A 208,239-nucleotide genomic window follows, 5' to 3' on the forward strand; every position below is an offset into this window, starting at 1 on the left:
ATCATTATCAACTTGTGCGACATTTTATTACTTGATCTTACAGGTCAACAGTAACATAGTAGTGAACATGACAGTTCCTGAAATCCTTTTCTTATTAAAGGGGGCTGAACATACTGATTTAGCCTCGGTTTCAATTGTACTCATTAGGAAATGAAACTGAGAATGAGATTTGGGTCTTGAAGGCGTGCTTTGATGTGGGTGTCTCTTAAGTGTTTTTGCAGGTGGGAGGCGTTTGTACATTCACTTTGCCAAAACCCTACACAGTTACAGTCACTCACCCTTCTAGATAATATGAAACAGTCTGACCAGGTCTTGTATCTGGAAGTAGCCTAGCCAACTTCTTTCGCCCATCAGCTTCAGCCAGACAGTGTGTGACTGTTACAAAGTTGTTGTGACTTTAGTCTATCTGTGGGGCTACTTCAGGACCATCAATCTATTACACAATGTAAATGGGAAAATATTTAAACGTTGCACACCTCTTAGTTCTCATTAAATGCTTTCAATATTTGTATATGCATTTCTACAATTTATAGTTGGTTTGAGGTTTTTGTCATTGATATTTGGAGCTATTGACATTTAAAAATAATTGTCCCATGTACATTGTGTAGTTTACTGATGGTCCCTAACTAGCCCATGTGCATTGTGTAGTTTACTGATGGTCCCTAACTAGCCCCATAGGGATATCCAAATTCAAACCAAATGTACAATGGCCAGTGTGCTGGGCACTACTCGTGTGCTGCCAGCTGTGGGCAGGAATGAAATAAACCCAACCGAAGGAAAATTGTAAGGTACCCTTCACTCCTAGTAATCTCGCAAATCTCAGTTTGGGACGAGACTGACTTTATGACCAAAATAATCATATTTACACTTTGTAGTACATTTTGACACTAGAATAAATGTTTCCGACACATATTGATGCCACATAGGCCATTTTCAACCAAATCAAATCAAATCTATTTATATAGCCCTTCGTACATCAGCTGATATCTCAAAGTGCTGTACAGAAACCCAGCCTAAAACCCCAAACAGCAAGCAATGCAGGTGTAGAAGCACCATAGACATAGTTGTTTTGATTCAGTCTCTCTTTAAATGCATAAATGTAGTAAGTTAAATTGCCACAAACATTTATTAAGAAGAAACACGAAACAACCAATAGTCAAAATTCAGAGAGTTTATTTAAAGTGGTTGATTTTTTCTGTTCCAAGGGTTTGTGTAATAATAATGACAGTAATTACAAAAATGAGAGTACAGATGAACTGTGCGAAGGTGTGTGCATGTGTGTTTGCAAAAATATGAACACAGCAGTTCAACTCAAAATCGCCTGACACCTTTTGAAGTATATATATTATAAAACTAATTGTTTTAACAATACCACTATTATCTTCACAAAGACAATGACTGCATTCTCATGAGCATTCAAGCTCAGCTTTGTATTGTACATGAAACACGTTGAGCTGACGGTCCTCAGTTGACTAGAAAAATAGTTGATTTGCATCTCTACTTTTACTAATTGGCACACACACAATTGAAATCCACTCATCAATTCTGTTAGTAATACTAATTGGTAGTCAAGAGAAAACTATAACAATCACAACAATGTAAGATGAACATTTTGAATTGAAAAAAAAAAAATCTCAAGCATATTACTAAATGATCTACTGGTTAAGAAACAATCTCAAACAAGGAGCTTGGTCTTGACTCCAGTTGAACTAATGTAAAAGGTGAAAAAAATACAACAAACTCTGGAAAACATTACACATCACAAGGGTTAGGCAGACCAAGAACACTGGTGAGGTCAAAGTATTTGTTTCTTGCATAATACAGCATGTCCAGAACTGGAATCTTACTAACATTATGGAAATATCAGAACACAAGCGGGCTAAGTTGCCAGGCCACCGACAGCTGGAAATATGTGAAAAGAATTGTGTTTGTCTACATATTTGGTCAATATTCAGAGACATTTAGCGTTTGTTATACTGTATTTGAAGGAAAGGCCCATTTGACATCTCATAATTCACTTGTGCCTATTATGTTTGTTGAAAAAGCAAAGGATATTGCGTAATAAAAATCAAACCAATCACTTGTTCAATGTGGACTCATCCACCTTTTTAGTTCTCCTTCCCTCTTCCCTTCTTTCCTGTGGGAAGACATAGGGTCAATTCATCATAGATTCCTTGCTCAATATGACGTACTCATTTGGGGATAGGAATTTTACTTTTTTTATATGACTTAAATGTCTACTTCTTACCTTTGGCCTTTGTCTTGGTCTTTGCGGGGCATGGCTTAGACACCTTGATGGTGGGTTGGCACTCTGCGTTGTACAGGGCCTTTTTCAGGGTTCCAGACCGGTTCTTGGATCCAGTAGCTGTGTCACACTCACCCCAGCTGCCAAACTTATACTTGCAGTCAGCTGAAATGGCAAAGGTCAAAAGGGAAAACTGCTGAGTATCAGGAACACACCACAATAGAGCTTGACTGGCTACCCAGACTCCTTGCTCTGGCCAAACGCTACGCCACGCCCACATGTTTGTTTCTTCCCCGCAATGAGTCTGGATCTGAGTACCTCCCCGACCCTTCACCGAATGCAAACATATTTGGGCCGTCTGAATGGTCCAGAAACTGATGGGTTGGGCCAGAGCCAGAACACATGTGGGTGAAGCGATGGTTTGAAAATGTGTAATTGTCTTTGATACTCTGATTGGTTAGAGACAATCCAATCGCTGATGACTTTGCTTTGCACAACGCCACCCCCATACAACTTCAATGATGGCAGTCTCAGACTAAAGTATGTCGTGAACGACAGAGCAACGGAAGAAGTCGTCAGGCTATCATAGAACAGTCTGAAGATAATGTAGTTCTATAGTTTTTTTGCGGTTATGTACATTACTAGGTATTTACTAAGAAATGACATGATACAATTCTAATTATGTAGTAATAAGCTATGAATGAAATGTTTGCTATATTTTTGATTGACCGACCACCACTTTACACTTTGAGAATTATATGGCATATCAAGGGAAATGGAATCATCTATCAATGTATAATTTCTACCGCCGAACTCCTTCTTCCAGTTGCAAGGCACTTTGCATTTCAGTTTTCTCATCTGGTCGTTGCAGGTGCCCTCTCTGACACCGACTCCACAGTCTCCGTTGTTAGGCACACAGCTAGCATAGCGCCACTCAGCACAGTCAGAGGCACCACCCTTGGCCCCTTTCCCCTTCTCTGCGAAACAAAAATAACAAGATGACAGAAATAATATCAGCAATATTACAATTAGTCGTTAGTAAGGACAGGTTTCCAACTGAGGCTTTATGAACCTCATGAACGGTGCAACTGTCATGCTAATTCTACAACTGCGCATGGCAAATTAAAGCAATACATAGCAAATCCCTTACCTTTCTTGTTTTTACCTGCTTCAGTGGTGACTATCATCAAGGCCACCATAAGCACCACAGCTGTTGAGAACAAACCCCGCATACTGGAGGGAAAAGAAGAAAAAAAGAGGGGTAAAAAAAAAAAAAACATGCCATTAACAATTGTGGCACAATAAATAAATGTTGCCATTATGTAGGTTATATTGTGTGTCATTTGAGGTGACATCTGCTGTTCCAAAGGTCAAGCTGATGTTCCTCCATTGTGTGTCTATAATTGAGATGAGAGTTGAAAGAACACGATCAAGGTCAACTATTGATCGTTACCAGCTATAATCAAACCAATTCACAATGAGTGGTTCTGTACTTTAGAGGTGAAAGGTGAATAGGGGATTATGGTCAAAGTGTAAAACACATCATGTTATACAAAATTCATTACATTAAACAGTTTTAAAGCTTGACACTCGAGCATGTGAGAGTGAGAACTGGGAAAATACATGTGAGAGGGCTGAAATATTACATAGATTTTTTCCTATGATCTCATGACTCAATTTAGGGTCAATCAAAACAACTGTGAGGAACACAACCAGCAATGAGGATCAATGGGTCATGAGCTACTCACTCCACCCTTTCACTTCCCCTTACACAAAACAACACGTTTTCCAACATGAACACCAAACAAAATACATTTTATTTTGTGACAAGCAGTGCCAGGAATATGTTAGAAAACAAACATCTACAGTTGAAGTTGGAAGTTTACATATACCTTAGCCAAATACATTTAAACTTAGTTTTTCACAATTCCTGACATTTAATCCTAGCAAAAATTCCCTGTTTTAGGTCAGTTAGGATCACCACTTTATTGTAAGAATGTGAAATGTCAGAATAATAGTAGATAATTATTTATTTCAGCTTTTATTTCTTTCATCACATTCCCAGTGGGTCAGAAGTTTACAATTGTTTAACTTGGGTCAAAACGTCTTCCACAAGCTGACTCAACCGAGTCAGGTTTGCAGGCCCCCTTGCTAGCACACGCTTTTTCAGTTCTGCCTGCACATTTTTCTATGGGATGGAGGTAAGGGCTTTGTGATGGCCATTCCAACACCTTGACTTTGTTGTCCTTAAGCCATTTTTCCACAACTTTGGAAGTATGCTTGAGGTCATTGTCCATTTGGAAGACCCATTTGCGACCAAGCTATAACTTCCTGGCTGATGTCTTCAGATGTTGCTTCAATATATTCACATAATTTCCCCTCCTCGTGAAGCCATCTACTTTGTGAAGTGCACCAGTCCCTCCTGCAGCAAAGCACCCCCACAACATGATGCTGCCACCCTCGTGCTTCACGGTTGGGATGGTGTTCTTCGGCTTGCATGCCTCCCCCTTTCTCCTCCAAACATAACAATAGTCATTATGGCCAAACAGTTCTATTTTTGTTTCATCAGACCAGAGGACATTTCTCCAAAAAGGATGATCTTTGTCCCCATGTGCAGTTGCAAACCATAGTCTGGATTTTTCATGGCGGTGTGGATATAGATACTTTTGTACCTGTTTCCTCCAGCATCTTCACAAGGTCCTTTGCTGTTTTTCTGGGAATGATTTGCACTTTTCGCACCAAAGTACATTCATCTCTAGGAGACAGAACACGTTTCCTTCCTGAGCGGTATGACGGCTGAATGGTCCTATGGTGTTTATACTCGCATACTATTGTTTGTACAGATGAACGTGGTACCTTCAGGCATTTGGAAATTGCTCCCAAGGATGAACCAGACCTGTGAAGGTCTACAATTGTTTTTGAGGTCTTGGATGATTTGTTTTGATTTTCCAATGATGTCAAGCAAAGAGGCACTGAATTTGAAGGTAAGCCTTGAAATACATCCACCCGGTACACCTCCAATTGACGGATGTCAATTATCCAATCAGAAGCTTCATGACATAATTTTCCTACATTTTCCAAGCTGTTTAAAGGAACAGTCAACTTAATACATGTGAACTTCTGACCCACTGGAATTGTGATACAGTGAATTATAAGTGAAATAATCTGTCTGTAAACAATTGTTGGAAAAATTACTTGTGTCATGCACAAAGTAGATGTCCTAAACGACTTACCAAAACCATAGTTTGTTAACAAGAAATTTGTGGAGTGGTTAAAAAATGAGTTTTAATGACTCCAACCTAAGTGTATGCAAACTTCCGACTTCAACTGTATCTATGTTGATGACACATTGAACACAATTCAGGTCATCTCATTGTCACAATAGCGCTTCCCATCTTTGTGTATTCTGGTCATTGCATTGTGCAGACCTTTTAAAGCTGAAATCCGTGAAGGGTGAAACTGTCATATCCAATTGGGCTATTACAACAACAAAGTTACTTCATACAAGGAACATTGTTTTTCTTACTAGAACATCGTTGCTCTTGCAATGGAAAACCAGAATATGTACCGAGAATTATTTTTTTTACCACGCTGCCTTACACGCTCCTCTGTTTCATCAACAAAACAATAAAATACATTGCTGCAAGCAGCAATGGCCGGGGTTCAGCTATGGGCCCGCTGGGCCACCATCAGGAAAAATTTGACACGTAGCCCTAAGACCAGTTACTTCGGTACTGTTTACTACACTTGCCAAATATCAGAACTCAAAATCAACTTGATCATGCAATACAATATTCTTTTGATGTATTTTGGACCATTTCTAACATCTTCTTCTCCTGAACCGCTGGACCGATTGGGACCAAATTTGGTATATAGCATTTAAGGATGCAAGACTAGCTGAAACAATATGGCAACTATGAGCCAATGAGCTTGCATGAATGTTTTTTCCTGTCCAACAGCACCACAATGTGTCCAAATTCAACCATACTTTACAGGTTAGCTAGGCTGGTCATGTTGTTTGAGGTATGTTTCTGCTAAACCCTTAAAAACAAAGGCACTGGGGCAAACAGTGGCAATGTTTCCCCCTTTACACATTTCAGCTTTTAATAGTCTAGTTCAAAAGAAGAGGGCAGCAACTCACAGATAAAGAAATAGCCCTATATTTCTGAAATGTATGGATGTCTATAAGGGATCCTCCTATCCTGTCAAGTTCTGAGTTTCTATTTATTCTCTGACTTAATTGAGTTAATGTCTATTCTTTCTGCCAACAGTCCCAGAGCTAGCAGCAGGGGATGGACGGCAGCACCAGATCACCATGGTGAAGGCTAACCCACCTGCTGGGAGGTGATAGGGGTCGCCCTGACAGGGAGAGCTCGATGGAAGGGGCTTGGTTTGAAGCCATTCTTCTGTGGGACACAGGGGAACTGCATGTCTCTGTCTGGGTTAGAAGAGCTCAGAGATGTGCCGGGACAAACAGGTCTTGTATTAGTTTGAAGAACACCCACAAAGAGTAACTCAAGAATCTGATTTCAATAACCCAAAACAAGGTTGCCTATAATACCAAATCCTTGATTTTGTGGTGGGAATCTAAAAGTATTTCACGCTTCCCCATCAAAAGATTAGGGTCCTTGTTCAATCAATCTGCTTCCCAGGGTAATAAAAACCGAAACATTCCTTCCCGTTATGCAAAGAGGTGTTTGGAATATTATGAAGTTCATTTCTGTGACATACAATCAACATTCAAGGCAAAGGATGAGTGTTTTCTGTGCCATAGCCTGTTGGTTATGATTAATTAGGACCCATCATTAACGACTGGCAAAATACACAAATCCTTCTAGTGGAACACAAACAATGAAGACATTGAGAACAGAGAATTGAGATCACACAGCAGCAGGGAACTAAGATGACACATTCTGGGCTGTTCACAATATGTCATGTGGATGTTACAATGCATCTTCCTACAACACCAACTAAGATGCCAAATCGGCCAACCAAAATTGGTCCTGTGAAAGTTCCCAGAACATTTGTGAGGTTGCAGCAAATATTCTCATAATACAACAACTGTCTAGTTGTGCTGATGATTATACAATGTTTGTATGAAACATTTGCATGATGTTGCAAGAACGTTCCCAGAACACATTTCGTCTGTTCTTTAATGGTTCCCAGAATGTTTCATATGTTGTGGGAACATGACAAAATATCTGTTCCCAAAACACAAAAACGGTCAACTTTTGTGGATGATTATGCTATGTTTATTTTAGAATGCAAAAAACATTCACCTGATGTTATACTTAAAAAAAAGTTGTTTAAATGTCCCTAAAACATTTATTTAGGTTGTGGGAATATTGTGGGGATATGACACGATAGGTTCCCAAAACACAAAATCTGTCCAGTTTTGATGACATTCTTACAATGTTTGTATCAGGGTGCACAAAACATACCCTCAATGTTCCCAGAATTATCAAATTAAGTTATGAACAGTAGAGAGGTTTCCATAGAGGTTTCTTTCCTGTGTTAGTGTTATCTTACCGTTGAGGAAGTTAGAAATCCATGTAGAAACACATACAGTGCCTTGCGAAAGTATTCGGCCCCCTTGAACTTTGCGACCTTTTGCCACATTTCAAGCTTCAAACATAAAGATATAAAACTGTATTTTTTTGTGAAGAATCAACAACAAGTGGGACACAATCATGAAGTGGAACAACATTTATTGGATATTTCAAACTTTTTTAACAAATCAAAAACGGAAAAATTGGGCGTGCAAAATTATTCAGCCCCCTTCAGTTAATACTTTGTAGCGCCACCTTTTGCTGCGATTACAGCTGTAAGTCGCTTGGGGTATGTCTCTATCAGTTTTGCACATCGAGAGACTGACATTTTTTCCCATTCCTCCTTGCAAAACAGCTCAAGCTCAGTGAGGTTGGCTGGAGAGCATTTGTGAACAGCAGTTTTCAGTTCTTTCCACAGATTCTCGATTGGATTCAGGTCTGGACTTTGACTTGGCCATTCTAACACCTGGATATGTTTATTTTTGAACCATTCCATTGTAGATTTTGCTTTATGTTTTGGATCATTGTCTTGTTGGAAGACAAATCTCCGTCCCAGTCTCAGGTCTTTTGCAGACTCCATCAGGTTTTCTTCCAGAATGGTCCTGTATTTGGCTCCATCCATCTTCCCATCAATTTGAACCATCTTCCCTGTCCCTGCTGAAGAAAAGCAGACCCAAACCATGATGCTGCCACCACCACCATGTTTGACAGTGGGGATGGTGTGTTCAGCTGTGTTTCTTTTACGCCAAACATAATGTTTTGCATTGTTGCCAAAAAGTTCAATTTTGGTTTCATCTGACCAGAGCACATTCTTCCACATGTTTGGTCTCCCAGGTGGCTTGTGGCAAACTTTAAACAACACTTTTTATGGATATCTTTAAGAAATGGCTTTCTTCTTGCCACTCTTCCATAAAGGCCAGATTTGTGCAATATACGACTGATTGTTGTCCTATGGACAGAGTCTCCCACCTCAGCTGTAGATCTCTGCTGTTCATCCAGAGTGATAATGGGCCTCTTGGCTGCATCTCTGATCAGTCTTCTCCTTGTTTGAGCTCAAAGTTTAGAGGGACGGCCAGGTCTTGGTAGATTTGCAGTGGTCTGATACTCCTTCCATTTCAATATTATCACTTGCACAGTGCTCCTTGGGATGTTTAAAGCTTGGGAAATCTTTTTGTATCCAAATCCGGCTTTAAACTTCTTCACAACTTCACAACTTCCATTATTTTTATTTCTACTTTGCACATTCTTCCATTGCAAAACTACCATTCCAGTGTTTTACTTGCTATATTGTATTTACCTTGCCACCAAGGCCTTTTTTTGCCTTTACCTCCCTTCTCACCTCATTTGCTCACATTGTATATAGACTTGTTTATACTTTATTATTGACTGTATGTTTGTTTTACTCCATGTGTAACTCTGTGTTGTTGTATCTGTCGAACTGCTTTGCTTTATCTTGGCCAGGTCGCAATTGTAAATGAGAACTTGTTCTCAACTTGCCTACCTGGTTAAATAAAGGTAAAATAAATAAAAAAATAAAAAACAACAGTATCTCGGACCTGCCTGGTGTGTTCCTTGTTCTTCATGATGCTCTCTGCGCTTTTAACGGACCTCTGAGACTATCACAGTGCAGGTGCATTTATACGGAGACTTGATTACACACAGGTGGATTGTATTTATCATCATTAGTCATTTAGGTCAACATTGGATCATTCAGAGATCCTCACTGAACTTCTGGAGAGAGTTTGCTGCACTGAAAGTAAAGGGGCTGAATAATTTTGCACGCCCAATTTTTCAGTTTTTGATTTGTTAAAAAGTTTGAAATATCCAATAAATGTCGTTCCACTTCATGATTGTGTCCCACTTGTTGTTGATTCTTCACAAAAAAATACAGTTTTATATCTTTATGTTTGAAGCCTGAAATGTGGCAAAAGGTCGCAAAGTTCAAGGGGGCCGAATACTTTCGCAAGGCACTGTATGTCAATTATTTGGAATCACATTAACGTATTAGACATTTATTGTACAAACATAGTTTTACCGTATTTTTTTGATAGTCACAAGCAGGGATCAAACCTGGCCTTTAGAGTGCTATCCCTGGAATGAATCAACCGCGCGCCACTGCGATGTGACTGACACAAATATAAAGCTGTTAACACCTTTACTCTGATTTCCAGGTTGTGGTCTTTGTCTTTGCAAAAGACAGGATAACAAAATCGGAAAAATAAGTATCCTCTATTATTTCTTTCTCTACCAAACTTCTTCCTATGCTGTAAAGGAGGGATGTTTTGACTTTTATTTTCCTGACAAAACTTGATTTCAGAATTCGTGTTCAATTGTTGCCTGGCCGATTGCGGCGAGGTGCACATAGATGTGCATATGTCCTACGACATATAGCCATAGTTTGGATCATAATTGAATGATCCACGAGAAACATTACGCTGCTGGTGGTGCAGCAAAGTAAGTGGCCTACAGGGCTTGAAGATGGCGGACTGCATGTTCAAATCGACTTCATTACCATTCTTGTAGATTTGTTAGGACAACACCCGTATCAAGATGTGATGAAGATTGGAATGCCATTTGTTTGGAAGTTTGGCACCTTCATACAGTATAATGATGCTACATTACACATCAAAGTTAGCAGAACATTGCAGCAATGTTTTCAGAACTAAGCGCATTATTGCTGAAGTATGTTTTTAGAACTAAGTGCATTATTGCTGAAGTATGTTTTTAGAACTAAGTGCATTATTGCTGAAGTATGTTTTTAGAACTAAGTGCATTATTGCTGAAGTATGTTTTTAGAACTAAGTGCATTATTGCTGAAGTATGTTTTTAGAACTAAGTGCATTATTGCTGAAGTATGTTTTTAGAACTAAGTGCATTATTGCTGAAGTATGTTTTTAGAACTAAGTGCATTATTGCTGAAGTATGTTTTTAGAACTAAGTGCATTATTGCTGAAGTATGTTTTTAGAACTACTTCGATTGCTCCAACATTTACTTGCTGTAGTTATTAGAACCATCATGTCATACTATAACTTTTTTAGACCACTGTAGGAATATTCCCTGCCTGCTGTCATGGGGGTTTTGAATAACATATCCATCAACATGAGCAGAACGTTCCTGTATATCTTTCCTCAGAACCAGTTCTTATTGCTCCCACATTTTGTTTGCGGTAGTATGTTCTAAGAACGTTACCGGAACATTGTGTTATTACAATCTCTGGGAACCTAATGAGAACCTTAGGGGAATGTTTCTGTGGTAGTTTTTTTACCAGATGTTGAGAAAATGTTAGTGAATGTTGGGAGAACATTCCAAGGACATAGCCACAGGAAGCAGGGGTGCTGCAGCACCTCCTTGTGAATTGAAATAAAAATAAATAAATATATGCTGTATATATTTAAAAAAATATATATACACAGTACCAGTCAACAGTTAGTACACATTTATATTGGAATATTAGTGAAGAAATCAAAACTATGAAATAAGACATAGAATCATGTAGTAAACAAAAAAGTGTTAAACAAATATATTGGAGATTTGAGATTCTTCAAAGTAGCCACCCTTTGCCTTGATGACAGCTTTGCACACCCTTGGCATTCTCTCAACCAGCTTCACACGGTAGTCACCTGGAATGCATGTCAATGAACAGGTGTGCCTAGTCAAAAGTTAATTTGTGGAATTTCGTTCCTTCTTAACGTGTTTGAGCCAATCAGTTGTGTTGTGACATGGTAGGGGTGGCATACAGAAGATAGCCCTATTTAGTAAAAGACCAAGTTCAAATTATAGCAAGAACAGCTCAAATAAGCAAAGAGAAAAGACAATCCATCATTACACTAAGACATGAAGGTCAGTCAATCCGGAAAATTTGAAAGTTTCTTCAAGTGCAGTCGCAAAAACCATCAAGCAATATGATGAAACTGGCTTTCAAGAGGACTGCCACAGGAAAGGAAGACCCAGAGTTACCTCTGGCCCAAATAAATACTTCAAAGTTCAAGTAACAGACACATCTCAACATCAACTGTTCAGAGGAGACTGCGTGAATCAGGCCTTCATGGTCGAATTGCTGCAAATAAACCACTACTAAATGACTCCAATAAGAAAAAGAGATTTGCTTGGGCCAAAAAACATGAACAATGGACATTATACTGGTGGAAATCTGTCCTTTGGTCTGATGAGTCCAAATTTGAGATTTTTGGTTCCAACCGACGTGTCTTGGTGAGATGCAGAGTAGGTAAACGGATGATATCCACATGTGTGGTTCCCACCGTGAAGCATGGAGGAGGAGGTGTGATGGTGCTTTGCTGGTGACACTGTCTGTGATTTATTTAGAATTCAGAACACACTCAACCAGCATGGCTACCACAGCATTCTGCAGCTATACGCCATCCCATCTATTTTGCACTTAGTGGGACTATAATTTGTGAGGAGAGTGATGAAGTGCTGCATCATGTCAATCAAATGTTTTTATAAAGCCCTTTTTTACATCAGCCGATGTCACAAAGTACTATACAGAAAGATGACCTGGCCTCCACAATCAACCGACCTCACCCAAATGAGATGGTTTGGGATGACTTGGACCGCAGAATGAAGGAAAAGCAGCCAACAAGTGCTCAGCATATGTGAGAACCCCCCCCCCCCCCCCACGTCGCCATAGCGGTAATCTTAGATAATGTCCTGCGAAGGTTCCCGGTTTGCTGGGAAGTCTCTGATGAAAAGCACCCTTGTGTAATGCCTGTCACCCACGCAACTTAGTAATCTAACGGCAACATTTGTTCCAGTGGTTTGTGCCTGAGCCAATATGTCCAGAAGATGAGCAGGGATCGTAGCCACATCCGCTCACATTGCAGTATGCTCACATTGAACTTTCGCTGCCTGCGGGCAGCCTTGGATAGAAAGGTCAGCCACAGCTGATGAATCAACAACTCACTGGAAAAGTCCGATCCATTAGAGGTTATCACCTCTCTGAACCATCGCCTCGTACTGTGTGAGGCAGAATGCCATAAGTGGCAGCCATCTACTCACTCACCAGCGAGCTGGTCTACTGGAGAATCTACCAAGGCACTATCGTTTTATCAGGCAACTCTACAATTGGCTTCTGAAAGTGTTGTTTCTTTACTTGACTGCTCATCAAAAGGACTGTGAATAAAAGTGATACACAATGGCCAGGACAGCCGGCCCTCTGGCACATACGCTTGCTGCTCCTCTTCAAGCCAATTGATCAAATATTCTGTTGACCCAGTAAATCTGTATTCTGTCCTCAAAAACAGTAATTAAATGTTGATGGCCAGTGAGCATAATTAAACACTCCAAGCAACCACGAATCTCTGGAAACTCCCCATTCTCAACCCCCATCACTCACTGAATCGCAATCTTTTTGTATCACTTTAAAAAAATGATAGAGTTCCATTTTCAAGTAAAAGCTGGCTTGTTTTTTCCGCACCAGCTAGCAGTTCCAATGACATTCTTCCCCTGGCCATAAATGTCGAGGGGCTACTCCAGGCAACCTTTTTGTCTTTGATGAAACAACACCCAGCAGGCCTCGTCTAACCCACTGAGCCTTGCCAAGGGTGAGGCCCGGAGCGCCCTCAAAATCTTTTATCGTTCTTTACGAATGCAGACACCCTGTATCAAAACAGAGCCTTTTCCTGGTCTCCTTTCACTCCATTCTAAAAGGGCCACTAGACAGATATCCCATGCAGGGTCTTTGTTCCACACATCTGAATGTGGACTTAGCATACTGGGAGAAAGGTCATCTTAAAATACCACAGTTTACTAGAGCTAGCATGCCCAATCATTTGCAAAATATGCCTACAAAACATTGCTATTTTTTTTATCCGTGCCAGTCATTTTTACCCATCAGTAATGCAACTGTAACAGGAATGTTAGAACAGGTAAGGTATCTGTGTGTAAGAGATCTTCCTTTCCCAACTATAAACATGTCATTATGAAACATCGCCCACTATTCACCCCCACCACAACTAACTTCCACCAATCTACTCATCACACAATGGGATAAACATAATATGTATTGCCTGGCAGAAAGCAAACCAAATAGTCAAATTGGATCAGATACCGTAAAGATCATATTTCGATTGACTCAAATGGTGCTTCCTCTAATAATGGTCCTAGATCACTGTGGTCAAATAGACAACATTAGATTTGCTAGATCAGTTCTACAACGAAACAACAACAACAACACATGGAAAGCAGGACTACACTGAACCTGAACAGCATAAAGTCACTCTTGTTTTTTACTGCTAAGCAGCATTCCTCGTCTTCTCAGAAAAGTCACTGACCGCAACAACAACAAAAAAAGGATGGAATGTCCACTAAGAGAGAAGCTGCGGGGTAGAGGGTCACTCTAAAGAAAGACAGTTAACAAAGACCCAGAATGTCCTGGCCTACTTCAGGAAGGAACACTGAGTGGCCAACAAATGGCAGAATCACATGCTTTATTTGATCAAATATACAAAATGTAGGTGGATTCTGGCCGTCAAGGACCAACAGCGCAAGGACAGAATGATTCACGTTACTGACTCAAATAGTATCAGTGCACTTTATCTACTATAACGTCATTGTCGACAGCTAAACATCCTCCCTGCCGTCAGTCACGTGAAAATGGGATCCCTTCTAGTTGAGGCATGGCAGTCATGACAAAATGTTTTATTCTCTAAAAGAGACAGTGGCCTACTTACTTCCCATTCCTTCCTATTTCAACATAACCAATGACATACTCCATGAGCAGTGAGAGAATAGCAGAGGGGCCACGCACCCACAAATCTCAGCTGAAATCAGGTTGAATGGTGCATTTGAATAGCCAGGATAGAGTTTTCCCTGTCTTTTCAAAGCTGTTTTCTCTCCCCTGATTATCTGTGCCATTGCCTCAAGGTCCATCTGCCAAGCTCACACAAGCTCTAAAGCCCCATGCTACCCCTCCTCCATTTTTAAATCCTAACCCTAAGGCACTAGCTGCATCTAGTGTGCCCAATAACTTTCTAAAATAAAACTGGGGGAAAAAACAATGATAACAACAGACTGAGGACTATCTTTCCCCCATTTCATCTCTCTAAGGTTGTGTCACTTTGAGCGTTATCTCTGACTGCAAATCATATTTTACAGCCTCTTACACAGCCACTACTTTGGATGGGGGGGGGGGGGGGGGGGGGGGGGAGCAAACATAGGTGGGGCAGCCATAAATTGTGGTCAGGTAAAAAAAAGTTCCTGGGCAAAAAAGGAGAACAACTCTTGAGCGGAGTGGATAGCAGTGAATACAAGTACTTGAGGTTAGAGTCGATTTCAATGCTCATATTGTTGAGGTGGGGGATGTTTACATTGACTTTGCTTTTAGTCATTTAGCGGAAGCTTTTATCCATAGCCACGTACAGTTAGTTACGGCTTAAGTGAAGTGTTCAGGTCATAAAATCCATTCATTGGCCCAAACAGAAAGCAAAAGATTTCTGGAACCTGAACACAATTCAAATTTGTGGAATAAATGCTTATGCTTTACTTTAAGACGAACAAAGACATGTAGAAGTACACTTTCAAACTATGTAGCTTCTGAAATAGTAATTGACTAAACATAATCATTTATATAAAACAATATTATATTTCGCAGGATTTATCTCCTTTCTTCCAAACTCAAGTATCATAGCTCAAAATAGTTACAGTAATGAGACCATACATTTAGAAGTACAGAGCCCCCCCCCCCCCCCCCCCCCCACTACTACTACTTATCATCAACACTAGAATGTGTCACCCCTGAGGACGTTGTCACACAGTGCAAAATATAGCTAACATAGTTATTAAACTCAAAGCAAAGCCGTTATTACAACACGTAATTTGGCCACAACTTCTTCAGATCCCTAAACAGAACCGCTTGCAAAGTTGTAGAATTAAAAAAGTTCGTTCAATCGTTGACTTCATATTTAAGATTCAATTAAACAGTTTGGATTCAACGAAAGTTTATGCCAATACGCAGTGCCACTGCGCTTTTTTGCGCAAATCGCGTGTATGGGACAAAAGTTGGGTGTTCATTACTGGCAAAAGTTATGAATCTATGCAGTAAAGCCAACACATGGTGCATAAATTATTTAAAATACCATAAAACTAAAAAGAACTAAATAAAGAAACATACACACAAATAAATAATCCAAAGAAAAATGACTCCAATTGAGAAATTACACACGACACGTCAGTTATTCCCCAGAGGATTCCGATGATGGAGACTATATATTTTAACTATTAAAAGTGAGTAATGATAATGTTGATTTGGGTGATACAAAGTAACATCATTTTATCACTATACATTTGGACAAATACACATATAACTTACTTGTTTCTTTGATCGTACTTCTTGGCGAGAGTTTATGGTCTTACTTTGAGTCACAATAGATTTTTTACAGTCCTCCAATACCTCTAGCCCGGCCCGCTTGCTCTTATTTGTCGCCCTCCCCTTTGTTTCTCAAAAACTAGTTTGAGCTGGTAACATTAGGGCCACATTAAATTAACCACCTCGTGACATCACCAACCCACGTGATGATTACGGGTCAAGAGACGCATAACCCCAACACCAACCCCAACCCCTGTGCACCACTCGTCTAGGACACTAACTTTTTGAAGTTTTATTCTAGTGAATCCCTAGATGTATTATTTCACAGTCATTATTATAGTGTTCTTGTTGCTACAAATCTTTTTTTATACCTACAAATAAACATTAAAAAAACATTGATTACTAAATTATATACCCATTCCAATTTCACCACCAGACATTATCACAGAGAAAGGAAAGCAGAATGATATGCTCAGACTACCTACTATAGACAGATACTACTATTCTATGGTGCCTACAGAATGCCTAGGGATGTATGCATCATAAATGTTTTAACAGCACCACCACAGTAAATGGTTTACAGGAGGACAGGAGGGATTGAACAATCATTAGACCTAGAATTCTTGGCCACCCTGATTATGTGCCCAGAGAGCTTGTTGTCACACAACAGCTGCCATTAGATAGGGACCCTGGATAAGAGCCATTTATAAACACCACGTGTGAGCCAGGAGGAGGCTGGTGGGAGGAGCTATAGGAGGACAGTTCATTGTAAAGACCGTAATGGAATTAATGGAATGGTGTCAAACATACCAAACATATGGAAACCACATGTTTTGACCATGTATTCAATTTCAGCCATATACAATGAGTCTGTCCTCCTGTAGCTCCTCCCACCAGCCTCCTCTGGTATAAGCATATGCTCGGCCATATGGCAGAGTAACAGTGTGGTGCCTAGAGAGTATGACAGTGTTTTACCGGACATCACCACATTTTCAAGAACCAGATGACTGTACTGATGAAATACATGTCTACATGTTATTTAGTATCGATGTACAGTATATCCAAGATGACTCTGTGACCTCAGGCCATGTGATTGGGTAATCCCATAAGGGCAGGGGAGGTGAGTCGGGGCCACAATAGCGATCCGACCAGAATCTGAACCATAGATAGGGACATTTCCAATTGCCAGTTGGATAGCATGCCAACAATGAGTCAGAGCTAGGAGGAGAAAACAGCTGTTCAGTTTCACAAATGGACTAGACTGATAAACACACATCCAATACAACATCCAGAAGTAACTAGTCAGTATCCAATTACAGTATTTAATCACTCCAGATGATGCACTATGATTCAGTTCTGACTAACATGACTCATCATTTTCAAACACATTGCATGTTGCAACACAGAGGCATTAAATACCATTTTGACTTTCCTCCAGACATTCTACATACACAAAATGACAGTTTGTCTCACTGGGTTGGACCATCAAAGCCTAGGAGGTGGGACTCCATTCTTTTCTGGTTGGTGAAGGACAAGACATTACAGGCAGCAGAACACCTATCAGTCGGTCTACAGTAACAATCCTCCCCTGCAGTCACCTGAGGTAGATGATAAGTGTTAATATGATCTCATACAAATGGCGGGTTATTAAAAACTGCGCTTTTACTGACTGGATGAATAAAATCAACACTCACTAGAAAGTAATTACAATAAATACAGTTGTTTAAGTACCATCCTTTATTTTTTTTTCTCCCAATCAGACAATAACAAAAACATGTGCCAATAGAAACAAACACACAGATTGATATCGTCAACATTGCACACCAGTCTGTCCATCACATTTTGGTCACTATATCAAGTAAAAAATTAAAATAAAATACATTTTTTAATAAAGAAAAATGCATATTGCACAGTTCTCTATTTTTTTTAAAGAATTGCAATAGATACTCTTGCCCTGAATTGCACAGCAACTCAAAATAAAGCACAGATAATATACATAAACTACCATTCATTGGTCTACTGTAGCTCCTTTAAAAATGAAGTTGTCTGACCCCATTCAGCCACTGTAAGCCCCATGCCTGCATTGCACTCATTCAAGTGTTTTTGTAGCTATAAGTCTTGTTTTATGCTTGTAAATTAAAAAAAAAAACATTGTAAAGTTCTCATTCATGCAGATATAGCATTGGTAGTTCCACGCTCCTGCCATTCCAAAGAGCACTTTCCACTTGTATGTAATTCAAAGACTGTGGATATCTACTGAACCTTTAAGAATATAGTACAATTAAAACCAGTGGACCTACGGAAATGATGGGAGAGGATGCTCTTTGCAGTAATCAACAACATGGAAAGTGGGAACGTAGCGCATCTTTAGATTAGCATATAAAATATCATGTTGGGGAATTTGTGTCATTTCAAACAGAACTTCAATTTCTGTTGAAGGCTAAGTCAATTGGAGATAACAGCTCCAGTATGGGAAGTGTATTCTTGCACACACCATAACAGGACAGAGCTCATGGCACATGAAATGGTGTCTGATAATAATAGCCATGTATTTTCTGTTCAAAGTGAACTATGGGTAAAGACAGTACACAAAGCTAAGGTGACAATGTGAGATGTTGAAACGGTTGAGTTAATGTACTGAAAACTACACGACAACAGCAAAACTCATTATGGAGCGATGGATTTCCCAAAAAATAGCTTTGCAAGTGCCAGCATGTCTCTGGGCCAGATTCAAATCTGTATACGCACAAGCACACACAACTTACTACTACTAAGGCTGAGGCTATTCAACTCCATTTCAAGAGGTCACTTTGTACTACATGTACTACACTACATGTGCTGTTTGGCCTTTCCTCCGCTGTTAAACTATTTTCTGATGAAACTGGTACAAGATGGTAGATCATAGACGATAGAAAGGCAACTTTCACTGGGATATCAAAAGAGGCATGATTGTTAATAAATGTGTCACCCCTTTGGTGATGTCAAGATGAATCATGAGCAGTCTTACTTATTCAACAAGTGTCTCTGACTTTCAGAAGGTAAAATGTTTGAGCAATGTTTTCCTCTGTATATTTTGGCTTGTTTAATTCCAGTGGTAGGTTTGGACACAGTGCATTCAGAAAGTACTCAGACCCCTTATTCAGACTTTTCACACATTTTGTTATGTTACAGCCTTATTCTAAAATGTATACTTTTTTTCTCATCAAGCTACATACAATACCCCATAATGATAAAGCAAAAACAGTTTTTTTTTTTTTTTGCAGATGTTTTAAAATTTAAAAACTGAAATACCTTCTTTACTTGAGTGTTCAGACCCTGTGCTGAGACAAGAAAATTGGGCTCAGGTGCATCCTGTTTCCATTGATCATCCTTGAGATGTTTCTACAACGTGATTAGAGTCCACCTGTGGTAAAATAAATTGATTGGACATGATTGGAAAGGCACACACCTGTCAGTAAAAGGCACATGACAGCCCGCTTGGAGTTTGCCAAAAGGCACTTAAGCAGGCCATCAGAAACAAGATTCTCTGGTTTGATGAAACCAAGACTGAACTCTTTGGCCTGAATGCCAAGCGTCACATCTGGAGGAAACCTGGTGCCATCCCTATGGTTAAGCATGGTGGTGGCAGCATCATGCTGTGGGATATTTTTGCAGCGGCAGGGACTGGGAGACTAGTTAGGATTGAGGGAAAGATGAACAGAGCAAAGTACAGAGAGATCCTTGAGGAAAAGCTGCTCCAGAGCTCTCAGGACCTCAGACTGGGGCGAAGGTTCACCTTCCAACAGGACAAATATCCTAAGCACACAGCCAAGACAACGCAGGAATGGCTTCTGGACAAGTCTCTGAATGTCCTTGAGTGGCCCAGCCATAGCCCGGACTTGAACCCTATCGAACATATTTGGAGAGACCTGAAAATAGCTGTGCAGCGACGCTCCCAATCCAACCTGACAGAGGTTGAGAGGATCTGCAGAGAAGAATGGGAGAAACTCCCCAAATACAGGTGTGCCAAGCTTGTAGCGTCATACCCAAGAAGACTCGAGACTGTAACCGTTGCCAAAGGTGCTTCAACAAAGCACTGAGTAAAGGGTCTGAATAGTACTTTTTTATTTTTAATAAATTAGCAAAAATGTCTAAACCCCTGTTTTTTGCTTTGTCATTATGGTGCATTGTGTGTAGATTGATGAGGGAATGTTAATATACATCTAAATTATATAAATGCATTTCCTACATCTCCATGTCAGTCTCTGAACAGGAGGATATATGTTACAATACCTACTCAAATATGCACCTCATTCAGAATGCAGTATAATCATAAACGCCTCAAATGATATCTAATCTTCTCAGCGTCAAGGCTAACATGATATTTCAACTATAGTGAAGTCAACTTAAAGGGGGCCTACGGTCTTCATTATTGAAAATGCTGACAATCAGTGTGACCATGAAACAAAATGGTGCAATTTGAGGCTATGTGGCGCTGGGGGTGGTGAGCAGGTTGGTCTGGACAGGCGTGATGTTTTGGATGTTTGTGTGCGTCTGTATGTCGTCGTTTGTATGTGGAGGTTTCTATTATTAAAAATGTAATAAAATAAAAAAGTGGACCCCCAAAATATTCAGTGAGAACATATGATTATGTACGAGGCGTAATAACTGATGTAGAACTACACAATTAATTTACTTTTCAGAATCAAATCAAAAATACCTTATATTCAGTCTGGCGTTAGAAACACTCGAGGGTTTTCATTGACAACATATTTCCCGTCACAGCAACTGATTCAGTGCTACATTTAATGTATCTGGCCATAATAGAGAACAGCAATTATTTACAATTAAATGCATCTTAGTTGGCATTATGGGTTGTTTGAAGTTCAAAACTATAAACTTCGGACAACAAACACAATCAAGTAAAAAATGTGTATATGAAAGTATACCTTGTTAATGTGTTTACAAGGACGTCTTACAAGGATGTTTAGTGATTAAAGAATGAGAAAAAACAGCCAGAGAAACAACTCATTTCAAAATGCAGTAGATCCACAGTTACTGTGGTGCTACATTAAACTAGTTATAATGTAGGATATCTTTCGGAATGAAACCAATTCCTTCCCACCACTCTCTACACAATATAACACAATTTAAATGAATCACAGGTCTTTATAACTTAAGTTTAATTATATTGCTGGTTTAAATGGCCAGTCAAATTTTAACAGATTATAACTATGGAAAATAAATAGCAACCACAAACGATTGGTTTGTGCGAAGACAACTTATTATTTTTGTATGTAAAAAAACAACATCCACCCTGTAAATTTTACAACTCAAACCGTCGTTTGCTGAACGTAATTTAACCGCTTCATGTGCATGTTAAGGATCTGTAAAAAATGTTGAGGTGAATAAATACGCCTTTGACTTCTGTCACAATATGAGAGAGGAAATGCTTTGTAGTTCTGAAACTAATACATATCAAATGCACATTTTTTATAGTAAATAATGACCAAACACAAAACATTTTAAATTTATAGTATGTACAAATTATATAAACATCAATCTGCTTAAAAATGCAATAAAAATACACCATGACTTAATTAAGTACATTAAATACAAACTAATCAGCCAACAAAATAAGAAAATCAAGGCAATTGGAGCTGCAGTGCATAAACTGCTTTAACACAGAGCTACTACGAGTGTACAGTACCAAATATCCTTATTAAAACTAAGAAATAAAATAAACATTTGCCAAGTGATCATAAAGTAGAACAATATTGATTTATTCAATTCAAAATTGTTTGGTGATGAGAAAAGTATTATGTGTCAAATTCCCCACCTTCGTGGATAGTTTGATACCATCACACTGCACTATGGGTGGACAAATCAGTCAACAAATTATAATAATGTACAACAAACAAATAAAACCGTAATCCAAATAATGTCATTTTTTGGTAGCCTTAAAAGACAGCTGGCCTACAGATCAGAGTGTTCATACCCTTTTGAAATCTACTGAGTCATTGTGATCCGTACAGTTGAAACGCTCATGCTGCTGTTTATAGACACAGAGAGATGCAGCTCCATCGAAGAGTATAATAATACAATGACCTGGACATTCAGTTATCCAAGCTCCTGTCCTAAAACCTTGGAGCAAAATTCAACATTCAGTCTAGGTGGATCGCGAGCGCAACACAACCTGGGGAGAAAAAAAACATGTAACAGAAGAGCCATCTCTTCCAAGCGTTCCGACACAAAACAGCTTTTTTTTTGGCAGTGCAATAATCAAGTCCACTGGTCACAAGCATCTCTCACGTGATGGACCTTTAAGACCTCTCATCTGGTAGGATTCCAACCAACTCCCTAGCAGGAGAATACAACACTGGCTATCTTTTAACCATCTTCTCTGGTGAGTTTCCTCTTTTAGCTAAAGTAGTTTTGGCACAGGGTTATAGGGAAGTGGTGCTGGAGGTCAGGGAGCAGAGGGAGGTCACACAGCTGTCTCTTGGTCCTCTCTCTGGATCATCTGGTAGTGCTGCCGGTTCTCCAGGTAGGCAGCCAGCTCTGCATCCTTGGCCTTCTCTGCACGATGCTTTGGTGTGTCACCCTGCAGCATAAGAGAGGCAATTTGCTCAACATAAAAGACTGCAATGAAGAACCCAACTTTAATTAAGGCAGCATCTATTTCTCCTGAGGTCTGAACATTAAGCCGCAGAGTCAAAGACCAGTCTGCAAAGTACAGTCTGCAAAGTACAGTCTGCAAGTATTTTTGAGACGTACGAATCATTTGCATTCAGATTATCATGATTTAGTAATATTTCCAGTTATCAACAGTGAATATGCACCAAATGTTTGTTTGTCTGTGTGCAAAAGCAAATCTAGAATGTTTTTAGACTGAAAAGTTTTCAGATTCATCCAAGAGCTACTGTACCATTTTCTAATGTTTTATTTTACCTTGATTTAACTAGCCAAGTTAGTTAAGAACAAATTCTTATTTACAATGATGGCCTACCCCAGCCAAACCTGGGCGACGCTGGGCCAATTGTGCACCGCCCTATGGGACTCCCAATCAAGGCCGGATGTGATACAGCCCAGGATCGAACCAGGGTCTATAGTGACGTCTCTAGCACTGAAATGCAGTGCCTTAGACTGCTGTGCCACTCGGGAGCTATTTAAGAAATAGCTTCACAAAACCCAATTATTTCTAATTTCTTGTTTTTTTGAAGAGCTAGAGCCCAAAAAAACTCAAGCGAAAAAGAAAAGAACATGGTGAGATGTTGAGATAAAAAGATAGGAAAAGTCATTGCTAAGATATGCTGATGTCTCAAGGCCAAGAGTGAATGTATTGTGAGTGAGAAAGAGACCGACAGGCAGAAAGGGTGGGAGGATGAAGAGATAGAGGAGAGGAAAGAAAGCCAGGCTGAACTGCACCACAAGGCCGAAGGGTATGTATCAGACGTGCCCCAAATCCTGCAAGATTACATTTTTCATCATTGCTTGGACGGACGGACGGACAGACAGAGACAGACAGAGAGAGACAGAGAGAGAGAGACAGAGAGAGAGAGACAGAGACACAGACAGACAGAGACAGACAGAGACACAGACAGACAGACAGACAGACAGACAGACAGACAGACAGACAGACAGACAGAGACACAGACAGACAGGCAGACAGACAGACAGACAGACAGACAGACAGACAGACAGACAGACAGACAGACAGACAGACAGATACAGACAGACACACACAGACAGACAGACGGACACAGACAGACAGACAGATACAGACAGAGACAGACAGACAGACAGACAGACAGACAGATACGGACAGAGAGACAGAGACAGACACAGAGAGACAGACAGACAGACAGATACAGACAGACAGACAGACATACAGACAGACAGACAGACAGACAGACAGACAGACAGACAGACAGACAGACAGACAGACAGACAGACAGAGAGCTGAGTGTCATGGGCTACAGTAATCTCAAGCATTCTGTCAGTTGCTTATGAGAGAGACTACATTGCAGACACACCATGTGCAGTGAGAGTTTGGATAGGAAAATTCTTCAAGCCTTGACATGAAACTCAAGACATCTTAAATCTGGTAGTCTGAGCCTTCCAGGACAGAAATCTGAGATAAAAACCAGCTGTGAGGTCTTCAGAAGGAGGATCTTGTGAAATACTGTAGTAAAAAATGAAAGCCTTGTGTTCCAACTGCCTTCCACACACTGTCGATGGTATCTTAAACAAATGTATCCATTTGGCAATCTCCAGGAGAGGGTAAACACATAAGATATTTTATGGTGGAGCCACTTGGAGGTAAGTACTTTAATTGACATCTGGCTAGTTTGGTTCAGAGGGGATGTATAGGGCACCGCTGTAATGCTCCCCCACCCGGTGTACAATTAGCGTGTCATAAGAAAGACGAGCTAATTTTCCTTCTGGATGATGATTAAGCCATTCTATACCCACCACTTATCCATTTTACATTTGAGTAATTTAGCAGATGCTCTTATCCAGAGTGACTTACCCCTCTTAAGATGCCGCTGGAGAACAAGGCTGACGTTTTACGTATTCCTAACCAATTGTGTTTTTATGTTAGTTTCTTTGCTTTGTTTGTAACTTGTTTGTAACTTATTTTTGAAAACTTATTTTGTAATAATGTTGCTGCTACCGTCTCTTATGACTAAAAATAACTTCTGGGCATCAGAACTGCGATTACTTACCACGGGACTGGCAGAATCCTTTTTTTCCTTTAACGAGTCCGACGAGCCTGACGGGAATGATATACTGCTTCCCTGGGAACAGGCCCAGATGCATGAAGAGAAAGCGGAGAAAAAGGGGCCAGAGGGCGGGCTGCCTTCTGAGAATTCGTAAGCAATCGAATAAACCCCCACTTCCTTCCATTCTGCTAGCAAACGTGCAATCTTTGGAAAATAAAATTGACGACCTATGCGGAAGATTAAACTACCAACGGGATATTCAAAACTATAATATCTTATGCCTCACGTAGTCATGGCTGAATGATGACATTATCAACAGACAGCTGGCTGGTTATATGTTTTACCAGCAGGACAGAACAGCGGCATCTGGTAAGCTGGTGAACAACAGCTGGTGCACGATATCTAATGAAGTCTCGAGGTTTTGCTCGCCTGAGATAGAGTATCTCATGATAAGTTGTAGACCACACAATCTACCTAAATAATTTTCTTCTGTATTTTTCATAGCTGTCTACATACCACCACAGACTGATGCTGGCACAAAGAGGCACTGAATGAGCTGTATTCCGCCATAAGCAAACAAGAAAACGCTCACCCTCCTAGTTGCCGGGGACTTTAATCCAGGGAAATTTAAATCCGTTTTACCAAATTTCTATCAGCATGTTAAATGTGCAACCAGAGGGAAAAAACTCTGCACCACCTTTACTCCACACACAGAGATGCATACAAAGCTCTCCCTCGCCCTCATTTTGGCAGATCTGACCATAAATCTATCCTCCTGATTCCTGCTTACAAGCTAAAATTAAAGCAGGAAGCACCAGTGACGAGATCAATAAAAAAGTGGTCAGATGAAGCAGATGCTAAACTACAGGACTGTTTTGCTATCACAGACTGGAATATGTTCCGGGATTCCTCCGATGGCATTGAGGAGTACACCACATCAGTCATCGACTACAAAGGGAAGCACAGCCGAGAGCTGCCCAGTGACACAGGTCAAACAGGTCAACATTCACAAGACGGATTAACAGGATGTGCAACACCATTGTCCCAGAAACCCTAGACCCACTCCAATTTGCATACCGCCCCAACAGATCCACAGATGATGCAATCTATATTGCACTCCACACTGCCCTTTCCCACCTGGACAAAAGGAACACCTACGTGAGAATGCTATTCATTGACTAGAGCTCAGCGTTCAACACCATAGTGCCCTCAAAGCTCATCAAAAGCTAAGGACCCTGGGACTAAACACCTCCCTCTGCAACTGGATCCTGGACTTCCTGACGGGCCACCCCCAGGTGGTAAGGGTAGGTAACAACACATCCGCCACGCTGATCCTCAACACAGGGGCCCCTTAAGGGTGCGTGCTCAGTCCCCTTCTGTACTCCCTGTTCACTCATGACTGCATGGCCAGGTATGACTCCAACACCATCTTTAACTTTACCGATGACAAAACAGTGGTAGGCCTGATCACCGACAACAACGAGACGGCCTATAGGGAGGAGGTCAGAGACGTGGCTGTGTGGTGCCAGGACAACAACCTCTCCCTCAGCGTGATCAAGACAAAGGAGATGATTGTGGACTATAGGAAAAAGAGGACCGAGCACACCCCCCATTCTCATCGACTGGGATGTAGTGGAGCAGGTTGTGAGTTTCAAGTTCCTTGGTGTTCATATCACCAACAAACTAACATGGTCCAAGCACACAAGACAATTGTGAAGAGGGCACAACAAAACCTATTCACCCTCAGGAGACTGAAAGGATTTGGCATGGGTCCTCAGATCCTCAAAAGGTTCTACAGCTGCACCATCGAGAGTATCCTGACCGGTTGCATCACTGCCTGGTATGGCAACTGCTCGGCCTCCGACCGCAAGGCACTACAGAGGGTAGTGCGTATGGCCCAGTACATCACTGGGGCCAAGCTTCCTGCCATCCAGGACCTCTACACCAGGCGGTGTCTGAGGAAGGCCCTAAAAATTGTCAAAGACTCCAGCCACTCTAGTCATAGACTGTTCTCTCAGCTACCGCACGGCAAGCGGTACCAGAGCACCAAGTCTAGGCTTCTAAACAGCTTCAACCACCAAGCCATAAGACTCCTGAACATCTAATCAAATGGCTACCCAGACTACTTGCATTGCCCCCCTTTACACCGCTGTAACTCTCTGTTATCATCTATGCAGCCACTTTAATAACTCTACCTGCAGTACATGTACATATTACCTCAACTAACCAGTGCCCCCGCACATTGACTCTGTACCAGTACCCCCTGTGTATAGTCTCGCTATTGTTATTTTACTGCTGCTATTTAATTACTTGTTACTTTTATTTTTAATTCTTACTCATATTTTTTTTATCTGCATTGTTGGTTAGGAGGTCGTAAGTAAGCATGTGATTTGATTTGAAGAGCAATTAAGGTTAAGTGCCTTTCTCAAGGGCACAACTGCATATTTTTCACCTAGTCGGTCGGGGAATCGAACCAGCGACCTTTCGGACCCAATGCTCTTAACCGCTAGGCTACCTGCTACCCCACTTCTCAGGGGTAGCCTATACATCAACTTGGTTTCTTTTGGCCAAATAAAGAGTAAAGCAATGAGGGAAGAGGGAGCGTTGCTCTCACCTGTAAGTCTGTCTTCATGAGGGATGCCCCTGCCTCTACCAGGTAGTGACAGATAGTCCTCTGACACAGTGACGCTGCTTTGTGCAACACTGTCTCCCCACTGAGACAGAGAGAGAGACAGAGACAGAGAGATAAAGAAAGAGATAGGGAGAAAGAGGGGGGATCCAATGAGTGTAACTTTCTATTTTAAACTTTAACTAGATACATCACACAGACTGTGTGTAAAATGAGCATTTCAAAATCCATGTCTTAAACTTACTTTTCCTTTTCTGTTACATCCAGGATATCTGTGGGTGCTGTTTTTTGGTAGGGGGCAGGGAAAAAAAGACATTTCAAAGCATGTCCCTAAACCAATTACAACGCTCCAAGATACTACTTTTATAGAATAGTAAAAAGCTGGTGTAGAAGGACTGACAGAAAACATATCCTTTTCAAATATTGGAATGTATCATTCGTTGTTGAGCAAGAAAGACTCCATAAACGACAACAAGAGTACACAGAGTGAGATGTACCCGCGCTGTGCGCATGACCCTCAAATATATGGGGGTCACAGACTCAATTTGGGAAATCCCACAGAATTATTCAGTATTGTGAGGGGGGGATATCCTACCTACAGACTTAAATAGAACACATAAATGTGTATTGCCTCGTCCCTACCATTGTCCAGGATGTATTTGACAGTCTCCTTGCTACCAGTGTCCACAGCATAGTGGAGCAGGGTGCATCCTGAGGGGTCCTGCAGTGATAGGTCAGCTCCCAGTTTGTGCAGTTCCTTCAGCTGGGAGAAGAGGGCACATTGTTATGACTGGAGGCGTGGGGAAAGTGACTGCATGTCCAGAGGAATGGGGGAATAGACTGCATTTTTATTCATTGCCGACCAGAGAAATGCTTAACATGAGGTAACGTCATGACAGAAGTGATCATCATTCCCTTGTTGAATGTATCAATTAGTGAGCCTACATTCATTATACAGTATGTACCAGTCAATAGTTTGGACACAGCTATTAGTGGTTTGGTTTTTCTTTAATTTTTACATTGTAGAATAATAGTGAAGACATCAAAACTATGAAATAACACATGTGGAATCATGTAGTAACCTAAAAAAAAGTTTAACAAATCAAAATATATTTTATATTTGAGATTCTTCAAAGTAGCCACCCTTTGCCTTGATGACAGCTTTGCACACTCTTGACATTCACTCAACCAGCATAACCTTTTTGGTTACTACATGATTCCATATGTGTTATTTCATAGTTTTGATGTCTTCGCTACTATTCTACAGTGTAGAAAATAGTAAAAATAAATAAAAACCCTTGAATGAGTAGGTGTGTCCAAACTTTTGACTGGTTCTGTATATGCAGTGTGCATATCCAATGGCCACTGCGGCTCCCACTCACCTTCAGATGGTCTTTGCGCTTCACACATTCAATCAACACTTCCGGTGATACTGTAAGGAGGTATAAGATATGAGAGGAGGTTGTAGATTCAGTAGTCATAACAACAGCAGACCATAATACATGACAGTGTCCTTTGGGGAAAGATCTGAGCAGTGTGCATGAATAGCTCTCTATGGGGCACTTGTTTGTTTGGTTTTAGTACTATATGTACTATATGACTTATGTAAGACTGACAGTCTTGGGAAAGGAACCTCAAACTGAATTGATGAGCAAAAACATTGTCAATCTATTTACTCAGCTAACATGGACAGTAACGAGATCAAGATGCATGTTGCTGCCTTCAGTAGAGGGACAGTATTTAAACACTGGATCATGAAATGTTTTAAATTAACACGGATAATCACATTCGCGCCTGTTGAGTTCTTGGGTTCAGTCTCAATATGGCAAATCCTTGTTGAAAGCACCAAATTGCCCTTTGTAGATTATTTACCCTAATCCACCCATCTGCATGTTTTCCGTCGAGGCAGGAAAACAGTTGGCTCAAAATTCCCCACAGCATTCTCACAAATCTCAGTTAGCCAGCTCTGCAAGTCAAACAGTTGCTACCACGACGTCTGCGTCTGAAGATACAGTATGCTCTAGAATCCTGCTGTCAGAGCTGAACAACCAGAATTAGAATGGGGCTGCTACTGGAAATTTTGTTTTTTTGTCCTTTAGAAAACATCTCGAGAGATGCCAAGTCAGGTCTTGAGAATATATTCTGACTGGGCTCACGCCAGAATCTTCGTGAGGGATGGACTTGAATGCTAATGTGTTTCCTGTGAATTTGAATAATCCTTCACCGCAGCACTCTAGTTCAAATGCTGTGAAATGCATATCTTAAGTGCCAATATAAAAAAAAATGGTGGGGGGTAAAACCCTTCGCATGATGGCAGGTGAACTTCCGGGGGTTTGTTTAAGCAGGGCCACAAAGGCTAAGACATTTTTAGCAACGTCTTGAATCCAGCTCAAAAAAAGCATCAGGCTCTTATCGTTCGACATTATTCATAGAGAAACTTCATTCTGACAGGAATTAGCTGGCGGTGGATTTTAGTTTGTTAAACCTTGATTGTGGGCACCGATTTACCCACATCCACCAAGTTAACGGCGTCAATTTATAATCACCTAGTGCAACAATTCAAAGTGTGTTTGTTTTACCTTTGTCTGTATTGCACAGTGTATTCTTCTCCGACCTGGGGGAGATAGAGAGCAAGACACAATTAAAGCAATACAAAACAAACAGTTCACTAAACAAAATGCTTGTAAAGCCCACCTCTCTACACCCCTTGGGTTTTGATAGCAAACATACATGATAGGAAAAAACCTAAAACAAACCAAATCCCCAAAACAAAATGTCCCAAAAAAAAGACTTGCTTCGGTTGCATGGTTTTGGTTCAGATGGGAGGTGGTGCGGTTAATTAGACAGTCCCCTGATTTGCTGTTTTTCCAGGCATCCCTTGCCTGCCAACTAGCCCAAGGTAAAATATCCCCCCCCCCCCCCCCCCCCCCCACACACACACACACAGCCATGTCAGTAGGGCAGTGTGAGTGGACAGAGAGGCAGCTCTTGGGCCTCCCTGCTGTCACTCCAGGTTATGTTACTGTCTGATCCTGGCTGGGCTGTCTGTTTGCCAGAAGCTAAATCCCCCACACACACTAATCCACTGAGGACTGACACAAGGCTAACATCAAAACGCACACAGGCAGGAACAGTGAAGCTGAGACTGACCGTCCAAGGAGCAGGCCCTGTACTGACCAGGACAAATTATCCTACTGATTGGTCAACCCCACCTCTCTCAGGCTGGCCTTAAGACTGGCTCTTCATCTTTGTTATTAGCACAGAGCAGAAGGCGTAAACAATAATGGGTATGAAAGGTGTGAATATATAAAGAACATTAGAGGGTCAGAGACCATTGTATTAATTGAGAATTTAAAAAACGCTGCTTGAATAGATACTATAACGGTCATCTACCAAATCAAAGCAAACTTTCATTTGTCACACGCGCCCGAATAAAACATGTGTAGACCTTACTGTGAAATGCTTACTATGCTAGCCCCTTAAACAACAGTGCAGTTCAAGAAAGAGTTGACCAAATACAATGAAAATAATGACCAAATGACCAAATAAAAAATAATAAAAAGCTACCGGTACCGAGTCAATGTGCGGGGGTACAAGTTAGTTGAGGTAATTTGTACATGTAGGTAGGGGTGAAGTGACTATGCACAGCAAGTAGCAGCAGTGTAAAAAACAAATGGGGGGAGGGGTGGGGTGGGGGGGTCAATTTAAATCATCCGGTGGCCATTTGATCAATGGCTTGGGGGTAAAAGCTGTTAAGGGACCCATGCCAAATCTTTTCAGTCTACTGAGGGAGAAAAGGTGTTTTTGTGCCATCTTCACGACTGTCATGTGTGTTTGGACCATGATAGTTCATTGGTGATGTGGACACCAAGGAACTTGAAACTCTCGACCCGCTCCACTACAGCCCCGTCGATGTTCATGGGGGCCTGTTCGGCCTGCCTTTTTCCGTAGTCCATGATCAGCTCTTTTGTCTTGCTCACATTGAAAGAGAGGTTGTTGTCCTTGCACCACACTGCCAGGTCTCTGAAGGCCATCTCATCGTTGTCGGTGATCAGGCCTACCACTGTTGTGTCGTCGGCAAACTTAATGATGGTGTTGGAGTCATGTTTGGCCACGCAGTCGTGGGTGAACAGGGAGTACAGGAGGGGACTAAGCACACACCCCTGAGGGGCCCCAGTATTACTACCTGGGGGCAGCCCGTCAGGAAGTCCAAGATCCAGTTGCAGAGGGAGATGTTAAGTCCCAGGGTCCTTAGCTAAGTGAAAGAGTTTTGTGACTACTATGGTGCTGATCGCTGAGCTGTAGTCAATGATCAGCATTCTCACATAGGTTTTCCTTTTGTCCAGGAGGGAAAGGGCAGTGTGGAGTTCGATTGAGATTGCATCATCTGTGGATCTGTTGCGGCGGTATGCGAATTGGAGTGGGTCCCTGGTATCCGGGAGGATGCTGTTGATGTGAGCCATGACCAGCCTTTCAAAGCACTTCTTGGCTACCGGCGTGAGTGCTACGGGGCGGTAATCATTTAGGCAGGTTACCTTCGCTTCCTTGGGCACAGGGATTATGGTGCTCTGCTTGAAACATGTAGGTATTACAGACTCGTTCAGGAAGAGGTTGAAAATGTCAATGAAGACACTTGCCAGTTGGTCTGCGCATGCTTTGAGTACACGTCTTGGTAATCTGTCTGGCCCCGCAGCTTTGTGAATGTTGACCTGTTTAAAGGTCTTACTCACATTGGCTACCGAGAGCGTTATCCCACAGTCATCCAGAACAGCTGGTGCTCTCATGCATGCTTCAGTTTTGCTTGCCTCGAAGCGAGCATAAAAGGCATTTTGCTTGAATGGTAGGCTCGTGTCACTGGTCAGCTTGTGGGTTTCCTTTTGTAGTCCATAATAGTTTTCAAGCCCTGCCACATCCGACGAGCATCAGAGCCGGTGTAGTATGATTCAATCTTAATCCTGTATTGACGCTTTGCTTGTTTGATGGTTCGTCTGAGAGCATAGGGGGATTTTTTGTAAGCGTCCAGATTAGTGTCCCGATCCTTCAAAGCGGCAGCTCTAGCCTTTAGATCGATGTGGATGTTGCCTGTAATCCATGGCTTCTGGTTGGGATATGTACGTACGGTCACTGTGGGGACGACATCATCGATGCACTTATTGATGAAGCCGATGACTGAGGTGGTATACTCCTCAATGAAATTTGATGAATCCCAGAACATATTCCAGTCTGTGCTAGCAAAACTGTCCTGTAGCGTAGCATCCGCGTCATCTGACCACTTCCATACTGCACGAGTCACTGGTACTTCCTGCTTTAGTGTTTGCTTGTAAGCAGGAATCAGGAGGATAGAATTATGGTCAGATTTGCCAAATGGAGGATTAATGGCTAAGCAAGCATTTAGTAAAGCCATACTGATATTAAAAGAGTACGAGATTTGGGTGAATAAACAAAGCATTATTACAATGTTACTAGAATCTTACAAAACAAACCCATCTTGATTTTCAGGTGGATCACTGCTGTAATTGTACTTGTTTGGGAAAATGTTAGTGAATTAGTAAGAAAATCTTCATCAGACAGAGTAGACTCTTTTAGAAAGGGTCTAATCCTGGGCTCTCTAATCCTGTTCCTGTAGAGCTACCCTCGTGTAGGTTTTCACCCCAACCCCAGTTTTAACTTACCTGATTCAGCTGATCAACCAGCTAATTATTAGACTCAGATACGTTAGATAAGCAAAAACCTATAGGACAGTAGCTCTCCAGGAACAGAGTTGGAGAGCCCTGGTCTAATCTATTGGAAACATTGGACTCACCTGGACTTGAAAAATAATTCAATTAGACACAACAGAGCAGATGCTTGCTGTGCAAAGCAACACATTGTGATCATGGTAAATCGGAGGAGAAAATAATCCCTGTAACAAGTCTTTCCCCAAGGTCTGGGAGTCCTATATGTCTGTGGGTTACTAATGTGCCTGCTTTCCCCTGTTAGAGGTAATTATCCACACAGAGCCCACAGTCTCTCTCATCAGCCCAGGAGTCTCCCACAATTACCCAGTCTGTCTCCATCCACTCCTCACTACAAGTCTCACTCCCAAGATAAATCTTTGATCAAAAGAAGGTTGAGCGTCTTGTTAGAGTTGCATATTTAAAACTCTTGACAAAAGGCGGCTGGCTTCCTGTTAGCTGTTACCAGCATACGTCATTGGTCGGGCTGGGAATTTTCCCCCATCACTAGTTATTGGGCTGTTTGACTGTGGAAGAGGCAGACGCCAGCCAGCAAAAGTGGTAGATATGGGTCCAGTGTTCATAAGCTCAGGGGATCATAAGCTCATCATGAAGGGAAGAGCTACTGTGCCAAATTCGATGAAAGTGAGAGTGCCAGTCATGTGGTATTTACATGTAGGCCACGTATTGTCTGTGATACAGTTGATGAAGCAGATAACATGTGTGAAAGATATATCTTAAGAGGAAAGTGTACTTTGATTTAGTAAAACCACACAGTTACACCCACACTTCATGCAAACGTTATGAGTATTCCAGTCTTACGTTACATCAAACTGCATTATCAGTTCCTTTACAGTGCCTGTGACAAACAAAACACTGAGGTTAAAAAAAAAAGAATATATGTTGGTCTGGAAACAAGAGAAGCAGAACACAATCAATAGCAGGCAAAGTATATGTTCAAGCCTTGGGCCCCTGGCAGCAATTTCCTTTGAGAGTGGGAACAAAATATGCAGCTAAGATGTTGGGCAACATCAAGCCCCAAACCACTGGCCTAGCCTCTGTCGCTAATGGATTGTCAGTGTGAGGGAGATCCAGGGCAGATTACACACAGTTTACTGGAATATCTAGCTCACCTCATAATTATAGTGGAGCCCAGCCTCCACAGTCCAGACACATACATCACCACCAACCTGACAGTTATTCGCCAATCACAGGGAGAAGGACTTCAGAAGCTTTTATGTGTGCTCTTCCACAGTAAAACTAATGCCTAGGCATTAGCTCTGGGAATAAACATGACTCTTCAGGTCTCAGGGCAAGGTTACTCATTATGTGATCTCACCCACCACCCCCTTTCCTTTTCCTCGCCACAACGATCCCAGCAGTTGATAGACATCAACTGATCCGCGTCATAGAATCAAGGTTGCCTGCATGACTATAGACCATGTTAATCAACTGAGCTAAAGACAAAGCAACAGGATTGACCTTAAAAGGACACACTGGCAAGATTTACTGCTGTTGAACGGTCAAATTCAAATGAATTATTCTGTTCCAAGCCAACTGGCAGGGCTGCAGCTGGGCAGAAAAGCAGACTCCAAATTGTGGCTTTAAATGGGGGATCATTTTTTCTTATTAGGAAGTGAAAAGCAAGCCATGAGCTGATAACAATTTGTCACCTCGGAGATCGTTAATGCAAACAGTCTGTACATTCCTGTGTAAGTGAGAAAAGACTGCCGGTCTCAGAATGAGGTATAATAGGCAATTAGAGGACCTAGCGGTTCGGTTCAGCACATAGAGCTTTCGAAACGCAAACATTGAGTCAACAATGGCATGGGGATGCCATCTTTTCTTTCCATCGTTAATTTATCAAAGTTTCAGGATGTTTTGATGCATGCTGGACTGTGCGCTCCGGTGTACCTTCTACGGTCCATGCAGCCAAAACACACTCTACAGATAACAACCTCCTTTTCTAGGAGGAACTTGCATTACGCTCAGTTGAGCACTATCATTACAAAATACAGTGAATAAAGAACAGAAATGTGACAGCTTATAACGCCACCTCAGTCGATGTTACATGCTCATTTAAGTGGATTTGTTGAACATAACATCAGAAGAAAAGCTGACAGTGGTTTGCTTTGTATCAAGGCTCAAATACCCTCTCTTTTAAGACTAGCTGATAATTGACTAATTACCCATTCGATATAAAAACAAAGCCCTTGCTAGCATCCTAAGCATTTTACCCGGACATCAAGAAACAAAAAAAGCTCTACATCTCAAATGAATTACGACATTGGAAATAATTATAATTGCACGACAGGGAAGCATAACACAGGAAAATATCTGGCAAGGAAAAGCTACAAAATACATTAATCAGTCTGTTTGGCAGATCATTGAAGTGACAAGCAAAACGTAATATTCTGGGCAATTTCATTCGGCTCCTGTTTGGAGTGGCTTTGCGGTGCTGCACACATGACAGCGTTCAGAAGATGTAACTTCTCATTAGTCATCTCAGTGGACATGGAGAGCATCCATCATGCAAATCTGCCTCCAGACGAGACTCAATCAACAGTGAATTAGCGTCGCTGAAAAACACGAGTGGCAAAACAATGACAGATAATTCATTGTAAAATCAAAATGGGAGGATGTGCCTCTCTCTCTCTCTCTCTCTCTTTCTCTCATATGGTTCCATCAGCAGCTGAATGCCATCCCCACATTCTCACTAGCATCCTGCCAAGCTGGGACGTGAAGGTGATACCATTGTAAGGACAATGGTATCACGTTTTTAAAAATATCCTTCAGAAATTCAGTTTCAAAGATGTGATTCTCTCTCTTCACTGGGATAGTAGTGGACAACATGACATGTCTGGCACATTGCGTTGACGTCTGTGATATTGTATCGACTCCAGACCAAGTCTCTAGTAATCAGAAACGTTGCTAAGTAAATGCATTCTGGTGTGACAGAGTGTGCTACGGGCAGAATCGAGAAAGTGACTTGGTGAAGAGAAAGTAAGTGAATGTGGTGAAAGGGGGCTTTGATCTCACCTCAATGTTGGGTTGAAATCAGCTGCAGTAGTGTTAGACCGATGGATACATCCTGCCCTTTAAGACAACATAAAAAATAATAATGGATGGACCAAAAAAAACTAAACAGATGAGCACAGAAATGATAAATGTGTAAACAGGCAAGATAAACAATAAAAACAGAAACATCTGGAAAGCCTCTACAACCAAATCCTCATTTCGAGAATGTGTTATCGGCATTGAGATGGTACGGTCGAGTTTTTAAGTTCATCAGCTGCAAATGTTTTTTTGAAAATACGAGTTGCGGTATGCAAAACTTACAGCAAGTGCACTTTCACTCAAAGTAATAGTAGGGCTTCACCCTTTAGTTTAATTTTCCAATATTACCTTCATTGTGCCATGGCAAAATGGGATCCAGTGCCTGTATTGTACGTGGTGACGAGCGACCCTGGAGCCTCACGGTCCCGGCCGTTGGCGTGGCCACAATATCAAAGAGCAGCCTAATGTCTATATATTTCATGGCAGATTCAATTAGGAAGGGCAAGTCTGTGGCGGATGCTGTTATACACTCTTTTTCCTCCTTCTCTCTGGCCCCAATATAGGGAGGTTATATAAACAAAGCACGATCGGCACTAAAAACAAGTCCTACAAACCATTCTCAGTTCATAAACATTTAAGAATGGATGACATTATGAAAGCAAAAACTGTTTGTTTTCATGTGCTTGCCAATGAAAAAAAAACGAAAAAAAAACAGCATTTCACTGCTTGTCATCTCTGTTTCACGAGGTGAACCATAACACTTTTCTGAAATGATGGACCGTGACAAATACGTACAACTCCACCGTGAAGAATGCATTTCCTTGCAAAAAAATGGAATGGTACAGTATGGCGCTTTATTGACCCAGTGACACCGCAGAATACGCCATGGAACAAATCCTGGCCTAAGTAGATTTGTACACCTGCATGGAACCATACTCTAACAGTGTCACAGGCAAGACCCTTTTCTAACGTCCGACCCCTTCCTATTCAGTTCAGGCGAGCGTGACAGGAAAGGGAATGGAGGCTACACCGGTTCTGTCCGATAATGAGGGTTGGCTAAATCTCCCCCCAGCCTCATTCTACTCCTGAGCATATCACACCCTGCTAGGGATATGGTCATGGCTTAAAACAGCCCGGCACTGCCGGACCTACACACAATGGAAGTTAAACACGGTGATTAAAGCCCTCTTACAATGGCATAGTGGGAGGCTAGTATGGCTAGCTTCATTGTTTGAATTTCTATGTTAAGTAGCTTCAAAGATAGAAGTGTGTTACAAGAACAAAAATCAAAGCTGTAATGTGTGATTTGGGAGATTGGCAGCTGCCTCTGTTGGGGGGGGGCACCACCCCTGCGTTTTAGTCTCTCTTCTCACCTCGTGAGGGCAGGCTTATTGGACCTGAGGGAGCTGCTGTGTGCCAGTGCCTCCACCACCGAGCTGTCGCTGGATATTCGCTTCCTCTGAGTGGTCTTCTGGAGCTCCGTGATCCTGTGAGAGAGAAGGGGAAGAGAGAGGGGAAGAGAGAGAGAAATAGAGAGAAAAGAGGGAGAGCATGCATAAGAAATGACAAGATGGCCTAGAAGGACATCACACATACAGGACATACATTTTTTTTTATTTTACCTTTATTTAACTAAGTCAGTTAAGAACAAATTCTTATTTTCAATGACGGCCTAGGAACAGTGGGTTAACTGCCTGTTCAGGGGCAGAACGACAGATTTTTACCTTGTCAGCTCAGGGATTTGAACTTGCAACCTTCTGGTTACTAGTCCAACACTCTAACCACTAGGCTACCCTGCCGCCCCAAATTATGGAACGTCAGAGTAGTTAGACCCCCGTTTTTATTCCCGCTGGGTCCTGAAGCGCGGTAAACATTTAGGCCTTTTCTTGTTATAATATTAAAGCTAGGGTACATCAGAGGTGGGCACCGTATATATAACAATAAAGTGTGTTTATATTGCTGGGGGATCTAGTGCAAATACACAACAACAACAAAAATAAGGTACACGCTGTATAGATGAACCCATTGTGGAAGATTGAAACCAGAACATTCCCACCATTGGGAGCAGAGTGAATAAGCAAAAGAGAGCGCTTGTGTATATGAGACAGAATTATAGAATGAAGAAAGAACAAATAAGACGGTTCGAGATACTGTGGAAGATAAGATTTCTCCTAATGGTAGAAAGTTGCAGTTAATGAAGACACGAACATGCAATATAAATGTTCCTGTCATCCAGCGCCCAACAGTACTTGCTTTGAAGCTTATTTTCCCCCACTAAGGTCAAAAGAGTGTTAAAATGATAAAATGGTGTTAAATTGTTAATGCAACCAATAATGGCTTGGTTCTAGTAGGATTGAACGTCTTATATTCCATTCTAACTGAAGAGCTGCAACAAAAGAGCAGTGGGGTGCGGATCATTATTTCAATCACTTGGAGTCTTGTTGTGGAGAGCAATGATCCGAAATACGCTGTGGTGCCTGGGTCTGTCTGTCTACCACCAACCTGCTCCACCTCTCCCACATTCATCACATGAATCTGTCTGACTACCAACCAGGACCAGAGGAACAAAGAGCAGACACCCAGCATACAGGGGAAAGTGTCTGCAATGCTAAAAGAACATGCAAAAGCTGTTCAAATTTTTATGGGTCAAATATTTCGGAATATAGGAGTAGGGATGCTGTTCAGATCAATTGGGGGAAAGTCAGAAACTCACTAAAATAGTGATGCTTTTTCAGGGGGAAAAGTTGATGGGCAGGACTTGAACCAGGGATGTGCAGAGCCTAGAAATGTAGAGATTCTCAGGAGTGAACAGTCTGCACTTGTGTGCAGAGATGTGCACAGCTGCATACACATTACATTGTCTGTTCAAATCGGATTGGGGATTTATGAAATACTGATCATATGACAAACAAAGACGATGAAAGCCTCTGACATCAAATTAATAAAGACTGTTTTCCAAAAGATCTAAAGCTGACATCTTTAACTAATAAAGAAAGATGCACAGCAGGACTAGCTTGTACGTTATTTCCAGGACCGTGGAAGTACTTAAAACAAAGCTTCCATTGTGACAGAGGAAGAGCAGTGAACACAGGAAACGACAATATTATTCGAGAGCATCATGACTCGTGAATGTGTGTTGAGTCATCTAAATCGCTCTTCCCATAGATCTGACCCGAACATAGACCTCATCGATCTCCCCCAAACCCTAAACCTAACCTAGGCTAACCCCATGCTCAGCCGGGCCAATTCCCCATGTCTCGTTTGGAGCTGAACCTACTCTCTGGCAAGCCTGAACCTACTCTCTGACAAGACAATAGCGTCAAATGCCAAATGGATAATCAGATTGGGAGAGAGCACCTCTCACCCCCAATCTCAGTTGTGAAGTTCTATTGTGAGCATGTGTGATTTTCTCCATTTCATGAAGTAAAATAGAATCTTGATTCTAAAGAAGGTGGGAGTGAAACATAAGCAGTGAGGCAGATTGGCACTGTACTCATTCCCAATCCAAAGGGAACGCTGGGTTTTTGCTCATCACCTCCCACATTCATCCTCCTCCACCCATTCCCACCCACACAATCAACTTTGCATTTTAAATCAAACCAATTGCCCTGGCAACACACACATGGCTTACAGAAGCTTCTATTTTCAAATGATTCAAATGTTATATATTGAGGAAAATAAAGCAAAACAGTACACACTTTGTTGTTAAACTGCGTTCTGCCGGTGTAAACCTTATTTTCCATGAGCTTGAATGTGTTCCACCCACAAAGATCTTGGACTTAGTGTGTTGATCACTCTAGAGGCTTATACCAAGGACCCAGAAACCCCTGCTACATCCAAGTAAAAATACAAATACTGCATGGCTATAGGGAGAGACAAATCCATGGGCTGAGTAAACAATCTTGGGAGGACAAGGTAAGTTAAGGAGGAGGGGGAAAGGAGAGGTGAACAGGAAGGAAGGACAGATCGATACCTCTTCCTGACAGGAAAGGGGAAGCCGGAGGGAGAGAAGAAGAAGTGGGATTTCTTGTGTCTGACGGCCATGGCCTCGCTGTCCGATTGGGGGCTGGTGGGACTGATGGTAAGAGGAAAGGGCACAGAGAGGAAGAGGAGTGGATGGAGGAAAAGTAGGGCAGAAGGAAGGGCAGATGGGAGGAAGGAGAGAGAACAGGAACAATTCAGGGATGTTTTACTTTAAAAACATTTTTTTATATATATACAGTTGAAGTCGGAAGTTTACATACACCTTAGCCAAATACATTTAAACTCAGTTTTTCACAATTCCTGACATTTAATCCTAGTGAAAATCCTCTGTTTTAGGTCAGTTAGTATTACCACTTTATTTTAAGAATGTGAAATGTCAGAATAATAGTAGAGAGAATGATTTATTTTAGCTTTTATTTATTTCATCACATACCCAGTGGGTCAGAAGTACACTCAATTAGTATTTGTTAGCATTGCCTTTATGTAAAAATAAAAAACTTGGGTCAAATATTTCAGGTAGCCTTCCACAATAAGTTGGGTGAATTTTGGCCCATTCCTCCTGACAGAGCTGGTGTAACTGAGTCAGGTTTGTAGGCCTCCTTGCTCGCACATGCTTTTTCAGTTCTGCCCACACATTTTCTATAGGATGGCCACTCCAATACCTTGACTTTGTTGTCCTTAGGCCATTTTGCCACAACTTTGGAAGTATGCTTCAGGTCATTGTCCATTTGTTAGACCCATTTGCGACCAAGCTTTAATTTCCTGACTGATGTCTTGAGATGTTGCTTCAATATATCCACATAATTTCCCATCCTCATGATGCCATCTATTTTGTGAAGTGCACCAGTCCCTCCTGCAGCAAAGCACCCCCACAACATGATGCTGCCACCCCCGTGCTTCACGGTAGGGATGGTGTTCTTCGGCTTGCATGCCCCCCCCCCCTTTTTCCTCCAAGCATAACGATGGTCATTATGGCCAAACCGTTCTGTGTTTGTTTCATCAGACCAGAGGACATTTCTCCAAAAAGTACGATATTTATCCCTATGTGCAGTTGCAAACCATAGTCTGGCTTTTTCATGGCGGTTTTGGAGCAGTGGCTTCTTCCTTGCTGAGTGACCTTTCAGGTTATGTCGATATAGGACTCCTTTTCCTGTGGATATAGATACTTTTGTACCGGTTTCCTCCAGCAAGGTCCTTTGCTGTTGTTCTGGGATTGATTTGCACTTTTCGCACCAAAGTACGTTCATCTCTAGGAGACAGAATGCGTCTCCTTCCTGAGCGGTATGACAGCTGCATGGTCCCATGGTGTTTATACTTGCGTACTATTGTTTGTACAGATGAGCGTGGTACCTTCAGGCATTTGGAAATTGCTCCCAAGGATGAACCAGACTTGTGGAGGTCTTGGCTGATTCCTTTAGATTTTCCCATGATGTCAAGCAAAGAGGCACTGAGCTTGAAGGTAGGCCTTGAAATACATCCACAGATACACCTTCAATTGACTCAAATGATGTCAATTAGCTTATCAGAAGCTTCTAAAGCCATGAAATCATTATCTGGAATTTTCCAAGCTGTTTAAAGGCACAATCAACTTAGTGTATGTAAACTTCTGACCCACTGGAATTGTGATACAGTGAATTATAAGTGAAATAATCTGTCTGTAAACAATTGTTGGAAAAATTACTTGTGTCATGCACAAAGTAGATGTCCTAAACGACTTGCCAAAACAATAGTTTGTTAACAAGAAATTTGTGGAGTGGTTGAAAAACTAGTTTTAATGACTCCAACCTAAGTGTATGTAAACTTCCGACTTCAACTGTACATTTAAACTGATCTCTGATTAGGGAAAGGAGGACAAATAAGCCAGGGATCTTCAGAGCCAGTAGCAGGAAGAGTTAAGAAATGGTACAATATCAGTTCAGCAAATGAATTGGTTCTGAAAAAAAAGGATGCAAATAATGTAACAGTTAGGATGTTCTTCGTCTTAAAAATTCCTTTGATAATTTGATACATTGCCAAGAGACTAAGGTGGCATTCATCTATGGCAAATTGCCTCCAACACAGTACAACTTCCAAACATCACTGTCCAGGTGTTCCTGTTCCAAGCATTGTAACTACTACTGCAGGACCTGAAAAAGACACCCAAAAAACCCTGTCACAGCCTGTCAAGGATCCGAAATGGCCTTTTACTAGGAATTCTATTTCAAGTCCCGGCCAGCAGCATGAGAGAACATGGCAAAAATAATGTGGCCTCTGCTTTGAAAGCATCAAAAGACAGTCTGTGGAAGACGTGCCAATAGACCACAGAGGGGAAGAGAGGGAGAGAGAGGCTACAATCCTACACGCCCTCAGATATAGTCCCACCATGTTTACTTTGGAGGGGGAACGTGTGGGCCGGGTTAGGATCTGCCTCTGCCATGTTTGAACTCCATGAACCTGTTGCCACACCTCTTCATCAAAACCGCTCCTTAAATCCCTAAATGGACCGAGGACAGGGGCCTGAGCGAAAGTTTAGCGAAGAGAGACTTCCAACTAAGGTGATGTTACTGTAGAACAGAACTCTACAGAAAATCCTTTACTGTACAATACGAAAAGCATAAAGAGCAATACAAGTTGATAAGCTAGACTGACAGGGAGATATGTAAAGGTTTTAAATGACTGACAGCTTCTGGTGTATGTTGAAAATGATTCTAGAAAATATTGATGAACGCACAGCAGGTATGAAATGACAAGCTCATCACGGCAGTTTATTCCTTCTCGTGTTCAATGGTATAACACTTTAACGCGGTGGTATTACTTGGATAACTTGGTTGACTCTTTCCGTGTGCATGGCTCGAGTCATTCACAGAGAGCTACAAAATGTGCAGGGGATTTACTGTGGAAGATTACAGAAATGTCCACACCTGGCGCACAGACGTCCTTCTTCTAAAAAGATGAACATACTAGCTAGTAGTGGAGTCGTGGAGCTGCATGCATTTTCCAAACTGTTCGCAACGTAGGGAACTCTTTTGTATTGTTCAGCCATGAGCAGACAATGGCCGGGGCTTCTCTCTTTGTTAAGTTGACGCGTGTATCGTAGCAAGGCTTACAGTAACAGTATTTCAACCCTGGATCTTCCCCCCTGCTGACACAGTCCTATGCTCTGAGGTGGAGCATTTCTAAAGGTCACTCTGAATTCAGGTGAGTATGGCCCTTCTCCTTCCTAGGGTGATTATGGAGACAGTCCAGTGGTTAGAACTCAAATGATTCATAGATTTAATGTGTGTGGGGGGGTTAATGGGCGAGCATGGCCTCTGCATTCAACCCTACCGCCTCAGTAATAATTCAGTAGGGCAAAATCAGCATGGCCTCCGTGAGGAGTGTGCAGTTTTATTGTGTTACAGCGTTCATGTCCAGACACAGATTCAGCCCACGGTTTCTCAGCCTTTATTTTTGTGTCCTGGACCTGGGGCACTCCGGTATAATTATTACTACACTATTTCAGCCTGTCAAAACAGCACCCGCCAGAAACCACTTGAAAACAGACGGGTTCACAGTAAATTACCTGGTGTGCATTCACTGTTATAACCCCCCCTTAAAGTGCATCCATAAAGCTCAACCCCCCCCCCCCCCCCCCCCCCCATCAAGCTCGTGCCTCATCCTTTATCTAGTGCTCTAAAATGATCTCCGACAGAAATTCAAATTAGAAGCTGTGAGCAGCAGCTGCTTCTCTTACCTGGGTCCCGGTGAGGGGGGAGGAGACGAGGAAGAGGACGGGAAGGCAAACTTGCTCGACGCCTCTGGGAATTCACCAGAAGAATCAACCAGATCAGGCATCCCTGGTGAGGTGCTCACCGTCTCCGTGACGACCAGCTCAGGGTCCAGGATGAAGAGCTCGTCTTGGGATATCTCGGTCACATAGTTTAGGTGTTCCTGTTATGGAGAGAGAAACCAGAACTACTTATGTACAGATCGTAATGGCCATTGAAAATGTTACTTGTTGTTTATATTTTGCTTTTGTTATAGATGTTCCATTACTCTGCATAATCCATGTATTCGGGGGTGTAAAGTACTTATGTAAAAATACTTTAAAGTACTACTTAAATAGTTTTTGGGGGTATCTGTACTTTACTTTTTATATTTTTGATTACTTTTACTCCACTATGTTCCTAAAGAAAATAATGTACTTTTTACTCCATACATTTTCTGTGAGACCCAAAAGTACTCGTTACATTTTGAATGGTTAGCAGGGTAGGACTTTTGTCCAATTCATGCACATATCAAGAGAACATCCCTGGTCATCCCTACTGCCTCTGATCTGGAAGACTCACTAAACAGAGAACATCCCTGGTCATCCCTACTGCCTCTGATCTGGAGGACTCACTAAACACACATGTACATTTGTAAATTATGTCTGAGTGTTGGAGGGGGCCCCAGTCTATCAGTAAATAAAAAATCAATTAAATGTTGCCATCTGGTTTGCTTAATATAAGAAATATCTCATTATTTATACTTTTACTTTTGATACCGAAGTATATTTGAGCAATTACATTTACTTCTGATGCTTAAGTATATTTAAAACTAAATACTTTTAGACTTTTACTCAACTAGAATGTTACTGGGTGACTCACTTTTACTTGAGTCATTTTCTATTAAAAAAGGTATCGTTACTTTTACTCAAGTATGACAATTGGATACTTTTTCCATCAGCGAATGTGTTATTCTATATAATGGCACACACTCACCTGAGCACGATCAATTCTGTAAAATCGATCTGCAGTTGTGGCTAGAAGGAAAACAAGACGGGGAAAAAAATGAAACGTATAAAAAGTACGAGGTTTATAGAGTAAACAATATGAACATTGGCGTGTGCGCATACACACACACACGCGCGCACGCACACGCACGCACGCACATGCGCACACGCACACACAGTGTTCTAATGAGGCCAGAAAGGGCTGGTAACTGTGCAGGAGCTTAATCAAAGCGTTGACCTGATTACAACCAGCTCATGTTGTTAAATGAAGGAAAAGATGGGTAACCTGCATAATGAAAACAGAACAAGTGGGAGGATAGGGACACATCATTGGCCCAGTGACTTGGGGACATTACAAGGAGAGTCAAAGGCTTCTGGTAGTGGATGTAATTCTAGATGTGACAAAATGACAAAAGATTTACTAACCATGTCATTAGGCAATGACCAGTGGGCAAACCCTACTGCAAATCAAGTAAGTTATGATAAACCCATTGCCTTTTCAAAAGACGCATTCAGTTCGCAGGGTGTTAGGGGACTGTACCGATCATCTCACACTGTCGCCTGCCAACTAGTCACAAACAGATTCACAGGAGACCAGATATCATCATATGTAAATAGAATTGTATGTGCTCTTCAAAAGAAAATCAAGCACACTCTTTAAAGACTCATGAGTATGGACAACACTGCATCTCAGGGTAAAAACTAGGACAAGGGAAGTAGCGTGTGGGGGAAACCCTCTTCACATGGTTGTGGTCTGGCGATCAAGTACTTTCTACAGATGGTCATCTCCCGCCAGTCAGCAGAAAGTCCACTAAACTAACTGTCTCACCCCTCTCCTCTCCATCCAGCCGCCAGCCCCGTACTGTTGGACTGGACCAGTAATTAAGCTTCACGCTGCCATTCTGTCTGAGGAAGTGGAAGTGAGCTCTTCCCTAGCCCAGTGGGAGCAGACTCAAAGGAGGTGTGCTCTGGAATTAAGTCGATCTGCCAGGCTTCTTCCTCTCTACTCAAAAGATACCAAGAAAAAGACCCCTCTGTCCTCCACAGACGCTGCATATTCAATTTCTGCCAGCTTCACTGGGCAGAATAACCCAACTTAAATTTAAAAATTTTAAAAACTATATGCTTAAGAATATCTAACAGACAAGTTCATGAAGTTTGCCCAGAAGATTAGATTAGTTTAATGTTTTTAAAGGCAGGTCTGTGTACTGCATGTTTCTCAGCTTCTCCTACATATCTGGGAAGGTGTTCATTCTTCATCTTTATCAGAATGTATCAAAAGTTATGATGTGGTTCCCCCCCCCGTCGTACTAATTAAATAATCAGTCATATCAGAACGCAGCTGGAATTCACTTGCTATGCCTCTAATCAAGAATTAGCCATGCTGTTTTGATGAGAGAGAGAAAACAATTATAATTTCTCCACATGAGACCTTTACAACTGTCTTTTTTTGGACTGAGCTTTAAGATCTGGGCTGTTTTATTACCAGTGAATAGAAGCTCATCTGTCCTGATTTCAATGGAGCAGCTATGGGATTTAATTAAGCTTTGAAAAGCTCGAGAACATTTTGGGCTGTAGATTCTAAATCCCTCCTTTCTCTACCAACTAGCACTAGTTAGTAAGTGAATTAACTTAGCATTCAAACAATGAACGCCTTCAGAGATCAGCTATGCTATCAGTCCAGTGTGAGGAGATGGAAGATTTTGAGTTTCACTGCTGGTGGAGTGACTGATGAGCAGCAAGAGTACATCATATATGTAAACTGTGTCATGTATAGCAATGCATAGCTATTCCTAGCAATGCACATAACATGTAATTCATTATACTGCTAAATGCATTTTTTCTCCTCATGTGGACTGTCAGTGGAATAAACGATGGCTTGATAAAACTCAAGAAAAGAGTTGGATATACGTAAAAGGGCCATGGATTCACAAGACATGCTGAATCACTGACAATTGTTACGGCACTACAGATTATTGACAGAATGATGATAAAATGTATGCTTAAGAATATCTCACAGGCAAGCATTGAAGTCTGCCCAGAAGATTCCCTTTTCTGCTATGCAACAGAGCAGAAACATTCAAAGTAAATCAGTGACAGAATTATTGAATTGATTTCTGTATCTTTGCACGAGAGCTGTTGATCTACGTTAATGTTAATGTGGAGCTCGGCTAAATTGAATTGGCAGAGCCTAATTCACACAGAAACACAGCACAGCTGCGCTCAATTATGTTCTGTAGGTTGATCTACCTAGCTTCAGTTCTTCAAAACAATAACCGAAAACAAATGTTAAAATTATCCTCAAAACCTGCGTTTTGAACATTAACTCAATCTACGCTGTGCATATTTGCTTGTAATGTAAATGTGAATCTTTATCCTGCAGAAGAAATGCATTGACGCACCAATCGTAAGGTCATAAAACAGCACTGTTCTATCATATTAAGTCTACCTTGACACAACATGAAATTCTGTGGTGAATGAACCAAGAAAACAGTGACCTGTAAGCGACGGGAGGCTCCCACTTGCAATGATCAGATTATGTCAAGCGCTCTCTCTTAAAACGCCGAAGATAGACGGGGGACTAAAAAGAGGAGGCACAAGAGGAATACTTCACTATAGAAAGTGTAAGGAATCAATAGCAGCGCTCCTTATGAGAAGTGGTACTTACAGTCCAAGAAGCACCACTTCGGCGAAAGCTTCTGTGAGGAAAGGGTCTTTGATTTAGCTCCATCATCCTCCTGAGAAAGAAATGGGACCAATGAGATTAGTTCCACAACAGCCTGCTCTATAGACTAAACATAAATGAGACTGGAAGGCCTTGACTCTGTTTTGTCCAACTTACTGGTCCATTGAAAAAAAACAGAGGACTCAAATAATAAAAACCTTTTCTGCTGGATGTAGGGCACGATTTACAGGCCCTGGGTCTTGTGTTCAATCTGGCTTTTTGAAATGAAAAGTACTTTTCTGGGCAGTGAGTTCACTGAAAGGGTCCAGCATATTAACCCCTCCCCCTACTCTTTCATATAGAGTTCCATGAGTTTAAGAGGGCAGGTGTTTTCCCTCCTCAGTCACAGAATCCTTGGTCCGAAGACCAACAATTCCTTCCTTGGTCACTGTTCTGTGCATTGGCTGAACTGTACTTAACCCAAGCTTTTCTAAAAAAGGTACCATAGTCCAGTGACCTTATGCAATGAGATACATTGACATAATCCTCTTCAGAACTTGATCTTGAAGGTAAGTGAATGTTTAGAGGGAAATGGGCTGAGGCAAGCCACAAAGGGACTTTTGTCTATTCAATGTTCAGACTTAAAGAGGCCTGTTGGAATGTGACGACAACAACAGAAGTAATTTCTAGGGCCATGCCTTGGACAGGAAAACTCCAGGCCCAAGTTACAGTTATAGGCTAAAACTAGGGCTGAGAGTTTTTCCTGATCAGTTGAACTGTGGTCAGGAAAACCGACTACTGATTTCCCATCTGAAGGTAAACTTGACCAGTCCATCTAACTTCCAAGGGGAACCGGAGGATAGCAGTGTACAGAATGTTACGACACATGCACTGAGGAACTACGCTGAAAGATCATGCTTAGCATAGAGCACAAATACTGGATACCACCTACAAGAAAAACACACACCCACACAAACAAACAAAGACAATCGTGGACACAAGGTATTCAGTCTAAGGAACACCAGACTTTTCATGGTCTCGAACAGGGAACCCAAAGCATGCAACCACCAAACGAGACCGTATCAACTAGTCCACTAACTGGTCTAGGTTGTAGTGCTCTCTTATATTTCAGCAAAAGTATTACTAACTGCAATAACATAGCCAAAGCAACCATAACTTCAGCAGTTTCTTAAACATTGGATTGCCTGCTGCGTACAAAAATCATAGGCAAACATATTCCTGATTACGATGTCTCTCATGCACACAGAAAGGGAGAGAGAGTAAACACTCACAATCACAACACATGTACAAACACATCTAAAACATGCTTCGGGGCACCGAGGAACAAGGAGAAAAACTCTTCCCAGAGGGACAAATTTGGGTTGGTTTGCATAGGGGAACAGGGCCACTACAGATAGACAAGAGGGGAAAAAGGGTCTCCCGAGTACTATTATTCAGCTATTCCCACTATGCAGACGGTTTGGCTAAGCTGTGAATAGGGATCTAAAGGAGGGCCAGGGTAGCTGGGAGGAGTGTGTGGCTATCACCGGAGACGGCCAGTCGCAGCATCTACCCACAACCTCTCGCTCTCTGGGTAAGAGCGTGTGGTGAAATCACTTTGCAAAAGTGATATTTGAATATTGATGCCACACACCATTGACGGATTGCATAGCTTGTTTGTTTTGAAGCCAACAAGGACCTACAGGACGTGAGCAGTATATTATTTTCTTGGGAGCCAAAAATAAGCAACGGAAGAGCTGATCAAAACACACAATCCCAAGTAAAACACCTAATGCAACCATGAGAAGTGTGGCTGCAGCGCTGTCTTTGTACCGTACGTGTCTGACGGTTATGCACAGGGAGGGGTTTGACAAGTGTTTTCTTCGGACTTTAAGCCTACGTAGTACGTATCACGTACTCAAACAGTGTGTTCTCATAGACAATAACATGGCGATGATAAAAGGTCTCATCCTTGTTTTTTTTAAATTAGATTATATTTGATGGTTATTGTTTGCTCCATCTGTTTGTTTCCGTCTGTGTTTGCTCCGTCTGTGAAAGTCGCTCCGGATAAGAGCGTCTGCTAAATGACTAAAATGCCCATGTAAAATGTCATCTGTGATCTGAAATGATTGTTTTTTTAATTAGGGGAATGTTTCCTTTTCAGACTTGTTCCTTTCCATGCCACAGACTCCCATGTCCTGTCTCGTTTTACCAACCTGGAGCACCAGTCGTTTGAAGGAGGGATGAATGGAGATGAAGTCCTGTGGAATAGCCCCAAAAACACTGTAATCCCGCAAATGGAGACTCTCCTTCCTGTCTAATGCCCCTACCCAAAATAAATCACCACATGCGGATAGGAAAATAAGCATCTCGTCTCGAAGCTACTATAATGACTGGTTTTGGATTGCAGAAAATGGGTTGAATGTAGTGGGAGAAGCATCCCCCCTCAATTTATGCAGTCTTGTTGTGTGCTATGAGTACTACTTTATTGTTTGGTGATCATATGTTTTTGAGAGTAACATATAATGAACGTGGATGATTACACATATTACAGAAGCAATTACCATTCTGCAACAGTATTTTAGTCATCAAGCCTCCATTAGTAGCAGATAAAACCTAAATATAATTTCAGCCTTTTCTTACGACGTGAGCTGATGAAAACAGCAACAAATGAGGGACAGCCGTTGAGGGATTGTCGTTCAAAATAACATAATAATCAAATGATTGCAAAGAGGTGGTGCCGCTAATCGCCAACAAATTTCATGCACTATTTATTTCAATGGGTTTTGAGCCAACAGGGACAGCGAGGTAGCTAGAGGGGCAAGGATGTCATTTTCTGGCAGAATCGCAGTCTCCCCCATTCACAAACAACCACACATGCAATCCTTTCCCATCCTAAAGACAGGTTTGGGCTTGTCTGTCCAGATGAGCCACCGTAGACCAGCCTGCGAGTAATTGCTCTTGACATCAGCAAGTTCCTTCCTCCTCTTCTAACCTACTCTCTTCCTTCATCTGTTGCACTCTCACAACTTCATCAGAATTATTTCCCACATCCTCTTATGGTATTAGCCCAGTCCTACCCCCTTTTGTCTTCTTCTACTCTCTGCCTGTATTGTCCACCATTACAGACATTTCTGAGTCCTCCCAGCTCCTTTGTCTTTATGTTCTCTGCCGCTCATCTCCTCATCATCTCTCCCCCCCCCCGCTTGGTCTTTCCTGTCATTCATCAGCTTTACCCCTCTCCTTTAGGGGTAAAGTTCCATCTACCTCATCAACCCAGACTCTCTCCTCTGTCCCCTTCTCGCTGCCCGCCCCCCCCCCCCCCCCCCCCCCCCCCCCTCCTCCCCCTTTCCTTTCTCACCTCTTGGAGCCTCTCGATGTGGGAGCGACATGTTTCCAGGTCACTGTCACCCGGGACAACGATAAGTCCCAGTGGGATAGCTGTGGGGAGAGATGAGAGACAACATGCTGTTAAACACTGCTGCAGGCGCCCAGGGATCGAGCCATGAAAAACCATTCTACAGCTAGGTCCACAGGTAGCTCATAGACACAAGCTACAAGAGATAGACTAACGGATTGTGTCCTTTTATCAACTCAAACCCAGAATGGTTTGGGGGAAGTTCATTTTGTTGGCAATAGATCAAAGATATTTTAGACTAGGGCTTCCTGGATGTGTTTCATAGAGTGCCACGCAAAGTCCAATGCACTTAGTGAATTCAAACCCCTTTGAAACGGCTGTCAAAGTAGGCAAACTGTGTAAACCAAATAGCAATACAAAACAATAAGAGGAAGAATTCTCTAAATTTGATATCTGCAAGAGGACAAACTGTCTGGTGACATGTTTGTGATTAATTCCCATGCCCATTGATTTGTGCTAAACTAGAGACAGGCAATTAGGGCTAAAGTACAACTGGGCAGCAGGTGAGAGAGCAGATACACTGTGTATCAGGGAGTGCATCAAAACCACATTATGTGATCATGAATGTCCGGGCTTTTCACAGGGCCTTCTTTAGCGGTAAGAACAGAAGTGAAAGACTCGTGGACTATCAGGCTGAGATTTGTGAATTGAAAAAATGGCTCTGAGCAGCAAGTTTTACAGGCGGAAAGAGGCAGATTTCTCCACCGAGGAATGTGCTGTTGCCTAGCAACCCTGGAACAGTCTGTCTCCAATTCAATTCGGCTTCTTCCTCTTCTCCCCCCCCCCTTCTGCTTTCCTCAATCTGCAACAGTGAGGTTGTCTAAGCTCTTTATAGGTGTCAGGCAACCGAGACAACTGCCTAACGTGGTAGCGGCCGCGTGCTATATTTTGGCATCAGCGACGAAAGCATAGAGTATTAACCTCAGCTATGACAGCCAACATCATTTGTACCTCAAGAGCCATGTGAAACATCGGGGGCCTAACTTCATTCAGCCAGAGAGAGTCTGAGTGTGATGTCCAGAATGAAGCTAAACTATGTGCAAATTGAATGACAGAATGATTGTTCACTTTAGCCTATCAAAAACAGCCTTGGAATTCTGCATTATGTACAAAGTACGTTATTGGACCATCGTATGACAGTTTCATATGGACATTGAATTTATTTCTAGACTCAGTTAAAGTGTACTTCAGGTTTAAAAGCATATCTTTTCTTTTAGTTGCATGTTCTGACATCTAGTGGTGGAAAACAAAGAGTAAACTACTTTCAGCATTCCGTGAACCGAATGGTATGTACTGTTAGAAAACTGTCCTGACCTCCACCAATTATGCCTGAGAATCAAAACCTACTGGGAGATTTTCCGCCCGGTATTATAATTGCTAGCCCCGTACCTCCACTCAGGAACTTCTGCGAGTTAACATTCTGTTTCACTACATGAATTCCACAGCGGTCATCGGGATGGTAATACGAGGCTATATAATTGCAAGAGTTCAGTAAGAACTGAATACATTCATCATACTTTCTTATTTCACATACTTCTTTGGAGATATCCAACAACAAGGTTGGTCCACGGCAGCTGGGTTTTGTGCCATTAGAGACAATAAAACAGCCCCAAACAGCGTCACTTGCATATCAGAGTTACATAACTTGGGGCCAGTTAATTGTTGCGGATGTGTTTGAAGAAGATTATCATATACAACTTCCTGAACAACAGCCTTCAAAAGTCTAGTCCAAACAAACGCTGCCCACTGTTTTTTTTAAGACAAACAAACAAACTTTGTTTTAAAAAGGAAAGACCTAACAAACAGTCTGAGACAGTGTCTGGAATAGTTAGGTTTGTGCATGAGGATGCGAATGTGAGAACAATTAAGAGTGGGGAGGGGGGGCGGGGGGCTCTAGCTGTGCTATGGAGGTGATTATGGAGGTGATTACCGCGTCGGCCCCTGGGCATCCATTAGAGACAGTAATGGGTAGCTACCTCATTATCGCCTCACAGTCATACTAGCCAAAGTCACATGCAGGGAGGCCCACACTGATAAACTCATAGCAATTGAGCGGCCTGACGGGGATGGGAGGAGGGTTTCAAGGTGGACGGATAGCAAAACCTGGAGCCAACACCCGCCTCCCCCCCAGGAGGAGCCAGGAAGGGAGAAAATGAAAGAGTTCCATCTCTGTGGGGTTTCTGCTAAGTACCATATAAATCAAAAGGGACTTCCTTTTCCTTTGTATTTAGCGAGGCTAGTTGATGGCGGCATCCTTAAAAGGGGCAATCAAGAGCATGGTGTGTCTTTCCAAATTAAATATATTTGTGCTAACCTACGTTTGACAGTGACAGAGTCTATGCAGTCGCTGTGTAGATTTAGAGTCCATTTCACTAACGAGAAGTGATAAACACTCTTGCTGACAGTTCACCAAGGGGCGGATTGAGACTCAGGAAATGGATGCCTTTCCTACGCACTTCTCAGTAGTTGCTATTCAGACTTACTTTATGCAGGTGCGTAAACTGGCTTTGCAGGCGTGGTTCCCTTGCGCGCGCTCAATACATTTCATTCAGCCGCTGAAAACCCTCCCACTTGCTGGCCAACAGATTTTCTCTTCGAGTTTTCCTTCAATAGGCTTTTCAGCACATCTATCTTAAGCCATCCCTTTAAATACGGTGTACCTTTAAGTTCTAATTTTGTCAGACTCACTAGAATATAAATATGTGCATATTCATCTCTGTTTCAGCAGATTATTTAGGTTTAGGAAAGTATTTATGAATCCTAAAAAACAGGATTGGAGAGCCTTTACGCATGAAAGAAAGAAAACGCTGGTTTGATTAATTCTGAACATTGCCACATTTCGTTATTTAACCCATTGTGATGTTGGAAGATTAGTGTTCATAGAATTACAATAGGGAGAATAGTGTAGGATATACCCTTGTCTATTGCCCGCACTAACTATGGAACTGTGTGATGACACAGCCAAGTATTGCGCCACGTGTCGGGTTCAAACTGTTACGGCTTGGTCTGCGATCCGCTCCATAACGATTTAATTAGCATACTTTTCTTTTTTTTACATGATCAAATGTTACTAATGATCCTCTGTAACAACCACATGACTGTGACATCGTTTACAGAGGAAGCAAATGAAAGTAAACAAAACAACGTAAATAAATGGAATGATAATGTAGGCCCTACCAACTGAAGGGAACTATTTGGCAGTTAAAATATGTGTGGTTTTCAGGTCTACTGACGGTCAATAATGATAGTGGCTAATATTTAACATGATAAATAATAGGAAATAATTAAGACACTAGCATCCCTGCACGTTAAAAGGCAGTACAATTAAAATTCTGCATAATGTCACAGCATTTCATAAACTTTACTGTGGGAAAGTTGATGTGCTTCCGTTTTCTTCCATATGACAGGCTTCACATTTGTCTCCAGCGATTATAATGTAAAATAGTTCTAAAACAAGTGTCATTTATATTTACAATTCCCTTATCCAAATGGATTACTCCTTTATCTAGCGCTCATCAATTTGTCAATTACAGTGCATGGAGAATGGTATTATTTCTAGTGGGAAAAAATGAAGTAAATGCTTTTTCCACTTGGAACCGGTGTAATTATTAGGAAATTAGATCAGAATATGCCGTATCTGTTGACACACCACTGTCACACCTTAATTCATTCAATCTCCACCCCAAACAAATAGCAGGGGAATTGCATGCTTTTCTCATGCTTAAATTCAAGGTCAGAATACACGTAGAGAGAAAAGTGCATAAAAAGGGAATCGGCCCCTAAAATGGCACAAGGACACGTGTAGTATATCTTCAACTGGCTCAGGTCCCTTACAGTGCATATGGCCAGGATTTAACACTACAAAATAAGCCTGCCATTTTGAAATTCACCTGCACGGCAATAAACACAACTAAAAGGTGTAGACTACAGAGTTCTACATCACAGAAAACAGCTCTGGCTCGCAGTAACATCCCTGCATGAAGCTGTACTCATGGGCCTGTTGCATTTCTCCTTGAACAGGCTGGTGGACACCTGAAGGATGATGGAGTTACAGTGCATTAGATAGAGATGGAATACTCACAGGCTTCTTTGAGTTTCTCCTTGTCATAATGTAGGGCCTCATAGTCGTGCATGCTAATACGGTTCACCCGGATCCTTAACCTCTCCGGGAAGGGCTGCTGGCTGAGGAAGACAACAGAAGAAGCATAGCCATTTGGGTACCATCTCGCAAAAATGTGAATTACACTGAACTAAAATATAAGCGCAACAATTTCAAAGATTTTACTGAGTTATAGTTCATATGAGGAAATCAGTCAATTGAAATAAATTCATTAGGCCCTAATCTACGGATTTCACATGAACTGAGAATACAGATATGCATCTGTTGTTCACAGATACCTTTATAAAAAAAAGGTATGGGCATGGGTCAGAAAACCAATCAGTATCTGGTGTGACCACCACTTGCCTCATGCAGTGCAACACATCTCCTTTGCATAGAGTTGATCAGACTGTAGATTGTGACCTGTAGAACGTTGTCAGACTCCTCTTCAATGGCTGTGCGAAGTTGCTGGATATTGGCGGGAAATGGAACATGCTGTCGTACACGTCGATCCACAGCATGCTCGATGGGTGACATTTGTGTTGAGTATCCAGGCCATGGAAGAACTGGGACCTTTTCAGCTTCCAAGAATTGTGCATAGACATGGGACCGTGCATTATCAGGCTGAAACATGAGGTGATGGCGGTGGATGAATGGCACGACAATGGGCCTCAGGATCTCGTCACGGTATCTCTGTGCATTCAAATGACCATCGATAAAACGCAATTGTGTTCGTTGTCCGTGGCTGATGCCTTCCCATACCATAACCCTACCGGTCACCATGGGGCACTCTGTTCACAACGTTGACATCAGCAAACCGTTCAGCCACAAGAAGCCTGATGTGGAGGTCCTGGGCTGGCGTGGTTATACGTGGTCTGCGGTGGTGAGGCCAGTTGGACTTACTGCCAAATTCTCTAAAATCACATTGGAGGAGGCTTATGGTAGAGAAATGAACATTAAATTCTCTGGCAACAGCTCTGATGGACATTCCTGCCATCAGCATGCCAAATGCATGTTCACTCAAAACTTGAGATATCTGTGGCATTGTGCTGTGTGACAAAACTGCACATTTTAGAGTGGCCTTTTATTGTCCCCAGCACAGGGTGCACCTGTGTAATGATCATGCTGTTTAATCAGCTTCTTGATATATTACACCCGGATGGATTATCTTGGCAAAGGAGAAATGCTCACTAACAGGAATATAAACAAATGTGCGCACGAATTTGTGCATAGAGTATGGCATATTTCTGGGATCTATTTCAGCTCATGAAACATGGGGCCAACAATTGACATGTTGCGTTTGTATCTTTGTTCAGTGTACATATTTGTAGGAACTCTGAGTTTCAAACAACCAAATCATAATCATTAGATTATTCCATAACCTATGCTAGATTTCAATACACCGTTATACTGTACATTATCAGTTACTTTCCATATTAATTTCTAACTTAGTAAACTATTTGGGAGTTGGAAACATCTCGGCTGAGAGATAAAAATAAATAAATATGGAAGGTATAAGTTTAATGAATGCTGTCACCCGGGAAGAGCATTAACACAAGCTGATGACAGGGGATCAACCTCCAACCACAACACTCTGACAACCTGGGCTCACATGCACAGCAGCCTGAGAGAAGTCAGAGGTGTTCAACGCTGCTTTCCCCCCTTCCGTTTGTCATCGCGATGGCTTCAAGGATGATTATATATTCATGAAAACAGTTGTGATCTGTGACGAATGTGACCTGTTCGCAGTGTGTGGGAGATTCAAAAACAATGTTGCGACTATAGCTTACCATTCTGTTCAAGGACAATAGACACCTGACAACAACACAAGTCGTATATGTTTCTTACTGCAGTATGTTGCAAAACAGTTGGCAGGACAACATCTAATGTCGGGGTATGATCTCAAACAATGTAATCAGTGTGGAAGTGAATACAGCTGGGTTGTTTGTTTGAATTCCAGACTCATTTGCATCTTATCATTTTTACTTTCTGTCCAAATGCCTGGTGTTTTGCTTCACAGAAGGTCGGGCCATTCTAACCAACTTTGCAAAAAGGAAGAACGGTATCACAAATAAGGTTTTGGACGACCATGTCTTTAATCTCAGCTAAAACAGGCTTCTGTAAACACAATCATTGAATTAGTCCCCCCCCCCCCGCCAACATTTCAATCCTGTAGACGGAGGACTCATAATTCCCCGCAAGTCAACACATTGTCGCGAGACTCACATCAGAATCAGCGAAGTATGAAATTAGCAAAAAACATTACAACAGGTTTGACAAAAGGTAACGCAATTACCATGAAAATAAATAGGGCGGTTCATTCTGATAATACATGTGATTTTCAGCCTGTAGACAGACAGACTGATAAGACGAAGACTACTGATGGAGAGAAAAGGAAGATGGTAGCAAAGCCATGTTGACTTTGATGAATGTTTTTTGTGTGTGTTTGTTTGTTTCCCCTCGTCGGCTTAGATTATTTTACATTCACAAGTCTTTGTCAGCGCTTCAGCCACACTTGCAAATGAATCCCACAGGCTAGCGTCGAGGACACCTGCGTGCCACACCCGCATGCCACTTAAAAATCACACAGCAAGAAATTGAAGAGCGACCTTCGGCTCGGTCGAGGACACTTGTGGAATGCATTACAATAACTTCCAACTCCACAAGCACCGTTATGACAACAGAGGCAACCTGCCGACAGCACAAAAGACTAAACAAAGTACACTATCAAAAGTGGAACCTGGACTGTATTACTCACTCATTGAGCAGCGGAATAGATGTCCTCCTCTTGGCCTTCTGCACCATGTTCGCTTGGTTCCTCAGGGAGATACGGATGGTGGAGGGGGCTAGCTTGCAAGGCTCCCCATCTACCTGCATGGGGATGGACTTGTAGGTGGTGAGGGTCACCTCTCTGCACTGGTTCAGCCGCTCACCGTGACCTCCGACCTGCAGCGTGGCCTACAGCACCAGGGAGGACGAGACGATCATCCATCAGAGCAAGGTCACGACTAGGACAAAAAGAAACTGACTCATCCATTTCATTAAATCTACTAACTTATGTTTCTAACACACAGACAAATTCAAGTTGATAGGTGAATACCAGAGAGGTCATGGTGAAGCCGATAACTTCAATGCAGCCATCGTCGTGCCGTTGTGGCTCAAAGTCATGGTGCTCGCTTGGGTTGCCCCATGGCATGGTACCAGCACAGTATCTAGTACACACATACACACATGGTTAGGTGCCTAACTTAGCCTACAGCCTCCATTACGACAGTGACAAGATTGTAACATGTCATATATAACACGTTTCCCCCATTGAGGCTGCTAACCTGGGAATGTTGAGGAACACCAGGCACTGCAGCTTCAGATCCTGAACCTTTGAGGTGAGGTCGGTGCCGTCGCACTATCGAGAGGAGACCGACAGACAGACAGACAGACAGGCGTCTCCATTACTGTACACATACGCACTCAGATCATTCCCGGAAGAGCTCTCACATGGCCTTATAAAATGTACCCTTTGAAAGGTGCCACATTCTGACTGACTGACTGACAGTGAAGAACACATCTGTCAGTCTAATGAGATGTGATCCTTACAACCTACCTTATATACAAGCTCAGAATGGAGCCTCGGCTCTCAAACTGGGGTCAATTTTATTTCTGCACTAACTACTTTTACTATGAAGGGTGAAATTCCTGTTAACGGATTTAGATTTGAACTTGAACCCGTTGTGGAATGACGTCACACAATCTGAGCTGCAGCCAAGGTCCGTGTAATGGTCAGTTGAACTCACCACGACCTTGATGTGTTTGGCTAGGTCTTTGGAGCTGCCCATGAGGAAGTCCGAGAAGGCCGTCTGGTTAGAAAGAGCAACAGAGAATCAAGCTTGTAGATTATCAATAGAAAACATTGACACAACTAAAGCTATGGCCACAAATACAACAATTACTATCACTACAAAATGGTAAAAGTGATGATAATGGTGAGAAAATAGGATTTCTCCTGTTTAGAAAACACAACTGTACCCACCCCTGCATAGAACATCTTGTTCCGAAAGCGGCTGTTGAATTTCTCCGGGTTGGCCTCTGAGGAGCGTTGGTTATAGAAGGCATGATAGGTTGTGAGTAATTATGGCACAATGATTTGGCATACAGTAGATACACACAGCATCATTTGCTACTGTCGATGTGAGCCGTCTATGGATAGCACAGATTTATCCCCAACAATGGCATTACATGGGTAGTCAACGTTAAGAGATCGGAAATACAACCTCGAGACTCGTGGAATTCTAGTGTCACGTGTGCGTCGAAGCCGAGGCTGAAGTAGTTGTTGAAGACGTCGAGGGGGAGCTGCGGAAAAAGAAAAACCCGTACAAAGAAATGTGTTAATCCCAGACGCGATATCACCAATACATCCGAAATCACAATGTCAAATGTTGACATTTCAACACTAAACCGGAGTATACTGCTGAGCCCAACTCCATCCTCAGTCCTACGGTCTTCAGTCACCACAGACTACCCTCACTGCCGTAAATAAAAAAATATATAACAATACATCATGTTTGAGGTCGTAGAGCAACATTGTGCTTCTAGTTGATAAACTCTCTCAACTTTTAGAACTAACTAACCATTAAATAATGGAAAGGTCACTGAGGTATGTTGGTGTGTGGCCAGCCATGACCCTATTCACAATAAACAAATGATGTTGTGACATTGTACAGAGGTTAGTTCTCTGGGGCTCGATGAACTCATCACAGTCAAGACCTGATTTACGCTGTAATTACAAACACACCAGTAACACACCAGGTAAAAAGAGCTAGCACTAAGTTCAAATTTGATCCATCCTCATTCCCTGCATCACGCATCCACACCATCAAATGTTGACAGTCCATGTCAGCAGTACAGGATCTTGGACGAGAGGGGGTTTGTTCACCTTGTCAGTCTGCTGCTCATCCCTCTCCTCTGCAACAGCATCCTGGTTGGGCTCCACTATTAGATTCCACCGGTCGAGCTGGACGACGTTCCCATCCTCTACATGAGACAGGATCTTAGACACCGGTTCATCTGTGTAACCCTGGAGAGGGGAGGAATAGAGAAGGAAAACACCAAGAGCATTAAACACAGTTCATTGTAGAAAGCAGCTCGTTCCTCCTGAGGGATATAAATTCTTCAAGACATTTTTCAAGAAAATAATAAGCGGCTATAGTCATGATTCTGGTGCCCTCTACAGAGTTAACTGTGCACCTGCATTGTTCAACGACTATGGAAAAGCACAGCTTTGAGGGGTATACACCGAGTGTACAAAATATTAGGAACACCTGCTCTTTCCATTGACCAGGTGAATCCAGGTGAAAGCTGTGCTCCCTTATTGGTGTCACTTGTTAAATCCAATACAAAATCAGTGGAGACGAAGGGGAGGAGTCCGGGTTAATGAAGGATTTTTAAGCCTCGAGACAATTGAGACATGGGTTGTGTATGTGTGCCATTCAGAGGGCACATATAGACAGGTTTGAGTGCGTCAAGAACTGCAACGCTGCTGTTTTTTTATTTTATAACGCTCAACAGTTTCCGGTGTGTATCAAGAATGGTTCACCGCCCAAAGGACATCCAGCCAACTTGACACAACTGTGGGAAGCATTGAGGTGAACATGGGCCAGCATCCCTGTGGAACACCTCGTAGAGTCCATGCCCTGAGGTAATTGAGGTTGTTCTGAGGGTAAAAAGAGAGGGGGGGCTGCTAACTCAATATTTAAAAAAGTGTTCCTCCGTGTATATGTTGTCCAGATATGGTTGAGATACTCACACCCCCCCAGTTGAGGGTCCTGGCCAGGTCGTTGCCTGTCCCCAGAGGCAGGATGGCTACTGCAGGCTGGGGGTTCAGTTGGAGCTGGTCCAGAGCAGACAGGATCCAACCCACCTACACACACACCATACAACAGACATATTATCAAAAACATCATGTGATGTGCCCTTCAACAACATGCCAAACATTGCTATTGTCCTTGCTTAAGGAATACATGTTTGAACAGCTTAACAAACTGCACCTGCAGCATAGTGTGTGTTGCTGTTCAATCACTTAGATAACCATCAAAGTTCAGGGCTTAGATCACTAAGATGGGGTCAAATGCCTTTAAGGGAAAACACCAGACACTGTGTGCTGTTATTTGACTGATCACAAAGTAAAGTTTGCGGCTAAAATAGTTCAGGAATGTCTGTGTATTGCTTAAAAAGATTGCTGTTGGCATTGCTGTTGTTTCTACTCACCGTGCCATCCCCTCCGCATGCCAGTATCCTCAGGTTATGCACCTTACGGTACATTTCTAACCTTGGAGAGACAGAGCAAGAGACAAAATCAACTTCTAGCTTTCTGTCACAGTCAGTCCACAGTATCAAGCCTGTTAATGAAGGTCTCCCACACTCAGTTAAAATCGGCAGCATTCACAGTGAAGGGGAGTCCTATACAGCAAATGGCTCCTGGGCAGACAGAATAATACCATAGTGTATCCATAGGAAGAGCAAAAAAGAATATCAAAATAATACTTGGAATTAGAACGACTTCTTTTGGAGAGATATATATATATATACACACACATACATATATTAGATCTAATGAGAAGGAGCTCTGCGCCAGTGAGCACAGAGTAATGGAAGAGCTCCAAGACCTATACGTAATGATGATGAGATTTATTTTTAAGGGCCAGAGTCAGTAACAATTCGGCACTTAGTACAAAGTTTGCACCTGCTATTTTTGAGAAACTTACCCATCCTTGGGTCCTCCCAGACTCAGGTCAAATACTTGGCGAGGGTTCAGGTACCACATGAACGACTGGATAATCTTGGCTCCCTGAAAATGAGTAGGAGTACAATTACTACCAGTTCCTCATCATCATCATCATCATCATCATCATCATCATCATCATCATCATAATAAAGAAGTATTTGATTAACTGACTAGTATATTATTGAGTGATCCAGACAAATGCGTGAGGTATGAGAGGTATGACTGGACTTCTGAAAGACTCTTTAAGACACAGACAGTGTTTCATCTCACAGACGGCTTACAGACCAGTCGGGGATTACACCTGTGACTGGTGTTGGCCTCGGCCCACTGGGCCTGCACTGACAGCTCCAGCACAGACAACACGTCTCTCACCTGATTCCCCCCACTCTTTGGGTTGACAAACACCAACAGCGGCTTCATGAGCTGAGAGGGAATGGGTCTAACTATGAAGGGCTTCCAGCGCGCCTCCTGCACAAAGAGGAAGGGAGAGGGGCAGAGGAAATAAAGGGATGGATTTAGAGAGGTGAAAGATGAGAGACTGATTGTACAGTGTTGGTTTCCTAAGGGGAGAACTGCTTTTACTGATGTTTTGTTATAAACTATCGCGTCAGACTCGTGTAACATTATGCCAAATTAACTCACTAAAATGAAAATGGCATAGAGCTGACGCTGCGTGGATACTTCCTACTCTCTACGAGACATAGTATAGCCAAAGAGTATACAGTTGTCTAAGACTGTGCACAGTTGAATTGATCAATACAGTCTCCATAACTGTGGTTTCTGGGGTGATCTGGGGAGTTGGGGTGGGATGGTACCTGGGACTGGCTCCGTCTGAAGCGCTTTAGAGCGCCTTGTCTTTGGAGGGCTGGCTAACCGACGCAAGGCCAGACAAGAGAGAGAATTATTTCTGTACATGCACTTGTCATGTAAATGCATTCAAGCCATGGTATTCGACACTGGATGTCGCCAGGAAGGATGTATTGACAAGCACATCCTGGCTGGGTTGTGTCAGCAGTGATTTGATAAGGGTCAAGACTGTCTACATCGATAATACCTCGTCATTAGTTTGACATTGCCCTTTTCGCTACCATTTCATAAGTATGTACTTCAAGTATAATATTTCAACGTAAAACCAATTGAACAGTTCACAACAGATGCGGTATAAAGGGAAATGATGCCCCTCAGGCTAATCAGCAAAGGACGTTTCAGTTACGTACGTCTCCTCACATTACAAACGGTAGGAAATGCCATTTGTAATGGATGATGAACTCACCTCTACTCCCTTTTTGCTGGACTTGCGCTTAAACGAGGTCCGTTTTTTCTTTTTGCTCGACTTTAGTGAGGTCTAAAAGAATAACACATGAGGATTAACTGTCACGCTGGTATTCCATTTATATAAGGAACAGCATTTGATCAACTGTAAATAATACACTGTAATCTATCTGAACTGTTGACTGCTCAAACTAACGGATGACTGCCACCCTCTGTTGGCTTCGCAGTGCAATGGCACCACAAAGTATTTGGGGAAGCATACCATTGCACGTTGTAAACTCGCATGGTGGCAGTGAATATCTGAATACTTGGAAGTGTATTGTGTGACGGTGTATTTTGTGACTGTCGGGGCGGCAGGTAGTGTAGTGGTTAGAGTGTTGGTTCAAAAAGGTTGCTGGTTCAAATACCCGGGCCAACAAGGTGAACAATCTCTGACCTTGAGCAAGGCACGTAACTTTAATTTGCTCCGGAGGCACCAACCTACTACGGCCAACACTGTAAAACAACATTTCACTGTACCTATCCAGTGCATGTGACAATATACATCTATTTAAAAAAAACTAACATTTTATTCATAAAAAAAAAAAATTACCTGAGGTCTGCGAACCCGGAGGATCCAAGTAGGGGGTACGATGACAGAGGCATGAGCACCCAGGGAGCAGGACTCCTCGATCTGCTGCAGCATGAAGCAGGACACCTTGTTGTGATACTAGAGTAGGGAGAGGGACAGAGGAAAAGACGGCAGCAGTGAGCACAACACACACCAACACACATCATTCATTTAAAACACTCAACACAGACCCTCACACAACTGTCTCACATAAACATACATACAACCTTTACAGAGGGTGAATACACCAGTGATCACACACATCCATATTCATTGGAAGTGTTGTCATTCAACACAGACACAACACAGACACTCATACAAATGTCTCAATTAAGCATAAAGCATACAGACACACGTCATCATCATCCATGCAGATGAGCCTCGTGATTTACATGTATTCCCTGAAAACAGTATATACAGTTGAAGTCGGAAGTTTACATATACCTTAGCCAAATACATTTAAACTCAGATTTTCACAATTCCTGACATTTAATCCTAGTAACAATGCCCTGTCTTTGGTCAGTTAGGATCACCACTTTATTTTAAGAATGTGAAATGTCAGAATAATAGTAGAGAGAATTATTTATTTCAGCTTTTATTTCTTTCATCAAATTCCCAGTGGGTGAGAGGTTTACATACACGCAATTAGTATTTGGTAGTGTAACGGATGTGAAACACTAGCTTAGTTAGCGGTGGTTTGCGCTAAATAGCATTTCAATCGGTGACGTCACTTGCTCTGAGACCTTGAAGTAGTAGTTCCCCTTGCAAGGGCAGCGGCTTTTGTGGAGCGATGGCTAACGATGCTTCGTGGGTGACTTATGTTGATGTGTGAAGAGGGTCCCTGGTTCGCTCCCAGGTATGGGCGAGGGGACGGTCTAAAGTTATACTGTTACATTAGCATTGCCTTTAAATTGCTTAACTTGGGTCAAACGTGTCGGGTAGCCTTCCACAAGCTTCCCACAATAAGTTGGTTGAATTTTGGCCCATTCCTCCTGACAGAGCTGGTGTAACTGAGTCAGGTTTGTAAGGCCTCCTTGTTCGCACACGTTTTTTCAGTTCCGCCCGCAAAGTTTCTATAGGAATGAGGTACGGGCTTTGTGATGGCCACTCCCATACGGACTTTGTTGTCCTTAAGCCTTTTTGCCACAACTTTAGAAGTATGCTTGGGTCATTGTCCATTTGGAAGACTCATTTGCGACCAAGCTTTAACTGACTGATGTCTTGAGATGTCGCTTCAATATATCCACATACATTTCCTGCCTCATGATGCCATCTATTTTGTGAAGTGCACCAGTCCCTCCTGCAGCAAAGCACCCCCACAACATGATGCTGCCACCCCCGTGCTTCACAATGTTCTTTGGCTTGCAAGCCTCCCCCTTTCTCCTCCAAACATAATGATGGTCATTATGGTCAAACAGTTCTATTTTTGTTTCATCAGACCAGAGGACATTTCTCCAAAAAGTACAATCTTTGTCGCCATGTGCAGTTGCAAACCGTAGTCTGGCTTTTTTATGGCGGTTTTGGAGCAGTGGCTTCTTCCTTGCTGAGCGGCCTTTCGGGTTATCTCGATATAGGACTCGTTTTACTATGGATATACAGTGCCTTGCGAAAGTATTCGGCCCCCTTGAACTTTGCGACCTTTTGCCACATTTCAGGCTTCAAACATAAAGATATAAAACTGTATTTTTTTGTGAAGAATCAACAACAAGTGGGACACAATCATGAAGTGGAACGACATTTATTGGATATTTCAAACTTTTTTAACAAATCAAAAACTGAAAAATTGGGCGTGCAAAATTATTCAGCCCCTTTACTTTCAGTGCAGCAAACTCTCTCCAGAAGTTCAGTGAGGATCTCTGAATGATCCAATGTTGACCTAAATGACTAATGATGATAAATACAATCCACCTGTGTGTAATCAAGTCTCCGTATAAATGCACCTGCACTGTGATAGTCTCAGAGGTCCGTTAAAAGCGCAGAGAGCATCATGAAGAACAAGGAACACACCAGGCAGGTGTGAGATACTGTTGTGAAGAAGTTTAAAGCCGGGTTTGGATACAAAAAGATTTCCCAAGCTTTAAACATCCCAAGGAGCACTGTGCAAGCAATAATATTGAAATGGAAGGAGTATCAGACCACTGCAAATCTACCAAGACCTGGCCGTCCCTCTAAACTTTCAGCTCATACAAGGAGAAGACTGATCAGAGATGCAGCCAAGAGGCCCATGATCACTCTGGATGAACTGCAGAGATCTACAGCTGAGGTGGGAGACTCTGTCCATAGGACAACAATCAGTCGTATATTGCACAAATCTGGCCTTTATGGAAGAGTGGCAAGAAGAAAGCCATTTCTTAAAGATATCCATAAAAAGTGTTGTTTAAAGTTTGCCACAAGCCACCTGGGAGACACACCAAACATGTGGAATAAGGTGCTCTGGTCAGATGAAACCAAAATTTAACTTTTTGGCAACAATGCAAAACGTTATGTTTGGCGTAAAAGCAACACAGCTGAACATACCATCCCCACTGTCAAACATGGTGGGGGCAGCATCATGGTTTGGGCCTGCTTTTCTTCAGCAGGGACAGGGAAGATGGTTAAAATTGATGGGAAGATGGATGGAGCCAAATACAGGACCATTCTGGAAGAAAACCTGATGGAGTCTGCGAAAGACCTGAGACTGGGACGGAGATTTGTCTTCCAACAAGACAATGATCCAAAACATAAAGCAAAATCTACAATGGAATGGTTAAAAAATAAACATATCCAGGTGTTAGAATGGCCAAGTCAAAGTCCAGACCTGAATCCAATCGAGAATCTGTGGAAAGAACTGAAAACTGCTGTTCACAAATGCTCTCCATCCAACCTCACTGAGCTCGAGCTGTTTTGCAAGGAGGAATGGGAAAAAATGTCAGTCTCTCGATGTGCAAAACTGATAGAGACATACCCCAAGCGACTTACAGCTGTAATCGCAGCAAAAGGTGGCGCTACAAAGTATTAACTTAAGGGGGCTGAATAATTTTGCACGCCCAATTTTTCAGTTTTTGATTTGTTAAAAAAGTTTGAAATATCCAATAAATGTCGTTCCACTTCATGATTGTGTCCCACTTGTTGTTGATTCTTCACAAAAAAATACAGTTTTATATCATTATGTTTGAAGCCTGAAATGTGGCAAAAGGTCGCAAAGTTCAAGGGGGCCGAATACTTTCGCAATTCTCTGTAGATACTTTTGTACCGGTTTCCTCCAGCATCTTCACAAGGTCCTTTGCTGTTGTTCTGATTTGCACCAAAGTACATTCATCTCTAGGAGACAGAACTAGGAGACAGTCTCCTTCCTGAGCGGTATGACGGCTGCGTGGACCCATGGTGTTTATACTTGCTTACTATTGTTTGTACAGATGAACGTGGTACCTTCAGGCATTTGGAAATTGCTCCCAAGGATGAACCAAACTTGTGGAGGTCTAAAATTTTTCTGAGGTCTTGGCTGATTTCTTTTGATTTTCCCATGATGTAAAGTAAATAGGCACTGAGTTTGAAGGTAGGCCTTGAAATACATTCACAGGTACACATCCAATTGACTCAAATGATGTAAATTATCTTATAAGAAGCTTCTAAAGCCATGGCATGATGTTCTGAAATTTTCCAAGCTGTTTAAAGGCAAAGTCAACTTAGTGTATTTAAACTTCTGACCCACTGGAATTGTGATACAGTGAATTATAAGTGAAATAATCTGTCTGTAAACAATTGATGGAAAAATTGCTTTTGTCATGCACAAATTAGATGTCCCAACAGACTTGCCAAAATTATAGTTTGTTAACAAGAAATTTGTGGAGTTGTTGAAAAACTAGTTTTAATGACTCCAACCTAAGTGTATATAAACTTCCGACTTCAACTGTATATTAACAGTGTTGCACTTTTCATGTAGCCTAATTTTGGCCAGCTAATATTAGTAGTAGATTTTAAATCGGTATCTCAGTTATAGACTGAATTTACAATAGACCAATTTACAAACATAACATCAATCATATATAAATATCAAATAGAGCCCACAGTGGATGTGTCATAATACCCATAAAACCTAGCGGTCAAACAGGGAAATGGTCCCAATCATTTTCCCACCAGTCATTTTTCCCGTAGGGGATTTTAGAAACACTTAAAATAAGGGCTGTGTTTCATATAGGCTTACCCTGGCGTGAAGTTTGGATAAACATGCAAATCTCTCTCAGACAAGGTGACATTGCTGTAGAATTATGTAGCTGCGACAATACTGGTCAAATTAAGATCCTACATCTGTACAGTACAATCAACCTTCCAACTTACTGCCTGTTTACACCATGAACAGCTGATGGCCACAATCTCTTTGCTATGAAAGGCAAACTTCTGCTGGAAACCCTGGAGAGAAATTAAATCAGATATAAGATGTAACGTACCCTCAAGAAAAACTTGTTTCATCAGATTGTTGAATTAATTGATATTATAACCATGCTCACCTTCCCGCACTGGCGACACTTCCCATCCTGGCGTCTCCGGTGGACCCAATGGTGCCGCACTACGGTGGGCTGGAAAACCGACGTTCATAAACACATTAATCAACTCACTCACAAATTCGCAATTTAAAATACTGTGGATTTCCAATTTTTTAGTACATGTAGACAATGGTGAGTGAGATCAGGGAAAGCTTGTGTTGAGTTTATCATTAGCGATGTCAGAGGTTTGGCCAGACACATTGAACATTATTGTGTATAGGACTCCATTATAAACCCAGTTCTGTGGTAATAATGACTAAGTGTGGTATGCTAACAGAACAGGGCTTTGGGCAGCTGAACAGAAATGGAAGAAAACGAAACTTCTGGAATACCTATCATCCTTCCACTCCCTCCTCTCTACCTTCTCTTCTTTTGTATCCACTGCTAAAGCCGCTTCCTATCACTCTAAATTTCAAGCTTCCACCTCTAAACCTGGGAAACTCTTCTCCACTTTCTCTTCCCTCCTTAATCCTTCACCTCTCTCCTCACTGTCTGCGGATGACTTTGCAAAAAAAAAGTTTTACGACATCCATTCCTCTTTCACTCAGTCCACTGGTCCCACACACACTACCATATGCCTTGATCTCCTTCTCCCCGCTCTCTCTAGATGAAATCCTGCGACGATTGAGGTCCGGCCGTCCGACAACATCCCCGCATCTCTTCACCATATCATTTTTGGAGACATTCTCCCATTTTTCACTTCCCTCATCAACTCCCTGATCCCTGGCTGCGTCCCCTCTGACTTCAAGATGGCCAGAGTTGCTCCCCTCCTCAAGAAACCAACATTCGGCCTCTGACGTCAAAAACTACAAACCGGTATCGCTTCATTTTTTCATTCCAAAACATTTGAGCGTGCTGTCTCTGACAAACTCTCTGGTTATTTCTCTCAGAACTAACTTCTTTACCCTAACCAGTCAGGCTTCAAGGCAGCTCACTCAACTGAGACCGCTTTCCTCTGTGTCACAGAGGCTCTCCGCTCTGACTAAGCTGACTCTCGCTCTCCTTTGTTCTCCTCCTCTTAGATCTATCCAGTGCCTTTGGCACCGTGAATGATCAGATCCTCCTCTCCACCCTCTTAGGGTTGGGCGTCTCAGGCTCTGCACCCTCCTGGATTGCATCCTACCTGGCAGGTCACTCCTACCAAGTGGCATGAAGAGGATCTGTGTCTGCACCACGTGATCTCACTACTGGTGTCCCCCAGGGCTCGGTTCTAGGCCCTCCTTTTTTTCTTTACACAAAGTCACTCGGCGGCGTCATATCCTCACATGGTCTCTCCTATCATTGCTATGTGGATGACACTCAACTTCTCTTCTCCTTTCCCCATTCTGACACCAAGGTGGTGACACACATCTTCTGTGTGCCTGTCAGACTTCTCAGCTTGGATGTCGACCCACCACCTCAAGCTCAAGCTCAACCTTGACCAAATGGCTCTTCCTCCCTGGGAAGGCCTGTCCACTTCAAGAACTCTCCATCACGGTTGACAACTCCACGGTGTCCCTTCCCAGAGTGCAAAGAACCTTGGAGTGACCCTGGACAACACCCTGTCGTTTTCTGAAAACATCAAAGCAGTGACTCGCTCCTACAGGTTTATGCTCTACAACATCTGTAGAGTACAACATTTCTTCACACAGGAAGCAGCGCATGTCCTAATTGAGGCACTTGTCATCTCTCGTCTAGACTACTGCAACTCTGTTGGTTGGGCACCCCACATTGCCATCAAACTCCTGCAACTTATCCAGAATGCTGCAGCCGCCTGGTGTTCAACCTTCCTAAGTTCTCCCATGTCACCCTGCTCCTCCGCACACTCCACTGGTTTCCGGTCAAAGCTACGGACCAGCAAGGGGAACTGCACCTCTTTATCTTCAGACTATGTTCAAGCCCTACATACCAACCTGAGCACTCCGTTCTGCCACCTCTGGTCTCTTGGCCCTATAATCACTACGGGAGGGCAGCTCAGCCCAGTCAGAGGTATGGTGCCTCCGACACCCCCCACCCCTCAAAAAACACACACAGAAAACACTTCTTGTCCCACCAGCACTGACTTTGCCCGATGAATACTTTGTTGAGGGAATATGTACTTGACACGATTGTGATATGTTGTCTCAAACAGCCATCTTAAGATGAATGTAGGTCGTTCTGTATAAGATTGTTGGAAAATTACTACAATTTTAAAATGCGAATGTATGATGAGGGGATTTTAACTTGGACACCGAAAGCTAGCTCTGGAGGACTATAGGACATGGGGGTTACCCAGTCTTTGAAATCATTAGTCAAGCATCAACTAGTCAGGCATTACTCTCCTACTGCCCCCATAACTGTGGCTTTTGGTTGGGGTGATCTGGGGAGTTCGGGTGGGATGGTACCTGGGACTGGCTCAGGAAAGGGGTGGCCATGCAGTTAGCCATCCGCCTGAGGCACTTTAGAGCACCTTGTCTTTGGAGGACTGGCTAAGGTCAAAGGTCAAGAGAGAAGGTCAAGGGGAAAAAGGGAAGCAGGGACAGGAGGAGAGGGAAGGGTTACAGAGGAGACAGACACATAGAATGACAAGGCAAAGGCAAAGGAAGACGAAAAATGCATGAAAATAAAGTATGAGCATGAGTATCATGATCGTGCTGATCAAATGAAAATAAAATGTAAAATGCACTTACCTCTCGTATATTCCTAGACCCCGATTCCCTGAATGATGGTTTACACCTAAAGTTTATCTACATGGTACAGAAAACAAATGGTTTCAAACATGGATTTATTTTTTGGGTCGCTGTTTCCAATATGTTGTTAGACAAACCCCTGCACCAAAATAGAATGCTGAATCAGTAATCCAAAAGGGCCAACGGGAGAGGTATAAGGTTAAAGTGAACATGCTGAAGTTCTTGTTCACCTAGAAGTCGTTACTGAAAAGGGAAACCTGTGGTGCAATATGTGTTACTATGTCAGTGTCGCAACCAGCTCTTCACCTTTACCTCCACCATAACATTACCATAACGGCATCAGATAAAGTATAAACAATAGATATAAACTAACCCTCAGATTAGCAGAGTTATGGGAAGAAGTTAAAGACATTTTGGAAAAAGGGAGATTCAGCAACTAAACATCTCTAGCAATAAGCAACCTAATGTATTCGCCGACCAATCAAAGCAGCCCAATTTGGAAAACAGCTTTGATTATCCAGAGAATGACCCAATCAGAGTGCAGCATTGGAGGGCGAGGTCAATGGGTCAGGTAGCGTAGTGAGATAGGGTTAGAGAAGGAGTATGATCTAGTTATAGCACTAGTTATATCCCATAGCATCCTGAGAGAGGTCAGAGTGTCTCACTCTAAAGGCGGGGTCTTCGATAAGCAGGCTGTCTTCATAGGGCGTAGCCTCGAATAACTGGAGAGGAGCAGGGTGGGTTAGGTTGGCATGGCTACCATTTCAATCTCATCTTACCTGATGCGATGGAAACATTTTGTCTCCTTGAGAGACAACATCTGAAAAGGCTGATTTTACGGTATTTTTTCGGGATTCAACATTTGCAGGTGAAATCACAGTTCAATGGATGAAAAGTTTGTGAAGCATTGGTTGGGAAAATGGCTTGAAACTTACCTTTTCTAGCTGTTCTATGCAGATTGTGTGAACCACTATCTTGCAGGCTGCACACTTTTTTCGGGCTACAGATTTTTGCTGTGGTGACAAAAGATGAGTGAGAGAATATTATTTAATGACCCATCTCGTAGTAATACATGAAAACTTCCTGAATTAAATTACTTTCTTTTAACGTGATAATTCAAGGGTACAACCATAAACGTATATAGACCGCTCTAGTGTCCCAAAGCCTGTTTTAGCATGGGTAGTGCCATTGAAGAGGGATCAGGAGGGATCAGCCAATGAATTATACACCTGAGAAAACATTCCTTAACTGCAGGTGGCAGTAAATTACCAACCTTGGTTTTATACCTGTTCAGACAACACACTCCAGATGGCAAAATTCACTCTTGACTACTTTAAAATGAAGAAAGACCTCAATGGAACTGCCCATGCGGTCACAGAAGCCATATGGCACAGATGCAAAGAAGGGCCCTCTATCTACCTCTATGGGTGCAACTCCCTCAAGATGGCAGCAGTACTTCTTAGGTGAAGTGTGTTATGGTTGTGTGAACACCAGAGGGAGCCTCTACACAAGGGGTGCCAAACTCATTCCACGGAGGGTCGAGTGTCTACGGGTTTTCAATCCTCTCTTGTACTTGATTGATGAAATAAGGCCACTAATTAGCATGAAACTCCCCTCACCTGGTTGTCTAGGTCTTAATTGAACAGAAAAAACTAAAACCAGCACACTCTATGGAATGCGTTTGACATCTCTGGTACAGAGCATTGCATTAAAACTAAATATTTTTCACACACTGTAGATGTCAGAATTAAATCTCATACACATAATGCAATCGAAAAAATCATTTCTCCATCATCTGAAAAAAGAAGATTGGGCTCATTTTTACAGGTTCTCTTCCTAGTTACCCTTTTTATAATCCCATCAGTTCTCCAAAAAATGAAGAGACAGCGTTTATATTCATAACATGGCACCATTTGTCATACTATAATGTTTACAGTTGCAGAGAGCTATACAATCTGCATTCTCTAGAAGTGTACTGTATGGTACCAGGTGGTATACATCTGGACAGTAACATCCACTGACGGATGAAAAACAAATGTGACAAGGAGTTAATACTCCCCCTTCTTGCTTTAGGGATGCACTACAAATACATCTTCTCTAATCAGTTCATTCCTCTCTTCCTCTGGGCTCGTTCCTGTCAAAGCATCTGTGGCTTTGTGATGTCAGGCAGGGCCAGGGGTAGCTGCACGCACACACACACACACACACACACACACACACACACACACACACACACTCACCAGTGTCTTGGCGAAGCAGTGCTGCTCTCCGACGTAACAGAAGTCCCCAGAGACATTGGTCTCAAACCAGATGTGCTCCCCATACAGGGCGTTCTCCTGGAGGAAGAGTCTATTAAATACACCCTTCTTTTTTTTACCCTGACAAATAGGAATCTCAGCTCATAGAATCCACTACCAAATAGTACCTCTGGGTAAACAAAGTACACTACTCTGAAACTCATTAGGGGCATGTAGTTCATTATGGGGTACAAAATCAATGAGCTGGGCCAGAGGCTGCACTTACGGTCCAGTCACAGCTGCTCCGGATCTCCCTGTCTGGGTCAAACTTGGCCAGGGCTGAGGCACTGGGCTGGGCAGACAGGTGCTGTAGACCCGATTTAGCAATGGCCTTCCTGAAAATGACACAGACGCAACACCTTTGAATGATTGCAATAGCATCATTGAGATGACATGCCCAGTGGGATACTGCATCACAACCTAACGGGGAAACCCACTCTTCACCCCTGATGGAAGCAAAGTAGGCTCTGATCAAAGAGAGAGGTCCAGCACACATGATGAATAATGAAATGGTACATCTGGCGTCAAACAATATACAGCATTTGAAATGTTGAGCCAATGTGCAGCCAGGTACACAAGAGGTCTAGGTTTGATATTTGACAGGTTTGTGTGACTGAGACCCTGCATGAAAGGTGCTGTAGGAGTCACTAAACAAAAGTCCTAGCTTTACATATCAGCAACACAAAAGGTCAGCAGAGTTTGGTGTAAAATATGAACTATTTCCCAGTTTGCAGTTACATACTGCAGCAGGCTTAGACACAAACACTTGCTTAACTGACATCAACACTTCAGCCAGGAAGTGCTGGTATGGTTGGAAGGGCAGGATGTGTATATTCTGACATTGAAGCCCCCCCCCCACACTTCCCTAATACACACACACACACAAAAGCATTGCCTGTGACCAAGGCGAAGGTAGGGGGTCTACATACGAGACGAATCCACTCCAAGTCTCCAGGCGGGGGTCATAGTAGGTGCCCTGCAGGGGGCTGAGGGACTCCCTGCGGACCCTGGGCTTCCAGCAAGCGGAACAGTTCCTATACAGGGAACGGGAGGAGTGGCGGGCCACTATAGAGCTCCTGCGGCTGGGTGTGGGGACTAGCCTGCCTTGCCAGGCGCTGTTGGAGATGGTGGAAGGCCTCCGTAACTGGCTGGAGCGTCGGTAGTGCCCGTGCACACCGTAGGCCGCCCTGCTACGGTGCACCGCCTCCGCCGGCAGCAGGTGGGAGGAGTTACGGCGCAGGCAGCGCGGGGCGCGGATCAGAGGCCGGGACTGGATGCTCTCCATCGTCAAGGCTGCCATACTATGAGCCTGATTCCAGTCCTGCCATGGAGACGTCCTCTCTCCCTCTGGATATGATGATGATGATGATGCCTCAGTCCCCTCTTGTTCACTCCCGCTGCCCTCCGACCTGGTGCTACACTCTCTCTGACTGCAGCTGTCCCCTTCCGACTCGGAGCAGCACGAGGAGGAGGGGCAGCTCTCAGTGCCCTCTCCTGATGCCCCCTCACCGCCCTGCGCCCCTGGTGCCCTCTGCTGCTCCGCACTCATCTGGACCAGGCTGGCCAGCAGCATGGAAGGCCCCAGCAGTTGGGTGTCAATGGTGCGGAGCTTGGCGGCTCGCCGGCGGCGGACAGAGAAGCGGGGATTGACACAGGCCATGGTGGTGCTGGAGCGTCGCCTGGTGTAGTATCTGGTTCTCACTAGCTGCTCCCCTCCATAATAACAGTGGGGTAACCCCTGCACCTCGCTGGAGCGCCTGCGTTGTTGGTGAGCAGTGCAGGCCAAGCCCACACTGGAACTTCTACGGCCCACATAACCTGACTGCAGGCCAACACTGGAACGTCTTCGTTGTGATTGAGAAGTCGGCGACAGGCCTGCACTGGACCTTCTGCGTCCCACAGGACCTGTGAATGACAGTCCCACACTAGAGCGCCTACGTTGGACCAGGCCAGCAGAGGGCAGTCCTACACTGGAGCGCCGGCGAGCCTTGCTTGTGGGCACCGCCACGCCAGGCCGCCTGTATTGGCATTGTTCCGCACCTTTCAGTCTAAAGTGCCGGCGGAAAAAGGTGTCCATGGCAACCCACAGCTTGTGGGTTCCCTTTTCAATGTCCCTCTGCAGTGGCTGTTGGTACAAAAAAATCAGTCTGTCAGCAAAACCTTCAATACTGTACACAAGCCACTATCCAACTCTTACCAATAGGGATGCAGTACTGTTCTTTTCACCCTGTGTGGAAAAGCTGAAGGTGAAATGTCTGAACTCGTACACTGCTGCCAGAGAAGGTAAAGCACACACAAGACTAATCTGGGCCTAGACGCTCAAAGAGCAACCTCAATTGGCTGACTAGTGATACTGTCAGTAACTGAACCTGCTTACAAAGGGACATTAGTCAATGCATCTAGAGCGATAACAGTTCCATTCTCCGGTACAAGCAACGTGACCAGCTGCCCCGGTTCAATAACTCACCACCTGTAACGCTATACCTCGGTAGTGTTCTGTCTGGTGAAAGTAGAGCCGAGTCCAGGTCACCTATCACATGATAGCCATTGTGACGCCACTACAGCACAAAGCAAGAGGATATATTTAGCGACCGCCTTTAAAATTCTGTTCAATCACCTCATCAGATACGCCACTTGACAGAACCAAAGAATGCGTCGTTATCCAGTAACCTCAACTCCATTCAACGCATTTCCCTCTGCCAACAATGAAAGGGAATTGTGGATATCAACTTCATAAAGGAAGTCATTGTTCTGATCATCTTTACTTAGATATCACAATCTGAATTGTGAATTCATAAACCACCATCTACACACACAGTTGTGATGTAGAGAAGTGGGGGGGGGGCTCAGGCAACCTCCACAGGATGTCAAGCTGCTGCTGTATTACTGATCTCAGACCATCATAATAACCCAGAGCCTCCTTCTCTGATTACATACAGACTGATACAGATACCCTTCACAGGAAGTGACATGTGTAGAAGTTGTAGAAGTGCTCAGCAGCATTAGCCTGTCGATGCTTTGATTCAAGCTGAAGACAAGCAACAACGTCAGGGACCCGGGGTCTATTTACATCCTGTGGCAGGCAGCTAATGCGAACCACAAATGAAGAAGATAGGCTTAGTGTTTATGACCGATAGATCCAAGGCCCCAGTTAATGAAGTGTTGAGGATGAACCATTGAGTGTGTCATGTGTATAGGGCATAGAAAGGCTTATTTTCCTTTCAACTATTATACATGTCATGGATACTCTCATGTCGCTCTACCTCTCTTGTGATTAAGACTGGTTGTGGAGGGGAGACGTTGAAAAAGAAAAGAAACCGCGCACACACACACACACACACACACACACCTCATTTCAATCTGAATGGATTACTAGAACCTGCCAAAGGAGCCTTTGATCCTTCTCATTTCTTATTCAATTCATTAGACATTCAGAAAGTAAAGTAATAACAAAAATGGCCAAGAGGGTAGCGTGGGTGGGGCGAGGTGGGATGTGGAGGGGAGAGAAGCACGACCAAGGCTGGGGATAAAAGGACCAAGCTGAGTAGAGACTGTTTCCGACACACAAGCATCATTAATCCATCTGTAACGCAGCATGAAGAGAGATATGAGAGAAGGCCTAGTGAGAAAATGATTAACAGCAGTCGCAGATGATTCAAACATTTGCTTTAAAGCGCAGGGATTCATCCACAGGTCTTACAGCTGCAGTACGTAAAGTAGACATTCAAAAAGTTGTATACAGTAAATTATTGATAACTCATAGTAGGGTTTTTACACATACATCTACAGTGCCTTCCGAAAGTATTCAGACCCCTTGACTTTTTCCACGTTGTTAGGTTACAGCCTTATTCAAAAATTGATTCAATTGTTTTTTCCCCCTCAATCTGCACACAATACCCCATAATGACAACGCAAAAACTGGTTTTTAGAAATGTTTGCTAATTTATATAAAAAACTACATATATCACATTTACATAAGTATTCAGACCCTTTACTCAATACCATGTTGAAGCACCTGGCTGGGATTTTTTTTAATACATTTTAATTGGAGAAAAAAAAAAAAAAAAAAAGATAGCTTCTTAGCAAGAGCAATTTCTCAAGCAAGAATTCTGCTAGGACTGTTTGGGAGTGGTCTGAGTGGGGAGGGGGAAATTGAAAACTAGCTGTTAGCAGAGAGGTTTGGAACACACGCTCTGATTGGTTTATTAACTAATTTACTGCCTGATATGTCACCAGACAGGCCAAAACCCCATCCCATCAAAACATTTCAGGCAGTCTTTTCAAACAGCTTACACTAAATGGGCATTATCATCATTTTCAGTATTATTCCAACCTCAGTGTGGAAATACTGTATATACAAAACATAGGAAACCACCTGTTTGACTGGACTGAGCCTTTAAACAAATATGTTAGAAGTACATACTGAATCCGGCATCCGGCACACGAGCGGCGCTCAGGGTTTCTGGCTCTAATATGAACCATATATTTGTGTGTATTCCCAGTCTGGGTTTCCCTCCCCCACCCCCACCCATGTAGCATTCTGGGAATCAGGGTCAAAGTTCATCTGGTTGAGGCCTCAAGCATACGTGGCTGTATTCACGTACAGTAGCGTTTAAATCATTAATCAGGGAAAATGCGACAGTCTTTCAAAACAGAACCACAGACACGGTCTTTGCCACGGTTTGACTTCCCAGCTCCAGAATCTATGATAAATATCATCAAAGTCCTGTACAGTTCTTGAATGGTTTTATCTAGAAACAGTGACATGTGTTTACTATTATGCCAAGGTAGTCACAATATACTGTACGGTAGCCAACAGATACATTTAGCAAACCCCTGAGAGGTGGCTATGATTAAACTTCTAGGGCAGTGTCACTGTATCGACTCCATGGCTAAGATAAGCTCTAAACACAACACAAGTGCTCAAGTCCTTTAGATTGATCATTTCCTTTCCCCCCCCTTGCTCTGCACACTAACTCTATGAAGAGTTAAATACTAACTGCTTGATTGACAGATAGATAACAGGGTTACGGAAAGAGATTGGTTACCAAAACAATTAGCTCAACACATTAAAAATGTTAGCCTCTCTAGGCCTACATCCTCTCAAATATGTGCATTTAGCGTTATGTATGTGCGTCACAGTGAGTGCACGCTGTGGAATAGAATTGCTTTAAAGCATTGGGTTTTCTATGGCACAACACCGTCACGATGACTCCCAAACAAATCTATTTGAAATACAATGTATCCGGTGGGGGGGGGGGGGGGGACGACGACGACGACACACACACAGTACCATACACACACGTAACAAAAATACATAAATACAGATAGGCTTACACACACAATCCTGTTTGCATTATGCACTCCATCCCTGATAGATGAATTAGTCACAGGCTCTTCCCATTGCCTGATATGGATTGGGATATGCCTGCCTGCACGGCCAGGCACAGCTCCAACACCGTCATTCTATTTGCCGATGACACAACAGTGGTAGGCCTGATCACCGACAACGACGAGACGGCCTATAGGGAGGAGGTCAGAGACCTGGCCGTGTGGTGCCAGGACAACAACCTCTCCCTCAACGTGATCGAGACAAAGGAGATGATTGTGGACTACAGGAAAAAGAGGACAGAGGACACCCCCATTCTCATCAACGGGGCTGTAGTGGAGCAGGTTGTGAGTTTCAAGTTCCTCTGTGTCCACATCACCAACAAACTAACATGGTCCAAGCACACTAAGACAGTCGTGAAGCGGACACGACAAAACCTATAACCCCTCAGGAGACTGAAAAGATTTGGCATGGGTCATCTGATCCTCAAAAAGTTCTACAGTTGCAACATCGAGAGCATCCTGACTGGTTGCATCACTGCCTGGTACGGCAACTGCTCGGCCTTCGACCACAAGGCACTACAGAGGGTAGTGCGAACGGCCCAGTACATCACTGGGGCCAAGATTCCTACCATCCAGGACCTCTACACCAGGCGGTGTCAGACTCCAGCCACCCTAGTCATAGACTGTTCTCTCTGCTACCGCACGGCAAGTGGTACCAGAGCGCCAAGACTAGGTCCAAGAGGCTTCTAAACAGCTTCTACCCCCAAGCCATAAGACTCCACTCCCTCAAGTAACCGGTGCCCCCGCACATTGACTCTGTACCGGCACCCCCCTGTATATATTGTTATTTTTTTTACTGCTGCTCTTTAATTACTTGTTAATTTTATTCTTATCTTATCCATATTTATCCATCTCTTATTCTTATCCATATTTTTTGTTGTTGAAAACTGCACTTTTGGTTAGGGGCTCGTAAGTAAGCATTTCACTGTAAGGTCTACTCCACCTGTTGTATTCGGCGCATGTGACTAATACAATTTGACTTACAGAGTGTAGACTGACCCAGCATCAGTTGTTACAAAAAACCCTACAGTACCTTTACTCCCTCACATACCTAGCAAGTAAAATGGAGGAATGCAGCGAAAAATGAAATGGTACTGTGAATAATACAGAAGTGAATGTGACTGGGACAGGTAGTATAACAGGGTCTGGAGGGCTTTTATCGCTGAAGTATACATACTGTACTCTAGGGGAGTCAGTGTTTGAAGCTGTTATACTGCTAAACGCCATACTGTATTGTACAGGCAAAAGCTGGATAGGTCCATTGTAAATAGAAACCCAAATTAAACCACAGAGCATTACCACATGCACGTACATCCTTCGAAAACGATGTTGGTTTTAGTACTTGTGCTGTGGCTCTTACAGTGTGGTATTGTTGGCTCTTTGTATGGAGCTTTGAATAGAGCGCAAAAGTGACAGGGATATTTAAATATATATTTACATTTTATATTCATAGTATATATTTAGACTTTAGGTTGAGGTTTTTCCCCCCCATTGGTCCTTCCTTGGAATTCATCTTCAATGCAGCAGTGTTTATATCGCAGTACTAGAGGTGTCCCTACAGACCCTGGTTCGATCACGGGCTGTATCACAACCGGCAGTAATCGGGAGTCCCATAGGGCGGCGCACAATTGGCCCAGTGTCGTCCTGGTTAGGGTTTGCATAGTTAAAGAAAGGTGAAGTATATCAAATAAAAAATATATTTCAACTAAATATTCAATGAGGCAAAGTGACAAGAGGGGTGGAAAACCCCATCCAAAGTGCTAATTTACATTTACCCAAATACCACAGACGGTGGTGTTAACACTGGACACTTAACCTGGATAGCGTGCACAATATCAGTCTACCTTTAACAGCAACACTGCTGGGACAACATGGGTAACCAGAATCAGATGAGGGTGGAGGAACTGGTGATCTACTCTACTCTGTGGAAGATTAGTGGGTAGCTAGATACACTATATACACAAATGTATGTGGACACGCCTTCAAATTAGCGGATTTGGCTATTTCAGCCACACCCATTGCTGATAGGTGTATAAAATTGAGCACACAGCCATGCAATTCACATTGACAAACATTAGTAGTAAAATGGTCTTACTGAAGAGCTCAGTGACTTTCAACGTGGCACCGTCAAAGGATGCCACCTTTCCAACAAGTCAGTTCCTCAGTTTTGCCCTGCTAGAGCTTCCCCGGACAAGTGTAAGTGCTATTATTATGAAGTGGAAACGTCTAGGGGCAACAACGGCGAAGTCGTGAAGTGGTAGGCCACACAAGCTCACAGAACGGGACTGCCGAGTGCTGAACCACATAAAGATAGTCTGTCCTTGGTTGCAACACTCACTACCAAGTTCCAAACTGCCTCTGGTAGCAACGTCAGCACAAGAACTGTTTGTCTGGAGCTTCATGAAATGGGTTTCATTGGCCAAGCAGCCGTACACAAGCCTAAGATCACCATGCACAATGCCAAGCGTAGATTGGAGTGGTGTAAAAAAGCTTGCGTCATTGGACTCCGTAGCAGTGGAAAAGTGTTCTTTGGAGTGATGAATCACACTTCATCATCTGGCAGTTTGACTGACAAATCTGGGTTTGGCAGATGTCAGGAAAACACTACCTGCCCGAATGCATAGTCCCAACTGTACATTTTTGGTGGAGGAGGAATAATTGTCTGGGGCTGTTTTTCATGGTTCGGGCAAGGCCCCTTAGTTCCAATGACGGCTACAGCATATATGATACGGTGCTTCTAACTTTGTGGTAACAGTTTGGAAAAGTCCCTTTCCAGTTTCAGTATATGTCCTAAAAAGTAGATGTCCTAAAATGACTTGTGTCGTGGACAAAGTAGATGTCCTAACCGACTTGCCAAAACTATAGTTTGTCAACAAGAAATGTGTGGAGTGGTTGAAAAACGAGTTTTAATGACTCCAACCAAAGTGTATGTAAACTTCCGACTTCAACTGTATATGACGTGGGACAGGAAGTGTACTGGGCTATTTATAGCACCCCCTCTGTTTATATCCCCCTGGCTGCTCTCTCACTGCTGCTGCCTCCCGCCAGGCTCCGCATGTACACATCACAGATAATAGTCAAAAGAGACTACCTCCTGCTATGCCTCACAGATAGAGCGGGAGAGAGTGTGTGTGCACCAGTGAGAGAGAACGGGTGGGGAGAGGAAGAGAAAGACAGAAAGACCTCTCCCTCCTAGACCATAGACCAGGGCATCTCCAACCCTGTGCTGGAGTGCTACCGTCCTGTTGGTTTTTCACTCCAACCCTAATATAGCGTAGCTCATTCTAATAATTAGCCAGTTGTCAAGCTGAATCAAGTTAGTTACAACTGGGGTTGGAGAGAAAACCAATAGGAGGGTAGCTCTCCGTGCATGCTGGGTTGAGGCATAAGCCCACCAGCTCATCAACCCAGTCCGAGCCGGGTAACCACCTGTTCCTCTAGATTACTGAGGCGTGCTCCAATGAGGCCGGTATCATGGCGCCATCATCCAGGTCAATGTGCCTGGGTTAGGGACGGGCATCAGGCCAAGTGTTGTGCCCCCACTGCTCCGGCTCCTGATCGATCTGGACATCCTGGTCTGTTAAATGCATTAATACCGCAGGGGCGAATGTAAAGGAGATCGACAGTACCAGATTCTAACAAAGCGCCATGCCTCAAACCAAGCTGCATCAAGACTAGCTGCGTCTAGGGGGACTACCTGTGTGGCCAGTGACACGTGTAATCACATCTACATTTCTACTGTAAATGTTATGACTTTGTTACGGCACTCAGTCGAGTGATGTTATTCGAACGGGTCTTGTTAAGCCTGCTGCTGTGTTACATTGCACATGCCTATAGCCTTAGGATTGACCCGATCACCTAAAGCAGCTGAAAGGGATTAGTTGCCCCATTAAGGTTCCACAAATGCAGGAGTTAAATCACCAAATCAGTTTCAAACAAATGTACAATAATCCATTTAAGGTACCCTCAGATAGAAGCAGCCTAAACGTGAACCGTATCGTAAGTGCACTGAAATGTTTAGGGAAAAAATATATATTTTTAGTTGTTTCCATGAAGACGCTCCTTTCTAACGTTTCAATATGTCACAAAACGGATTAACCAAAGATGCGGTAAAAAAAAATTATGTTTAAGTCACTCTCACTGTGGCAGCTTTCAAACGTCCCTGCAAAGAAGCAGTACAGTGCAGTATGCGAGCTGTGCTCAGTGTGAGCCTGAGCCATGTTGACAGAATGTTGTGAGAGAATGGAGTCGAGAGGGAGACTCAGTATAAAATAAATTAGGTTACAGTGTGTTTACCAGCGAACCTGAGAAACAGAGGACTGTTTTTGTTTCCATTCTCAGTTATGGACCTTAGGCCTCGAGCCCAGCCTTAAGGCACTGTTTGGACAGAAAAACTCAATTCAACCTGCAAATGAAGTCACTCTGCTGTGAGCCCAACGTTGAGTCAGAATGTCTTACTCTTAGTAATTAGTAGATTATTGACTTTGCTTTCTGCGGAGAAGTTGATGCGACAGCAGAGAAAAACAGTTGAGCTGTTATTCGGTTTTATCCTAAATGTTTACATGTAAAACGTACAAAGGTCAGTAGGAAAAAAATAGCCATGGAGCTCTTGGTCCTCCAGCGTCGCATAGCGCGTGATAATAGGGACTGTCAAGAATGAAGCCTTCATGCTGCTGCTCTCGGGTTTGGTAAACACTCCAATGTTATGAGGATAATGGAGCTTAAAGCACGACCATAAATGTATACTTTCCCTCCCACTGTAATCAAAAGTAAAATGTCACCATCTTGGCACGTCTGTGGACACAACTCCCTTAGATCCTCTGAGGGCACTTGTCTTGATGATAAATCCCCCTGTGGAGAGGGAGACTTGGAGGTGTCCTCGAAAGCCCCTGGGAAAATGCCTGACCTAGACTGCTATAACTCTCCCAGGCTAGGTCGTCCTCTAGGACAGTGTCAAATAACTAAGCTACCCTTACATAATGGATGTGCAGTGAACTGAAATATTGCCCGAAGGTCAGTTGACAGATATGGAGAGGAATAATTCAGATTGCAGAAATGACGCACCGTAGGCTGATTTCACAAACATAGTGCTCTGTGCTCTACATGCCTACTCTCTCCATCCCTATATAGGTCTGTCTCCTCTCTCCCTCCCTTGACATAAACATCCATTCAATGAGCTTCAGCACAACACTACAGGGAGGGAGGCACTGGAACAGCCTGGCTAGCTGTCACAGCCTGATGGGAGCTCAGAGAGCACACTATTTCCACAGCCATGTCAACATAGCTAGCATGGCGAATAGCACCGGCTACTGTAATTTATGGAGGGAAATTTCAACTGCTCATCTGTAGCAGAGGGCAACTGAGGTTTCTCACAGACTAGACAGAATAGACCAGTGACCCATCGGTCCAGGATAAGAGCAGAAGCCCGGCCTGGTCCATAATCTTTTCCCCTATACTGTGGTGTCACTCAGCACAGGACAACAAAGGGCAGGATAATTAACACAGGGCTGAACTCTGATCAATGGCTCAAGGCAGCAGTTTGCACTAAAACAGCACTATCAGTGATGGTTATTGTTCACCACAATTTGATTGTTATCCCCCGATCTCCAGTTTAGTAGTCAGTCAGTATGCCTATACACTGAGTGTCCAAAACATTAGGAACGCCTGCTTTTTCCATGACATAGACTGGCCAGATGAAAGCTATGATCCCTTATTGATGTCACTTGTTAAATCCACTTGAATCAGTGTAGAGAGAAGAGGTTTTAAGCCTTGAGACAACTGAGACATGGATTGTGTATGTGTGCCATTCAGAGGGTGAATGGGCAAGACAAAAGATTGAAGTGCCTTTGAACGGGGTATGGTAGTAGGTGCCAGGCGCACCGGTTTGAGTGTGTCAAGAACTGCAACGCTGCTGGGTTTTTCCTAATTCAACAGTTTCCCGTGTGTATCAAGAATGGTCCACCACCCAAAGTACATCCAGCCAACTTGACACAACTGTGGGACGCATTGGAGTCAACATGGGCCAGCATCCCTGTGGAATGCTTTCGACACCTTGTAGAGTCCATGCCCTGACAAATCGAGGGTGTTCTGGTGGCAAAAAGGGGTGCAACTCAATATTAGGAAGGTGTTCTTAATGTTATGTACACTCAGTGCATTTATCTGATGTTTTAGGTATTTCTATTGGTTGGTTACGTTTACATATCAATAAGGTGTTATGCCATTGGTCATGCTTGCAGATAGGGGGAAATTGCGAACGTCAATTCTTCCCAGCCTGATATTGTTATGCAAGCAGTAGGTCACGTTCTGAAATACTTTATTATATTTTCATAGTTACAATGTGTACGAGTTCACTATGTACAGTTGAAGTCGGAAGTTTACATATACTTAGGTTGGAGTCATTAAAACTAGTTTTTCAACCACTCCACAAATTTCTTGTTAACAAACTATAGTTTTGGCAAGTCGGTTAGGACATCTACTTTGTGCATGACACAAGTCATTTTTCCAACAATTGTTCACAGACAGATTATTTCACTTATAATTCACTGTATCACAATTCCAGTGGGTCAGAAGTTTACATACACTAAATTGACTTTGCCATTAAACAGCTTGAAAAATTCTAGAAAATTATGTCATGGCTTTAGAAGCTTCTGATAGGCTAATTGTATTTCAAGGCCTACCTTCAAACTCAGTGCCTCCTCGCTTGAAATCATGGGAAAATCAAAAGACATCAGCCAAGACCTCAGAAAAAAATGGTAGACCTCCACAAGTCTGGTTCATCCTTGGGAGCAATTTCCAAATCCCTTTAGGTACCACGTTCATCTGTACAAACAACAGTACGCAAGTATAAACACCATGGGACCACGCAGCCGTCATACCGCTCAGGAAGGAGACACGTTCTGTCTCCTAGAGACGAACGTTCTTTGGTGCGAAAAGTGAAAATCAATCCCGGAACAACAGTAAAGGACCTTGTGAAGATGCTGGAGGAAACAGGTACAAAAGTATGTATATCCACAGTAAAACAAGTCCTATATCGAGATAACCTGAAAGGCCGCTCAGCAAGGAAGAAGCCACTGCTCTAAAACCGCCATGAAAAAGCCAGACTACAGTTTGCAACTGCACATGGGGACAAGGATTGTACTTTTTGGAGAAATGTCCTCTGGTCTGATGAAACAAAAATAGAACTGTTTGACCATCATTATGTTTGGAGGAAAAAGGGGGATGCTTGCAAGCCGAAGAACACCATCCCTACCGTGAGGCACGGGGGTGACAGCATCATGTTTTGGGGGTGCTTTGCTGCAGGAGGGACTGCTGCACTTCACAAAATAGATGGCATCATGAGGATGGAAAAGTATGTGGATATATTGAAGCAACATCTCAAGACATCAGTCCAAGTTAAAGCTTAGTCGCAAATGGGTCTTCCAAATGGACAATGACCCCAAACATACTTCCAAAGTCGTAGCAAAATGGCTTAAGGACAACAATGTCAAGGTACTGGAGTGGCCATCACTAAGCCCTGACCTCAATCCTATAGAACATTTGTGGGCAGAACTGAAAAAGCGTGTGCGAGCAAGGAGGCCTACAAACCTGACTCAGTTACACCAGCTCTCTCTCTCGAGGAATGGGCCAAAATTCACCCAACTTATTGTAGGAAGCTTATGGAAGGCTATCCGAACCATTTGACCCAAGTTAACAATTTAAAGGCAATGCTAACAAATACTAATTGAGTGTATGTAAACTTCTGACCCACTGGGAATGTGACGAAAGAAATAAAAGCTGAAATAAATCACTCTCTCTACTATTATTCTTAAAATAAAGTGGTAACCCTAACTGACCTAAAACAGGGAATTTTTACTAGGATTAAATGTCAGGAATGTGAAAAACTGAGTTTAAATGTATTTGTCTAAGGTGTATGTAAACTTCTGACTACAAATGTACATGAACTGATGTGTGTATATATACAGTACCAGTAAAATGTTTGGACACCTACTCATTCAAGGGTTTTTCTTTATTTGTACTAGTTTCTACATTGTAGAATAATAGGGAAGACATCAAAACTATGAAATAACAAATGTAGTAACCAAAAAAGTGTTAAAAAAATCTAAATATATTTAAGATATATTAGATTCTTCAAAGTAGCCACCCTTTGCCTTGACAGCTTTGCACACTCTTTGCATTCTCTCAACCAGCTTTATGAGGAATGCTTTTCCAACAGTCTTTAAGGATTTCCCACATATGCTGAGCACTTGCTGATCGATTTTCCTTCACTCTGCGGTTCAACTCATCAAGGCAATTGGGTTGAGGTTGGCTGATTGGTTGCCAGGTCATCTGATGCAGCACTCCATCACTCTCCTTTTTGGTCAAATAGCCCTTACACAGCCTGGAGGTGTGTTGGGTCATTGTCCTGTTGAAAAACAAATGATCGTTCCACTAAGCGCAAACCAGATGGGATGCCGTATCTCTGCAGAATTTTGTGGTAGCCATGTGTGCCTTGAATTCTAAATAAATCACAGACATTGTCATCAGCAAAGCACCCCCACACCATCACACCTCCTTCTCCATGCTCCACACATGCGGAGACACCTACTCTGTGTCTCACCAAGACAGAGGGTTGGAATCAAAAATCTCAAATTTTGGACCAAAGGAAAGATTTCCACCGGTCCATTGCTCATGTTTCTTGTCCCAAGCAAGTCTCTTCTTCTTATTAGTGTCCTTTAGTAGGGATTTCTTTGCAGCAATTAAACCATGAAGGCCTGAATCACGCAGTCTCCTCTGAACATTTTTTTTTTTTTTTTTACCTTTTATTTAACTAGGCAAGTCAGTTAAGAACAAATTCTTATTTTCAATGACGGCCTAGGAACAGTGGGTTAACTGCCTGTTCAGGGGCAGAACGACAGTTTTGTACCTTGTCAGCTTGGGGGTTTGCATTCCTGGTGACTACCTCATGATGCTGGTTGGGAGAATGCCAAGAAGGTGCTGTCATCAAGGTTTATATTTGAAGAATCTCAAATATAAACTACATTTTGATTTCTTAACCAAAATGTGTACTACATGATTCCATATGTGTTATTTCATAGTTTTGATGTCTTCACTATTATTCTACAATCTCGAAAATATAAAAAAATAAAGAAAAACTCTGGAATAAGTAGGTGTGTCCAAACCTTTGACTGTTACTGTATATTGATGTTTTCCTATGTACCTGTACGCTTGATGAACATAGCCATGGTATCATTACACTGACTCTCTTCTACTCTTTAACAACTACTGTAGGCTGTAGTTCTAAAATACTGATCTTTCCCACCTTTCTCAATGCCCATACAAATGCACAATTAGTCAAAAGAACATTGAGTAATTTACATTTTCCACATGATTACCCTAATTGGATTGTAATCTATCAGCAAGTTATTTCACATCTCTTCTACAATAGTATTTTTTCAAGAAATTTCCCCAATGTTGTGTACACTACTCTACAGCTGTTCTAGGTTAGCCTACATTACACGCATACCTTATGGCGTAACCCTAAAATGAGTATCATGAGGTACAACGGTTGCCCTACAGGCCCATTGTGCATGTCTGAGACCAGCCCCTGTCATTCTTGGAAACACCGTCACCAAACATCTGTTGCTGCACATGGATGACAGTTGATTTGTGTCAGATACCACACTTAGCACATACGGAGTCTGGTATTTCCACAGATTACCATGCTCTGAAATGTAAAAAGAACTGCCGAGGCAGAACGAGGAGAGGTGGACCGAGTGATAATGCCCCCTGGTCTGTTGATCAGTGTGGGAAAACAATGCCACTGCAAGTCCAAAGTTGTCTCTATCTGTCTGTCATCGAACCCTACACAGCCAAACTGCTAGGGGCTCCTGGGAAAAGGCACAACAGATCTCTCGCCTAATACTGTCCATCTTACAGAGAAAGCAAGATCTACTTCAGCACAGTACAACCAGATATAGTTTGTTTCCTTTGACTGCAAATGGTTGGCAACCAACTTTACTGTTGGTCTTCTTTTTTTTTTTACTCACTTAATTAATGAAAAACCGATGGTGTAGTGCACAAAACCCCTCTGTCTTGACAGGGTGTACAGTTTAAAACTAACCAAATGCATTTTTTCCTCTGAGTACAGTGTCATTTCATTAAGAGTAAATTAACATCTTCTTTCAAATATACCACCGTTGAAAAACAGGTCTGTACACGTCTTCTCAACTGCAACTCACAAAGAAGAGGCACAGTGGAATGTTACGACGGACAATCTCAGCCTTAGACTATGGACCAGTATACGCAACAGCTGTTCTTACTCTGGCTGTACTTCCTAAGCTGTTCTCAGAAAATACATGATAATCAACGTGTATTGTAGAGAACCTCCCAAAACATTCAAGAGTGACAGAGTGAGTGACACCCTTCAATCAGACCAGCTTTATCATTTGTCCAAACAAACACTTGTTGTTTTCCTATCACAGTGCCTCTGTTCTATCGACAAAACCCTTCTCTGGCAGCGTACAGCCTCGTGTGGAAAATCAAACAGCAGATTACACTATACACTGCTACACTATATCCACACCAACTGAAGCCCTCAAGGGACAAAAAGATACAGTACTGCATTAGAACGAGTGTCAGCAATAACAACATCATATTTGGCAAGACCACAGCATACACAAGTAAATGAAATAGTTGATTCAAAATCAAAATACAACCTGATGGAAGCAGGTCAATAACCATCCACGCCTTTCCCCAGCTTGTCTGTCTAACTTTTAGTCCATGTGTGGCCCGAGAGAGAGAGAGGAGAGAGAGAGAGAGAGAGAGAGAGAGAGAGAGAGAGAGAGAGAGAGAGAGAGAGAGCAACAGAGTGGTTCATGTGGAGGGAGAATGTGTGTCACAGCCAGGCAGCCGAGGCAGACTTGTTGGAGGGGGAGTGTCAAAGGCGGGCGGACAGAAGGGGTGAACGGTTACACTAAAATAACTCTGGTAATAGAGTTCACAGTTCCTTGATGAGCCGTTTACTTGAGTGTTAATGCTCTCTCATACATACGTAAACTGAATGCACAGACACACACAGGTTTTAATGTTGCCATTAACTGCCTTTAAAAAGCAACGAATACCTTTGAAAACAGCCTGTGGCAACGATGAGTCAGAAACAGTTATTCTAGCGACAAAATTGATTACAAAGCGTAAATAGGATAATTTGTCATAAAGTCTCATCTAAAACTGACTTTGGAGAATCTGTGAGTCACAACGGGTAAATGAAGGTTGGGTTTTGATTTCATGATGTTCAACTGACCACTAACATGGGGTGAACAGCTGCAGTGATTGCTCTCTATCCAATAGCTATGACAGTGAGGCATTGTTTACATAAGACAACACATCACAAAAAGAAAATATTGAGAAATACTGCACCAAACACCTTAGTTAATATGGCTAATTGGTGTGTTTAGTGCCACTTTAACACACTGTATTAGCTGGCACATGCAAGACTATAGCTGTGTTCGAATACTCATACTAACCATATTACTTGTGACCTGAATGTAGTATATAGTATGCTTATTGGTCATAGTATGGATATACAGTGCCTTGCGAAAGTATTCGGCCCCCTTGAACTTTGCGACCTTTTGCCACATTTCAGGCTTCAAACATAAAGATATAAAACTGTATTTTTTTGTGAAGAATAAACAACAAGTGGGACACAATCATGAAGTGGAATGACATTTATTGGATATTTCAAACTTTTTTAACAAATCAAAAACTGAAAAATTGGGCGTGCAAAATTATTCAGCCCCATTACTTATTCAGCCCCATGCAGCAAACTCTCTCCAGAAGTTCAGTGAGGATCTCTGAATGATCCAATGTTGACCTAAATGACTAATGATGATAAATACAATCCACCTGTGTGTAATCAAGTCTCCGTATAAATGCACCTGCACTGTGATAGTCTCAGAGGTCCGTTAAAAGCGCAGAGAGCATCATGAAGAACAAGGAACACACCAGGCAGGTCCGAGATACTGTTGTGAAGAAGTTTAAAACCGGATTTGGATACAAAAAGATTTCCCAAGCTTTAAACATCCCAAGGAGCACTGTGCAAGCGATAATATTGAAATGGAAGGAGTATCAGACCACTGCAAATCTACCAAGACCTGGCCGTCCCTCTAAACTTTCAGCTCATACAAGGAGAAGACTGATCAGAGATGCAGCCAAGAGGCCCATGATCACTCTGGATGAACTGCAGAGATCTACAGCTGAGGTGGGAGACTGTCCATAGGACAACAATCAGTCGTATATTGCACAAATCTGGCCTTTATGGAAGAGTGGCAAGAAGAAAGCCATTTCTTAAAGATATCCATAAAAAGTGTAATTTAAAGTTTGCCACAAGCCACCTGGGAGACACACCAAACATGTGGAAGAAGGTGCTCTGGTCAGATGAAACCAAAATTGAACTTTTTGGCAACAATGCAAAACGTTATGTTTAGCGTAAAAGCAACACAGCTCATCACCCTGAACACACCATCCCCACTGTCAAACATGGTGGTGGGAGCATCATGGTTTGGGCCTGCTTTTCTTCAGCAGGGACAGGGAAGATGGTTAAAATTGATGGGAAGATGGATGGAGCCAAATACAGGACCATTCTGGAAGAAAACCTGATGGAGTCTGCAAAAGACCTGAGACTGGGACGGAGATTTGTCTTCCAACAAGACAATGATCCAAAACATAAAGCAAAATCTACAATGGAATGGTTAAAAAATAAACATATCCAGGTGTTAGAATGGCCAAGTCAAAGTCCAGACCTGAATCCAATCGAGAATCTGTGGAAAGAACTGAAAACTGCTGTTCACAAATGCTCTCCATCCAACCTCACTGAGCTGTTTTGCAAGGAGGAATGGGAAAAAATGTCAGTCTCTCGATGTGCAAAACTGATAGAGACATACCCCAAGCGACTTACAGCTGTAATCGCAGCAAAAGGTGGCGCTACAAAGTATTAACTTAAGGGGGCTGAATAATTTTGCACGCCCAATTTTTCAGTTTTTGATTTGTTAAAAAAGTTTGAAATATCCAATAAATGTCGTTCCACTTCATGATTGTGTCCCACTTGTTGTTGATTCTTCACAAAAAAATACAGTTTTATATCTTTATGTTTGAAGCCTGAAATGTGGCAAAAGGTCACAAAGTTCAAGGGGGCCGAATACTTTCGCAAGGCACTGTAGTTAGTATGCCAAAAGCTCCAGGATGAGGTACTAAATTCACCAAAATACTTAGTGTACACGCAGAGGACACCATTTACGTACTTTTAGGGCCCATAATGCAATTCTTCAGGTAATGGGCATGGCTTCACAACGTTTTGAGATTTGAAGAAAATGGCGGAATATATGCAGCCGAAGTCCGACGAGAGCGAATACAAATGAATTGAACTAACTGATGACAAATGTTACGAAAATGTTGAGTGAGCAATGTATTATAGTAATGACTTTTCAAATAAGTTAAGTTACACCTTATGTTGGCTGACAACTTGTTAGCTACGCTATCCTTATGAACCACAAGAGATAAAGATGCTCAAAGCTGACCCATTTTGCATACCCCACCATACCATCAGACAACCATATTCTCATCACTTGAAAAGAAAAACGATTGAGATTAAATTTACAAGCTTACATACAGGGTTGTCAAACTACTTTATAATTTCAGAAAAAACAAAGGTTAGTGATTGCACAAATTGTAATTTTTTTTAACTTAAAAAAAAGAAGATTTGAAAAGATTTTTTTAAAAATATTCACATATGTTGTAGCTTAGACCCTGTTTAACATCATCTTAGGTTTTTGTGTTGTGCCCGCCATCAGTTGAGACACAACATGCTCTTGAATACAGGGTGGGTGTCATGTTTTGGCTGAGAAATTTACTAAAATGGGAATACAATTTTAAATTTCAACTTTCAAATGGTACCACCAGACTGGACCAGTGACCCTTTGATCCAGGATCAGATCAGAAGCCGTGCCTGGTCCATAATCCTTTGCCCTATACAAATGGTACCACCAAGAGATGTTTTAAAATATACCGTCTATCCTCCATAGGAAACCTATTGAAATCATAGAAATATAGATAATATAATAGACATGACCATTTATGTTGACATTCAACAGTGGGTGGACCGGCGGTCATCTTTGTGGTAGTAAATATTAGTTACAATTTAAATCCAATTAAAATGTCGACTTTGTTGTCCTTAAGCCATTTTTCCACAACTTTGTAAGTACGCTTGGGGTCATTGTCCATTTGGAAGACCCATTTGCGACCAAGCATTAACTTCCTGACTGATGTCTTGAGATATTGCTTCAATATATCCACATACATTTCCTGCCTCATTATGCCATCTATTTTGTGAAGTGCAGCAGTCCCTCCTGCAGCAAAGCACCACCACAACATGATGCTGCCACCTCCGTGCTTCACGGTTGGGACGTTGTTATTCGGCTTGCAAGCATCCCTCTTTTTCCTCCAAACATAACAATGGTCAATATGAACAAACAGTTCTATATCTGTTTCATCAGAACAGAGGACAATTCTCCAAAAAGTACCATCTTTGTCCCCATGTACAGTTGCAAACCGAAGTCTGGCTTTTTTTATGGTGGTTTTGGAGCAGTGGCTTCTTCCTTGCTGAGCGACCTTTCAGGTTATGTCGATAAAGGACTCATTTAACTGTGGATATAGATACTTTTGTACCTGTTTCCTCCAGCATCTTCACATGGTCCTTTGCTGTTGTTATGGGATTGATTTGCACTTTTCGCACCAAAGTACGTTCATCTCTAGGAGACAGTACGTGTCTCCTTCCTGAGCGGTATGACGGCTGTGTGGACCCATGGTGTTTATACTTGCTTACTATTGTTTGTACAGATGAACGTGGTACCTTCAGGCATTTGGAAATTGCTCCGAAGGATGAACCAGACTTGTGGAGGTCTACAATTTTTCTGAGGTCTTGGCTGATTTATTTTGATTTTCCCATGATGTCAAGCAAAGAGGCACTGAGTTTGAAGGTAGGCCTTGAAATACATCCACAGGTACACCTCCAATTGACTCAAATGATGTCAATTAGCCTATCAGAAGCTTCTAAAGCCAAGACATACAGTGGGGAAGAAAAGTATTTAGTCAGCCACCAATTGTGCAAGTTCTCCCACTTAAAAAGATGAAAGAGGCCTGTAATTTTCATCATAGGTACACTTCAACTATGACAGACAAATTGAGAAGAAGAAAATCCAGAAAATCAAATTGTAGGATTTTTAATTAATTTATTTGCAAATTATGGTGGAAAATAAGTATTTGGTCACCTACAAACAAGCAAGATTTCTGGCTCTCACAGACCTGTAACTTCTTCTTTAAGAGGCTCCTCTTAAAGACTCCTCTTAACTTTCTACTTTTAAACTCGGACAAATCAGAGATGCTTGTTCTAGGTCCCAAGAAACAAAGAGATCTTCTGTTGAATCTGACAATTAATCTTAATGGTTGTACAGTCGTCTCAAATAAAACTGTGAAGGACCTCGGCCTTACTCTGGACCCTGATCTCTCTTTTGAAGAACATATCAAGACCATTTCAAGGACAGCTTTTTTCCATCTACGTAACATTCCAAAAATCAGAAACTTTCTGTCCAAAAATGATGCAGAAAAATTAATCCATGCTTTTGTCACTTCTAGGTTAGACTACTGCAATGCTCTACTTTCCGGCTACCCGGATAAAGCACTAAATAAACTTCAGTTAGTGCTAAATATGGCTGCTAGAATCCTGACTAGAACCAAAAAATGTGATCATATTACTCCAGTGCTAGCCCCCCTACACTGGCTTCCTGTCAAGGCAAGGGCTGATTTCAAGGTTTTACTGCTAACCTACAAAGCATTACATGGGCTTGCTCCTACCTATCTCTCTGATTTGGTCCTGCCGTACATACCTACGCGTACGCTACGGTCACAAGACGCAGGCCTCCTAATTGTCCCTAGAATTTCTAAGCAAACAGATGGAGGCAGGGCTTTCTCCTATAGAGCTCCATTTTTATGGAATGGTCTGCCTACCCATGTAAGAGATGCAAACTGGGTCTCAACCTTTAAGTCTTTACTGAAGACTCATCTCTTCAGTGGGTTCTATGATTGAGTGTAGTCTGGCCCAGGAGTAGGAAGGTGAACGGAAAGGCTCTGGAGCAACGAACCGCCCTTGCTGTCTCTGCCTGGCCGGTTCCCCTCTTTCCACTGGGATTCTCTGCCTCTAACCCTATTACAGGGGCTGAGTCACTGGCTTACTCGGGCTCTTTCATGCCGTCCCTGGGAGGGGTGCGTCACTTGAGTGGGTTGAGTCACTGATGTGATCTTCCTGTCTGGGTTGGCGCCCCCCCCCTTTGAGTTGTGCCATGGCGGAGATCTTTGTGGGCTATACTCGGCCTTGTCTCAGGATGGTAAGTTGGTGGTTGAAGATAACCCTCTAGTGGTGTGGAGGCTGTGCTTTGGCAAAGTGGGTGGGGTTATATCCTTCCTGTTTGGCCCTGTCCGGGGGTGTCCTCGGATGGGGCCACCGTGTCTCCTGACCCCTCCTGTCTCAGCCTCCAGTATTTATGCTGCAGTAGTTTATGTGTCGGGGGGCTAGGGTCAGTTTGTTATATCTGGAGTACTTCTCCTGTCCTATTCGGTGTCCTGTGTGAATTTAAGTGTGCTCTCTCTAATTCTCTCTTTCTTTCTCTCTCTCGGAGGACCTGAGCCCTAGAACCATGCCTCAGGACTACCTGACATGATGACTCCTTGCTGTCCCCAGTCCACCTGGCCGTGCTGCTGCTCCAGTTTCAACTGTTCTGCCTTATTTTATTGGACCATGCTGGTCATTTATGAACATTTGAACATCTTGGCCATGTTCTGTTATAATCTCCACCCGGCACAGCCAGAAGAGGACTGGCCACCCCACATAGCCTGGTTCCTATCTAGGTTTCTTCCTAGGTTTTGGCCTTTCTAGGGAGTTTTTCCTAGCCACCGTGCTTCTACACCTGCATTGCTTGCTGTTTGGGGTTTTAGGCTGGGTTTCTGTACAGCACTTTGAGAGATCAGCTGATGTACGAAGGGCTATATAAATACATTTGATTTGATTCCTCTGTCCTCCACTCGTTACCTGTATTAATGGCACCTGTTTGAACTTGTTATCAGTATAAAAGACACCTGTCCACAACCTCAAACAGTCACACTCCAAACTTTACTATGGCCAAGACCAAAGAGCTGTCAAAGGACACCAGAAACAAAATTGTAGACCTGCATCAGGCTGGGAAGACTGAATCTGCAATAGGTAAGCAGCTTGGTTTGAAGAAATCAACTGTGGGAGCAATTATTAGGAAATGGAAGACATACAAGACCACTGATAATCTCCCTCGATCTGGGGCTCCACGCAAGATCTCACCCCGTGGGGTCAAAATGATCACAAGAACGGTGAGCAAAAACCCAGACGTGTCCCCCTGCTTAAGCCAGTACATGTCCAGGCCCGTCTGAAGTTTGCTAGAGAGCATTTGGATGATCCAGAAGAAGATTGGGAGAATGTCATATGGTCAGATGAAACCAAAATATAACTTTTTGGTAACAACTCAACTCGTCGTGTTTGGAGGACAAAGAATGCTGAGTTGCATCCAAAGAACACCATACCTACTGTGAAGCATGGGGGTGGAAACATCATGCTTTGGGGCTGTTTTTCTGCAAAGGGACCAGGACGACTGATCCGTGTAAAGGAAAGAATGAATGGGGCCATGTATCGTGAGATTTTGAGTGAAAACCTCCTTCCATCAGCAAGGGCATTGAAGATGAAACGTGGCTGGGTCTTTCAGCATGACAATGATCCCAAACACACCACCCCGGCAACGAAGGAGTGGCAACGTAAGAAGCATTTCAAGGTCCTGGAGTGGCCTAGCCAGTCTCCAGATCTCAACCCCATAGAAGATCTTTGGAGGGAGTTGAAAGTCCGTGTTGCCCAGCAACAGCCCCAAAACATCACTGCTCTAGAGGAGATATGCATGGAGGAATGGGCCAAAATACCAGCAAAAGTGTGTGAAAACCTTGTGAAGACTTACAGAAAACAGTTGACCTCTGTCATTGCCAACAAAGGGTATATAACAAAGTATTGAGATAAACTTTTGTTATTAACCAAATACTTATTTTCCACCATAATTTGTAAAGAAATTCATTAAACATCCTACAATGTGATTTTTTTTTCTAATTTTGTCTGTCATACTTGAAGTGTACCTATGATGAAAATTACAGGCCTCTCTCATCTTTTTAAGTGGGAGAACTTGCACAACTGGTGGCTAACTAAACACTTTTTTGCCCCACTGTAGCTGTTTAAAAGCACAGTCAACTTAGTGTATGTAAACTTCTGACCCACTGCGATTGTGATACATTGAATTATAAGTGAAATAATCTGTCTGTAAACAATTGTTGGAAAAATTACTTGTGTCATGCACAAAGTAGATGTCCTAACCGACTTGCCAAAACTATAGTTTGTTAACAAGAAATTTGTGGAATGGTTGAAAAACGAGTTTGTGTATGTAAACTTCCGACTTCAACTGTATATATGTCTAGTAAATGTGTGTAGGGTCAGTGCAGTTTGCGCTTTGGAGGTGCATTTGACATACCAAGCGATGATGCAGCCAGTCAAGATGCTCTCGATGGTACAGCTGTATAACTTTTTGAGGATCCCGAGGGCCCATTCCAAATATTTTCAGCCTCCTGAGGGGGAAGGGGCGCTGCCATGCCCTTTTCAGGACCGTGCGGGTGTGTGTGGACCATGATAAGTCCTAAATGATGTGAACGCTAAGAAACTCTTGACTCTTGACCACAACAGCACCCGCTCCACTATCAGCTCCTTGGTCTTACTGGCATTGAGGAAGAGGTTGTTGTCCTGGCACCACACTGCTAAGTCTGATCTCCTCCCTGTAAGCAGACTCATCGCCGTCGGTGAACTGTCATGTCTTCAGCAAACTTGATGGTGTTGGAGTAGTGCATGGCCACGCAGTCGTGGGTGAACAAGGAGTACAGGAGGGGACTAAGTGCACACCCCGCCCGCTGAGGGTCAGCGTGGCGGATGTGTTGTTGCCTACCCTCACCACCTGGGGCCGGGATCCAGCTGCAGAGGGAGGGGTTCAGTTCCAGGGTCAACTAGTTTGGTGATGAGCTTGGAGGGGACTATGGTGTTAATTCTTGGTGACGGGGGCAGTATTGAGTAGCTTGGATGAATAAGGTGCCCAGAGTAAACTGCCTGCTACTCTGTCCCAGATGCTAATATATGCATAGTATTAGAAGTATTGGATAGAAAATACTCTGAAGTTTCTAAAACTGTTTGAATGATGTCTGAGTATAACAGAACAGAAAAATCCAAACAGGAAGTGGGAAATCTGAGGCTTGTAGTTTTTTAACTCAGCCCCTATTGTAGATACAGTGGGATATTGGTTATGTTGCACTTCCTAAGGCTTCCACTAGATGTCAACAGTCTTTAGAACGTTGTTTCAGGCTTCTACAGTGAAGTGGGACCAAATGAGAGAGGAATGAGTCAGGTGTCTGGCAGAGTGCCACAGGCTCTGAGGCCCGGTCACGAGAGAGTTAGCTCTCGTTCCATTGCTTTTCTACAGACATAGGAATTCTCCGGTTGGAACATTATTGAAGATTTATGATACAAACCTCCTAAAGATTGATTCTATAATTAGTTTGACAAGTTTCTGCGGGCTGTAACGGAACTTTTTGAACTTTTCGTCCGACGTTCGGCTGGACCTGAACGCGCTTTTGTATTTTTTCCCAAACGCCCTAACAAAAGAAGCTATTTGAACATAAATAATGGACATTATCGAACAAAACAAACATTTATTGTGGAACTGCGATTCCTGGCAGTGCATTCTGATGAAGATCATCAAAGGTAAGTGAATATTTATAATGCTATTTATGACTAATGTTGACTACCCAATATGGCGGATATCTTTTTGGCTGCTTTGTTGTCTGAACGCTGTACTCAGATTATTGCATGGTTTGCTTTTTCCGTAAAGTGTTTTTGAAATCTGACACAGCGGTTGCATTAAGGAGAAGTATATCTCTAATGAGATTTTTTTTATATAAATATGCACTTTATCGAACAAAACATACATGTATTGTGTAACATGAAGTCCTATGAGTGTCATCTGATGAAGATCCTCAAAGGTTAGTGATTCATTTTATCTCTATTTGTGCTTTTTGTGACTCCTCTCTTTGGCTGGAAAAATGGCTGTGTTTTTCTGTGAGTAGGTGGTGACCTAACATAATAGTTTTTGGTGCTTTCGCTGTAAAGCATTTTTGAAATCAGACACTGTGGCTGGATTAACGAGAATTTTAATCTTTAAAATGGTGTAAAATACTTGTATGCTTGAGGAATTTTAATTATGAGAGGTTTGTCGTTTTGAATTTGGCGCCCTGCACTTTCACTGGCTGTTGGCGAGGTGGGACGCTACTCTCCCACATATCCCAGAGAGGTTAAACGCTGAGCTGTAGTCTATGAACAGCATTCTTACAGTTATTTCCCCTCTTCTCCAGGTGGAAGAGGGCAGTGTGAAATGCAATTGAGATTGCATCATCTGTGGATCTGTTGGGGTGCTATGTGAATGAGAGTGGGTCTAGGGTGTCTTGGATGATGGTGTTGATGTGTGTCATGACCAGCCTTTCAAAGCACTTTAGAATTACAGATGTGAGTGATACAGGGCGATAGTCATTTAGGCAGGTTAAGTTGGAGCTCTTGGGAACAGGGACAATGGTGTTCAGATTGAAACATGTTGAGATTACAGACTGGGACAAGGATAGATTGAAAATATCTGTTTAGACACTTGCCAGCTGGTCTGCGCATGCTTTGAGAACACGCCCTGGTATTCAGTCTGATCGTTAACCCGTTCAAACGTTTTTCTCACATCGGCCATGAGGAGCGAGATCACTCAACCAACTCATGTCTCAGCTCCGGTAAACTGACACTCATACGCCTGCTCTCATACGTCTCATACGCCTGCTCTGTGCGACCAGAGCTGTTATGGCTGATGAGTAAGACCGTACAACAGTGTAGCGCCGTGTGGGCTGACCACACTCACACTCAGACTGCACCCTTGACAGCCCTGATTCTGACAGCCAGGAAGGACGTTCAGCCTCCACTGCTTTAGAGCACAAGGCCACAAACAGCTGAACTGAAACACCTTCTCCATATCAAACACGGCTCGGCTGCACTGTGGGCGAATGGAGGAATACATACTCTACTATGCTGTATTGAGTTAATTTACTGGAAATCAAAAGTGATCGTTTCATGTCCTATTGCATGCCCTCTTCCTGGAACCTTTAGTGAAAGGCTTGTTGAAGCTGACACCTGCATTGCTGTGGTGTGGTGTGCACTGTGCTAAATAAGGAGAAGCTAGGAAGATACTGTCACTAATATAAGTCATAAGATTGAACTAAATTAAACTGAGATATCCAGGTGTCTTGTGTTCTCACACAGGAAGAAACACAAATGTCAAAGGAGAACATTTTGTGATGGGGTACTCTTGTAGTGGTGGATTCGGTGAGGAAGCATGACAAGATGGTAGCAGTGCAATATTAAGGATGAGGACTTTGCTTGTAAGTGGGAATAGGGAAATAGCATTTTAGTCATTTAGCAAACACTCTTATCCAGAGCGGCTTACAGTTAGTGCATTCCTCCAGTTAGTGCACAACTCCACCACTTTTCAATCTCATTTTCATTACTCCAGCACAATTCCATTGTCTACATTTGTAAAAACAGCGCATTTCTACATTTTGTAGAAAAGATATATACATTTCTAAAGTTATACACGATGACATGGTGTCATGGGGAGCAAGAAAATGCCCTCCCTCTTGCTAGAAACTTGTTGCAGGTTTTGAAAATCACTGTTTAAAAAAAAAAAAAATTAATACTACCCTGTTATGTCACAGAGAAGCATTTTTTAGGACTTTTCTTCTCGTCTTTTTAACCACAGATCATAGAAACGTGCCGTTTTCACATATGTAGACACTGGTATGGTGTTGGGGATGATGAATACGAGGTTGAAAAGCGGCCAAACTATCCTTTACGGTAGCAAGGTGAGACACCACATATCATAGCTACTTCATTCAGGAAAAATTACTAATCAGCAAAGTCACTGCTAGTAAGAAAAGACAAGTGCGAGTGTTGGTGCAAGAAATGAACACTGTGTTGCTTACACACCTATCTGGTCGTTTCAGATTGGTCAACATTGAACAGATAGGATAGAGTTTTTTTTCATCATAGAATTACATTATAGAATCACAAGTATAGGGTCTCATAACAAGAAAGTACAGTCTCTGGACAGAACTGTTAGCTGGAGGTTGATTGAATCGTTGTCGAGTCTGGCTTGTTCCTCTTGAAGATGCAGCTGCAGAGTATGGAGGCGATGCACTGACTGAATTCAGCCAAAAGACCCAGCTGGTATTTGAGGATATTCGATATCAAGTAATGGGCAACCACGAAGACACTGGTGAGCGGTAGGATACCAGCCAGGATGAAGAATATTCTAATGATGAACGTCACCTTGGCCCTGGACCAGTTACTCTTGATGCAGTTGGTGCACTTGGACCAAAGATGGCCCCCCCATCGATCCCAGGATGGTTGATATGTAGGTGATCATCACCAGGGCCCATATGACCCCACTGGAGGGTCCATGAGAAACAATGAAATAGATGGCATAAGACATTAGGGAGACTGTCATCATTCTGGTGGATAATCTAACTAGTGGCGTACAAGCTGGACAGTATGCCCCCCCCCCCCCCCCCCCCCCAGCACAGGCCCCGCCCAGATGACCTGGAGGGATGAAGGCAGTCACCTGACACATGGGCAAAGCATAGTGCAAACTATTTTGTTTTTGCTGGTGTAAAGATCACGGGTCTCTCTCAACTCGACAATTCATTACTTGAAGTTTACCAAAGTAACCCTATCTCTGGCTGGCCTGAGTTCCTTCTTCATCCGAGGAGTGTCTCGTCCAAGCTGCTCCTTTGTGCTCTTCACCTGGCTGTCCTGAGTTCCTTCTTCATCCGAGGAGTGTCTCGTCCAAGCTGCTCCTATGTGCTCTTCGCCTGGCTGTCAGTGGCAGCTCAACAATCCCCAACCCGTTCTCTCAATCGACCTCAACACCCAACACGCGCAAATACTCACATTCAGACTCATACATACACGCTGTCCCTCTCTCCCCTTACCTTCGTTGGCCTCTATTTTTTACATTTGTCAGAGAAAATGACAATTTTCGTGGTTTGTGCACTGACTTTATTGAACTCTGGAGAAAACGAACATTGTCGCTGGGTGAGTACATCTGACAATGTGCTCTCCCGTCCATTAGACATTTTGTCTGCTTTGTCTACTTTTTCAGTACGAATGTGTCGCTACTAAAGTCTAATGGTTTTAAATGACTGTTTTGTATTGTCTGGAAACTCACTTGTAGAATTCGCTTGCAGTAGGTCTCTTAAAAAAGAGAAGCCGTGCAAGGTCATTAAAACAGAGGGGCCTAGTTATTCTTCTTTTGTTGATATCAGGTAACGTGCAACCTAACCCTGGCCCTGATATGCAATGTCTCCAAACCCCCTCTGATTTTAAATCAAGATCTGGTTTTGGTATTTTTCATTTAAATGTACGCAGCCTGTTGTCAAAAATGTATGGAGTTAGGATTTGGGCTAAATCAACTGATGCTGATGTAATTGTGTTTTCTGAAATCTGGCTCAGCAAGTCTGTTTTTGATAAGGATATTTGTATAAGTGGTTACAATGTTTATCACACTGATCGAGTTAAGAAAGGTGGGGGTGTGGCTATTTATGTAAAAACTAAATTCCCAGTGTGGCAAAGTCTGAAACTATTTGTAAACAGTTGTAATTTCTTGCTTTGAATATTGAGGTTTCAAAGGGTCTCTCTATAACTGTGATTGGCTGTTATAGATCCCCCTCTGCTCTCTATAACTGTGATTGGCTGTTATAGACCCCCCTCTGCTCTCTATAACTGTGATTGGCTGTTATAGACCCCCCTCTGCTCTCGGTGATGCATTTTCTTCTTTGATGCACCTCATGTCTAAACTTCTTTACAGTGAAATGATCTTGATTGGTGATCTCAACTGGTGTTGGTTAAAGCCGGTGTCTGATGATTTAAAAATGTTTTGTAATTCTATGAATCTTACCCAGTTGATTAACTCACCCACTCGCCCAAATCTTAAATGCCTAGATAAATCTACCCTGATTGATTTGATATGGACAAATGTTCCACATCAGTATTCTGCGGTTGGTGTTTTTTGTAATGATTTAAGTGACCATTGTGCTGTTGTTGCTGTTAGAAATACTAAGGTTCCTAAGACAAACCCACGTTTTATTCGTAAGAGAAATTTTAAGTGTTTTAATGAGCAGGCTTTCTTTCGTGATTTGTTTTATTTTGACTGGAGCAAGATTGAGTTTATTCCTGATGTGGAAACTGCCTGGAAATTCTTTCATGTTGTTTTTTTCCAAATAGTAAACAAACATGCCCCAATCCGTAGGTTCAGGGTTAAAGGGCGGGAATAATCCATGGGTTTCTTCTGAGCTGTCTTGTATTATTCACAACCGTAATCTAGCCTGGGCTAAAGCAAGGAAATCATGTTCTGATGCTGATTGGCTTATTTTTAGGCAGTTACGAAACAAGTGTTATTTTCTTCTCAGGAAGGCCAAGTCTGAATATTTTATGTCTGTTACCACTGATAACCTGAATGACCCTAGAAAGTCTCTGTCTGGTAACATTAATGTTAATGAATTACCGTCATGTGTTTTGAAGGACTGTTGCTGTACAGTGCCTTGCGAAAGTATTTGGCCCCCTTGAACTTTGCGACCTTTTGCCACATTTCAGGCTTCAAACATAAAGATATAAAACTGTATTTTTTATGAAGAATCAACAACAAGTGGGACACAATCATGAAGTGGAACGACATTTACTGGATATTTCAAACTTTTTTAACAAATCAAAAACTGAAAAATTGGGCGTGCAAAATTATTCAGCCCCTTTACTTTCAGTGCAGCAAACTCTCTCCAGAAGTTCAGTGAGGATCTCTGAATGATCCAATGTTGACCTAAATGACTAATGATAAATACAATCCACCTGTGTGTAATCAAGTCTCCGTATAAATGCACCTGCACTGTGATAGTCTCAGAGGTCCGTTAAAAGCGCAGAGAGCATCATGAAGAACAAGGAACACACCAGGCAGGTCCGGGATACTGTTGTGAAGAAGTTTAAAGCCGGATTTGGATACAAAAAGATTTCCCAAGCTTTAAACATCCCAAGGAGCACCGTGCAAGCGATAATATTGAAATGGAAGGAGTATCAGACCACTGCAAATCTACCAAGACCTGGCCGTCCCTCTAAACTTTCAGCTCATACAAGGAGAAGACTGATCAGAGATGCAGCCAAGAGGCCCATGATCACTCTGGATGAACTGCAGAGCTCTACAGCTGAGGTGGGAGACTCTGTCCATAGGACAAGTATAATGCACAAATGTGGCCTTTATGGAAGTGGCAAGAAGAAAGCCATTTCTTAAAGATATCCATAAAAAGTGTTGTTTAAAGTTTGCTACAAGCCACCTGGGAGACACACCAAACATGTGGAAGAAGGTGCTCTGGTCAGATAAAACCAAAATTGAACTTTTTGGCAACAATGCAAGATGTTATGTTTGGCGTAAAAGCAACACAGCTGAACACACCATCCCTACTGTCAAACATGGTGGTGGCAGCATCATGGTTTGGGCCTGCTTTTCTTCAGCAGGGACAGGAAAGATGGTTCAAATTGATGGGAAGATGGATGGAGCCAAATACAGGACCATTCTGGAAGAAAACCTGATGGAGTCTGCAAAAGACCTGAGACTGGGACGGAGATTTGTCTTCCAACAAGACAATGATCCAAAACATAAAGCAAAATCTACAATGGAATGGTTCAAAAATAAACATATCCAGGTGTTAGAATGGCCAAGTCAAAGTCCAGACCTGAATCCAATCGAGAATCTGTGGAAAGAACTGAAAACTGCTGTTCACAAATGCTCTCCATCCAACCTCACTGAGCTCGAGCTGTTTTGCAAGGAGGAATGGGAAAAAATTTCAGTCTCTCGATGTGCAAAACTGATAGAGACATACCCCAAGCGACTTACAGCTGTAATCGCAGCAAAAGGTGGCGCTACAAAGTATTAACTTAAGGGGGCTGAATAATTTTGCACGCCCAAGTTTTCAGTTTTTGATTTGTTAAAAAAGTTTGAAATATCCAATAAATGTCGTTCCACTTCATGATTGTGTCCCACTTGTTGTTGATTCTTCACAAAAAAATACAGTTTTATATCTTTATGTTTGAAGCCTGAAATGTGGCAAAAGGTCGCAAAGTTCAAGGGGGCCGAATACTTTCGCAAGGCACTGTATATGACAAAACTGAAATGCTGAATTGTTTCAATGAGCACTTTGTATCATCTGGTAGGCTGTTTGAGTCAGTGTCCTATGTCTCTGTAGAAACCTGTGGATGAACCAGTGAGAGCTGGTCAAACTTTTAGCTTTTTGCCATTCTCAGTGCAGCAGGTACATAAAGCCCTGAAATCCTTAGATCAGAGAAAGCCTGCGGGTCCTGACCTTTTGGATCCCTGCTTTTTAAATCTGCCAGCTGATTTCATAGCTGAACCACTTACATATTTGTTCAATCTAACCCTGGAATGTAATGAAATTCCGAAAATCTGGAAATCAGCATTTGTCCTACCACATTTAAAAAGGGGGATATCCAACTCTTTTAATAATAAATAATTATAGGCCAATCTCAAAGCTGTCACCCCTGGTGAAAATACTTGAAACCCTTGTGAGTGAACAGCGAAAATAGTTTTTATTTACTAACTCTATTTTATCAATGTACCAATCAGGCTTCAGGAAGAAGCATAGCACAATTACAGCATCCATGAAGGTTTTAAATGATTTCACTGAAGCCCTTGACAAAAAACAGCACTGTGTCTCACTTTTTATTGATCTAAGGCTTTTGATACAGTTGATCATGCTATACTAAGGCAGAGATTGTCGAGTGTAGGTCTCTCAGAGCATGCAGTTGTATGGTTTGCTAACTATCTGTCTGATAGAACTCAGTGCTATCAATTTGAAGGGCTTATGTCTGTTAACTTCTCTAGGGTAGTTTTGGATGAAAAGCATGCCCAAATTAAACGGCCTGACACTCGGGCCCAGAAGATATGATATGCATATATATATATATATATTTGGATAGAAAACACTCTAAAGTTTCCAAAACTGTTAAAATAGTGTCTGTGAGTATAACAGAACTGATTTAGCAGGTGAAAACCTGAGAAAAATCCATTCAGGAAGTAGGTTTTTTTGTTAGTTTTGTAGTTTTCTATTCAATGCCATTACAGTATCCATTGACTTAGGACTCCATTTGCAGTTCCTATGCCTTCCACTAGATGTCAACAGTCTTTAGAAATAGTTTCTTATAAATGAGGGAGTAAGACCAGTCTGAACAAGTGGACCCTACCGTGTCGCAGAGCTTTTTCATGTGCATGTGCATTTCTTGTTTACCTTTTATATTGACGACGTTATTGTCCGGTTGAAATATTATAGATCATTTAGGCTAAAAAAGACAACCTGACGATTGAATATAAACATCGTTTGACACGTTTCTATGAACTTTGCAGATACAATTTGGATTTTTTTGTCTGATTGTTTTCGACTGCGTTTGAGCCTGTGGATTACTAAAGAAAACGCGCTAACAAAACAGAGTTTTTTTGATATAAAGAGACTTCATCGAACAAAAGGAATATTTATTGAGTAACTGAATGTCTTCTGATTGCCACCATATGATGATCATCAAAGGTAAGGGATTACTTTTATCTCTATTTCTGAGTTTTGTAATGCTTCTGCTTGGCTGGTTACTGTTTGTAATAATTTGTCAACTGGGCTAGGTATGTTCTGGGCTAGGTATGCTTTCGCCGAAAAGCATTTTATAAATAAAATAAAATAAAATAAAGTTAATCTTTAAACCTATGTAAAATATGTTTTGTTTTCTGAATTTTTATAATGAGCTTTTCTGTATTTGAATTTGGCGCTCTGCAACCTCACTGGATGTTGGCCAGATGGGACGCTAGTGTCCCACGTACCCTAGAGAGGTTAAATTGTCTGTCTTCAATGGTGTGCCCCAAGGCTCTGTACTTGGTCCTCTCTTATTCACTATTTATATAAATGATTTAGACAAAAATGTCCAAAATACGAAACTTCATTTTTCTGCTGATGATACTGTTATTTACTGTTGTGCCTCGTCTCTTATAAAAGCTTTCCAAAATTTGCAAACTGCTTTTTATACTATTCAAGATTCCTGGTGTCAATCGAAGCTTATCCTCAATACTGATAAAACTAAACTAATGGTGTTTTCTAAAGCAAGAAATAGACCTCTGAACCTTTCACCTATTTCTACCCGTCAGAGCAAGGAGATTGAGGTTGTAACCTCATAAATATCTTGGAATTTTAATTCATGACAGCCTCTCTTTTAACATATTCAACAACTTTCAAAAAAATTGAAGTTGAAATTGGTATTTTATTTTAGGAATAAGGCCTGTTTTTCTTTTGAAGCCAGAAAGAGGCTAGTATCAGTTACATTTATGCCTTTACTAGACTATGGGGATATTTTAAATATGAATGGTTCCGCTCAGTGTTTGGGATCAATTGACACCCTTTACCATGGCACTTTGAGATTTATTTTAAACTGCAAAACCCTTACGCACCACTGCACTTTGTATACCAGGGTTGGCTGGCCTTCTCTAGACACTCGTAGGCTCAGGCACTGATATACTTTTATTTGGGCATTTTTATTGTTCAGAAATGTGGTGGGTACTCTCTTCGTTCGCTGGACTTTATCCGGCTAACTGTTCCAAATGTCCGAACTGAATTTGGTAAAAGGGCTTTTATGTACTCTGCGCCATCGTCTTGGAACACCTTAAAATACTTTTAAACTGGAAGAACTTGTCCCGATTGGTATTTTTTAAATCACTGATGAATGATCTTGAGACTGATTCCCTGACCTGTCAATGATTTTAATTTGCTGTTTTTGATTTTGTTATACTCTTGTGAATTCTATGGTTTTTACTAGATTACTTGTAGTTTTTCATGTTGTTTGTCTGTAATTTTTGTAATGACTTGGTGCTGCCTATCTTGGCCAGGACGCTCTTGAAAAATAGATTTTAAATCGCAATGAGACCTTCCTGGTTAAATTAAAATTAAAAACACATATTACTGAGTAACAGTCTCCATATTTTCAAGCACAATGGTGGCTGGATCATGTTATGGGTATGCTTGTAATCATTAAGAACAGGGGAGTTTTTCAGGATAAAAAAGAAATGGAATGGAGCCAAGGACAGGCAAAATCTTAGAGGAAAACCTGCTTCAGTCTGCTTTCCACCACACTGGGAGCTGAATTCAGCTTTTAGCAGGACAATAACCTAAAACGCAAGGCCAAATCTGCACTTACCAAGAAGGCACTGAATGTGTCACACCCTGATCTGTTTCACCTGTCGTTGTGATTGTCTCCACCCCCTCCAGGTGTCACTTATTTTCCCTGGTTTCTTTATCCCTGTGCTTCCTGTCTCTCCCTTTTGGATTGTTAATAAACATCTTGGGACTCTAACCATCTGCCTCCTGTTTCTGCATCTGGGTCTCGCCTTGTGCCCTTATAGAATGTCCCGGAGTGGCTGAGTTACAGTTTTGACATAAATCTACTTGAAAATGTATGGCAAGACCTGAAGGTGGTTGTCTAGAAATGATCAACAACCAATTTAACAGAGCTTGAAGAATGTTTTAAAGAATAATGGGCAAATGTTACACAATCTAGGTGTGGAAAACTCTTAAGAGACTGTCAAAGGTGCTTCTACAAAAGTATTGACTCAGGGGTGTGAAAACTATTTATTTATTTCATTTTCAATACATTTGCAAAAATGTCTAAAAACATGCGTTCACTTTGTCATTGCGGTGTGTAGATGGGTGGAATATATATATATATATATTTAATCCCTTCTGAATTCAGGCTGCAACACAACACAACATGGAAGAGTCAAGGAGTATGAATACTTTCTGAATGCACTGTAACTCTAGGAGCTCCAGTCTTCAAAGTTCCATAACAACATCCTCGTCCAAATGCTCTCACCTTCCGATTCTTCTGTAACTGGAGATCAGAGTCTTTCAGAAGCCCACTATGTCCGATCGATGCTGTGATGTCACTTAAATATGTTGTCATGGAAACACGAAACCAGTCCCCTATCCACCTGCAGTTTGCAATTTGCTGAAATGTGTATCCAGGGTCTAATATATGTTTTTAGGCCATAACCTTCTTAATGGAAGGAGTGGAGAGAGGCAGTGAGTCACTCACAGCAGCACAGGTGGCCTTGAACACGGAGGAGGAACAGACTTGGTGACCCCAGATCTGTATAGAGTGTGATGGAGGCTGGCGTAGGTAGGCATGACTCACCACACAAACAAGTAGCTACCACCGAGGCCTGGGTAGACGGGGTGGGGGAGGGAGGGAGGGTGTTGACGATGTACTGTAGGCAGATATCCCAATAATTATAAAGAACCATTATTGTTGTACTGTGTATAATGTTGTTTTTTTTAAACTGGAAAATAAAATCAATCAACCAACCCTGCATAGTGAATACCAAGTCATACATTTTTATATGCCTTTTTGCACATTCACATGTAGAAGCCGTTCTATGTGGTCCATCAATTTTAAACTTCAAAGCAAGGCTTAGTTCTGCGTTTTCAATGTAGCCAACGTTAGCCTAAACTGTCTCTACCTCTCTGCTACAGTCCCTCCAGCCTGAGAGAGCGATCGAGAGAGAAAAGGGTGATGCCAGGCCTGCCCTTTCAGAGTGAGCTCTGATTGGATTGAAGATCTAACCTGACTCCCACTGCTACAAGGGAGAGTGATTACACGCACCAGCTGTGACAGTGCCCTGGCCCAGGGCTTTGATGAGTAAGAGGCTTATAACAGTTCCTACTACCAGAAAGATTTCCACTCTGCAAGGGGTTAAAATCATATCTCAGAGGGGTGTGGGGGGGCATAGAAACAGCTGTGAGAAAACAAAGAGGATATTTACTGCCAGACAGCACCTAGACTAGAGTAATAATTGATTGGGCATTTCCTTAACACAAGCCTCATAACACTGTAGCAATAGCAGAAATATCCTTTAAGACTCAAAGACAACATGACTAAATGGACTGTCTGCAGCATTATAAAAATACAAAAACTAAAAACAACTATTTGGTCAATAACAATCATTCAGGAGACGTTAATACGTGGATATTGCATTCCAACCTAACAACATTACGTAGCTTATCAATACGTCACATGATATACATGTAAAATCTTTCCCAGGTGGGAACAGCATTGTATGCTATGAGGAAAAGAAGACACCAATGTTCCTCATGGCAGGGGAAGCACCCAACAGAAACTATTAAAGTTGACTTTTCATGATGTTCTACAGAAGGAAGTATCGGTTGTTTACTGCTCTGCAGTCAGTCTGCAGAAATATCCAGCATTCAAAGTTATGACTGATCTGCCTGCTGTAAGTCCTGAAAAATGTTTTTGGTCTGCTTTACACAGTCTTGGTGTTGTGTTGGTTTAACCGTAGCTACATAACTTCCTGTCTGAGATGAGAGAGTGTGTTGAGAGGAAGTACAGTCCTCTAAGACCCCTGCCGGCCTTTATGACACATTAACCACAATGTTTCACTGTACGATTACTGTAACTAACACCAGCACTCAGGCCATATATGGAAAAAACGATTGAAATTATTCTCAGAAACCAGCAACATGTTTCTCTATCAGCAATCAATCTACTTATGTTGTGAGGAAGCAAACATCAACCCCAACGGTTGTGTGTATGATCTGGGAGTCAAGTACTGTAAGCATGTGAAGACACGTGTACTGCATCCTGTACGATGATCACCACGGTTGTGTGTGTGATCTGGAGGTCAAGTACTGTAAGCATGTGAAGACACGTGTACTGCATCCTGTACGATGATCACCACGGTTGTGTGTGTGATCTGGAGGTCAAGTACTGTAAGCATGTGAAGACACGTGTACTGCATCCTGTACGATGATCACCACGGTTGTGTGTGTGATCTGGAGGTCAAGTACTGTAAGCATGTGAAGACACGTGTACTGCATCCTGTACGATGATCACCACGGTTGTGTGTGTGATCTGGAGGTCAAGTACTGTAAGCATGTGAAGACACGTGTACTGCATCCTGTACGATGATCACCACGGTTGTGTGTGTGATCTGGGAGTCAAGTACTGTAAGCATGTGAAGACACGTGTACTGCATCCTGTACGATGATCACCACGGTTGTGTGTGTGATCTGGAGGTCAAGTACTGTAAGCATGTGAAGACACGTGTACTGCATCCTGTACGATGATCACCACGGTTGTGTGTGTGATCTGGAGGTCAAGTACTGTAAGCATGTGAAGACACGTGTACTGCATCCTGTACGATAGTCACAGAGACATTAAGCTGGGATGTGTCGTCTACAGTCTAATATCCACCAAGACTCAACATGTATTTCTGTTGTGACATAGGCTAATGTGGCCTAGTCAAAGTCCTGACCTAATCCCAATTGAGATGTTGTGTCAGGACTTGAAGCGAGCAGTTCATGCTTGAAAACCCAGACATGTTGTTGAGTTACAGCAGTGCTGCATGGAAGAGTGGGCCAAAATTCCTCCACAGAGACGTGAGAGACTGATCAACAACTACAAGAAGCGTTTGGAGTCGTTGCAGCCAAAGGTGGCAAAAACCAGTTACTGAGTGTAAGGGGGCAATTACTTTTTCACATGGGGGCATTGGGTGATGCATAACTTTGTTTATGAAATAAATGAAACAAGTATGCAATTGTTGTGTTATTTGTTCACTTGGGTTCCCTTTATCTAATATTAGGTTTTGGTTGAACATCTGATAACATTCAGTATAAAACAAATATGCAAAAGTAGGGAAAAATAGAAAGATGGGAAATACTTTCACAGCTCTGTATATTTCCTGGTTCAGTATTATAGACAAAACATTACACATTCTAATGCTTAGGTAAAGATAAGCATGAGTCAAATATGACACCTAGTGGTAAAATGAAGCCCTTACGGATTTCTATTGGTATGGACTATGATAGAAGATGATGAGGATAGCTAGAGCAGGTTTCTCCCAGCCTTGTTCCTGTAGAGCTACCGTCCTGGACGTTTTCAGTCCAACCCTAATCTAGTGCACCTGATTAGGAGGGTAGCTCTCCAGGAACAGGGTCGGAGAACCCTGAGATAGAGGATGCTGGGTCTGTACAAGAGGAACACAGGGTGTCTCATACAGAAACACAAGAGGAATGGGGCCAGTCATCTGCTGATGTCCATTATAGATACAGAGGCCCCTAAGAGCCGGAAGGCCCCAGGGAGATGGCATGGAGGTGTGTTGTAGAGGCCTCTGCTCCTAACTGTGTCGGTCTTTCCTGCTCCACGAAGCACTCTGACCTCCCAAACAGGCAACATGATATTTCTTCCCTGCCTGGCCTATTTAGAGTCCTTTGCGAGTCTCCTTTCCATCCTGGGTTTGGCGCCGAGCTCTACCAGGCCCAAGTGTTACAGTCTCAATTGTTGAGGTAAATAAATAAACATCATGAGGTCTTGTTTAACAATGAAAACCCTCATTTGATTGGTTTTATAGAACTAATACAATCTCTTAAGCCTACTAAAAGGATTAATCTGATTGGTGTTACAAAATGAGACACACAATGTTTGTTTATCATGCATGTACAGAAACCTTCAGTAATGAACAATAAAAACACACAAAAAGTGATCAAGTAGAAATGTGCTTATAAGCACTTTTGATTCATTGTGAGGCCACCCACCATATGATCTGTCTATTTAAAGAGCAGACATGGGACTGCCCTGACTAATATTGCTCTAGGCAGATAGAGACGAGACATGATTGAAGAGTTGGAGACTGTCTGGTTATCTAACCAGTTATTTCTATCCAATAGGGCTGCATTTTTCCTTCAGGCTACAGTATTGTATTAGCGCTAACAGAACAAGACAGTCAATAAAATTTAAATAAAAACTTTGGAAGACATTTCCTTAAAATGTAACCCCATGATTCCCAGAGCGATGACATGCCATAATGAATCCATAACTTTTAAGTGGTAATTGATTCGGTTCCAAAATAGAGTCACTCACCGCAGGTTTATTTGAGCTAATTTTATCCTCACTCTGCTATCTCTAAGCTCTCTATCGGTCTGGCCTGGTAGTGTTGGCATGCTGTATCATATTACACAGACAGAAAACTAACTTGCTCACTACCAAAAGAAGGTCTCACTGATGGACAGGACAGACAGACACACCTGCCAGTTCACCTGTGCACTGAACACTGATGGATTACCATATTGGCTGCAATTTTGTTTCATGTTTTACTGCATAGTGTTATAACAATTCATAATCTCAAGTATTTGATGAAATGAATGCTATTATTCTGCTGTCCCGTTTGCATTATCCAATACATGTAATATATTTCTCAGTCTGGAAAGTACATTGTTTAGGCAGAGGCTCATTGATGACACACTAGCACGAAAGCGGTTTCTCGATGCTTTGGTAATAACGCCAATAGATGTTGCCATTTTTTAACTTCCTCATCAACACTGGCCATTCTGCTTCCTCCCTCTACATGATGGTTGGGTATGGAGTGGGAAACGTCTATGCTAGATACAATACAGGGGGCATCTTTTCCTAAAGCAATCTTCTGACATCACAACTTGGATTTGCATCAACTAACCAGTTAATTAGTAGCAGAACAGGAAGTAACAGAATTACAGGAAACTGCAACTACTGTATATTTTCCTAACGAGGGTGGGGAATGACCTAACTCAATCAATGTAAATAGTGCTCAGAGTGCCTCTAACCCCAGACCCCTATCATTACTGACAATGGGCGGAATTACTCACCGTTTTCGGTAGGGTTTCTAAAGAATCTCTGTGAATATAGCAATATGATTAAGAAAAACAACAAGAAGTGTAAGACTCAAGTCTGTGCTGAGGCTGGGGTCATTGTTAGGGAAAGCTGTGAAAAAGGACAGCCTCGCAATGACAAATTTTGACCGTTGCATTGGTACCGGAGGAAATCCTGTGGTGAGAGGACAGGAACCCATGCTGGGTGACCCTGTTCCTGTCAACAGCCCCTGAAACTGGGAGAGGGTGGACTTCATGCTGAAGCAGGGCTCAACCTGCATTAGTGATGAGGAACATAGTGAAACCCAGTAGTAGTAAGCTACACAAAGCCAACATGTATGAACATGTCTGAAATATTTCATGAAATATTGATGGTTTTGTCATCATTAGCAATTACATTCACTCTTATTTCATAGCCCACTATTTCATTGTAATAAACCAGTAAAATTGCCCATAAAATGTAACCAGCAGCTCAACTGACACATTTTCTAGGAGAAACCACAATGTTGATTTACAGTTGATACGGCTGCTGCGTGGCTAGAATGATGCATAAAATGGCTATGGGCATGCTTTGTCACATCTGTCACGTCAGTGAGGGAACTAAAGATAAAACTGGTTCTATTTCTGTCTGTCCTCAGATGGGTCCCTCTTTCTCCCCTCCAGGCCCCTCGCTGTCCGCAGACACATGCGCCCTGGCACCTGAACACTGTCATCCAGTGGGACATGCAGCCAGCCCTGGTCCCAATGCTACAAGATGTTCCCAAATAAACCAAAACACACAGGACTGGGAGGAGTGGAGGGGATAAGCTATGCGAACACACATCAGGAAGGATAGTGGTTTCCGTATCCCCCCCCAAAAAACTATTGGGAAGCACACTGTCTACTCACCCAGTGATTCCTCTCTCTGCCCTTAATGCAGGAGAACATCAGCAGTTCAGCTCCCCGTAAGCCGGTGCACATGATGTTCTAGAGACAAGGTGCACAAATAATCTCTGAAGAACGAAAGGACAGAGCCTCTGTGTGTAGTCGGGAGAGTGTTCTGTTGAACAATGGAAAGCATTGTCAGAAGAGTTCAAGTTCCAAATTCTACTGTGAGGCCCCGACTAGAGTCAGGGCTACTAGGCTGTATGACATTAAGCACATGGACCCGCTGTCACACCTCTAGGTCTATTCTCCTCTGAAAGAGACACTATCTGCCCTGTTAAGGCTGCAGTGTGAATAACATTCATTTTATAGGTGCATTATAGGCAATTACAAGCAAACAAGTCATAATAAATGACAGAAATTGGAGCACAGTCTGTGGAAGTGGCCGGGAATAGTTGTGACAGGGACAGAGACCTGGTGAGTTGAACAGAGGTGCGAATGAGATGCGTGTCCCTGCTAGGGAAGGTACTGTCATCTCTGCCAGCATGCGGAGAAGAACAGTGTGGCGTGTAAAGGTGGAGGGTCAGATGATTGTCTGAGGACTTGTGTTGTAATATCATCATCATCATCATCATCATGTAGGTAGGTGGTTCCTCTGTATGTTCTTATGATCAATAGCTGAGTAAGGCCAATGCTGTAGAACTGAATATAGCTAAGTATTTTCTAACAGTTATACAGTAATGAAACTGTAGCTGGATATCAATGAGATACCTGTATCCGTACCGTCCACATCGTTTATCACAGAGTTCCCATTGTTTCCTTATTGGCCCACTCCGAACAATAGTGCCAGTGGGTGTCAGAGTTCTTATTGTTCCTGCTCAGAGCCTGTTCACAGACAGGACAATTGATGACGATAACAATGATCACTGTTTAGCAAAAACACAGAAAATGTATTCATTGTGTGCTTAACATGGCTTGTAATTTGTTGGCCCCTAGACGAAAATCGGTTTATCATAGATTCAAGATTGTGCAAGTGATACTGTAGAGTAGCATAGCATGGCTCTCCGGTTGTATGACCTCTAGCCAGACAGGTTTATCAGTCTAATCTGTTGCAGGAGACTTCAGTCCTGGTTTAAAGGATATGTTGATGTATTGGCTAATGGCCAAGCCTACTGTACTCACTGTGAGAGCAGTATGTTTTCAGGGTATATAAAAAGGGAAAGGGGGATACCTAGTCAGTTGTCCGACTGAATGTATTCAACTGAAATGTGTCTTCTGCATTTAACCCAACCCCTCTGAATCAGAGAAGTGTGGGGGGCTGCCTTAAAATCAGCAGGTAGGCAGGTAGCCTAGTGGTTAGAGCGTTGGACTAGTAACCGAAAGGTTACAGGATCGAATCCCCGAGCTTACAAGGTAAAGCAATCTGTCGTTATGCCCCTGAACAAGGCAGTTAACCCACTGTCACTTGGCCATCATTGAAAATAAGAATTTGTTCTTAATGGACTTGCCGAGTTAAATAAAAGGGTAAAAATATATATATTTTTAAATCAACATTCACGTCTTCGGCACCCGGGGAACAGTGAGTTAACTGCCTTGCTCAGGGGCAGAACGGCAGAATTTTACCTTGTCAGCCTGGGGATTTGATCCAGCAACCTTTCGGTTCCTGGCCCAACGCTTTAACCACTAGGCTATATACTGTACTTAAAGGGGAATAATGGCAAATTTAAAAGAAAAAAAAACTGACTCGTTGTTGGACTGTCAAAGTACGCACTTCGCTGCAGGGAGAGCGAGGTAGACCTAGAACGAGATCTACATCACAGGGTAATACAGGCCACTCCCTGCAGCGCTTGATAGACCTTGGTGGAATAACACAAATCTACGACTAAATATACATTTCTGTCACAGCTAAAACACTAAATTCGATCGTGAGATATGGCATAAATATTTGATGTGATAAATTTGGGATCGCGGGTTCCCAATTTTCCTTCTCTGAGACCTCTGCCAAGCAAGGAGGAAAGGAACCTCACACTTTTACCTTGCAACCCCATTGGGCATAATTTCACCTGCCGATGAACATTGTCTCTCTCTGACTGTAGGCTACATCCCTCGCTGCACGGTGTGATCTTCATAGCAAAATACATCTACTAAAATAAGAGAGAGAGACTAGTGAGAGTGCAACATAGCATCCACTTCAGAGGATGACACATACGGGCTATAAAGCTCATTTATGGAACACGTTTCATCAGATTGTAACTTTCCTAAAGTAGCCAGCTGACAGCGAACATATCCTTGTAAATTAATTTCTGTTGCAGATATACAGTAATAGATAGATGCCTTCATCACTACCCAGGCTATCGAAATGCGATTTATGCCGACTGTCCCAAGTTTTCATTGGGGTAGATCAAATATGCTATTATTACATGCATTATTAGCCTGCAGGTATATGTTTTAATTGGTAGAATAATGAGAATCACTTACAAAATGATCCAGAGGATTTAGTTTGAAAGCCACGGCCAAATTGCTTTCCTCAGAGCGAGCAAGAGAATGTGATAATGAAGGCAAATTTGATCAAATGGAAAAGTATTCTTACAGCCTGTGTTTGCATCAAATACCCTACCTCCTTGAAAGTTGTGTATTGATTATGTGTAGCATACTCATACTGTAATCAAAAGCTGCAGTGTTGCTCATTGGATTACCCCAGATCATGGAATAGGCTATGTGAAAGATTATAAAGACAAAAGGAGGACACATGGAATTATTTTTGGATGGTTGACAAGACAAAGGTAGGCTGATGTTCTTATCTAAAAATGACTCGCGCCTGGTAAAAACCAATTGCGCAATATATTCCAAAATCCTAACAAAATACACCAGCAACATAATTCAGGAGATAAAAAGGGTTGTGAGCACAGTGTTTCTGATCAGATCGACAACTGTCTTCTAATGGATTTGTTTGGCTACGTTGGCGTCTTTAAAAACAGACTTTTCTGCTTGGTCTCAAGAGCATTGAAAGAGAGAAATGAAATAGCTTACTACAGACGACTGATGATGCTTCTGACCATATAGGAAAAGGCGTGTTGTATGATATGCTAGAGTATGATGTAGGCCATTTTGAAAACTGTCAGTGTGTTGTGTTTATGAGGAGCCCCCCTCGTGTCTGTTTTAGCATGATACAGTGCCTTGCGAAAGTATTCGGCCCCCTTGAACTTTGCCACCTTTTGCCACATTTCAGGCTTCAAACATAAAGATATAAAACTGTATTTTTTTGTGAAGAATCAACAACAAGTGGGACACAATCATGAAGTGGAACGACATTTATTGGATATTTCAAACTTTTTTAACAAATCAAAAACTGAAAAATTGGCTGTGCAAAATTATTCAGCCCCCTTAAGTTAATACTTTGTAGCGCCACCTTTTGCTGCGATTACAGCTGTAAGTTGCTTGGGGTATGTCTCTATCAGTTTTGCACATCGAGAGACTGACATTTTTTCCCATTCCTCCTTGCAAAACAGCTCGAGCTCAGTGAGGTTGGATGGAGAGCATTTGTGAACAGCAGTTTTCAGTTCTTTCCACAGATTCTCGATTGGATTCAGGTCTGGACTTTGACTTGGCCATCCTAACACCTGGATATGTTTATTTTTTAACCATTCCATTGTAGATTTTGCTTTATGTTTTGGATCATTGTCTTGTTGGAAGACAAATCTCCGTCCCAGTCTCAGGTCTTTTGCAGACACCATCAGGTTTTCTTCCAGAATGGTCCTGTATTTGGCTCCATCCATCTTCCCATCAATTTTAATCATCTTCCCTGTCCCTGCTGAAGAAAAGCAGGCCCAAACCATGATGCTGCCACCACCATGTTTGACAGTGGGGATGGTGTGTTCAAGGTGATGAGCTGTGTTGCTTTTACGCAAATCATAACGTTTTGCATTGTTGCCAAAAGGTTCAATTTTGGTTTCATCTGACCAGAGCACCTCCTTCCACATGTTTGGTGTGTCTCCCAGGTGGCTTGTGGCAAACTTTAAACAACACTTTTTATGGATATCTTTAAGAAATGGCTTTCTTCTTGCCACTCTTCCATAAAGGCCAGATTTGTGCAATATACGACTGATTGTTGTCCTATGGACAGAGTCTCCCACCTCAGCTGTAGATCTCTGCAGTTCATCCAGAGTGATCATGGACCTCTTGGCTGCATCTCTGATCAGTCTTCTCCTTGTATGAGCTGAAAGTTTAGAGGGACGGCCAGGTCTTGGTAGATTTGCAGTGGTCTGATACTCCTTCCATTTCAATATTATCGCTTGCACAGTGCTCCTTGGGATGTTTAAAGCTTGGGAAATCTTTTTGTATCCAAATCCGGCTTTAAACTTCTTCACAACAGTATCTCAGACCTGCCTGGTGTGTTCCTTGTTCTTCATGATGCTCTCTGCGCTTTTAACGGACCTCTGAGACTATCAAAGTGCAGGTGCATTTATACGGAGACTTGATTACACACAGGTGGATTGTATTTATCATCATTAGTCATTTAGGTCAACATTGGATCATTCAGAGATCCTCACTGAACTTCTGGAGAGAGTTTGCACACTGAAAGTAAAGGGGCTGAATAATTTTGCACGCCCAATTTTTCAGTTTTTGATTTGTTAAAAAAGTTTTAAATATCCAATAAATGTCGTTCCACTTCATGATTGTGTCCCACTTGTTGTTGATTCTTCACAAAAAAATACAGTTTTATATCTTTATGTTTGAAGCCTGAAATGTGGCAAAAGGTCGCAAAGTTCAAGGGGGCCGAATACTTTCGCAAGGCACTGTATGGCTGCTGTTTCCTCCTTGCTTGGCAGACATCTCAGAAAATGTGAAACTGTGACCCAAATTTATCACATAAAAATGTATATGCCATATTTCATAATCGATTGAACTTCACAAATGTAGTATTCTTGCTTTGACAGAATGTTTATATTTGTCGTAGACCTGCGTTATTCCACAAAGTTCTATCTAGCGCTGCAGTGAGTGGGAGGCTGTATAACCCTGTGATGTAGTCTACCTCATGAGTGATAGAGGTGCGCACTTTGCCAGATAGTACAACAAGGGGTTTAGGAACATAGACAAATTGTCAAAATTTGCCGCTATTCCTCTTTAAGACAGGTACAGTATCAGTGATGAGGGGGGAATATTTGACAATATAACATTAATTCCCCCCCGAACAACTTTGAAATATTGTGTCTCTCACACACACACACACACACACACACACACACACACACACACACACACACACACACCCCTTGTGACAATGACATGGCATGCTCATTAAAACTCCCACAATGAGACGTCCTGCAGTTCTCAGGTCAGTGTGCTCCTTGAGCCCCCTGCCTACTGCTAAAGCTGCTCTGAGATACTGGAACAGCAGATGCATCCCTTCCTCCCTCCCATCCCCTTCACCTCTCACCCACCTCCAGTCATCCACAGTTGCCTGAGGATTGACCACAGCAGGACTCATATACAGTTACAGTGGTGTTACTTCAGCACTAGAACAGAAGACTCATCTTTTGCCAGTATCACTGCGATCACCAACTCTAGCCATCCGATGTGAAAACCCTGCGTAATAGCATACAGTAGACTATATTTTTTTAGGAAAGAACACTGTTATGCTGCTAATGTATTGTCACAGAGGCCCCTTCAGGTAATAAATTGAGCCTTCAACTAAGTGTAGAAAACAAGACACTAAGTACATTTCCAGTCCATCCTTGATCTTTCATGCTGGTTTAGGTTTTAAAGCTGGGGCCATTTATAAGCTATTTTTAAACCTCTTAACTGTTACACAACACAACATATATCCCTTATCTTGAAGATTTACAACAGGACAGGCAGCCAAACGGGTGAGAGAATACAAAGATGTACCATGCTGCTTTACGAGACAGGAAACAGCTATCTGAAAGACACTGTTACTAGCTCTTTTAGCTTAATTTCAAAAGCATTTCCATTTCAGTTTCCACAACTGATGACATTTTGAGTAGAAAATATAGATACCTTCAAATGTTATTCAGATAACAGAAGCATAATAAAAAACAGTCTCCTTTCAGCGCCTGGAATCCATTCAGAAAACTAAAACTAGACCATTATCAAATATGTATTATTGGACATGTGTTCCCTAAAAATAAGCTATGACACCGTGTTTACATTGATATGAAGCTCAAAGAGAACACCAAACACAAGTTAAGAATATGACCCACGGTAAAAAGCCTTATTTAGTATGGCTTAATGACACTTTGGCTTTTTATTTGACTACTACTGAACAGCCTCAACAAACCCGACACAGGCTACTTTGTATCCAGTCTGAACTGTAGTAAGTGACTACTCTTTCTGTGTCTCGCCTCGCCATGGTGCCAACCATGGTGCTGATGCACCCTGTATGTAGTGGCTTCTTTACACTGACATTACCAGGATTAGACCTGAACAACGGGGGAATGGTGGTGTCCTCATCAGGTGTTAGATGGAGAGGCAGGAGGGTTCCGAGCATTAATATCCTGTGAATCCCTGGGAGAAGTCACCTTAGAGTGCAGCCAGAGAGATTGGGCCATGGGCAGGGAGGGAGGATTGGTGTGAATGGCTGTACCCTGGGCTGTTTTTAGCAGAAGAGTTGGCGTTGAGCTTTCACTGAGAGGGCACAAATAATTAGGACAGAAATTAATGAGGCCAAGGCTGCTTGTGTTAGCCTGGTTAGACTTGACTGAATGCTACTCTCACCATTGTACATGGTTGAGGGCAGCATTCAGTCTGGTTTAGCCAGGCTATGAATCTGTTTGCAGCTAAATCAGCATACCAGGAATGACTACTAGCTAACTTACTGTACACCAATCTGAAGCTGAGCTCTCCAGTAATGGCAAGGCTACAAATGAATAGCAGATGAGTCAAGCCAGCACTTAGTGACAACTTAATGACATCCACTGCAGACTATGTCAAGCTAATGCCGTGGTAGTCACTGTTGGGGAGACTGTTAAAATGACAGCCTATCAGTCACTAGGCTTATTTCTGCCTTCCTTTGAAGTGAAAAAAAAAAAACATTATTCTGCAAGTGTAAACATTCTCACTATATATCATAACTGTATTTCCTGGCAGAAAGGGCCTGGCCGATACCTAAAAGTGTTCCTCCTCAAAATATTTGAGACCTTGCAGATTTAACCCTCAAGGCATTGTCTTATTTTAACTCCCAATGTACTTCATTGACATACACTATGTCATGTACTGTCATGTTGTCTTGTCTCTGTCCTTTCCCTTCACCCTGTCTCCCTCTGCTGGTCGTGTTAGGTTACCTTTTCTCCCCCGCTTTCCCCCAGCTGTCCCTTGTCTCCTCTAACTACCCATTCACCCCGTTCCCCACCTGTTCCCTTTTTTCCCTCTGATTAGGTCCCTATATCTCTCTCTGTTTCTGCTCCTGTCCTTGTCGGATTCTTGTTTGTTTGTGTCATTCATGCCTGAACCAGACTGTCGTCATGTTTGCTGTAACCTTGTCCTGTCCTGTCGGAATCTGCCGGTCCATCTGAGCCTACCTATGTTTGGTAATTAAAGAAGCTCTGTTTAAGTTGATTCGCTTTTGGGTCCTCATTCACGCACCGTAACAGAAGAATCCGACCAAGAATGGACCCAGCGACTTCGGATCCTCTCCACTCAGCCGTCGAGATCCAGGGAGCGATGCTAGGCAGACACAAGCAGGAATTGTCTGCTGCTCGACATGCCGTTGAGACCCTGGCCACCCAAGTCTCCAACCTCACAGAACAGGTTCACCATCTCCGCCTCGATCCACCGGCCACTTCCAGGGCTTTCGAATCTCCGGAGCCCAGAATCAATAACCCGCCGTGTTACTCTGGGGAGCCCACTGAATGCCGCTCGTTCCTCACCCAGTGTGATATTGTGTTTTCTCTCCAGCCCAACACTTACTCCAGGAGCACTGCTCGTGTCGCCTACGTCATATCTCTCCTTATTGGACGGGCTCGTGAGTGGGGCACGGCAATCTGGGAGGCAAGGGCTGAGTGTACTAACCAGTATCAAGACTTTAAGGAGGAGATGATACGGGTTTTTGATCGATCTGTTTTTGGGGAGGAGGCTTCCAGGGCCCTGTCTTCCCTATGTCAAGGCAATCAATCCATAACAGACTACTCTATTGAGTTTCGCACTCTTGCTGTCTCCAGTGGCTGGAACGAGCCGGCCTTGCTCGCTCGTCTTCTGGAGGGTTTCCGCGCAGAGGTAAAGGATGAGATTCTCTCCCGGGAGGTTCCTTCCAGCGTGGATTCCTTGATTGAACTCGCTATTCGCATTGAGCGACGGGTTGATCTTCGTCACCGAGCTCGTGGAAAGGAGCTCGCGCTCTCCGTCGCCTCCCTCTCCGCATCACTACCATCTTCCTCTGCCGGCTCGGGTGCTGAGCCCATGCAGCTGGGAGGTATCCGCATCTCGACTGAGGAGAGGGAACGGAGAATCACCAACCGCCTCTGTCTCTATTGCGGTTCCGCTGGTCATTTTGTCACTTCATGTCCAGTAAAAGGCCAGAGCTCGTCAGTAAGCGGAGGGCTACTGGTGAGCGCTACTACTCCTGTCTCTCCTTCAAGATCCTGCACTACCTTGTCGGTCCAGCTACGCTGGACCGGTTCGTCAGCTTCCTGCAGTGCCTTAATAGACTCTGGGGCGGAGGGCTGTTTTATGGACGAGACCTGGGCTCGGGAACATGACATTCCTCTCAGACAGTTAAAGGAGCCCACGGCCTTGTTCGCCCTGGATGGTAGTCCTCTCCCCAGGATTCAGCGTGAGACGCTACCTTTAACCCTCACTGTTTCTGGTAATCATAGTGAAACCATTTCTTTTTTAATTTTTCGTTCACCTTTTACACCTGTTGTTTTGGGCCATCCCTGGCTAGTTTGTCATAATCCTTCCATTAATTGGTCTAGTAATTCTATCCTCTCCTGGAACGTCTCTTGTCATGTGAAATGTTTAATGTCTGCTATCCCTCCTGTTTCCTCTGTCTCTTCTTCACAGGAGGAGCCTGGTGATTTGACAGGGGTGCCGGAGGAATATCACGATCTGCGCACGGTGTTCAGTCGGTCCAGGGCCACCTCTCTTCCTCCACACCGGTCGTATGATTGTAGTATTGATCTCCTTCCGGGAACCACCCCCCCCGGGGTAGACTATACTCTCTGTCGGCTCCCGAACGTAAGGCTCTCGAAGATTATTTGTCTGTAGCTCTTGACGCCGGTACCATAGTCCCCTCCTCCTCTCCCGCCGGAGCGGGGTTTTTTTTTGTCAAGAAGAAGGACGGGTCTCTGCGCCCCTGCATAGATTATCGAGGGCTGAATGACATAACAGTGAAGAATCGTTATCCGCTTCCTCTTATGTCTTCAGCCTTCGAGATCCTGCAGGGAGCCAGGTTTTTCACTAAGTTGGACCTTCGTAACGCTTACCATCTCGTGCGCATCAGGGAGGGGGACGAGTGGAAGACGGCGTTTAACACTCCGTTAGGGCACTTTGAATACCGGGTTCTTCCTTTCGGCCTCGCTAACGCTCCAGCTGTCTTTCAGGCATTAGTCAATGATGTCCTGAGAGACATGCTGAACATCTTTGTTTTCGTTTACCTTGACGATATCCTGATTTTTTTCACCGTCACTCCAGATTCATGTTCAGCACGTTCGACGTGTCCTCCAGCGCCTTTTAGAGAATTGTCTTTTTGTGAAGGCTGAGAAGTGCACTTTTCATGCCTCCTCCGTCACATTTCTCGGTTCTGTTATTTCCGCTGAAGGCATTAAGATGGATCCCGCTAAGGTCCAAGCTGTCATTGATTGGCCCGTCCCTAAGTCACGCGTCGAGCTGCAGCGCTTTCTCGGCTTCGCGAACTTCTATCGTCGTTTCATCCGTAATTTCGGTCAGGTGGCAGCTCCTCTCACAGCCCTTACTTCTGTCAAGACGTGCTTTAAGTGGTCCGTTTCCGCCCAGGGAGCTTTTGATCTCCTCAAGAATCGTTTTACATCCGCTCCTATCCTTGTTACACCTGACGTCTCTAGACAGTTCGTTGTCGAGGTTGACGCGTCAGAGGTGGGAGTGGGAGCCATCCTTTCTCAGCGCTCCCTCTCTGACGACAAGGTCCACCCATGCGCGTATTTTTCTCATCGCCTGTCGCCGTCGGAACGTAACTATGATGTGGGTAACCGCGAACTGCTCGCCATCCGGTTAGCCCTAGGCGAATGGCGACAGTGGTTGGAGGGGGCGACCGTTCCTTTTGTCGTTTGGACTGACCATAGGAACCTTGAGTACATCCGTTCTGCCAAACGACTTAATGCGCGTCAGGCGCGTTGGGCGCTGTTTTTCGCTCGTTTCGAGTTCGTGATTTCTTATCGTCCGGGCTCTAAGAACACCAAGCCTGATGCTTTGTCTCGTCTCTTCAGTTCTTCAGTAGCCTCCACTGACCCCGAGGGGATTCTCCCTGAGGGGCGTGTTGTCGGGTTGACTGTCTGGGGAATTGAGAGGCAGGTAAAGCAAGCGCTCACTCAAACTCCGTCGCCGCGCGCTTGTCCTAGGAACCTTCTTTTCGTTCCCGTTCCTACTCGTCTGGCCGTTCTTCAGTGGGCTCACTCTGCCAAGTTAGCCGGCCACCCTGGCGTTCGGGGTACGCTTGCTTCCATTCGCCAGCGTTTCTGGTGGCCCACCCGGGAGCATGACACGCGTCGTTTCGTGGCTGCTTGTTCGGTCTGCGCGCAGACTAAGTCCGGTAACTCTCCTCCTGCCGGCCGTCTCAGGCCGCTTCCTATTCCCTCTCGACCGTGGTCTCACATCGCCTTAGATTTTGTCACCGGACTGCCTTCGTCAGCGGGGAAGACTGTTATTCTTACGGTTGTCGATAGGTTCTCTAAGGCGGCTCATTTCATTCCCCTTGCTAAGCTTCCTTCTGCTAAAGAGACGGCACAAATCATCATCGAGAATGTTTTCAGAATTCATGGCCTTCCGTCAGACGTCGTTTCGGACAGAGGTCCGCAATTCACGTCTCAATTTTGGAGGGAGTTTTGCCGTTTGATTGGGGCTTCCGTCAGTCTCTCTTCCGGCTTTCACCCCCAGTCTAACGGTCAAGCAGAACGGGCCAATCAGACTATTGGTCGCATCTTACGCAGTCTTTCTTTTCGCAACCCTGCGTCTTGGTCAGAACAGCTCCCCTGGGCAGAATACGCCCACAACTCGCTTCCTTCGTCTGCGACCGGGCTATCTCCTTTTCAGAGTAGCCTCGGGTACCAGCCTCCGTTGTTCTCATCTCAGTTCGCCGAGTCCAGCGTCCCCTCCGCTCAGGCTTTTGTCCAACGTTGCGAGCGCACCTGGAAGAGGGTCAGGTCTGCACTTTGCCGTTATAGGGCGCAGACTGTGAGAGCTGCTAATAAGCGTAGAACTAAGAGCCCTAGATATTGTCGCGGTCAGAGAGTTTGGCTCTCCACTCAGAACCTTCCCCTTAAGACGGCTTCTCGCAAGTTGACCCCGCGGTTCATTGGTCCATTCCGTATCTCTCAGGTCATTAATCCTGTCGCAGTGCGACTTCTTCTTCCGCGATATCTTCGTCGCGTCCACCCGGTCTTCCATGTCTCCTGTGTTAAGCCCGTTCTTCGCGCCCCCGCTCGTCTTCCCCCCCCCCCCCCCATCCTTGTCGAGGGCGCACCTATCTACAGGGTCCGTAAAATCTTGGACATGCGTCCTCGGGGCCGTGGTCATCAGTACCTAGTTGACTGGGAGGGGTACGGTCCTGAGGAGAGGAGTTGGGTTCCCTCTCGGGACGTGCTGGACCGTGCGCTGATTGATGATTTCCTCCGTTGCCGCCAGGTTTCCTCCTCGAGTGCGCCAGGAGGCGCTCGGTGAGTGGGGGGGGTACTGTCATGTACTGTCATGTTGTCTTGTCTCTGTCCTTTCCCTTCACCCTGTCTCCCTCTGCTGGTCGTGTTAGGTTACCTTTTCTCCCCCGCTTTCCCCCAGCTGTCCCTTGTCTCCTCTAACTACCCATTCACCCCGTTCCCCACCTGTTCCCTTTTTTCCCTCTGATTAGGTCCCTATATCTCTCTCTGTTTCTGCTCCTGTCCTTGTCGGATTCTTGTTTGTTTGTGTCATTCATGCCTGAACCAGACTGTCGTCATGTTTGCTGTAACCTTGTCCTGTCCTGTCGGAATCTGCCGGTCCATCTGAGCCTACCTATGTTTGGTAATTAAAGAAGCTCTGTTTAAGTTGATTCGCTTTTGGGTCCTCATTCACGCACCGTAACACACTACCAGTCCAAAGTTTTAGAACACCTCCTCATTCAAGGTTTTACTTGATTTTTGCTCATTTTTGGTTACTACATGATTCTATATGTGCTATTTCATAGTTTATGCCTTCTATTATTCGACAATGTAGAAAATAGTCAAAATAAAGAAAAACCTTTGAATGAGTATGTGTTCTAAAAAAATGACCGGTAGTGTGCAAGTGAAAGACAGGCAGAGTTGTAGAATAATAGTTGAAAAAAATGGATTCACCAGGAATGCTTTCCCAATAGTCTTGAAGGAGTTCCACATATGCTGAGCACTTGTTGGCTGCTTTTCCTTCACTCTGCAGTCCAACTCATCCCAAACCATCTCAATTGGTTTGAGGTCAGGTGATTGTGGAGGCCAGGACACCTGATGCAGCACTCCATCACTCTCCTTCTTGGTCAAATAGCCCTCACACAGCCTGGAGGTGTGTTGGATCATTGTCCTGCTGAAAAACAAATGATAGTCCCACTAAGCCAAAACAAGATGGGATGGCGTATCGCTGCAGAATGCTGTGGTAGCCATGCTGGTGAAATCTGCCTTGAATTCTATATAAATCACAGACAGTGTCCCCAGCAAAGCACCCCCACACCACACACCACAACACCTCCTCCTCCATGCTCCACGGTGGGAAATACACATGGAGGTTATCTGTTCACCCACACCGTCTCACAAAGACACGGCGGTTGGAACCAAAAATCTCAAATTTGAACTCATCAGACCAAGGGACAAATTTCCACCAGTTTAATGTTTATTGCTCGTGTTTTTTGTCCCAAGCAAGTCTCTTCTTCTTATTGGTGTCCTTTAGCCGTGTTTTTTTGCAGCAAATCGACCATGAAGGCCTGATTCACGCAGTCTCCTCTGAACAGTTGATGTTGAGATGTGTCGGTTACTTGAACTCTGTGAAGCAGTTATTTGGGCTGCCATTTCTGACTCTGGTAACTCTAATGAGCGTATCCACTGCAGCAGTGGTAACTCTGGGTCTTCCATTCCTGTGGCGGTCCTCATGAGCCAGTTTCATCATAGTGCTTGATGGGTTTTGAAACTGCATTTGAAGAAACGCTCAAATTTTTTGCCATTTTCCAGATTGATTGACCTTCATGTCTTAAAGTAATGATGAATTGTTGTTTCTCTTTGCTTATTTGAGCTGTTCTTGCCATAATAAGGACTTGGTATTTTACCAAATAGGGCTATCTTCTGTATACCACCCCTACCTTGTCAAAACACAACTGATTGGCTCAAACGCATTAAGAAGGAAAGAAATTCCACAAAATAACTTAACAAGGCACACATGTTAATTGAAATGCATTCCAGGTATCTACCTCATGAAGCTGGTTGAGAGAATGCCAAGTGTGCAAAGCTGTCATCAAGGCAAAGGGTGGCTATTTGAAGCATCTCAAATACATTCTGATTTGATTATTTTGATTATTTCATCGTTTTTATGTCTTCACTATTATTCCACAATGTAGAAAACAGTAAAAATAAAGAAAAACCCTTGAATGAGTAGGTGTTCTAAAACTTTAGACCGGTAGTGTACAAGTGAAAGACAGGCAGAGTTAACAGCAAAATGAGATGCTCGCAGGTGTATAGTCCCTTGACCTACATAAAATCACTTACAAATCCCTCAAGGGTATTCCTTCCTGGTTTCTTTTTCCCTGACAGGTTGACCCTAAACAAATTGTCAGAACAGTTTAATTCAGGTTGGATAAGGTCAAATCAATTGGTGAAGGAGTTCTTGAAAACCATGTAACATGTTCTACTCCTTATATCAGCCTCTGACTCATCAGTATATTGGGTCCACATTGCAGAACCAAGGAAACACAGCACTGAGAGCTAATCCAATAACATATGACCTGTCCGGATAGTGAAACATCAAGCCAGCATCAAGCTACTGTTACACAAAACTAATGCTTGATTTACACATGGCTGGAAGGATCCAAACTACCTGTTTAATGAAAAAATTGAAGACCCACAGAATGTAGAGATGTTGAATCTAATATAAATAAAACATTTAAAAGTATGAACATTTAAGCACTCACTGTAAAGTCGCTCTGGATAAGAGCGTATGCTAAATGACTAAAATGTAAAATATATGTATCTTATAAGCCCCAATGCAGCCGTTTTCATCTCAATATCAAATCCTTTCTAGGTAGCAATTAAGTACCCTACTGTGATTACTTTCAATTAAAAATGTCAAAAACAAACCAAATTATCATCTTAGCAAACAAAAAGCAATTTCTCAAGCAAAAATTTCTCGAGGACTGTCTGAGAGTGGTCTGTGTAGGAAGGCCAAAACAAAAAACTAGCTGTTATTGGCAGAGAGGTTTGGATATATTTTTTTATAACATTTTTACATTTGACACATTTAGCAGATGCCCCTATCCAGAGCGACTTACAGGAGCCGTTGATGACTGCAAAACTGCTGTATTGATTGTGTACCGGGATGTACAGTAGGGATAAAGTAGGCTAAATGGATAGGGGCGTCTGTTAAATGACTAAAATGTAATTAAAAAAAGAGTTCCAAACCTCTCTGCCAATAATAGCTAGTTTTTTTTTGTTTGGCCTCCCAACGCAGACCACTCTCAGACAGTCCTCATGAAACTTCTTGCCGTGACAATATTTGTGCTTCTTTTTTTTAACAATTTGAATTGAAAGGGATCACAGTAGGTTACTTAATTGTTACCCAGAAATGATTTGATACCGAGAGAGAAAAAAACGTCTGCATTGGGCCTACAAGATACATTTGACTTTTTAGTAATTTAGTCATTAACGGTTATACACGGGCACTACAGAAGTTGCTATAGCAGAGATCTGAAAGACTTTCCGGAGTCAGTAATAATTGCCAAGGCGGCTTTATATATCTGTCAAATAATTGAAAAATGAAGCTAGTGCTGAACTTAAGATACTGGTTATTTGGGCTTTTCCCAAAGTTGCAAAACTATCACTAAACTGTCTTCTAAACAGGGTCTGTTGTTTTTGAAACGTATGGAAGAAGGCAGATGGAGACTCCGCTTGGCTAAGGTAAAATGAGCTTGAGTAGAGAGAGAGGAAATAAAGAGGAGGAGGGCTGCAGTTGTGTAGAGAGACGTCTGTGCCACCCCGGCCCTCAGAGAGAGCAGATGCAGCTCTGGCAGATGGGCTGAGACCCTTCGCATATGTTAGGAGGACACCGCTCCAAGCGTTCCTGGTCTCATCTTTGCCTGCTAAAAAATCATCTTCTGCTCCTCTTTCCCTTTCTAGCTGCATCTCGGGACATGGTGATGCTCTCCCGTCACCACCCCCTGTCAGGCAGGACGAATGTGACCTCATTTTCTTGTATAGAGTTTCTACTGGTTGCTGGTGGTGGTGGTTGTGCAGAATTGTACTAGGCCCAAATGCACAATGAGGATTGGTCTGGAAAGTATTTTTGTTCAAGACAGTCAGGTGTTGTACAGGTACATCACAAGTGTTTTGGGACCTTTGGCCAACACAGAGATACTCAGATCATCCTAATCTTGCTTTTAAAATGTTGAGACTCCTCGTTGACCTCAAAGCCCTCAAACTCTCGGGTCTTCTAGACGGGGTTTCATCACTGGCCTGAGAGGTTGGCCTCCTGTGATCCCAATCAGATCACTCCATTTAAATCAGCAGCTTATTAAACAAGAGCTCATACTGTATATAGGCCACCATGTGTTGTACTGTTGGGCACCATCAAGGGCCATGGGTCTGGAACAATCCCAGAAATAAACGGTTTAAGGTTTGACTTTTAAAATGGGTTTATAACATTGCTTCAAATGCATTTTGTATATTGGCTGTAAATGCGTCACAGTGTGATATTTGAAGGTTAAAAAAAAGAGTTTGGGAAAAAACGATAGCAGTAGGCACCAGCCTGACAGCCTTGTGCCAATATCAACAGGGCAAAGGGGTCGACCAAAGGGTCGACCGCAGGCAGATCACATTCCCTGAGGCCACTGAAAACCATCAAGACAAATCAGCCACAACATCAATGGTGGCTCAGACACTCAGCCTCCAGACATGCGATAGCCCTACAATGGCTCTTTCCTGGAGAGTGATGAATGCACTGTTGGCCCATATAGACAAATTAAAACACAGTGATTATTGATTCAATAATACAGTACATTCAGAAAGTATTCAGACCCCTTCCCATTTTCCACATTTTGTTACGTTAGTCTTATTTTAAAATTGATTAAATAAACATTTTTCCTCATCAATCCACATGCAATAGCCCATAATGACGAAGCAAAAACAGGTTTGTAGAATATTAGCAGAAACAAACCCCAGAAATACCTTATTTAGATAAGTACTCAGACCCTTTGCTCCGAGACTCGAAATTAATCTCAGATGTATCCTGTTTCCATTGATCCCCCTTGAGATGTTTGTACAACTTGATTGGAGTCCACCTGTCGTAAATTCAATTGGTTTCACATGAATTGGTAAGGCACACACCTGTCTACATAAGGTCCCACAGTTGACAATGCATGTCAGAGCAAAAACCAAGCCATGAGGTCGAAGGCATTGTCCGTAGAGCTCTGAGACAGGATCGTATCAAGGCACCAACACATTTCTGCAGCATTGAAGGTCCCCAAGAACACAGTGGCGTCCATCAATCTTAAATGGAAGAAGTTTGGAACCATCAAGACGCTTCCTAGAGCTGGCCTCCCAGCCTAACTGAACAATTGGCGGAGAAGGGCCTTAGTCAGGGAGGTGACCAAGAACTGGATGGTCACTCTGACAGAGCTCCAGAGTTCCTCTGTGGAGATGGGAGAACCTTGCAGTAGGACAACCATCTCTGTAGCACTCCACCAATCAGGCCTTTATGGTATCGTGGATAGACGGAAGCCACTCCTCAGTAAAAAGGCACTGACAGGTGCCTTTTGGCCACCTCCAAGCGGGCTAAAGGACTCTCAGACCATCAAAAACAAGATTCTCTGGTCTGATGAAACCAAGATTGAATTCTTTGGCCTGAATGCCAAGCATCACATCTGGAGGAAACCTGGCACCATCCCTATGGTGGTGGCAGCATCATGCTGTGGGGATGTTTTTCAGTGGCAGCGACAGGGAGACTAGTCGGGATCGAGGGAAAGATGAACGGAGCAAAGTACAGAGAGATCCTTAATGAAAAGCTGCTCCGGAGCGCACAGGACCTCAGACTGGGGCAAAGGTTCACCTTCCAACAGGACAGCGACCCTAAGCACACAGCTAAGACAACGCAGCGGTGCCTTTGGGACAAGTCTCCGAATGTCCTTGAGTAGCCAAGCCAGAGCGCGGACTTGAACCCGATCAAACATCTCTGGAGAGATCTGAAAATAGCTGTGCAGCGTTGCTCCCCATCCAACCTGACAGAGGTTGAGAGGATCTGCAGAGAAGAATGGGAGAAACTCCCCAAATACAAGTGTGCTAAGCTTGTAGCTTCATACCCACTACTGTATTTGCTGCCAAAGATGCATCAACTAAGGGTCTTAATACTTATGTAAATGTTATGTTATGTTATATTTCCACATTTGCAAAAATGTCTAAAAACCTGTCATTATGAGGTATTGTGTGATGCACAATTTTTTAAATATATTTTTTAATTTTTGAAATCTATTTTAGAATAAGGCTGCAACGTAACAAATGTGGAAAAAGTCAAGTGGTTTGAATATTTTCTGAATGCACTGTCCATATATGGTTATTCCTGGTGTTCCATCTGACAAGGAAAACCCCTGAAGCAGGCAGAATAATATAAACCTTCATTGGTGTTGTGGTGTTGATTCCCTGTGAGCAGGCTCTGGCTCTGATCCAGCATCTCTTCGGTTACCAGGGAAATAGTTGATGCACAGATGGATCCTTAGAGCCTGTTTCTCTCTGTTTACAGATAGATTGAGTCAACACACCATGCGATTGATTTTCTCTACTAGAGGTGTCAGGCAATCAGTGGCATTCTCGGTTAATTGATTACAGCCAAAGGCTAAGGGAAAGTATAGGACAGATCTTTGCTTTTCCAATGTGGATGGTGGATGAATGAAAATTGGGTAACAATTTCCACATGACAAGTGTTTTATAATTAAAAAAAACATCTCATCAGGCCATCGTAGCTAACCATTCTCATAGCTAATAGTGATGGGGGAATCGCAATATTACAATATTATGCACTGAACAAAAATATAAAACGCAACACGCAACAATTTCACTGAGTTACAGTTCATATAAAGGAAATCAGGCAATTGAAATGTCAAGGCCAATGGATCTGATCCCAGTAGCCAACCAAAAACAACGGCGCTGTAGATGGGGCAGATGGAGCGGCCTTCTGGTCAGACTACGTAGACGTGCACATCGCTCACCGCTCCTGAGTATACTACTCACCAATGTCCAGTCTCTTGAAAACAAGGTAGACTAAATTTGTAACATTCTCTGTTTCACGGAAACATAGCTCTCTCAGGATATGTGGTCGGAATCGGTTCAGCCACCGGTCTTCTCCACGGCGTCAGAGATAAACACCTCTCCGGAAAGAGGAAGGGGGGGGGGGGGGGGTGTATGATTTGAACATAACGCGCCCAATGTATACTGAGATTTTTAAAAATAAATATGAACATTACCGAACAAAACATACATGTATTGTGTAACATGAAGTCCTATGAGTGTCATCTGATGAAGATCATCAAAGGTTAGTGATTAATTCTATCTCTATTTCTGCTTTTTGTGACTCCACTCTTTGGCTGGAAAAATAGCTGTGTGTGTTTTTGTGACTTGGCTCTGACCTAACATAATCGTTTGTGGTGCTTTCGCTGTAAAGCCTATTTGAAATCGGACACTGTGGTGGGATTAACAACAAGATTACCTTTAAAATTGTGTAAGATACATGTATGTTTGAGGAATTTTAATTATGAGATTTCTGTTGTTTTGAATTTGGACTTTCACTGGCTGTTGACATATCAATCCCGTTAACGGGATTTCAGCCCTAAGAAGTTTTAAGCAAGTAAGACACGTGAATATGCCTCCAATAGAGTTAACACGTCTCTATTGTTGGACCTGATTAGATCATTATTTGATATATTGTGAATCCCATGAAAGCATTTCACAGGGCCGTTTGCCACTATGATTGCTAGGCTTTTCTGGCTATTTCCCACCAGGCTTAGACTAAGTACGTCAGCTCTGTAAGAAGACTGAACTGGAGATCATGTGGACCATCGTTATCGTCTTATAAATCCTTCTCGATTCCTCCTTTGTCCTTCATTCACCAACTCCACATCCTTATGACTTGGAAATCCATGTTGACAAAAATGTCAGTGCCTCTTAACAAAAGGAAAGAAGTGTTCTCACTCGCCTGCTTCCACAAACCATACGGCTACTGTCCTATAAACACATCATCAGCGACTCCTTATCAGAGGCTGAAGCAGAACTAAAATAGCCTCCTTAGAAAATGTTCTTCTATTCTTAATGTCTATGTCTCCGCCGCTCTCCTTTCCATAATCATTCCTTCTGAGAGTCGGGGCCTCTCTCTAGCAAAGTGGGCAAACCATGCGTTGGGAATTGTAAAGGGTGAAAGGTTGTAAAAGGTTCTGACTTGTGACCTGTAGTAGAGCCCTAACCCAGGCAGCCAGGTTCTGACACATAACCAAAACCTATTTCTGTCCACAGAAATGGTCCCAAATTAATGAATTACCTCGGTTAAGTTCAATTACAGTAGACACATGAGCTACTGATGTTGCACTTCCTTTTGCTTCAGAAAGGACAAATAAATAATCCAGTTTCTGACACCATAGCGCCTTGTTAGAAAAATGGGCCTTCGTGTCTGTCGACTTCACGGTGAGATTTCTCCTTTAGAGAAGAGGGAGGAGAACGGGGGGGGGTGGATGGCTAAGAGGTCCCCTCCAGCTCTAGCTCATTAAAATTCCACTGAGTTAAAGAGGCGAGAGACCACCAACGGCTGCTCTCTGTTTTGCGCCATCACAGCCGACAGGCAGCATGTGTTTACTCAGGGCCACAGAGATAAACACACTTAAACATAACAGGGGGAAAAAACAAACAAAACACAGCCAGAGAGAGAGAGAAAGAGAGAGAGAGAGAGAAACACAGAAAGATGACTAAAACGGAATTCCGACTCACTGTCTGTGGCGCTCGGCATTGGTATCTCGCAAAGGTAGAGCACAAGAAAATGTTTAACAGCACTCTGATCATGATGAAGGTCATTAGTGGTCAGAACGTTGCTTTGCACGCTGCTGCAATCAAAGATGTACTCTGATACGAATGAATATGTCCATATTTGGTTACATCAACCTACTAAACTGGGCTCTTTCGTTGAGTCTGGCATTTCTTTAACATTTCGATTACCTGATTGAACTAGGATAGTACCCAACAGCTCATTAGCTAATGCACCATAACGTCAGGAGTACTGTAAGTGCTCTCAGCAACGGGGAGGCATATCAGGCGTCTCGTTTTAAATGACGTCATTGCCAGGCACGTCTCGTGTCAGTGCCGACTTCACTTCCGACACAGATCTTAAAAACAGCGAGGACAGCATGGCTGGCATGACCGTTATCTCGGCCCTCAAACCCTATCTCTACACAAAGGCTCATCTTAGATCAGCATCCGCCAGCAACACGTCTTCAAAGACGCCTCTGTTCATTTGCAAACAGCAATACAGTACCATGCTATTCATTCTCGTTGTTTCCTCATTATCTAACTTGCATCAAAGAAAATATTGTGTGTCGTCAGCATGACCGCTAAGATGAACTAAGATGAGCGGTGACTCGGTTAGAGAGGACGGTGCTGTGGCAAGTGCCATTGTGACTGATTGATCTGAGTCACATCTCCCTCTGTCATCACCAGCCGACAGTCTGTGGACCCAGGTCTCAGTGGAACAACACGCATCTAAACTCCATCACACAGGTCTCAGCGCCCTGGCTCAGACTAGCCCAAACTTCATCTCTGGAAATCTTTCATCTTTTCATCTTGTGATTGTGCTTTGAAGGCTTTCAAGGAAGGCAGGGGTGGGGGGAGCAGCTAATTAGGTTTAAAAATAACCTCTGGGTGAGAGAGATGTGTAACATTCTCGTCCTGTTCTGCTCGGAGGGTGCAAGGCCTCAAAGTATCACTGGCCCTAGCCACCTGTGGGTTACGAGACGGAAAGTAAAAGAACAGCGGACGGCATTCCAGAGATAGATAGATGTGCATGACAGAGTAGTAGTAAGATGCTAGTATGACAACAGGATGAATGTTGTCACTGAATCTGGTGCAAGGTCACCGCGACTGGCAGGTGACATTTTGGGATTTGACGTTGGCGTTGTCTCTCGATGTGTGTTATGACCATGGGACAAATTGTGACACCACCACGTGACCGCGATTGTGTTAATGAGGAGAACGAGTCGCACACCTTCTCAGAGAGCAGAGGAGATGATACGAGTTTCCTAATCAAGCTCGACTATTCCACTGGCAATGGAAACAAATCACTCACTCTTACTAAATCAATCCTCGACTGTTTTTACTGCTAATCTCTGCAGTCGTTGCCTCCTACACGTCCTCACTCATTCAGAGATGGTCAAAGTGCATCCCATGCTGTAGCCTAACCAGGTAGTGTTTCGCCGACTAGTAATACTGTATACTGTAACCTGAGTGCTTCATTTATGCCATGGTGTTACGGTGCAACACTCAGCGACAGGGTATGCAATGGTTGGAAAAGACAGACTTGTCTGCGATTAGACTGTACATCAAGGTCAGACCAAAAGCAGACCAGGCTGTACTGTATAGACATAGAGGCACAGATCAATCCCCCATACAGTAATCACAACGCACACACACACACACACACGTGAGTGACGAACGCAAACACCAGTACTACAGCTGCCTCGGAGGGACAACTGCATGGATACTAACCCGCTCACACATACAGCCCAGTCATTATTGGCATGTACTGGAAACTCATACCTGTTGCTACTACTGCTACTCCTAAGTGAGCATCCAGGAATCAAATCAAGCACAGAACATTTACAGCCACCACAGCATTGTAATCAATGCACTTCAGTGGCTTAGTGAGAGGTTGGTCTGTGCCTTACCTCCTGCCGAACAGTTTTAGGCCAGTGAAGGGTTTGCTTTGCCTTCGGCCCGTGTCCGGGTGCTCCCCGTCAGGTAAGAGGGCGGTGGGCAGGTCTGAGTTGGAAGAGGAGGCAGAGGTGGTGGCGACGGCACCCTCCCCTTCCCTCAGGGAGCCCGGGTTTGAGTCGGACCCGGCCAGCCCAGGCCCTGCCCCCTGGTCACACTGTTGCTCCATGGCAGCCTCTCCGTCAGCCACTAACGCAGGTCCACTCCAGTGTAGGGGCTTAAAAAGTGCCCCAGGAGTCACAAAGTCCTCATGGCTGTAGCCGCAGCAAAAAAATGGCAACAATTCTCACTAGTAAATACCCACGTGAAAAAGAGTAAACAGTCTACCGGAGCTCTACCGGGCTTACCTCAGTCCCTCCCAACCAGCATAGACCAAACAAGATAACAGACAAGAGAAAAGTCAGAGAGAGATGCTTAGGCTCCCAGGTCCTGATTAGCCTAGGTGTGGAGTAAGCTTCCCATTCCGCCAGAGGGAGAGATCATTGTTTGAGCTACGTCCTGTAATCCTCTTTGTCTCTCCCTTTCTCTTTTCCTCAAGTTCCACCAGCACACTTCCTCAGGAAGTTAAGTCCTGCTGCAGAGTTCAAGTCCCTGAGTCCTTGATCCATTGGCTTCAAGCAGAGGCTGTTTCTTAGGAGCTTGTAGTTGGTTGTTGTTTCCTTCATTCCTTTTTTCCCTCCCCTCTCCTCCTTCTCTCACTTCACTCCCCCCCACCCCCCCGCCTCCTTTGAGAACCTCGGTCTCCCGTTTCTCTGATCCTCTGCTGTCCGTACTGCTCTCCCTGCTGCTCACGCTCAATTATGCACTCACACAGCTCAGTCGGCTCCCTCTCTCAGGACTGCAACAGTCCAGGAAGTGTCAAATCCAGAAGAGCCACTCATAGGACCCCAAGCATAGGTGCCTATTCAGCTGCCTGACTGTTTTTCCTGTCTTTCAGTGTGTGGCTTGTACTCTCCACTCGCTGTGTTTAGTAGCTGTCTCTTAGAAAGATCTCTCTCTCTCTCCAGATTGGCCTGAGGTGGGAAGCAGATGCATGGCCATCCACTGTTGGTTCATTAGAAATACATGAGAGATAGGGAGAAGGAGGGGGAGGAGAAGGAGAGCCCAGGACACTCCTCCATAAGCCCTGTGTGGTGAGGGAGTACGGCAAACTCCCTGTGCCTGCTTGCCTGTCAGTGTGGAAGGGTGAGTATTGTGCTAGACGCTTCCCACCGACACAGCCAGCCTGCTTGTTCTCGTTCAGTCGCCAAGTTGCTTCGGCTCACAAAAACCCAGCCTATACAGTGTTTTTTCCCCCGTGTGTTAACAAGATAGAAAAGCCACATACAATTAGTGGAGTCAGGAGCACAGTGACACCAGAATCTGGCTCTGAGGGACAGTCCCATAGAACTGTCCCCAGATACACAGACAGGGGTGTAGAGAATCTAGATGGATGGGGTGTTTGCATGCGTGTGTGTTGTCTAATGTTCCATTTGTTGATCCAGTCGATTGCGCACATTTCTGTGTGTGGATAAGAGTTTCCAGCGTTGGCACCAAGCTCTGCAGGATGTTCAGTTGCCAGCCTACTCAAACATTACATAAAGACGGGTAGAAAGCCCACGCCATCCATTTGGTATGGCTTAAAACGCACGCTGTAGAGTGCAATGCGGCAACACTGCTGTGCTCAGCTGTTCCTCATCCAGCCCTGAGTCAGCTGATAACGGTTATAGCACAAACTTGACTCTGTCTGATCAGAACATTTCAACTGTGGCATCTATGAAGTAACAACCTCAGCTTGGAGTCCTCTCTCTCCAACGCCTTCTCTTTACCCCCCCCCCCCCCCCCCCCATTTAGTTTTGTAATCTCTGTTTATCCCACTCTCCAAGAGTAACAGACTCAAAAGTAACAGACTCTCACACACAAATAGTGATTATCTGCCTCTTACATTCGCAGCAAATTGAGATAATCAATCATGCAGGGATATGAGTCAACAAATGACCAGGCGAAGGAGACCCTGGATTGACGCCATCAGAGCATCCCCGCAAACAGGCTCCTCTGTGTCTGCTGGGCAGAAAATAGGACCTCCCCAGACCTGTTTATTCATTTATTTGTCCTCAATGGGAATATCTTTCAAATAAACCGTGTAAAAAAAAAAAAAATAGGGCTTTCAACAGACTCAGCACCTCTAGAATTTGTTCGTTCAGCTTCATTCTCGGGGATCAAAGCCACACCGAATGCCAAATCTCTCTCTCTCACACACACACACACACACACACACACACACACACACACACACACACACACACACACAACTCCTCTCCCTGCTCCCCTCTCTAATCAACAGAATCAATCCCCAGGTTTTAGAGCGCCCTCTGCTTCAATAATGCATCATGCCACGAGGAGGAAGAGAGATGGGAGCGCCACACAGACGGGGCTGCATACAGGGCTCCAGTTAGTCCACCAGACGACCTATTAGTCACAAAACAACAGCGAGGAAATATACACGACTCCTACAAGAACCTTAAGCAACTACCACGTTACTAAGCCAGACATTGGTTACCAAGCAAGACAACGGCTGATGTTACCACTACACATATATTACTACGTGTGCAATTGAGAGTTTTGTGTCAATGTGAGTCGCACCATCGAGGGCCAGAGAAGAGGAACCTCACTGATTAGTGATTAGCCGCAGGTCCAGACGTAGGAGGCTCTGATCCTCCCAACTCTGCGCCCCCCCCTACACTGACCACACCAATGTAGGGGGGGGCAGTGGACCACACCAGGCACAGCCTAATGGACCACACCAGGCACAGTCTCAGCCTAATGGACCACACTGCAGTTAACTGTATCAATTAGGAAGCGATAGGTCCAGGATATGGGGAGCTGGAAAAGGTCTCTCTTTTAATTCAGTGAATAATGATGGCTCTGGACTGCCTTGCTATCTGGGGCCACGTCACGCCCCAATTACATTATGGGGGTGGGCTGTTTCTGTGGAGAGACCTTTCATCCCCTGTGGTTCAAACAGCAAGTGTCTTCTGTCCGTGTTGCAGTCTCTTTGTAACAAACATTATCGTAGGTCAATGTCTGGTCAATATTGTATGATAGAGTGCCTTCGGAAAGTATTCAGACCCCTTCACTTTTCCCACGTTGCTACGTTACAGTCTTATTCTAAAATGGATTAAATGACATCTTTCCTTCGTCAATCAACACACAATACCCCATTACGACAAAGTGAAAACAGTTTCGATATTTTAGCAAATGTTTATTTACATAAGTATTCAGACCCTTTGCTGTGAGACTCGAAATTGAGCTCCGGTGCATCCTGTTTCCATTGATCATCCTTGGGATGTTTCTACAACTTGATTGGAGTCCAACTGTGGTAAATTCCATTGATTGGACATGATTTGGAAAGGCACCGTAGAGTTCCGAGACAGAATTGTGCCGAGGCACAGATCTGGGGAATGGTACCAAATGATTTCAGCAGCATTGAAGGTCCCCAAGAACACAGCTGCCTCCATAATTCTTAAATGGAAGAAGTTTGGAACCACCAAGACTATTCCTAGACTAAGAACCTTATGGTCACTCTGACAGAGCTCCTCTGTGGAAATGGGAGAATCTTCGAGAAGGAGAACCATCTGCAGCACTCCACCAACCAGGCCTTTATGGTAGAGCGGCCAGACGGAAGCCACGCCTCTGTGAAAGGCATTTCAGCCCTCTTGGAGTTTGACAAAAGGCACTAAAGACTCAGACCATGAGGAACTAGATTATCTGGTTTGATGAAACCAAGATTGAACTCTTTGGCCTGAATGCAAAGCATCACATCTGGAGGAAACCTGGCACCATCCCTACGGTGAAGCATGGTGGTGGCAGCATCATGCTGCGGGGATGTTTTTCAGCGTTAGGGACTGGGAGACTATTTAGGATTGAGGGAAAGATGAACAGAGCAAAGTACAGAGAGATCCTTGATGAAAACCTGCTCCAGAGCGCTCAGGACCTCAGACTGGGGAAAAGGTTCAACTTCCAACAGGACAACAACCCTAAGCACACAGCCAAAACAATGCAGGACTGGCTTTGGGCAAGTCTTCGAATGTCCTTGAGTGGCCCAGCCAGAGCCCTGGCTTGAACCCAATTGAACATCTCTTGAGAGACCTGAAAATAGCTGTCCAACCTGACAGAGCTTGAGAGGATCTGCAGGAAAAAATGGGAGAAACTCCCCAAATATAGACGTGCCAAGCTTGTAGCGTCATACCCAAGAAGACTCGAGGCGCTTCAACAAAGTATTGAGTAAAAGGTCTGAATACTTATGCAAATGTTTTTTTTTTTTTAATATATAAATTAGCAAAAATGGATAAATCTGTTTTTGCTTTGTCATTATTTTTTAAGAATAAGGATGTAACCTAACAAATGTGGAAAAAGTGAAGGGATCTGAAAACTTCCCGAATGCACATTGATATATTTGAGAATTCCATTAAAAAGATTTTTTTAAGACAGCTTGTGAGGTATGACGACGATAACTGGGAACATCATATCAAACTACGAGACAGCAGTCCTTTAGATTATAGAAGGCTCTGTGATTGGCATCTCAGTAGATGTGGTGAGTTGGTCATTAAATTAGCTGACCATAGAGAGCAATAGTAATGGTTTGTTTTTGCAGGCAAAACTCTCATGGCTTGTTGGCCAAAGCCTATGGGGGAAATGAATAGGATTTTGGGATAATTGCAGAAAATAAGATCTGTGTTAAACACAGGCTTAAGACATCATATTTGTTTTGTTCTATTATAATCCTCATCAGTTTACATCATTTTTTGTGAATTTTTAAACTGACTGATATAGAACAAAACAGAAAATATCTCCTAACCCTGTGTTAACCTCAGACCTTATTTTCGGTGTTTATCCCAAAACCCCATTCATTTCCCCCATAGTAATGGCCAACGAACCAGAGGTAGAAAATGCTAACTCGTTTCCATTTTTCAGGACTACAAGCTGGCGAGCTCTATTAGAAGGGGCCAAAAAGAGCTGTAATTCATGCTGTGAGGCTCCTCCCAGGAGGAGAGGGGGGAGCATTTGAGGGGTAGAGGGGTAGAGGTAGACTGGGACAGGACTCCACAGGTGAGGAGGAACAGAGGAATGTAGAGAAGCAGACAGATTATTGGGGAGCACCCCAGGACGTGTGGGGTTGAGGGAGAAGGCCTCATACTGAGCACTGAGCAGACAACCTTTACTGTGCAGATTGAATAAAATCAGAATATCCCACTTGAAAACAGTCATCAGGCCACCGCATTGCTACTACATTGTGGCCCTACAGTAAATATAAGGAGTGTAGAGTCCACAGACAGCAAAGTGTCTGATCTGTCAACAAGTAAATAGATAAGCATGATTTTATTTTAGGTCCACCCGAAAATTCCACATTCCTGGGCAGTTTAGGGCACTAGCAGCAGCATGGCCCCTCTCCCTGTCCTGTTGTCACTTTCTACTACTTTGACAGGAAGGAAGTGATGTCACCAGCGGGGGAGTTGTACTCACTTTTACAACTGAACCGCAAGGTGTTTCCTGCTATTGTTCCATTGGCTTTTGTTTTGGTCCTAGTTCTTTCCATCAAAAGGGTTTACTTCAAAATGGGATCAATTAGCTAACTTGCCTAAATATTTGGAAATTACATATTTTTTTAAAGAACGATAAGCTTGAAATGGGAATGATCTAATTGACTCAACAACCATCCTTTTTGTAGTAGTAATTATTTCTGGTTGTTTTAATCAAAGTTAGCCGACTCATTGATCCTCCTCCTTAGTATACCCCTCAGCTGTGTTACATGAGGGGGGGGGGGGGGGGGGGGGGGGGGGGGGGGGGGAGTATTCAAACAGCAACACACCGCCTGGTTTCAACTGTCATAAATAGAAGATCCACAACAGCTTAAAGAGAACTTTGGAACTTATATTCCAAGAATGGAATAGACAGAGAACGCGTCACACTATAGGCCTACGGGATAAAACAGTGCATTACCGCTATATTGTCTCTAGTTAAGTTAACGCAATCATTGGGTCAGAAGGACATACAGTGAAAAGAACAGCAGTTATAAAATGAATGACGGATGACGGCATGACCAACCAGAAACTCAGAAAGCGAGACAGACTGATAAGCAGATGGAGATGCAGAACAAAACAAGCAGAGGTTTAGGGCGCCCCCCCATGGGTATGTTGTGCAACTGAGTTACATTTCTCCCCAGGGATTGAATCAATGACCCACACTCCTGTACTAAGTAAATATAACGTGGGCGTATTGTAAGATGAGTGAAAAGTCTTAAGACAAATGGGGACAATATACCAAGGAAGTGTGAATGTTACGATATACACCTTTTTCTTTTATGGAGAATTGTGCAACCAATCTCAATGAGAACAAGTCCGTTGTTGCACATAGCAGATGTTGCACAAATGAGAACTATAAACTGCTCCTTTTCCCAGAACAAAACAAACATCCAGCCCTTGACTATTGCTCATTGTCATAGCATCAGCAACATCCCAAAAACAGCACAACTTCAGCATTGCATGACATTAGTCTTCACCCGGTTCATCCCAGTCAAATTCTCGGGATAATGGACAACTTTCTGGAACGTTATACAGCCCTGTTTAAGGTCATAAATGAATCCCATACTGGTGGATGGCCAAGCTATTTATAAGCGGACGCTGCAAAACTACATTTCTAAGTTTGACACAGCCTCAACTTCCTTTTCTGTCATAACACAGAAAATATATATTATTATCTCAACACGCCATCTTAGTGTTCAGCATCTGTAACCCAAGTAAAGCTTTACTGAGTATACTCTTAGACATACTAAACCAAAAGTCCCACTGAACAAATCAAACCAAAATATAGAGAAATGTTTCCATAGTCTGGGTTTCACACCACGTTCTGGCCATTAGTGGTTTGTGATCAAAAAACCAAAGGGAAGTAAGGAGCACACACCACTACCTGTGAGTGAGGGCAAGCGGAGGGGTTGGAGGGACGTCCCACTTCCCCCAGCGACCCCACATATCCAGTCCTTTGTCCCCACTCTGCCTTCCTTTGTGGCGGCTCACCAAAGAGCGGTCTTCCTTGTCCTGTCTAGAATTCCTGTGTCAGCCCCCAACACAAGCTTAGCAACGAGTTACGGAGCTCCAGTCCAACTGACAACTGCGCCGTCTGTCTCTCAGAACTATCTTAACCCCCCCCCCCCCCCCCCCCCCCCCCCCCCCCCCCCCCCCCCCGTCCACTTCTGCTCACTTCCTGTTTCATGACTTCCTCATGGCTTGTGACATTAGCCAGTGAGTGAGTGAGTGAGTGAGTGAGTGAGTGTGTGAGAGTGTGAGAGTGTGAGAGTGACTGAGTGAGAGTGTGTGTAAGTGAGAGAGAGAGAGAGAGAGCGCACGCACGCACGCAAGGGGAGAGCATGCCAAAAACATGGTAAAAATAAAACATGGCCAAACTGATTGAGTTGCTGGCTATTTTTAGACAGCTGGAGGACATTCCCCCTACCCCCAATGTTTATCTTTGATAGTTGATGGGGAGGGCAATGAGAAACTTTATACAGCATGTTGAACTAAAAATGAAGGCCTTGAATCCTACAGTACAGTACCTGTCATATATATTGAGTTACAGTATGCCTGAACTTTTGACCTCAGAGTTGTATTCCCGGATTGGACAGTATCGCAATTGTAAAAGCTAATGGGCAGACAAGTTTAGTTGAATGTCACTTATTGCTTGGCACACGTATTACAACAATAAAACAGCTGGAAGTGAGAGGATGGAGGAGAGATATCTCCGTTTGTCTCTCAGCCTCCTTGATTTAGCTTGCATTCCTGGCTGATGGTGTAGCGCTGTGTGAGCCGAAAGACGAGGAGCAGAGCAGACCGAGCCGCTGCACTACCTTACATGTGAAAAGTGATTGCTGTAAAAAGACAGCGTGAGTAAGAGAATGTGAGACAGACAGACAGACAGACAGACAGACAGACAGACAGACAGACAGACAGACAGACAGACAGACAGAAAGACAGACAGACGAAATGTGGGTGAGAGACAGAGAGGATAGGCAGAACATAAAAAAGAAAAAGCTAAGACCGACATCTGTCATGGTGACCAGCTGATCTCGTATCTCTTCAGGTCTAAGATCAGAGTTAGGGACAGGGACAACCTGATGCCCTATCATCATATAGATCAGTCCTGGGCAAAATATGCCCACCGGGCTGGATCCGTCCCGCCAGCAGATTAAAAGCAGCACGTGGTGGATTTATTTTTTATACATATTTTTATGTAGTCAAGTGAATGTGACGCTTAGGTCATAGAACCGTGGTTACGTGAGTAATATCCAATGTTCGCTAAAGCGGTTGTGACAAACAGACTAGTTTGGCTCTAGGTTTTGAACGATTTGGGGTATAGCTACACTGAACAAAAACATAAAATGTAACGCAGCAATTTCAAAGATTTTACTGAGTTACAGTTTATATAAGGAACTCAATCAATTCAATTCATTAGGCCCTAATCTATGGATATCACATGACTGGGAATACAGATATGCATCTGTTGGTCACAGATACCTTAAAAAAAGGTAGAAGCGTGGATCAGAAATCCAGTCAGTGTCTGGTGTGACCACCATTTGCCTCATGCAGAGCGACATCTCTTTCGAACAGAGTTGATCAGGCTGTTAATTGTGGTCTATGTAATGTTGTCCCACTCCTCTTCAATGGCTGTGTGAAGTTGCTGTATATTGGCGGGTACTGGAACGCTGTCATACACGTTGATCCAGAGCATCCCAAACATGCTCAATGGGTGACATGTCTGGTGAGTATGCAGGCCATGGAAGAACTGGGACATGTTCAGCTTACAGGAATTGTGTACAGATCCTTGCGACGTGCATTATCATGCTGAAACATGAGGTGGTGGCGGCGCTGGAATGGCACGACAACGGGCCTCAGGATCTCGTCACGTTATATCTGTCCATTCAAATTGCCATCAATAAAAATGAAATTGTGTTGGTTGTCTGTAGCTTATGCCTCCCCATACCATAACCCCACCACCTCTATGGAGCACTCTGTTCACAATGTTGACATCAGCAAACCGCTCGCCCACACGACGCCATACACGCTGTCTGTCATCTGCCGTGTACAGTTGAAACCGGGATTCATCCGTGAAGAGCAACCTTCTTTAGCGTGCCAGTGGTCATCGAAGGTGAGCATTTGCCCACTGAAGAAGTTGGTTACGACGCCAAACTGGTGAGGACAACGGGCACACAGGTGATCTTCCCTGAGACGATTTCTAACAGTTTGTGAAGAAATTCTTCGGTTGTGCAAAACCACAGTCTCACCAGCTGTCCGGGTGGCTGGTCTCAGACGATCCCTCAGGTGAAGAAGCCGAATGTGGAGGTCCTGGGATGGTGTGGTTACACATGGCCTGTGGATGTGAGGCTGGGTGGACGTACTGCCAAATTCTGTAAAACGACATTGGTCTGGCAACAGCCAATGTGGATATTCCTGCAGTCAGCATGCCAATTGCACACTCCCTCAAAACATCTGTGGCATTGTAGAGTGGCCTTTTATTGTCCCCAGCATAAGGTGCACCTGTGTAATGATCATTTTTATTTTTTATTTTACCTTTATTTAGGCAAGTCAGTTAAGAACAAATTCTTATTTTCAATGACGGCCTGGGTTAACTGCCTGTTCAGGGGCAGAACGACCCAGTCAGCTCGGGGGTTTGAACTTGCAACCTTCTAGTTCCTAGTCCACCGCTCTAACCACTAGGCTACCCTGCCCTACCATGCCATGTAATCAGGTCAGGTGGATCTTGACAAAGTAGGAATGCTCACTACCAGGGGAGTAAACAAATGTGTGCGCAACATTTGAGAGAAATAAGCTTTTTTTATGGGTATGGAACATTTCTGGGATCTTATATTTCAGCTCATGAAACATTGGCTCAACACTTTACATGTTGCATTTTATATATTTTTTTGGTCAGTGTTTATTACAGAGGGTCTGTCACATATTATGTCAGCATGGAACACGGTAGCTCTTCGTAAGGTGTAGTGTCCACGGCAACTGACATAATCCCTTATACCTCGACGCTCTCTACCGCCAGACGTTATCATCAGAAAAGTTTCATGAGTGTGCGTTACAAAGACCTTATGCTACTTCAGCTGTTTAAGTGTGTGAAGCCTAGGGCGGCAAGATATTCACATGCCGGCTCCTTGAGAAATGCTGACTGAATTTGAAGGAGGCTAAAGTGAGGAACCATGAGATGGGTTAGCAGTCACATAGACCACAGAGAGATAGCTGCATTGAGCCAAGTGCCACTCAGATCACTGCTGAGAAAATAACAACCAGTCTGAGCTCTCGGACTCCCTCTCTGACTGTGCTGTGCTGTGCTGTGCGTTCACACCCTGCTGCCAGAGCGGTTTGGAAATTGAGAGATTATTTGTTGAGTCACTGACCTCAGAGTCACATCAGGCTCGCCGTCTGTGAACTGACATTCTGCCATGTGTCACTTTTAGCGGTTTATCAAACCTCTCTGTTTTAGGTGAGTGGCTGTATGGTTCTGCTTTTAGTACAGTAGAGCTAACTTCTCTTTGGGTTGATGCGGCAGCGCGTGGGACGCGAAAGTCAAACTCACACCACCACCAGGCTGGTTTAAACACCGGCAAGGCATGAATCCCTTTGATTAAGTGAATTACGGGTGAAAGAAAATCCACCAACATTGTTAAATTAATTAATTAGTACATGCAGCACACACACACACCCACCCACACACACACACACGTGTAGATGATCAAAGATGAGAGTGGATGGCGAGGGAAGGTGGAGTGATGCCTGTCTCGCAAGATGGCTCTCCATTTTGTTTCTCTGTTCAGTCTCTCTTGTTAGCTAGACATGATACATGTGCGTTTTGGCCAAGACTTTCATCTGAATTGTAAGCCAATTTCAGCCGACCAAAGGGTTCCCGCTCTCAGTCTCTTATGTTCTCTGGATGAAAGAGATACTCTCTCCCTCCCCTTTCTACCCCACTCCATGTCTCCCCCTCCCTCCCTCCCTCCCTCCCTCATTGATGGCCCTGTGCATTTACACACAGACTCATTTAGTCTGGGGGGAAAAAAAGCGATAAAGGCCTTGAAGTACTTATAACCTACTCCTTTTAAATGCACTTTGCATATCTGGCTTAAAAGCACAGGTGACCATTGTCACTCAACAAATTAACACTTCAGGGCCACTTCAGCACATTTCATGCCTTTCAGACTATATCCACTAGAGGGCATTGTATATCATCTCCACCCATGGACCAACAAGGTTTGGTTATGACAACGATCATAGGTGCTGGCAAGACAGCCCAAACAGATCTGGGGCCATGCTAAGATGTGACAAGGTGGGTCACCAATTTCATGATTAGGGTAAGTCCCTTCATATATGTGTCATCTTGTGTCTTGTATAAGGCACACGTGTGTAAAAAAAATGGCCCAGATTTTGTTGAATAAGGTCATGCTGCTAATCAATGTTCCATATTAGAACATTCCGAGCGCTCTTGTACTATTCCAATCCAATCAGCAAGAAATAACCTACTCTGCCATACCAGAATCTTTCAATAGGCCTAGCTCATTACATTCCAGTTGCTGCCAAGTTACCATGACCTGCTGAAGCAGAACAAGCAGCAGACTGAATAAGCCACCTTGTGAGCGGAACAAATCTGATAATCAGACCATCACCTAAAAGACTAGCAATTTCCCACATAGTTCATGGAAGAAAAGAACACATAGCCCTAAAAACATGGCCGCGTGTCGCTTTCCATTATTTTGGTCTAACACACATCTATTAGAAAGTGGTCTCTTTCTGTCACCATTGAAGGCCATTGATGAAAGCCGAAACGTTGCACTTTTAATAGCTGCTTGAATAAAAGTTTGTTTTTAAAAATGGTGAGCGAGCGCTGCTCCTTTTCCTTATCAAAGATCTTCCTGTCACACCCTCATCTCCATCCGTCTCTCAGATAGGCTGACAGGTACTTACTGTTATGTGACAACCTCTTCAGTGACAGAGAGGACCAGAGAGACACTACACGTTACTGAACGCCACAGGCGCAAGTCTGAAATAAAAGAGGTACCTTACAAGTGGTGTGTAAGTATACTGTACAGCAGTTGAAAGAACATCATGCAGAATAAGAAACGGGGATACGCAATGCACGACGCGAGACTGCACTTTGGAGGGTCAAACTATAGCAGTGGAGAATTCTGCCGAGCCAGAGTAATACAGTAGAATATCCCTGAGGCTTTCTGACGAGGAGCTGAACCACAGCTGCTTCCTATGTCAACGCTTCACATACTGCCGAAAGGACATTTACCTAGAACAACCCGGAACTTCCTATTCCAGCAGAAAAACACTAGAAAAAAAAAAAAAGAGAAAATAACTTATAAAAATGATTCGTGATTTATTGATCGCTTTCTAGAGGGGAAATGAGATGATGACTGATTTATGTTCAAAATAATTAAACCGTGTCTCAAAATTAGGTCAACGCTTCATGTTCCGAATCTTTTAGATTTCCTCAACCGCTCTCAACCAGCCAAACCTACACAACCAGCATTCTATAAAGATTGGTGGTAGATAATGCAGCTACATTCCCACATATTCCTTGCGGTTCTTACAACGACTAAGACTTGTACAAACTGTCTACTCTCAACGCAATGTGCTAAACACAGTCAATAAAACCCGAAGACAGCGCTTCAGTACAGTTACAGCAGCAGTCTTGTCATTCATCTGCCATTAGAACAGAACTGAGCTGGACAGCCCAGACAACACGGTAAACTTGCTAGGACAATGCTTCATTAATTCACAGTAGTCTAATCCGGAGAGCAGAGAGAGAGAGAGGGAGATGCTACGGCTGTTTCACTGAAGTCAGCTGTTCTGTGTTTATTTCTCCGTACAGTGTACTCCCTGTACTGACAATACAGAAACATCCCCTCGTGGTAAGCCTGGACCTCTGCCAAGAATGGGCGTTCTGTGTGTGGGTTCCCTTCAGCAGCTAGGCCTCCCTCTCGCCACTCACCTATATCCAAATGAGAGTCGTGCCGTCGAAACTGAAGCCCACTCAGCAGTGGGGCTGGAGAGTGTGCCCACGCTCACTCTCTGTCTCTCTCTCCATCATCATCCCTTCTGGTTTCATTTCAGGCAGCATGGGATAGGGTGGTCATACAGTATAAACTGGCGTGGTCTTATACAGCAGACCAGCATAATATATATAATATATGTATATATTTTTTTTACTTTAGTTTATTTAGTAAATATTTTATTAACTCTATTTCTTGAACTGCATTGTTGATTAAGGGCTTGTAAGTCAGCATTTCACGGTAAGGTCTACATTTGTTGTAGTCGGGCGCATGTAACAAATCAAATTTGAGTCGAGACCGTTAGGTGTGACATTAAAGTAACGTTTTCCCAAATGCCAGGGCGGTCTGACACTACATGTACATCTCTATTATAAGGAACCTGGAAGAATGACTCATCCATCTGCCATGGTTCACTGACAGCAGTGCAAACCAGACGGGCTCTCCTGTCACTCACTGATATTCTATAGGTCTAACTGTTGCACTAGATGCCATGTACTGCACTGAACGTTGCTAGACCAAATCTACATTCAGAGTAGAATTTCAGCCAGCAGTGTGCCAACAGTCAAAGGTCATATCTATTATCAGTTGCCCGGTAACATCAATAACAACATTTAATATGATCAGAGAAGTCATTCAGTCAGTCAGAGAGAGCGAGAGATTCAGTCTCTCTCTCTCTCTCTCTCTCTCTCTCAGAGAGAGAGTCAGAGTCAGTTAGTCAGTCTCTTTCTCTAATGTTGATTCCCCATGGAGAAGCGCTCCACTTCCCCCACACATTATTTACATTACAAATAAACCGTCACCATTTTGTTCAACAGTAAAGCGTTGGAGGGCAGCACTCCAAAAAACAGACGCTCTCTTCGCAGCTATGGAAACGCGCAGAGGCAGCGAGAGGGAAGTGGAAGGCAACATTGGCAAATCAGTTTGTCTCAATTAACAAAAACGCCCACAACCATTTTCTGGTGAACCTTATAGCAATCTGAAGCCCATTGGTAGTGCTGATAAAGCCTACTTTGGTGATCCATATAAATCTAGTCTTCATTTGCGTCAATATTTCTCAGTCTCCATTTCTCTTCCTAACGTAGCCGAGCTGTAACTCAGCTAGAGTGGTACAGAGAGGTACTCCACTCCCCAGGCAGATCTCATATTTTAAACATAGGAAAAGAAAGAGGCCAGTCAGTGAGTCCAAATTGAGTTGCTCACTCTCTTCCTCTGCTCGTCGTTGTTTGCACCCTGTCAAATTCTCACCTCAAAATTCTAAAACGGACACACTTTCAAGCTCTTCACCTACGCTTCTGCTACTCTATTTATTATCCATCCTGATTTCCTAGTCACTTTTAACCCGACCTACATGTACATTTTACCTCTACCTCGTACCCCTGCAGATTGACTCGGTACTGATATTGGTTGTATATAGCCTCGTTATTGTTATTTTATTATGTAAAGCAAATGCTTTACTTTTTTATTCTGCATTGTTGGGGAAGGGCTCTTACCGAAGAAGATTACGGTAAAGTCTGCACCGGTTGTATTCGACGCATATGAAAAATAATTTGATTTGATCAATTTGATTGTATGGTGCATTGATTTCTTAGGTGCGCCATGACAACCAGACATCCTGTCATCGTCATCTGTCATTTCCTTTTCAAAATTGTAGGAATCGACTTTTTCCTTTTCTCTTATGTTTGTGTGTGCATGTCTGTATGTGTTTGTGTGTGCATGTCTGTATCTGTGTGTGTTTCTGTGTGCATGTCTGTATCTGTGTGCATTTCTGTGTGCATGTCTGTATCTGTGTGTGTTTCTGTGTGCATGTCTGTATCTGTGTGTGTTTGTGTGTGCATGTCTGTATCTGTGTGTGTTTGTGTGTGCATGTCTGTATCTGTGTGTGTTTGTGTGTGCATGTCTGTATCTGTGTGTGTTTGTGTGTGCATGTCTGTATCTGTGTGTGTTTGTGTGTGCATGTCTGTATCGGTGTGTGTTTGTGTGTGCATGTCTGTATCTGTGTGTGTTTGTGTGTGCATGTCTGTATCTGTGTGTGTTTGTGTGTGCATGTCTGTATCTGTGTGTGTTTGTGTGTGCATGTCTGTATCTGTGTGTGTTTGTGTGTGCATGTCTGTATCTGTGTGTGTTTGTGTGTGCATGTCTGTATCTGTGTGTGTTTGTGTGTGCATGTCTGTATCGGTGTGTGTTTGTGTGTGCATGTCTGTATCGGTGTGTGTTTGTGTGCATGTCTGTATCTGTGTGCGTTTCTGTGTGCATGTCTGTATCTGTGTGTGTTTCTGTGTGCATGTCTGTATCTGTGTGTGTTTCTGTGTGCATGTCTGTATCTGTGTGCATGTCTGTATCGGTGTGTGTTTCTGTGTGCATGTCTGTATCGGTGTGTGTTTGTGTGCATGTCTGTATCGGTGTGTGTTTGTGTGCATGTCTGTATCGGTGTGTGTTTGTGTGCATGTCTGTATCTGTGTGTGTTTCTGTGCATGTCTGTATCTGTGTGTGTTTCTGTGTGTGCGCGCGTGGGAGTGTAGGTGTGTTTGTGTAGCCTATTCTTCAAAGAAAAGATAACGTTATTTCCTCCCAATTTAATTCCCTGGTTAAGGTAATTACGGGTCCTCCTAAGATGGGAGAGGAAACATGATTATCAACAACAGTGGCGAGAGAAGAGTGCCCCTTCTCAGCTGTTGCCGAGAGCTACAGTATTTGAGTGGGTAACAGGTGTGCTATCGCTTTATTAGCTGGGTGGTCTGCCATATGTGACAATGGCTTCAAATGAAATCCCGAGTTCAAGAACAGCTGCACTCAAATGTTTAAAAAATAATTTTAAAAAATAATTTTAAAAAGACGTTACCTACATTTCATCTTTTTATTTTTGGCCAGGCAGGCTAACGCGTTTTCCGGCAGTTATGCCTTCAGAGCATCCATTATGCATCTGATGAAGGCATAACTGTGGAAACGCATTAGCTTGCCCGGCCTAATTTGTATTTATTTTTTTAAAGGTCAAATGAGGCGACTGCAACGCCCTGACCTTAGAGAGCTTTTTATGTCTCTACTTTTGGGTTGGTCAGGGTGTGATTTGGGTGGGCATTCTATGTTATTTTTCTATGTGTTTGTATTTCTTTGTTTTGGCCGGGTATGGTTCTCAATCAGGGACAGCTGTCTATCGTTGTCTCTAATTGGGAACCATACTTAGGTAGCTTTTTCCCACATGGTTTTTGTGGGTAGTTGTTTTCTGTTTAGTGTTCCTCACCTGACAGGACTGATTTGTGGATTCACTTTGTCATTTTTGTTTAAGTGTTCAGTTCAATAAAAGTCATGAACACTCACCACGCTGCGCTTTGGTCCGATTCCTCCTCATCCGACGACGACACCCGTTACAGCGACGTAGTTTTGTCCGCTTTAAAAACATTTTGGAGTGCTGCCGTTTCCCAATGGTTCTTGATTTCATTTGAAACTGCAGTATTTTATTTGCAAACTTGACAATGGGAAGAGGTATTCCGATAGAAGGGATATTGGATTCACCAGATCCAGGTAGAGAAGTGGAAGATCTAAACAAATTGTATGGCGCGTTCATTTTCACATATAATTGCTCTCCTTGACTTCATATGTCAGCGAGTTCAAAACAAAAACATACTAAATTAACCGCCCGGCATTTTAAAAACACACATAATAAATAGCTTTATTTGAATTATTAGTAATGAAGTAAAGTCTGGGAGCGGCTGGCCTGAATACTCTCACATGCCAACCTATCTAGTCCACAGCAAACAGAGCTCTGGTCTGAGTGGAGTCATTCATGATGAGGTTCAGAGTTTCATACCAGCTGTTGCCCAATGTTCTCAAATAACTTTTGTTTCCATAGAGCAGTGTTTCTCAACCTTAGTCCTTGACTACCCCCAACAGTACACATTTTTTTATTGTGACCCTGGACAAGCACACCTGATTCAACTCGTCAACTAATCATCAAGCCCGCAATGAGTTGAATGTTTGTCGAGGGCTACAACGAAACTGTGTGCTGATGGGGGTGCTCAAGGACCAGGGTTGGGAAACACTGCCATAGAGCAGGTATTGATTTTGAGGTTGAACAGACACAATGGCCTGTTTAGCCTCTGTAGAGAGGAAAATACATTATTAACTGGTCCTTTATGGCTGCAGACACTTCCTGGAAAACCAGATTACTTGACTGTGAGAAATAATAAATGACTCCCACAGACAGAAGTCTTTGTAGAATCAGACAATTCAGAGCCCTGGGGTCACTTAGAAATGTCCTTGTTTTTTTTAAAGAAATGCACATTTTTTTGACCATTAAAATAACATCAAATTGGTCAGAAATAAAGAAGGCCAGCATCCCGGAGACGCCTCTTCACTGTTGACGTTGAGACTGATGTTTTTGCGAGTACTATTTACTGAAGCTGCCAGTTGAGGACTTTTGAGGCATCTGTTTCTCAAGCTAGACACTAATGTACTTGTCCTCTTGCTCAGTTGTGCACCGGGGCCTCCCACTCCTCTTTCTATTCTTGTTAGAGCCAGTTTGTTCTGTTCTGTGAAGGGAGTAGTACAGCGTTGTACGAGATCTTCAGTTTCTTGGCAATTTCTCGCAAGGAACAGCGTTCATTTCTCAGAACAAGAATAGACTGACGAGTTTCAGAAGAAAGGTCTTTGTTTCTGACCATTTTGAGCCTGTAATTGAACCCACAAGAGGCTAATAAAAAATAATAATAAATTTTAAAAAAAATGTATTTTATCAGGACAACAATTTTCAGCTGTTGCAAAAGGGTTTTCTAATGATCAATTAGCCTTTTATAATGATAAACTTGGATTAGCTACCACAACGACCCATTGGAACACAGGAGTGATGGTTGGGGATAAAGGGCCTTTGTACACCTATGTAAATATTCCTTTTTTTATTTTAAATCAGCTGTTTCCAGCTACAATAGTCATTTACAACACTGTATTTCTGATCAATTTGATGTTGTTATTTTAAAATGAAAAAAAAAAACATGTGCTTTTCTTCCAAAAACAATGACATTTCTAAGTGGCCCCAAACTCTTGACCGGTAGTGAACATACCTCTGTCTGGCCCACACCTATTTTTCTCCACACCTATTTTTCTGACACACACTTATGTATTTCTTTACAGTTCTTTTTTTTTAAAGTCAGGGTTTATTGTTTAAATGGAAATGCAACCTGTTAGTAATTGAGTGCAGCGCAATAAATCACAAGAAATGCGGGTATTTACAAATAACTGGAGAGGAGGGTCTACGGGCAGCATCCATTAGTGTCATTGGTCGATGTTGAGTCCAGACGAGACAGTTAGTTCCCTTCATTAGAGGGGCTGTCTCCTTGCATCTCCCTCAATCAAACCACAAACAACCTTAATCAGAGTGTCAATAGAGCCATAAGGACCTGCCTTATAGGCATACGACCCATGGCACAGAGACAGAGGACCTAACATGAGCTGAAATTAGCATTGTCTGTTTATTCAGTGTATATACAGCCTGTTAAATTTGATTTTGCATCAACACAGAGTGACCCAATGTCAATGACAGGATGACAATTTCCTTCATCTTTCTAACATGCAAAAGACTCAGGACAGGAGTACAAAGGGTATTATCCATATTTCAGGAGAGGCCTGGTGACTTTAAGGTCATTATGCATTTCAATAGGCCGTGTGGTGCACGTCGTCGTGCAGGCTTTATTATCAATGTGATTTTGTTTCACTTGAATCTCCATCTGTATACATGGCTATATAATCTTTGACTCACGCATGGCCACTCGAAAAGCCAGCGGAGGTTGTGATATATGAGCACGAGACCCACATCCTTTTTGAAAATATAGATTGCTATTATTGTCTGTGCATATCATGAAAGAAGATAATCCCAGGCGTAGCTCATAGAAGGGCTAATGGAATTAAAAAGCTCTACTTTAATCTGTTGCTCCCATTTCTCCACCAAACAATCCGTACAGTTTATTTGCATATACAGTAAGAGATCACCAAAGCTCTCGTCCAACAGACAATATAGTATGCCACAGGTTCCCTCAATTTAGTTTCAAATGGAAGGGATCAATTTGTAACCTCTCAGTCATCCTTTACCCTTACTTACACTGCATGGCACCATTTATTTACCAGGTTAAACCCATTGAGATTAAATAGAAAGAAACCTATTTGTCTGGTGGCCTAGAAACTAGGTTCTAATTTATCCTAGTTTAAAGAGTTTGAGGAAACCTGGGACTTAAATTTAGCTGCCATTCGTGGATTTGTTCATTTTCTAACATTTTGATTTCCCCCAGTTTTAATCTGCTGGACAGAAGAGCACGCACCTGTCTGTGTCCTTGAGCCTACCCCAAATAACAAACAAGGACAATTTGGCATTCAGACAGCGGAATGCTTGGCGGTCCAAATGATCAGGACTGTTACTATAAATCAGGGTTTGGAACATATTACTTTCCAATCGTTTCGTTCTGAACAGAACCATTTTACTCCCCCCATTCCACTGTTCCGACCAGCAAAATAAAGTTCTGAACCGGTTCGAACCCCCAAAAAAGTAATGGTTTATATCGTTCCTTTCTAAACCTCTGAAATATCTCTTTTTTTAACACTTGGCTCGATATTAAATTACTTCAATCAGTGCGGATAGAGCAGCTTGCGATGGAGCGGGCAAGCTATACAGTTGACTACATGCATTGGACAGACAAGTGTAGCTGAAATGAGAGTGGGTGGAGGAGGCTTGGCTTGAAGCGCTGGGCATCTTGTTGTTATGACATGCATTCTCTGAATTAGGCCCACAGGATTATACCTACGGAGGCGCGGCTTCTATGAAGGAACTTTTAATGTCTTTGAACTTTAGAAAGTTGGCTTAACGTTGGACCAGAGCTAGCTAGCTAACAAGCTTGCGTGTGCAGAACGGCACCAGAATTAAGATAAAACACGTCTTCCCTTTTTGTAGTTAATAAATCTAAATGTGAAACGTGCTAACTACAGTATCCTTAACTAGCATTAAAAAAGTTAATCCATTCTCCTCTGAAAATCTCTCTCCCTAATTTCTGAATCACACTTGTAACGCCAGTAAACTACAGTAGCCTATGCTTCGGAGGGGAGGGGCAGGTATATAGCCTGCACACTAGAGGTCGACCGAGTATGATTTTTCAACACCAATACCGATTATTGGAGGACCAAAAAAGCCGATACCGATTAATCTGACAAATTTTATTTATTCATTTATTTGTAATAATGACAATTACAACAATACTGAATGAACACTTATTTTAACTTAATATAATACATGAATAAAAATCAATTTAGCCTCAAATAAATAATGAAACATGTTCAATTAGGTTTACATAACGCAAAAACAAAGTGTTGGAGAAGTAAAAGAGCAATATGTGCCATGTAAAAAAGCTAACGTTGTTGCTCAGAACCTGAGAACATATGAAAGTTGGTGGTTCCTTTCAACATGAGACTTCAATATTCCAAGGTAAGAGGTTTAAGGTTGTAGTTATAGTATTTATAGGGCGATTTCTCTCTATACCATTTGAATTTCATATACCTTTGAATATTGGATGTTCTTATAGGCACTATAGTATTGCCAGTGTAATAGTATAGCTTCCGTCCCTCTCCTCGCCCCTACCTGGGCTCGAACCAGGAACACATCGACAACAGCCACACTTGAAGCAGCGTTACCCATCGCTCCACAAAAGCCGCGGCCCTTGCAGAGCAAGGGGAATAACTACTCCAAGTCTCTCAGAGCGAGTGACGTTTGAAAAGCTATTAGCGCACACCCAGCTAACTAGCCATCCATTTCACATCGGTTACACCAGCCATTAGGCTGATAGGCTTGAAGTCATAAACAGCGCTGTGCTTGCAAAGAGCTGCTGGCAAAATGCACGAAAGTGCTGTTTGAATGAATGCTTACGAGCCTGCTGCTGCCTACCATCACTCAGTCAGACTGCTCTATCAAATCATAGACTTAATTATAACATAATAACACACAGAAATACAAGCCTTTAGTCATTAATATGGTCGAATCCGGAAACTATCATTTCGAAAACAAAACGTTTATTATTTCAGTGAAATACGGAACCGTTCTGTATTTCATCTAACGGGTGGCATCCCTAAGTCTAAATATTCTTGTTACATTGCACAACCTTCAATGTTATGTCATAATTACGTAAAATTCTGGCAAATTAGTTCGCAACGAGCCAGGCTGCCCAAACTGTTGCATATACCCTGACAATGAACGCAAGAGAAATTACACAATTTCACCTGGTTAATATTGCCTGCTAACCTGGATTTCTTTTAGCTAAATATGCAGGTTTAAAAATATATACTTCTGTGTATTGATTTTAAGAAAGGCATTGGTGTTTATGGTTAGGTACAGTCGTCCAACGATTGCGCTTTTGTTAAATCATCCCCCAGAGTTGCATCGATTATATGCAACGCAGGACACTCTAGATAAACAAGTAATATCATCAACCATGTGTAGTTATAACTAGTGATTATGATTGATTGATTGTTTTTTAAAAGATACGTTTAATGCTAGCTAGCAACTTACCTTGGCTTCTACTGCATTCGTGTAACAGGCAGGCTCCTCGTGGAGTGCAATGAAAGGCAGGTGGTTAGAGCGTTGGACTGGTTAACTATAAGGTAGATTGGATCCCCTGAGCTGACAAGGTGAAAATCTGTCGTTCTGCCCCTGAACAAGGCAGTTAACCCACCGTTCACACTTGTAGGCCGTCATTGAAAATAGGAATGTGTTCTTTAACTGACTTGGCTAGTTAAATAAAAGGTATCAAAAATATATACTTTTTTTTGTTTGTTTATCAGCAAAACCGGCGCCCAAAAATACCGATTTCCGATTGTTATGAAAACTTGAAATCGGCCATTCCGATTAATCGGTCGACCTCTACTACACACGCACTGGCAAAGACTTTCAGCTGCCAGGCAGACACTAGAATATGTTTCCGAGTGACAGAGTGAGGGTTTTGCATAGTTTGTTATGTTTTTTTTGTGGGACTGGGGAAAAAAATGCCAGGAACCTAAAATAACGTTATTAACCGGTTCCCATGCTTTTAAAAGAACGGTTCTGTTCCGATTTTCAGTTCTGTTCCCTGAACCGGTTCCAACCCCTGCTATAAATAGAAACAATCTGAAACACCATCTGGACAGCATTAAAAGTGTTTCCTTTAGTTACATAGTATAACAATAGGACAGACCTAGTGACAAATCATTCACCTTAGGTTGAGCAATACAGTGAGCTCCTGTGAGAAAGTAACTGTGTCAGGTAATTAACAAAAAAAACAGCGCAAACTAGAATGCTACTTGCCCCTAAAAAGAGAGTACACAGTGGCAGAAGACCTGACCACTATGACTGACCCAGACTTAAGGAAAGCTTTGACTATGTACAGACTCAGTGAGCATAGCCTTGCTATTGAGAAAGGCCGCCGTAGGCAGACCTGCCCCTCAAGAGAAGACAGGCTATGATTGAAGAACAAACACCATTGTAAATACAATCCATATTTATGTTTATTTATTTTCCCTTTTGTACTTTCACATCGTTACAACACTGTATATATATTAGAGGTCGACTGATTATGATTTTTCAACGCCGATACCGATACCGATTATTGGAGGACCAAAAAAGCTAATACCGATTAATCGGACTAATAAAAAAATAACATTACAAAATTAATGTATTTGTAATAATGACAATTACAACAATACTGAAAGAACACTTATTTTAACTTAATATAATACATCAATAAAAATAAATATAACTTCAAAAAAATAATGAAACATGTTCAATTTGGTTTAAATAATGCAAAACAAAGTGTTGGAGAAGAAAGTAAAAGTGCAATATATGCTATGTAAGAAAGCTAACGTTTCAGTTCCTTGCTCAGAACATGAGAACATATGAAAGCTGGTGGTTCCTTTTAACATGAGTCTTCAATATTCCCAGGTAAGTTTTAGGTTGTAGTTATTATAGGAATTATAGGACTATTTCCCTCTATACCATTTGTATTTCATTAACCTTTGACTATTGGATGTTCTTATAGGCACTTTAGTATTGCCAGTGTAAGAGTATAGCTTCCGTCCCTCTCCTCGCTCCTCCCAGGGCTCGAACCAGCAACACAACGACAACAGCCATCATAGAAGCAGCGTTACCCATGCAGAGCAAGGGGAACAACTACTAGAAGGCTCAGAGTGAGTGACGTTTGAAATGCTATTAGCTCGCGCTAACTAGCTAGCCATTTCACTTCGGTTTCACCAGCCTAATCTCGGGAGTTGATAGGCTTGAAGTCATAAACAGCACAATGCTTGACGCACAACGAAGAGCTACTGGCAAAATGCACGAAAGTGCTGTTTGAATGAATGTTTACACGCCTGCTTCTGCCTACCACCGGTCAGTCAGATACTTAGACACTTGTATGCTCAGTCAGATTATATGCAACGCAGGACACGCTAGATAATATCTAGTAATATCATCAACCATGTGTAGTTAACTAGTGATTATGATTGATTGTTTTTTATAATATAAGTTTAGTGCTAGCTAGCAACTTACCTTGGCTTACTGCATTCGTGTAACAGGCAGTCTCCTTGTGGAGTGCAACGAGAGAGAGGCAGATCATTATTGCGATCCCCCGAGCTGACAAGGTGAAAATCTGTCGTTCTGCCCCAAGGCAGTTAACCCACCGTTCCTAGGCCGTCATTGAAAATAAGGATGTGTTCTTAACTGACTTGCCTAGTTAAATAAAGGTATAAAAAATAAAAAATAAAAATTGGCAAATCGGCGCCCAAAAATACAGATTTCCCATTATGAAAACTTATGAAATCGGCCCTAATTAATCGGTCAACCTCTAATATATATATATATATATAAAATACATTTTAAATGTCTTAATTCTTTTAGAACTTCTGTGAGTGTGTTTACTGTTCATTTTTCTTGTTTATTTCACTTTTGATTATCTATTTCAATTGCTTTGGCAATGTTAACATATATTTCTCATGCCAATAAAGCCCTTGAATTGAGAGTTCTCTAGTGCTTAAAATTTACGACCGGGAGTGGAGGTGTCAAACCCCCACCGTTCCCTCCTCCCCCCTTTGCGTGTGGGAGAGGGTCTGGTGATTGTCAGCTATTGCCAAGCTGATCTGAGACATTGTGATCCTCACATGTAGTCATGACATTTTTATTGGGCACAAAATCATCTGAAACACAACCAAAACAAACAGCAAATGCATCTAGCAAATGTGTAGAGTCGCTATCTTGATGTAATCATTGTGTGCTATGAATACGGGGCCAAATACTTAACTTGTACCTACTTTAATACACATAAGTGAATTTGTCCCAATACTTTTGGTCCCCTAAAATGGGGGGACTATGACCAAAAAGTGCTGTGATTTCTAAACGGTTGACTGGATATGGATGAAAATATCCTCAAATTAAAGCTGACAGTCTGCTAGTTAGCCTCATATTATTTGTATCATTTAAAATCCAAAGTGCTGGAGTACAGATTCAAAACAACAGAGATCATTGTGTATTTATCACACATTTCTGCTTTTCACAAAATCTACAATTTCATCCAAACAAAAAAGGTAGTTATCATTACTATGCAATTATACAACATCTCTTTTTTTTTTAATGGTTGCACATAACATTTCACAATAACTCATCTCCTTAACGGTCAACATTTACCCCCTGCTGCAGGTGCTGTTTGGTCTTTAATAACATCTGAATCACACACGAGACCACTACCCCAGGCCTTGTTGTTGGAGTCACTGTATTGACGCTGTTAGTCACAGACACCGAGGAAAGCGATGGGTAATCTATGTTAATGTAGCCAAACTGACATGGCCTCAGCCTCACTCATTGCCAGACCAGCCTTAACCATCCAGCATCATCAGGCCTCTATGGACCAGCCAGTCAGCCAGTAGATGCAGCCAGCCCAGCATTCTGCTCACTAAGCAGAGTAAGTGCCTCTTATTTACAATGCAAAAAACCTCCTGATCCTTTGCTGCTGCTGCTGCTCATCCTGTTACATAAGAGCCACAAATGCATCACAGCATCCGCTGGCAGTGGCAGACTCTCAATAACCAACACCCAGTGACTAGAGTCACATCATTCTACACAGCCCGCACAGAAAAATAGTCCCTCAAATCCTTACATAAAATGAGTCAGTCAGGGGCACAGACAATTGCACCATCCTCTACAATCAAGCTAGAAACAGTTGGGATTATGGAGGAAAAACTGCACTACCGCTGTCATTGCAAACCAAATATTTTGAATTAAGTGGTCTGGTGGATGTTATACAAAGAGAGATTATACAGTTATGCTGTATATCAGTCAAAATCCTTCTGTACACCAAATCCTATACTGTAGCCAAATCCTTTTTTTTCCCAGTGAAGTAACACTCGCACTTGACTTTCCCCCCCACCTCCCCTTACCACTGACTTTGCTGATAGCTACTTTATTGAGGGAATATGTACTTACTATGACTGAGATATGTGATTGTCCAACCTAGCCATTTTTAAGATGAATGCACTCACTAGAAATACACTAACGCTGGAAAAGAGCATCTGTTAAATGACTCAAATGTAACAGAGTGTGGTAGTAATGTCTGTGTGAATGCTTAATAAAACTTGTCCACGGTTCATGTGTAAGGGGTCATGGTCAAAGGTCATTCTGTGCATCACTTCCTCCTGACAGAAGACTGTTAGCAGGCAAATTGCTCACTCTGTCATGTCATTTACTTGCACAGCACACTGAGTTGCAACAAACAGGGTCAGGAAGCCAACAGTAGCCTGAGGGCAGCCAGTCAAATATATAATACTACAAGCCATTTGATATAGCCCGGATTCCAATAAGAAGCAAGATTGTTGGTCCTAAAAGTCTGAGATTTTGAAGGATAAGAGTATTTAATCCAAAAGCTTGTGAATTAACGGAGTTAGGGCGGCGCACAATTGGCCCAGCGTCGTCCGGGTTTGGCGTCATGGTAAATAAGAATTACGGTTCAATTCAAATTCAATGTTATGACTGAGGAGGACACAGAAGTATGTTGCTTTCCTGACATCCCCCATTGCTGACATGAACGAGCATGTATTTACTATACTCCAAAGGACATTAGCAGGTGCTTTTAGTAAGAATGATATCCAACACTGTGGTAACTGAACATTAGGATGGCCTTGCTGACAGATGTGAAATTGCTATAATGCTATTAAAATGCTGTAGTGGATCACGTAGCCTAATGATAACTTCAATGTAGGCCTATCTATTAGATGAAGAACCATATTGCCATGGGGTGTCAGCTCACATGGACACATGTTGTCTTGTCTACAAATAATTGACAGTAGCTACCAGGTGAGATAGTTATGGCTGCAGGTGATGTTGACTTTTTCAAGTTGCACATTTTAGACAACTTCAGACAATTGGTAGCCGACTGAAGTAGTTATATGAAATATCGTGCGGGATTGAGATAGGAAGTGCGGGATAAATTCAAAATGTACTACCTGTATGATACCTGCTTCCTAATAGCGAAGTGTAAGAAGTCGTTATCCAACTGCTCCGCTGTCAATGCCCCCGCACCTTCCAACCGAGTTGACACTTTTCCTTTTACTTCTCCCGTCTTGAAGACTGGACCAGGTGACACCATTTCGGGCAGGAAAACGTCCTCCTCCTCAGCCCGTTCTTCTATGGTTGGTGGCACCAGTGTCGCCGTGGGTGAATCCGTAGAGCTATGGACGATAGGGGTTACACGGTCCCCGGTATCCGGTGCCTCAGCCATCGATACCGTGCTGTGGATCAACTGTGGAGTGCTGCAACCTAAAATAAAGTAGCTTGTGTTCAACACTGGAAGTCCAAAGCAAAACTATGACTCGTCTTGCAATGTGACAAATATGCTTACAGATACTGACTTTGTTAAGCAGAATTTACCTGGTTATAGTCGCCGGTATTCACGCGAAGACGGAAATCCTGTGGCCGTAGGTTTCACGGGGGTCGTTTTACCACAGCCACAAAGTCATAAACCCCGCCTATTTCTACAGTTTATCTTCTTAAAAATGGATGTTAAAGCTAACCTTAACCACACCGCTATGCGTATGCCTAACCTTACAAAAAAAGCTATTTTTGTTATATTATGAATTATTACGATATAGCCAATTGTGACTTTGTGGTTGTATTAACAAGTAGAAACCGGTTGTACAGCTGTGCGGCTCGCTCCAGTTCTCTCCTCTCTCTGATCTCTGAGCGCAACCACACGTGGGGTCGTGAATAATATTAGCGCAAACAACAGTAGTGGAATCGGCGTTTAACCTTAAAAAATAAATGTCCCCGATTGAAACTGATGCAAAGGGATGAAAATAGTGGAATCATGACACACGTGTACAAATGAATGCTAAAAAAAAGTTGGAGTGTTGTTTTATAGATTTGACAAAAGACAAAATCGCACTATTTGAAATCGCAACGTGGATGTATAGACAATAGACTGTCTGGGAAGGTGATTTCCCCCAGTTAAAGTCCCGCAATAAGAGCTATGACTCTACCGGTGTTCTGTGAGTGTCACTGAATAGGCTGATACCCCATTTAAAGCTGCAATTATGTTACTTTTTGAGCGACCCTTTACAAACAAATATAGCAATTTTGAAAGTGTACTAACTGCAGTCGACTCCAGTTACACTGCAAAACTACTGCAGTAAAAAAAAAGGTGTTATTTTGGACTCAGTTTTTGCAGCATACTGCAGTTATACTGCACTCTGACTGCAATCTTTTTTTCATAAGGGACCGACCACATTCACATAGAAATGTTAGTTATAGATCTGCCATTCTCATTGAAATTCAAGTCTAAGAAGCTGTAGATCTGTTCTATGTGCTCTATTTCACATTTTGGTTTGTCATCTTTTACTTTCAGTTTTGTGCACCAGCTTCAAACACTGCACTTGAATTCCCACCCTTACTAGCACTGACTTCTCTACATGTTCTACTTAATTTTTTTATTTTACCTTTATTTAACTAGGAAAGTTAGTTAAGAACAAGTTCTCATTTTCAATGACGGCCTAGGAACATTGGGTTAACTGCCTTGTTCAGGGGCAGAACGACAGATTTTTTTTTAACCTTGTCAGTTCTGGCATTTATATGCTTGTTTTGTTACATAAACTGATATTGGGTGAATTTAGCAAACAGGAAATTCTGGGGTCTACATCCACAGTACGATTTCAACAGATTTGTACTTTTTTTTGTGTCAAAATAACTGAGTATTCTCTTTTATTGAATTGATATAGCAACATTCCAACCTTGTTTAGTATTATGTGGTACAATTGTGGCATGATTCAAATATTTGTATCAGTTTGCATCAGTTTCAATGGGGGACTTAGAAGACACACCGCCAATTCCACTATTGTTGCTCATGCTTATGTTGTTCACAACACACTGGTCTCTCCCTTGGCTTCTGCATTCACTGGCGGCAGGCGGTATCTCTGCAAACTCTGTGTGAGAAAATAAAAATACTTCCAATCAAATGAAAGATTGGAGGTAAAACTGGAATTGCTCTAACCTACTTTACATTTTCCAGTGAACCAAACATGCAATTAGGTCTATAGGCTACTCTTCCTCAATAGTGTATGTTACCATATTGATGCATTGTATTGTTCACAACCTATTGCTTTATTCTTAGGAAGACCTCATCACTGCGGTGGCCTAACCCAAACAATACTCTGAAAAGGCCTGAGTGATGATTAACCTGTGTAACCTTATGTTAGTCAACCAAGGTATGCTAAACACAGTATAGCCTACTTTAAGCCATTTGTCAAATCGTCCTTAAAAAGGGCTGTAAAACTGTTTAAACTGGTGAATGCAATTCCTTAGGAAACAGGAAGCTGTCCTGCGCAAATGATCCCAAAGGAAAACTACACCAAAACAGTGCCATGAGAACATTTGCAGTTGATTGAGTTGTTTTAGGCATTTTGTTAGAGGTAGACTATTGTACCTGATCTTTGTTGTAGCCTAGTTTGCTGTAGGCCTAATTAGTTGTTGGTCCCACTGCAATTTAGAACTATTTGAATGATTAGTACAGCAATGATGGTTATGACAACGGTTACAGTGGAACTGGGCCAATCAATGTCTGACCTTTCCTGTGCTGTTGTTATGTGACCTGGTGTTACCCAGTGAGTCAGACCATCACAGCCAGAAGGTGAAATACGCCTGAATGATTGTTGGAAATGCATATTTTTTTCCTAAGCAGGCGGTCGAAATATTACTTACACGTAGCCAAGTTGTTTTAGTAGGCAACTTGTTTGAGTTTCTCAAAAGGGGACAGTTGAATGCGGACAGGAACTGTCTAACTTGATTCCAATAGCAACAAATGTAGAACAAGCCATGCGGCACAGAGCACAGCTATATGGATCCATTTTCAGTATGGTCAGATAATGGGGCATTAGGCTGTGGTTGATTACTCCAGCGAAGGATCTCATGTAGGATACGGGGATGTTAAAAGGGAATTGCTCTAAACTAAAGCCGACATCATGTTAGGTATGCATGTATGCATGTGGAAAACATTACATCAATATCACACAATGATCCTGTCAAAGTGTATGTTGTAACATGTATACAACATGCTTTGCATTCTGTTCTGTTGCATTATGCATGGACATAAAGTATCATGTGCCTGCCATGGACAATGTAACTCTCCAAACATACAGGCATGTAATCAGGCATGCATATTCATACAGTTCATTTGCATTGCAGTTTGGATAGAACAGTTGCTCCACCGCCCAAAGTCAATAGTAGGGAGCCACACCTTTGTACAGAGCCCTGACTGAAATAACAGACTGTTGGATGTTTGACAAACAAACACAAAAAATGAAGTATACGGTATATGCAAAGCATTTGGGGCATGTAAAGGACTAGTGACAGTCGATTTAGTGACAGTTTTCCTTGGAAATGTGGGAAAGGTAAGGGAGCAGATGAAACGCTATTTGAATTGATTTGGACAAAACATTCGGTTTTTAGCTAAATGAGAAAGGTGTTGGTGTAGAAACTCTTCTTGCGTGTGGAATCATCTCTACTGCTATGTTTTTCTTACCCTGGTTTGTAAGATATCGGGAGCTGGAGTGAAGATTAACATATTTATTCAATGTGCAACTGTTAGTCCAGCCCCAAGAATGCACTCCACAACTTCCATTCATACTAGATGTTTCATGCAGTGCATATTCGATCTAGAGAGTATTTTTTTTCTGACAAAAGAATCATTGAATTGTACTGTGGTGTGCTCGGGTGGTTTGTCCTGGATGAAGAAGAGGTAACTAGGTTAGACTGTTCAGCCTTGTGAATTGACGTTGCCATGGAAATGAGAGGACTGTGAACTCTCATCATCTATATCCGCTCACTAGGGTCACAATGAGTGTGAAACAGACAGCCAGGGATTTCTAGTCTTTATAATTGTCTGCTCTTTGCCATGGCACCCCAGTCTTGAGTCCTGAATCAAATACCCCATCACGGGACAAAGCTGTTGCATACTATCATGGTAACAATAAATATATTAACGCTTCTCCATAAAACAGAGCAAATGTGCAGATCGAATTGATAAATCTAAATACATTAATGTCATATCAGGCATAGTAGGCTCTTTTATATGTGCAAAACAAACAGATACAGTGGGGAGAACAAGTATTTGATACACTGCCAATTTTGCAGGTTTTCCTACTTACAAAGCATGTAGAGGTCTGTAATTTTTATCATAGGTACACTTCAACTGTGAGAGACGTAATCTAAAACAAAAATCCAGAAAATCACATTGTATGATATTTAAGTAATTGTTTTACTCAAACCACCCTGTATTGGACTGGATTTGACCCCCTTTGGCACCCCTAGTGTAGATGGACAGGACAGAAATTCAATACAAATGTGGGTTATGTCCAGACAGGCTATGAACAACTGGTTCTGATATAATACAGTGGAGCCAGCCACTTGTGTGGTAGTGTTTTAGGATTCAGTTAGGAAGGCACACAGTGGTCTATTTTTTGAGGGATGATGGAGTTAGAATCAGGTTAGCCAAAATGGATGGACTAACAATTACGACCTCTTGTGGCGATACTGAGAATCAAGCTTGCCTGCACTTTCCAATGATAAAACAACCACTAGGCACAAAAACGAGATTGCACCGAATGCATTTCTCAAGAATATCAGGGCACAGAGACAAAGGAGACGGTGTTATGCTGATGCAATTTTTTAATATTTTGCTTGATACTAAAATCTACTTACTAACTCTACTGTTAAAGAGACTGATACAGAATGGCAATACAGAGAGGCTCCTGTGGCTTGCCCAGAAATACATGCATTTTACTTGTACAGCCACAGTGTGAAAGGTCAGCAACTGGCCAGTTCCTTCCCAAAGGCGCCAGGTGAATACCAAAATAAATTTCAAATACAAAAATACACCCCCTATTTACAGCAAAAGCATTCACTTTGTCTTATGTACAAAAGGGCACACATTACGAACGCCAACAAACACATGGAATGTTTGGTAAGATTTACATCATTTCACTTTGAATTATAATAGCCTTATAAAATCCCTCACACAGGTTTTGAAGCAGGTCTTTTAACCACACATTTGGGGGATGAATTACAAAAGATTGACCCTGGTTCAACCAGATAACTCAGTCTGACTTGATGTACCGTGTTATGCATGATCACATGGGGTTTAGTGTTGACAGTCGTCAGAGAGCCGGTTCAAGATCAGCACATTGAATATAGAGTCGCAGTAATTTATACCAGGTACAGCTTTGAGACAACCTTAAAGATGGCGGGGCAGGTAGGGTAGAGGGGGCTGGGGTGGGTTGGGACAACTAAGCAACCATTTGATCAGTAAAAGGTGTGTTTATAGAAGGCAAGTGGGTGAGGGCTGGTCAGAGCATCTGGTTGAACCTTAGTTACACATCTATTAATAAAACAAAAAGACAAACATAGACAAACAGTATCTTGACAGGAAGCAATCTACATTTCCAATATACACACATTATCAGTGTAGTCAGTTAACCAACTCTACATTGGTCAGGTAATGTGCACTAAGATATGTGACAGGTGACAGCTGGGAATCAAAACCAATTTATAAATTGTATGAATCTGAACCTGATTAATAGGGTAGTGATTTTACAAACCATTTGACAGAAAATGAATAATGCAAATCTAATGACATGTTAGAGTAAAATACATATTACTCATATGGCAGGATTGTGAGTCTGGCCTCCCCTGATTATTCACAGGCAAGCTACAGTTGTGAATAAGCAAGTGGAATCTATGAAAAGCAACAGACTGGACTTTAAGCTAAGACTCCAAGGCCACTGGCTGACCCAGATCCTCCATGCCTCCTCCACAGAGCCTGGGCTGTCTACTCGCACCCTCCTACCTAGCATTACGCAATCTCACTGAGCGTCAGTGGGGCCACCCCACGCAGTCCTTACACAATCTCTCCCTCCCTCTCTCTCGCCCTCAAACAACACAGCAGGAAGAGGAGGGAACACCAGAATATCTTCTATTCAATGTAACAAGGTTTCTCGCAACAATAACTCTGCTTGAAAAGCTTTTTGTATTATTTTGCTGCTGAAGTGACTAATGTTTTTTTTTTAGAAGCATCATCAACAGAATAGTGTTCTTTAGAGTGAACTGTTTTTTTGGGCACTACTGTAAATAGTGATGCATCCCCCCCCCCCCCCCCCCCCCCACCCCCTAGAGAATTCTGAAGTTTGATATTCAATTAAAAATATACTCTATTTTCACATTCACAATGACATTAGGCCTGAATGGACTTTTTAACATAATAATGATATTCATTTATTTTTTTTTAATTGTGGAGGAAATGTATTCTCTTGACTAAGATTTTTGTAAATATGAGCAGTTTTTCAGAGTCTCTTGGACTAGAGAAGGTTTTGCTCCAGCGAGGGAGTATTGTACACCCTTGGTATGTATTTACACTGATTGTCCCTGTTCACGTTTTTTCAATATATACAAAACTTTCTTGATACAGAAATAAATACAAAAACAGACAAACTGTGTAACAGTTAAGACAGCAAGATCATGTAAACATGACATCATAATTGATATTCGTAAAAAGAAAAGTTCACTATATTTTTTTGCATAAAATAAATATGCTATTTTTTTGATGCCAATAATACGTATATATTACATATGATTTAGATTGCATAAAGAGTAAAATAATCAAATGAACAACCCCATGTGGATGGTGTGAGAATACAAACACTGAAAGAGTTTGAAGGCACTTATGCCCATTAGCTTGCAAGGTCAACCTGAAGACAAAAAAGTGCAATGCATATACAAGCTTAAACATTATGGGACAAAATGTGGTCAAATGTCAAATAAATGCCATTGAAAGATGTATAATTCTAGGCACTAGAGCGCATTTTAAGCGAAAGGTAATGGAGGACAATATTTGAAATGTATGTATTAAAATAATTGCATTACCAATTGTGAATTAGGAGAGGGAATTTCTATAACAGGACAACTGGAATTAAAAATACAGCCCCCCCCCCCCCCCCCATCCCTATCCCCCCCCCCCCCCCCCACCCTCCCATCCAATTTGCTATAGATCCGATACACCCTTCACCTGAAGTACCTCCTGTGTTCTAAATATTTTTAGCAGTCCTTGAAAAAGCAACAGTGTGGTGGAATCTGAGGAGCACTTCCTCTGCACAGAAGCACTGCAACCACACTCACCCACTTGAAAGTGCAGGCAGACACGCATTGCACACAGAGGTTTCAAAAAGCCCCTCTCACTCCCTGCTTCTGCCTCCAGTCAAAGATGAAAAGTTTCTGTGGAGCTTTGATTGCAGTTGCCCATCATTTCTATCTTCTTCACATACCCTCTTCATCCTCTCTACCGGTTGGAACTTCAGGGAATGAGATGGAACAGGAAGGCCAGGGAGCTACTGCAGGAGGTCAGGGAGTGCAAGGAGAGGTGGGTTGGGGATGCCACACTAGGGGGCGCCGTAGTGTCACTACACATCCACATGGGTAAGGAGTCTGGAGAGCTGTGTGTTTTTGGCAGCTCCGCCCCTAAAGGTTAAAAGTACTCCGCTCCTCCTTCGGGGTTTGGCTCTCTGTGGAGGGGAGAAAGAGTCTGTCAGTATCACAACATACGCCACTGGGCAAACTCTGGTAACCTAACAATCTCATTCAAATAAATTGTTCTTGTTGATGTTTAAGTAATTACAAGGAGCACTGATAAAATAATGAGTCCCTGGTTCTGAAGAGCAATTTGTGAGAATCCTCTCATTAACACAGATGGAGACAGAGTCTACAGCCCTACTTGTCTGGCCTCAGCTTACATTTTGTGGTACTGCGGCTCTTCTTGGAGGAACTGGGCGCCGGTCCTGTTGTAGTCCACCGGGTCGGAGTGAGCCTTGTTAAGGTACTTGGTGTTCTCGTGTTCGCCCCCGTGGCTGTCACGTGCCGACCGGTCCTCGTTGTAGTCGAGGGGCGCCCCCTCCGAGCCGTCCCCCTCCATCTTCAGGAAGCCCCCGTGACCGTCCTCCAACGAGGAGTTCTCGTCGTAGAAGAGTAGGCTGCGGGAGCGGACTAAACAGACACAAACAGAGACAAATAGAGAATGTTAATCACTGCCTGGATCCTCCAAACACTGCAAAGGAACATAGAACCATTCCGTTATTGTAAGAAAATGTAAACTAACAGTAAAAAAAAAAGTAGGTTTCTTTTGAAGAATGGAATGGTGTGAGCAGGGCGACCATCTTTATTCAGCAGGTGTGCGACGGTCATGTGACTTCTCCAGGGAGAACAACTCATAACCGCTTCCTGTGCCATGCTGACTTCAGGTTTCTAAGGCAACCCAGCCCTCCCCAACCAATTCTGAGTAGCCAGTAGGTCCATGTATGATTTCCATTTCGTGGTCATCAAGCTGTATATTATAACAGAAGGATATTGTGATTTCAGCTAACATACTCGCCTGAGTCTGTTGCTTTTGAAACACTACAAGACCAGATGTAATGCCACATTGATGTGTTATTAAACTACACAATGTTCCTTTTCACATTATGTCCGGAAATGCTGATGGGCAAGCAACATAGGCCCCGAAAATATGGGATATGTATGGGACAACCAACTAAAGACTTTGTGTTCCTCATGCTGTAGATGGTAGACAAGTCTAGGTCAGGGTTTGGTCCTGGGGCAGCCATGGGTGCAGGTTTGTTTTTCTTCCCCCTAGCACTAAACAGCTGTTTCAAATAACCAACTCATCATCAAGCCTTGATTATTCTAATCAGCTGTGTAGTGCTAGGGCTAAAAAACGAAACATGCACCCACGGGTGGCCCCAGGACGCAGCGTCCTGAAACCTTGTTCTAGGTGACAGGTGAAGGGTAGGGGGACATACCCTGGCTGGCTGTGTAGACGTCAGCCGAGGGGAGGGGCGAGGAGGACTTCACAGTATGGGACAGGGAGGAGAGCTCAGGCAGACAAGGCACAATGGAGCCCAGCACCAGGAAAAAGCACAGCGCCACCACCTGGCGGGAGGGAACCAGAAACCATCAACAAACAGCACACGGTCAACATGAGCGACATGAGCACAGTGTGCTAGTGAGGTTCTGTTCTCCAGCTGAGAAGGCTTTTGCCAGTTTGAGTTCATGGGGTTGCCTCAGTGTGTTATAGAAGAGTAGGGCAGGCCATAAGCCAGTGTCCCTGTCCATTGCAGTGAGTATTTTCACAAACAAAGCAGTCATTTGACATTTTTGACTGGCATGACTATTAGGTCCACGGAACATTAAACGCACAATATCTTAGGTCAGTGAAGAGCACAGAAAATGTGTATGGGATTTTAGCATTGTTTAAGAGAGCGATAATGGTGGGGCATGTGTGTATAAGAATAAATCGTATGCAAAGTACCATAAGACATGTTCCTGTTTGCGTGGAGGCCATCTTGCAGGATTGGGGCACTTTTCCTGTGACCAGGGCCTGGAGTTTCTGGAGCTGCTGGAGTAGAGTTCTGGAGAAAGGAGCAAGGAGGTAGAGAATACATGTTTCAGATTGACTGATAATACAGCCTTATTCTCTTGCGGAATCTACAATACCGATCCTCCTCCTAAAACGTTCTCCAGAAGACTCTTTATTGACTGTCAGTCATGACAATCATCCAGTTGAGCTCCAGCTGTTGGGTAACACAAGGCAAGCCTCGCATATAGTACACACGCAAACACACACAGATGACTGACAGTGACACTTCCCAGAAATGATTTGTTAAAGTCCCCCCAAAAATAATCCCTCTCCATCTGGCTATATTTGTGACTGTAGAGTGAGGACGCAGTCAACTAACACGGAATCATAATTGTCTGGCTCTTCTGAGCATCCAGGACATTGAAGTTCACCTCTGAGGGAGGAAAAAAAAGATAATGTGAGGATAACACATTGAGGAAACAGAGCTGGAAATTATATAAGACGTCTGTAATTCTAGTGTGTGAACCATGCTCCCACAGTCCCTCCCTCTCCCCACAAAATGCAAGCCTTGCCCAAATAGAAAGCTATTGAAAACCACAAGCAATGCAGACGCCCACTTGGACTCAACCTCCTTCATACTCTCTCTCTCTCTCTCTCTCTCTCTCTCTCTCTCTCTCTCTCTCTCTCTCTCTCTCTCTCTCTCTCTCTCTCTCTCTCTCTCTCTCTTTCTCTCTCTCCCTTTAGACATTAATTACTGCATTGTAGACAGGCATGAGTGTTGGGTCAGGCTGCAATAAGAAATTAAACCAGGCGAGCTTTCATATTTTCACCACGAGAGGGAGCATGTTTTCCACTATTGGTAGAAAATACATTTCCAATGCTAGCTTTCACATAAACCAAACACCATGAAACGATTTGCCATAACCACAATATGTGACTATAACACTGGAATAAAGTTTAAAAACATACAAACAGCTATACTGACTTGATATTGGTCCTTTGGGATACCCCAGATAACACAATAACAAATAGCATGCTGTTAATACTAGAGATTCAAAATACAGTATATTCTCATAAAAGAAGAGCTTCATGCAATGGTCCATTTGGATATGAAGGTGATTACAATTTTTTGGGGGTCAAATCCTAACAGGATAATTCTCATGGAAACTCTGGAAACGGAACATTAACGTCCCATGTGAGGAATGTCCATTGCGTCATCACGTTTGAATTGAATCATGGTTGGTCAGTGCTTGTACAGTTGTTATCTATAAACCTTATTGCTCCCAAGGGACTAAAATAGACTGTGTAAATAAAACAAGAAAAAACACTAGTAGACCTTGACTGGGAAACATCTGCATGAGTGACTCTATGACTCCTTCAATTTTTCAAGAGCTATCTTGGACCCTCCTCATGAACCAAACCTTTCTAGACGTTAGAATTTAAAGTACAGCCAGCACTTAGTATCCAGCTAACTGTGTGCGAGATGCGAGACAACAACAAAAAATGAACTTGAGTACATTAGGACAAAAGACTGCTTGTTGGTCTACCATCTTTCATTGACAGATTAGCCCATTTTGTCCCCTCTTTACAAGCCAAGGGCAAGGAATATGCTGTTGGGACAACCGCCCCACACGTTGTTGCTAGCTGGCTCCTGTGTGTTCCCTTTGGACTGCCTGCTAGGAGCTGAGTCAGAGGGATCTGTCTTTGTAGGAGGCTTGTGGTTTCCTTCTCGGGCCTGAAATTATTATGAGGCAGATTTGAGTGTGCACTTTTTGAGCTGTTTCCCTTTGTGCTGTAATTAGGGAGAGGTATATTGTCACGCTGTTACTTTGATCCAAGCAGCTTTAAATGCCTATTGTAAATTAGAGGCTGGCACAGGCTGTGATGCCTTTAGAGTCTGTGTCGCCTGTGATGTATTTTATTGAGTCCAATAACTTGCATTTACACCATGGTCAACACTGTGAAAGTGTCCCCCCGCCTAATGAAGGATGTCGTAGTCACTGCTGAGTAGCAGTCAAATCACACACAGGTATCATGAATAGAAAAGGTTATTCAAGCCTTGACTGAAACTGCTGGTTCAGGGGATGTGTCTAGCATCACTCAGAGCGTGCTCACACATGCACACACTCACACACATAAAGTCTGTCACTCAAAGTCACGGCTCACCTGTTGGCACTCTCCAGTGTCTCCACCTTCTTCCACAGGTCACTGTTCTCAGACGTGTAGTTCTCCACCCTGTGAGACACAAAAGTCACATCCATACATTCAATCAGCACATAGAACAAAATAGAAGAGTGAGACAAATGCTTGCCGTGCTGGAGAATTAGGCTGTTTGACCGGCTGTCTGACCATTTGAAATACACATTCTTGATAATCACAGACAACATGGGCTATTGAAAGAAAGTGCTTGAATTTTGGATGCTAACACAACACAGTCCGTGGTCCTAGGAGGCATAGTGGTAATCCTATAGTAACCCCTGCACCTCTGTAATGTACTTAGGTCTTACATATTAACTAAAAAACAACAACAATGACCATGGATGGAAAGTCAGTGATTTTCCTGGTAAGGAACAGTGGCCTTTGCTGGAGTGGATTAAGTGATTGCGTGTGACTCAGATGGCCCTGTGTGACCGCATGCTTTAATGGACAAACGCCATTGGCATTAGCTAAGGAACAATCAAACAATGAAGGAGTGGCGAAATGAAAGAAGTGGAGAACAGGAATGATGATGAGAGAGGAGGAAAAAAAGTTGGCAGACAGGAAAGGGGAAAGTGTCCTGCTTTTACTTTTTCTCCAGGCACTCCACGTACTCCTTCTTCTTCCTGCGACTCTCCTGGGCAGATATCTAGACAGAAGGGTGAGAGAGGGATCCCAAAATCAATAACAGCTCATATGATAAAATGGAGGATATTAAAATATGAATATTGCCTGTGGAAACACTACTTTTGAGATTACAGGTATAAAATAAGTTTTGCGGTTAAAAATTGGTTTACACATTTTCTGGAAGCAAATCATACAGTTCTTTTTGACTGAATCAACATTTCACTTTCCAGGATGTAAGGGTGAGTACCTTATTTTTGATTTTCCTGCGCACCCTCTTCAGTGCCTTCTCCTCGGTCTTGGTGAGGGGCAGCTTGTTGGGTACGGGGTAACCTTCAGCAATCAGGGTGCGTTTCTCCTCCTCTGTCAGCATCAGTGGCCCTGAAGTGCCCTGTAGCTTCTGTGGAGAAATAAGGACACATTTTATGAATTGGTTATGAGTTGGGGAATCTGTGGTACTGTGTGTATTATATCTGTACACCAGGGCAGCTCCTAATGAAGAGACTAGGGTGGTGGTCAGGGTCAGTGTGAGGATGTGGATATTAACTCCTAATATGTCCAGCAGATGGGTTTGTCTGCAGCCCAGGTCATCGTGGGTGGCTCTGACTCTACTGACAGGAAGGGCTTGGAGCTATGCTGGGGAACCTTCACTGATAGGGAACCATCCAAAGCACAGCCCAAAGTCATCAGGAAAGGCATACCACAGATCAGCCTTGGCGAGTGGCGAGTGGGATGGCCTCAGCACTTACGTGTGGGGCGGTAAGGAGGGGTGAGGAGGATATGGCAGCGGAGGAGCGGGCCTGTAGGCGGGCTGGGCTGGAAGGGGGTATGGAGCGGGGGCTCTGGGATCCATCACTGTCACTGCCATGGCTGCTGGGAGGGGTGGGGGGGAGCTGCAGCTGATCATCTGTTGGGGGGGGGGGCAGAAAAAATAGGGCACCAATGGTTATGAAATGCATCACTTGCAATATGACCCATATGCTCAAAGCCTTTGTCCATCAACACCTCATGATGACATACAGTCACTGTATGGTTAGGGGACAAAAGTCTGACTTCATCTGTCGTGTGGGATCGAGCTGAAGACAGTTAATTCAACTTAAACAGTGGAAAGGAGCGGTGCAAATCCAGACCTCGTAAAACGGTCCGTTTTGCCAAGAGATCCGTAATTAAAATGGCAAATGACTTCCTGGACAGAGCCAGTTCAAACAGAGAGACAGCTTCATTCCAGTAAGTAAGGCAGCCAGTGCTGCTCTTATTCGCATTGCTTGATCACCTCCTCCCATCCACTTGTCAGCAGTAGCCTCTGTGTAAGTATCTGAACTGAGCTCAGACAGGGATGGGAGTGAGGACTGTGTCTTTTTTAAGATATCTGTGCCAGGCAGAATTTACCCCAACACAGTTCCCAAACACCAGGCCAGACCCATGCCGGTATGACCCATGGATTTAGTTTGGTGTGAGTCCAGAGTACACAGGGCCCAGGTTTTATTCTGTTGTTACTGGAAACGGAGGTGAAGAATAGGAGAAAATGGGCGTTTGTCAAAGGCAGAGGCAGACAGAACGCAGACGTTATTGTTCAGGCTGCGCTCTGCGGAGGGAGGCAGGGCTAGACTGGACATGTGCTGCTGCTGGCTTGTGGTTATTGAATATAAGATTTATGGTCCACCAGATGGGGTTCAGTCTTATATGGAGGTATTCCTCTGCACCATAAAGGCCATCTCTGCAACCCCTGAACCAGTAAAAGTGTCTCTTTAACCGAGCCACTTTAATCTGCAGGCTGGTGGCTGAACAGGTCCAGCTGCGTCTCTACAGGTGTATCTGGTCAGTTCTAGTTTCTACTCCAGTTGAATGCCTCTGTAGGTGAGGGCAGTCCTTCCCCTTGTCTCTCTGATACACTCTTTAAAAGGATTGGGCAATCTGGTGCCCCAGACAGAAATATTGAAAATAAGAATGCCAGATAGTATATGGGCATTTATTTTTTATTTTTTTTGAAGGCATTAGTGTAGAGAACAAAAAATATTGCCACTCTTAAGGAAGGACTAGAAAAGGAGATGGGAACAGAATCTTACTTAGCTGGTTAGATCAACACCCCCAAAAAAAGTGCACTCAATCCCCAGCACCACTGCTCTAATAATATACTAGCGGACTTGCGTCTCAGTGGGCTTTTTCTGTCTACCTTCATTAGCAATTAGATCCGAAAAATACTACATGAATGAACAGAGGCAGTCTCGTCTCGTACGCGTAGGCGAAAAATGGAAAAAGGAAAAGCAAGCAGGCTATAATTGGAAACACTTCATGTCTGAAATGAGCCATCACTAATAGTGTTTCATAGTGAAATACCTCTTAGAAAAATAACACGTTATACACACAAAAAAAAGGAACACTGTACAATATGTGTCACACTTACTCGCAGTAATTGCTATCCCTATCCACCATAGCCTAGCCATTTTCACAATCGCTTTAACGATTGGGAGCATGCAGGAGAAAGAACATGCAGACCACTGTCTGGAATAGTGGTCACAGGTGGTGTGTCATCGGGAATACACTGTAGTGGGTCACCGTGACACACGCTTCATGGCAACTTCTTCTACCCCCCCCCCCCCCCCCCCCCCCCCCCCCCCCCCCCCCCCCCCTCGTAGAAGGGCACTATGGTAGGAATCGACTGGAGGTAAACGCCTGTGACACCTGCACATAACCTTTACAGACCTCTCAAAAGAAACTGAGGCGTCTAAAGGAACGGTCACTTTCAAAATCAAACCTTTCTTAGAACGTCTGGATCCAGAAGCCCTTAAGGATGTTTGAAAGTCAATGTAATCTTGCTTATTGTAATTTATTCTCACCTGAAGGGATGTTGAGGAACTGGTTGACCTCTCTGGGTTCATCTTTGATTGCAGGTGTGGGGTTGAGGTTCAACTCTTTGGAGCACTGGAGTAAGAGCAATGGTATTAAAAAAAACAGCAGGATATTTGTATAGGACAAGAGACATTCCAAGTGACAGTAAACACAGCTGAAGACGGTTACAAACTATTTATGTAACCCGAAGAGAGGGAATCCATCTCCACCAATGGTTCTTGGAAGAGATCCAACTAGGGACCATGTAGCCAGGGCACTCACCATTTGGAGGCCATTCTTACAGCTGGAACTAATCGGATTACCGTGCCCTAATCCCAAAAAATATTCACAGAACTTTAAATATCCTATGAATTTGAAGATGTTCAAACTAAATGTACCACTAGTTTACCAAAAGAGACAGTACTGTAGTAATGTGTGCTGGGCTACAGGCCTGGTAACCAGTGATAACTGGTAATAGCTGTGCTGGGGTTCACATCTGACTGCTAAGCCCCACCTCAGCCACACAAGCCATGAATTACTCCCATGGACAAGGATGCATGAGTCACAGTGCTGGTCCTGTAGGGGTGCACTGTGTGAATGGTTTATTTCCTCCACTTACAACATCGGTTTCTTTTCCTTTTAATGATCACATTTTGAACTACATTCTGTGTCAAAAATGAGATTTTAGGCTGCTGTTCCAGCAAGACACTAGACTCCAAATTCCACATTTGTAGCTGTCCTTCAAACAGCTCACGTTTTAGTCGAAGAGGAGAAAGCCAGGAGAGATCCCTATGGCTTATAAAGAGGCTTAGTCTTCCATAGCTTTTGACAAGCAGGAAAAACGCTTTCCCTAGTAACAGATTAGGATAGGTTCTAGGTGATAGTTTCGATGGCTGCAGTTTCTTACTATATCCCCCGATGAGCTCCTGTGAGGTGGTGGGGCGAGGTTGAGAGGCTGGAAGCATGAGTTCCCCATGGAGGGGACTGTAGAGGAAGGCTCTGCCCGTTGATCAGGCTCCTGCTTTACCAGGATGGCCGTCAGGTCCTGGCTGAAGGACCACATTCCTTCAAACTCTGGGGAGAAGAAAAAGAAGACTTGGTCAACGAATTTGTTGTATGTCTCAAGGGATATCATTACATAACTAGCCATTCTGTAACATACAGTACTCTACATGAAGAGGCCAGGGGCCAAGAAGCAAACCAAGAGGCCCCCCTGTGTATTTCAAAGGGACATCTTGGGATACTACTAGAGGTGAGCAAGATTGGTTGACAGATCAGTGTACATTAAAGCAGCAGGTGTGACGCACATCTACAGACTGGATCCTCTTCGTGATCCAGGGCTAACGCGAAGCAGCCGATTGTGAACGTCAATAGCGTTAAACTTAGAGGACTCTCTGCCTCCGAAATGAGTTTCCTCCTCCGTTAATAACCTCTGTGAAGATGGTAAACAGTGAGAGGCCAGTGAGTACAAAGCCCTCTCCTGAAGAGGGACCGTCCTGTAGTTTCAAAGTCAGGAGTAAAAGCACTCACAACCAGGGGTCCTCGTTAGCAGCCCGGTTTTTCCCTCATTTGTTTGCTGGCACCCCGATTGGATCGATAAAACATTACAGAGGCTTATAAAAAAGTTTGTAGGCAGGCTTTCAAGTTGTGCTCCTTAACAGAAGACAGGTTGGGGTGTGGGCGAGAATCCCATGGCGAGGAGGGGAAAGGGAGCAGTGGGAGACTGATTATGGGGAGGGTGTAAATCCCTCCCCCACTGGGGTTTTATGTCCACAGACTTTACCCCACGGGGGAAACCCAAAGTGGCGTCAAAATCTTCAATCCACTCAGCAAAGTCTACTGTATTGGCAACCTTGGGCAACATCCTAAATTGTCCACAAGGAATAGATTACATTTTTACTATGCCAAACACAATATATAATGGACTGTAAGATGAGTGAAATATGTCTTATTCAATGACAACAAAAATACTTATTTTACAGTAGTAGTAACAACTTTCCCTGGGATTCTACATCAACATGTCATGGCTTGCAATGTTATGATGAGGTCTTCCCTTTTCTATGGGAAGATTCCATCAGTGAAGCAACAGGATGCACTAAATTAATGTGACCAAGGACAACACTAACGGTAACTGGCATGTCATCACAAATAATTAATGCAAACCAACAGAACATCCAGGTAATTTTATGTAGAGTATCTAGACATGACATTACATTCAGTAGCTCACATCTCAGAGGATGTCATGGCTACAGCCTGCCCATACCCATGAGGCCATGTGTCGTGGCCCTGAGGAAGCATCAGGATTGCCTTTGAAGTTTATAGGCAGGTCAGTACAGTTAGTCGGACTCCCCTCACTCAGCATCTGAGTGGATTGGGGCAGGGCCTGGGAGCTCATTAGCCAGGCTATGAGAGGGGATGGCAGTTTGATCTCCACACATTACACCTAGGCGGAGAGCAGTAAAGAAGCTAGACACACCCTTTTAACAGTCAATCTCTTTAACAATGGGCTTTTTACAGTGTTTTGGGCAAAGGGGATGGGGAATCAAATCTGCATTGGCAGCAGTGCTCTGTGGGTGCCTCTGCTCTGTCGACAGTTTGGGGAACTTGACTGCTATGGAAGTGCTGTGCATCTACATGCACACTTTCATGTTGACATTCAGTGGAACGAATGTGTGTGGCCATGATCCCATATGAATCCATTTCATTAGATTCCATCCATTGTTCCATCAATCTTACTGGGGATTCCTGTATAATTTTTTTGGGGGGGCCAGTGATTTAACGTTCCATGTGTGAGACTGTGGTTTTTAACACACTGCTCAGTCCAATGTTATGCTTTCAGTCTACCCTAAGCCCTAAGTAAAACTCTGTGTGACGCAACTCCCTTGGAGAGCCACGGTAGTTGCCCCCCCCCCCACCCCCCACCAGTAGATTCCCTTTTTTTATTTTATATTTATGGCTCTTCTTTCCCCTGGCCCCAAGCACAAGGGAAATCAAGGAGAAACATTTGCAGCTTGGAGTCATTGCAAGGGCTGCAGAAGCCACATGGTGTGTGTGTGTGTGTGTGTGTGTGTGTGTGTGTGTGTGTGTGTGTGTGTGTGTGTGTGTGTGTGTGTGTGTGTGTGTGTGTGTGTGTGTGTGTGTGTGTGTGTGTGTGTGTGTGTGTGTGTGTGTGTATTGGCTGACTGCCTGGAATCCCCTGACTTGCTTCCTTGATTCCTCCAGGGTGGGCAGGGCTTGGCTGGGAGTGTACTATGTGAGCTCGGCTCCTTGGATGGGTTCTCTGTGCGGCACGGGAGCGTCGGGAGATAGGGCAGGAGCGGAGAGCGCGGATACAGATCTGATACAGCTATTCTAGTGACGTAGGACTTACACTACTATCAAACTAAAGACCTTGTACCCCTAGCAGCACTGTTGGTGGAGCTCTTCTTTTTGTCCTGAATTCATATTTAGTCAAAGCATTGTGCTGTAGATGTATCGTTTCTTGTTTACTTTGGTCAAAGCATCAATAAATTGCCAATTAGCTTCAGCATAATAAGGTGTGTGGAATTGGGGGGGTTCTGGGAAGCAGATAACCTATGATGAACAAGATCAAAGAAGAAGAACCAAAAATAATGCTTTTCATACCTGCTTCCTCGTCTATTTTGATGGACATGGAGGGGCTCTGGGGGGCCGAATCTCCGCTCAAGGAGTAGCTGTGTTCTTGCTGGATGTCAGGGTTGGGTGGGTCCATCTCCATGTCCAACAGTGGGTTCCTGTCGGCCAGGAGGTGGTCATCAAAGAAGCTGCTGAACAGCTCGTTGGAGAAGTCCTCCATCTGCTCCGAGAAGTGCTGCAAAACAAAATCACCAACAAAACATTCCTCACATCAGACCGCCTTTAATCAGAAAATCATGTAATCGAATCCCATACCAAAATATACAATATGTAGACCTGCTCTTGGAAGTATGAGTCATACCATTTCACACATGGAGTCCTTGGGTTCTATCTATTAGGCCACCAGTGCATGGTTCAGTTTTTTCCACTACTTTAGTTTAGCTAGCAGACAGTGAGTCATTGCTGGTGTGCAAGAATCAGAACAGCTCTATTAAAATCCCCAGGGACACAGTCTGGTCCTCCGGCTGTAGTGTTCCAGATCACCCCTGTATTCCACATTACAGACCAGTTCACATTTACTTCCTCTACACTCCACCTCCTCTCAAACCAGCTATGCCTAATGAATCCCAACAACACATACCACTAATTGCATGTCATTCACAATGACCAACATGACTAGCTGTAATTAAAAACAGCCCAACATGCTCCGTTCGTTTTCCCAGATGTGTAACAGCTATGCTCTCAAGATTTTATTTCACCCATGATGATATGCAGAGGGGAAATACAACCAATGGAGTTTATAATAGCTAGAGCTGTAACAAAATGAATTTGCCCAAAAGTAAACGTAATGTGAAGAACGTAGATTATTTCAGGCCCATTATCTGATAAAAAAAACTTTTTTTTTAACTTACAACTCAGAAATAATAAAAAACTAAAAAACAAAGATGGTAGCAGCACTGTGGGGTCAATAGAACGACTATATAAGTCAACCCAGAGCCTGAAGGGCTTCGTGATTTGCAATGAAGGACATCCTGATCACAGACATGTCGAGACATGTTGAATCACCCTGCAAATAAGAACACTTGTGGAGATTTGTGTGTCATTCGAACATATCTACATCTCTAATGACATCAATTGCACATCATCTCTTGCTTCTGGGTATGCCTTTGAAGGTAGGTTGACATGAATCACAGAGAATAGAATTCCAGAGGCACCATCACTCCATCCCTTACCAAAGTTGTTTGCGAGTTGTATATCCTTACAAGTATGAGACACGTGCAACTATTCACAGTACAGCGACCTGTGGGGCAGTTTGTTTGCTGTACAGGGGAGTGTCTGAGGTGTGAACTTGTAACCCAGGCCTGAGAGCTGAACAGCTGTCAAACAGAACGCAATGTACGCTGCCCACAGCACCAAAGACATCCCTCTTTCACCATGTGCTAGGCCCTCTCACACGCCTCAACATTGTGAATTCGGTGGCAGGAAAACCAACACAGATCAAGCCCTGGCCAAACTGTGTGTCCCCACGGAAGGCTGTATCATCATACAGACAAAATATCTGCATTTGCTGAAATGTATTTTAGGCCTAAACAGATGAGATGATCTTGCTAGTGGAGGTGAATCAATTCCAATCAGTACGACACATTCACTCTACTTGTCATGTTCTCATGATAAGGATTTGGATAAAGTGCAAGGGAGTGTATGGAAGGCTCACTCACTCACAACCTTAGTTTGCTCCTACATTATCTATGTACACAAAACTTAACCGGATATCAAACACCATTAAATAGAGCTGATGTCGGTTCGAGAGCAGTGTATGCTTAAAGAAAGGCACACTGGCAATACTAGATGATCCGGCTTATTTACCAGTGCAGCACCATTGCCGTCAGCAGGCACACTAACCACTATGGCCGAGTGCGCAACAGGATAAACAGTCCCACCCAGACCCTTTCATCTACAGCAGGAGGTTCCTGTTGTGCCCCGTGAGCGGCGGATGTGCCCAAGATAATCCAGACTGACCTTGGTGTTTCTATGTTTCACTGTCAAGCCAAGAATAAGGTGGACATTATGGTGGTTGGAAAAGACAAACACAAATCACAATGTGTATATTACACAGATAAGTGGTTGGTTTTGAAGGCAGCAAGCTGTAGCCTCAGTCGGGTTGGAACACTTCCAGAATTGACCAAATTTGAAAAATTTGGTATGGGTAGTTAGCTCCTTTGAAAACGAACAAGCCGTTTTAAAAACAAACAAATGGAAAACTATTTAATAAAGTCAACACAATACAACTCCCTCGCATGCCCCCGTGCTAGAGGTTCCTGGTACTCTGGTTCAGTCTGTGATGGTGATGATGATGCAACCGTTGCTGATGCAAGCCCTCAAAAGTTTCACATATGGCCTTCTGCTCTGCACCCCATAGACCAAGATGTGGAATTTCAGAGGCAGACAGAGGGGTCTTTTTCTCCCTCATGGCACTTAAATTGTCTTTTAAAGAGACCCAATTACTGAATTTGGGTCATATTTGGGATGGAGTAAAAGTAACATGACTTTTTTTTTTTATGTTTTAACTATGATGATTGTTTGCACATGAACCCACTAGAAATGTAAGCAGGAAAGCCTAAAAGATCACAGTTTCTTTGGGAGTTGCCCCTCATCTGAAAATGTCTCTAGATTGCTACGTATGTTGTGGCTAGAGCACCAGCCAGCAGGCTTTGAAGTACACCAAGTCATACCAGGACGGTACTTGCATGCAAAATGATTGAGGGAACATTATGATTCTCAGCTTAGAATGAGACAGAGAAAGCTTGCTTTTTGAACAGGGAACAGGTAATGAGAATTCATTATAGTTTTGGCACTCAAGTTCTTCTCTCGTCTATCATTTTAGTGGTCATGATGGCAGACAATAATTACAGATGTCTCTCAGAATGGGATGGGAAGAGAAACACACTTAAGCACCTTGAGGGAAACACATCTTCCCTGTCTGGGGTGGGGAAAAGACCCTTTCTGCTGCCCCAGATGTTCCCTCAGCCCTCGCCGGCCCATCTCTCCAGCTGGGGCAGCTGGTACAGGTCTGGACAGACAGGAAGCCCCATAGAGGGGGAAGGGCTGCTGGGTGGTACTCTTTCTGGAAGCCCTCTCATTAAAACTCTCTGCGGCTGAGAGAGAGAAAGATAGACCACTACGCTATGGGGAACCGAAGAGGTTAAAATGATCCAGAGCAACTCGACTCCCTACTCTACATCGATGCTTGATCAATAAGGCTCCGGAGCATTGTCTGTGCAGATACCTTGCAGCCCGTCTAAACGCTTTGCCCTTTAAAAGCAAACTATGATAATAGATGCCAAATATGTTAGCCACCACTGCAGTTATGGATTTGGAAACCAAATAGTATATTTTTAGAAACCACGGGCACAGGGATAAATGTACAGAATTCTTGGGAGTATTGTACCCACTGTGATTGGAAACAAGGAAAGTGTTTTGTTTGGCTTGTTCAGAAGAGGTGGAATGTTACCATATCTATCTGCAATATTCTAGACATTCTACCACACAATAAATAAGCCCTCTAAGCCTACCCTCTTGTCATTGACGTGGTGCTAGTATTTCTAGCGAGGCATAATCATATTAAGTACTGCACTCTCTCCTGGCACACAGTATCACATTTGGTGAAAAGAAAGCATAAATAAATGTCTCAGCAGTAGACATGGTAAACGCTGCACTGAAGTCAAGCAGCGCATAGTAATACCAATGTGCTTCTCGCATTCCTTCTGGTGACACAACAACTGTCAGCTCTGCGACCAATCAGAGTGAAGCATGCAAATTAGCCAGGCACTTGCAGAAGGAAAACTGGAGTGCAAGGTTCGCGTGGAGCAGCTCAGCAGCAGGAGAAAATGTGTGTTTGTAAAAGGAAAAATAAATCGGCCAATAAAAGTTTGGGCGTGGGACCCAAGCCAAGAAAGCTGCTAGACTCTCAGATCTGCAGGAATGACTGTTGTGCAGTTCAAATGTGGCTGCTCTGTGGAGATTTACCCTTGTTGCTGTGAGAAGATATAGAATAGAAGCAGCAGTTAGTACAGTTTGTTATTTTAAGAACAAATGATTACTTGGGAAATTGTGCTTATGGGTGAAGTTAAAAACTGAAAATCAGCAGACAAGATAAGCGCAATATGATGACTGTCACGATCTGGACTCTGTTAAGTTTGACATACAGGAAGACTATCTAGAGGACCCACGCTACATCAGTACAAGAGAGGAGGGAAATTCCAAGCGAAAAGCATGTGCGTTCCAATCAGCTGCAATCCATAACGTTTTGACAGCTTGACCTAATCTGACCTCCCTTTGAAAACCTCTTAAGTTGCGTGCAAACATTAGGACTTGAGACTGCTGCAGCCAAATGTTCCCATCTGCAACTTTAAGGGCCAGGTCACATGTCGTCGCTTGTCACATTGCCACTGGCACCCAAATTAGACCAGGTGCTACAAGATGAGCCTGATATGCATCTGATGCGTTACCATTTACAATTGTTATGCGTAAATGCTCAAGTGGGCACTCTACATCCCCTGATTCTCATCTTCCACCTGCTGTTTTGAGGAAGACATTTGGAAGTAGCGCTACCGTTTACATCAGCATTACACTGATGTCCAACAAAATGACATATGTGTAATCCACACAATTGACCTACTGCTTGACATACTGCATTATGCATGTCATCACTGGTATTCCCAAAGCTCTCAAATCAGCCAGACTTGACACTCGCTGACTGATGCTCCTCAATGAGTCCAACATTTCATTTATTCATCTACTGTTGAGGTTGAGGCAGCAGTCAGCAGTCCCATGGCCTGAATTTCCCTCTGCATGAGCAGCGGGTGAGCACCCTAAAGTATAGAGTAGACCCATGAGCTCCCATCCCCCACTTTTCCTGAGTGGAAAGGCCTGGTTTCTTAATTCCAGTGCAGATGCTTTCTTTAGCAAGCAGAGGGGTTTGAAAACCACAACCACTGGAGACAGGCTTCTGTGTGTCACTCTGACTGGTTTCCTGACCTTTAAGGGACTGTTTGGATCCCTTTAGAGTCTGTGATAGATTAGAGGAAGCCCAGAACATATTATTGTTGAGTGGGGGGGGGGGGGGACTACAAGTGGACTACAAAACTAAAGTCACTTTAATTACTTCTCAATACAATTTCTCACTGCCGGTTGCACTTCCTGTGCCTAATAAATGACCTTAGCGCATTTAATTGACTAAAGTGTGAACTTCAAGTACTATCTTCTTAAATAATCAAAATGACCATTGGACGCTTTGAAAGAATCCACAGCCTTGTTCCAGCAAACGTTAACACCAGTCCACAATGTTGACTCGGTCTCAGAGAACCAGCGAGGCAAGGTATGAATGAACTGTGGTCGAAATGGGTCAGGGAACAGGAATCCAACTGTTATATTTGAATCCAATTCATATCAGCATGACAGCCATTCAAATGTGATAACAACCCTGTTTAGTCTTATCCTTCCCCAATCATAAGTCATAAACAGATAATTAGCCAGATAGCTAATTGACTTCGTTTGGTTACTAATATGGAATGTGGATTTTCAGACAGGTTTTTGTCTGACGTGTACAGCCAGTCCTACTGCTCCAATAGAGATGTGTAGGTGATTATGACAGAGAGACTTGCCTAGAACTGTCCCTGCTATGTCTCCTGCAAGCCTCTCCCTGAAATCTATCCCTGAGAGCTCCATCCTAACAATGTGTTCCAGATTAAGTCTGGTTTCTTCTGTTCTGCCGTTTCATTTACAGAGCTGGTTGCCAGAGACTACAACAGAGGACTGGTTTACAGACTGAGAAAACTGCCCACCAGCCTTTTATACAAAATAAAATAAGATTAAATAGACATTCCTACTTGTCTCTGGATACTCGATACGCGAACTCACCGTTTTTTTTGTGAAAATAACCTGCAACAGACTCTTTGTAAGCTTGGAGGATGGGTGGGTACTTCAACTACAATGGGCATTATCCTCTTATTACAAGATGATGAACAAAGTGATACCTGCAAGGATGTAATGAGAAGGAAATGGGTGAAGGAAGCACTCGTGTAGAAATAAAATAAAGGACATGAGAACTGCCCTGAAAATAGACAATAGGCTCACCAGAACTTGGTCCAGTTCAACGTTTGTGGAAGCTCTATTACTCAGATCTCTAAATCAATATACTATCTCGGGAAAGGCCCATAATATAGCTGGAGGCGCCATTGTGGCTCCGTCATGTAATCTATTTCAAATGTATAACACATCATTTCTAGTTATTAAGATCTTGTAAAATCTACTTTTCTTCTTCTAACAGAAATTAGACAAGGGGATCTCTTTTAAAAAAAAAAAGTATGACTTGCATTTCAGTGAGGACAATATAAGAGACGCAACATCACCAAAGATAAAACACTGACTGGCTTGACACTGTATGCTTTCTAAATTGATCATAGCCTGCAACTACCACAGGTTAGAGCTTCTTCCTATGGTGTGCCTGAAAGGTATCACCACGCCTTTGATATTCACCTCACAGACGAAGTTGAAGGACTGATAATAGCACCTCGAATGCGTAATCTTTCTCATGACATCTTAGCGTCGTAGTTTGTCACGTTTCTCTTTATTGAGCCTTCCATGAATGATCCGTATATACAGTACAGTGTCTTCAGAAAGTCTTCACACCCCTTGACTTTTTCAAAGTGGGATTTAAATGGATTTAATTGCCTTTTTTTTTGCCAACGATCTACGCAATGTCTCTGCAATGTCTCTGCAATGTTTCTGCAATGTCTCTGCAATGTCAAAGTGGAAGAAAAATTCACAAAACAAATCATGGAATATAAAATATGAATATATTTTGATTAGATAAGTATTCAACCCCTTGAGTCAATACATGTTATAATCATCTTTGGCAGCGATTACAACTGTCCGTCTTTCTGAGTAAGTCGCTATGAGCTTTGCAAACCTGGATTGTACAATATTTGCCCAAATTTCTTATATATTTTGTTCAAGCTCCGTCAAGTTGGTTATGATCATTGCTAGACAGCCATTTTCAAGTCTACCTCACCTCACACCGAATCAAGCTATAGAGGTAGAATCACTTTATTGACCACTTGAAAGTGGAAGTTTGTAGCCGGGGTTTATGCTCCTCAGCAGAGAACACATGTAGCAGAAAGTAGAAGTGACTGTGAAGAACTAAGAGCCAATGGCATGCCCTTTTTGGTAGACTGGTTTTCTGTCTGGCTTATTTTGCAGGCATGCATGAATTTTCAAAATATTACATCACTTTGTCATAGCCATCCATTTTGGACTGGCTCCAAACACAGCAGTAGGAAGCTCAGAGCAATGAGTCCCTGTAGGAACCTATTGGGAAGGAATGCAGCTAGCCGATCCCATTACCCCCTCCCTCTGCCAAAAACTCCTTTCCACCCCCACTCTGCATTAGTGTGTCTCGACTGCAAGGCCCCGACTTGCTGGAGTTCTTTGGCATGCCCAGTCACGCTCCATCGTCTGTGAGCAGAACTAGCCGCTGGCTTGTGTGGGACGCAGGTGTGTTGGCCAGTCACCTGCCGGCTGGGATCACCCCTCTTCCACACAGACACACACTTGCGGGTGCAGTTCTATTCTACGCATCCACCCAAGTGAATATTTCACTTCTGTCGTCAACTGCAGTATGCTACTGACCTTTAATCCGATAGGAATTGCTCTTATCATTCAAGTAAAGTGGGATTGACTAGACCAGCCATATATGAAGACAACCTGCAAACTCATTACAGTCTGTAATCCATGCAAAAGGAATGAACACCCTCTGACACATTTCTGAAAGTCGTATCATAGGAATATGCTAATCTCCACACCATAGGTATCCTAGATAATGTGGCCACACTTTCTGATCTTGAAAGCTACACAATAGCCTGCAGCTTATCTGATTTACCCACCCATGCAATTACCTAAAATGTAGGGTGTTTAAGTGCTTGGCAAGAGGGTCATCAAAGGCAGCATCCGAAAACCCCAAGGCAGCCATGAAATTCTAACTCCAAGCTATAAAAACAAAAAATAGCACACAGAAACCTAAACAGTAGAAATCCTTAAATGACCCACCTATATTTAAACCCCCATAATAACTGGTAAAACAAACACTGCCTATTACCTGCCTCTCCCCACCCTTCCCCCCAGTGTGTAATTTTGTTGTAATTTTTTTAAAGACGTCAAAGGGTTCTTTCACTGAAGAGGGCCAGCCTCAACGCTTCTGCCTACAGAGGGGCTTCAACAGAGGGCTGTGCAGGGGGAAGCAGCGGCAGACAGGTGAGGGGTGCACCCTGCACACACACACAGGCCCTCATTCACTCTCACACAGCACTGAGAGGGCAGTCAGTTGCTAGAATCTGATCTTATTCACACTAAAGACAGACTGGTCCTCTCCTCCCTGTCTCTGTCCCCTCGAAAGCTCCCAGCCACAATCAAGCCATTGAGGGCCAGGGGCCAGGCTTGATACATACCCTCACAGCTGGGAGAATGTGGAGGGACATCTGAGTCTATTATAAGTCTATCAAATCCCCATTGAGAACACAATCATCCTCAAGTGTCCCAAGTGCATGACTAGTTGAGCTGATGTGCAGATTCAGTGTGAATGCCATTATGTCACATGATTTCCCATTCATATGTGTGAAGCATCCCCAGTTAAACCTCTGTATGTCCTATGGGTGTTCGAATTAGATGAAACATTGACCCACCGGGGAGTAGTTAAAGATACAAACCACCACCACTCTCTCCTCAGAAGAATGAGTCATCATGGAACATACAAAGCCTAATGGGATCCTTTCCAGATTGCTCACCATTTCTCCAATAGCCCATTGGCTGGTCCAATTTTCCACCACCTACTAACAATTATGTACTCCATCTCTTTGTGGTGGGGTTGTTTAGTCTTGTTACAGTTTGTCATTTTCCAGTGACATTTACTCTTGATCCCTGTGTGTGATGTGCTGAATATTTAACTTAACTAATACATGAGGAATATCCTCTTCAATTGGATCAGAGTCATTTATCGAGGGCCATCATAAAAGTGTGATAGTTTTCACATCTGTCACAACAGTCTTTACAAATGCACTGAAGCCGGATGCATGAGCAGGATCAACTCCACCTAACACGCCCACTTTAGATCCGGCACGATTGTGAAAGAGAATTTTCTGAAATGCACAGCTGGGTAAATTAAACAGCAGTAGCTTACATGCCGGCTGTTTATCTTTCGTAATCGTTTCAGACACGCATGTGACGAACCCAACACCTTTCTCTGACGTGCATTGGATATTTTCAGTGTAGACTATCAGCTTAATTCCTGCATAAATCAGGTTATTACAGAGTAATTAACACGTCTATCACAATCGAGACAGAGGAACACTGCTGACACTGTGGACACTGAAGCATTAATCGCATAGGCTATAGGCATACAGCCGAATAATATATCAAACATCCGGAGAATCAAAGCGAATCACGATTTATGCTGCATTACAGTTTGTCAATCACTGTGTGCGTAAAGATAAGTGTTGATAATATGTAGAATAGAAAAATGAACATCAACACATACCACATTGTTGAGAAAATCCCCTTCATTCAAATCCTCAAGGTCCAACAGGTTGGCACTGGGGAAAAGTTTATCCGGGGCGAAATTGTCCAGAATGGTGTCCATAAGTGCAATTGCTATAATTAAACTTTATGATAAAATATATTTTCAAAAAAGCAATACAAGGTAAATAGTTTCAAATGTTAAGAACCGATGACAGCAGCTCTTTTAGGCTGCTCTGTTCTGAACTGTCTCTTATACAACTATAATGTTGATATGCATCCCGCGACTCAATAGCGCGTAGTGCTTATTAAGATACTATTTTAGATTTTATATGCGTTGTTATGATGCGAGGTGTCCTCTAGTTCATTCAAATCAGCGACATCCAGCTGCGCTCTGTCTCTAAGGAACAAATCACTTGATTAATATTCATGATGGTACCGCCTCACTTTCTCTGCACACATCCCCCGCCTCTTTTTATTTTATTTTTTAAAGAAGCAGTAGCTTCGGTATTCTCTGACTCTTCTTATAGCTTTGGGGTATTTTGAGTGGCATGTAGAAAGTGTAGATCTCCAATGAAAAAACATCAGGTATATCTCTGTGAAGGTCCTCTCAAAGTATTAGTATGTAGTCCTAACACATGTATGACAACTATTTATTTAATGAGGTAAGTTGACTGAAAACACATTCTCATATACAGCAACAACCTGGGGAAGAGTTACAGGGATGAATGAACCCATTGGAAACCAGGGATGATTAGGAGTCCATGATGGTATGAGGGCTAGATTGGGAATTTAGCCAGGACACCAGGGTTAACACCTCTACTCTCACAATAAGTGCCATGGAATCTTTAGTGACTACAGAGAGTCAGGACAGCTGTTTAACATCCCACCTGAAAGACTACACAGAACAACGTCCCCAATCACTGCCCTTGGGATATTGTTTTTTAGACCAGAAGAAAGAGTGCCTCCTACTGGCCCTCCAACACCACTTCCAGCAGCATCTGGTCTCCCATCCAGGGATCAACTATGACCTCTCCTGCTTAGCTTTGGAGGAAAGCCAACATTGGGATGCAGGGTGGTATGCTGCTGGATAAAAGATGCTAAGAGACCGATCAAAATGTACAGAATGGTTAACTGGAGGAAAATGATTTTGGATTAGGCCTAGTCCAAAAAATATTTTGCACTGACTAGCCTATAGTCTATGTTCTGTTCAGTTTGTGGAGAACGCAAAGGTGAGGAGGACCAGAGGTCAACTTTGATAGCTTGCTACTACTATAATTTAATTGATTAAAAACAAAATGTTTCTTGCCCGTGATGTGTTTATCCGAGTTATTGACCTCACAATAAGCCAGAATCGAGTAACTTACATTGTTGTGCTGAAACTTGAAGCAGCAGCCTCGGCACAATCAATCCGAAATGGACAGTTCATGGTGCTGAAAGTAGACACATTTGAGTATGCATAATTAATGTCAACCATCCTCATTTAATTAGACTTTACTAACAACAAGAGGTCTTTGTGTTGGAGCCTATTTCTTCCTATTTAAGAAATTAGGTAAGCCTAACTGTTTGACAGACGAAATTAGGCTATGGACTGCTATAGTAGGTTTTAAGTTCCTCGGCGTCCACATCACGGACAAACTGAATTGGTCCACCCACACAGACAGCGTTGTGAAGAAGGCGCAGCAGCGCCTCTTCAACCTCAGGAGGCTGAAGAAATTTGGCTTGTCACCAAAAGCACCCACAAACTTCTACAGATGCACAATCGAGAGCATCCTGTCGGGCTGTATCACCGCCTGGTACGGCAACTGCTCCGCCCACAACCGTAAGGCTCTCCAGAGGGTAGTGAGGTTTGCACAACGCATCACCGGGGGCAAACTACCTGCCCTCCAGGACACCTACACCACCCGATGTCACAGGAAGGCCATAACGATCCTCAAGGACAACAACCACCCGAGCCACTGCATGTTCACCCCTCTATCATCCAGAAGGCGAGGTCAGTACAGGTGCATCAAAGCAGGGACCGAGAGACTGAAAAACAGCTTCTATTTCAAGGCCATCAGACTGTTAAACAGCCACCACTAACATTGAGTGGCTGCTGCCAACATACTGACTCAACTCCAGCCACTTTAATAATGGAAATTGATGTAAAAATATATCACTAGCCACTTTAAACAATGCTACTTAATATAATGTTTACATACCTTACATTACTCATCTCACATGTATATGTATATACTGTACTCTATATCATCTACTGCATCTTGCCATCTTTATGTAATACATGTATAACTAGCCACTTTAAACTATGCCACTTTATGTTTATATACCCTACATTACTCATCTTATATGTATATACTGTACTCTATACCATCGACTGCATCTTGCCTATGCCGTTCTGTACCATCACTCATTCATATATCTTCATGTACATATTATTTATCCCTTTACACTTGTGTGTATAAGGTAGTAGTTGTGGAATTATTAGGTTAGATTACTCGTTGGTTATTACTGCATTGTCGGAACTAGAAGCACAAGCATTTCGCTACAATCGCATTAACATCTGCTAACCATGTGTATGTGACAAATAAAATTGGATTTGATTTGATATCCATAGATGTGTTGGTCAACGGGGTGGCAGGTAGCCTAGTGGTTAGAGTGTTGGACTTGTAAAGGTTGCAAGATCAAATCCCCAAGCTGACAAGGTCTGTTGTTCTACCCCTGAACAAGGCAGTTAACCCACTGTTTCTAGGCTGTCATTGAAAAAAATAATTTGTCCTTAACTGACTTGCCTAGTTAAATAAAGGTAAAAAATCATGATTCCACCACCCACCATGTACTCTTTAAATAGCCTACCTCCATGTCAGTGAAGGGCTGTTAAGTTAAAACCAAGACTTGAATTGAGGGTGTATGGCACTTTTTTGTACCCAATTTTGTGATTATGATCTTGACTCATCGCTGCAACTCCCCAACGGGCTTGGGAGAGGTGAAGGTCAAGCCATGCATCCTTCGATACATTACCCGCCAAACCGCGCTTCTTAACACCTGTTTGCTTAAGCAGCTGCACCAATGTGTCGGAGGAAACACTGTTCAGCTGACAACCGAAGTCAGCCTGCAGGCACCCGGGCCGCCACAAGGAGTCGCTAGAGCTCGATGAACCAAGTAAAGCCCCATGGCCAAACCTTCCTGACGCTGGGCCAATTGTGCGCTGCCCTATGGGACTCCCGGTCACAGCCGGTTGGGATCGAATCCCAGGCTGTAGTTAAGCCGCAACACTGTGCAGTACCTTAGACCGCTGCAATGCTTTTACTATAAAGGGGCTCTTTCCACCCCTACTCTTGTCAACGGTGGACTGTGTACCCACAACCTTCTGGCCCGCAGCCCTGATGCCTGTCCAAGAAGTCAGGGCAAAAGGAGACATGTTCTCTGCTATCTGCTTTGTTTTAATTATTATTTGGGGTGTAGATGTAACGGATGTGAAACGGCCAGCTAGTTAGCGGTGGTGTGTGCTAAATAGTGTTTCAATCGGTGACGTCACTTGCTCTGAGACCTTGAAGTAGTGGTTCCCCTTGCTCTGCAAGGGCTGCGGCTTTTGTGGAGCGATGGGTGACGATGCTTTGAGGGCGACTGTTGTTGATGTGTGCAGAGGGTCCCTGGTTTGCGCCCGGGTATGAGCGAGGGGACGGTCTAAAGTTATACTGTTACATGAGAGTACCATGAGTGAAAATACCGATGAAACCTAGCAGTCAAACAAGGAAATGGTTCCAATTGTTTTTCCACCATTCATTTTCCCATAGGGGATTTTAGAAACACTGTAACGGTTTTCTTTAGGGGAAGGAGAGTCAGACCAAAATGCAGCGTGGTGGTTATTCATGGTTTTTAATGAAGAAAAAACTATACATGAATACACTAACAAAAACAATAAATGTGCGAAAACCTAAACAGCCTATCTGGTGACAACAAACACAAAGACAGGAACAATCACCCACAAAACACTCAAAGAATATGGCTGCCTAAATATGGTTCCCAATCAGAGACAACGATAAACACCTGCCTCTGATTGAGAACCACTCCAGACAGCCATAGACTATGCTAGAACACCCCACTAAGCCACAATCCCAATACTTACGAAAACCCCAAGACAAAACACACCACATAAATAAACCCATGTCACACCCTGGCCTGACCAAAATAATAAAGAAAACACAAAATACTAAGACCAGGGTGTGACAAACACTTAAAATAAGGGCTGTGTTTCGTTTAAGCTTACCCTGGTGTGACATTTTGATAACCTTGCAAATCTCTCAAGGACAAGGTGACTTTTATCAATATAATTGCCTGTATGCACCCCCCCAAAATGAAACGCTAATTAGCTGCTAATGTGGCTATCATAAAGAACTACAAATGTCATGATGATCTAGACGAGATGGCCGAATCGAGGCAAAGGTAAGAATCTCTGGATGAACTATCTAATATTAGCTAAATTTAGTAACGAATACATTGCCTATATTTCTTTCAATTGACAATTCTGTGAACTGTCTTTTTATATGGACACAAAACCTGTTAGCAAAGGCGTTAGCTAGAGATTATGTGCAGGAGCTTTCAGGGATTTGTAGCTTTGCATGATGTCTACTTTGTCTATTTTCAAATCTGAGAGTAAATAGAAACAAATATATTGATAAAAGTCACCTTGTCCGAGAGAGATTTACATGGTTATCGAAATGTCACACAAGAGTAAGCCCACATGAAGCACAGCCCTTATTTGAAGATTGGTAAAAAAAAAAACATTTGGATGGGTTTTTTTGTTGTTGGGGGAAGGGCTCTTTTTTTATGGGTTTTTGTGACACCTCCAATGTGGGGCTCTTACAGTCACTTGTTTTTTTCAAGCGTTCAGGGAGGGTTTAGGTAAAATATATTTTGTTGAAGGGAGGGCCATCCATTTTCCTAACAGAGAAGCTGTATTTTCTCCATGTAACCCTTATTATAAATAATGTTTACTCCCTAACATTCCATTGTATCATGAAATACTAAAATACTGCACACTGTTAAGCTCAATAGGAACTCCAATATGCAGTGAGGTGATTCATACATTTCATAAAGAGGATACTTATTATATTGTCTCTTCTGTGCACTATGTATACAGTAAATCCATCCGAATGATAGAGACATCTAAACTGACCGAGAGTGTGGATTTGAGGTTTTGAACACCCTGCTGTCCTTGTCTGGCCTGATGCATCAGTGTGTTCTTGACTGCAGTGATATACTGACTGTGTGTGTGTGCCTGCGTGTGTGTGTGTGTGTGTGTGACGAGAGGAGTGGAGTGGCTGGCTGGCTGACTGAGTGTGTCAGCCACAGGATGCTACTATGATATAGTGCTGTGGCGAACCAAGCTTTTCTCAGCTCACAGCCAGGCCTCATTTACACAGCAAGGCGTCAGGATCAGATCCCATCACCATGTGACCAGAAAGTGTGAGAGTCAGTTTGATTGAGCTGGATAACATCCTTGAGTGATCACAGGCTAAAATGAGTTGCCTAGTGGTGTGATAATCACCTATTTTGCAGGACTTTTAAAGACATGAATTGAAGAGCCCATTTATCTTGAGAGGCGATTGACAGCGACACTTCTTGTGCCGAGCTAATTGTAGTCTCTGATCACTGGGCCGGATTCAGTTCACACCTGGTTACCCGATTTTACCACCTCCGCTGAGGGGACGGATCAATAAGCCTGTTTTAACCCAGTCAAGCAAATCACAGTGTCGCTGTGAACGGATGATCTGGATCTTTACGCAGCTCTGGTGGGAGCAATAATGAAGATTTTTATGCCATGGTCTTTAACAGCACTTCAGGGGGACAGAGGCCACCTGATCCTGGAAAATATTCCCATTCTTGTGGTTCTTTCTCTCCACCATTTCCTCCAGATCCTCAGCTAATGTTTCAATTCCACTCTCTGTCCCCTCCTTCAGGGACTGTTTAGGTGCCCTAATTTGTAAAAACCTGCCCCATGATGCATTACACTCAGTCGTTTGTGTGAAGGTGTCGTTGACTGTGTGTGGTGTAATATGTCATTTCAAACCAGTATATGAACAGAATGTAGAGGTATTTCGGAACCCTTGTTTGGTCAAGTAGGCTATCCCCCAAGTTTTCAGTGTGTATTTGTTAGTATGCTTACATTGTAATGAGTACTGTTTAACACCAACTGATATCATTCATTCCTGTGTTAAATCCTGGATGTGTTTCATTTCTCAAAATCCTGTGATATGTGGCCTAAGGCAGGCAGGTCGTATTGAATTTCTGCTTCATGTTTACCTATCTCTCCTTACCCATCTAACATGCTTAACAGAGGGAAATTACTAATAGTCACTTATGCAACACTCACTTTCTGTCATTTGACCATTTGTTTATTTTTTTGCTCCAGACCGGCAGCTGTAACAGTGGCTGTTTTAAAAAGCAGTGACCTTGTTCAAGACTCGGCCTGGTATTGATGCAAGTGCCCCTCTAAAGGAAGTCAATGAGATGAGGAGGGACAGTTGAAGCTGGCAGTTCTGTATTTCTTAAAATGAGCTTATTATCCCTAATTAGGAGCCCATTCTAACTGGAAATGACTCCTCGCCCGGGCTTCTGATGAAGCCGTCGCTTGCCGAGAGTAAGAGTGGCTTCAAGTATCTCGGTGATTACCTATAATTACCTGGTCAATTAGAATACAGACAGCAGGACCACAGATGAGATCAGATGAGGACACTGTTAGATTTCTTCACTTTGTCTTTGTCCTGGAACATGGCTGTTTTGTCATTATACAGCACAACCCAACTCTCACTGGCATATATGTTCTCACCAATTACTCCTTGAAGCAACAAGACGAGTTGAAAGTGCGACTAAAACAGGACAAGGCAAAAGTGGCAACAAGACGAGATGATAGAACGTGGCTAAAACAGGTTTGACGCTGAACACGAGTTTCACCAACGCTCACTGGGCTTCGTATGTCGTACATCATACTCCCAGTCCTTTCATGTGTCAGGCCATACATTAAACACTTCAGGTACACCATGGCTTCCTCTCACTCTCGTAGCTAATGATGGTGAAAACAAAGTGCCATAGCAACGCAAACACCTGGCGGGAGGGGGCTGTTGGCGCTGCTTCAAATGGCTGCCTCGGGCCTTTTACCTCCTCTCTGAAGCCTCTCCACAGCTCTTACGTCCGCCCTGTACGGTTGTAAACCCCACCCCGCTGCAGATGATGGCTGGTAGGAAAACGTACTATAAATCCCCCGAAGTTTTCCTTGACAAGATTTTGCCCCATTTAACGTGAAATGCAACGGTGACACATGACATCAAATGCCAAGGTGTCAACACTGGTTTTGCTGCAAGATGAAGGAGTTTGGTGCTGTAGGACTGAATGTACAACGTCATGTAATCGTGGTGGTTTATAGACTGAGCAGCAGGAGGGTAGCACCATGGTCATTCTGCGTGATGCCAACGTCGTCCAATGCTGATGATGCCATTGCAGGAATCAGCAGGGAAAGAATCCCCAGGTCTGGACTGTGACGAATTCAATTGCAATCAACTACAGTAGCTGGTGCGCAATGGTACTAAACAGTGCTGTTTTTTTGTGAACCCCAGACAAAACAAAATCTTAGTTATTATGAAGTTATCATTTCGTTAGAATTACACCAAGCGCTACCATAGTTAAAAAAAGCAAAGACGAGGTGAATAGTGGAACGTAGCATAAAACAGGACGACATGCCTTGTCACAACGTGACTATTTGTGACACACCTCACCTGCTTTGTTCACAGTGTGGCTGGAATACCAAGGCCAAGAAGACTAAAGGTCTCACCTCTTCATACCCACAGTGCATCTCCCCTCAGCTTTTTCCCTTTTGTCTCCCACCTCCAACCGGCCTCTTACATAATTGCGGGTGGAAACTTGACTCTGTGAAACAGACACCTGTGGTTGTCACATATAATATATTATTATAAAGGAGGATTGAAAGAAAGACAGGGACAGAGAGGGGGAAGACTCTGGAGAGGTGAGCGATATATACTACTTATTCTCCTATTGACAAAAGGATAAATAATAAACTGCATTGCTGCCATGGAGGACATTTTTTATGCCGCTGATTCCTGCCAGTACTTTGACTCCTACCAAGGATAAATGACTGACCTCAGTGAACCTCTGTGCTCTTCTTATTTCACAGAATGAATGGGTGAATCAGCCAAAGCTAGAGCCATGCGGAATTTTGCTTAGGGATTGCCATCCAATAATATTCCATTTACGTCCCTTTTGCGGCTGTGTCATCTGTCAACTCCATTAGCTTGGCCACTAAGTATATCCCTACCTAATCTCGGTTACCCAGGAGTAAAATATGCGCAAAAGTTTTATGTCCACGAGAGATAAATCCCTACCTTATCGAGAAAGGACAAAAGAGCAACGCATGAATACGAGAAGGTGCGTGACACCCACGTACGTGACAAACCAAATGGCAACAGTGTGTGAGATCCTCTCCATTAACAGCACTCATTACCTGTCCCCGTCGTGGCGGTCTTTAATATGTATGTCCAATTAGAGGTTCTATCTCTAGAGGGTACCGATGACGGGTGGACAGGAGTATTGTCCAACTGAGACATTGACAAGGATTTCAACTCGAGGAGCACTTGCATAGTAGAGAGTGGGGACTCAAAGACAGTGATTTAGGGACGTAGAGTGCGGAGAGCAGTTACTCATGTGGAGACAGCGTATGATCACCGCCTTTCAAAAGAGAGTTGCACTTGATGTCGCTCTCTGGCCAAAAATGACAGGGCTGCACAGAGAGTGGGATGTGATTATACCGTCCTATGTGGTGTAACCGGGTAGGACTTGGCTTCCCTGTCGGGGTTCGAGCCAGCTAAAGATGACTTTCAGTTGCACCCACCCTGTCAGCGCCCACGCGTGCGCATCGGAAAGTTGTCAATCAAAATGCTCATACTGTACAGAAGCCCTTTAATTGTACCCACTGTTTCAGAAGTCTCTGAAATGACCAGTAAATGAAAACACGCAACCCGAAAGGACAGACGGATGAAAGACGATAAAATATGAATTACTGGCCATTATAATATACTGACACCCAACAACCAACCGCCTAAAGCAAAAGTACAACACATTCTGTTGCCTCTTCTCAATGGCACGTCTATGGAGTTTACTCTGGGGAGGAAACCCTTGTTACAACACGTATGCCATTGTGTGTCCTGTACAGTGACTTGTTCTTGTACTTCCAATGAGCAGACCATTAAAGCCCCTTTCTTGCACACTGAAGCACATGTATAGAACAATAACCTGTGTATATATACACGAGTGAGGGAGTACTTACCAGGAAGAACTCTATGGAACCCGATGACAGGGCCTGGCGGAAAGAAACTAGCGGAGTCACAAAATATAATTATGTGCAGGAGAAAAGTAACAATATCCCTATACTGTCCATGGACTCTGGTAGACAAAGCACACCTGTGTAACACGCCCTCTACAGCTGAAAACTCCGGAGGAGTCCTGATATTGATCAATAGTAGTCCAATATTTCAATAGGCTGTCTGTCCCGCACTCTCCTCTGATCCCAGGACGAGAGGAGAAGAGCCTGTCAACTGCACCCATCCCATGATCATTATCCTAGCGAAAGATGGTCACTGGAGAGGACGGGTGTATCCCACCCCTCCAAAATAACGTGCCCCTCAGCTCTGAACGCGTTCACCTTTATGCCTCTGAAGCTACCCAGAGGCTGAACAACAACAGAGAGCTGATTTCAGTTCAGGTAGACCTCCGCGCTACAGAAAACAGAGAAAGTAGGACGGGTGCTCTACGACAATGGACAAAAATCCAACAAAAGGGCCTACCAAGAAACACTTCCAAAAGGAATCTGTTGAGGCGGAGCTGATTTCATCATGAAGTTACCAGATATTTACCTAGTAGGGGAAATGTGATGAAGCTGGGTTGACACCTTAGATTGTCCTGCGTTATATTTCATCACCTTTACTAATACTGTGCCTCTACATCTGTTGTAATGATTACCATCTTGAAACACAAGATACGGAGAAATTGCTTCCAATGTATACTGTCGGGTATGTACAGAAACAGTCAAGTCTGATTTGACAGGTTTATCTGAGAGGTAGATCCTATGACAATGCCCAACTGATCCTGGTAGCCTATTCACAATGGTAGCTTTACTAGGCCAATTTGTACATTTTTGAAGGTAAGAATCAATTCGCATGGATCCATAAGTCCTGTAAGGTATATAACCCCATGCTCCTGTTTGACCATCATTTGCTCCAATTTTTTTTAGCTTGAGTACATAACCAAAGTACATCACAAGGACGTCAGATCTTCCAGGGGTCCAGCTAGAACTATGAAGTTTGCGGGCAACTTTTGACTGCATAAGAATTGGCACTATTATCAATGTCATTGCTTTACCTTTTTGGTTTTCAAGGGGATGGAGTCCAGGACAAAAGGTCCTTGACGTCAGGAAACCGGATAAAACTATGACCCTGACTGACTCACCACTTACACTGGTAGCATCCAGTTCTGACTGAGGCACCCAGGGCTCCTCTGTCATTACGGGAACACTACACTCCGCTTTCCAGACACCAGCCTTGGGATGCCATGGTAACAGATTTAGCATGGTGGATGAATGAACACAGAGTGAATGTAATGAATGACGGATATTTGCCGTATGCTTTTGTTGTCAGGTGTGAAAGAACTGTAAGTATATCTTTGTATGGCAAAATATGTTGTCTGTTCTTACGAGAAAAAAAAGACACACATTGAAGCGTGTACTTTCAGTGAACAATCATATCGAAATGGCTAAGAACCGTTACCGTGTCCATTTTCGGTCTATGTTTTCCTGAGGTAATTGGAGTAATCATTTCGGATACTTCATGTTTTAAGAATTGAGGTCAAATCGGGGTCATGTTGTTTTACAAGACAACATGCACTGAGTAGGCTTTCAATGACCCAAAAGCCCATAGAACCACTTCAAATTACACGCAAACATGTTTGTTTCTTTCCATGCGTAAAATCCTGTTTTCGAGAACATAACATACTCCCTGATTCCCCAGACTATTGTGTACTGTATGTCTCCGAGAAGTGAGTCAACATTTTATTATTATTTTCCAGACCAATATTTTTACCACTTGGAAGGTAATGTGCATATAATCTCATTTGTTACAGCAGCTTGAAGTTTATTCCCCTCACAATTTCTTCTTCCCACACAGCAAAAGTCGCCCGTTTTGGTGTTTTCCCCCATATTCCATTTTACTATGAACTACTCCTATTTTTTTTCTTTTTTAGCACAGTGATTTACTGAATGTGACATATCCAATGACATTTTCCTACATGTCAGATTTTGAAAACAATACTGAGATACACATACGGTCACAGCTTCTTTTTTGTCTGTTTGAACACACAAGGGAAAGATTCAGGTCAGTTCTGTATCAGATTGGCATTGGATCGCACCACTACCCAGACTACTCTCTGCCTGTCTGTGTGTCATAAAGGACGTTTCAGCCATCTCTTGAATATTGCACCAAACAAATACTCTCAAACTGCAATTCAATTTCCTCGTGTTCTGTCCTGAATTGATGAAATTGACACTTTAAAAAAAAAAGGTTGAGAAAATGTACTCCAGATTTATGGAAACATGGCGAGGACTCTGGGACTCCTCGGCCTTTTTGTGTCAACAAACAAAACAGTTTGTTGTGTAGCAACATCTGTGTCCAAATAATACAATATTTTCATTTATGGTGTGTGAGCACAGACAGTAAAAGAAGACGTTCAGCATCCAGATATCGATGGCCTTTACACTAAAAGGAAACTGAGCACCAGAAGTGAAACTGCCCGGTGTGGCAAGGCAGTGTTTGAGTGACTGGGTGTATCCTATGGAAATCAAAGCCTGGTCTTGGATGGGTGCTCACTGCACAGGCCAGCTGGAACAGGCCTCAAAAGAGCTCCTTCAAAACCGTTGCCAACAAATCGTCTGCAGTCTGCACCAATGTCAGGTTACGTAAGGAGCATACATGACAAAACCACTCCTGCCACCCTGCCCACTTCATTTTGTAGTTACCACAGGAGCACAGTGGTGAGGATGTTGTCCGTGGTCGGGGAGAACAGCACTAGAGTTCACAGCACCTGGACACCACCTTGTTCATGAGGCCGTGTCACACAGCCTGACCCCAGGCTAAGTGTTTGGCTCTCTCCGTCTGGGCGCCCTGCCCGGGCTAACACGCTGTGTCTAATCAATCACAGAGTCCTGTAGTCTGTCCACCTCCATCGCTCATAGACGTAATACACTCAAGCTGAAGGGTCTGTATCAAAACAGATTTTTTTAAAAAAAAGCTCTGTTCAGGGACCTGCTCTGAGTATGGTCTCAGCTTTTTGTTCTTGTCACCTGCGAAAGCTTAGCAGTAATAGCTTGGTCTTATTTTTAGTTGGATCTGACTGGTCCTCAGCACAGCAGCATAACGCTCAGGGGGTAGTGCAGACAAGACGATAACCTAACCACCACCAAAAACCACCTCAGAAAGCTTTCATCAGTACTGTAACCATGGACATCACTCTTCCTCTCACTAAAACAATGAACACATGCACTACATCTTCATAGCCTAAACCCAGATCTTCTTAGTTCACCCAGGGCTGAACAGATCCTCAGGACCGTTTTGACACAGTTATTTTTGCAAGGTGTATCCCTTTGAATACAAGGGAAATGCACAAGGTATTCATCAGCATTTGTGTCATGTTTCTGAAACTAGTTTTGGAGGTGACGTGAGGCTGCGAGCCTTAGCCCAAGATGCGGTCACATCCTGCACCTCTCTCTCGTTCAAAAAACGGACCATAACAAACCTCTGTTTCTATATTCATAGGGATACTAGCGGAGGATGAGTCACCCATCTGATCACACATGTTGGGAAGCAGTGACCTTTCCGGTTTCCTGTGTGATAGGACAGAGACGCATTATGGTGATCAGATCGGAAAATGTTGCCTCTGCCTCCCCGCTCTGACCCTTTAGTTGAGTCAATACAGCTAACTCACTGGGACTTGATGTTTATGGATAACGAACGTTGAATCAATGTACTTATCATGTACGTCAGAGGCTGGACAATATGATGTGCACTACTGCCCCAAATTATACTGAGGATACACATACCTAGCACAGTTATACCAAAGGAAATATAATACATATTTAATACAGGAAATGTTTATGGACAGAACAACTTTTGTCTGTGGTTACCAGTAAATGCTACATTATAAATATACTTCACACCAACACGCTTGTTAGCAGTTAGCTAAGCAGTTGCCAATAAAATAATATACAGGGTAGAGGGAGAAGAGCTAAATATACGTTTTAAACTAGCTATAAAGATACACTATAAATACAAAAGTATGTGGTCACCCCTTCAAATTAGTGGATCCGGCTATTTCAGCCACACCCGTTGCTGACAGGTGTATTACAAGTCAGTTTGCCAGTTTCCAACAAGTCAGTTTGTAAAATGTTTGGCCTGCCATAGCTGCCCTGGTCAACTGTAAGTGCTCTTATTGTGAAGTAGAAATGTCTAGGAGCAACAACGGCTCGGCCGCGAAGTGGTAGACCACACAAGCTCACAGAACGGGACCGGCGAGTGCTAAAGCGAGTAGCACATAAAAAATGTCTGTCCTCGGTTGCAACACTCACTACCAAGTTCCAAACTGCCTCGGGAAGCAATATCAGTACAATAACTGTTCTTCAGGAGCTTAATGAAATGGGTTTCCATGCTTAAGATCACCATGCACAATGCACAATGTCAAGCGTCGGCTGGAGTTGTGCACCATTGGACTCTGGAGCAGTGGAAACGCATTCTCTAGATTGATGAATCACGTTTCACCATCTGGCAGTCCGACGGACGAATCTGGGTTCGGCGGATACCAGGAGAATGCTACCTGCCCAAATGTATAGCACCAACTGTAAAGTTTGATGGAGGAGGAATAATGGTCTGAGGTTGTTTTTCAGGGTTGGGGCCAGGCCCCTTAGTTCCAGTGAAGCGAAATCTTAACGCTACAGCATACGATGACATTCTAGACGATTCTGTACTTTGTGGTAACAGTCTGGGGAAGGTCCTTTCCTGTTTCAGCATGACAATGCCCCCGTGCACAAAGCAAGGTCCATACAGAAACGTTTTGTTGAGATTGATGTGGAAGAACTTGACTGGCCTGCACAGAGCCCATCGAACACCTTTGGGATGAATTGGAACGCCGTCTGCGAGCGAGGTCTAATCACCCAACATCAGTGCCTGACCTCACTAATGCTCTTGTAGCTGAGAGGAGGCAAGTCCTCGCAGCAATGTTCCAGCATCTAGTATAATGCCTTCCCAGAAGAGTGGAGGCTGTTATAACAGCAAAGGGGGAATCGACTACATATTAATGCCCATGATTTTCGAATGAGATGTTAGATGAGCAATTGTCCACATACTTTTGGTCATGTAGTGTATTTTGTGTTGTTGTTGCCTGTTATCTTTGAGCATGTCAATAGCCTTCTGCCTCACATATCAACTCTATAAAGCAGGGGTGCGAGGTTTTGTGAGTTCATTCAAACCCATTTGATTCCTATTAGCAGAGTGTGCCCACATTGAGGCTGATTATAGTCCACTGAATCACCTGCCGCCTGTTCATTTTAATAGCATATCTTGTTAGTAAGAGACCTGCTCTGACACGCTTGACAAGAGATGACTCACCAGACTGACGTCACATTGACTTGGACATGCTGTGGTTAGAGAGACGCTTATTAACCAAGCCTTTTTCAATAACAAAGCGCTTGTCCTCCGTGCCCCATTAAAGCTGGGATTTTATTTGATTTTATTTATTTTTTTAACAAAAATCGATTTCTTTGTGTAGTCCGCATGCCAATATCATATTGTTCAGTGAGAGGCACAACTGTGACCTCTGTCATTGTTGAAAGCCTGGCTCTGGCAGACTATTTCTATTAGTTATACGGACCAAAGAAAGATAGAATTCCAGGAGAATGTCATTTCTGGTGGCGGTTTGAGAGTATTGCATTCAGAACTCTTCCATTCCCTTTAGTTGACTTCAACAACGACAGTACTGGGAACGGAGAGAAAAAATGACAAGGTTTGTGTAGCTTGGAAGCCTAACACAGAGAAGACTGACAAACCACAAATCCAACCACTGTCTGGAAGGCATCCAGGTAGCTCCTTTATCCCATTGTTTGAGGGGAACGTTCGGTTTGGTAATCCATCCCCCACGGAAGTTATTCCCAGACTTAGTTTCAGAGGTTCTCTCCTCAACTCCGAGTGTTTCTTTTTATTTCAGTCTCGGAAAAGCCTAAATGAGAGCCTTCTGGCCATAGCCCCATCGCCACCCAGTAATAAGTGGGGTATTTATAGCAAGCCTCAGGGTCACTCTGTCTGCCTGTCTGGGGAGGCTGAGGCAAAAAAGGGCGAGGCTGTAGATTCCATCCAACCATCCTCTCCTCCCCCGGTGTATCAATAATTAGATCCATCACAGAGACCGGCCGGGGCGTGGTACTTCGTGGTTGGTCCCAACCTCTCTCCCCGATGAGGCAGTGGTTCAACTTCACATTAGGTAGGGGTTTAATTATTCTAACATTTTCGATGGTGCTGACTCGTGACTGACAGCCACAACAAAGGAGAGAACAGTAAGGCATGTGGGATTTTTGTTTCTATGCTGTGACTGACAGTGTTTTATAAGGGCCTATGCCTAAAGAAAATGTATACCTCTAAAGTACTATACACTGAGTGTACAAAACATTATGAAGACCTACTCTTTCCATGACATAGACCGACCAGGTGAATCCAAGTGAAAGCTCCGGTTTGTGTCAAGAACTGCAACGCTGCTGGGTTTCTCATGCTCAACTGTTTTCCGTGTGTATCAAGAATGGTCCACCAACCAAAGCACATCCTGCCAACTTGACACAACTGTGGAAAGCATAGGAGTCAACAGGAGGCAGCATCGATGTGGAACGCTTTCAACACCATGTAGAATTCATGCCGCGACGAACTGAGGGTGTCCTGAGGGCAAAAGGGGATCCAACTCAGTATTAATGGTCTCTACACTCAGTGTATATCCAACCTATTCACAATGCACTAAAACAGAGACCGTATATAAATTATATACAATATATGCTTTCATTGGAGATGAGATGGGAAACAACATTGGGGATAGAGAGTGATTGATGAGGAGGTTCCAGATGCTGTCATCCGTTTGGATGCAGTACCAGCTCCACTAGACAGCCAGCTCTCTCTCTCTCTCTGTGTGTGTGTGAACTCCAGACCAGCATGTCTGGGCCACATCTGGAGAGAGCAATACAGCCTGATGGAGAGAACGCTAGTGAGGAAATGGATAGACCATTTGGATGGACAAAGGCAAAATAAATAAAAATCTAAGAAAAAATGGAATCAAATGTTATTAGTCACAAGCGCCGACTACAACAGGTGTAGACTTTAATGTGAAATGCTTACTTACAAGCCCTTTCCCAACAATACAGAGGTTTAAGTAGTAAGAACATTTAGAAAAAATAAATAAAAA

General features: G+C 43.0%; 3 protein-coding genes across 21 annotated transcripts; all 3 read right to left on the minus strand.

The window, feature by feature from the left end:
• Window positions 1–1,156: 1,156 nt before the first annotated feature.
• mdka (midkine a) lies at window positions 1,157–19,477 on the minus strand. 3 transcript variants are annotated; one of them, XM_036963979.1, is made up of 5 exons: window positions 19,410–19,477; window positions 3,396–3,478; window positions 3,052–3,222; window positions 2,249–2,410; window positions 1,157–2,137 (listed from the first exon to the last, which is right to left on the minus strand). In XM_036963979.1, the coding sequence occupies exons 2-5, from the start codon at window positions 3,475–3,477 to the stop codon at window positions 2,109–2,111; spliced, it is 444 nt and encodes a 147-aa protein (XP_036819874.1). In that variant the 5' UTR covers window position 3,478; window positions 19,410–19,477; the 3' UTR covers window positions 1,157–2,108. The 3 variants fall into 3 exon arrangements, with proteins under 3 accessions (XP_036819874.1, XP_021441525.1, XP_021441527.1); XM_021585850.2 differs by lacking the exon at window positions 19,410–19,477 and adding an exon at window positions 16,122–16,330; XM_021585852.2 differs by lacking the exon at window positions 19,410–19,477 and adding an exon at window positions 16,122–16,310 and having other exon boundaries at window positions 3,411–3,478.
• A 1,409-nt stretch (window positions 19,478–20,886) lies between these two features.
• On the minus strand, window positions 20,887–164,175 carry LOC110506319 (diacylglycerol kinase zeta). Of its 17 annotated transcripts, none has more exons than XM_036963989.1 (38): window positions 163,866–164,175; window positions 163,442–163,754; window positions 73,476–73,584; window positions 73,193–73,288; window positions 71,888–71,965; window positions 71,618–71,674; window positions 70,953–71,009; window positions 70,668–70,751; window positions 68,269–68,337; window positions 68,099–68,170; window positions 63,764–63,880; window positions 63,173–63,244; window positions 62,272–62,367; window positions 61,880–61,962; window positions 61,383–61,443; window positions 60,922–61,035; window positions 60,052–60,192; window positions 59,390–59,468; window positions 59,149–59,204; window positions 58,913–58,975; window positions 58,451–58,524; window positions 58,222–58,333; window positions 57,880–58,079; window positions 55,104–55,204; window positions 50,966–51,045; window positions 49,821–49,865; window positions 47,608–47,677; window positions 44,929–44,969; window positions 43,920–44,116; window positions 40,197–40,298; window positions 37,597–37,710; window positions 36,206–36,262; window positions 30,032–30,066; window positions 28,835–28,884; window positions 28,095–28,215; window positions 27,697–27,733; window positions 27,438–27,537; window positions 20,887–22,701 (listed from the first exon to the last, which is right to left on the minus strand). In XM_036963989.1, exons 2-38 carry the CDS (start codon window positions 163,714–163,716, stop codon window positions 22,585–22,587), a joined length of 3,432 nt encoding a protein of 1,143 aa, XP_036819884.1. In that variant the 5' UTR covers window positions 163,717–163,754; window positions 163,866–164,175; the 3' UTR covers window positions 20,887–22,584. The 17 variants fall into 17 exon arrangements, with proteins under 17 accessions (XP_036819884.1, XP_036819875.1, XP_036819886.1 ...); XM_036963980.1 differs by lacking the exons at window positions 163,442–163,754; window positions 163,866–164,175 and adding exons at window positions 74,179–75,374; window positions 89,335–89,466; XM_036963991.1 differs by lacking the exon at window positions 71,618–71,674.
• Window positions 164,176–170,509: 6,334 nt separating this feature from the next.
• Window positions 170,510–192,083, minus strand: LOC110506320 (cAMP responsive element binding protein 3-like 1). Its single transcript, XM_021585854.2, has 12 exons — window positions 191,714–192,083; window positions 182,155–182,359; window positions 179,438–179,604; window positions 178,539–178,623; window positions 176,451–176,608; window positions 175,952–176,101; window positions 175,668–175,726; window positions 175,048–175,116; window positions 172,834–172,933; window positions 172,325–172,454; window positions 171,266–171,515; window positions 170,510–171,037 (listed from the first exon to the last, which is right to left on the minus strand). Exons 1-12 carry the CDS (start codon window positions 191,813–191,815, stop codon window positions 171,001–171,003), a joined length of 1,512 nt encoding a protein of 503 aa, XP_021441529.2. The 5' UTR covers window positions 191,816–192,083; the 3' UTR covers window positions 170,510–171,000.
• Between the last annotated feature and the right edge of the window lie 16,156 nt (window positions 192,084–208,239).

The sequence above is a fragment of the Oncorhynchus mykiss genome, chromosome 26, assembly GCF_013265735.2.
Source record: "Oncorhynchus mykiss isolate Arlee chromosome 26, USDA_OmykA_1.1, whole genome shotgun sequence".
Taxonomy (NCBI): domain Eukaryota; kingdom Metazoa; phylum Chordata; class Actinopteri; order Salmoniformes; family Salmonidae; genus Oncorhynchus; species Oncorhynchus mykiss.

What these genes read in the sequence shown, in the direction of transcription:
- mdka (XM_036963979.1), bottom strand. Translation starts at nt 3,477, where the DNA reads ATGCGGGGTTTGTTCTCAACAGCTGTGGTGCTTATGGTGGCCTTGATG. An exon ending in AGCAGGTAAAAACAAGAAAG is followed by an intron (nt 3,223 to 3,395) that starts GTAAGGGATTTG and finishes TTTGTTTCGCAG; the next exon opens with AGAAGGGGAAAGGGGCCAAG. An exon ending in CTGGAAGAAGGAGTTCGGCG is followed by an intron (nt 2,411 to 3,051) that starts GTAGAAATTATA and finishes TTGCCATTTCAG; the next exon opens with CTGACTGCAAGTATAAGTTT.
- LOC110506319 (XM_036963980.1), bottom strand. Translation starts at nt 75,326, where the DNA reads ATGGACACCTTTTTCCGCCGGCACTTTAGACTGAAAGGTGCGGAACAA. An exon ending in ACAAGATGTTCTATGCAGGG is followed by an intron (nt 58,976 to 59,148) that starts GTGGGTACAGTT and finishes CTTTCTAACCAG; the next exon opens with ACGGCCTTCTCGGACTTCCT. An exon ending in CCAAACACATCAAGGTCGTG is followed by an intron (nt 58,525 to 58,912) that starts GTGAGTTCAACT and finishes TCCTCTCGATAG; the next exon opens with TGCGACGGCACCGACCTCAC.
- LOC110506320 (XM_021585854.2), bottom strand. Translation starts at nt 191,815, where the DNA reads ATGGACACCATTCTGGACAATTTCGCCCCGGATAAACTTTTCCCCAGT. An exon ending in GGGATTTTCTCAACAATGTG is followed by an intron (nt 182,360 to 191,713) that starts GTATGTGTTGAT and finishes TTTGTTTTGCAG; the next exon opens with CACTTCTCGGAGCAGATGGA. An exon ending in GCAGGAAAATCAAAAATAAG is followed by an intron (nt 175,727 to 175,951) that starts GTACTCACCCTT and finishes CCTTCTGTCTAG; the next exon opens with ATATCTGCCCAGGAGAGTCG.